The sequence below is a fragment of the Chiloscyllium plagiosum genome, unplaced genomic scaffold (genome assembly GCF_037043375.1).
Source record: "Chiloscyllium plagiosum isolate Xiang-an unplaced genomic scaffold, Cpla_swu_hap1 HiC_scaffold_3, whole genome shotgun sequence".
NCBI classification, from domain to species: domain Eukaryota; kingdom Metazoa; phylum Chordata; class Chondrichthyes; order Orectolobiformes; family Hemiscylliidae; genus Chiloscyllium; species Chiloscyllium plagiosum.
The window spans coordinates 79,189,874-79,440,277 of NW_028270141.1; the positions used below are offsets into that span (position 1 = coordinate 79,189,874).

A 250,404-nucleotide genomic window follows, 5' to 3' on the forward strand; every position below is an offset into this window, starting at 1 on the left:
ACTCCTCAATGCACCATCAAATATACTCTGCTCACCCCTCAATGCACCAACACCAAGTATACTCTGCTCACACATCAATGCACCAACACCAACTATACTCTGCCCACCCCTCAACGCACCAACACCAAACACCTGCACCCCTGAATGCACCACAAACTCTACTCCCCCAACGCCCGATGCACCAACACCAACTATATCTGCTCACCCCTCACTGAACCAACACCAACTATAGTCTGCTCACCCCTCAGTGCACCAACACCAACTATACTCACCCTCCCCTCAATGCACCAACTATAGTCCCCCACCCCTCAGTGCACCAACACCAACTATACTCGCCCACCCCTCAGTGCACCAACTATACTCGCCCACCCCCAATGCACCAACACCAACTATACTCGCCCACCCCTCAGTGCACCAGCACCAACTATACTCGCCCTCCCCTCAGTGCACCAGCACCAATTATACTCACCCACCCCTCAGTGCACCAACACCAACTATACTCACCCACCCTTCAATGCACCAACACCAACTATACTCCCCCATCCCTCAATGCACCAACACCAACTATACTCCCCCATCCCTCGATGCACCATCACCAACTATACTCCCCCATCCCTCGATGCACCATCACCAACTATACTCACCCACCCCTCAGTGCACCAACACCAACTATACTCACCCACCCCTAGTGCACCAACACCAACTCTACTCACCCACCCCTCGATGCACCAACACCAAGTATACTCCCCCACCCCTCAATGCATCAACATCAATTATACTCTGCTCACCCCTCAGTTCACCAATACCAACTATACTCCCCCACCTTTGAATGCACCAGCACCAACTCTACTCCCCCACCCCCACGCACCAATTCCAACTATACTCCCCCACCCTTTGTTGCACCAACACCAACTATACTCTGCTCACCCCTCAATGCACCAACAGCTACGATACTGTGCTCACCCCTCAATGCGCCAACACCAACTATACTCCTCCAACACACAATGCACCAACATGAACTGTACACCTGCATCCCTCGATGCACCAACACCAACTTTACTCTGCTCACCCCTCAATGCACCAACACCAACTATACTGTGCACACCCTTCAATGCACCAACACAAACTGTACACCCGCATCCCTCAATGCACCAACACCAACTATACTCCCCCACCATGCAATGCACCATCAATATACTCTGCCCATTCCTCGATGCACCAACACCAACTTTACTCTGCTCACCCCTCAATGCACCAACACCAACTATACTGTGCACACCCCTCAATGCACTAACACGAACTGGACACCCGCATCCCTCAATGCACCAACACCAACTATACTCCCCCACCATGCAATGCACCAACTCCAACTATACTCCCCCACTCCTCAATGCACCATCAAATATACTCTGCTCACCCCTCAATGCACCAACACCAAGTATACTCTGCTCACACATCAATGCACCAACACCAACTATACTCTGCTCACCCCTCAATGCACCAACACCAACTATACTCTGCCCACCCCTCAACGCACCAACACCAAACACCTGCACCCCTGAATGCACCACAAACTCTACTCCCCCAACACCCGATGCACCAACACCAACTATATCTGCTCACCCCTCACTGAACCAACACCAACTATAGTCTGCTCACCCCTCAGTGCACCAACACCAACTATACTCACCCTCCCCTCAATGCACCAACTATAGTCCCCCACCCCTCAGTGCACCAACACCAACTATACTCCCCCATCCCTCAATGCACCATCACCAACTATACTCACCCGCCCCTCAGTGCACCAACTATACTCACCCACCCCTGGTGCACCAACACCAAGTATACTCACCCACCCCTAGTGCACCAACACCAACTATACTCACCCACCCTTCAATGCACCAACTATACTCACCCACTCCTCAGTGCACCAACTATACTCACCCACCCCTCAATGCACCAACACCAACTATACTCGCCCACCCCTCAGTGCACCAGCACCAACTATACTCGCCCTCCCCTCAGTGCACCAGCACCAATTATACTCACCCACCCCTCAGTGCACCAACACCAACTATACTCACCCACCCTTCAATGCACCAACTAAACTCACCCACCCCTAGTGCACCAACACCAACTATACTCACCCACCCTTCAATGCACCAACTATACTCACCCACCCCTCAGTGCACCAACACCAACTATACTCGCCCTCCCCTCAGTGCACCAGCACCAATTATACTCACCCACCCCTCAGTGCACCAACACCAACTATACTCACCCACCCTTCAATGCACCAACTATACTCACCCACCCCTAGTGCACCAACACCAACTATACTCACCCACCCCTAGTGCACCAACACCAACTATACTCACCCACCCTTCAATGCACCAACTATACTCACCCACCCCTCAGTGCACCAACACCAACTATACTCGCCCACCCCTCAGTGCACCAACTATACTCGCCCACCCCTCAGTGCACCAACTATACTCGCCCACCCCTCAGTGCACCAACTATACTCGCCCACCCCTCAGTGCACCAACTATACTCGCCCACCCCTCAGTGCACCAACTATACTCGCCCACCCCTCAGTGCACCAACTATACTCGCCCACCCCTCAGTGCACCAACTATACTCGCCCACCCCTCAGTGCACCAACTATACTCGCCCACCCCTCAGTGCACCAACTATACTCGCCCACCCCTCAGTGCACCAACTATACTCACCCACTCCTCAGTGCACCAACTATACTCGCCCACCCCACAATGCACCAACACCAACTATACTCTGCTCACCCCTCACTGCACCAACACCAACTATACTCTGCTCACCCCTCAATGCACCAACAGCTACTATACTGTGCTCACCCCTCAATGCACCAACACCAACTATACTCCTCCAACACAATGCACCAACACGAACTGTACACCTGCATCCCTCGATGCACCAACACCAACTTTACTCTGCTCACCCCTCAATGCACCAACACCAACTATACTGTGCACACCCCTCAATGCACTAACACGAACTGGACACCCGCATCCCTCAATGCACCAACACCAACTATACTCCCCCACCATGCAATGCACCAACTCCAACTATACTCCCCCACTCCTCAATGCACCATCAAATATACTCTGCTCACCCCTCAATGCACCAACACCAAGTATACTCTGCTCACACATCAATGCACCAACACCAACTATACTCTGCTCACCCCTCAATGCACCAACACCAACTATACTCTGCCCACCCCTCAACGCACCAACACCAAACACCTGCACCCCTGAATGCACCACAAACTCTACTCCCCCAACGCCCGATGCACCAACACCAACTATATCTGCTCACCCCTCACTGAACCAACACCAACTATAGTCTGCTCACCCCTCAGTGCACCAACACCAACTATACTCACCCTCCCCTCAATGCACCAACTATAGTCCCCCACCCCTCAGTGCACCAACACCAACTATACTCCCCCATCCCTCAATGCACCATCACCAACTATACTCACCCGCCCCTCAGTGCACCAACTATACTCACCCACCCCTGGTGCACCAACACCAAGTATACTCACCCACCCCTAGTGCACCAACACCAACTATACTCACCCACCCTTCAATGCACCAACTATACTCACCCACTCCTCAGTGCACCAACTATACTCACCCACCCCTCAATGCACCAACACCAACTATACTCGCCCACCCCTCAGTGCACCAGCACCAACTATACTCGCCCTCCCCTCAGTGCACCAGCACCAATTATACTCACCCACCCCTCAGTGCACCAACACCAACTATACTCACCCACCCTTCAATGCACCAACTAAACTCACCCACCCCTAGTGCACCAACACCAACTATACTCACCCACCCTTCAATGCACCAACTATACTCACCCACCCCTCAGTGCACCAACACCAACTATACTCGCCCTCCCCTCAGTGCACCAGCACCAATTATACTCACCCACCCCTCAGTGCACCAACACCAACTATACTCACCCACCCTTCAATGCACCAACTATACTCACCCACCCCTAGTGCACCAACACCAACTATACTCACCCACCCCTAGTGCACCAACACCAACTATACTCACCCACCCTTCAATGCACCAACTATACTCACCCACCCCTCAGTGCACCAACACCAACTATACTCGCCCACCCCTCAGTGCACCAACTATACTCGCCCACCCCCAATGCACCAACACCAACTATACTCGCCCACCCCTCAGTGCACCAGCACCAACTATACTCGCCCTCCCCTCAGTGCACCAGCACCAATTATACTCACCCACCCCTCAGTGCACCAACACCAACTATACTCACCCACCCTTCAATGCACCAACACCAACTATACTCCCCCATCCCTCAATGCACCAACACCAACTATACTCCCCCATCCCTCGATGCACCATCACCAACTATACTCCCCCATCCCTCGATGCACCATCACCAACTATACTCACCCACCCCTCAGTGCACCAACACCAACTATACTCACCCACCCCTAGTGCACCAACACCAACTCTACTCACCCACCCCTCGATGCACCAACACCAAGTATACTCCCCCACCCCTCAATGCATCAACATCAATTATACTCTGCTCACCCCTCAGTTCACCAATACCAACTATACTCCCCCACCTTTGAATGCACCAGCACCAACTCTACTCCCCCACCCCCACGCACCAATTCCAACTATACTCCCCCACCCTTTGTTGCACCAACACCAACTATACTCTGCTCACCCCTCAATGCACCAACAGCTACGATACTGTGCTCACCCCTCAATGCGCCAACACCAACTATACTCCTCCAACACACAATGCACCAACATGAACTGTACACCTGCATCCCTCGATGCACCAACACCAACTTTACTCTGCTCACCCCTCAATGCACCAACACCAACTATACTGTGCACACCCTTCAATGCACCAACACAAACTGTACACCCGCATCCCTCAATGCACCAACACCAACTATACTCCCCCACCATGCAATGCACCATCAATATACTCTGCCCATTCCTCGATGCACCAACACCAACTTTACTCTGCTCACCCCTCAATGCACCAACACCAACTATACTGTGCACACCCCTCAATGCACTAACACGAACTGGACACCCGCATCCCTCAATGCACCAACACCAACTATACTCCCCCACCATGCAATGCACCAACTCCAACTATACTCCCCCACTCCTCAATGCACCATCAAATATACTCTGCTCACCCCTCAATGCACCAACACCAAGTATACTCTGCTCACACATCAATGCACCAACACCAACTATACTCTGCTCACCCCTCAATGCACCAACACCAACTATACTCTGCCCACCCCTCAACGCACCAACACCAAACACCTGCACCCCTGAATGCACCACAAACTCTACTCCCCCAACGCCCGATGCACCAACACCAACTATATCTGCTCACCCCTCACTGAACCAACACCAACTATAGTCTGCTCACCCCTCAGTGCACCAACACCAACTATACTCACCCTCCCCTCAATGCACCAACTATAGTCCCCCACCCCTCAGTGCACCAACACCAACTATACTCCCCCATCCCTCAATGCACCATCACCAACTATACTCACCTGCCCCTCAGTGCACCAACTATACTCACCCACCCCTGGTGCACCAACACCAAGTATACTCACCCACCCCTAGTGCACCAACACCAACTATACTCACCCACCCTTCAATGCACCAACTATACTCACCCACTCCTCAGTGCACCAACTATACTCACCCACCCCTCAATGCACCAACACCAACTATACTCGCCCACCCCTCAGTGCACCAGCACCAACTATACTCGCCCTCCCCTCAGTGCACCAGCACCAATTATACTCACCCACCCCTCAGTGCACCAACACCAACTATACTCACCCACCCTTCAATGCACCAACTAAACTCACCCACCCCTAGTGCACCAACACCAACTATACTCACCCACCCTTCAATGCACCAACTATACTCACCCACCCCTCAGTGCACCAACACCAACTATACTCGCCCTCCCCTCAGTGCACCAGCACCAATTATACTCACCCACCCCTCAGTGCACCAACACCAACTATACTCACCCACCCTTCAATGCACCAACTATACTCACCCACCCCTAGTGCACCAACACCAACTATACTCACCCACCCCTAGTGCACCAACACCAACTATACTCACCCACCCTTCAATGCACCAACTATACTCACCCACCCCTCAGTGCACCAACACCAACTATACTCGCCCACCCCTCAGTGCACCAACTATACTCGCCCACCCCTCAGTGCACCAACTATACTCGCCCACCCCTCAGTGCACCAACTATACTCGCCCACCCCTCAGTGCACCAACTATACTCGCCCACCCCTCAGTGCACCAACTATACTCGCCCACCCCTCAGTGCACCAACTATACTCGCCCACCCCTCAGTGCACCAACTATACTCGCCCACCCCTCAGTGCACCAACTATACTCGCCCACCCCTCAGTGCACCAACTATACTCACCCACTCCTCAGTGCACCAACTATACTCGCCCACCCCTCAATGCACCAACACCAACTATACTCGCCCACCCCTCAGTGCACCAGCACCAACTATACTCGCCCTCCCCTCAGTGCACCAGCACCAATTATACTCACCCACCCCTCAGTGCACCTGCACCAACTATACTCGCCCACCCCTCAGTGCACCAACACCAACTATACTCGCCCACCCCTCAGTGCACCAACTATACTCGCCCACCCCTCAGTGCACCAACTATACTCGCCCACCCCTCAGTGCACCAACTATACTCGCCCACCCCTCAGTGCACCAACTATACTCGCCCACCCCTCAGTGCACCAACTATACTCGCCCACCCCTCAGTGCACCAACTATACTCGCCCACCCCTCAGTGCACCAACTATACTCGCCCACCCCTCAGTGCACCAACTATACTCGCCCACCCCTCAGTGCACCAACTATACTCGCCCACCCCTCAGTGCACCAACTATACTCGCCCACCCCTCAGTGCACCAACTATACTCGCCCACCCCTCAGTGCACCAACTATACTCGCCCACCCCTCAGTGCACCAACTATACTCGCCCACCCCTCAGTGCACCAACTATACTCGCCCACCCCTCAGTGCACCAACTATACTCGCCCACCCCTCAGTGCACCAACTATACTCGCCCACCCCTCAGTGCACCAACTATACTCGCCCACCCCTCAGTGCACCAACTATACTCGCCCACCCCTCAGTGCACCAACTATACTCGCCCACCCCTCAGTGCACCAACTATACTCGCCCACCCCTCAGTGCACCAACTATACTCGCCCACCCCTCAGTGCACCAACTATACTCGCCCACCCCTCAGTGCACCAACTATACTCGCCCACCCCTCAGTGCACCAACTATACTCGCCCACCCCTCAGTGCACCAACTATACTCGCCCACCCCTCAGTGCACCAACTATACTCGCCCACCCCTCAGTGCACCAACTATACTCGCCCACCCCTCAGTGCACCAACTATACTCGCCCACCCCTCAGTGCACCAACTATACTCGCCCACCCCTCAGTGCACCAACTATACTCGCCCACCCCTCAGTGCACCAACTATACTCGCCCACCCCTCAGTGCACCAACTATACTCGCCCACCCCTCAGTGCACCAACTATACTCGCCCACCCCTCAGTGCACCAACTATACTCGCCCACCCCTCAGTGCACCAACTATACTCGCCCACCCCTCAGTGCACCAACTATACTCGCCCACCCCTCAGTGCACCAACTATACTCGCCCACCCCTCAGTGCACCAACTATACTCGCCCACCCCTCAGTGCACCAACTATACTCGCCCACCCCTCAGTGCACCAACTATACTCGCCCACCCCTCAGTGCACCAACTATACTCGCCCACCCCTCAGTGCACCAACTATACTCGCCCACCCCTCAGTGCACCAACACCAACTATACTCACGAACCCCTAGTGCACCAACACCAACTATACTCACCCACCTCTAGTGCACCAACACCAACTATACTCACCCACCTTCAATGCACCAACTATACTCACCCACCCCTCAATGCACCAACACCAACTATACTCACCCACCCCTCAATGCACCAACTATACTCACCCACCCCTCAATGCACCAACACCAACTATACTCACCCACCCCTCAATGCACCAACACCAACAATACTCACCCACCCCTCAATGCACCAACTATACTCCCCACCCCTCAGTGCACCATCACCAACTATACCCCCCCATCCCTCAATGCACCATCACCAACTATACTCACCCGCCCCCTCAGTGCACCAACTATACTCACCCACCCCTCAGTGCACCAACACCAACTATACTCACCCACCCCTAGTGCACCAACACCAAATATACTCACCCACCTCTGGTGCACCAACACCAACTATACTCACCCACCCTTCAGTGCACCAACTATACTCACCCACCCCTCAATGCACCAACACCACTCACCCACCCCTTAATGCACCAACACCAACTATACTCACCCACACATCAGTGCACCCATTATACTCACCCACCCCTCAGTGCACCAACACCAACTATACTCACTCTGCCCTCAATGCACCAACTATACTCACCCACCCCTCAATGCACCAACTATACTCACCCACCCCTCAATGCACCAACACCAACTATACTCACCGACCCCTCAGTGCACCAACTATACTCACCCACCCCTCAATGCACCAACACCAACTATACTCACCGACCCCTCAGTGCACCAACTATACTCACCCACCCCTCAATGCACCAACCCCAACTATACTCACCGACCCCTCAGTGCACCAACTATACTCACCCACCCCTCAATGCACCAACACCAACTATACTCACCGACCCCTCAGTGCACCAACTATACTCTCCCACCCTTCAATGCACCAACACCAACTATACTCTCCGACCCCTCAGTGCACCAACTATACTCACCCACCCCTCAATGCACCAACACCAACTATACTCACCGACCCCTCAGTGCACCAACTATACTCTCCCACCCTTCAATGCACCAACACCAACTATACTCACCCACCCCTCAATGCACCAACACCAACTATACTCACCCACCCCTCAGTGCACCAACTATACTCACCCACCCCTCAATGCACCAACACCAACTATACTCACCGACCCCTCAGTGCACCAACTATACTCTCCCACCCTTCAATGCACCGACACCAACTATACTCACCCACCCCTCAATGCACCGACACCAACTATACTCACCCACCCCTCAATGCACCGACACCAACTATACTCACCGACCCCTCAGTGCACCAACTATACTCACCCACCCCTCAATGCACCGACACCAACTATACTCACCGACCCCTCAGTGCACCAACTATACTCACCGACCCCTCAGTGCACCAACTATACTCACCGACCCCTCAGTGCACCAACTATACTCACCCACCCCTCAGTGCACCAACTATACTCACCCACCCCTCAGTGCACCAACTATACTCACCCACCCCTCAGTGCACCAACTATACTCGCCCACCCCTCAGTGCACCAACTATACTCGCCCACCCCTCAGTGCACCAACTATACTCGCCCACCCCTCAGTGCACCAACTATACTCGCCCACCCCTCAGTGCACCAACTATACTCGCCCACCCCTCAGTGCACCAACTATACTCGCCCACCCCTCAGTGCACCAACTATACTCGCCCACCCCTCAGTGCACCAACTATACTCGCCCACCCCTCAGTGCACCAACTATACTCGCCCACCCCTCAGTGCACCAACTATACTCGCCCACCCCTCAGTGCACCAACTATACTCGCCCACCCCTCAGTGCACCAACTATACTCGCCCACCCCTCAGTGCACCAACTATACTCGCCCACCCCTCAGTGCACCAACTATACTCGCCCACCCCTCAGTGCACCAACTATACTCGCCCACCCCTCAGTGCACCAACTATACTCGCCCACCCCTCAGTGCACCAACTATACTCGCCCACCCCTCAGTGCACCAACTATACTCGCCCACCCCTCAGTGCACCAACTATACTCGCCCACCCCTCAGTGCACCAACTATACTCGCCCACCCCTCAGTGCACCAACTATACTCGCCCACCCCTCAGTGCACCAACTATACTCGCCCACCCCTCAGTGCACCAACTATACTCGCCCACCCCTCAGTGCACCAACTATACTCGCCCACCCCTCAGTGCACCAACTATACTCGCCCACCCCTCAGTGCACCAACTATACTCGCCCACCCCTCAGTGCACCAACTATACTCGCCCACCCCTCAGTGCACCAACTATACTCGCCCACCCCTCAGTGCACCAACTATACTCGCCCACCCCTCAGTGCACCAACTATACTCGCCCACCCCTCAGTGCACCAACTATACTCGCCCACCCCTCAGTGCACCAACTATACTCGCCCACCCCTCAGTGCACCAACTATACTCGCCCACCCCTCAGTGCACCAACTATACTCGCCCACCCCTCAGTGCACCAACTATACTCGCCCACCCCTCAGTGCACCAACTATACTCGCCCACCCCTCAGTGCACCAACTATACTCGCCCACCCCTCAGTGCACCAACTATACTCGCCCACCCCTCAGTGCACCAACTATACTCGCCCACCCCTCAGTGCACCAACTATACTCGCCCACCCCTCAGTGCACCAACTATACTCGCCCACCCCTCAGTGCACCAACTATACTCGCCCACCCCTCAGTGCACCAACTATACTCGCCCACCCCTCAGTGCACCAACTATACTCGCCCACCCCTCAGTGCACCAACTATACTCGCCCACCCCTCAGTGCACCAACTATACTCGCCCACCCCTCAGTGCACCAACTATACTCGCCCACCCCTCAGTGCACCAACTATACTCGCCCACCCCTCAGTGCACCAACTATACTCGCCCACCCCTCAGTGCACCAACTATACTCGCCCACCCCTCAGTGCACCAACTATACTCGCCCACCCCTCAGTGCACCAACTATACTCGCCCACCCCTCAGTGCACCAACTATACTCGCCCACCCCTCAGTGCACCAACTATACTCGCCCACCCCTCAGTGCACCAACACCAACTATACTCACGAACCCCTAGTGCACCAACACCAACTATACTCACCCACCTCTAGTGCACCAACACCAACTATACTCACCCACCTTCAATGCACCAACTATACTCACCCACCCCTCAATGCACCAACACCAACTATACTCACCCACCCCTCAATGCACCAACTATACTCACCCACCCCTCAATGCACCAACACCAACTATACTCACCCACCCCTCAATGCACCAACACCAACAATACTCACCCACCCCTCAATGCACCAACTATACTCCCCACCCCTCAGTGCACCATCACCAACTATACCCCCCCATCCCTCAATGCACCATCACCAACTATACTCACCCGCCCCCTCAGTGCACCAACTATACTCACCCACCCCTCAGTGCACCAACACCAACTATACTCACCCACCCCTAGTGCACCAACACCAAATATACTCACCCACCTCTGGTGCACCAACACCAACTATACTCACCCACCCTTCAGTGCACCAACTATACTCACCCACCCCTCAATGCACCAACACCACTCACCCACCCCTTAATGCACCAACACCAACTATACTCACCCACACATCAGTGCACCCATTATACTCACCCACCCCTCAGTGCACCAACACCAACTATACTCACTCTGCCCTCAATGCACCAACTATACTCACCCACCCCTCAATGCACCAACTATACTCACCCACCCCTCAATGCACCAACACCAACTATACTCACCGACCCCTCAGTGCACCAACTATACTCACCCACCCCTCAATGCACCAACACCAACTATACTCACCGACCCCTCAGTGCACCAACTATACTCACCCACCCCTCAATGCACCAACCCCAACTATACTCACCGACCCCTCAGTGCACCAACTATACTCACCCACCCCTCAATGCACCAACACCAACTATACTCACCGACCCCTCAGTGCACCAACTATACTCTCCCACCCTTCAATGCACCAACACCAACTATACTCTCCGACCCCTCAGTGCACCAACTATACTCACCCACCCCTCAATGCACCAACACCAACTATACTCACCGACCCCTCAGTGCACCAACTATACTCTCCCACCCTTCAATGCACCAACACCAACTATACTCACCCACCCCTCAATGCACCAACACCAACTATACTCACCCACCCCTCAGTGCACCAACTATACTCACCCACCCCTCAATGCACCAACACCAACTATACTCACCGACCCCTCAGTGCACCAACTATACTCTCCCACCCTTCAATGCACCGACACCAACTATACTCACCCACCCCTCAATGCACCGACACCAACTATACTCACCCACCCCTCAATGCACCGACACCAACTATACTCACCGACCCCTCAGTGCACCAACTATACTCACCCACCCCTCAATGCACCGACACCAACTATACTCACCGACCCCTCAGTGCACCAACTATACTCACCGACCCCTCAGTGCACCAACTATACTCACCGACCCCTCAGTGCACCAACTATACTCACCGACCCCTCAGTGCACCAACTATACTCACCCACCCCTCAGTGCACCAACTATACTCACCCACCCCTCAGTGCACCAACTATACTCACCCACCCCTCAGTGCACCAACTATACTCACCCACCCCTCAGTGCACCAACTATACTCACCCACCCCTCAGTGCACCAACTATACTCACCCACCCCTCAGTGCACCAACTATACTCACCCACCCCTCAGTGCACCAACTATACTCACCCACCCCTCAGTGCACCAACTATACTCACCCACCCCTCAGTGCACCAACTATACTCACCCACCCCTCAGTGCACCAACTATACTCACCCACCCCTCAGTGCACCAACTATACTCACCCACCCCTCAGTGCACCAACTATACTCACCCACCCCTCAGTGCACCAACTATACTCACCCACCCCTCAGTGCACCAACTATACTCACCCACCCCTCAGTGCACCAACTATACTCACCCACCCCTCAGTGCACCAACTATACTCACCCACCCCTCAGTGCACCAACTATACTCACCCACCCCTCAGTGCACCAACTTTACTCACCCACCCCTCAGTGCACCAACTTTACTCACCCACCCCTCAGTGCACCAACACCAACTATACTCACCCACCCCTCAATGCACCAATTATACTCACCCACGCCTCAGTGCACCAACTATACTCACCCACCCCTCAGTGCACCAACACCAACTATACTCACCCACCCCTCAGTGCACCAACACCAACTATACTCACCCACTCCTCAGTGTATCAACTATACTCACCCACTCCTCAGTGCACCAACTATACTCACCAACCCCTCAGTGCACCAACTATACTCACCAACCCCTCAGTGCACCAACTATACTCACCAACCCCTCAGTGCACCAACTATACTCACCAACCCCTCAGTGCACCAACTATACTCACCAACCCCTCAGTGCACCAACTATACTCACCAACCCCTCAGTGCACCAACTATACTCACCAACCCCTCAGTGCACCAACTATACTCACCAACCCCTCAGTGCACCAACTATACTCATCAACCCCTCAGTGCACCAACTATACTCATCAACCCCTCAGTGCACCAACTATACTCACCAACCCCTCAGTGCACCAACTATACTCACCAACCCCTCAGTGCACCAACTATACTCACCAACCCCTCAGTGCACCAACTATACTCACCAACCCCTCAGTGCACCAACTATACTCACCAACCCCTCAGTGCACCAACTATACTCACCCACCCCTCAGTGCACCAACTATACTCACCCACCCCTCAGTGCACCAACTATACTCACCCACCCCTCAGTGCACCAACTATACTCACCCACCCCTCAGTGCACCAACTATACTCACCCACCCCTCAGTGCACCAACTTTACTCACCCACCCCTCAGTGCACCAACACCAACTATACTCACCCACCCCTCAATGCACCAATTATACTCACCCACGCCTCAGTGCACCAACTATACTCACCCACCCCTCAGTGCACCAACACCAACTATACTCACCCACCCCTCAGTGCACCAACACCAACTATACTCACCCACTCCTCAGTGTATCAACTATACTCACCCACTCCTCAGTGCACCAACTATACTCACCAACCCCTCAGTGCACCAACTATACTCACCAACCCCTCAGTGCACCAACTATACTCACCAACCCCTCAGTGCACCAACTATACTCACCAACCCCTCAGTGCACCAACTATACTCACCAACCCCTCAGTGCACCAACTATACTCACCAACCCCTCAGTGCACCAACTATACTCACCAACCCCTCAGTGCACCAACTATACTCACCAACCCCTCAGTGCACCAACTATACTCACCAACCCCTCAGTGCACCAACTATACTCATCAACCCCTCAGTGCACCAACTATACTCATCAACCCCTCAGTGCACCAACTATACTCACCAACCCCTCAGTGCACCAACTATACTCACCAACCCCTCAGTGCACCAACTATACTCACCAACCCCTCAGTGCACCAACTATACTCACCAACCCCTCAGTGCACCAACTATACTCACCAACCCCTCAGTGCACCAACTATACTCACCCACCCCTCAGTGCACCAACTATACTCACCCACCCCTCAGTGCACCAACTATACTCACCCACCCCTCAGTGCACCAACTATACTCACCCACCCCTCAGTGCACCAACTATACTCACCCACCCCTCAGTGCACCAACTATACTCACCCACCCCTCAGTGCACCAACTATACTCACCCACCCCTCAGTGCACCAACTATACTCACCCACCCCTCAGTGCACCAACTATACTCACCCACCCCTCAGTGCACCAATACCAACTATACTCACCCACTCCTCAGTGCACCAACTATACTCACCCACCCCTCAGTGCACCAACTATACTCACCCACCCCTCAATGCACCAACTATACTCACCCACCCCTCAGTGCACCAACTATACTCACCCACCCCTCAATGCACCAACACCAACTATACTCACTCACCCCTCAATGCACCAACTATACTCACCCACCCCTCAATGCACCAACACCAACTATACTCACCCACCCCTCAGTGCACCAGCACCAACTATACTCACTCACCCCTCAATGCACCAACTATACTCACCCACCCCTCAATGCACCAACACCAACTATACTCACCCACCCCTCAATGCACCAACTATACTCACCCACCCCTCAATGCACCAACACCAACACCAACTATACTCTCCGACCCCTCAGTGCACCAACTATACTCTCCCACCCTTCAATGCACCTGCACCTACTCTACCCCACCCCACCCCAATGCAGTGATTCCAACAATACACTCCTTCCCACCAAACGCGCCGATTCCAACTGCGCTCCTTGAGTGAAGTCTGGGTCGGGGTAGGTACCGGAAGTGACGGCCGTGTAAACGGTTGGTGCGCTCCATGGTAACAGCACGAGCGCGCGCGTGTGTCAGGGGGAGAAACGACGACAACAACAACAACATCGTCAGCTGCGTCTCCGGTACCGGCCTCGGCCTGTGGGGCTCGGGGAAGCGGCAGCGCAGCATGATCACGCCGATGATGTGCAGTCTCTGCCGCCCGTAGACCAATGGCGAGGGCACCGTCCCCGGGAGCTCCGGCTCCGAGTCACCAGCTGCAGCGGGCCGCTCCACTCCTTCTGCCCGGTTAGTGGCTGCCTGCCTTCGGCCGGGCCGGGGAAGGGGTGGTGAGGTGAGGAGAGGAGATTCTCCCCCCCCAACTCCCACACCCGGCCGGCTGTGTTTCCAGGCGGCCGGTCCACTCGTGTCTCTCCGTTCGGTCGGTCGGTCATTGCGGGGCTGGAAGCGGAAGATGGCGACCGGAGTCAGCTGGCAGCAACATTACGGTGGAAGCGCCGGTAAAGCGGGCCCGGCGGGCGGCCATGCCGGAGCAACTGCCCCCCTGTACAACCAGGAGCTGCACCTGAAGATGAGCAAAAAGATTGCGCAGCTCACCAAGGTGATGGGCCGGGGCCGGGGCCGGGGACGGGGGAGGAATCAACCCCAGAAACATCATTATTTCGGCCATTTCTCTCCATTCAGCAACACTGCCTTGTCCCACACAAACATTACACAGCAGCATGCGATTTCTTAAACCTCGGCGGCATGCTCCCAATTCAAGGCCCTCCCGACCACCGCAACGTTTATATTTGCATCATGATAAGCAGACTAAAACACTTGTTAACTTATGAACTAAAAAAGAAACTCGCGTGTTGAGGATTGGAACTTTCCAATCTGAGTAACAATCGATTTACAATTGTTATTATCACCTTCAACATTAACTTTTGACGTAGGTTTGATTTGGGAGTTATAGTCAGAACGAAATCCCATACTGGTCAGAATTTGTTTCAAATTGGATATCAGCGGAATAACTTCGATAAAGCATTGTTCACTGACGTGGTGATTCGTCTATACTAGTTAGTAGGAAAGCACCCAAGAACTTACAGATTTTACAATAATTCAATTCTGATCTATTTATAATTAACAGAATTAGATGTACAGGTTAGGAGCAAATTACTGTAGAATGCTAGAATCTGAACTGAAAAATGCTGGAGATAAGTGAGTCAGGCAACATCCATGGAGAAAAAGCAAGCTAACGTTTCCAGTCTAAATGATTCTTATCAGAGCTTGCTTTTTCTCCATGGATGTTGCCTGATCCTCTGTGATCTCCTAATTGTTTTTACCAGGAAGTAGAGTGGCCATGCTAAATTGCCCGTAGTGTCCAGGGATGTGCACCCAGGTGGATTAGCCATGGGAAATGCAGATGATATGCTCATTGGAGGGTTGGTGTTGACTCAATGGGCCAAATAGCCTGCATCCATAAAGATTTTATGAATTAGCAGAGTTCATCTTGCCTCAATTTTTAGATGCCAATTTCAACTTAAATTTAGAAAAGTTTATGTAAAACAATCATTGAACTAAAAGCGAACTGAATAGAGCCTGAAACTTTTTTACATTTATATTTTAACTTCATTTTAACTTATTTTTTTAAAAAATCAGTCATTTAAATTTCTTTATTTACGGAGGTTTGAACTGCACAATACTAATACAGTTTTAATGTATAATTAGTTTATGAATTTGTCTTTTGCTATCAGTTATACACAAAATTGAAACATTTTACTTTAATATCTATCAGTATTTTTGTTAGAAATTACACTGGAGAAACCAAAGTTTGAAATGCTAGGCTAATCTAAAAGATTCTTTCTGCTGATTACAGAACGGTATTGATATCATACAATTGTCTCTTAAAAATAACATTTTATGTGAGAAAATATTTTGGACTTTAGTTTTTAGTTGAAAGTTTCTGTGCAGAGAAGTATCTAAAACAGAAGAATTGGCTTTAAAATTGACTTTTGTGTTCATCTAATGCTGTGCATAAGGCAATGTTAGAATATGTTTTTTAACTTATTCTGTGAAAGTCAAATAATTGAACAAGCTGAAAATTGCTAATATAGACTATGATTGTTAGGTTTAAATGGATATTTTTAACTGCTTCAGAATGCTACTTTATAATCGTCAAGAGAGGAAGCAGCAGATATGTGGGTTAAGATAGCATGGTCATTTGCTGTCCTTAAGTGGATGTAAAGACTTGCTGTTAAGTTAATCAGAAGCTGTGAATTGATATCTCTTTCATTTTACACGTTCATTTTAGAAGAGAAGAAAACTTTACTGTCCTTGTCATTGCAGAAGGTAGAAGTTGCGTGTTTGTGAAATGCTATCATGTATTAGATATAGAAAACTGGGATGAAATTAATCTCTTGAAGAGTATAAAGACTATAGGAGCATTCTTAAGGGGCAAATCAGGAGAGCAAAAAATTGATATGAGATAACCTTATCTGCCAAGCCTAAGGATAATCCAAAGAGATTCTACAAGTGTGTTAAGAGTTAAAAAGCAATTAGAGAGAGAAGAGGGTCCCTTAAAGATCAACAAGGTTGTCTATGTGTTGAAACTCAGTGATTGAGAGAGATACAAAATGAATATTTCACATTAGTTTTTACTATGGAGAAAGAAATGGAGGCTACAGAACTCGGAAATAAATATTGATGTTTTGAAAACAGTTTACAGTACAAACAGGAAGTGCTGGAGGTCTTAAATAACACAAAGGTGAATAAATCTTTGGGACCTGATCAGGTATGTCCCAGGACATTGTGGCAAATTAGGAAGAGATTCTGTGGCCCTTAGCAGAAATATTTATATCATCTATAACCACAAGTGAGGTGCTGGAGCACTGGAGGTTGGCTAATGTTGTGCCTTTATTTAAGGAAGGGTTTTGAGGGAATTATAGACCTGTGAGCCTGACGTTCATGGTGGGTGAGTTGATGGAGGGGATTCTAAAAGATAGGATTACTTGGATTTGGAGAAGCAAGGACTGATTAGGAATGGTCAGCGTAGTTTTATGCAAGGGAAATAGTGTTTCACAAAATTGAATGAGTTTTATGAAGAAGTAACCAAAAAGATTGATAAGGGCAGAGTGGCAGATGTTGTTGACATGGACTTCAGTAAAGCCTTTGACAAGATTCTGTATGGTAAACTAATTAGTAAAGTTAGGGCACATGGGATTCAGAGAGACCTTGCCAAATGGATTCAAAATAGCCTTTGTGACAGGAGACAAACGATGGTGGTGGAGGGTTATTCTTCAGACTGGAGGCCTGTGACCAGCAATGTTCTACAGGCATCCACTTTTGTTTGTTATTTATATAACCAATTTGGATGAGAATATAGGAGACATAAATTTGTGATGATACCAAAATTAGTGGTACATAGTGGACAGTGAAGAAGGTTATCTAAGATTACAAAGAGATCTTGATCAATTGGGTCAGTGGGCTGAGGAGTGGTAAATGGAGTTTAATTTGAATAAATGAGAAGTATTGCATTTTGGTAAAACAAACAAGAGCAGGACTTAAACAATTAATAGTAGGATACTCTGTAGTGTTGTAGAACAGAGACAGGTAGGGGTTCACTTACATAATTCTTTGAAGTTTGTGTCACAGGTAGATAGGGTGGTTAAAAAGGTGTTTGGCATGCTTGTGTTCATTGCTCAGACCTTTGAGAAAAGGAGCTGGGATGTCATATTGAGGTTGTACAGGATATTGGTGAGGCCTCTTCTGGAGTGCTGTGTGCAGTTCTGGTCACCCTGCTATTGGAAGGATATTATTAAACTGGAGAGGGTTCAGAAAAGATTTATCGGGATGTTGTTGGGAATAGAGGGTTTGAGTTATTTAAATAGGCTAGGACTTTTTCAATGGAACATAGAAGGTTGAGGGGTGATCTTCAAGGTTGATAAAATTGCAAGGGGCACAGATAAAATGAATAGTGAGTGCCTTTTCCTTCGGTTGGGGGAGTTCAATCCTAGGGGGAGTATTTTTAAGATGAGAAGAGAATTTTTTTAAAAAAGGATATGAAGGGCAACATTTTTTTATTCACTTTGTGTGTGGAATGAACTGTCAGAGGAAGTGATGGATGACGCATAGTTCCGTTCGAAGTTATTTTACAAATTGCTGTACAGCCCATTTTGTCTTATATCTTTTAAGTGTAAACTTTGATTTTTATTTGTGGCTTATTCAATCTGCCAGGTTAGTTTTTCAGATGAGAACCTAAAATGTTGAATCATCATAGAAAATAATGGAATATCCCAGGGATAAATTAACCAATTTGCAAATGTACTGGTGGTAGGGAGCAGTGTTATTTTTACTCAAAATGCGAGTTTTCTGTGGGGCATTATGTCAAATGCATTAGAATTACAAGTAAATATAGTTTATATAACAACAAACTCTAGTTATGTGATCTTTCATCATGACTAAATATTTAATTGACGACCTATTTTGTAACTGTTTCAGCATTAATTAACCACAACTTCTTCGGTTTGTTACGATATCTGAAAAGACTGAACTCTGGGGGGATAAAATCTTTCCCACCAATTGATGGTAATAACTGAAGGATTTTGTGGTATTCTAACAAAGTCGATATAGACTAAATATTACTTAACAGGCAATTAATATAGCAAGTTAAAGAAATGGCACTCAATACAGCAACTGAAAAATCCCTTATGAAATATTTTTACATTGTCATGTTTCTGACAGATGCGTAGCATTAAAGATTGAGTTCCCAGTCTTCCAACAACCTCACTGCTCCCTGCCTCACTGGATTATTCTTCTTGTGTCATACCAAAATTATTCTTTTATATTCTTTCACCAGGATGGCCCACCTCACTCTTTGTTCCTTAGATCTTCAAGCATTCTGCTGGTTTTGTTCTTTTCAAACAAGAAATGAGCTTTTACAAGCATTCATATTAGTTCATCATGCTCTTCACAGTTATAGCTGCTTTATTCTCTGTCTTAAAAGCAGCTGTTCCTTTTCTGTGCCAATTTATATAGCGTCTTTGGTTTGCAATAGATTTAGAATTTGTTTCTAACCCCATGACATTTAGCTCATATCAGTCTGCTCCAGGCACAGTTTGACTATAATCACTATCCCCCTCTCACGAACACTCTGTTTCACTTTAAATTAAAATTTTAAAATGTAAAGTCCTATGTCTGTGGCGAGTTTATGATGTGTGCAGAAGTTATTGTGTTTGGATTTCTTTTATTGTATAAAATTGATTTTCTTGCTTATCAATATAAATTGAGCACTTTTCTTAAAATCTCTTTTTAAGAATCCAAATTTAACTCAAAAACCAGAAATGGTTTGCTTTGGATCATTGTTTTATATAGCTGGTTAAGTTAAAGGGTGAGATTTCCTGAAACATTTTATATAATTTCCTTCCATAGAGATCAATGGAGACTGGGTCACTGAATGTATTCAAGGCTGAGTTAGGCAGATTTTTGATCATTAAGAGAACAAAGCATCATAGACAGCAGGCATGAAAATGGAGTTAAGGTCATGATCAGATCAACCATAATCATATTGAATGGTGCAAGAGGTTCAATGGGCCCAATAGCCTACACCTACTCCTTTTTCATGAGAACCTTAACATCCACAAAATAGCCTACAAGATTAAATTCTGTTAAAAAGCAGAAAGAAGTATTAAATATTTGTAAATATCACAAAGTGATATTATTTTCCTAGATTTGATTTCAGTTAAATTCTTGCACTTTTAAGAGAGTGTTTAGTCTTCAAATGTAATTAGTTTTAAGGTTGGACTAAGTCTTGACAATAATCTTTAGTCATGATATTGTTTATTTCTTATGTAACTAGTTTAGACTTCTTCAAAGTTAACAGCGATAATATGATCAAGCTAGCATTGATTGTTTTGTTTTGCAGAAAATTGCTAATGCATATACATTATATATTCACTCAAGTTAAGCCCTTTTTATCAACATGCATTACATTGGACTTTGTGATATTTACAAATATTTAATACTTCTTTCTGCTTTTTAACAAGGTTAGTTAATTTAATCTTGTAGGCTATTTTGTGGATGTTAAGGTTCTCATGAAAAAGGAGTAGGTGTAGGCTATTGGGCCCATTGAACTTCTTGCACCATTCAATATGATTATGGTTGATCTGATCATGACCTTAACTCCATTTTCATGCCTGCTGTCTATGATGCTTTGTTCTCTTAATGATCAAAAATCTGCCTAACTCAGCCTTGAATACATTCAGTGACCCAGTCTCCATTGATCTCTATGGAAGGAAATTCCTCCATATTGCCATCTTAAGTGGAAAACCCTTATTTTTAAACTGTGCTGTCTAAATTTGTCAAGTGCCAGGCTTCAAGGAATTCTCTGGCATGTCTCTGTTTTGCCTGTGCTTGGATGGTTACACCATTCTTTTTGAATACACAGTGTTGGTGATTTTCCTGGGCTCTGTATAATTCCTCTGCTGCAGTGTGTTGGCTCGTTGAAATAATGTTCTGATGCAGCTTTGTTGTGAATGTTGGGATGATTGTTTCTGTGGTTCTTGAACATCCACAAACGAAGCTGCATCAGAACATTATTTCAACGAGCCAACACACACTGCAGCACAGAGGAACTACGCCGAGCAGAGGAAAATCACCTATACCGTGTATTCGAAAAGAAAGGGTACCCAATGAACACAGTCTGCCGATTTCTCAGCAACAAACCCAAACAAGCAGGCAAAACACATCCAGAAACCCTTGCCACTCTCCCATACATTAAACACATGTCAGATATGATTGCCAGACTACTCAGACCCCTTGGCATCATGGTAGCCCACCAACACACTAAAACAGCATCAAATGAACTTGAAAGACCCTATATAGACAACAAGCAAAACTTTTGTCATTTACAAAATACCGTGCAAGAACTGTAACAAACACTACATTGGATAAACAGGCAGAAAACCAGTGACCAGGATACATGAACACCAACTAGCCATAAAACGACATGACATTCTCTTACTAGTGTCCTCACATACAGATAAGGAAGGACAACACTTCAACTGGGACAACACATCCATTTTAGGACAAGCCAAACAGAGACATGCACGAGAATTCCTAGAAGCATGGCATTCCAACCGGAACTCTATCAACAAACACATTGAGTTAGACCCCATCTACCACCCCATAAGAAAAAAAAACAGGAAATGACATCATCACAGGAAATGACATCACCAACCCAAGCATAAATAGAAAGCAGGAATCATGTACAGTGCTTCGCCAGGAGCCCACTGAAGATATTACCTAGTAGGGTGACAAAACGTCCGGAAATGAACCTTCCAGCTCAGCGAGCAAACCTACATCCAGAACCTCAATCTGAACTACAAATCGTCTCAAACCTCATGAAGTGAAAGTCTGTAAGAAACTAGATATGGTAGATGAATACCATTGACTCTAACAATAGTTAGTTATTACCCAGTACATTCAATTTGGAAAAAGGAAACCTATTATTTTGTCCATGTATGATTTTGCTTGATCAAAGGATTTTGCTGATTTTTGTACAAGTGTGGGCAATTGTGTTAGGTGGTAACTAGTATGCTGCCCCAATGAGAATGCACCAGCTCACACTGAGGCAAGTGCGGGTGAATATCTCATTCTATCATGTGGCTCTACATTGGTTATTCAGGAAAATCATCTTATTGTGGCATGTCAGTGGGGTTGAATTTAAGGGCTTTCAGAAGGTAATCCCTTTTCACCAAGGTGTCTCTTACCAAATATTTGCTGTTAGGAAACTCACCACATTTCTTACCGGCAAGGGACACAGGTGATTAAAGTGATGGTAAATTGTGTTCAGTTGGTCATTAATTGATCATTTCGAGTCTTAATTACTTGTGAGAAAGCTGCCCCTGGAGCTTCTCACTGAGTACTTTAATTTCAGAGGTGGCAAGGAGGGGGTGAGTTTCTCTCCAGGACCAACTTTCCTAATGAACTAGGAGTACTATTGCTCCAGAGACTCTGGTAATGTTCTTGGGGACCTAGGTTCAAATTCTGCCATGGCAAATGGTGGACTTTGAATTAAATAAACCTGGAATAGAGAATCTAATGATAACCAAAATACATGTATAGTTTGTCAGAAAAAAAACTCCGTCAGCCGTATAGAATGCTTATTTTTGAATGATATTTTAATTGACCAAACATTTTGGTAGACATGCCTTATAAATAGTCTTTTATAGTGAGCGAATGCAATGTGCTACACCAATTATTTTAATCTCTAAGATGTAGTAGCACACAATGTGTTTATGTTATATTAATACCATTGTATTAATCATTTGCAGAAAGGGAAATAAGTTGTTGGGTAATATTTGACAGTTGATAATAGCTAGTATAAATAATCAAGTAGCTCACCGAGTATGAATTGCATTACCGTTGATGTTCAGTGGCTTAATTTCCTTGAACCTTTTTATTTATCGTGTGCTAATTCATCTGGAATGCTTGCTATTGCCAGTGAAATGAAAATTGAGCATTGATATTTGAAGTTAATGCAACCTACCTGCATGTCTGTGAAGGTATTTTCTTGCAAAAGACACATGCATCACTAAAATCTGTTAATTTTAAAACATTCTATAGATATTGCATGGCACAAAGAAAATTGTGCTTATATTTTCAAATGAGCACTAAGAATATAAAATTACTTGCGTTTTCCTTCACAGTAATAATTTATACTGTTACTCAGATGAATTTTAGAGTCAAGCTGTGATTGAGATGCTTCATTTAATAGTGCATTGTGTGTAAGTCCACTTGGTACAGTAATATCTTAGTTTCTGTAGCCCTTTTTGTGATCCTCTCTTTCTGGGTTTGATATATGCCCATGTTCCACTTTCCACGCAGCAGTCAATATAAATGATACCTTCCCATCACATGCTCTAAAACATGCTGAATTCCATGGTCTAAAAAAATTGCCCTTTTTTTGGACCCTCCCTTCACTATTAAAAGAATTACTCACCATTCTACTCAACCTCTTGTTCCCTTAACCACCCTAAATCATGTCATTATTGACATCCCACAAAGGATTTCCATCTTACATTTTCCTCATCCTCTTTCCCACTTCCCTCAGTTGTTTTTCACCTCCTATCCTCCAGTCCTTTCCATTGTCACCTTTCTCATTTGTCTTTGTCTCTCTTGCCAGTATGCTTTCTCTTTCCTCCCCCACCCTTAAATCCCCTAATTTCCTCCTCTTCCTTGTTCACTTATTTTCTTCAACTATTCATTTATTCCTCGTATCCTCTAACCTTGCTTGATAAGATTACTGCACTTTATGTACAGTGCTATAAGAAATTGAATCGTGCTTAATTTTAATGCTGTGAAGTGTCAAACATACAGTTTAATTATCCTTAAATAGATGTGCACAAAGGTCATATAAATATGGTAAGCAGCTACTTATGGGAGGTCTTAAAAGTCGATTAAATCGCAGCAAATTGAAACTGCCTCAGATTATTTTAAGACTGAAGAATATGTCTGTTTTAATTAATACCAAAATGAGCTTGTCTTATAGCTGACCTGCAGAAAAAGAAAAAAATAGTGATGTACCAAAACAACAGTGCTAGTTGCAATGCTGAAAAATCTATGAGAGGGACTCAGTCGATGAGATATTTTTCCCCATCATCTTTGTATGGTATTTTACATATACTATAATGGTAATATCGTATTGGGACTCCATTATAGTTTGAAACAATTGCATTCATGAAACATGATTTTATTATGGAAAGAAAGAACAACAATTATATAGTGCTTTTCAAATGTCCTAAAGTCCTTTACAGCTAATTATTCTTGAATGAAGTCAGTGTAGCAAACACAGCTGCCACTACTTTCTGTTTGATTTTGGAATGAGGGTGTTGCTGGCTAGGTCAGCATTTATTACTCATCATTAATGGCCCAGAGTACAGTTAAGAGTCAACAACATTGCTGTGAACCTGGAGTTGCATGTAGGCCAAACTAGGTATGAATGTCAGATTCCCTTGCCTAAAATACATTAGTGAATCAGATGGCTTTTATGAAATCGACAGTGGTTATGTGGTCATGATTATTTTGGGTTTTATTCTGGGTTTTTATTGAATTCAAACTTCACCATCTTCCAAGTGTGATTTGAACTCCTGTTCTTAGAACGTTAGGCTGTGTTTCTGGATTACTGAAGAAGTGAGATTATCACTCTTCTTCACACAGTAAGGTAACTTCTCAGTGCTATTTAAAATTTTTCATCAGATCTTTTGCATTCTTATTTTCGTTAGTGCATTAATCAGTATTGCAGAAAATAACTTGAAATTGAATAACAAAAGGAGACCGTAACAAAGCAATTTTTCCCTTTTTGTCTGGAGTTTCCTACTGAATCAATTACACTGCACTAGTTTCAGGGGATTATTACCTTGTGGGAAAACTGGAGAGGTATTGTAAATGCAATAGGTTATGTTTTCTTGAATTCAAAGTGTTAAATTTTGATTTACTGATTTTTCTGTCCCCCGATCCAGATTCAGTTTAATAATTGACCTACAAATAACAGAACTAAGACAAAAAATGCAGGTTTGCACGGATCACAGCATGACAGCCAATTATCCAACTATTGTCACTTATATCTCACACAAAGTACTAACTTTGATTACTCAAGTCTCACGCAGTAGTGTATTACTCCATGTTACGAAGTGGTTATATGCTACAATACAATTCAAGTTCTGCAGATGGTAGGACGTTGGATTTCCAAAAAAAAATTATTCTATTACTAAAGATAATCTCAGTTCTTAAGGAGGACTTCTAGAACGTTGCATTGTTATGAAGGATGAATACCATGTACTGTTTAACCTATATTTTAAAATATTTTCCAATGGTAAGTGAAGCACTTTGGCCTGTGTTATGACTAGGTGGGAAAGGATTGAGTTGGATCCCCTTGGTTCAACTCTTTTTGTCGGGTAAAACGATGGTTCAAGTTTTTTCTTAGCACGGATTATACTTTGTTCCAATTCAAATGCAGTTAACTATTTCTTCTATAAGCAAAAATGTACCAATCACAAGGTTTGTTTGGGGTAAAGAGCGAATTTATGATCTTAAGTTTATTGCCCTGTGAAACTTGAGAAAAATAATAAAGGCCCAATGTCAAAAGTTAAGGCCTTCATTCAGTCACTTGGGTGAGCAGGCAGTCACATGTACTTAAAAGGGATTGTGTCAAGTGCAGGCAGAATAAAATAATAGAGTTTACACTCCTTTGGTTGTCTGAGGTTTTGACCTATGTCCAAGGATTGTTAGCTGGTTTTTGTTTTGGATGTGGTCAACAGTAAGTATTATTTTAAAGGTCTCAGCTCCCTGATGCTTGTTAGACTGGTTTCTTGGATACTTCTTCTTTATGATTGTTTCTGTGAAAACTGGGCTGGTTTCTTTCAAGGGGGGAGCGAAATTAACCCAGCAAAAATCTGTCAGAAGCTCTTTGAACCACTTTTAACATAGTACATACAATATACTCCAATAGATGCTTTCAGTAGTTGTCTAAGATGGTATTGGTGTTAATATCCACTCCTTTGTATTTCTTCCTAAGACCATAATAGTTATGATGGGTCTGGATTATCAGTTGGTTCATTTGTTCTGTCACTACAGCCTTGAAGTGCCTTTTCATTTTAAGCAGATTGCTTTGTCTAATTCAAATTTGCACAGTTACAACCAGTAATAAGTTTAAAATTTATTTCTTTAAAAATAAAAGGGTATAGCCTGAAGGCAAATGTTAAAGCAATTATATTTTCTGTCAGCTGCTCTTTAATTCAAAATCCAACCAACCACTTCTTAACATGGAGTAATACACTACTGCGTGAGATTTGAGTAATCAAAGTTAGTACTTTGCGTGAGATATAAGTGACAACAGTTGGATATTTGGCTGTCATGCTATGATTCGTGCAAACCTGCATTTTTTGTCTTAGCTCTTTTATTTGTAGGTCAATTATTGAAGTGAATCTGGATAGGGGGATAAAAAAACCCATATCTAGAGCAAAATAAGATGGCGGCGGTTATTGGAGGTCAGTCATCCTAGTCCAGAATATCACTGCATAAGTTCATCTGCATGGTGTTCATGACTCCTGTGGAGAAGTGGTGACTCACTGATGATTGTGGTGTGTAGATACAACTGCAGTAATTCCAATAATGATGCAACCTATGGCCGTGTGTGGCAAGACCAGGAAAACATTCAGGCTTGTAGGGATGAGTGGCAGGTATTATTCATCCCACTCAAGTGCTGGGAATGCTTACTTTTTTAAAAAAAAAATCACTCATAGGATTTGGGTGTTGCTGGCTAGACCAGCATTTGTTGCCCATCCATAGTTACCCATGGGAAGATGATGATGAGCTACCTTCTTTAACTGCTGCAGTTTGTTGTAGAGACACGCACAATGCCATTAGGGAAGGAGTCCCAGGAGTTTGACCTAGCAACGCTGAAGGAATGATGATATATTTCCAAGTCAGGAAGTGAATAACTTGTAGTAGATTTGAAGATGGTGGTATTGTCATATGTCTGTTGCCCTTGTACTTTTAGATGGAAGTGGTTACAGGTATGATAAGTGCTGTCTAAGGAGCTTTGGTGAATTTTTTCAGTGCATCTTGTCAATACTATGCACTCTGTTAGTGACTGACGGCAGTGGAAGTTGTATACATGGTGCCAACCAAGTAGACTGCCTTGTCCTGAATGGTGTCAAGCTTCGAGTGTTATGGAGATAGCCGGAGCTGAGATGACTAACCTCCACAACTGTCTTCCTATATGCCAAGTATGAATCCAACCAGTGGAGAGTTTTCCCTTGAATCCCATTGACTCCAGTTTTGTCAGATCTCCATGATTCCACATTCAGTTTAATGCAACCTTGATGTCAAAGGCTGTCATCTCACCTCTGGAATTCAGCTCTTTTGTCTGTGTTTGGATCAAGGCTGTAATGAATACAAGGATGAGTGGTTCTGGTAGAATTTAAACTAAGCCTGAATAACCAGCAACACAAACTGAGCTTCACTGAGTAGGTTATTGCTTAGCAAATGCTACGTGATAGATTTTGTTGATAGCACCTTCCATCACTTTATTGATGATCAAGAGTACTGATGTGGCAGTAAAAGACTGGATCGGAGTTTTCTGCTTTTTGTGTACAGGATGTGCCTGCACAATTTTCCACATTTTTGGATGGATGCCGGTGTTATAGCTTATAGAATCCAGTTGTCTCTGTGACATTAAATAACATTACCATCATTGAATACTCCATTGTGGACATCTTGGTTTTGTGATTATCTTGAAGTTTAAGCAAACCAGCCATATAATACTATAGCTACTAGACCAAATCAGAGGCTGGAAATTCTGTGGTAATTTTGCTCCTGATTCCCCTAAACCAGGCAATGATCAAGGAGCTGAAAATGTGTTGCTGGAAAAGCACAGCAGGTCAGACAATATCCAAGGAGCAGGAGAATCGACATTTCGGGCATGAGCCCTTCTTCAGGAATGAGGAAAGTGTGCCAAGCAGGCTAAGATAAAAGGTAGGGAGGAGGGACTTGGGCGAGGGTCGTTGGAAATGCGATAGGTGGAAGGAGGTTAAGGTGAGGGTGATAGGCCGGAGTGGGGGTGAGGGCGGAGAGATCAGGAAGAAGATTGGTTAGGAAGGTGGTGCTAAGTTCGAGGGTTGGGACTGAGAAAAGGTGGGGGAGGGGAAATGAGGAAACTGGAGAAATCTGCATTCATCCCTTGTGGTTGGAGGGTTCCTAGGCGGAAGATGAGGCGCTCTTCCTCCAGCGGTCGTGTTGCTATGGTCTGGCGATGGAGGAGTCTTAGGACCTGCATGTCCTTGGTGGAGTGGGAGGGGGAGTTGAAGTGTTGAGCCGTGGGGTGGTTGGGTTGGTTGGTCCGGGTGTCCCAGAGGTGTTCTCTGAAACGTTCCGCAAGTAGGTGGCCTGTCTCCCCAATATAGAGGAGGCCACATCGGGTGCAGCGGATGCAGTAAATGATGTGTGTGAAGGTGCAGGTGAATTTGTGGTGGATATGGAAGGATCCCTTGGGGCCTTGGAGGGAAGTGAGGGGGGAGGTGTGGGCGCAAGATTTGCATTTCTTGCGGTTGCAGGGGAAGATGCCGGGAGTGGAGGTTGGGTTGGTGGGGGGTGTGGACCTGACGAGGGAGTCACGGAGGGAGTGGTCTTTTCGGAACACTGATAGGGGAGGGGAGGGAAATATATCCCTGGTGGTGGGGTCTGTTTGGAGGTGGCGGAAATGACGACAGATGATACGATGTATATGGAGGTTGGTGGGGTGATAGGTGAGGACCAGTGGGGTTCTGTCCTGCTGGCGATTGGAGGGGCGGCGCTCAAGGGCGGAGGAGCGGGAAGTGGAGGAGATGCAGTGGAGAACATCGTCGATCACGTCTGGAGGGAAATTGCGGTCTTTGAGGAAGGAGGCCATCTGGGTTGTTCGGTATTGGATCTGGTCCCCCTGGGAGCAGATGCGGCGGAGACGAAGGAATTGGGAATATGGGATGGCGTTTTTACGGGGGGCAGGGTGGGAGGAGGTGTAGTCTAGGTAGCTGTGGGAGTTGGTCGGTTTATAGTAAATGTCCATGTTGATTCGGTCGTCCAAGATAGAAATGGAGAGGTCTAGGAAGGGGTGGGAGGAGTCTGAGACGGTCCAGGTAAATTTGAGGTCGGGGTGGAAGGTGATGGTAAAGTGGATGAACTGTTCAACCTCCTCGTGGGAGCAAGAGCCACCGCCGATACAGTCATCGATGTAGCGGAGGAAAAGGTGGGGGTTGGTGCCAGTGTAGCTGTGGAAGATGGATTGTTCCACATATCCTACGAAGAGGCAGGCATAGCTGGGGCCCATGTGGGTGCCCATGGCTACTCCTTTGGTTTGGAGAAAGTGGGAGGATTGGAAAGAGAAGTTGTTCAGGGTGAGGACCAGTTCAGTCAGTCGAAGGAGGGTGTCAGTGGAAGGGTACTGTTGGTACAGTGGTTGGTACGGTTGGAAAGGAAGAAGTGGAGGGCTTTGAGGCCTTTGTGATGGGGGATGGAGATGTATAGGGACTGGATGTCCATGGTGAAGGTAAGGCATTGGGGACCGGGGAAGCGAAAATCATGGAGGAGGTGGAGGGCGTGGGTGGTGTCCCGAACGTGGATGGGGAGTTCTTAGACTAGGAGCACAAGTTAAAGTTGTGATGGAATATTTTTCATTTGCCTGGATGAGTTTAGCTCCAACAGCATTCTCAAGCTTCGATGCTACACAGAGCAAAATGTCCTATACATGATTTGTACTTCAGCCATGACCTTAAACAATTAATCCATCACCATTAGTATTGCATAGCTGAATGTGCACCATCTATAAAATGTATTGTAGCACTCTGTCCAACTACCAGCCTCTTGTGAAGGTAGTGCCCCTTTCTTTGAACCTCAAGTCCCACCTGCTCCAGTAGTATGTAGTAACATCTCTGAACGGATTGATTAGAAAATATCTCTACTATCGAGAAGAATAAGGTGGGTTGGGAATGTCTGCAAGTTCGATTTCACATTGTAAGTTGTCCTGACTATGCTCACAGAATCCCCACAGTGTGGAAAGAAGCCATTTGGCCCATCGAGTCTGCGCTCTTAACATCATCCCACTCAGATCAAATTCTGATCCTATCCCTGTAACCCCGCATTTACCATGGCTAATCCACTTCGCTTGCACACCATGGGGCAATTTCGTCTGTCCAATCCACCTAACTTACACATCTTTGGACTGAAAGGGGAAACCAAAGCACCCAGAAGAAACTAGACCAGACATAAGGCGAACATGCAAATTGCACATAGACTGTTGCCAAAGGCTGGAATTGAACCCGGGTCTCTGGTGTTATGAGGCTGGAGTGCTAAACACTTAGCTGCTGCGCTGCCCCAATATGCTGCTCTTTCATCACTAACACTGGAACTCTCTCCTTAATAGCATTTTGGGTGTACATACTGTAGCAGTTCATATTCTCCACCTTCAAATGTGTTTAGGGATGGGAAATGGATATTGGCCTTTCCACTGAAATAACAAACCCATGAACGAACCAGCAAGAGGAGTGAGTTTCTCATTGAATTCCTTTCTTGCAAGGAATATTCATGTTTTAAATCTCTACATGGTTGGTTGAGATTAAGTGGCAGGTGGAGTTGTGCACTAATTCCAATTCTTATTAGGTGATTCTTTAAGATACAGTTCAGGATTTTGCGAAGAATGTCAGTCTAAGTCAGATAGCCACCCTAATCTATTTTATCTATGAGATAATAATCTGAAAGGGGAATCAACACAGGTCTTCCTCAGACACACAGATCCATACTTCCATCCTGACAGTTGTTTAGTAATGCAGAACTGTCTGAGGAAGGCAAACCACTCCCCCTTTTCACAGCAGTCGAGCGCTTCAGAGAACATCTCCAGGATACCCGCACCAATCACCCCACTGCCCCCGGCTAAACATTTCAACTCCCCCTCCCACTCTGCCAATGACATGCATGTCATGGGCCTCCTCCATCGCCACTCCCTTACCACCCAACGCATACAGGAAGAACGCCTCACCTTCCGCCTCAGGACCTTCAACCCCAGGGCATCAATGTGGACTTCACCAGTTTCCTCATTTCCCTCCCCCACCTTGCCCCAGTTCCAACCTTCCAGCTCACCTCTGTCCCATCTGTCAATCTTCCTTCCCATCTATCCGCTCCACCCTCCTCTCCAACCTATCACCTTCACCCCCACCTCCATCCACCTATTGCACTGTCAGCTGCCTTCCCCCAGCCCCACACCCCTCCCATTTATCTCTCCACTCCCGAGGCTCCCAGCCTCATTCCTGATGAAGGGCTTTTGTCCAAAACGTCAATTTTCTTGCTCCTCGGATGCTACCTGACCACCTGCGCTTTTCCCGCACCACTCTAATCTTGACTCTGATCTCCAGCATCTGCAGTACTCATTTTCACCTAGATTCTTTGACAGTTGCCATTAAACTGTAAGTGCGTAAGGTAATCGTGATGTTCGGGTGCTGAGAAGGTCAGTTGGCAGCTAGGTGGAGGGCGAGGGTACCAGGTAAGCAGGTACAAGGTGGGTAGCATGTCAAGTGGTAGGATGTCAACTGTAGAGGGGAGAGGGTATGAGGGGTAGGATGCCATATTAGTAGTGGGTAAAATTCCTGATCGGGTGGGGATTGGATGCCAGATGTGTAAGAAGCGGATAGGGTGTAAGGTGACAAAGTAAGTGATGCAGTGTTTAGGGTGGTTAATGTCCCAGTTTGACCCCAGTGTGATCTTTATTCAGCTTCTGTGCTAAATTAAGAGAGGTACAGAGGAAAGCTGCACCTCCACTGTGCCCCATCAAACAACCTAGGACAGGGACAACAAGAGGTTAGAGATACACTGAAGCCCCCTCTACACTGACCCCATCAAACAATCCCAGGGCACGGACTGTGTGAAGTGGGCTTTAGTGTGTAATCTTTTCAACTAGAAGTTCCCTCTACAGTTAAAACTGACTGTGTTCCCATCAAGCACTTCTAGGACAGGGACAGTATGGGATTAACTATAGAGTAAACATCTTTCCATTCTTGTAAATAGAAAGTCAAAAAATAATCACGCCAGGAGTTGTATATTTGCCTATACCCACTGAATATAATTTTGCTGAAGACTATCAAACTTTAAAGTAACTGCACTACACTCTTAATGAGACATTGGAGTAAAGAATATAAATGGGAGGTTTGCTTGGACCTTGGGAAGGATGAGGAAACAGCTATGATGGAACTCCTTACTTTTAAACTTGGCACTTTAAAATGAGTCATGGGATGTGTGCAACACTATGGTAAGGCCTTTTGCTGTCCATCTCTTGAGAAAATGACAAATAATTCATGTTGCTGTGGGTCAAGAACCTGATGGAATGGCCAGCTCTAGAATGATGGCAAATTTCCTTATTTAAAGGACATGAGTAAGACAGGTGTTTATGACAATCATTGACGGTTGCATAGCATCACTGACAGTGGCTTTCAATTCCAGATGTAACAAATTTAATTTTATTTAAATTTCTGATTTAAACCCACGTAAGCAGAGCATTAGCCTGAGTGACTGGGTTACTGATTCACTGAAATTATGACATCCTTAATTGCTACGATTTAGAATTTTACATTCAGCATTCTTTTCTGGTTTAGCAGCACTAACTGCTCACGTAAATGAGCTTCATGTGTCCTTATGTTTTGAAGTGTTCTTTCATCTGTCCAAATCTTGGCTCTTGTTCTCATCGATGGCGAACCAAGAACCCTTACCATCTATGACTATTAATGTCAAGTATTTGGATGAGGTTGATGTAGTTCATATAGATTTCGGCAAGGCCTTTGACAAGGTCCCACATGGAAAATTGACAAAGAATGTACAAGCTGATTGAATGTAACTTGATAAGATGGATGCAAAATTGGTTTACTGATAGGAGACAGAGGGCTGTTTGTGAGACTAGAACTTGTTGTGCAGTGGCGTACCACAAGGAGCTTCTAAGATGTCATTAGTCCTTGTTGGTGCAGTTAATTCCCTGATCAAAATTGTGACACATCCTCCTCTTCTGCCCTTTACTGTCTCACGTGAAGATGCCAAAATCTGAAATACTGAGCTGAGAATCCTGCCTTCTCTCAGCCATGTCTTAGCAATACTAATTAAATCATTACTATGTTTTTGTGTCCTTTACTCATCTGCCTTGTTCATCAGATTCCTTGCATTAAAATAAGCATCCAACCTTACCAAACTCTGTTGCTCCTAAACTGGTCTATAATTTGGTCTATAATTTCTATGCCTCTGACTCCTTTGTAGCCTCTTCTAATCTTCATTGTTCATTCCTCCCTTGCTGACCCATCTGTCTGGACCATTCCCATTCCAGTTCAGCTGCAATCCATCCACCTTGAACAGGTCCCATCAATCCCAGAAGCATCCCCGATGTCCCAGAAATCTGAAGACCTCCCTCTTATACAATCCCTTCAGCCACAGATCTGTTTGGACTAACCTCCTGTTTCTGTATTCACTAGCACGTGAAACTGGAAGTAATTCAGACATTACCAATTTTTAAGTCCTGATCTTTAATTTACTCCCTAACTTGCTAAATTCTGCTTGCAGGACCCTAATCCCTTTTTCCTCATATGTCATTGGTACCAAATTGTCTGTTTGTCTTCCCCTTCAGAGATATGCCTGATCCTGGCAGCAGGGAGGCAACATACCATCCTGGGGTTTCTTTTGTAGCCGCAGAAACACTTGGCTGTTCCCCTTATAGTTGTATCCTTCTCAAAAGCCTTGCCATTCTTCTTTCCTTTTATATGTCTAACCCACCCAAAATATCTGTTCAATTCATCCACAATTTATTTATTTCCATTATAAATTCTGCAGAACCATTCTCCAGAGAATCAGCACTCACGTCACTTGATCTTTTTTTTCAAATAGATATAGGTATCCTTGCTTTACGCCACTTCACGTTTACGAAAGACCTACATTAGTGCCTGTTTTCGCTAACCGAAAGAAATCCAAAGAGGGTTTTCGCTTTTATGAAAAAAAAATTGCTTCTTCACTTTATGCCATTTCATCTTACAAAAGGTTTCAAAGGAACGCTCTACTTCTAGATAAAGAGGGAAACCTATAGAGAAACTCTTAGTGTTTGGCATTTCTGGCTAGCTTTCTCTCTTTCCCAAAGTCACCCCCTTTTCTCTTAAGTCACTTTTTATTGTTTATGTTCTGACCAATCTGCTGACCTCTCGGTGCTCTCATGTTCTTCAAATTGATACCATTTCTTGGTAGCTCACATGGCAAATAGCTGTTGTCTTTTCCACCGCTGGTGAAACTCAATGTGACCTCTTCCCATAAAACTAAAAGACTTGAGCAGAAGTAGAACATTTAGAGCATATGCTCAGCAATGTCTACATTCAAAGTTTGTGAGAAGAGGCTCCCAAGCACTGACTATGTCACCTAGACAGGGGACGAAATGTTTGCAACGAAAACTTCCAGCTCAGCGAACAGAACCACAGCAATGTCTACATCTTATGACAAAGTAAGTTTGGAAAAAAATACAGGGGACATTGTTTCAAAATAAGCAGTCTCCCACTTAAGATTGAGAGGAGGAGGAATTTCTTCTGAGGTCTGTTAAATATTTGGACTTTGGAGGTGACTGACAAGGGTCTTCTGAAAGTCAAGCTCATATATCTGACTTAAATGCAGCATGAATTAAATAATAGACAGGGCAGCTAATCAAACCTGGAAAGCGTTTAAAAAGTCTGGGACTAATGCCTGACCTGATAATCCTCAACTCCATTTTCCTGCCTTTTCTCATTAATCCTTGATTCCCTTGCTGATTTAAAAATTCATCAGTTTCAGCCTTCAATATCCTTAACAGCCCAGCCTTAATAGTCCTCTATGGGAAGGAGTCATAGAGTCTGTGCCCTCTGAGAGAAGAAATTTTTCCTCTGTTCTACCCAGGTGACTCCTTATTATGCTGTTTGGTCCTAGATTCTCCCACACACAAGGAAACAATCTCTTCACATCTACCATGTCAAGTCTTTTAATAATCTTGTATATTTCAAAAAGGTTGCTTCTCATTCTTTTAAATGCCAGTGAGTATAGGCCAACCCTACTCAAACTTTGCTCATAAGACAATCCCTCCATATCTGGAATCAGTCAACTAAATCTTCTCTGAATTGCCTCCAATGCTGGCATATTCCCTTAGATAAGGAGCCCAAAACTGTTCACACGATTTCAGGTGAGGTCTAACTTGTATCTCATATAGTTATAGCATGGGACTCCTATTTGTATACTCTATTCCCTTTGAAATAAAGGCCAAAATTCAATTTGCCTTCTGTATTACCTACTCAACTTGCATAAATCTCAGAAAGCTGGCATACACGAGGGCTCTCCAATCCCTCTGTGCTATAGATTTCGACAGTTTTTCTCCACTTAAATAGTATTCAGCTCCTGTGTTCTTCCTGCAAAATTTCATGATTTCATATGTTCCATCTGCCAAATTTTTGCGCACTCACTTAAACTGTCTATATTCCTTTATAGATTCTTCATGTCTTATTCGCCAATTGCCTTGCCACCTATTTTTGGGTCATCTGTAAACTTGGCTACGGTACATTCTTTTTCCTCATCCAAGTTATTAATACACATTGTAAATTGTTGTGGCTCTCCACCAGTTACATGTTGCCATCCTGAAAATGCCCCTCTTAGCCAAACGTGTTTCTTCGGTTAGTTAGCCATTCCCCTATCCATGCTAATATACTACTTAGGTTACTTCATAAAATGAGAGCCCAACATACAGTGCCTTATCAAACATTTTCTGGAAATCCAGATATGTGACATTCATTGCTTCCCCTTTATCTATCCTCCTTATTGTTTCTCCAAGAATTCTAATTTGTCAGACTTGAAACCATGCTGACTGTGCTTAATTTTGTTTTTTTTTATAACTCTCCTAATCCTCTGGCTTATTACCAATATTTGTCACATGAAATGTATTTCTTTCAGTTGAATGCTATCCTTAACTTCCCTGGTTAACCGTGGTTGGCTTTTCCTCTTCCTAAAATAGTTTTTTGTCACTGGGGTATCTTAGAGTCAGAACACATTTATAGCAAGAAAAAAATGCCCTTCAGCCCAAGGTGTCCACGTCAGTCATGAAGTATCTATTTGAATCCCATTTTCCAGCACCTGATGCTTCGCCCTGTATGCTATTGTGTTTCATGTGCTCATCTAGTTACTACTTCAATGTCTTGAGTTCCTACTTCTACCGCCCTTTTAGGCAGTAAGTTTTCAATCCCCAGCACCTCTGGGTGAAAGCTATTTTCGTAAAATTCCCTCTAAATCTCCTGCTCCTTATCGTAAAACTGTGCCCTCTATTTATTAACTCCACTACTAAGGGGAAAGGTTTTTCCCTGTCTACCCTATCTCTGTGTCCTTTTTAACATAGTACACCTCAATCAGGTCGTCCCTCTGTTTTCCTTAGAACAGAGAAGACTATTTGGTCTCTCTTCATAGCTGAATATCTCCAACCTAGGCAACATTCTGCTGAATCTCACCTACCCCTCTGTAGTGCAAACACATCCTTCCTATGGTGTGGCTACTGGAAATGCACACAGTACTCCAGTTGTGGCCTAACTCATGTTATATACAGCTCCATCCATAATCTCCATGAATTTACATTCAGTTCCTTGACTAATAAAGGCAACTACATCCCTTCAATATTTATAAGATCATATCCTTTAATCTTGATTTGTACTGTTAATTCATTTCTATTATTTAAAATGCTACATGCAGTCAATTGAAGAGCTATTAATTTTCCCCATTTACTGTTGGTTTTCTGTGTTTATGCAATCTGTCCCTTCATGTCTCGTTCTAGATATTGTTATCGAAACAGCTGCCCTATTATGGTGCAGTTTCCTTTTGCTTTGGAAGCTTACATTTTCAATATGAAACCCCAACCCTGACTAGTTTCAGGCTTCCTGTACAGCTCTATTTGTTTGATTAGCTAGACATTAGTTCCAATACAGTTCAAGTGAAACCCATCCAATTGGAGCATCTCCCTGCTCATCCAGTATTGGTGCTTGTGACCAATGAACTAAAACCTATTCCACCCACACCGATCTTTGAGCAAATCATTTAACGCCTTGGTTTTATTTATCCAATGCCAATTTGCCCATGACTCAGATGTAATCCAGAGATTATTGCTTTGGATGTTTCTACTTTACCTCCTTTATTAAATTTTGTGAAATTGCAACAACTTAAATTAAATTAAATCCGAAGAGAAATTCAGAAAATCAGTAACCTAACCCCCTCAATAAATCCTGCTTCTTCAAAAATCACTAAGCCACCTCAGTAAGCCCCATCATAGCATTTAAATTCCTCCAAAATCCCACATTACGCTATAAAATATAAACTCTTTCCCTCCCCCATTCTGAACAGTTACCATAGCTCTAAATGCTCTCACCAGAACACAGGTCCCCAAAACACCTCAGTAAACTTCTCACCACAGCTGTACATTCTCCCAGAAGACTCCTACCGCAGCACTGCTCTAAATCTGTCTAAAGAAAGCCCACGGCAATACTAAAACCCACCGAATAAATACCTCACGACCACAATCAATGCCATCCAAAAGACTCTGGCAGCAAATCTCTCAAGCGCAACATCACAGAAAAATTCCTAAATAAAATGATAACACCTAACACCTTCCCTCTGCAAGAAAACACCTATCCCAATTGATTTAGTTGCTTGAAGTGGTAGTGTTACAGCGGTTTCCCCTGGGCTCCCATGTATAATCATGACCTGTTAATGCAAAACACAGAAAGGTCTGTGGAACTTTTTGCAATCTTGGCATCCCACCCAAGCTGGATGAATTAACTGACCTTTTTAAGTGACCGGAATATATCATTACTCACGAATGAGACTTCCAGTGAACCTAGTCATCCCAAGATTTCCAGTTACTTTTCTAAAGTTGTGTTAACCTGTATTTGTTTGACAATCCGTTTATTCTTCTTTAACAATCATTTTTATGTTCTTTGGGTATTTGAGACATATATGAACATCCTCTTTTTCTGAAAATTCTGTTGTATAGTTGTGATTGGATGTTTGATGTATATTGGATTGTTACTAACTGATTATACTTTCTTTAAATTTCCATAAATTAAAACAAAAAATAAGCTTAGGAAATGAATGGCCAACATTAAATTTCTGTGGTTTTCTTGCTGTCAGAAAGTTACTAATAGTATTTGATATACTTTCTTAAAAAAAAAAGAAGCTATAAAAATGAAGAAGAAAAGTAATTTATTTTTAAACTAATGTATTGAATAGAAAAGATCTAGATCAGAAGTAAATGAATTGATAAGATATAAATCTAATTAATTGAATATGTTTTGTTATCTGTTCATATCTGTCTTTTGGCTGTATTGCTCCTAAATTTGTGATAATTCTTCTGAATGCTGTCTTGTGGCTTGAATCTTGAACATTATAAAATGAATTTGAGGATCCGGCATCAGGAACAAAACTATAGAATGCTACACTCAGCAGGTCAGACAATATCTGTGGAGAAAACAAGTTAGTGAACATTCCTGAACAGATCAAAACTGACAAATCTCTCAGTGCTACATGATAGTAATAGGATTAGGAGGACTGAATGATTAACAGTGTTATTGGAAAATTTAGTGTAGGAGAGAAAGAAAAGGGACTGATTGAATTTTAGGACAGGGACTACTTCTTGCATGGAAATGTACGAGTAATGTTGGGGAGGATAAAACTCTATTGGCAGGGCTATGGGAACCTGAGAGGGAGCTTAGATTGACGGGAAGAAAAGCCTGGTAACATGAAGTAGAAAAATATTAAGCAAAATTAGAAGGCAGATAACATGAAGGTAAGTATTATATAGAATCATAATTTACAATTATGCTAAAAGGACTTGGGTTAAGGGAACTGACAACGACCGCACTGAAATTAACAAAGGCTGCACTAGAATTGACAATGACTGCACCGAAACTATTAATGATTCTGCAATGTTTACAATAAACAAACCATGTTACGGAGACAATAACCATATCACTGACCTATTAAATCACAAAATGTATCTTGACATGTGCTCCGAGTTGAGAGAATACTCGCAGCTGAACACTGCGCTGTCGGTGTCTTTCTCTCCCTGGAGCTCCGGTATTTCCTTGTACAATAAAGTCTGTCATTGAACCCTAACTCTGAGGCTGGTGATCTTCCGCACAACGGTTGGCGCTACGAGCAGGCTTCTTATTACTGGTCCCCTGGTCGAAGGGCTACGATCAGGGAGCTGGGGTAAGAACCAATTTGTACCTGCAAACGGGAAGAGTCAGACCGGGCCAAAGACACAGTTTGAGGTGTACTGATTGTAATGTCTAACTTGCTACAGTACTGAGTTTTTAAAAAATTAAGTGCATGTCTGTGGGGAATAAGTGTTAACAATATTAACTGTCGTAAGAACCTGCTGCTTGTGCTGAAACAGCCAGAGGACAAGGTAGTGCCTGTCTCAAAAGCCCTGCCCTAAACCGGTGGTTAAGAGGGGTAGCCCCCTATGCGAAGGTTGGGATTTGAAGTGGGAATTGAAGCACCAAGGGCACTAAAAGTTGTGAAACACAAGTGGCAAAGTCAGATAACACTGGACTCTGTAGGGGCAAACAACACAGTTCATTTAGAGTTAAAGTTGAAAGTTGGCTGCTGTTTGTATTTGTAATTTCCGATGTGGTGAGGAAGAGGAGCTGATCACTCTGACTAAGCCACAGGAGCACATGTTACTAAGGTGGGCAGCGTGAACCCTGTGAGTAACCGTGGTAACCTGTCAGTTCGTAGTAGAACGACAGAGCTTGAATAGTGGCGTTGGCCAGGAGGTTAGAGTCCCATTGGTAGAGAACACACTGGGCTACAGGTAGGTTTTTGGGCCTTTCGGGCCTCAGTAGAGGTGGCCAGGAGGGTAGAGGGGTCCCGGTAGAGAGTATATCCTATTGAGCCAGCATTCCCAGCCGACCTGTAGGTACCAACTAGTAGTGGTGGCCGGGAAGGTAGAGAAGTCCCACTGGTAGAGAGCACATCTTGCTAGGAAGTTGCTACGGCCGTATGGACGATGCTGGGACAGCATTATTGGCTGGGTGTAGAGAAGTCCCCACTGGTTAGGAACACTTTTTTTTGTTGGTATCTGGGGGGTATATAATCTGTGAAATGGCAGATCAATGTTTTAATGGGGATACTGCAGGTTCCCTTATTGAGAAATACAAGGCAGACAGAGCAAATGAAGACAAGTGGTTGGAATCCATCCCAGACATTAGCACAACAGAGAGAGTGGATAGATAAACAGAAACGGAATAAAGCTAAAATGATAGGGGTAATGTTAGTATACCAATTACAGGGAAACCTCGATTATCTGAACATGATGGGTGGGCACCATTTCGTTCGGATGATCAATTATTCGGTTAATCCATAAAATGCCTTCCCTCAGGGGCTCGGAGTTTTTAAAGTCTACTCCCCGTTCAGGAGACTGCAGCAGCACACAGCACGTGAGACCCCGCCCCTGTCACCATCTGAACCGCCCACCCTGCCTGCCCCCCAACCCTGTGCAACACCTCCCCCCACCCCCAATACCGGCCCCAAACCCCGTCCAAAACTGCATCTCCACCTCCTCTCCGGGGCAGCTAGACTGGATACTAACAGCAAGACTGCTGCAGTGGGGTAAGTCTCCAAATAGCCCGCGCACGCACACACACACCCGCAGCCATAGCCACACACACAACTTTTTACTGCAACTTTTTGACAGGTTCCACCTTTGCCCTGTACAGGACAATGTTGGAGAGATTATTTGGGGAAGGGGGGTTTAAGGTACACTCCTGTGTAGAACTCCACGGAAAGTGTGAGGAGAGAGAGAGGGCGGACAGACAGTCATTTGGAGAACATGCCTGTTTAATCACTGTAAACAAAAGACACTGCTGGAAACACGTCTTTGATGTAATGTTTCCATCGGGATCTCAAGATCTCCTTCAGATAATTGGTATTCGGATAATCGAGGTTCCCTGTAGTAAGCCTAATTGAACAAGTGAATGATTCCACGAGTCGGTGGAGAAAAGGCCAGGAAGAAGTTGAGGAGCTGGAGGACAGAATACAAGAGTTAAAGCAGGGAACAATGTAAAATACTGCAGCCACTGCAACAGAATAGAAACATAGAAGCAGTGTGTTGGGAAAAGCATGGGGCACCCCCAAGCACCACCCGGAACAGCGGGAATCCCAAGATCAACAGCTGACAACCAGCTGCCCCCATTCACGAGGGTAAGGGAGAGGGGAGAATTTACGTACCCGCAGTAATTGGAGGGCGGAAATGTAAAATGCTAGTAGACACAGGAGCGGTTGTATCCATCACAAACTAACCCTTACCCCACACCAATAAAATGATTCACTTAACTGGGGTAGCTTACCTAAACGAAACTACCCTCGTAGAAATAAATAATAATTATATATCCCCATGAAATTCTATGTATGCCAAAATAATGAGGGCACCATAATGGGTAATGATCTCATGAGAGAATAGAATGTCCTAATCAATTGTGCAAAAGGGAAATTGATTTGGCACGGATAGGGCGGTCAAAAGACTGAGATTGGGAAATTTTGAAATCACCTTGAAACTATTAAAGTGGCTGAAAAATGTGTTGCTGGAAAAGCGCAGAAGGTCAGGCAGCATCCAAGGAGCAGGAGAATCGACGTTTCGGGCATAAGCCCTTCAGGAATGAGGAGGGTGTGCCTCCAGGCGTCGTGTTGCCATGATCTGGCGATGGAGGAGGCCAAGGACCTCCCCCTCCCACTTCGCCAAGGACATGCAGGTCCTTGGCAGCCTCCATCGGCAGACCATGGCAACACCAAGCTTGGAGGAAGAGTGCCTCATCTTCCGTCTAGGAACCCTCCAACCACAAAGGATGAATGCAGATTTCTCCAGCTTCCTCATTTCCCCTCTTTCCCCCCCCCCCCCCACCTTATTTCAGTCCCAACCCTCGGACTCAGCACCGCCTTCTTGACCTGCAATCTTCTTGCCCCCACCCCCTCTCCAGCCTATCACCCTCACCTTAACCTCCTTCCACCTATCACATTCCCAACGCCCCTCTCCCAAGTCCCTCCTCCCTACCTTTTATCTTAGCCTGCTTGGCACACCCTCCTCATTCCTGAAGAAGGGCTTATGCCCGAAACGTCGATTCTCCTGCTCCTTGGATGCTGCCTGAGCTGCCGTGCTTTTCCAGCAACACATTTTTCAGCTCTGATCTCCAGCATCTGCAATCCTCACTTTCCACTACTAAAGTGGCGATAGCCACCAGTAGGGACTGGAACCTTGAAAAGGGGGGATTTGGAACTATCTGCGCCTCATCCCCAGAGCATGGGGCTGAAACAAAGTTAGACACAGGTCTAGAAAACGTAGACCCGATAAAGGTTCCCAGACCGGAGCATAAGCCCCACTGGCAATACCCAATAAAACCCAAAGCAGAAAAAACAGTTGTGGAGATAGTGAAAGGACTAGTGAAACAGGGAATCCTGAAAGCAACCACAAGTACCAACCAATTCCCTGAAGTGGCCAGTAATTAAACCTGATGGGAGCCATAGGCTCACCATTGATTATACAGGACTAAGTAAGGTCACTCCCAATTGCACCCCATGGTAGCAGACCTCTCCAGCATTTTAAACGGCTTGGCCCCCAAACACAAGATTCTTGCTGTTTTAGACATAGCCAATGCATTCTGGTCTATCCTGTTATACCCCGAGTCCCAGAATAAATTAATAGCTAGGGATTCGGGAGAAAACCCAGCTGAGGGAATTCTACACACAGGAACTGCACAACTGTGGGGATGTAGATGGGGTTGAAAATCGGGGAGAGTAAAGGATAGCGTCCCCCTCCCAGACACAGCCGAGGAGACCATTTTCGTGGACTGGTCACAAAAATATGTAGTAGGGTTGCCCCGAACAGGATGGGCTTTGGTGAATGATAAGTTAGAAACAGTTATGTCTGGGAGGATTGATGGAAGTCAGTCCGCACAGGTAGCAGAACTGGTAGCGCTCACCGAAGCACTTGAACCAGCAAAAGGAAAAATCGTGAATATATATACTGACAGTCAACATGCTTTCGGTGCAGTCAATGACTACATGGTGGTATAGGGTATAAGAGGGTTCACCACGGTGGGGGGAGCCCCGATCAGACACCAATTAAGAATTCAGGCACTATTTTGTACCAGTGAACAGCCGAAAGAGGCTGCAGTAATAAAAAAAAGCCCATCAAAAGGAGCCAGCAAAAGAAAGTCCAGATAGGCTAAAATTCAAAAGAAACCAGGCAGCAGATCGAGCAGCTCAGAAAGCCCCAGAACAAGTAGCCATTGACAAGGCTGCAAGAGCCACTATTGAATTAGCAAAACACGCTATCCAAATTCAGCAGCTACAGGAGGACACCCTGCAGGAAGGGAAAGAGCAATTGAAACTGCCGGGGGCATTCAAAGGGGAGGATGGTGCCTGGAAGCAAGCAGACAAGGTGGTAGCACCAGCATTCATACAGAATACATTGCTTGAACTGCACCACGGGGTCTCCAATACAGGTAGAGAGGCCATGACAGCAAGCTTAGAGATAGAGTGGTGGTGGAAGGGAATGGGAAGAGATGTGGCCAAGTACTGCTGCAGATGTGACGGTCATCCCGGGGGGAGTACCGAAAACCCAACAGAATAAACCACACAGAAGCATAACTGCACCTCCTGACGAAAACGAAGACTTTGATAACTTTATTTTGACTGCAAAATGTATATACCTGTTTGTATTTTACTGTTGGGAGCATGTTAGAATTTCAAGATAACCTCTTCTATAAAACTCACCAAAGTTTGCTTGGGAACCGAACTATCTGCTACCCACTGGCGCAATCATTAGAATCCCTATTTGTGGCTACCCCGGTGTGGACCCCTCATGACCTGTATACAGTAGACACCTCAGGAGTGCTGTGTAAGGGGCAGATAGGGAAATACAAACGGGGACTCCAGGGTAGATGTGTGCAGTTGGGCAGGACCACCGGTCCATGGGTCTGGGTCCCCCAGCCTAGTGAAGGGAAAACTCATTTAAAACCTGGTAATTACCCACTGTATTTCACAGGGCAGGGATGGGATGAGTTTGAGCCCTTAATTCCCAAAAATGACTCGTGTCTGGACACTGCACTTATCAGCACCGTATAGTCACCAGGGGACTGCTTACCTGCACCTGCAGGGAACAGGCATGCTTGAATGTGACTGTGGGCTGACAATTTATGTGATCAGTGCAATGACACCCATGTCAGCTCTGCCACATGGACGTATCCGTTCGATACTACAAACTGTGGGGGGCACCTGGGGGATCGGGCGACATGGGTGGACAGACAGATAGACGGAAGGACAGGACAATGCATGGGACTTATGCGACAGACACCCCAGAACTCCCAACTCTGTTCGCAGTAGGGACAATTGCATCCCTAATGTACCGTGCCCAGCAGGGGACATATTCAGAGAAGGATAGTGACCCGCTCCATCAGTCAGAAGTTCTGTACTGACTGGCAGGTTCCCACCACTTTGCGGTCATCATTGAGATCTCTATCTTTGAGGGGCACAGCAGGGTTCAACAGCACTAAAAACCGAAATTACCTTGTATGTGGCCTGACTATCTTGGGCAATAATACCTCAAAAGCCTGGAATCAGTACAGAACTGGCTGGACTCAGACTACACACAGCAGACATGTTGCGCGGTGAATTGTCAATTAGCACAGCAAGGGAGAGTTTGAACAATTATTGATGACAGTTGTATCACCGATGTTATGGATGCTTCCTATAACATTACAGAAGCCATCAAGAATATCCAAGACCAGCTAGATAATTTTTGATAGGGAGCCACAATTACCGATAGCTGGCTAAATTGGTTGATTGGTAAATCTTGGGGACCCTCTTTGGCACACGGGAAAATTCTCCTCATTGCACTCATGCTGGTATTCTGTGAGAGCCTCTGGTGTTTAAAGCTCCGCTGTAAGGTGCTACTGACGAGAACTGTGCCAGCAACGAGTGTCACCATGGAACTGCCCCCAACAAAATTGGAAGTCCATGATACCCTGCGGGAGGAGGGGCTCCTAGAGATGACCTACCTCGACATGTAAATTGGGTGCTGTGCGGCAGATCTCCGCAGTCACCTTGGCCATAAAGTGGGGAGTGAAGTGGGAGATGACACTAGGCACACAGACACACAAGATAGCTACTGAGTCATATATTGGCCACTCGACACACAAGATGACCACTGGACCACAACATGGAGAGAGACAGCAGAGCAAACACAGACACTGCCTGGGGCCATCCGATGGCAGCACAATGCGCTCACAACGTAGTTGGTTAGTTTAAGGTATATGGGGGACAGAATACATATGAGTAGTGTATACTGCCCATTGAAATGTCTGGGTCAGCCAATACCTTTGATAGAAATGCTAACAGTCTGATACAGACTCCATACAGAGTGATAATAGCCAGGGCTGCAGTAATCATCCTTCTTAGGTGAAGAGGTAACAAAGAAAATTGATGAAGGCAGAGGGGTAGATGCTGTCGAAATGGACTTTCGCAAGGCAATAGACAAGATTCCGATGGTAGACTGGTTAGCAAGTTTAGATCATATGAATCCAAGGGGAACTAGCCAGTTAGACACAAAATTGTCTCCTACCTTCAAGACAATGTGGTGGTAGAGAATTGTTTTTCAGACTGGAGGCCTGTAACCAGTGGTGTGCTGCAGGGATTGATACTGGGTCCACTGCTTTTTGTCATTTATGTAAATAATTTGGATGTATATATAGGAAGTATGGTTAGTAATTTTGCAGATGACACCAAGTTTGGTGGTGTGGTGGACAGTGACAAAGGTTGTCTCAGAGTACAATGGGATCTTGGTCAGATAGGCCAGTGGGTCAGGCAGTGACAGAATAAAAACCAAAAGGTGTGCAGATGCTATAAATCAAAAACAAAAATTGCTGGAAAGCTCAGCAGTCAGGTTGCATTTGTGGAGCGAAATCAGAGTTTCGGGTTCAGTGACCCTTCCTGACAACTGAAATTAGCTCGGAAAATGTCAGTTATATGCATATGGTTGAGGTGGTGGAGGTGGGGAATGAGTGGGAGATAAGTACTAACTGATAGGTAGGAATGGAATCCAGAAAGAGAGAAGAACAGTTGGACAGACAAAGGAGTGAATAACAATTTGGCTAGGAGGGTGAACAACTGTTAATGGGGACTACTAATCGCTAACAATGTATGTGTTTAATAGCAGACTATGTGATAACAAGGCCTGGTGTGATGGGATTGGGTTAAGGACGTGGGAGAGCTCAAGCCCAAAGTGCACTCAATCGTGGGGTGGCACAGTGGCATTGCTGCCTCACAGCACCAGGGACCCGGGTTTGATTCCAGCCTCGGGCAACTATTTGTGTGGAGTTTGCACATTCTCTCTGTGTCTGCAGGGGTTTCCTCCAGGTGTTCTGGTTTCCTCCCACAATCGAAAGATGTGCAGGTTAAGTGAATTGGCCATGTTACGTTGCCCATAATGTGGTTTATTAGCTGGGATAAAGATAAGCTAGGGGAATGGGTCTGGGTGGGTTACTCTTCGGAGGGTTGGTGTGAACTTGTTGGACTGAAAGGTCTCTTTCCACGCTGAAGGAATTCTAATTCTAAAAAAATTCTTATTGAATTCAGTATTGAATCCAGAAGGCTGCAGGGTCCCCAAGTGGAAAGCCTGAGACAGTGATGTTTGCCAGGGAACAGGGTGTTTTGAAGTGGCAGGCAACTGGAAGCTCAGGGTCTTTTTTTTGTGGACAGAACATAGACTGGGTCCAACTTTGCAGAACACCTATGTTCTGTTTCCCTAGTGTAGATGAGACCACGTGAGTAGTGAATGCAGTAGATTAGTTTGTGTGAAGTGCAGGTAAAATGCTGCCTCACCTAGATCTGTGGAGGCCCTTGGATATTGAGGAGGGAAGTCATCTATGGAAAGGTTTTACTCCTTCTGCGCTTCCAGGGGTCGGTGCTGTGGGCATGGGGAGAGAAAGTTGGGAATGAATGAAGAGTGGACCAGAGTGTCCCAGAGGGAACAGTCCCTGAAGAAACCTGACAAAGTAGGGCAGGGGAACATGTGACTGGCAGTAGCATCTCGCTGGAGGTGGCTGAAGTGGCCACTAATGATCCTCTGGATGTTGCTGCTGGCGGAATGGTAGGTAAGGACAAGGGGAACCCTTTCAATGTTGTGGGAGGAAAGAGAGGGGTGAGAGCTGAAGTGCACGAGATGAGTTGGACCTAGCTGAGGGCCCTGTCAACAATGGTGCTTGAGAATCCTCAGTTGAGGGAGAGGTGGATGTTTTAGAAATTCCCTAATCGAAATTGGCATCATTGGAATAGATGCAACAGAGACGGAGGAACTGAGAGAATGAAATTCAGTCAATACAGGAAACAGGGTATAAGGATGTATAGTCAAGGGAACTGTGGGAGTCGGTGGGTTTATAAGTGGATGTTGGTGGCCAGCCTATCCTCAGAAACAGGAACAGAGATGTTGAGGAAGGGAAAGGAGGAGTCAGAGATGGACCAGATGAAAGTGAGGGCAGGTTGGAAAGTGGAAACAAAATCAATAAACTTTTTTAATTCTGGACGTGGGAGGGAAGCAGTACTGGTGATAGCATCAATATACTGGGGAAAGGGTTGCAGGTGAGGGCCGGAATAGGACTAGAACAAGGAATGTTCCACATATCCCACAAAGAGACAGACATAACTGGAGCCCATGCAGGTACCCAGGGCCAGCCCTTTGACCTAAAAACAAACTTGATTGAGTTTTTTTGAAGAAGTAACAAAGAGGATTGATGAGGGCAGAGTGGTAGATGTGATCTATGTGGACTTCAGTAAGGTGTTCGACAAGGAAACTGGTTAGCACAGTTAGATCTCACGGAATACAGGGAGACCTAGCCATTTGGATAAAGAACTAGCTCAGAGGTAGAAGACAGAGGGTGGTGGTGGAGGGTTGTTTTTCAGATTGGAGGACTGTGACCAGTGGAGTGCCACAAGGATCGGTTCTGGGGCCACTACTTTTTGTCATTTATACGAATGATTTGGATTTGATCAAAAGAGGTATAGTTAGTAAGTTTGCAGATGATGCCAAAATTTGAGGTGTAGTGGACAGCGAAGAAGGTTACCTCTGATTGTAACGGGATCTTGATCAGATGGGCCAATGGGCTGAGAAGTGGCAGATGGAGTGTAATTCAGTTAAATGTGAGGTGCTTAATTTTGGGAAAGCAAGTCTTAGCAGGACTTATACACTTAATGATAAGATCTTTGCTGAACAAAGGGACCTTGGAGTGCAGGTTCATAGCTCCTTGAAAATGGAGTCGCAGGTAGATAGGATCGTGAAGAAGGTGTTTGGTGTGGTTTCATTTATTGGTCAGAGTATTGAGTACAGGAGTTGGGAGGTCATGTTGCGGCTGCACAGGACATTGGTTAGGCCACAGTTGGAATATTGCGTGCAATTCTGATCTCCTTTCTATGGAAAGATATTGTGAAATTTGAGAGGGTTTAGAAAAGATCTACAAGGATGGGGCTGTTTTCCCTCAGCGTCAGAGGCTGAGGGGGTGACCTTACTGAGGTTTACAAAATTATGAGGGGCATGGATAGGATAAATAGACAAAGTCTTTTTCCTTGGGTGGGAACTAGCGGGCTTATGTTTAGGGTGAGGGGAGAAAGATATAAAAGCGATCTACGGAGCAACTTTTTCACACAAGAGCGTGGTACGTGTATGGAATGAGCTGCCAGAGGAAGTGGTGGAGGCTGGTACAATTGCAACATTTAAAAGGCATTTGGATGGGTATATGAATAAGAAGGGTTTGGAGGGATATGAGCTGGGTGCTGGCAGGTGGGACTAGATTGGGTTGGGAGATCTGGTTGGCATGGATGAGTTGGACTGAAGGATCTGTTTCTATGCTGTCCATCTCTATGACTAATTTGTTCAGAGTAGCAGATGGAGTGGCAGATCAAGTTTAATTTAGATAAATGTGAGGTGTTGCATTTTGATAAAGAAAACCAGGGCAGGGCAGGACTTATACAATTAATGGTAAGGTCCTGGGGAGTGTGGCTGAACAGAGACCTAGAGGTGCAGTGCATTTACTTGAAAGTTGATTGCAGGTAAACAGGGTGGTGGTGAAGATGTTGGAAAAGCTTGCCGCCTTTGACAAGCTTTGAAACATCTGAGGCTGAGGGGTGGCCTTATAAAGGCTTGCAAAATCATGAGGGGCATGGATAGGGTGAATAGCCAAGGTCTTTTACCCAAGGTAGGGGAGTCTAGAGAAATTAGAGGACATAGGTTTAAGGTGACGGGCCAAGATTTAAATGTGTCTTGAGAGGCAACTTTTTCACGAGGAGGGTGGTGCATCTATGGAAAGAGCTATCAGAGGAGCTTGTGGTGGACAGGTTTGTTTGAAATCATAGGCTTTCGAAACTTAGCCCCTTTGTCAGGTGAGGTGAGAGAGAAGTATGTAGACACAAAATTTATAGGCAGAAAATTCAAAAGATCGTACAAATGGTAAGAGTGGAGTGAGGCATAATAAGTCTCTGCAAGTGATCAAAAGTATCAGATGGTGAGAGTGAAATGGGTCACTTTCCAAATAAACCTGTTGGACTATAATCTAGTGTCCTGTGACTTCTGACTTTGTATAACTATGACTCTATAAATTTTGGCAGGAGTTGTTTTTCAGCCATAAAACTGTAGTGCATTGTCAGAAAATTATCAATGCACATACATGGATTATATAGTAATAATGGGGACTTTGTGTTTACACCGTTTGTATTAAAATTATTAGTGCTAATGCTGCGGAAGATGAATTCCTTCAGTGTGTACCAGATGGGTTTTTAGATCATTGAATTGATGAACCAACTGGGGATTGTGCTATTTTGGATTTAGCATTATGTCATGAGCAAAAGGCTATTTATAATCTTACTGGAAAGGAACCATGAAGAAATCATGATCACAACAGGACAGAATTTCACAGTAGGTTTCGAAATTAGATTAGATTAGATTACATTACAGCATGGAAACAGGCCCTTCGGCCCAACAAGTCCACACTGACCCACCGAAGCGCAACCCACCCATACCCCTACATTTACCCCTTACCTAACACAACGGGCAATTTAGCATGGCCAATTCACCTCACCTGCACATCTTTGGACTGTGGGAGGAAACCCACACAGACACGGGGAGAACGTGCAAACTTCACACAGTCAGTCGCCTGAGGCGGGAATTGAACCCGGGTCTCAGGCGCTGTGAGGCAGCAGTGCTAACCACTGTGCCGCCCCAAAATTAGGGTCCTAAGTCTGAACAAAGAAGGAGGCGAAGATATGAGGGGCAAATTGGGTTTTGTTCATTGGGAAAATGAATGAAAAGATTTGATCATATATACGGAAGAACTATATGAAAGGTTTTACATGGTCTACAATATATGTACTTTCCTCTAAGACGCACACACCCAACAGGAAAGGTAAATCAACTGTGCCAAACAAAAGATGTTAAAGATTGCACAAGATCAGAGCAAGTGGCTATAAAGTTGTCAGAACGAATGGTCAAGGCTGAGGAATGGGATTTGGAACCCAGAATAGGTTAACAAAGAAACTGATAAAGAGGAAAAGAAAATACTAATGTCAACTAGCAAGCAGCATAAAGGCAGGATGTAAAAGTTTCTTTAGATACTTGAAAAAGCAAAGATTTGCAAGGACAAACGAGTCCAAAAGAAACGAAAACAGAAAAATGTATAATGGAGAATAGGGAATGGCAGACAGACTAAGCATATACTTTGTCTGTCTTAACAGAGGAAGATACAGAAAATCCAGCAAAGATAGTAGTTAACTAAGGGCTTATGAATATGAAGGACTGAAAGAAATAAATACTCTTAGATAATATGTGAAATTAATTGAATTTAAGTTCCCCTCGATTAAATGAGCTATATCCCAAGTATTGAAGAATGTGACTTTGGAGATAGTGGATGTATTATTTTTAACATTATATAGATTTTTGAAAGGTTCCTGCAGACTGAAATCTAGAAAATGTGATGGACTCATACAACACGGAAACAGAACCATTCGTCCGGCCAGTCCATGCTGACCATAATCCCAAACTGAACCAGTCCCATCTGCCTGTGCTTGCCCCTTATCCTTTTAAACATTTCTTATTCATGTACTTATCCAAATGTCTTTTAAATGTTGTACCCACATCCACCACTTCCTTTATATGTTCATTCCATACGTGAACCACTCTGTTTAAAAAAAATGCCCCTCATGTCTTTTTCAATTATTTCTCCTCTCACTTTAAAATATGCTCCCAGTCTTGAAATTCCCCACCTTAGGGAAAAGCCACTGCCATTTACTTTATCTGTACACTTCATGATTTTATAAACCTCTATAAGGTCAACCCTCATCCCCTTATTCACCAGTAGGGAAAAAAAAGCCTAGCCAGCCTTTCCCTTTATTACTCAAAACTTCAATTCCTGGCAACATCATGGAAAATCATTTCTGAACCCTCTGCAACTTCCTGTAACAGGATGACCAGAATTGTACACAATACTCCAGAAGAAGCCTGATCAACATTCTGTACAACCTCAACATAACATCTGTTATGAAGTTGATGGTGTATACTGTGCCTTTGAGAGAGAGTGAAAACTGGAAAGCACCTGTCATGTGACAGACTTGCAGTCATAGAATGTGTTAGAAAATTGAAAGATGTAACATTTTAGCTGTAACCTGAGTTGTTGTCACAGCCGTTTGAATTTAACCAGTTTAAATTATGCCTCAAGATACTAAAACCCAATTGAATTTGAATTTTACTGTTTTGACAACAATGAACCAATTACATGATTCAGTGTTTGGGGAACTAAAAAAAAGCAGGCAGTTGGGACAATTAGCCGGAAAGAGTACCATCTGCCATTGTCAGACAGACTGCCCAAAAACAAACTCTATCAAAGATACCTTTTTCATATAAAAAATCTGTGGAGCAGAAGACTGAAGACAACCAAGGAAGATCGACACTGAAGACAACAGTCGCTGTCTGGTTTGAAAATTGAGTTGCTGTAAATTTAGTAGGGACTTTATTGGATCAGTATATTGTCATAGAGTGATAGGTAGATAACAGATCTTTAAGAGAAAGGAGGCTTAGATTGTAAATAGTTGTTTAATGTTCACTTTAGAGTTCAAGAATAAAATTGATATTTTTTGTTAAATAGTGGAATTTAGGTAGTTCTCTGTCACTTGTACTTTAACAGATTACGAGACAGGTTGAGCTTTTCTGGGTTGGTTTAGTTTAGGTATGTTTGGCTTAATTAGCAGAAGGATTTACTGCTGTATTGTAACACGTCCCAATTCCTATATTCAAAGGTGTGAGCAATGAAGGCAAGCATATTAAACACCTTTTATAACCATCTGTCTACATGTGATGTAAACTTCAAAGAATTATGTACCTAGCGAGTTTTGAGAAGATTTTTAGCTCCGGTTGAGGTTCTATATTTGGATTTGCTCGCTAAGTTGGAAGGTTCGTTTTCAGATGTTTTGTCACCATACTAGGTAACATCATCAGTGAGCCTCCGAATGAAGCACTGGTGGCATGGTCCACTTTTTATTTGTGTCTTTAGGTTTCTTTGGGTTGGTAATGTCACAACAAGAAATGACATCATTTCCTGCAGTGATGTCATTTCCAGTTAGGAAGTGGCATCACCACAGGAAATGATATCGGCACTGGAAATGACATCACTGACCTAAACACACAAATAGAAAGCAGGCCGTACCACTGGAGGCTCATTGATGATGTTACCTAGTCCGGTGACAAAACGTCTGAAAACAAACCTTCTAGCTCAGTGAGCAAACCTACATCCAGATTATGTACTTGAACCCCAAGGTGTCTCTGTTCTACAACACTCCCCAAAAGTAACTTTTCATCGTGTCCTTGTTTGTTTTACCAAAATGCACTACCTCTCATTTATTCAAATAAAATTCACATCGTCACTCCTCAGTCCATTGATCCAATTAATCTCTGTAATCTTAGATAACCTTCTTCACTGTCTACCATACCATTAAGTTTGGTGTTATCTAGAAACTTACTAACCATGCCTCGTATATTCTCATCCAAATTGGTAATGTAAATAACAAGCAAAAATGGATCCAATACCAATTCCAATGCTACTGGCTGGTGAGAGCAGCCATTTTGGAGAAGGACTGTGAGGTCAAAGTGCTGCTATTTAAGGTCAAAGTAGGGGATTTGGTTAGTGATGGGCTTTGGTGAGGAGGGTGAGCAGCGTTAATCCATTAGTTACTCGAGGGGTAGTAATGGCAGTTAGTGGAGGGGTATGCTCTTCCTATGAGATCAGGGAGAAGCCTTAAATCCCTGATAACTATGTTTGCAGTAAGAGTGTCCACCTGGATTTACTAAGGAGCATACGGGAGTACAAAGTTTTATAGCTAGGAGTTTCATGGATGTGGTCACACAAAAGGATCAGATAGATAGATGAGTGAGTGCCAGGTGGGTTGGCAAGCAGTGCAGGAGTCCCCTGTGGCTGTTCCCATTTCAAACAACAGTTCTGGATACTGTTGGTGAGGCAATGGCCACTTAGGAAACAAATGGGCTCTGTTGTACAGGAGGAAGTGTGAGGTGTAGGCGAGCGGTAGCGATAGGGAACACTATAGTCAGAGGCACAGATAGGTGTTTCTCTGGCCAAGAGCAAGTATGTTATTTCCCTGGTGCCAAGTCAAAGGATGTGCCATTGCAAGCAGGGGACATTCTGAAAGGGGAGGGTGAGCAGCCAGAGGTTGTGGCTCATATTGGTATTAGTGACATAGGCAGAAAGAGGGTTGAGGTCCTGCAAAGGGAACGTAGGGAGTTAGAAAATTGAAAAACAGGACCTCTAGGGTTGTAATCTTGGTATTATTCCCTGTGCCATGTACTAGAAATAGGAAGATAATGCAGTTGGATATGTAGCTAAAGAGGGAGGTATAGGATGAGGGCCTCAGATATTTGGATCATTGGGATCTCTTCCAGGGCAGGAGGATATAAGAAGAATGGGTTGCACCTAAACTGGGTGGGCACCAATGATTTTGCAAGGAGGTTTTCTAATGTCACTCAAAAGGATTTAGACTAGTGTGACAAGGGAAGTGGGGATCAGCGTGTGGAGTGACTGAGGAGAAGTTAGACGTTAAGTCAAGTTAGTCTAATGGGAAGAACTGGTAGGACTGGATTAATGAGCAAGGCACGATTGACGGATTGAAGTGCATTTATGTTAATGCAAGGAGTATAACAGATAAAGCGGATGACCTTAGAGCCTGGATTATGATGTGGTAGCCATCCCAGAAATTTGGTTAAGAAGGGCCGAACTGGCAGTCCAATGTTCCAGGGTTTAGATGTTTCAGGCATAGATGGAAATAAAGGGGATGGAGTAGTTGCATTACAGCTTAAGGAGAATGATACCGCTACACCAAGAGAGGACATCTTGGAGGGCTAACCCATTGAGGCCATATGGGTAGAACCCAGGAATAATAAAGGTGCAATCACTATGATTGGGTTATACTACAGGCCTTCCAATAACCAGCAGACGATAGAGTAACAGATATGTAGGCAGATAATGGAAAGATGTAAAAGCAGCAGGGTTGGTGTAGATTTTAACTTCCTTGATAATTCACTGGGACTTCTGTAGAGCCATGAATTTAGATGGGGCATAATTTATTGGGTGTATCCAGGAGGGTTTCTCGAGAAGGGGCTTTACTCGACCTCTTATTGGGGAATTAACCTAGCCAGGTGATTGAAGTTTCAGTGGGGGAGCATTTTGGGAACAGTAATCAGAAGTCCATAAGTTTTAAGATAGCTGTGGATGAGAATAAGACTGGTTCTCAAGTGGAACTGGAGAAATTAGATTAGGGTGGCCATTTGAGGATAAATCCACTTCTGATGTGGGATTTTTTTTTTAAAAAAGGCCAGTTGATCAGAATTCAGGACCAGCATGATCCTGTGAGGATGAAAGATGAGATTGGCAAGATTCCGGAAACCTAGACGACGAGAGATATTGAAAGTTTAGTGAAAAAACAGGTTTAGGAAACTGAAATTGGACAAGGCCCTTGAGGAATACAAAGGAAGCAGGAAAGCACTAAACCCAAAAATTAGAGGGCTAATATGGGCCATGAAATGTCCTTGGAATTAGGATTAAGGGGAATCTCAAAGCATTTTATCTGTTAATTAGGAACAAGAGGGTAACTAGGGAATGGGTAGGTTCACTTAAGTATAAAGGAAGGAATTTATGCTGGGAACCAGTGGATGGTGGACCAGTGGAGGACTTCATATTTGTATTCACCAAGAAGGAGGACATGGATAATGGTAAGACTATGGAGGGGCATGTTGATATTCTAGGGTATGCTGATATTAAGAGGGTGCAACTGTTGGGTGTCTTGAAAAACATTAAATTAGATAGGTTCCCAGAGCCTAATGGGATCCATCCCCGGTACTAAGCGAAGCAGGAGAGGAGGTTGCTGGTACCTTTTCTCTTTGTATCCTCTTTAGCAACAGTCAAGGCTTGAGAAGAAAGGGCAGGACTTATACGCTTGATGGTAAGGTCCTGGGGAGTGTTGCTAAAGAAAGAGACCTTGGAGTGCAGGTTCATAGTTCCTTGAAAATGGAGTTGCAGGTAGATAGGATAGTGAAGAAGGCATTTGGTCTGCTTGCCTTTATTGGTCAGAGCATTGAGTATCGGAGTTGGGAGGTCATGTTATGGCTATACAGGGCATTGGTTAGGCCTCTTTTGGAATATTGTGTTCAATTCTGGTTTCCCTCCTATACAAAGGATGTTGTGAAACTTGAAAGGGTTTAGAAAAAATTCCAGAGTTGTAGGGTTTGAGCTTTAGGGTGATGCTGAATAGGCTGGGGCTGTTTTTCCTGGAGCTTTGGAGGCTGAGGGGTGACTTTGTAGAGGTTTATAAAATCATGAGGGGCAGGAATAGGGTAAATAAGCAAAGTCTTTTTCTTGGGGTGGGGCAATCTAAACTAGAAGGTAGAAGGTTTAAGATGAGAGGGGAAAGATTTAAAAAGGACCTGAGGGGCAACCTTTTCATGCAGAGGATGGTGCATGTATGGAATGAGCTGCCAGAGGAAGTGGTGGAGGCTGGGACAATTACAACCTTTAAATGATATCTGGAGGGTATATGAATGGGAAGAGTTTGGAGGAATATGGGCTGGTTGCTGGCAAATGGGACTAGAATAATTTAGGTTATCTGATCATCATGAACAAGTTGGACCGAAGGGTCTGTTTCCATGCTGTACATCTCTATGACTGGATGACTCTAAGACTGGAGAACAGCCAATGTTGTTCCTTTGTTTAAGAAGGGCAGCAGGAATAATTCAATAAATTATAGGCTGGTGAGTCTTACATCAGGAGTAGGCAAATTATTGATGAAGATTCTAAGAGTCAGGATTACTTGCATTTGGAAAATAATTTTTTTGGATTTTTTTTCTGGGATAGGCCCCAGCCTATTCATCATCACCCTATAGCTCAAACCCTACAACTCTGGAATTTTTTCTAAACCCTGTCAAGTTTCACAACATCCTTTCTGCAAGGAGCTGTTGTTTCAAATTTGATTGAGTTTTTTGAGGAAGTCACAAAGACTATTGATGAGGGTAGGACAGCAGATTTTGTTGGCACTAAAAGCATTTGATAAGGTTGCTCATGGTAGGCTTGTCCAGAGATTAAGAAACATGGGATCCATGGTGAGTTGGATATAGAATTGCCTTGGTTGTTGTGGAGGCTGTTTTCTGACTTGAGAAGTCTGTACCAGTGGTGTTCTGCAAAGATCAGTGCTGACACCTCTGTTGTTCATAATGCAAATTTGGATGAAAATGGTCTGATCATAAGTTTACAGTTAACAAAAAATTGTGGAATTGTAGATAATAAGGAAAGTTGTCAAAGCAGGATATAAATCAGTTGGAAAGTTGAGTGGAGAGATGGAGTTTAATCCAGACAGTTGTGAGGTGATGCATTTGGGAGGTCAAATACAAGAGGAAAGTATATAGTAAGTGGCAGGACCCTTGAGAGTATTGATGTATGGAGAGACCTTGGGTGCAGGTCCTGATAGTCGCAACATAAGTGGATAAGATGGTAAAGAAGACATGGCATGCTTGCCTACATTGGCATGTTGACAAATCATGCTGCAGCTTCAAAAAACTTCTAACTAGGCCATTTTTGGGTATTGTGCTCAGTTCTGATCACCACACTACAGGAAGGATATTTACTCTGTGGAGATGATGCACAGGTAGTTTACCAGTATGTTGCCTGGATTGGAGTCTCTTGGCTGTGATTAGAGCTTGGACAAACTTGTTTGTTTTTGCTAGAGCTTCGGAGACTTGGGTGGGTGGGGGCAACCTGATAGCAGGATGTAAATTTTTGAGAGACATAGGATGGATAGTGGAGTCATTTCCAAGAATGGGAATGTTAAATACTAGGAGACAAAGGCTTAAGGTGAGAGGGGGAAAGTTTAAAGGAGGCGTGTGAGGCAAATTTTTACAAAGAGGGTGGTACATGACTGGAATGTGTACCAGGGGAGGAGTTGGAAGTAGATGTGGTAGCAACATTTAAGAAGCATTTAGACATATATGGGCAGGTATAAAGGGATACGGACCATGTGCAGGCAGATGGGAGATTTGTTTAGAAAAATATAATGATCATAGTGTCCTGAAGGGCCTGTCCCTATGCTTCTATTCCATGCGCTGTGAGAGACAAAGTTAAGAACAACTCACATTTTAGTTTGACAAGAGTTGGAGGGCAAGTGTTACAATCTGTATAAAGATATAACTAACACTCACAAAATAATTATACTGTTCGGCAGAGTCCAAGCGGATTTATAAAAGGGAAATCAAAATTGTTGGAGTTGTTTTGAGAATGTTACTACTGGCATTGATAGAAGAGAACCAGTGGTTGTGGTTAGGTTATTAGAAAGCTTCTGGTGAGGTCCCATGCAGGAGATTAGCAAACAAAATTGGGGCACATGTTAATTGGGTGGGATATACTATTATCAATTGAGATTCTGGTTAACAAACAGAAAACAAAAATATAAGAATAAATGAGTCATTCTCGCAAGGGCCGGCTGCTACTAGTTGGGTAACACAAATTTCAGACTTTAGGCCAAGGTTATTCACAATTGATGGGTGAACAGAACTACTTCAAATTTTCTGATGACACAAACTAGGTGGTGATGTGAGTTATGAGGAGGATACAGGGAAGCTTCAAAGACACATGGACAGGCAAGTAAATGGCACGAACGTGATAGGTGGAACATCACATAAATAAGCAAGTTATTCACTTGAAGAAAAGCTGAAAGGCAGAGGACTTCTTAAGTAGTGATGTCATAGAGTCATACAGCATGGAAACAGACACTTCTATCGAATCAGTCCATGCCAACTATAATCCCAAATTAAACTAGTCCTACCTGCCTGCTCCTGACTCATATCCTTCCAAACCTTTCCTATTTCTGTACTTATTCAAATGTCTTCTAAACATTGTAATTGTGCCCACATCCATCACTTGCTCAGGAAATTCATTCCACATACGTACTGCCCTCTGCGTAAAATAAAATTTGACACTCGTGCCTTTTTTAAACTCTATCTTCTCATCTTAAAAATGTGCTCCCTAACCTTAAAATCCCCATCCTAGGGAAATAGCACCTACCATTAACCATATCTATGCCCCTCATGGTTTTAAAAACTTCCATAAGATCACCTCTCAATCTCCTATGCTCCTGTGAATAAAGATCGGAAGTGTTAATATCGAAATGGATTTAAAAACACTTGTTCATGAGTCACTAAAAGCCAGTGAGTAGTTCAGCAATCAATAACCAAGACAGATAGTTTGCTGACTTTCATAATGTTGTGGTTATTTCCAGTGATTGACCATAGAATATTGAGTACAGGTTTTAATCATGTATTCAATCATATGCAGGGAAACAGTCCACTTTAGTCTAGCTGAAATGAAAACAATGCCAAATTTAAGAAATTCATCAATTAATACACTTTTTGTCATGTCTGTCAATTTCAATCTTGTCAGTACATAATGATACAAGAAACAGACGTTTCCAATCCTCGGTACGTCTTGATTTACCTAGACAAGGATTGCTTAATCTTAGCCTAGCCTGGTACTGTTTGCTTTAACCCTTTTCTGTTTATTCTATACCCCCCCCCCCCCCCCCACCTCTGTCTCCTAACCAATTAATCTATCATGCTTGCTAAGGTCTTTACATAAGGTTCCTACTGTTCATCTGGCAAAGTCTGCTCTCTTAATTTTACTGTGAACGTGGGATTTCAGATTTCACCCTTTTTGTCTAATTAACATATATAATTATAAGGGGATTTGGGTACAGAAGTAAAGATACCTTGGTGATACTGCATCTAGCATATTGTGTAGACCTTTTCTCCTTTATCTAAGCAAGGATGTATTTTCCCTTGAGAGATTGCAAAAGAGGTTTTCCAGACTAATCGCTGGGATGGTGGAATTGTTTTATGAGGAGAGATTGAGGAAGCTAGGCCTATATTCTCTTGAGTTTTGAAGAATGAGAGGCAATATAAATGAAACTTATGATATTTTTTACAAGGTGTAACAGGGTAGCTGTGGTAGGATGTTTCCTCAGGCTTTGAGGAGAAAGTGAGGACTGCAGATGCTGGAGATCAGAGCTGAAAATGTGTTGCTGGAAAAGCGCAGCAGGTCAGGCAGCATCCAGGGAACAGGAGAATCGACGTTTCGGGCATAAGCCAGGCTGGCAAGTCTTAGAACTTGGGAACACAATCTCACAATAAAGGACAGGCATTTTAGGCTGAGACAAGAATATTCGTCACTGAGGTTTGAGAACCTTTGGAACTTTCTGTACCACGAAGTTATGGATTGAACATGCTCAAGGCACAGATGGTTAGATTTCTGCATATTAGTGACATGAAGGGAGAAAGGGCTTAGAGCTACATGCTCAATAATGACTCTCTAAAATGGCAGCGGGCACTCAAGGGGCCAAATTACCTACCTCTCCCAAGTTCCATGTTCCTCTAAGAGAAACTGAAGGAAGTTTTAAGTTCAGGGCTAAGATGGTTCTCTGCAAAAACAGTTCTTTTCTCCTATTCCTGAAGGACAGTTCAGGTACAAATGTTACTTACATCACGATACAATGTTTCATCTAAGTCCTTACAAAGTAGCAAATCCTCTTGTGAAAACAATTCCATGACTCATCAATTAACCTTGTAAGTATAGTGCGTTTTATTGTTTTTACAGGTGATCTATGCCTTAAATACTAAAAATGATGAACATGAGACTGCTATCCAGGCACTCAAAGAGGCACATGAGGAAGAAATCCAACAAATCTTTGATGAAACAAAAGAGAAGATGCTTCGCTATAAGGATAAAATTGATGAAGAAATAGAACTACGGAAGAGAATTCAGTCTTTGGAAGAATCTCTGGAACAGCATGAACGGATGAAACAGCAAGCACTTGCAGAATTTGAAGCCTATAAGCAGCAGGTAGAAGATGCACAGCTTGCTACAGAGACTCATCAATTGCAAGATGTTGCGATTATGTCTAGGAATATCCAAGAAATTAAGGAAAACTTTGATGATAAATTACAACACTTTATCCAGTTAGAAACCCAGTTTGGACCGAATAAACAACAAGCCGTGGAAGATCTGCAAGCGACTCACAAGCTCGAGATCCAGAATCTGTTAAGGACACATCAAAATCAATATGAAACTTCAAGTAAACAACAGGAGAAGTTACAGCAGCTGCTTAAAGATGAGCTAATTGCTGCAAACAATAAAATTCAAGATTTTGCACTTGAAAAGCAAAAGCTAATGGTAGAATTTGAAGCTAAATTGACCAAAGCTCAAGCCTTTCATGAGCATGAAATTGAAGCTTTAAAGTCTCAACATGCATCAGAAAATTTGCTTCAGTGGAAACAGAGGGAAACTCAACTAAAGATGGAATTTCAAATCCAAGAGATTGATTTGAAAAAGGCATTTGATGAGCTACAGACAGAATTGCAGCTCACTCAGGAGGATGCCAAAGAAATGAGGAACAAATGTGAACAGTTTCAAGAAGCATTAAACAAAGCAGAAAACAATGTACAAGTAAGAATTTATATTAATGATTAGTTTAAGCAGTATTTTCTCTTCACATGTTTTTAACAAAGTACAACCGAAGATAAGAATGCGTATAACCCGAGCTAATGTCTGAATTAGTCACCATTGAGAATTGAAGCTAGTTTTGTTTTATTTTATGCTGATATATCATGAGTAACTTCTATATATAAAACAGAAGTTCTGCCCAAATTCAGATATCTTAGATAGTAAAATTAATATTGTGAATCATGGATAGTTTACATAAAGATACATTGAAGTATCTGTTAGACTTCTTCTTAAGTAAGGAAATCCTTCCAGAGAGTAAGATGTAACAGTTGGATAACTTTTACGGTGAGGCAGTAAAATCTTTGTGAATTGCTTTCAGAGAATCATTAGTTGTTTTTAAAACACTCCCCAGATAGCCCCAATAACTTGTTTAATTGAGTCATTGCACAGTTTAGCACCAGTCATTCAGGCCCAAATACCTCAGCTTTAAATGTTCAGGCTGTAATAAGTTTGCTAATTTCACTGGCCTGTGGGCATCTTCCAGTAATACCTGGATATTGCCATCCAAAGCATGATTGCAATGTAATGTCTTAGGACATTGCAAATGGTGGGAAAAGTTATATAGGCCATTTCTTGGGATTTTGCAAAGATGAAACAACTCCAGAGCCATTTTACAATGGTAAACATGATTTCATTGCAGGATTTTCACTCGCATCCCTGATACCCTTCAGCCAAGCATGCAGCCCAGGTTTTCAACGATTAGGTCAACTGGGAGAGCTGTTGACTACTTGATGGGCATTTTTATTTGATTCAAATCAAGCTTTTTGTGTGATCTGTTGTGTCAATTTCTTACTCTTTATTTTCACAAGATGAAGAATGAAATTTTGCCTTTGTTATTGTCATTTAAGTGGTCTGTTTGACACTTTATGGGGTTATAGATACAGTAATTCTATTTCAAAAGATGATTTGTGAGTACTTAAAAACAGCCTGCACAAGGCATTACTAAGATTGAGTTCATTTGTTCTGTATGTAGTGTATACTGGATGTTTGGGCATGGAAAGGCAATGCATTAGAATTAGGGGTGTTTGTGGTTGTGGGTGGTTGCATGAGGTCTACAAGCAGGGATAAGGATTGATCATTTTGTTCACTCATTCAAGGGATGTGGATATAGCCAGCGAGGCCAGCATTTATTACACATCCATAATTTCCCTCAGTGCAGTTCAGAATCAACTACTTTGCTGTGGGTGTGGAGTCATATGTAATCTTGACCAGACGAGGATGACAGATTTCCTTCCTTGTGGTTACATGATTGCAATAGGTTAGCCTTTTATTGTTCATCGTCATTGAATTCAAAGTTTTCCCTATGCAAGCCCTGATTTGAACCCATATCCCCAGAACAAAAGCCTGGGATTCTACTTTACTATCTATTGCTATTAATACTATATCACATGGGTTGGCATGAGGAGTACGTTAGCGATGAGGGTTTTAGAAGGTGTAAGATGTCACAAACAAAATTCCAAAATTCCCAAGCTTCAAGGTGGGTTTTCTGACCAGCTTGCCCATATATGTTATCACCTTCCGCCTGACTACTCGCGTTCAGTGTTGGCCAGCTCAAGTCTATCCTGCAGCCCCACTCCACAGTAAAGATCAAACAATTTAAGGATGTTTTTTATAACTAGGAGCAGTGAGCTTGAAAATTTTTCAACTTGAGCTAGCCACCTCTGTAGCGAATAACCGTGCACTCCATGTTTCTTTACCTTCAACCTGCATCGGACTATTAACATGGAACAAGATGTATTAGTGTTTCACAAGATTTAATCCTTGAAGGCAGTGGGAAGGCTTATGCCCGAAACGTCGATTCTCCTGTTCCCTGGATGCTGCCTGACCTGCTGCGCTTTTCCAGCAACACATTTCCAGCGCGGAAGGCTGGATGTGACAGATACATCTTTAACTAGATTTTGATCAGTATTTGCACTAAAAATTTGGCAAAGGTGGCATTGTCTTTTAATTTGGGAAACAGTGTAATACTGTACCATTCAATTTGATCCTCCAACTTAAAGCCATACTCTGCCACTCTCCCGATACTTCTTGACATCTTTAGCCTTCGAAATCTTAAATACAGCATGTGTGTGACTCCACCACTACAGCCTTCAGAAGTAGAGAATTCCATGCGTACACCACTCCCTGAGTAAGTAAATTTCTCCTCAGTTCAGTTTCAAACTGCCTACTATGTATCCTGAGACAGGGCCCCATGTCTTGGAATTCCTGGTTAGGGAAAACATCATCCCTGCATCCTGACTGTCGGTACTTCATATGTTTCAATGAGATCATCTCTCATTCCTGCAGACTATAGTGAAATTACAGACCCAGTCCACCCAGGGTCTCTTTGTACAATAAATCTAGCATCCCAAAAATCAGTCAGTTGAAACTTCCCTGTAGTCCCTTTATGGCAAGAGTACCTTTTCTCTGATAGGGAGGCCAAAACTGCACACAATACTTCAGACATGATCTTATCAATGCCCTATAATGTTGCGGTAAGACTTTCTTGGTCCAGTATTAAAATCTTTTTTGCAGTGAAGGCCTACATATCCTTTGCCTCCCTTATGGCTTGCTGCACCTGCATGTGCACTTTCAGTAAACAGCAATGTTCTCTGCCAGTCTGGTGTTCTATGCAAGCTGATCAAGGTTGGCAAATAGATGATGGTGTAGTTTGAGAAGCTGCTGCCATGCATGGGCTTTGGAGCCCTGCGCAGCCATTAAAAAAGGGCACCCCAGGTCCTTTCTACATCAATCTTTCCCAGTCTATCACTATTTAACTAATATTCTGCTGTTCTGTTTTCCTACCAAATGGACATTCTCACACTTGGTAATAACATTATACTGCACATAACATGCATTTTCCACTCACTCAACTTGTCTAAACTTCCCTGAATCTTTATATCCTGAAATGAGCTGCCAGAGGAAGTGGTGTAGGCTGGTATAATTGCAACATTTAAAAGATACCTGGTTGGGCCTATGAATAGGAAAGGTTTAGAGGGATCTGGCCAAATGCTGGCAAATGGGACGAGATTAATTAAGGATATCTGGTCATCATGGACAAGTTGGACCGAAGAGCCTGTTTCCATGCTGTACAGCTCTATGACTCTTGACCTATTCTCCCTGCCACTTTCAATACCATCTAGTTTTGCATCATCAGCAATCTTGGAATTATCGCACTCCATTCCCTCATCACAATCATGATATATGTTGTGAACAGCTGGAGCTCAAACACTGTTTCCTATGATGCTCCACACCAAAAACCACCCATTTATTCCTACACCGTCTTTCCTGTCTGCTAACTAGTTTTCAAACCTTGCCAGTATATTATCACCAATTCCAAGTGCTTTGACTTTGTGCACTAGCCTCGTGCATGTTAATTTACAAAAAGTTGTGGCATAATGGTAATGCTGTTGGACTAGTAATCCAGAGCTCAGACAAATGCCCTGGGGATATGAGTTCAAATCTCACCATTGCAGCTGGGGGGAGTTTTAAATTATTGAATTAATTAAAAAGAAAGTAAAGGAATATAAAACTAGTTTCGGTAATGGTGTTGAGGATGGTTTACAGGTGCTCTTTTAGGTGAGAAATCTACAATCCTTATCTGTTCTGACCAACATGTGACTCCAGACTTCCAGCTTGACACTCTTAATTGCCCTCTGAAATGGCTTAACAAGGAATTCAGTTCAAGGAAATTTAGGATGAGTCTCAAATGCTGGCTTCACTGGCAACACTCACTTCCCATGAAAGAATAAAGAAAAAAAGTATAGGTAGCATTGGAATTATTTATGATTGTCATGGGTTTGTGAGTGGCATGAGACTGGTAAAACTAAGGATCTCTGTTTTAAACTTTTTTTTTTGCTGAAAGTACATTGAGTTGAGAGTCCAGTTGTAACCCATGATCTTTTCTTTAACAATTTGGTGACTCTTCTTTCAGATGCTTCAGCAACAGCTGGAAGAGAATCAACAGAAAGCTGATGGTACTCTTGCAAAACAAAAACAGTTAGGAGATGAACTGCTTGCTTGTAAGCATCACATTCAACAGCAGTCCACAGAATTGCTGCTTAAAACAAGTATGTCCACTTTGTTTAAAACACATTTATTTAAAAAGTTTACTTCCACTACTTGATTCACTCTATTTTCCTCAGTTTTACAGATTTTTTTAAAAACTGTGAAACGTAACTTTTAAATAAATTAATCTAGGGTATAAAGAATGCTTTGATAATGAGGAAGAAAAGAGCATCAGTTGATTATTTTCTTAAGATATGTATATTGCATTTTCATATTTTTTTGAAGTTGGAATTCAGAGCTCCAGAGGTATATAACTGTTGAATGTGACAACATGCTTATCCATCTTTTGTTGAATGCTGGCCAATTACTAAACACACAGATTTAAATTTCCAACTGTTAGCAATTTTATTTCCTATTAGGATTTCTGAGAGGAAATTTGTATTGGTCTTCCAGCACCAGGAGGCTGCCTTTTTATCTGTATGTCATAGGTTTATGTCTTAAATGGGTGACCCCTTATTTTTTAAGAAGTGACCTCTAGTTCTGGACTCTCACACAAGAGGTAATACCCATTTCACATCCACTCTCTCAAGTCCCGTCAGGATCTTGTGTGTTTCAATTAAGTCACTTCTTACGGTTCAAATCCCCAGTGGATATAAGCATACCTAGTCTCAACATCATTCAAAAGATAAGTCATGCATTCCTAATATTAGTCTAGTAGACCTTTGAACTGCATCTAACACACTTATATTCTACTATAATACTCTATATAATGCACGTGATTTGGTTTCATCTATGTCACTGAAGCATAATGAATGGCCTTGACAAAATGGACATAGAGGTAATGTTTCCTGTTGAAGAGAGGTTGAGTAGGTTAGGTTTGATTTCATTAGAAAAAGGAGATTGAGGGGGGACCTGATTGTGAGGTCTACAAAATCGTGAAGTGTACAGACAGGGTAGATAGAGATAAGCTTTTTTCCAGGGTGAAAGATTCAAGGACGAGAGGTCACGCTTTCAAGGTGAGAGGTGAAAAGTTTAAGGGGGATACACGTGGCCAGTTCTTTACACAGAGGGTGGTGGGTATCTGGAACGTGCCAGCAGAGGTAGTAGAGGCAAGCACGGTAGATTCATTTAAGATGAGTCTGGGCAGATGCATGAGTTGGTGGGGAGCAGAGGGACATAGATGCTTAGGAATTGAGTGACAGGTTTAGACAGTAGATTTGGATCGGCTCGGGCTTGGAGGGCTGAAGTGCCTGTTCCTGGGCTGTAAATTTTCTTTGTTCTTGTTCTTTGTTCTATTCAGAAGAGGTTTTTTTTAATGTTCTCTGACTTGCCTCAGAAAGCAGTGGGAGTTAGATTATCAAATTTTTATTAAGGCAGAGGCAGATGATTTGTTGTTAGGCATGGAATCAAAGATTATCAGAAGTAGAGAGGAATGTAGAATTCAAAACACAAGCCTTAATCCTATTGAATGGTGGAGCAGGCTCTACTTATTTCTTCTACTGTTTTATATGCTTGTAAACCTTGTTACTTCAATTCCTTTTGCAATAAACAATAACATTTTATTAGCTTTCCTAATTACCTACTGAACCTTCATGCTAACCTTTTATGACACATACACCATGAAATCCAGATCTCTGTGTATCTCAGAGCTCTGCAATCTCACTGTTTAGATAATGGGCAACTTCACACTTACCACATTGTGTTCTAGTAGCCAGATCTTTATCTACATAGCTTATGTTTATCTCTTTGTGACCAATTTATGCCAACCTCACAGCCGATCATCAGTCAGTTTAACACTCATGCATTTAGTCTTTTCATCCAATTTGTTTATGTACATTATTAAAAAAAAATTGAGTCACCAGCACTAATCCTTTAGCACACCACTCATCACTCAAACAGAAAATCACACCCATATATGCTCTCTGTTTTCTGTAAGGTAGCCAGTTTTTTCCCCACACCATATTAGCCTAAGTATATTCACTCTGCATGTATTGCAAATAAGCGATGAAATAATTGCAAGTGAAATGGAGCTGGCATGTGCAAACACATGCAATATGTTTTTTCCCCTTCAACATATTAATGTCCAGCAGATGTGGATCCGCTACATTCGCTATTTAAACTTACACTGACTCTCTTCTAATTAAAACTAACACATCAATTATCTCACTGGGCACTTTTTAAAAAAGTTCCAACATTAAGCCCATCAGTCTTGTCAGACTGCAGCTGCACCAATTCCTGGTGATTGCAATTTTCTTCTACTTCCCTCCCTTCCATTTCTTGATTTGCACCTATATCTGAGATGTTACATGCATTCTTCATGGTGAAGACTGCAGGATGAGATAATGGCACTTCAATGGTGAAAACTTCAATGGCCTGGTAATCCAGAGATGCAAGCTGATGTAGGTTCAAATCTTACCATGACATTTGGGAGGAGGGGGGAATTAAATATTTAGGGTAGCGGATGGAGTGCCAATCAAATGGGCTGCCTTATCCTTGATGGTGTTGAGCTCTTCTGGCATTGTTCGACCTGCACTTTTCCAGGAAGTGAGGAGTACTCCATCATGCTCCTGCCTTGAGCCTTGCAGGCTGTGGACAATCAGATGGGTTGCTCACCGCTGAATTCCTCGTCTGTGACCTGTTCTTGTAGTCACTCTGTTTATATGGCTGATTAATTTACTTTTCTGGGAAAGAAGTGTTTTATTTCTGTAAAGCAGGGCAGACTGTTTATTAATTAATGTAACTTTCAGGACACACAAGTATGCTACACTGAAAACCAACTGATAAACTAGCAACAGTCTGGAACAGACATTGAGGATATTTCAATTGAACGCTACCTTATCTCAAATCAAAAGATGTTTAATGATTGATCATTTTGTTTAATTGTTATTGAACTCAAAAATGGGATATTAACTGCTGATTTGATTTCAAAGCAAGCAAATATTTGAGGTTATTGAACCTGAGCAATATCAGACTTCCAGAATAGGGGCCCTAAGATAGTTTACCCTTCAGCAATGACTATAACAGAGAATCATGCAAAAATCCTAATGCAGCTGCCTGTATGAGATACCTCTGATGGGCAGTTACCTGGTGTCTAGAGCCCTCAAGAAAAATCACCAAATTTGAATTGCTATCAAAAGTGTTTGGAAGAGTTTTGACTTCGTTACCTTGATAGTTGACCAGGAAAGGTTGGAGATATTAAAATCTGCTCTGAGTTCACTCTCATATCCACTTGATTCCTATGGTCACTGTCCATGTCGCATCCTACCCCTTTCACCCACTTGGTTCCCTATCTCTTTACTTAGCATAAACACATCTTTTGTCAGTAGCTGGCAAAGTAGTTTTAAAACACAAAATATGATTGCTATGGCTGCAAATGGGTAGTGGTTCCACTACTAATCCATTCCGCTGCTACCTGCATTGATTGCTGGTACTGGAATGTGCTACTGGAAGTCTCCTGCCTGGATGGTTGACCATAAATTTCTGTAACTTTTTGTCTGATCTGGATCGTAAATAAGGATTCCACCCAGTTGAGAAGATTTGGGCCAATATGTTCAAGTGGGTTTTTATGCATTTACCTTGTCCTCTAAGTTCTCATTTTGTAAGTTGTTACTTGCTTTTTTCTAAAAAAAACGCTCTTGGGACAATGATGCTTTTATTTTTAAAAAAGACTGCTTGTTGACCTAATGCCACACTTTATTTTACCCATGCTAGAATGTTTTAGACTGTGCAATCATCATCTTCCTGTGAAGAGGCGGTGTTTAGAACTCACAAATGCTATTGCATTAAGTTTAAAGCCATTTATTCAGTAACCCATGCATTTTCTTTTCCCCTCTCTTTGCCCAACTATTCCTGGTCCCAAGTCTTTTTTTGGTTTTTCTGTCTTGCCTGTCCCTCATTTTATCAGAAGTTGCACCTGTGCTTTCTTAGCCAATTCTATTACCAAACTTCAACTCAAACTTTTGCCCGAATCCTATCTTATTCTGCATAAATGTACCACCCTTGTGCTCACAGGCCTACATTGATTAGCCACTTTCCAGCCTTCCACTCCTGTCTATCTCTGCAACCACCAGCGACACAAACACCTAGAATGGTCCATGCTGCTAACTTTGATCTATAATGCGACAGCCTTTCTTTTGCCATATTATTGACAGTTATGCTTGAACTGTTTAGGTGTCATGCTCTGCAGCTCTCCTCTTCAACCCCTTTACATCTTCATCTATTTCCCTTCAATATAACTCTCAAAAAACGTTGAACATTTGTTCTGATAACTTTATTTGACTTGCCACGTATTTTTATTTAATCAATTTTTTCTAAAGCTTGCTAGAACATTTTTTGATATTGAAATTGCAAAATGAATATCCATTTTACTTATGGCAATTTAGTTCTTTGTTTTATGTTGTAGATTGTTTGTAGAGAATATGAAGACTTCTTTGAAAAGCCACAAGAGAAAACGCATTGGTATATTTTACTTTGTAGCATTGCAAACTGTGAATAGGATTGTGTAGAGCTTCAAAAGGACCTAGATAAGTTGATTGAGTATGTCAATAGTTGTCGGATAAAGGTCAATGCAGAGATTTGATGTGGTACCTTTTGGCATGACAACATTGTGAGACAATATAAAATAAAAGGTAAACTCTGAAAGGAATGCAGGGCCCAAAGGACCTGGGTATATTGTGCATAAGTCATTAAAGGTAGAGGACAGTTTGAAAAAGAAATTAGTAAAGCATATGCTGTTCAGTATGTTTGAATATGAGAAAAAGAAGGTTTTGTGGAACTTCAATGAGACTAGTTTGGGCTCAGTTGAAATGTTGCATTCAATTTTAGGTACCATACCTTAGGAAGAATGCAAAGCCCTTGAAGATGTGCAGTAAAGGTTTCTGAGAATGATTCTAGAGTGAGGGATTTCAGTTATGAAAAGATAGATTGAAACTGAGTTTGTTCTCCATGGAGATGAGAGGGCAGAGAGAAGGTCGGATTGAAATATTCAAAATCGCAACAAGTCTGGACAGACTATATTGTGAGAAAATGTTCTCATTCATGAAATGTTCACGAACAAAATGCCACAGATTTAAAATAATTAGTTTTTTTAAAAAGCTCAAGTTTTCGTGTCGTTATGGTCAGGAGTGCACTGTCTGAGTGTATGGTGAAGATGTGTTCAATTGGGGCGTTCTGAAGGGAATTGCATTATTATTTTATTGATTTTACAAGAGAATAGCATACAGGAGTAATCGGTTGAAGGCAGGCACTACATGAGGTGCACTTTGGAGAGCCATTGCATACGTTTGGACCAAATGGTCTCCTGTGGTGTAACAATTCTGTGATTCTATTTTATTTTATTATTATTAATTTGATAGAGGAAAGAACAGGTATGCTTTGCTTTTCACCACATCTTGATGCTTGAAATTACTTAATGGGTAATGAATAATTTTCAAAACATAATTATTGTTATAATGTAGGAAATGCAATAGCTAATTTGCAGACAATCCCAGAAATAACAATGTAATGATGAGCTAATAAATTGTTTTACTAAGAGCATTGAGTAGATCTTTTTGTGTTGTTATGCATTCATCAAAGTGGCCAGAAGTGGCCTTAGTTTAAAATCTTGTTTGAAAGATGTCTATTTGGCCATGCAGCACTCCCTCAAGACTGTACTGGAGTTCCAAGGTTGTGTGTTCAAGTCTCTGAAGTGTGACTTCAATTCACAACCTTCTAACATGGGTGAGAGTGCCACCATAGAGCTATGCATAGATGTCAGGAATATTTCAGTATTGAAACAGAGTGGGTTAAAGCTACTCAGCAACAAATATAAAACTGCGCCATACTGTGTTTAGGCGAGATTGGAACCCTTCAAGCTACTCAATTGACCCTTGAAGCTACAATCCGGGAACTGGAATCACAGCATTGCAAATTAAAGGAGATGTTATCTCATCTTGAAGAAGAAAAGAGCATCTTGCAAGACAACCACCAGACCTTGGATGAGCAACAGAGACAGCAACTACTGACTGTTGAGAAGGTTATGTTCATTTATTGTTTGGAATTTTTAATTTCTGTTAACAAATTTCTTGACTAAAAATGAGTGTAGGTCTTTGGAATCAATCACGTAAAGTTCAAATTAATGTTGCTACTTAATCCTATGAAGAACCAAGCATGCTCTCCTATGTATTTTAGTTTAGCAGTAAATTAGATACATTTCACTCTGTACCTTCCTCCAAAACATTAATATAAGATAAATATTTGAGGACCCAGGACTGATGCTTTTGGCACTCCACTTGTAAGGTCTTTCCTTCCTGAAAATGACCCATTAATCCTGACTCTCTGTCTTCTGTGTGTTGATCAATCCTCAATCCATGCTATTACCCTCCAGTACTGTTTCTTTTTATCTCGTGCAAAACCTTTCATGTGACAGCCTATCAAATGCCTTCTAGAAATCCAACTGCAAGTGCACTTACTGGCTTACCTTTTATTAACTTTGCTTGTTAAATCTTCAAAGAATTCTAACAAATTTATCAAACATGATTCCCTTTCATAAAACGCTCAATTGTGTGAAGCTTTCCTAAAGGTCCTGCTATTTTTTCCTTTATAATGGATTCTCAGATTTTCCCAGTGACAAATATTAGACTAACTGCCATATAGTTACTTGCTTTCTGTCTCCCTCCCTTCTTGAACAGAGTATCACTTTAGTTGTTGTACAGTTCATATGCAACCCCCCCCCCCCCACCCACAGATTTGAAAAAGTTCTGTTACATTTTTGACTAATTCCTCCAGTATCTCTGCAGGCACTTTCTTTAAAACCCTTGGATACACATATGAAGTCCAGCTGCCTTGTCTGACCTTAGTTTTTAACATGCTTATGCAACTATGTCCCTTGTGATAGAATTGTTATAAGATCTTTCCTCATTTTTTAGCACCTTGCCTAATTGAAATCTTTGGGATGCTTACAGTCTCTTCCATTGTGTAGGTGGGTGCAAAATATTGGTTAAAATTATCTGCCATTTCCTTGTTCCCAATTCTCTAGTTGCATTATCCAAGAGTCCCACTCTCCCTTTAGATTTTTTTTATATACCTGTAGAATCTCTTGCCTATTGTTTTATATTTCTTGGCAATTTACTTTCACCAATTTTCTGCCTTTTTTTTAGCATTTTAGTCATCTGCTACTGGTTCCTCAAAATGTAATTCCCAATCCTTTGGCCTACTGCTAGTTTGCCTTAGTTTTTGATTGGATGCTCTCCTTGGGCACCTTTGTTAACCGTCTTTCTGGCTCCCAGCAACATTGAAATGTCTTGTGCCTTAAGTAATATGCATCTACAGTTGCAAACTATCACACTATGCATTGATACAGAGAACGGACTTCATTGTACACTCTGTTATTCCAAACCCAAAACACAATGATTGGCTCTTTTTCACAGCTGTTACCCAAGTGACCATTCAATTGAATTCAAGGAGGTGGTTCATTTCCAATGAAAGAACTAGGAGTTGGCCATAAATCCTGACCATTCAAATTATACCCTCCACTCATGAATGAAATGTGTTTCTTTTTGTGTGGGAGAAAACCTTTATAGAATTAGAATCCCTACAGTGTGGAAGCAGGCCCTTCGGTCAAACAAGTCCACACTGACCCTCCAAAGAGTAACCCACCCAGACCCATTTCCCTACTCTATATTTACCCCTGACTAATAACCTACATTGTGGGCAATTTAGCATGGCCAATTCATCTAAACTGCATACCTTTGGATTGTGGGAGGAAACTGGAGCACCTGGAGGAAACCCACACAGACACTGAGAATGTGCAAACTCCACACAGGCAGTCACCCTAGACTGGAATCACACCCGGGTCCCTGGCGCTGTGAGGCAGTAGTGCTAAGCCTGAGCCCCCATGCTGCCGTATGACTGATACAGACAAAAGTGAATAAAAAGGAAAACATTTATTATGTTTAGCTGAACAAAAGAGGTCTTAGCACAAAAAAACCCTGATCAATAGAATTAATTATATTTTCATTGGATTTCATTTTTTTATTCATTTTTCTTATGGAAGGAGAAGTATAAAGAGATTATTTTAAGATTACTGGGCAAATGAAAACCATGTCCTAATTCCAAATCTTAAAATTTGATTTTCAGCACCACAGAGACCAATCATTGCAAGTCATCAATCAAAGGGTTCTTACAAATACAAAGGGTAACTAGGGAAAGAATAGGGCCCCTCAAAGATCAACAAGGTGGCCTTTGTGTGGAGCCGCAGGAAATGGGGAAGATACTAAATGAGTGTTTTGCATCAATATTTACTGTGGAAAAAGACATGGAAAATATAGAATGTAGGGAAATAGATGATGACATCTTGAAAAATGTCCATATTACAGAGGAGGACGTGCTGGCTGTCTTGAAACGCATAAAAGTGGATAAATCCCCAGGACCTGATCAGGTGTACCCTAGACGTCTGTGGGAAGCTAGGGAACTGATTGCTGGGCCTCTTGCTGAGATATTTGTATCATCGATAGTCACAAGTGAGGTGCCAGAAGACTCGAGGTTGGCTAACGTGGTGTTTAAGAAGGGTGGTAAGGACAAGCCAGGGAATTATAGACCAGTGAGCCTGATGTCGGAGGTGGGCAAGTTGTTAGAGGGAGTCCTGAGGAACAGGATGCACATGGTATTTGAAAAGGCAAGGACTGATTGGGGATAGTCAGCATGGCTTTGTACGTGGGAAATCATGTCTCACAAACTTGATTGAGTTTTTGAAGAAGTAATGAAGAGGATGAGGACAGAGCATTAGATGTGATCAAAATGGACTTTAGTAAGGTGTTCGACAAGTTTTTCCATCAGAGACTGGTTAGCAAGGTTAGATCTCGTGAAATTCAGGGAGAACTAGCCATTTGGATACAGAACTGGCTCTCAAAGTGAGAAGACAGAGGGAAGTAGTGGAGGGATGTTTTTCATACTGGAAGCCTGTGACTACTGGAGTGCCACAAGGATTGGTGCTGGGTCCTCAACTTTTTGTCATTTATATAAATGATGTGGATATGAACATAGGAGGTATAGTTAGTAAGTTTGCAGATGACACCAAATTTGGAGGTGTAGTGGACTGTGAAGAAGGTACCTAGGATTACAATGGGATCTTGATCAGATGGGCCAATGGGCTGAGAAGTGGCAGATGGAATTTAATTTAAATATACATGAGGTGCTGCATTTTGGAAAGGCAAATCTTAGCAGGACTTATACACTTAATGGTAAGTCCCTAGGGAGTGTTGCTGAACAAAGAGACCTTGGAGTGCAGGTTCATAGCTCCTTGAAAGTAGAGTCGCCGGTAGATAGGATAGTGAAGAAGGCATTTGGTATGCTTTCCTTTATTGGTCAGAGTATTGAGTACAGGAGGTGGGAGGTCATGTTGTGGTTGTACAGGACATTGGTTAGGCCACTGTTGGAATATTGCGTACAGTTCTAATCTCCTTCCGATCGGAAAGATGTTGTGAAACTTGGAAGGGTTCAGAAAAGATTTACAAGGATGTTGCCAGGGTTGGAGGATTTGAGCTATAGGGAGAGTTTGAATTGGCAGGGACTGTTTTCCCTGGAGCGTTGAAGGCTTAGCGATGACCTTATAGAGGTTTTTAAAATCATGAGGGGCATGGATAGGATAAATAAACAAACACTTTTCCCTGGGGTGCGGGAGTCCAGAACTAGAATGCATAGGTTTAGGGTGAGGGGAAAGATATAAAAGAGATTTAAGGGGTAACATTTTCACACACAGGGTGGTGCGTGTATGGAAAGGGCTGCCAGAGGGTGTGGTGGAGGCTGGTACGATTGCAACATTTAAAGGCATTTGGATGGGTATGTGAATAGGAAGGGTTTGGAGGGATATGGGCCGGGTGTTGGAGGTGGGACTAGATTGGATTAGGATATCAGGTCGGCATTGGACTGAATAGTCTGTTTCGGTGCTGTACATCTCTTTCATAACACCTGTTACGGATAGGTTTCATACAGTATCTTATTGCTCAACATCCAATTCAGGGGTCCCTGACAGGAATAATCAGCACTGTCACAAATGAACTTGGGTCGTTTCAGGGAGTACAGTATTTTACAATGAGCACACAATTTGCTTCTGACTAAAGGAGTGTATGGTGACTTAGTTCCAAATTACTGTCTATCTGTTAACTCTGCCTATATGATCTGATTTCTTAGAATTAAATTATTTTCCTTGGCTTCTACGTTAGTGATGTAGCCTTTCTAAAATATATTACTTAATTTCCCCTTGGGAAGTTCATCTGAAACACTGCAGTTTTCTTGTTTTGGTGATATACCTGTACATCACCACCACCCCTCTTGACTCCTCACCTCTTGCTTAATGAATCTAAAATCCGAGGTTGGATGAATAGAAATTTCTTCCAATTAAATATTTGGAAAAATGAAGCCATGGTTTTTGGACCCCCATTCCAATACCTTCCCCCAAGTACTGACTCCATTCCTGATCATGGTAATAGTTTGAGATGAAATCAGTCCATTTATCTATTCATTCATGGGATGTGGGTGCTGCTGGATTGGCCAGCATCTATTGCCCATTATTAATTGCCCTTAAGAAGGCAATGATGAGCTGGTTCATTGAACCACTGAAGTCTTTGGGTATAGGGACATCCACAGTGCTGTTATGGAAGGGAATTCTGGATTTCAACTGTGCGGCAGTCAAGGAGTGGCAAAGTAATTCCAAGCAAATCTGTGTATTTACGTGGTCAATGGGCTTGCAGGGGAATTTGCAGTTGATACTGTTCTCATTCATCTGTTACCCTTGTCCTTTATAAATGGTGGCAAGTTTGCAAGGTGGTGTTGGACGAGCCTGGTGAGTTGCTGTAGTGTGTCTTGTAGGTGTTATGCCCTGCTGCCACTATGATGACCCACAGGTTTGCAATCTTGGTATATTATTTGACCCCACAATGAGCTTCCAATCGCATATCCACACTAGCCTATTACTAAAGCCATTAGAGTATCTGATTTTGCCCATATCTCAGGGCTGCTGATACTTCCTTTCTTGTCAGTCTAGTCTAGGAGTTCTAATGTATGTCCGGCTAGTCTCCCACATTCTGCATCCTTTAAGTTTGAGGTTGTCCAAAACTGTCTTAACTCACATCAAGGAGAAAGTGAGGACTGCAGATGCTGGAGATCAGAGCTGAAAATGTGTTGCTGGAAAAGCGCAGCAGGTCAGGCAGCATCCAAGGAACAGGAGAATGGACATTTCGGGCATGAAGAAGGGCTTATGCCCGAAACGTCGATTCTCCTGTTCCTTGGATGCTGCCTGACCTGCGCTTTTCCAGCAACACATTTTCAGCTAACTCACATCAATACCATTTACTTGTAATTCCTGCGCTTGCTAACCTTCATTAGCTTTCAATTGAGTGACAACTTGGGATCAAAGTATTTATTTTGTTTCCATCCAAGGTCCATCCCCCCCATATTTCTGTATCATTCTTCAACTCCAAAATTGAGTGAGCTCCATTTGTTTCTGTCACGTCTTTTGTATCTGGCTGACCAGGGGTAACCCTGCCTATGACTGGCTAGGCCATTTGCTCCAAACTTCCCTACCTATATCTAGCTACTTTTCCAATCTCTTTACTTCTTTAAGGCACTTCTTAAAACCTATGCTCTGTACAAACATTTGGTCATCTGGCCCAGTTGATGTCTTAATTTATAATGCGGTGACATGCCCAGGGATATTTTTGTTGAAGGCCTTGTAAAATACTGATTGTTGAAATAATTCTCATTTTGATGAATACTGCAACTTTATTCTGGTCTAATCTAGGCTGGCCTAAACGTATAAAGTTTTGCAGTACTGTTTTTAAATAGTTATTTGTGATGTTTCCAGATCTTTACCTTTAATTCTTTTTTGCCTGTACATCGCACCTTGAATTCTACAGTTATCTTTCCTATTTCTTAATTGTAGCTAAATATAATACATTATAATGCTGCCGATGATTGATACTCAAAACTAATGTCCTTTAAGCTAGCCTAACTCTTTTAAATTCCTGCTAGGTCTGAAATATATGACCAACTTTGTAAGGTAATAATGTATTTTTTTGTAATGGCAGTCCTTAAATGAAGAGAAAGAATCACAGAGGCGATATTATGAAGAGGAGATAGCAAAGCTGCAGCATAAACTTGAAGAGGAAACTAGATATCTAAGAGAGACTTTCAGATCCAGCATGGAAGAATTATCTCAACTACATCAATCGACATTAGAATCTGCTCAAGACACACATGAAAGAGAAAAGAAAAAGTTGTGCTTGGTTAGTGGAAATTATTTTAATCTACAAATACCTTTTGTGTCTTAATATTTTTCGATTTGGAAATGAGTGATGAGACAGAATTAACAAATGATCTCATAGTAGACATCCTTCAGGCAAAAATGATTGCAGTAAGGTAAAATCCTTGCATTCATTTCAAGGGTGGGAAGGAAATTACAAAGGGGTGAAAACAGAGTTGATCACAATGGGCTGGGAAAAGGTTAAAAGATAAGGTGGCAGTTTAACAGTGGCATACATTTAACGTTTTAATTGATTATTCTCAACAAAGAGACATTCCATTGAGAGAGAAAGACTCTGAGGTTAATGCAAAATCTGGTAAGGCAATTATGGATGCTGTAAACTTAATAGAAGAGGTGGTTAATGGTAAGCCAGAAGATTGTAAAAATTTTACAACCAGTCAAGCATGACCTTAACAAAAAGAGAGAGAAATTAGAATGTCTAAGCACCCTAGGTGGAAGAATAAAAACAGCCAGTGAGAGTTATGTGAAATGATATAAAAAGGAGAACTGTTGAATTAAATATAAGAGGATGAAACTGCGGAGTCAATGAGAAAGACGCAAATGGCAGAGATTTTGAACAATTATTTTCTATCTGTTTTCACATCAAAAAGCGTCTTTGAATAATAGAAAATCCAGAGGAAAGAGTGAAGGATGAAGTTAAAGCAATTGTAAAAACTTATGAAAGAGGAGCTGGAGTACATCATTGATGAATCTGCCCCATCCTCTTTTGGAAAATCTGTTTGTCTCCCCTCTAAATTATTTCAGTGATCTTGCCTTCATGATTATCTGACATTGGGAATCCCAGACATTCACTTCCTTCTGGAAAATAAATTCTTTCATATTTCAGCTTTAAGTCGGTATCTCCTTATTCTATAACAGTGTTCTCTAGGTTGAGATTTCCCCACTAATATCTGTCTTGTCCGAACCCTTCAGAATTTTGTATGTATCAATAAGATCATCTCCTTCTAAATTCTCATAGTAAAAGGTCTGAGTTGTTTAACCATTTTTAATAAGTCAACCTGTTCATTCCAGCAATCAGCCTAATGAATCACTTTTGAACTGTCTCCAGTGCAAGTACATTCTTTCAAATACAGGGATCAAAATGTTGTATTTCTGGTATGGCCTCATCAACATCCTGTATTGTTGTAAAAAGACTCCTCTATTTTAAATTCCAATCCACTATCAATAAAGGCCAAACAGTACAAGTACCTGGCCAAGTGGTACGATCATTGAGCTCGTAATCCAGAGATCCAGGCACTGTTCTAGGGGTTTGAATCTCAACCACAAGAGGTGGTGGAATTTGAATTCAATGAAAATCATAACAAAACCATACTCATTCAATCATGCCTTTCTGATAATGTCAAAATGAAACCACCACTATCTCTGGATGTGTCCTGTGCCATTGTCAAGATAAATGCAGAGAAGATGGTAGCACAACTGTATACTGTTAGGAGATAGTTGCCTTAGATGCTTTCCATCTGAAGTCTCATCAGATCAAACATAACAAGGAAGCTTTGTTGATTACTATAACTTGAATCAATACTCCTCCATGTTGAACAACAATTGTAGGATGGACTGAAGATGACAAGGGCACGGAAAGTAATGTTTTGCTCGTACCGTTGCTGACTACACCGGTTGAGCACTAAAGAACATTGCTAATAGACTGGGCCTGTGTCAAGTGGTGAGGGAACCAATCAGAAGGAAAAGCATATTTAACCTTCTCTTCACCAATCTGCCTGCCACAGATGCATCTGCCCATGACAGTATTGGTAAGAGTGACCACCCAAATTTCTCGTGGAGACAAAATCCTATCTTCACATTGAGAATACTCTCCATTGTGTCGTGTAGCACTGTGAAATAGGATAGACTTGGAGCAGACCTTGCCAGTCAAGACTAGACATTCAAGATCAATGTTCTTTCTAAGATGCATGGCCACATTAACATATTACTCCCAACACTGTGAACTCCTATCTTGCGTAATAACTTTTTATGTGGTACTTTATCAAATATTTCTGGAAATACAAATACAATATATCCACTAGATTCATTTTCCTTGTATCCTCAAAGAACTCTAGCAAATTCGTCAAAAATTCGTCAAACCCTTTTACAAAACCATGGTTGACTCTTTTGATTGTGTTAAGCTTTTCTCAATGTGCTGCCATTTCTTCTTCAGTAACGGATTCTAGCATTTCCTATTTTCCATCACTATCACAAGAGAAAATACTCTAGTAATCTAATGAGATAAAGGCTACCATTTCTCTACAAATGATAGGTTCCGTTCTAGGGTCTTAAAATAAGAGGCTACAGAAATAGAGGATACATTGGTGTAATCTTCCAAAGTTCCTTCGATACTGTCCAAATCCCAATAGATTGGATAATCTCTATTCAGTTAAGGCAGGAGACAAAAAAAATAAGGAAATTATCGACCAGTTAGCTGAATGTCTGTCATTGGGAAATTGCTGGAATCATTATTAATGAAGTAGTTAATGGAGTTTTAAAAAAAAACCGTCAGGCAGAACAAACATGGTATTATGAAAGGGCTATCACAGATTTTCAGAATTGTTACAATACAGAAGGAGGCCATTTTGGCCATCGTGCCTGCAATGATTCTATTACCTAGTGCCAATCTCCTGCCTTTTACCCACATCCCTGAACACTTGAACCTGCCTTCTCCACATTTCCAGGCAGTGTATTCCATCCTCGGATGCTGCCTGAACTGCTGTGCTCTTCCAGCACCACTAATCCAGAATCTGGTTTCCAGCATCTGCAGTCATTGTTTTTACCTAGTGTATTTCATACCCTAACTATGTTCATTTTCCTTTCATGAGTAGGGGCCTCTTCATATCTACAATATCCAGCCGATCATGATTTTGAAAACCTCTAACAATCTTTTCTCAGCCTTCTTCTCTCCAACAAAAATAGTCCCAAATTCTTAAATCTATCCTCAACAAAGGTTTCTTATTCCTGCAACCATTGGCCCTAATAATGAGAGGATTTGAGTGTAGGAGCAGGGATGTCTTGCTGTAGTTGCATAGCACCTTGGTGAGACTGCATCTAGAATATTGTGTGTAGTTTTGGGTCTCTTTATCTGAGGATTATCTCCCTATTTTATTCTGACTATGGAGGGAATGCAACAAAGGTTTACCAGACTGATTCCTGGGATAGCAGGATGGTGTGTTAAAAGTTACTGGATCAGTTAGGACTATCGTTGACACCATCATTACTTGACTTTTATTTTTCTAATTTTTGATTTGGAACTGAATTCCAGTTGAGAATTGAATATTGAACAGCACCTTATTTTAATGAAAAGAGGAGAGAGCAAAAGGTTGATGTTTGTTATTTACTGCTCTAAGAACACCGTTGATGAATTGACACTAAGATAGTGTTGTACTCTGGGACTGGTAACTAGTTGTATGGAGAATGGTTCAGTCACGATCTAACCAACTGATCTTTTAATATGTTTTTCTTATATTTATCTCAATTGGCTCACCCAGCAAATTTAAGATTACTGCCTACACTGACAACAGCAGAGATTATTGTTTGTATTTTTAAGTGCTAATAATGAATTTTTCCATTAATCACCCTATTTGGGCGACATTAAAACTTGGTGACTGTCAAATCCAGTGTACGTTCTGAACTCCACTTGACTATGGTAGCAGGGTCTCAAAGCCTGCAGGGAAGGTGCTCACTTTTGTCCTGAATTTTGTAACTGGCATTGCATCCCATTTGGAATTCTGCAGAGATATTGGAGCAGGGGTTGTATCACTGGGCAAGTAATCCAGAGACCTAGGCTAATGCTTTGGGGACCTGGGTTCAAATGCCACCGTGACAGCAGGTGGAATTTAAATTCAATTAATGAACTCATAGCATATATATAAAGTTTGATGAAGAATCATCTAGACTCGATTCGTTAGTATGCCCTCCCTCCATGTATGTCTCCAGTTGTTGTTTTCAACTCATGACATAAACCTAGTTTCTATAATAGTGATTGTGAAAGTATCAAATATTGTTGTAAATATGTATCTTGTTAATTTGTCCTTTTGGAAATGAAACACATTTTGTTTTCTGGTCTGGCCATGTGACATAGACCCACAGAAATGTGATTGCCACCATCCACATAAGTGACTGAGCAAACCATTCATTCAAAGCCAATTAGGGATGGGTAACAAATATTGGTCTTGCCAGTGATACCATATCCCTTGTAAGAGTAAAGACAAAAAAGATTTTATGGTAGAGGGATACTGGAAGGGCAGATGATATTTGTTCCTGTGTAGAATGAAGGTTCATGAGATTCAGAAAATAGATAAATACATTGCATAAAGGTTAGTTTCTTATTGTTTAAAATAATAGAAACATAGTTGAAAGTTAAATATTATAATCAGGTTATTAAAATTACTTCCCCAATTCTCTTCCTTTTAATATACCAAACTTCCTTTTATTTTGTCTCCTAATCTATACCTTATTACCCAGGAAGTTACTTGGGCATTGCAGGCTGTGACATTAGAAACGATGTGACTACATATGCAGTGAGTGCATTCTCTGCAGTTAAGGTGGCAGCAAACCAACCCTTAAAATAAGCTGCATGACACGGAATAAATTTAGAATAGAAAAGAATGAAGGCTGCTTTTTTTTTTTAAATAATGAAGAATTTTGGAAGTGATGATGATAGCAGATTAAAATTTTGAACAATCAACTATCTTTTTTCTGTTTGTATTTCAATTCTGTGCTGTAAGGGTGTTTTCCTGGCTTTTGAACAGTTTTGTAATGTGTGTAGCTGAAAATGTTTAATTTTGTTTCAAAACGGAGGCAAGTGTTTCCACCACTGTGCAACCATTGTGATCCCATTTGATGCTTGAAATGTGTCGAGGATAGATATCACCGTGTGAATGGGGCGGGGGAGGCATGAGAGATAAGTAGATATGTGATGAGCATGAGGTAATGGGAGGGGACAGTGGACTTTGAATTGGAGGGAGTCGGCGAATTGATGAGAGCTCTGAGATAGCAGGGGATGGGAGAGATGTATAAATTGAAGTAAAAGGCATTATTTTGCCAATGTATTTTGCAAGACAACAGTGGGCTTCAAGGATTAAGCAGTTATGCCATGCCTAATATTCAAAAAGCTGTGATAATTTAAAGGATCCACATTGCTGTTAGCACTTATTTTGGAGCTCCCCAACTGCCATTGCTACCTCAGAACTTGTGACCTGAAAGCTTTTCATCTTGACCCCAATAGATGCCATAACTCAGTTTTGAAGCCTTTCCGTAGGCAAAATAAAAGTTTGGTACTTCATCACAGTTCACTAAAGTCTACCCTGAAAATAACTGTTCGGAAATCCTGCAGGAGAAATATGTGTGCATAAAATCATATATTTACATTTATTTATTTAAAAACCTAATTCAAAATTCTTCCCCCTTTAGGAAATGGACCAATATATTGAGAAGGAACGATTACGAATGGAAGATGAGAAAAATCAGTTAAAACAGCAGATGGAAAACCTGCGGGAAGAGTTGACTGCCAAGTTAAATACAGCCAGTCAAGAGGCAAGAATCAGATTGGTTACGTTGCTGAGCTTAGTTATGATTATGCAAATAGGGAAAGTTATTATTTCAGACCAACAAACTTTTCTGAAAAATTGTCCTATCTAGTATCATACTGTTCATTAAATACAGTCGAGTAAATATAATTTTGGGAAAGAAATGAAATCTGGTTGTCTGTGACAAATGGAAAATTGCCAACTTGGTTAGATGTGGAAATTCTGTGCAGTATAAACTTAGTAGCTTTTGATATTGAGATCAACATCTTGTTGTTTGATAAGGATACTTGAAATGTTGTAACATAATATACAAGACGGTGAGCCAAGTGCTGGAAAGTAGGATTAGTGTAGGTTTACAATAGATTTGTTGGTGCAGACTTGTTGGGTTTAAGGGTCATCTCTACTGTATGATTCTTCGGAGCAATCACAGGTAAACTGAGCTGCAGTATAAATAGCCATTACATAATCGAATGGTGAAGGCTCTTCCCTACAGCGAGGAAGCAGGCCATTCGACCCATCAAGTCCACACCGAGCATCCCATCCAGATTCACACCCCCAACCTACCCTTGTAACCCTGCATTTCCCATTGCTAATCCACCTAACCTGCACGTTTTAGGACTGTGGGAGGAAACCGGAGCGCCCAGCAGCAACCCATGCAGACATGGGGAAAGCATGAAACTTTACGCACACACTTGCCCGAGAGTGGAATTGAACCTAGGGTCCCTGGCCCTGTGAGGCAGCTGTGCTAACCAATGATCCATCATGCCATGTTGTGGTAGTGTCTCTATCTTTGAAGTCTTACCTACTTGTCATAAAATGTCTGAACAGGTTTGTTAAAATGACTATAATTACATGAGCGACCGGGCTTGAAGAACCAGGATTGAGGTTCACAAGAAGAAGGTGTAAGGATAGATGAGTCCCCTGGGCAGGATGGGATTTATTCTAGGATTTTCTGGGAAGCCAAGGAGGAGATTGCTGAGCCTTTGGCTTTGATCTTTTTTGTCATTGTCTACGGGAATAGTGCCAGAAGACTGGAGGATAGCAAATGTTGTCACCTTGTACAAGAAATGGAGTAGAGGCAACCCTGGTAATAATAGACCAGTGAACCGTACTTCGGTTGTGGGTAAATTGTTGGAAAGGGTTATAAGAAGTAGGGTTTGTAATCATTTAGAAAGGAACAAGTTGATTCGGGATAGTCAACACAGTCTTGTGAAGGGTAGGTCGTGTCTCACCAACCTTATTGAGTTCTTTGAGAAGGTGACTAAATAAGTGGATGAGGATAAAGTGGGTGATGTGCTGTATATGGATTTCAGTAAGGTGTTTGATAAGTTTCCCCACAGTAAGCTATTGCAGATAACATGGAGGCATGGGGTTGAGGGTGATTTAATGATTTGGATCAGAAATTGGCTAGCTGAAAGAAGACAGAGGGTGGTGGTTGATGGGAAGTATTTATCCTGAAGTTCACTTGGCTCAGTGGTTAGCACTGTTGCCTCACAGCATCAGGGTTCCAGGTTCGATTCCAGCCTCTGGCGACTGTCTGTGTGGAGTTTGCACATTCTCTCTGTGTCTGCATGGGTTTCCTCCGGGTGCTCCGGTTTCCTCCAAGAGTCCAAAGATGTGCAGGTCAGGTGAATTGTCCATGCTAAATTGCCCATAGTGTTAGGTGCATTAGTCAAGGGGAAAATGGGTCTGGGTGGGTTACTCTTCGGAGGGTCTGTGTGGACTGGTTGGGCTGAAGGGCCTGTTTCCACACTGTAGGAAATCTAATCTAGTGGTGTATCGCTAGGATCTGTTTTGGGTCCACAGTTGTTTGTTATCTTTATAAATGACCTAGATGAGGTCTTAGAAGGATTCGTTAGTAAATTTGTGGATGGCTCTAAGGTTGGTAGAACTGTGGATAGTGCCGAAGGATGTTACAGGTGACAGAGGAACATAGATAAGCTACACAGCTGGGCTGAGAGGTGGCAAATGCAGAAAAGTGTGAGGTGATTACACTTCATTTGAGAAGGAGTAATGAGAATGCAGAGTCCTGGGCTAATGGTAAGATTCTTGGGTAGTGTAGATAAACAAAGAGATCTCTGTGTCCATGTACGTAGATCCTTGAAAGTTACGACCTGGTCGATAGGTTTGTTAAGAAGGCATATGGTATGTTAGCTTTTATTGGTAGAGGGATTGAGTTTCAGAACCAATTGTCATGTTGCAACTGTACAAAACTCTGGTGCAGCTGCACTTGGAGTTTTGTGTACAGTTCTAGTCACCGCATTTTAGGAAGGATGTGGAAGCTTTGGAAAGGGTTCAGAGGAGATTTACCAGGATGTTGCCTGGTATGGAGGGAGGGTCTTATAAAGAAAGACTGAGGGAATTGAGACTGTTTTCGTTAGAGAGAAGGAGGTTGAGAGGTGACTTAGTTGAGACATAGAAGATAATTGGAGGGTTAGTTAGGGTGGACAGTGAGAGTCTTTTTCCTCAGATGGTGATGGCTAGCATGAGGGGCATAGCTTTAAGTTGAGCGGTGTTAGATACAGGACAGATGTCAGAGATACTTTCTTTACTCGGAGAGTGGAAGGGGTGTGGAACGCACTGTGCAACTGCAGTAGACTCACCAACTTTAAGGGCATTTAAATGATCATTGGATCGACATATGGACGAGAATGGAATAGTGTAGGTTAAAATGACTTCAGATTGGTTTCACAGGTCAGTGCAACATCGAGGGCCAAAGGGCCTGTACTGCACTGTAGTGTTCTGTTGTTCTAACTGAAAGCCTTACTCCTGTGCCCATTTGCTCAAGAGTTTGAGAAAGATGAGGAATCTTAATGTGAATTATTATTTTGAACTTTGCCCTGAGCAACTCTTTAGACTTGCACTTGCCTAGACACTTTCGATGGATATTTGAATGGCAACTTGATGCCAATCAACAATCCATAAACGGAACCTCCTCCGCTTCTGTCTGAGTAGAAGCAGCAACTCCATTTTCTTAATTGGATTGAAGAATTGTTAATGAGCTGCACATAGAACATGTCAGCCAGAATACTGAATTCAATGTTAATCAGCTACAAAAAGTGAAATAGAAGCAAAGAAATGTTGCATTAGCAGAGAGATGAAAGACATGATAAAGTGAAATAAGATGTGTATAATTTTTAAAAATCCACCAATAATGAAAAGCTAAGGGAATAAGAATTCATCTGTGTAAAAGTTCATTTCAGCACTGGAGAGATTGTTTCACCAGCAATTAAAGCAGACTACACTGTTTAATAATAAAATACTGGATTGGATAAGTTCTTTATTTTGATGCATTTAATGCATATTAATTGGAAGTGTCAAGCTTTATCATTCAGCATAATGAATAGTAGGTCAGATGATGATGACATGTATCTCAGTACAGATCTTGGAGGAACAGGACAGGAAATTTCCTGATTTCTATGTTTAACTGTGCTTGTGCAGTTGCCAGAAGTTGCTTCCTGATTTTGCACAAGTGACATTATATCTGCATTTTATTAATAGTTGCATAGCACGTGAAAGCAAGGAAATTGTAAATCATTGAAAACAACTTGTTCGGAAATGTCATGACACACCTTTGGAGCAGTTGGAACTTGAACCTGGACCTTCTGGCTCAAAGCTAGGGATACTACCACTGAGCCATGAGCCCTTTTTTTTGAAACACGTTCGTTACTGGGAAAATTAATTTGGATATTCAAACTATAGCTTTCAGAAATAATTTGACCATTCCTTATTTTGTCATATGTGAAGCTCCATCTGCTTTTGCTAATTTTTTTGTTATTAAATTTGACATTTGTCTTTGACTCCCTACAAAGAAATTGTTAGAATTATGTTTATTTGTTACTTTTGTTGTAAAGATTTTCAATTCTTTTAGACAATTTCCGCATTTGTAGAAAAGAAGTTGTGCAATAAAATTGCTTGTTCACCAAGAGTTTAAATGTCATTTTCACTGATGTATTCCTGAGCTGATGTCTACTGCTGTGGAACTGATTCGAGTCTATTTCCACCTCAATTATTTTGGGTTCTGAGCAAACTAAGCTGTCTTTAAGAAGAGTCTGGAGTTTGATTCAATCATTTTTCTCCTTTTCGAGGCAGGTACTCTATTTCTTCCCCCTCCCCATGTTGGGAGAATTAGTAACCATCTTGAGAATGCCTTAACTGTCTTTAATGAAGTCTAAGACTGATTTGTTTCTGAGTTTCAACTGTATTAGAAAATGCTGTACAGGTATTTTGTTTGTCAACTTGTGCACCTTCAGTAGAAGGGAATTGATCTTATTGCAAATGTACATGTGACATAAACCTTTATGCATATAAGTAACTAAGCTGTAACATTGCAGAAAATTTACTCGGTTGAATTTTCACCACCGAAGCAGGAAACAAAAACAGGGATTGTTTTCAAGTCATGGACCCACCTCTGGTGTCAAATGAATTCAAGTCCAGATTTTTACATGAGACAGTTTTTAATTGTTTTTGAGATCAGTTTACTATCTGCCTATAGCCAGAAGGATGGTCAATGAAGGTGGGTCATATGAAGTCTGCAACTCATTTAGCCAGCACTGAGGCAGCTGGTTCTTCTAAGGGAGAGTTTTAAGATTTCGTCCCTTTGTCTTGCATAGCACCAGAGGGGAATATGATACCGCAGAGTGGCAGAGGTCAGTACAGCTCCCTTCGGAATATCTCCAGTCACTGACTTCCAGCCTGAAAATCATGTTTCCACTACTATGCTCAATATTCTATGGGCAAGCCAATTCTGAATGCATGCTACCAACTCACTGTGGAACCCATGCATCTTAATCTTCTGGATGAGCCTGCCATGAGGGACCTTGTTGAAAGCCTTACTAAAATCCATGTAAACAACATCCATTGCTCTACCCTCATCGATCACCTTCGTCACCTTGTCGAAAGTCTCAATCAAGTTAGTAAGACATGACCTTCCTTGCACAAGGCCATGCTTTTCCAAACGTGCATAAATGGTATCCTGAAGAATTCTCTCCAATGGTTTCCCAACCACTGATGTAAGATTCGCTGGTCCGTAGTTTCCTGGATTATCTCTATTTCCCTTCTTGAACGAAGGAACAACATTAGTTAATTGCTATTCCTCTAGGACCCCTCCAGTGGCTAGCTAGGATACAAAGATCGTGGTCAAGGCCCCAGCAATCTCCTTTCTTGCCTCTCAGTAGCTGGGGTAGATATTATTGGGCCTTGGGGACTTAGCCACCTTACTGCTCTTCAAGCGATCAACACCACTTCTTTCTTGATCTCAAAATGCCCAAGTATATTTCATGTTCCACACAAATCTAATTATTCTGTATATCCTTCTCCTGGTGAATACCGATGAAAAATATTCATTTAGGATCTCATCCAGATCTTCTGTCTCCAAGTACAAGTTCCCTCCTTTATCATTGAGTGGTCCTATCTTCTCTCTAGTTATCCTCTTGTTTTCAATGTATCTGTTGAAAGCCTCAGGATTCTCTTTAACCTTTCTTGTCAACGTCATTTCATGGCTTCTTGCTCTTCTAATTTCCTACTTGAGAACATTCCTGCTTTAACAATATTCCTCTTGGGCACTGTCTGATTTTGGCTTCCTAAATCTTACATATGCTTCTTTTGACTAAATTCACAACCTCCCTTGTTATCCAAGGGTATCTTACCTTGCCATCCATGTCCTTCCTTATTTCTCGAAAATGCCGGTCTTGAATGCTCATCAGCTGGTCTTTAAACAATTCCCACATGTCAAATGTGGACTTGCCTAATAACAGCTCCTCCCAATTAACACTCCCTAGCTCCTACCAAATTGTGATATAATTTACCTTCCCCCAATTTAATACTTTCCTGCAAGGCCCTGACTTATCCTTGTTCATAGCTATCTTAAAACTTAAGGAGTTGTGATCACTACTTCCAAAATGCTCTCCCACTGAGCCTGACCAGGCTCAATAGCCAAACCAAGGCCCAGTATGGCCCCTTCTCTAGTTGGACTATCCACATACTGTTTCATGAACTGTTCTTGAATGGTCCTAACAAATCCTGCACTGTCTAAGCCTCTTGCTCTAAAGGAGTCCCAGTCAATATTGGGGAAGTTAAAGTCACTCACTCGACCCATATTCCCTCAATGGATGAGCCCTCCACTATATCCTCTAAGTGCAGATGTAACATCTCCCTAATTAATAATGCAACTCCTCCACCTGTTTTACCTTCCTCTCTGTAGTCAACAATGAAATCCTGGAGCTTTGAGCAGCCAGTCCTGTCCCAATCATGACCAAGTCTCTGGAGTGGCCACAGCATTATAGTCCCATGTAGTGAGCCAGGCTCTAAGCTTATCTGCCTTACCTATAGTACTCCTTATGTTGAAATAAACATATTTCAGCCCATTAGTATCATTGTGTTCATTTATCTGTCTCTACCTGTTCTTTCTTTCTTTCTGATTTACTGGTGCTAACATCTACCTTCCCCTCAATCCCTCTACTTGCTGATCTGCCACTCTAGTTTAAACCCTCCCAAGTAGCACTAGTGCCATTATTTTGCAGTTACATCTATTCTACCTGCCCAGTGACAGCATACTGCAACAAACACAGATAACACTGGGGAAATTCAGCAAATGTCTGGTGAGCGAAACAGAATGAATCTTTTGAGTCCAATATGACTCTTCTTCAGAACTCCAGTTCTCCACTTCTCCAGCTGTGAAGAGAAGTTATACTAACTTCAAGTTTTAACTCTTTTTCTTTCTACACAGATGCTGCCAGAGTTGCTGAGTTTCTCCAACATTCTATGTGTTTGTTTCAAACTTCCTGCGTCCATGATATTTTAATCTTAATTGTTTACCGTATCTGGGTTGATATTTTGTTTGGATGAAAGGTATGACTTAATTTGCGACAGGTTGTTCAAGTCATCTATTTTATCAAACTCATTAGGCTGAATCCATACTCACAGTCAGCACTTGATGTCTAAGATGTTGCACAACTGCCCAGATGAATGGACATTTCTTGAAACTGGTTGGCTTTATCAAATCTGTCTGAATAGAATCTGTCTAGACTTTTTCCACAAACATAAATTTGTAATTGGAGTATTGTTCACATATCTTTATGGCCACACTTGCTTTATAGTTTGGTATAAGAGTGAAATATTTTGATATTCATATAATTTGATATTTTGCTATTAAATTCATTATCAGTTATGTTGGCATTTGCAGCCTGATTAAAATGCACACCACTTCAGTAATTACTCTTCCTGAAATCTGCTTTCCAAATAGGCACAAAGGAGTTGAATCAATTGTATCAGTGTCAACATAATTGTCTAGAGTGACCAGAACCTTTTTAACTTCAATAAAGATGCTCAGCAGAGTCTTGAGTTTATTGAAACAAAAACAGAAATTGGCAGCATCTTTAGGAAGAAAATGTTTTGTTAACATTTTGAATCCTGAGACCAGCATCCGCAATTCTTTGTTTTACTTTAGTTTGTTGATCTTGTCCTTTGCAAATTGAATAGCTTTGTAAGAATTTGTACAGTGTAGCCAGTTCGTGGGTGGCACGGTGGCACAGTGGTTAGCACTGCTGCCTCATAGCGCCAGAGACCCGGGTTCAATTCCTGCCTCAGGCGACTGACTGTGTGGAGTTTGCACGTTCTCCCCGTGTCTGCGTGGGTTTCCCCCGGGTGCTCCGGTTTCCTCACACAGTCCAAAGATGTGCAGGTCAGGTGAATTGGCCATGCTAAATTACCCATAGTGTTAGGTTAGGGATATGGGTGGGTTGCGCTTCGGCGGGGTGGTGTGGACTTGTTGGGCCGAAGGGCCTGTTTCCACACTGTAAGTAATCTAATCTAATCTTTACTTGGATCATTGTTCAGAACTGTCAACATTATATTGTGCTTTTGTGAACATTTTTAGGCACTGTTTGTTTATTAGGTTGTTGCAATTATTCATTTGCTCTGTGCAGTGTTTGATCAAGACATTGCAGTAAGTGCATGAATGCGAAACTGCTAAGTGTCTTGACTGCCACGTTACTTCATTCAGAGGTCAAAATGCCACTGTACCACATTACTGTTACTTAGGACAATTCGAAGAATTTTCCATTCTTCACAAGTGGCTGCTGAATATTGTCCGCTTGATTATATGTTCTTAGAAGCTTTTTTTTAACATAATGCACAATTGAGGCTGCTTCTGAGCATGATCTGTTCCAAGATCCTCTGTGAGTAACAGTGCTGTTCTGAGAAATGCTCGATTCAATTTTAAGCAATACCATTATTGCATTTTTCTTTCCAAGCAAAGAAGTTCTGTATGATGTAAACCATTTTCTGTAAATCAAGGTTAAAAAACATAAAGTAGCTTGATTACTATCTCAGTGGAGACTCCATTGCAAGCAGTTCAGTTTCAAACTTTCTGCATAGGCAGTTGCAAACAAATTCACATTCTAGTTGAAACTTGATATACAAAATCAATACTTTTTATACTGAAACAGCTCTGCTCATGTCTACTATTAATGTATGAAAATCTGATTTGCGCCATTCACCAAGAAGCTGTTTGACAAAGTTAATTGACGCCACAGATTCAAAGGTATAATTCTTGGATTAGCTCTCAGTAATTGCTGTATATTTTACCACATGACCTGAATGTCTTGCATAGAAAACATGAGTATATACATCTTTACTGCAATTAGAGCTTTCACCGTATCAGGATTGATCAATTTTGTGCTTTGTACACTCCATCTTCATCTCTCAGTCTCCTGATGTTCTGGTAAAATTCTATTTTTGTTGTAGTTTCATAAATTAATAACAGAATCTATGTGGATTTTTTGGTTCAAATGCTGCTTTAGGTAATCCAATTTGTTTTTTTCCAGTGCTGAGCTCACCATTTACTCTGGAACAAACAATGCACAGAGCACTAAAATAAAACCAAAAATGGTGGATACTAGAGATCTGAAACTGAAACAAAAATTGCTGGGAAAACTCAACAGGTCTGGCAGCATTTGTGTGAAGAAACCAGAATTAATATTTTAAGTCCAGTGAGTCTTCATCAGAACTATTAGTAGCTAGGAAAATATGGTATTTATGCTAAAGCCGAAGTGGGAGAGGGATTGGGAGGAAAGGGGAAAGGGAGCGTTGAGTGAATAGGTGGAGATGGAGCCCAGAGAGAGAGATATGAAAAGGGGAGGTAAATGTTAACACTACTTTCTTCTCACAGATGCTGCCAGACCTGAGTTTTTCCAGTAATTTATCTTTTTGTTTCGGATCTCCAACATCTGCAGTTCTTTGTTTTAGTGTTTAACTCACTACCACATTTAGATTAGATTAGATTAGATTAGATTAGATTAGATTAGATTACAGTGTGGAAACAGGCCCTTCGACCCAACAAGTCCACACCGACCCGCCGAAGCGAAACCCACCCATACCCCTACATTTACCCCTTATCTAACACTATGGGCAATTTAGTATGGCCAATTCACCTGACCCTGCACATCTTTGGACTGTGGGAGGAAACCGGAGCACCCGGAGGAAACCCACGCAGACACGGGGAGAACGTGCAAACTCCACACAGTCAGTCGCCTGAGGCGGGAATTGAACCCGGGTCTCTGGTGCTGTGAGGCAGCACTGCTAACCACTGTGCCACCGTGCCGCCCACAGCACGGTGGGCGGCACGGTGGCACAGCTTTGTCCATCTTGAAGAAGTTCTCTCTTTAACAGGATTTTCATTTTAACCTTATTCTCCACCTTTACTTTCATTTTCTCTCCTGGTATTCGACAAAGTCTTTGCCAAAACTCAACTTCCATAGCCACATCACACTCTTCCGTGACTGCCTCCGGATCAGACTTACCCCACGTGGATTTCCACTGAAGTTCCATCCTTTGTGTTTTGAGTCCACTTAGGATCACAGGTATCCATGTAATGAACAAAGTTTCTCGGACAGCCGTTCTCTCTCTATCCTGAGACCTACACTGATTGCTATGATCCACTGTATGAACATTCTCGACCTTTGTCTCCATCAACACTACCTCATTCTGTCACAGAGCCATCCCACCTCCCAGTTTCACTTAATTCTCCAGCTCGCTTGACAAGCTAACAGAAAACTTTTTCTCTTCCTTTCAGGGCCATTAAGGAATACAAGCCGGAACAACTTCAGGAATATTGCTCGTCTCCCCTTCCCTCTGATTCCATCCTTTTCCCTAATCCCACCATTTGTTGGGTATTTACTATTCCTTTGACTTTCCACTCTCTGATGTTGAATGTTCTGTCCTCCGCATAGGCCTTAATTTTATCCCTCTGCACTCCCACCTCAATGAGTTTCAGGCACAGCCTGACATTGAACTTTTCTTCTGTCACCTCCATGCCCATTTCTTCAGAGAGGAGTCCTCTCCCAATCTCTGACCCCTTCACCTGCCTCCAACACTCTCTCTCCACCTACCCCTTTTTTGGCGTTTTGCTTGAGCTTGATCTGATTATTTAGAACTGTTGACGTGGCATTAGTGACTTCAATTTCTGTGCACTTGACCTTACCCATTTCAACCTATCTTCCTCTGAACTGACTGCGCTCCATAATCTCAGATCAAACCCTGACTTTGTAATTGGGTCTGCTGGCAAGGGTGGTGCTGTTGTCTTGTGTATTGATCTCTACATTGTTGACACTTGTCAACCTTAGACACCATCTCCAATCTTCCCTTGGATCCCACCATTGAACATCAGGCCATTGTGTCCACGATTGTCACAAACCTCATCTCATCTGGAAATCTCCTTACTGCTGCCTCTGAGTTCATTGTCCCCCAACCCTGTACAGCCCTCTTTTGCCTTCTCAAAAACCACAATCAGGACTGCCCAGGCAGATCCATTGCTTCTGCTTGCTCCTGCCCTACAGAACTTATTTCTTCTTCTCTTGATTCAATTTTTTTCTCCCCTTTCCAATCCCCTTATTTGTATGTCAGTTTCAGAATTTCCAGTTTGCAGGCTGCAGCCGTATCCTCCATGAACGTGCAAACCCCTTTACATGCGCATCCCTCATCAGGATGCTCTGGGCCCACCACTTCTCCCTCGATAAAAGACCTGAGCAGTCCTCATCCACCACCACCCTCCTGCACCTGGCTGAGCTTGTCCTTGCTTTGAACAACTTCTCCTTTAATTCTTGACACTTTCTTCAAGTCAAAGATGTGGCCATGGGTACCAGCATTGGCCCCAGTTATGTTTGTGTCTTTGTGGGATATGTGGAACATTCCTTGTTCCAGTCTGACTCTGGCTCCCACGCACAACTCTTTTTCTCTGGTATATCAATGACCTCCTTGGTGCTGCTTCCCTCTCTCTTTTATCATTTTCACTTCCTATTTCCAATCTTCCCTCACCTTCACCTAGTTCATTTCCAACTCCTCACTTCCCCTTCCTCGACATCTCTGTTCCCATGTCTGGGGATAGGCTGGTCACCAATATACACTGCAAACCTACTGACACCTAAGATAGCGCTGTGTGTTGGGGACATTGTTACACTGTAACAAATCTTGTAGCTGAAGAAGTGGTTACTTTGTACCTGGATGTTGCTGTGATGAGTTATCAACTTTTCAATGTGCTCATTTGAGTACATGTGACAATAAAGCTAATTCAATTCATTTTGATTCAATTCCCACTGTTCCTTCAACTATAAATCCTCACACCCAACTTCCTGTAATGGCTCTATTCCATTCTCCCAGTTTCTCCATCTCTGTCACAGTGAAGAAGGTTATCTAAGATTACAAAGAGATCTTGATCAATTGGGTCAATGGGCTGAGGAGTGGCAGGTGGAGTTTAATTTGGATAACCATGGGCTATTGTATTTTAGTAAAACAGAAAAGGGCAGGACTTACATAATTAATGGTAAGACCCTGCATAGACTTGTAGAGCAGAAATATCTAGAGGATCAGGTACAAAGTTCTTTGAAATTTGCATCACATGTAGACAGGTATGTAGCACACTTGCTTTCATTGCTCAGATCTTTGCATATGGGATTTGGAATGTTGAGGCTGTACATGATGTTGATGACGCCTTTTTTTGGAGTACATGTACAGTTCTGGTTGCCCTGTTTTAGGAAGAATGTTATTAAATTGGAGAAGATTCAGAAAAGATTTACCAGGATGTTGCCAGAAATGGAAGGTTTTGAGTTCAAATGGTAGGTTGGATAGGCTGCATCCAAAGGATTGTAAGCTGCCATTTCTGTCACCTCCAATGGAATGCTGCAACCAAACACACATTCTCCTCCCCTCCCTTGTCAGCCTTACACAGGGCCCATTCCCGCTTGGACACTTTGGTCCAGTCCTCCTTCACTCTCAACATGTGCCGACAGCTCTAGCATCTTTCCTTGCAATGGCAGAAGATATAGCATGTGCTCGTTTACTTCCTCCTCACCGCCCAAGGCCCCAAACATATCTTCCAGGTCAAGCACCTATGCTTAATTCAATATAATCTACTGTATTTGCTGTTCACAATGTGGTTCCCTCTACATGAGGGATATGAAACACAGGTTGGCTGACTGCTTTGCAGGACATCTATGTTCTAACTAGAAAAATGACCTTGAGCTTCCAATTGAATTTAATTTAATAAGCTTATTTGTCACATATACTCAATGAATACAGTGAAAAATTTATAAGTCGTCACTTACAGTGCCATCATAGGTTCCTAGGTACAATCTTTAGTTACAGAACAGAGAAATCAAGAAAAAGTTATATTACAGCTATACACAATATAATCATAGGTCAGAAAAGCAAGTAGCAAATTTAAAAAGACAAACATCACAGTCTCTCTCCGAAGTTTGTTGTAGATGTGCTGCAGTGTTCCAGTGAGCCTTAGTGCAAGGGACTCTGCAGTCTCTCAGACCCAATATCGAGTTCAATATGTTTACAGCCTGATATCATCATTTCATGTTTTTTTCATCCATCCCACACCTGGCCCTGTTTTGACATGTGTTGCTCTAGCACAGTCACCCATTCACACGTACTCCTCGGCCCTTTATCACATTTTATAAGTTGCATTCAGCACAGCTGACCTATTTTTGCACTCTTAGCTCTTATTATCACTTATTCAGCTTTTTTCTGTCCTAGTTTACTATCCATAATTTCTTTGTTTGCCTACCCCTTTCATGTCTCTCTCTGTCTGGTCTGTGTCTCCACCTATGTGCTCACCCCTCTCCTTTAGCCTACTTTGGCTTCATCATAAATATCACTTTTTTCCAGCTATGAACAGTTCTGATGAAAAGTCCCAGACTCAAAATGTTAATTCCACTTTCTTCCCACAGATCCTATCAGATCTGCTGAGTTTCTCCACCAATTTCTGTTTTTGTTTTGGTACATAGCACATTGTTGGTTTCACAGTTTGTATCTTCTGTAAATGTGCTGGAGATGGCATTTCAATTTTGTTGCTCTTGGAGAGGCATTTCTTTTTGAAATATGCACAGGATTTGTTTTATATGGAGCTTGAAGATTCCTTTGCGTTTCTTTGGACATATTTTAATTTTTTTTAATCAAGAAAACAAGTTTAAAATCATGATGAAAGGATGTTACTTGTTACTTGCATTACCTCCTGCTTCCTCAATTTTGTGTTGCTTGGTGTTCTCGGTCACTACATATGATAAACTATAAACTCCCCACTCCTAGAACTTCTGAGTTGTGAGCTGGCCTCTTCCCCTTCCCTGAGCCAGCTTCCTGCTGCATTCTCATACTGGACTTGCGCTCAATCAGAAGCTGGAACACCAGTGCTATGAACTGACTGACTGACTGACTGTTCAGAATGACTGGGCTTTGTGGTTATGGTTTGCACGAAGGCTCATGAGGTGTACATGTTTTTTTCACAATATTATGCAGCTCATTATAGGGAATGTTGATGGAGAGGATTGAGGTCCTCCTCCTGAAAGTTGGCAGACATGCAGCAGGGAACCTCTCTGTTGATGGCGATCTTCCTTTACCTTCTCTCTCACTTCCAGCTCGTCCTCCCGAGATATTTGCTTCTCAGGCCTTACTGTCCTCAAGGTTCATACTACCACAATGAAATCGAAAGAGAGTTGAAAATATCAATTGACCCAGTCCAGATATCAGAATTATCTGATCAGAAGTCTAATAGCCTGATCAGTAATTGTCCTGCCAAGTAAATTACTTGTTTTTCTTTTAGCTTTTGTTTCTGCCTGTGACTCCCAAAGGTCAATGAATAACATTTTCTTCAAAGGATGTCCCCTAAAATCTATTCATACAAGTGAAATTCTCAGGCAGCCTGGACTTGTGGAGGATGAATGAGTCATAATAGCAGGCAGGAAAATGAGCATGCAAGTGAGGAAATTCTTATAGTCTTAGACTAGTCGGACATCAAGTGAGTAGATGTCCTTCCAGTTAATGGATCTCACAAGGGATTGCTGGACAGCTTGCAGGCCACAATGTCACAATTGATACGCTGCACTTGGGTGAACCTAGCATGAAGGTAAAAGCCAGTGCTTTCTGTCTTTGTGAGGCTAAGTCAGTTGAGCTTTAGAACAGAGTATGTGGATGATCTGTGAGTTGCAGTGGTGCGCAGCTCAGAATTGTTGTTAAGGGTTTGGCCGTCATTGCCTTTCTGGTGCTCTTCCTATTCTTTCCTTCCTAATGCCTTTGATTCGACCTACCTGGCAGAAAATGTTGCACCTCATAGTCAGCAGGCCCAAAATCTGATAATCATCCCTCCAAATCCAATTGGAGCGAGGCAGAATTGAAAGCCTTTGTTTGAAACCATTTTTCTTGCTGAATTCATAATAATTTGGATGAATTGATAGCACAAACAGAAATCAATGACTATGATATGATGGTCATTACAGAAATGTGATTTTCAAGGGGAGCAAGGCTGGGATCTGAATATTCAAAGGTATTTGACATTTGAAGAGGAAGGAAGAAAGAACATGGAGTTGGAGTAGCTCTGTTAAGGGTGAGATTAGCTTGAAGTGATCTTGCCTCAGAAGGTCAAGATACAGTCTGTAGAATCAGATTGGGTGGAGCTAAGCCATAACGAAGGAAAGCTATTGATGGATGTAGTTCACGAGACTATTAACAATAGCTACACTATAAAATAGAGTATACATCATGAAATAATGAGGCACACAAATATCTTACTACAATAATTTTAGGTGTCTTTAATCTCCATGTTGATTGGACAAAACAAGTTTGTAAATTCATTGAGTGTATTCAGAATAATTTTGTGTGCTGCTGTGACTTTTGGAAAATGTCAGGAGAGATATAGGGTGCTGTGAGTTGATTAAAAGAACACTCAAACTTGAAATAACCAGACAAGAATAGTGATGGGATGGATTAGGAATGCAGACCAAAAGTGGACACAAAACAAAATTGGCAGGATGGGATCAGGCAGGAAGGTAGAGCCAAAAAGAGTTAGAGGAAATTGATTATTATTTTAGGCAGCTTTGAAATTAATAAATAAATATTGAACAAATAAGCTAATTGTTATCTCATCCTAATTCCCTGATGACTAACTAGCTAAAGATATTGATGGTTGGTTTGTTTCAAGTTCCCAATTGTTTAATCAATAAATATAATAGAAACATATATGCACATTTCTAATCATTTGCATTGTTATAACAATGTATAACATTGTATTGGGGTTTTCCTGTAAATATCAATTCCCTTCTCAGAGATTTTGCAAATATAGTTATTCATCCTAAGACCCTCTGCAAGTATAAGGTGCCAATTTCTAGCCTTTTCTCTGAACAATTAGAACACAGAACGTTACAGCGTGGTACAGGCCCATCGGCCCGTGATGTTGCACCAATCTGTGAAAATAATCTGATGCCCATCTAACCTACATTGTGCGATTATTATCCATATGTATGTCCTTAACGTCGGCAAGGAGAAAGTGAGGTCTGCAGATGCTGGAGATCAAAGTAGAAACTTTATTGCTGGAACAGCACAGCAGGTCAGGCAGCATCCAGGGAACAGGAGAAGCTTCCTGAAGAAGGGCCTGTGCCCGAAACGTCGAATCTCCTGTTCCCTGGATGCTGCCTGACCTGCTGTGCTGTTCCAGCAATAAAGTTTCAACTTAACGTCGGCAAGTCTACTACTGTTGCAGGCAGGCCGTTCCATGCCACTACTACTCTTAGTAAAGAAACTACCTCTAATATCTGTCCTAAATCTATCACCCCTCAATTTAAAGCTATGTCCCTTCGAGTTAGCCTTCACCACCCAAGGAAAAAGGCTCTCACTGTCCATCCTATCTAACCCTCTGATTATCTTGTACGGCTCAATTAAGTGACCTCGCAACCTTCTTCTCTCCACCAAAAACAGCCTCAGTTCCTTCAGCTTTTCCTTTCTTACTGGGCAACATCCTAGTAAATCTCCTCTGAACCCCTTCCAAAGCTTCCACATCCTTCCTATAATGTGGTGAAGAGAACTGCATGCAACACTCCAGGTGTGGCTTTACCAGCGTCTTGTACAGCTGAAGCATGACCTCGTGGATCCTAAACTCCGTCCCCCTGCCAATAAACGGCAACACATCATAACAACCCTATCAACCCGGTGGCAACTTGCAGGGATTTAGATTAGATTAGATTCCCTACAGCGTGGAAATAGGCCCCCAACAAGTCCATAATGACCCTCCGAAGATTAATCCACCCAGACCCATTTCCCTCTGACTAATGCAGCTAACACTATGGGCAATTAACATCGCCAATTCACCTGACCTGCACATCTTTGGACTGTGGGAGGAAACCGGAGCACCCCGAGGAAACCCATGTCGCCACGGGAAGAATGTGCAAACTCCACACAGACAGACAGTCCCCTGAGGCTGGAATCAAACCTGGGACCCTAGCAGCATTGCTAACCACTGAGCTACCGTGCCGCCCATAGATTTATGCACCATGACACTGAGATCTCTCTGTTCATCTACATTGCCAAGAATTTTACCATTTGCCCAGTACTCTGTATTCCTGTTATTTCTTCTGAAGTGAACTACCTCACTTTTCCACATGTAACTCCATTTGTCACTTCTCAGCCCAGCTCTGCATCATATCTCTGTCTCTCTATAACCCACAACATCCCTCGGCACTATCCACAACTCTGTCTACCTTAGTGTCATCTGCAAATTTATTAACCCATCCTTCTATGCCCACATCCAGATTATTTATAAAAATGACAAACAGAGTGGCCCCAAAACAGATCCTTGCGGCACACCACTGGTAACTGAGCTCCAGGATGAACATTTCCCATCAGCCACCACCCTCTGTCTTCTTTGAGCTCGCCAATTTCTGATCCAAACCGCTAAATCACCTTCAATCCTGAAACTCCCTATTTTGTTCAATATTTGGTTAAACCGCTGCTATATGGTCGAGAGTTTTGAAGAATGAGACATAATCTCAGTGGGACTTACAAAATATTGGAAGAGATATACATGGTTGATGCAGGTAAGATGTTTCTCCTGGTTGGATAGTCTAAAACAAAAGGGAAGTGCCACCTCAATCCAGATTGAGGCAACTTTTATATTTTTAATCACTTGTGAACCTTAAGAATTCTTTACTACAGGGGGCTGTGGATGCATAGTCTTTGTGTATGACGAAGGTAGAAATTGATAGATTTCTGATTCCTAATGATGTATAAAGTTATGTGGATGAGGTGGATAAAAGGTATTGAAGTTTTCAGTCAGTCATGATCATATTGAATGGCAGGTAAGGTTCAATGGGATTAATGGCCTGCTTCTGTTCCTTTTAATCTTTCTTTATTCATACCATGGAGAAATACATTACTGAGGCGAGATTTTAGGACTTTAACAATACTGTATTTGGAATCTTATAATCTGGCTGAAATCTGTTAAAAAATGCTACCAGTAATTCCATAGTGGACTTGTTCCTTTGAGAAGAGATAGATAAGTCATTCCAACCCACTTAGCATCTTTGGATTTTTAAAATTCATTTGTGGGACTTGGGTGTCGCTGGCTTACCAGCATTGATAGCTCATCCCTATTTGCCCTTGAGAAGGTGATGGTGAGCTGCTTTGAATTGCTACAATCCACTTGCTGTGGGTTGACCAACAATGCCGGTAGGGAAGGAATTCCGGGATTTTGACCCAGCGATTGTGAAGAAACAGCGGTATGTATCCAAGACAGGGTGGTGAGTGGTCTGGAGGGGAACTAGCAAGTGGTCATGTTACCAAGTACCTGTTCACCTTGTCCTTCTAGACAGAAGTGGTTGTGGATTTGGAAAGTGCTATGTAAGAATCTTTGGTGAATTTTTGAAGTGGATCTTGTAGATAGTACACACTGCTGCTACTGAGCACCGGTGGTGGAGGGATTGAATGTTTGTAGACATGGTGCCAATCAAGCGGGTTACTTTGTTCTGGATGGTGTCAAGCTTAATGAGTGTTCTTGGAGCTGTGCCCATCCAGGCAAGTGGAGAGTATTCCACTTTGATCTGTTCTTCTCACTCTGAAGATGGAGGAGCTTATCTGAGAAGAAAGGAAAGATTAGCATTGTTTTCATAGCAATCTTTCTTCTCATATTTGTCAGAGCTGGTTGGTTGTTGTATATGTCTTGCGGTCAGTGAGTTGGTTGAATTGGAATATCAATGGGTTGATGAAGGATTTACCCAGAATTTGATACCTGCAAGCCCAGAAATATGCATTATCTTGTTTTTGCAGAAAAGGGAAATCAACCCAAGCTCATTTTGGTTTTTTAATATCTTAGAAATGTTAATATTTGTTGCATAATTGAGAAAATAAACTCAAAGTGGTTATAATGAGATCTCTTAAAAAATAATGTGCTCACTTGGAATGTAATTTGCAAGAGTAATATTTAAATCGAAAGGAATATGAACCATAAAATAGTAAAGATGGAAGTTTTCCTTTTCGCTGTGGTGACTTGAGAGAAGAATAATGGAAATCCTGACAGTACAAAAAAAGTGGCTGTCTCTGCAAAATATCTACCAAAGTAGCAGTGAGAGAATTTCTGTGAAAATTCTACCAGTAATGTTCAGTATCAAATCAGAAACCCTACAGCCTATCTACATATAGAGTCGGGATCTGTGAAAATATATGCTTTTATCACTTTTTCCATTGTTGAGATCATTTCATGTCAACAAATAAGAAAGAAGGTCAGCAGCAAAGTCTGGATCAGAAAATAGGCACAGGATTAATGAATACTGCTCTTTTTTGAAGTTCTTTTGGTAAGCATTAGTACTTGTTAGTCAATGATGAATGCGTTTTCTGTTTTACTAGGTGTACCGTTTGCAAGACCTTGTGAAGAAGAGTGAACAAGGCCTAGGATCAGCTGAAGGACATATTTCCAGCCTGAAGGATGCGCAGGAAAAGCTACAAAAAGATCTGGATTCTACCAGGGTCAAACTCAGGCAGACAAGTGATTCCCTTTCTACCGTGCAAGTACTAATGACTACATTGTAGTTAACAATTCCTATATTTCCATTTTTAAAATTCCTGCTAAAAAGGCACTCTGAACCTGTATTTTCCATATTGAAGTTTCTGTCTTATAGAGTTGGGTAAATGGTCCACACAGTCCTCCATAATTGTGAACAGTTGGTTGGCTGATCAGAACTGACAGACGGTCAAAAATGCTATCCTCTGGGCAAGAAGTCTTTTTTTCTCTAAACAAAGAAGTAAAAATGTCAATCCAGCGATCACAAGATTTGACTCACAAGTCTGTCTCAAATTTGTTCATTGTATTATGTTCCATGTCGGGACTGATAACTTTAGAAAATATTTCAATTCATTGCACCAATTTAAAGGAATTGCACGACAAGATTTGAGTTCTAAGACTTTTGCTATAGCTGAGCAATTGTAATGCTCATTTATTGTTGCATAATTAATCTGGTGAGAGAGTTTTCTACTATATTATTAAGGTTTCTTGAGACTGAAGGAGCAGTGTTTTTTTTTTGTTTGTGTTTGATCTGGCTTCAGCAACTTGTCAAGCATACTTAGGGGGATGGATCTTCCAAAAATGACACACGGATAAATTTTCATCCACACATGGAGTTGGGAACGGTGTCAGGAATGACAGAAATTTATGTTTTCTCATTGGAAATTTTCATGTGACCACTTTGCATTGGGTTGTGAATTTGCATGCTTGTCTCCTGTTGAATGGCTGTTAACCAGGTGCTCTCCAGCCTGAAACACTGTTGAGATACTGACCGCCATGCACTCCTCCATTTACTGCATGGAGTACTAATGCCTAATGATTGTTCATGCAGTAATTTTAGTATGGCGGCAAAGCAAGGAGGCTGGTCCCAAATCTACCTTATCCTACCTACACTAACGCTCTATTACTGTTATCTTGAATGCCACATTCCCCATTTAGTCAAATGGGTTAATTCAGTTACTGATTCAGCGATAATTTTTAAAATGTAACAATCAGTCATTAAAATTAGCCTACTTTAAGATTTGATCTGTTTTGCCATGTTGTGAAATATTTCCTTTCAGTTGAATAGAGGTGATCCAACTGGCATTTGTTAACTGTCAAAGTAGATGGTAGAATTGGTGGACCAGTGTGTTATCCCAGAGATGAGAGAGAATTAGTAGCCCTGTGGTAAGTTATCCCAGCCATTCCGCTAAGACATGCCGGGGCATAGATCATAAAGATATGGTCATTCATGAAGCAAAACAAAAGTATTGGAGTAAAACACCTCTGCCAACAATTGAATTTGCGAATAAATGGTCTTAGTCATTGTGACCTTTTTTTAAAATTTTTAAATAGTTACTACGGTCACAACAATTACATTTTTGTATATCATAGGGAGAATTGGAACAGCAAAGACAGGATTATGAGGCAAGACTGAATGAAGCAAAAGAACAGGAGAAACTCAAATGGAAAAAAATGGAAAAAGATTTGGAACAAAACTGGAAAGCAACTGTAAGGTAATTCTAATGTTCTCATTGAATAATCTACTGCAATGATGGTTCACAACAGTTAATCACTTTAAAAAGGACACAAAGACCCCCCCCCCTTTACCTGGCTTCTAGGCCCAGAAACCTATACTTAACAAAAACTGCTACTTATTACAATAGATTCTAGCTACAGGTAAACAGATGTGAACATTCCACACATAACTCCTAACTAAAACTGTAATTTCCCTTTTAGGCTCCCCTTTATACACAAACGCATATACCAAACAGGTAACAATAAAACAGGTATTTTGGAATCGGGAACACTGGAAAAGCAGTTCAATGGTTCAATGTTGAGATGACTCTTGTACTGATCAGAGTGCTGCTTCTTGGTCTTCAGGTTTAAAGTGGTCATTTTTCTGCCAAGAACAGAATGAGCTCCTGGGCTGGTGGTTTGAATAGCTTCTCTACATCTTGTTCACAGCCCTAAGTTGATCAGCTACCTGAGAATCAATTACATAATTGTTGGCAGGCAGAAGACCTGTGAATTATTCTGTGAATTCACAAGTCAATCTGCTACTTGTTGCTGATCAAAGCTCCATTTGTACATAAACTTTCAGCTACAGTTCATCTGCAGCCACTGCTATAACCCACAGCTGTGCAAACAGTTTGCACAGTGACTATAAAGTTATTTGCCATCAAATCATGCAACAATCCTTGTAGCATCTGCTTTTCTAATGGCTCTTTTCTCATTTCAGTCCACAGTTTAAAAAAAACACACAAAAACAGAGTAATATGGTCTTTGTATTTGTTTAAAATAAAACTTTGAATATTGATTATCAGTCTGTTTCCAAGTCTTTAACAAAAATCAGAGACTTTTGAATCTGCTTGATGAGAGACACATTACCATAAATCAGAAATCTCCTGATGAATCCTGAGACATAAATGCTCACAATTTCAGAATGTAGATATGTATAGAATGTATTTGGAATGCATGGATAGCCCATCAAAACACCTCCTTTAAAACTGATATTGTGAAACACAAACTTTGGATAAGCTGTCTAAAGCTCTCTTAGTTATCTTAAAGGTTCCTGAAAGCATTCTAAAATGAGGTATTATTGCATTATGGAGTGTAACTTTAAATGCTTCAGTAACATCAGGAAATTTTATTAAATATGTTTAAAGTAAATTTTATGAAAGATGTCAAAGTTAAGGGCAATCTATGTGAATGTATGTAGCTTTCACAAGGTAGATGATCTAGAGGCACAAATAGTACTAAATGCACCAGATACAAGTGGCACTACTGAAACATGGCTGCATGGAGACCAGGACTTGGACCCAAATATTCAAAGATATTTGACATCTAGAAAAACTAACAAGGAGGACTAAGTGTTGTGATGTGCTGATAATATGAGATAGCTTCATTATATCAGTAAGTACATTAGTCACCTTTTTAATAAATCACCGAAGACTAACCCACAAGAACTGCAAATTATTTGGAAGGTTAATGGAATGTTAGTCTTTCTTGCAAAAGATTTGAGTACTGTGGCTTAGGGCACACCTAGAGTAGCCTATGCAGTTTAGGTCGTTCTCAGGAAAGATACTATTGGTGAAGAGAGACGGAGTGCACCAAAAGTTCATCTAACCCACTCCCAAGTGAAATTGTGCCAGTATTCACTAGAATTTTGAAAAATGAGAGCTGATCTCATTGAAATCGACAAAATGTTGCAAAAGGTAGGCAGGGCAATGCACGTTAAGATGTTTTGCCTGGTTTGAGGAGACTATATCCAGAGGACACAATTTAAAAATAAGGGGGTTACCATTTAGGACTTGGACACAGGTTAGAAAGATGCTTTGTTACATCCCAAATAGACATCAAATCGTAGTATATCAGCACACAGTTAGACGTATGCTTGCCAAGAATGTGTTCGGTGAGTTTACAATGGAATCGAAAGTTCAGCAATCAAGCATAAATGAGAAAGGCAATGATGTTGGCCAAGGAAAGGGCATCTTAAGGACATAGGAAAGTACTAGACACCAAGCAGTAAGTTCAGGGAAATGTAGAAGAGTAGTAAATGTAGGAGCACTCGTTGATCAGGATCATAGGAAAAGAACATGTAACCTGTAATATAGGCCTAGAAATGTAGTGTAGAGATAGGGGATGAATTTGAAGTTCGGATTCTGATATTTACATTTCTAAGAGGTGTGGAGGTATTGAAAATCAAAGCAATTGTTTTGCAAAACATTTTGTTCGATAGTCTTAGAACCACAAAGTAAACAGTGCATCAAAAAGGAAATACGAGATTACTACTATAGAGTATTACTAGAAGCATATGAAGAGCTCATGTTTGGATGAATTTGGGAGCAAAAGCTTCTCTTAAACCAGCTTAGCTGCAATTGGTTTTAAGCCTCTATGGCCTTCCTTACCTTGCTGTTTCAAAACTTTTTAAATTCACTCATGGGCTTTTCATGTGTACTCAGAGTTGCTGAAGAAGGTGGTGGTGGGCTGCCTCCTTGAACTGCTGCAATTTGCTTGCTGTAAGTAGACCACAATGTTGTTAGGAAGGGAGTTCCACAACTTTAATGGAATGACAATAGATTTCCAAGTCAGAACAGTGAGTAGTTTGGAGAGGAGCAACAGGTGGTGGTGTTCCCTTGAACTGAGTTTTTTAAAGGTGCTTCTTGATATTACATATGATATTCCTGACTTAAATGTGAGTTCTTTGATTACTCGCACATGAAAATTGAAGGCTATTGAAGCAGAAGCAGTTGTAAGAAAATTTTGCAGGTAGTCAGTGTGTTTTCTTTTAAATAAGGATGCATTTCTGTACAGCTTTAGTAGACTGTAGTGCACCTCATTCAGACAATGTTTTTGAATATTGTTGATGTTCATTAGCATATGCTATTACATAAATAAAAACCAAACACTTCATCTACGTATCATGATTATAGCCACCGCCTCAGCCACTTTCACCCCCACTGATGTCACTCACTGGAACACTGCTGACGACCATACAGCCGCCATCGAAGACATCGCCAACGTTACATGAAGCATCACATCCGCCCCCGAGGATGCTATCGAATGCACTGCTTCTGCCCCCTGACACCCATGGTGTCCGTCACTTCCATTGTTAACGTTGCTCATGGTACCATAACCGCATCTATTCTAGAGACAGCTTCCGCCCCACTACCAACTCTAGCTCCACACCAGGTCCTAGCTCCCTGCCGTGTTTTTACCATCCCCATCACACCTTCCTCTTACTGAGGATGAACGATCAGTCCTTAGTAAAGACCTCACCTTCATCTCAGTACATTCCCGGATCAGTGAATTGAACATGCGTTGAGGCATCTAACTTTTCTTCCGCCACCTCTGCCTCTGTCTCCATGCTTACTTTTTCCATCAGGGCTCCCACTCACCCTCCGAGGACCCCTTCTCCTGCCTCCAACACACTCCATCCACTTGGACACCACGTGCTGGTCTGTTACCCACCTTCAAACTTTTCATTTCCAACTACCGCCGTGACATTGACTGCCTCAACCTGTCTACCACTCACCCACTTCAACTTCTCACCCTCGAAACGCACAGCCTTCCATTCCCTCCGCTACTACCCCAACCTCACCATCAAACCAGCAGACAAGTACGGGAGGAGTGATAGCTTGATGCACCAACCTTTACACTGCCAAAGCCAGGCGCCAACTTGTGGACATCTCCTACTGTCCCCTCGACCCCAACTTCATCTCTCATCATCAAACTATCATCTCCCAGATCTTCCAAAACCTCAGGGGATCTCCCACCAACAGCTCCAACCTCCTTGGTCCAGAAGCCCCACACCGCCAGGTTCTACCTCTTAACCAAAATTCACGAACCTGATTGCCCCAGTGAACCCATCATCTCAGCCTGCTCCTGCCCCACTGAACTTACCTCTGCATACATTGACATCATCCTATTCCCCATTGGCCTCGGATCTCTCCACATAGATTCGAGACACCACCCACGTCCTCTACCTCCTCCATGACTTACGGTTCCCAACACCCAATACCTCATTTTCACCAGGGACATTCAGTCCCTATACACATCTATCTGCCATGACGAAGGTCTCCAAGGCCTCCGTTTCTTCCTCTCCCACGAACCCAACCCATATTCTTCCATCGACACACACATTCAATTGGCTGAACTGGTCCTCTCCCTCAACAATTTCTCCTTTGAATCCTCGCACTTCCTCCAGGTAGCCATGGGCACCTGCATGGGTGTCAGTTATGCCTGCTTCTTTGTCGGGTATGTGGAACAGTCCGTCTTCTGCAGCTACATCAGCACCATTCCCCATCTTTTTCTCTGCTACATCAATGACTGTATCAGCGCCACCTCTCACTCCCACAAGGAGGTTCAATAGTTCATCAACTTCACAAACACCTTTCACCCTAACCTCAATTTCTCCTGGACCATCTCAGTCACCTCTCCATCTCCATTTCTGGCGACAGACTCTACATGGACATCTACTTCAAACCCACTGACTCATACAGCTACCTGGACTACCTCCTCCACCCTACCTCCTGTAAAAACACTATCCTCATTTCTGATGAAGAGCTTATGCTCAAAACGATGACTCTCCTGCTCCTCGGATGCTGCTTGATCGGCTGTGCTTTTGCAACACCACAGTTTTTGACTCCGATCTCCAGCGTCTGCAGTCCTCACTTTCTCCCTCCTTTCAGCCCAAGCCTGGATATTGCCCCGGTCATGCATTTGAACATGGACTGCTTTAGCATCTGAGGAGTTTCAAATGGTACTGAACGTTATGAACATCCCTACTTCTAACCTTATGAGAAATGGAAAGTCATGGATGAAGCAGCTGAAGGTGGTTTGGGCCTTAGGGTAGTTTCCCAAAGGAATTCTTGCAAAGATATTTTGGAGCTTAGATGACTGATCTCCAACAATTACAACCTTCTTCCTATGTGCCAGGTATGATTCTAATAAGTGGAGTGTTTTTTCCTTGATTTCCATTGACTCCATGTTAGCTTGGACTCATTGACACTACACTTTATTAAATGCAGCCTTGATGACAAGGGCATTCACTCTCTCCTCATCTCTGGTGTTCAGCTCTTTTGCCCTTTTTTTTAAAATCAAAGCTGTAATGAGTTCAAGAACTGAGTGGCCGTGGTGGAACCCAAGCTGAACATCAGTGTGCAAGTTATTACTATATGTATTCTATTTGATAGCACTGTGGATGATACCTTCCATCATTTTACTATTTATCAAGAGTAGACTGATTAGGTGGTAATTGGCTGGATTGGATTTGTAGTGCTTTTTATGTGCAAGATATACTTGGGCAAAAGTTAATGTTGTGTAGATGTCAGCGCTTTAGCTATACTGGAAGATCTTGGCCAGGGGCACGACAAGTTCTGGAGCACACATCTTCACCGCCATTGCCGGAATATTTTCAGGGGCTTTGAAATATCCAGTGCTCCCAGCTGTTTCTTGATGTTGTGGAGTGAATGGAATTCACTGAAGACTGGTATCTGATTTTGAGAACCTCTGGATGCTGAGATACCTGTGATATAATTAATGACACAGTTCAGCATCAAATAGTATAAATGTTGATAATTCTCGAGTGTGTTATAACCTAAAAAATAAGGTTTCAGTTGAGAGAAAGAATTCTGTCTGCTTTTGCTATGCATGTTCTCTGTGCAAAGGTTTGTGTATTCCTTGACACTGCTTTCTATTCCAAGTATTACCCCGTGCATCACTTTTTTGCCTATTCTGTGTCAAACTGTGTCAACTCTTTTTTTTTGCAGTTACATTGCAAGGTTTCAATTGTCATATCAGTATATCATTTGTAGTATTGAGAGGTTTGGAATTACACTCAAAACATGTTACATGAACTTTTCACAAACCTCTGACAAGCTATCAAATTTCATAACATTTGCGGCTATGTCCTGAAAGCAAGGTTTCTGAAAGAGTTGAGATTATCTTTGGACAAACCAGAGTTTTTGCTTTGAACATTAACTATTCCTTTATTGAATCACCCAACTTCGTGATTTGAGAAAACTCACTGCCTAAATATTTTTCTGCCTTCATGTACGATTAACGTTTCCAACCTTTTTTGTATTTTATGTTACTGAAGTAAAGTATTTATCTTAGGGAGCAACATACAAAACTATGTGAGAAGTTAGAAAAACAATATGAAGAAGATAAACGGTCTGCTCTGGCTCAACTATCCCACCTGAAGGACCAGGAAAATAGTGTGGAGAAAGAAGGTTGGCAGAAAAAGGTGGAAGATCTGCTGAATCAGGTGACTAGGTTTTCTCAGCTCAAAAACATTAATGTTTAAATTCAATTTATACTTCTGCAAAACCATTTTCCTTACTGCATTAATACTTAATTTTATTTGAATAGCAAAATATCATTAATGACCTCAAGCCAAAGGAAACTCCATTTCCTTAAACCTGAGACTTTTTGTTACATGATTGGATTGGAAAAATTGCTTTAAAGCACCTCTTGAAAATTTTAGGAACACTAAATAAAGGTTAACATTCCTCTGGAAAGTTTTAACTAATTTCATCATATATGTTTATACGTTTCTACATTGTTCTTATTTTACTTTTTCTGTCCTGAAGGTTGCAACTTGTTCAAAGTTATAATTCAACTGATAACAATGGTAGGGGAATTCTGGTAGCAAGTAGCTATTCTTTGTGTAAAATCCCTTTGCTTGTACGCATGAGTAGCCTTCCTTTTTATATTTATTTCTGGAATGTGGACACTTCTAAGAAGGTCAACCCTTATCACATTAAAAAAGATGGTGAAGAACTGCCCTTCTCGCAGTTCAAGGGGTGAAGGTACATTTACAGTGCTGTTTGAAAGGCACTTTCAGGATTTTGACTTGGTGACAGTGAAGCAGCAGAGATATATATTTCTAACCGCAGATGGTCTGTGATTTGGAAGGGCGCTAGCAAATTATTAAGTTCTGATATAGCTTGTCCTCCTTGGTGTTACAGATGGTGGATTTGAGAGATGGAGAGCCTTTGTGAGTTGCTACAGCGCATTTCCCAGATGGCAAGGCATACACTCTCAACACTCGTGTGCCGGTAGATAGGTTGCCAATAAAATATGCTGCTTTATTATCGATATTTTTGGGCTTCCTGATTCTGTTGAAGCTGCATTCATCAGGGAAAGTGTTCTGTAACCTCCTGACTTCTACCTTGTAGATAACAGCAAAGCCACTAAGTTGGTTTATATTTGATTTCATTATATTTTACTTAATATTAATGATGGTAGTTGGTTAAATTTCTAGTAAATTCTTTTCAAATGTAATTCTGTTTGAATTCAAGATCTTATTCACTATCTAAAGCAGCATGTGTGAAGTATTTCTATGTTTCGGATGCAAGGGAAAGGGAAGTTTTGAAAGCTTCAGTAAAGCTTTCAGACGTTTCATCATCATACTAGGTAACATCTTCAGTGAGCCCCCAGACAAAGCACTGCAGACATTTCCTGCTTTCTATTGATATGTTTGTGTTTCCTTGGGTTGGTGATGTCATTTTCTGTGCTGATGTCATTTCCTGTTCTTTTTTTTTGCAGGGGTGGTAAATGGGATCCAAGTCAATGTGTTTGTTGATAGAGTTCCGGTTCGGAATGCCATGCTTCTAGGAATTCTTGTGCATGTCTCTGTTTGGCTTGACCTAGGATGAATGTGTTGTCCCAGTTGAAGTGGTGTCCTTCCTTATCTGTATGTAAGGATACTAGTGAGAGAGGATCATGTCGTTTTGTGGCTAGTTGATGTTCATGTATCCTGGGGGCTAGTTTACTGCCTGTTTGTCCAATGTAGTGTTTCTTACAGTTCTTGCATGGTATTTTGTAAATGACATTAGTTTTGCTTGTCTGCTTAGGGTCTTTCAAATTCATTAGCTGCTGTTTTAGTGTGTTGGTGGGTTTGTGGGCTACCACTACTCAGACCCCCTGGCATCAAATTTTGTTGCTGCTTACATTTATTTCAGTGATCTTTTCAGATAATGTATTTCACAAAAATGTTGTCAGTGTCTACTTTACCATACCTTCAGATATTTTAAATTTATGTTGAAGTTTAAAATCATGGTGCGATCTGTGCTTTTGTAAACAGGAAACCATGTTCAAGCAATTTGTTGGACTTCTTTGAGGAAGTTGTGGATAAAGGGGTACAGGTGCTGCTACTATTTTTAGATTTCCAGAAGGCATTTGATAAGTTGTCACGTCAAAGATTATTGTGGAAAATCAAAGCTCATAGTGTAGATGGTAACTATATTTGCGTGGTTAGAAAATGAAGAATGCTAGCCTAGTGATATCCAAACTCACGTGAAAGCTGCCTTGGTCTGACAGATTTCCAGTTTAGTAAGGATGTGCAGATCTTTGAGAAATGTTTAGGAGATTTACTAGGCTAGGATGAGGGGTTTAACGACAAAGTTAGGTTGAGGATGCTGGGTTTGATATTGATGGAAAATAAACTAAGGGTAGATTTGATGAAGTTCAAGAACAAAATAAATATTTTAAGGTAGCCAAAAAAGAGCTGGAGATTTCTGACCCCCAGTTTGAAAATAATGCCCTCCCCTGCCTCTGCCATTAATACCTTGTTTACATATGTTTGCAGTCAGCACAGCTGACCTATTTTCTGCTATTATCAACTTACTATCTTTTTAATAAATACCACTTCTCTATGACCAAGCTATCCCTTTGCCTTTTGCTCTGGGCACCCTTGATCCACTTGCTTAATTCTCCCTTTTATGAACAGCATAACAAGTATCTCCTTCAGTTCCAAAATGATTCATTTTGGTTTTTGTTGCCAAAGTTGTGTTTCTCCACTTTCTGTTCTTGTTTTAGATCTCCAGTATCCACCGTATTTTGCATTAATATAAAGAAAGAACTGTTCTGTTTGCTGATTGTAAGAGGGCTGTGAGATGCAAATTTTAGCAAGAGTTGAAGGGTGGTTATGAGGAAGAACTTGTTAATGCAACAAATGGTAACAGTAGAATCAGAAAATCATAGATTTACTGCAGAAGAAGGCCATTCTGCCTAATATGTCTGCACCTGCTTTATTATCTAATGCCAATATCCTGCCTTTTCCCATATTCTTGCACACCAGTACTATCCAAAGAACCATCCACTGTTTTCTTGAATGCATCAATTGAACCTGTCTCCACCATAATTCCAGGCAGTGCATTACCCTAAGTAATTGCTGCGTGAAAAAGTTGATATTTTCTCACATCTCCCTTGCTTCGTTCGCCCATTATTTTAAATCTGTGCACCCTCATTTTTGTTTCTTTCATAAACGGAAACAGCTTCACCTTATCTACTTTCTACAGCCTGCTCATGATTTTTGAAAGAATCAATCAGATCTCCTTTTTGCCGTTTTTTCTCCAGGGAGAACAATCCCAACTTCAGTCTAATCTCATAGCTGAGGCATCTCATGCTTGGAACTATTCTTGTGAATTGCTTTTGCTCTCTCTCCAATGCTTTACATTTTCCCTATAATGTGGTCCACAATACTTCAGCTGAAGTCTACCAAGTATCTTCTACAAGTTCAGCATCATCGCCTTGCTCTGGTACTCTGTGGTCCCACTAATAAAGCTGAAAAAAGGAATGGAATATGAAAATAGGGAGATTTGTCCTAAAACTATACAAGGTTCTAGTCGAACCACAGCTGGAATACTGTGAACTATTTTGGACACCTTATTTAATAGCAAATACACTGGAATTGAGGTAGACAAGAGAAGATAAATGAGGCTGATACCAGGTATGGAGGGACTGCATTATAAGGAGAGGGTGAGTAGATTGGGCTACAATTCATTGGAATATAGAGGAATGAGAGGTGACTTTATTAAAATATACAAGATTCTTTGGGTACTTGACTGGGTAGATGTGGAGTTGAGAGTGAGGTGCTGGGAAAGCACAGCAGGTTAGGCAGCATCCGAGGCGCAGGAGAATCGACGTTTTGGGCATAAGCCCTTCATAAGGAATGAGACTTGTGGGCCAGGGGGCTGAGAGGTAAATGGGGAGGGGGTGGTGGGGTTGGGTGGCAAGGGAGCTGAGAATGTGATAGATGAACGTGAGAGAGAAGGTGATAGGCGGAGAGGAGGATGGAGCGGATAGATGGGAAAGGTGATGGACAGGTCAGGAGGTTGATGCAGATTTGGAGGCTTGGGACTGGGATAATGTGGGGGCGGGGGGGGTGGGGGGGAAGCATGGTACCACTCCGCCAAGGAGATATGCAGGTCCTGGGCCTCGTTCACGACCAAACCCTCACTACCTGACACCTGGAGGAAGAACGCCTCATATTCCACCTTGGGACCCTGCAACCACATGGGATCAACGTGGATTTCACCAGTTTCCTCATTTCCCCTCCCCCCGCATTATCCTCGTCCCAAGACTCCAACTCGGCACTGCCATCTTGACCTGTCCATCACCATTCCCATCTCTCCGCTCCACCCTCCTCTCCTACCTATCACCTTCTCCTTCACCTCCCTATCACATTCTCAGCTGCCTTCCCCCCAACTACACCCCCCGATGAAGGTCTTATGCCCGAAATGTTGATTCTCCTGCTCCTTGAATGCTGCCTGACCTGCTGTGCTTTTCCAGCACAACACTCTCAACTCTGATGTCCAGCATCTGCAGTCCTCACTTTCTCCTGGGTAGATGTGGAAAATTGTTTCCACTTGAGAAGAGGAGGACCAGAGGACCTAATCTCAGAATAAGGTTTATACAGAGATCTTAAAGCCGAGATGAGGAGGAATTATTTCTCTGAGGGTAATGAATCTGTGGAATGCTTACCTCAGAGGGCTGTTGAGGGCATTCTGTATATTCAAGTCACAGGTAGACAGGGAATCCAGGGTGTTGGGGAAACAGCAGAAAGTGGAGTTGAGGGCTATTATATCAATAGATCAGCCATGATCTCATTGAATGACAGAGCAAACTCAATGGCTGACCTGCCTACCTCTGTTCTAATATCATATCCATCTTATGGTCGAACACTATCCTTTACTTACTACTTTCTTCACCTCTCTGCCGCCATCAATGACCTTTGCGCAAATACACCTAGGTCCACCTGGTTTTGCACCTTCTTTAGAACTATACCCCTTTTTTATATTGTCTTTCAGTGTTCTTTCAGGCAAAACAATTCATCTCTCACCTCTCTGCATCGAGTTTCATCTGCCACCTGTCTGCCACTTCACCAACTTGACTATGCCCTTTTTGTAGTTTTACACTGTCTTCCTCACAGTTTAGAATTCTTCCAGGTTTTGTGTCATCTGAACACTCGAAAATTTTCCCATGCACAACAAGAAGTTTCATGTCTATCAGGCAAGCAGCAGTCCCAATACCAACCCCTTGTGGAACTCCACAACAGACCTTGCCCTAGCTTGAAAAATATCCATTGACTATTTATTACTCTCATTTCTATCACTCAGTCAATTTTGTACTCACATTGCCACTGTCCCTTTTATACCATGATCTACAACTTTCCTCACAAGTCTGTTCTGAGACACTATCAAACATCTTCTGGAAATCCATCTACACTCTTCAAATATGCTACCGTCAACAACCCTTTCTATTACCTCCTCAAAGAAATTCCAGCACGTTAGTTAAATATGATTTCCACTTCAGAAGTCCATGTTAACTCCTCCTAATCATCCTATCTTTTTCCATGTGAAAACTGATTCTGTCCCAAATAATTGTTTCAAAAGGTTTCCGTGCTACAAAAGTTAAATGAACTGGTTGAGAGAAGCATATTTAGATTAGATAATCAATTTGGTTGTAATTCTTTTTGAAAGTTTTTGTTGAAATTTTATTTTCTCTCTTTTTTTCTAATGAATAATGGAACTTGTCCACGCAAGTTACTGGGAGCTTCAAAATGTTATGGCTGTGTTGATGTATTGTAAGTTTAAGATGCCTGAGGCTGCTGTCCAGACCTCCCAAATAACTACACTGTCTCACTCCATTATTTCGGAGAGCACAGCTGTTGAAGTATAACTCAAAGCCAGGCATTAAAGGTAGCCACGTAAATTCTTCAAACTGCATAGTTCATTCTTTTAAGAAAAGTTGTCATTCAGATTTCTGTGCTAAGCTTTGTATGCAAGGTATGAAATAAAGTGAATCTGAGCAGTTTCATATCTTAGCCATTAACTAAACTGCGTTAATTAATTGGGTGTGAAAAATTTGGATATCACTTTGAAAATGGTACACTTTTGGGACTGCATTATGATTAATTGATTGTATAATGCAGAAGGAGCTTTAATCTGCTTGTTCTACAGTTTGGGAACACTTACTGCTAACAATGCATGGAAGACATAAAAATTGTCCTTTGCTTTAATTGTGCACTTCCCCATAGCCTTTCCAAATCAAAATGAATATTGAATGCAGAGAGCAGAATTTCTGCAGCATTATATTTATTATTACTGTTAAACATATTTTCTAAATATTTTGCAGTGCACACTTTCACAGATTATGTAGATAAAACATCATAATCAAAACCTAATGTAACAGAACCTTTTTATTCTTTTAGTGACTTTTACAAATTCAAAAAAACTGCTTTGATGTGAATTTTGCTTTTTATACTATTTGAGTCTTGTATAAACAAAATACTTTGACAATCATAAACAGTTGTTACAGTTTGTAACATATTCAATGTGAATGTGCAAGTGTTGAAAATATCATTATCTTACCTATATCATTTTTACTGTGTGACATTGTCACACTGTTTATAATAAACAATGGTATTTTCTTTCCATTTTTACTCCAAATTGTGTTTCTTAGTTTCAGAATTAGATTCTGATTTTTCTTTTTAATTTTTGTGATCTTTTTCATAGCGTCACTTTCTAGGTGAAGCTTTAGAAAAATCTATCAGTAATGTAAGTGAGATGCAATTTTCATCTTGCCTGAAACCTGACCTGTAGGTGTGGCATGCTGGCATTGCTCGATCTATTCGTGTTCAAACATTTCTCCAAATACCTATCCTATCTTGGAAAAGGGCTGTTTGTTTTAAAACATGAAAAATTTTAAAATTGGCCTTAAATCTAATAGAGTGCTCGTTTTGCCTGTAGTGCATATACATACATATGTATGCAATATGTATGTTTGTGTGTGATTATTGCATGTTTGCATTATTTGAATTGCGCTCATTCCTCATCACATGAATTGTATTAACTTACAGAAAAGATTTAACCTAGTTTTATATAGATTTAAAATTGTGAAATTTAATCCTTAAGACAGTGTCCAGCATATGAAGAAATAATATTTTAGTGCATTTTTTTTTTGAAAGGTCTTATAATCCCTAAAGTTACAAAAGCGGATATTTATTTGTCTTATAATTTTCTTACAATAAAAAGCTTTACTTGAGCTCTGCGTGGGAACAGGCTGTTTGTGTGGACCTGTTTCTCTTTTCCACTTTGTTCAAAAGCTTTTCTGTTTTGTCTGAGTAACAATGTCCACCATTCCCATTTTTATGTGACTTTATTGTTGTTGCTCCGTTTCTTAACTTTTCCTAACATGTAAGATCAGATGGCAATTAAATAAAATGTATAATGTGGTTGAATTTGATCTATTTTCATTAGAGATCTTGATTAAAGAAGGATTAATGGTTTTTAAGTTTTGTCTTCATTTAAGAAGAATCGTGGCCCGTATTATTTAAGACTTATGTTGAACACTAATTATTTTTCTTTTACCTGCTGTTTGAAATTGAAATTACATAGTGAAGAATGAGTATAAGATATGACTTTTAGTATACTGTAATGCATTAAGCAATGTGTCTTATAAGCTTCTGAAGTGAAAACAGTTGATTTTAATCTGTTAAAAGTTAAAAATCACACAACACCAGTTTATAGTCCAACAGGTTTAATTGGAAGCACACTAGCTTTCGGAGTGACGCTTCTTCATCAGGTGATTGTGGAGGGCTCAATCGAGCCCTCCACAATCACCTGATGAAGGAGCGTCACTCCGAAAGCTAGTGTGCTTCCAATTAAACCTGTTGGACTATAACCTGGTGTTGTGTGATTTTTAACTTTGTACACCCCAGTCCAACACCGGCATCTCTTAATCTGTTAAAACATTCTATCTGTGCATGAAGTATCATGCTACTAAACTCTGTATGTGTGCATGAACGGAAAGTAATTTGATAGAAAGCAAATATCACTCATGCTTGCTGTGATTTGAATGATTGGCATTTTGATGTTTATAGATTGTTTACAATATACACGTTAGTTTATTGGCAGTGTTTTGCAGATGTACTAGATAATAGGATTCGTAATCATGAATAAACATTTACAAAAGTTCCCTGTTAAAATATTCCCAAGGTAATACATTTGCTGTGGTTATGTTGAAGAATAATTTTTAAATATACAATGCAGTTCTTTGAAGATTCATTATCTCATGTTTGTTGACACCCAAAGTATTTGAAATGCAATACTTTATGAAAGTTAATTCTTTCTTTAATAAGTAAGAAAAGAGGAAAAATCAAAACTGAAGATTGATATGAAGGCATTCTTGAAGTTTAATGAGTGCAGCACAGAAATCCAAAATTACATCTTTCATGTTATTTATTGGGTTCTGACTAAATCAATCATATGGAATCATTTTCCACTTCTTTTTTGTGGTCTTGACTGTTCTTTTGCATTGAGGCCAGTAGTCTATGGTTCAAAAAACAGTGAACATTTTAATGGCTGGATTTGCCCATCCTAAATCAGGATGGAATGGAGGTGGAACACAAAAACAAATTGATGTGACAGCCTGCGTGCCAATTTGCCAACTCTCTTGTTGATTCGGACAGTTTTCCTAAGTGTAGGAGTCTCGTTGGAGGGCAGAGGATGGGAGGATTGGAGAAAGAGTACAGACAGGAAAGTGAAATTGTTTTCCTTATTAATTTGAGGTCATTAGAGAGCTCAGATGAGCTTGCATTCTGATTCTGAAGCTGATGTGACCACTTGCAGCTTAGCAGGAACTGGAGCAGCAGCAGTGAAACCATTTCATTTAATCTGAAAATGTGGAAGATTGGGCAAACAATGAACGGAGTAATAAAAATGACATTAACCAACTAAACTCTACCCTATTCTGGGTCCCAGCTCTCTATTAATGGTGGCCACTTTAAAAATGAAGGTCTTCATTTTGTTAAGATCATACACAGAAGGATACCACAGCAATGGTTGTTGATTTGAGTCAGAACATGGCCTACTTCTATAGTGCCCTGCCTTCATTTCCACTCACCACTGCAGCCTCTAACATGCTAATTTTTGTGCCATGAATCACTGATGTCGATAGACCTGTCTTTGGGTTTAAGATCCTTACGTTGGAAAATCAAGTTTCATAGCATCCTCAAGATTGAGCGAAGGCTGCTTCACAAATTGGAATTGAACCTAAATTCTGTTTTTTGCCTTTCATTTTATAATTTGTTGCTTTGGGCAACATAGACAAGTATGAAGTTAGAAAATTGACATTGTGTTCTCAAAATCATATTCTCCATTTGTTCAGTTATTTTCCAAGTTCCTAACCTTAAAATAAAAGTCTATAAGTAATTCAACTTCACAAATTCTTTTGCTTATATTGCTGAACTCCAGAGAATGCTTGAATGCATGGCCTAATGTGTAGTGCAAAGAAGGTTATTGTTCTAATGTTCATCAATCATTTGTCATTGCTTTTAATTTGTGAGATGAATCTCCACTACATGTCTTTGAGATTAAATATAACGATATGTTTAACCTACCAAGTCAAGTTCAATATAATTTAATTAGTGTCTTTACATTTGATTTGTAAATATTGCTACAGTCGGTTCTGCTATAATGCGTGTTTCTTCAACGCAAATTGGTGATTGAATAATTTAAACCATTATTTGTAGAATGCAAACTTTGTTTACCTATATTGGCTATAACATGATTCCAGTCCCATTGGTTTAAATGGTGCTTCTATTAAGCAATTTTCTTATAATATGGGATCGCACGGGAATGGAACTACCGCGTTATATCAGAACAGACTGTATCTTGAATCCCTGTTTCACTGTTAAATTCTGTCTGCTATAGATATCTTTGCTAAAACAAAGCCTGGAAATGCAGTTATCCCAGTCCCAAGATTCCTTACAAAATCTACAGTGCCAGTTCAACCGTGAGAGACAGCGACTCACACAGCAAATGGAAGGAATGGAAGAAGAACATAAACGCAAACTGGCATCTATGGAGGATGCACACAGGACTGCTGTCAGAAACCTGGAGGAATCTAAGGATCGTGAATACAAGGTATGTCGTTGGAGTATTACACTTTCAAAGTGTTGAATTGACTTTTTATTTTTCATGTTGTTTTCTTTGTGTAATATCAGATCATTTACTAATCATTAAATAACCAGAATCTGAAGTTATGGAATAATCGTTGGTGACTTTCTCATACTCCACCTCTAAAATATAAGATTTATGTATAATATTGAAAGTTTTCTTGAGAGGATTTAGATTATATCCTTAGGCTATTTATTCCAGTTTTTTAAAACTCTCATTTTGCAAGTTGACCATAGAGCACTTTCAAAGTAATTTTGCACTTTTGTCCAATATATAGAAAGATTTTCTTATTTTTCTATAACATAGAATTTTGCTGAGAGTCCTGTCTCATAATCCAAATCTTACTCAGGAATTACGAACATTTTTCTTTGGTTGCAATGTATGATAATTGTAATTTATATTCACACTCTGTAGTACATGGTACTGCTTAGTTATGTATGAAGCTTACATACTGTTTGAATCTTGGATAGACATAGAAGTTGATTCAGGAAATAACAACCTGCTTCAGCCCATCTGCTTCTAAAATCCCATGTTTTGATATCTTCAAATTGTTTTAAAAAATTCTCAAGGTCAGGTTCGTAGGAGAGTAGTCTGACACAGAACAAACGACCAAGAGGCGAGACTGCTAGAATATGGGCATTTTATTCCCCGCAGTGTCGCACAACGGGTCTGGCTTATACTCACTCTACATGTTACAAAAACTGGGAGCCGTCAGTTCTCGTAGAGCGGTTGCCAACAACCCACGCTCGGCGGTTAAACGTAACCCCGGAGCAGACTCACCGAACTGGAGACTTTTCCAGCTGATATATTCCCTTCCAGATATAAACATTCATGTGAACAGCAGAGCAAGGCTAAAAAACACATTCCATTCTGGTTACATACAGATAAGAAGATTCACACGGGACTAAGCAACACCTCCATTCCGGTTAGATTCACACATGTATTGGGACATAATTTTTAACCGTTTCACCACATTCCACTGCTTGGAATTTTACACCACATTCCACTGCTTGGCCCAATACATGTGTTACATTATGCTTAATTCAGTTCAATTCGTTTCAGTTAATTTCAGTTCAGTCAATTCAGTGTAATTCAATTCAGTTCCGTCCATTTCAATTCAATTTAGCTCAGTTCCATTTTGTTCCGTTCAATTTGATTCACTTCAGTTCCACTCAGTTCAGTTCAGTTCAATCCCATTCAATTCTGTTAACTCCGCTTCAGCCTTTTGGACATGCCCACATCCTCCGCTGTACCCCAGGCAAGGGGTTCTTCGGCAGGACTGGGATCCTTTCTCAAACAAACTGCCACGTACATGCCCACATCCATGCCATCCCGGGACGGTCGGGACCTCCACAGTTTGTTCTTCTGGTTTCTTAGTCGTTTTCCAAAACATTGTTCTGTATCAAAATCTCTCCTCAATTGCGATTGACCCTGCTCGACTACGCCAAATGTTTTAAAAAAAATTCTCAAGGTCAGGTTCGTAGGAGAGCAGTCTGACACAGAACAAACGACCAAGAGGCGAGACTGCTAGAATATGGGCATTTTATTCCCCGCAGTGTCGCACAACGGGTCTGGCTTATACTCACTCTACATGTTACAAAAACTGGGAGCCGTCAGTTCTCGTAGAGCGGTTGCCAACAACCCACGCTCGGCGGTTAAACGTAACCCCGGAGCAGACTCACCGAACTGGAGACTTTTCCAGCTGATATATTCCCTTCCAGATATAAACATTCATGTGAACAGCAGAGCAAGGCTAAAAAACACATTCCATTCTGGTTACATACAGATAAGAAGATTCACACGGGACTAAGCAACACCTCCATTCCGGTTAGATTCACACATGTATTGGGACATAATTTTTAACCGTTTCACCACATTCCACTGCTTGGAATTTTACACCACACAAATTCAAGTTTTACAGTGCTCATCTGGTTGGCTTTTCATCTTCATATCTGCCCAAACTTGGTTCCATGCAACCTCTGCTGTCCATATCCGAATACAGAGTCCCATTTACCCATCGCAGCTTGATCACTGACTTCTGTTACTTCCTGAATCTCCAATGCCTCAATTATGAAAATCTCACACTTGTGTTTAAATCACTCCATGACTTTACTCCTCTCTCTATCTTGAGACCTTAACCAGCCCTACCTTTTTCTGTGAATTCTGCACTTTTCCACTTGTCTTCTTGTCCATTCCCACTTCCTTTACTAACAGTTGTGCCTTCAACTGTCTTAATGTGAACATTTGGAATTCCCTTGTCAAACGTTTCCACTTCTCCACCTCTGTCTGAAGATAAAACTTGCCTTTGGCTTATTATCTATTGTTTAATGCTGTTTCAGCATTTATCTAATTAGACATCAGTGAAGTTCCTTGTGATATTTTCCTGTGTTAAAGATGTTTTAGAAATACAACATGTCATTGTTGTTCTGTGCATATTTGAATTAGCAATATTATTCAGAATGTGAGGGTAAATATTGTGGAAATATTTGGGAGGGTTCCAGGGCAATCTCATTCTGCTGAAGGCAGATATATTCTTTAATTGTCATTGAATTGTAGGTAATATTCATGCATACAGTATTTGCCATCAGAATATAAACAATTTACCTGAACCTGAACATAAGACGCTATGTTGAAAAGTATTAAACGAAGGTACAGTTGCAAAATATTCTTAGGAAAAGGAAAAGTAAGCCAGCGTTGATTTAAGTGTCCATATTTTTCTGCAATTATGCGTCAGTGGTTTCAAGATGTTATAATTGCCTGAATTCATCACATTCAGCAAGGATGGTCCATGAAAGAATTTGGCAATGAATTGCAATTAAATTGTATCTTTTCAAATTGCAGTATCTGGTTTTTCACAGGTTTGAATTCTCTTTGCAGCTGGTAAGATAGCCATTGACATTAATAAGCAATCTATTGCAAATGTTTTCCATAATCAATGAGGCATTTTGTTAATTATATTTCAGCTTTTCTTCCAGAATGCACAATGGCATAATCTTGATGACCACCAGCCTACCATGCAATCTGTTGGAATTTGTTGGAGGAAGGCAGAAAGAAATTTTTGGTTTTATCAATGAGTCTATTCTGAATTGCTGAACATGAAGAAAGTCAAAGGAATAGTCCCACATTCTGTAGTATATCTCCTGCATGTTGTCCAAAACAATGACAAAACCCCTACCACACCGCCACTTCATGTTCTGCCACCAATCTCTATCTCTGAAATAAGATATGAGTGTTTAAAATGTTGATTTGCAAAGCTTAATAAAAGAAATATTCATCTTGGATTAGGCCAACAGAAATGTTTACACCTCCACAAATTAGTGGTTTGCACACTGTGGCTGAAGGGTTGTTGCAGTTGTGAAAATTGTGTGTTGGACCGAATGATAATTTTAGGTGGCCCAGTGAATTTGCATTTCATACCTGTGTGCTTCACATCTTGCCCCCTTCCCTATGCTGGCGAAAATGGCATCTGCCAGAAATGCGATATAGTATCTGCATCTGAGTCACACCACCATTTTAAAAAGCCTCTGGAGTTAGCTGATGACAAACAGCCCAGATCTCAAGCAGGTACTATTGTGATATCTAATTCTCCCACCTATCATTGCCCCATCCCAGAACTTGGAAAGGGAAGGGAGGGAGCTAGTTGTCATCATCTACATTGGTACTAATGACGTTAATCGGAGGAGATAAAGGGTAGTGGTAGACTAGAGGCTTGTGACCGGTGGTGTTCCACAAGGATCAGTGCTGGATCCATTACTTTTCATAATTTATTCAAATAATTTGGATATGAATATAGGAGGCATGGTTAGTAAGTTTGCAGATGACACCAAAATTGGTGGTATAGTGGACAGTGAAGATGATTATCTCAGAGTACAAAGGGACCTTGATCATATGGGCCAATAGGCAGAGGAGTGGCAGATGGAATTTAATTTAGATGAGTGTGAGGTTTTGCATTTTGGTAAGGCAAACCAGGGTAGGACTTATACAGTTAATGGTACGGCTCTGGAGAGCGTTGCCAGACAAGGAGACCTGGTTATGGGGGCGCAAGATGGGGAGGGGGTTGGTGGTGTTGCCTGCAGGTGCATTTTTCCTGGAAAGTGGAGTAGCTGGTAGACAGTGTGGTTTGTGGCTGTACAGGACATTGGCGAGGCTGCATCTAGAATACTGCACACAATTCTAGTCTCCCTTCTATAGGAAAGATGTTGTTAGACTTGAGAGGGTGCAAAAAAGATTTACAAGGATGTTGTCGAGATTGGAAGATTTGAGTTATAGAGAGAAGTTGAATAGGCTGGGGCTATTTTCCCTGGAGTGTTGGAGGCTGAGGGGTGACCTTATAGAGGTTTATAAAATCATGAGGGGCATGGATAAGATGAGTAATCAAGATCCTTTCTCCATAGTAGGGGAGTCCAAAACTAGAGGACATAAGTTTGAAGTCAGAGTGGAAAGATTTAAAAAGGACATGAGGGGTAACTTTTTGCTCACAGAGGGTGGTGTGTATATGGAACAAGCTGCCGGAGGAAGTGATGGAGGTGGGTACAATTGCATCATTTATAAGGAATCTGGAAGGATATACGAATAGGAAGGTTTAGAGGGATGTGGGTCAAATGGGACTAGGTCAGTTTAGGATATCCAGTAAGCATGGACAAGTTGGACCAAATAGTCTGTTTCTTTGCTTTATGACCCTATGACTAGAGTGGAGGTTCTGCTGAAAACATTTGAGCAGTTAAGAACTAATTAAAAAGTAGAACCTCCAAGGTAACAATCTCAAAATGAACATAGGCCCCTTAGAAAATGAATCTGGGGAGATGGTTATGGGGAACAAGGAAATCGTAGAGGAGTTAAACATATGTATTGCATTAGTCTTTGTAGTGGAAAATACTTCAAACATCTCATTAATATTAACGAATGCAGGGGTAGAATTAAGTGCCATCACCATCAGTTGGGAAGTAGTATCAGACAAACTAATGGAGTAAAAGGCAGATAAGTCCCCTGGCCCTGATGGCCTGCACCCAAGGATCCTTAAAGAGGTAGCTACAGAGAGAGCGGATGCATTGGTTATAATTTTCAAAAAACCCTTGGATTCTGGAGAAGTACCAGACGATTCAGAGACAGAGGGAAATTGAAGATCAAATATGTAGGGCGATCTCAGATATATGTAAGAATAATGAGGTTGTAATAGGAGATGATTTTAATTTTTCAAACATTGACTGGGACTACTATACTGTTAAAGGTTTATATGGTGAAGAATTTGTTAAATGTGTTCAAGAAAATTTTCTTTATCAAAATGTCAATATTCCTACGAAGGAAGAAGCAAAACATGACCTTTTTTTGGATAATAAGAGCAAGTGACTGAAGTGATAGGGGAACACTTTGAGTCTAGTGATCATAATTCCATTAGTTTTAAAATAGTTATGGGAAAGGATGAGCCTTTATGAAAATCTTATGGAAGGCTTATCCATTGAGGGAAAATAGCTGAATTTTAAGAAAATAGTTCATGACCCAGAGCAAAATTGTATTCCAGTGAGGAAGATGGATTCTAAGAAGGGGATAACCAACTGTGGTTAACCAGGGAAGGTAAGGATAGCATCAAATTCAAAGGAAAAGCAACAGTGCAATGCAGCAAAAAGCCAGAGGATTGGGAAACTTTTAAGATAAAAGAGCAAAAGACGACCCAAAAAATAATAGAGGAAGAGGGTAGACTTTGAGGATAAACTTGCAAGTAATATCAAAATAGATGTAAAGAGACCCTTTAAATACAGTCGGTCCTTCTATAACGCGATGGTTGTGTTCTTGTGCAACCCCGTGTTATAGAAAAATCGTGCTTTAGAAACAGTGCTTAAAGTGTCAGTGATGTAATCGCGTTATAGCCAATGCACATTTTAAAAGTTCGCATTTTAGAAACAGCGTGCGTAATTCGTCAATCGCGTCACAGCAAATTTGTGTTGACGGAAAGCACGTTATAGCAGAGCGACCTGTGTATAAAAAGGCAGAGGGAGAGAGACCAAAGTCAAGCAGCAGACCCTTTGAGAACGAGACCTGGAAACTATTAATAAAGGACCAGGGAATAGAGAGAAGTTGAATAAATATGTTGCATCAATACTCACAGTAGAAGACGCACACAAATGATTGAATATTCAAAGGCCAAAAGAGTAAAGGAAACAAATATAATAAGTATAATTGGACAAAAAGTGCTAATGTGGCTAAAGACGATTACATTTCCTGGACCTGATGAGATGTATCTTAGGTTATTAAAAGCAGTAGGTACAGAGATAGTGGATGAACTGTTAATAATCCTCTACGAACACTAATTCTGGAAACTGCCAATGTAATACCTGTATTTAAAATGGGAAAGAGTTGAAAAATAGCTGTAGTCCAGTTAGCTGAATGTCTGTAATTGAGAAAATGTTAGAATCTGTTACAAAGAATTTGATAGCAAAACATTTAGAAATACATTATATAATCAAGCAGAGTCAGCATGGCTTCACAAATGGGAAATCATGCCTGACAAATTTATTAGATTTCTTTAAGGAAGGAACAAGCAGAATGTATAAAGGGAAGCAATGTATCTAATGTGTTTAGATTTCAGAGACTATTTGAAAAGGTACCACACACTGGCATTCTAGTCCAACAGGTAAAAGGATAGGCAAATGGAATGTTAGCCTCTATTTCAGAGGGAATGGGGTGGGAAAAGGTGGAGTGGTATATGTCTTGTTAAAACTGTACAAGACTAGAGTACTGTGAACAGTTTTTGGGCCCAATTCTAAGGAAAGATATGCTGGCATGCGTATGGAGGAACTGTCTTCTGAGGAGAGATTGAGTAGGTTGTGACTGTCACTCATTGGAATTTAGAAGAATGGGATGTCACTTAATTTGAAGTATACGAGATTCTTAGGGGATTTGATAGATTAGATGAAATAAGGTTGTTTCCCCATTGCGCAAGAGTCTAGGACCAGAGTGCATAACCTTAGAGTAAGGTATTTCCCTTTTGTAACAAAGTTGAGGAATTTCTTCTCATTGGGTAGTGCATTTGTGTAATTCTTCACCAAAGAGGATTGCTGAGGCTAGGTTGTTGTTCAAGGCTAAGTGAGATTTTTAATTAGTAATGGAATCAAGGGTTATGGGAAAAAGACAACAAAGCAATCTTTGAGGATTATCAGAGCAGCCATGATTTCATTGAATGGTGGAGCAGACTCGATGGGCTGAATGGAGTGCCTTCTGCTCCCACATTTTATTATAGTATTATGCTATTCATCAATTAAAGTGTTACATTGTGTTTCCAACATCAGGCTGACATAAGTTTTTAACAAGTTTAAAATAAAATTCTTTATTTTCTTGTCTTTTCAGTAAATATATTGAGAGATTATCTATGCAGTAGCTGATTTACTAATTCATTGAAATTTCATCTGTGTCCAATTGAAAATTTATGGTCTCAAATTTTCAATATGGATCATGAACTGCTCTGTTCATAAAAGATTGTAGTATCCAGAATTTTGAGTATATTTTGTATTTTGAACTGTAGGCCACTGTGTGAATAAATGTTACTTTTTCTGAAAATCTGAAATTGTAATTTGCCATCTAATGGTGTTACCTGAAAAGAGCCATTGAAGAAGAAATTGAATGGAGCAGTAAATAATGTAATTGCATTATGTCTTACAGCAATTGGAAGAATGTTTGAACCAGCAACATATGAAAGATATACAAGCTCAAAAGGAAGCCGAGAGAATGAACCTGGAGGCTTTACAAAAGGAAGCAAAGCAACAACTACAGGAATTGAGGGCAGAGCTGCAGGATGAAGGGAAATTACTGCTTGGTATGTAGATGGTGTCAATCCATTTGTTCAGATATATGGTATTACATCTTTGGAGCTGGTGGATCTTGAAACTGAGCCTTCTTGCTCAGAGGTAGGGAAACTACCAGTGTGCCACAAGAGCCCTCAGCTTGGTATACATGCTTACAATATTCTTCTAATTCAACTGAATTGTTGATATGATTTTGCTGCAACTTTATTAAAGGTGGCCTGTGTTCCTCTTGAGAAGTTCTGAGTTTTTTTTAATTCATCTGTGCAGTAAAAGTTGACCTGTTATAGATCAGCAATTAATTCCCATCTCTAAATGCCTTTGAAAAAGTTGTTTGGAGCCACTGCCTTACACTTCTTCAGTCCGTGTGATGTAGGTATACCATGAGTGCTGTAGGGAAGGGAGTTCTAGGATTTTGACCCAGCAAAACAATTAAAGGAACAATTTGGTTCTAGGTCACAATGGAGGGGAATGTGCAGGTGGTGGTGTTTTCATGCGGCTGCTGCACTTATTCTGCTAAATGATCCATGTCACGAGTTGAAAGATTGTTAGAGCAAACTTGTTGAGTTGCTGCATGGAGCCTTGTAATTGACATCAAAAATACAGCCAGTGGAAGGCTTGCAGAGCTGCCCTGTCCAACTGCTGACCAGCTGACTTCAGTTGGATTCTAGTTCTCAACTTCTACTGACCTTCCCCGAATTGAAGTGAGCTTTCAGTAACATATGATACCCCATCACTTAAAGTAGTACCAGAATCATTACAGTTCCCTTCAGACTTGCCAAGTTATAGGACTGAAAGTAGTCTGGAAGAATTCTGTTACAATTTGACTGAGCAGTCCTGCACATCTGTCTGCTTGGTGCCACTCATTGCATCCCTTCCTACTGGTTGAAATAAGCCATAGCTAGTGAAATCAGTCTTGGCATCCCAGAAGTATAAGCTGTCAGCTGCAACTGTTGAATTGGACTGAAAGAATTAACTTCAGAAATATCAATGTTTCACTGAGAAGGCCAACACCGCTTTTGCATTTTAGAATGTCTAACCTCACTCAGATTCTGAGACTGACACTTTGATTCCCAGGAAGCAAATAAATGAAAATATATGGAAATGCCTTTTAAATTTTATTTCCAGATTTTAAATAAATAATTTCCACTGCGTCATCTACCTTAAAGCAATTATTCAGTTTTGTATGAATAGAAATGTGTTCCCCAGAAGAAATAATGTGATTTCATAGATCTGTTTTAAGATTGTGAGATATTTAATTTTACTGATAAACAGTGTCTCTCGTAGTGGCTTGGTGTGCCTCTCATTCCAGGCATGAATCTCTTTCAGTCATATTCTTAGATTGTCCATTTTACACTTACAACGTGGATACATTAACTCATTTTTAGATTGTTCATTTCTATGCATAACTGGCGTATCATTGAATTTTGCTGTTTAGATGAAGGATATTCAGTCAATCTAGCAATTGGCTATTCAGTTAAAGCCATTCTATTGCCCTACCAGCATATTTGAATCTTTTAATCAAATGTTTATCTGTTTCCTTTTGAAACGTATTGTAAGTTCTGTTTGAAGTAATATTTCTGGTGGGACATTCTGTTCTAATTTGCATCTTAGAAAATAGCTCTCTGTCTACATCTCTGCTTAGCTTTGTAAATGGTTTTGTCCTTTACCTTATCAAAATCACCTATAATGTAGAGCATTTCTTCCCTTTCTTAAAATTGTTGGGAAAAATACATTCCCATTTTAAAATAACATGTATTGCAATATTAATAAATAATTATTTGAACTTTACTGCAGAATAGTTAATCTTCTGTTAGACAAAAATCAATTGAACACCAAGTTAGTTTTAGGTCCCTAGTGATCATCAGGATAAAGAACAAGAAGAAAATGTCACAGCGTTCTTATTTTTAATATGCAAAACTTGAAAAAAAAGCAAGGATGATATTACATTCTTTATGATATTTACTTTCTAAAAGTTCAGACAGGTAGAGTTATTTTAAAAATGTCATTATAAGATGCAAATAATCTTGACAACCTTGTTTTCCTTTCTCTTGTAAGTTTTGTTTTCTCAGTTCATATATTTGCACAACAGCTTAGAATTATGTTAAGATGTTTAAAATATCAATGCCATATTGTATGATCTTTCCAGCCTCTCTGCGTTCAGATCTCAACTATCAACATTCCGTTGCAATGGATAAACTGAGGCAAAATAACCAGCAGGAAATGGCAGCTGTGAGGATGGAATTAGATCAGACTGTTGAGCAGCACAGACAGCAGGTGGGTTAGTTTATTATTCTATATTTTAAAAGAAAAGCATTTATACTGTTATTCCACATATCGAAGAATGATTCTAGATATGGAGCTACTTAAACATGATATTCAGAATGGTTAGTTCAAATATAATTATCTTACCACAGAATGAGATTTGTTTCGATAATTGATGTGACCTTGAAGTTAAACCAGAAGACCAAAATGATTTTTGTTTTGAATTGCATAATATTTTTATTGAAATTTTATTTCTATGTTCGTTGCCATTGCAGTATAGTTTCTGACCATTGCAGTAAAGTACATTCACTTCTTGGTGGTTGTTGGCACAGATGCACAAAAATAATAGAGAGAGATTCTTTGATTGGACATTTTTTTTCACTTTGTGAGTAATATGCCCTTCTTGCAGAATCTCCAAATTGATGTGAATTAAGAATTATACGCTGGGAATTGTGAACATTGCTCTATTTTGTTGATTTATCCTCACTTCATTATCTCTTACGCTTTAAAATAACTCTCTGTCAGCCAACACCATATTAATATCTAAAATTCACCTATGCGCACTTCAAATTGGATGCAATTTGCCAATAAGTAATTATATCATATAATTTGTACTGACACAAATGAATTTCTTTTTAAATGTTGCTTGTGTTAGTTGAGAACTCTCCAGTTGCATTTTCCTTTTGTGCAGTTTATCACTATGTTAATTGAAAATGTTATGGGAAACATACCAACTTTGTGAATGATTCTGACAAATTAAACTTTTGCTTCTTTCAAAAATGATGTACCTGCACTTGAAACTCGTTGTGGTCATCTGTGTTTGTTTAGAAAACTAAATACAGAGTCATTCAATTATACCAACGAGATTATTTGTATATTTCCAACCTAATTAACTTCTTAACAGGATGATTTATGACTCCCATCTTATCACCAATTGCAGAGACATTATGTCCTTGCAAATTAGTTGAAATGCTATAATGGGGAATAATTAAAAGGATGATGAGCAGTTATTTGGTAAGTGCAGAAGAATTGTTCTTGTACATTGATGGAATTGTTAATTGCTTTTAGTACACAGCCAAAGATTCAGACCTAGTTTTGATTGCTGTGTTGGGTGTGCAGAGTCAAGAGCCACCCTAGTTACATGAAACCAAACTTTAAAAATCATTGTCTGCACTTACAATTTTTTGGTCTAGGGATTTGGGGCAGGCTAAATTGCGATACAGTGACCCAGGAAGGACTTGAGGATGTCAATTCCCACTGGGCAGGGCAATAAGCTTGCTTCAGGACTCTAACACAATGGTCAAAGTTTAAAAATAATGTTTAAAAGTTAAAAGTGTAAACTTTAAAAACAAAGTTTAAGGAGCAAAAGTAACTCCCCTTGCTCAATCTATGTCACCCTTTTCTCTTCTACCAATGTCTATGACCTCTCATGCACCTTTGCCTTCTGATAATCTCTATGGTCCTGGATAGTCCGTATGCTCATCTACCCATCCCCACAGTCTTAACTCTGTGCTGTCCTATGTCATCCGTTATCCCCATTGCTTTTTATAGGGCCTAAGTGAATTTACACCTTCCTAACCATAACACTTTGCCATGTTTTTTGCCATGCCAACTCAGTTAGTATTTCAACATGGGCTAACCTGAGGCAACATGCTGACAGTGTCTATTGATGATGCCACTATTAGAGGGAAAAAAATACTGGTAACAAAAAAATGTCAATACGATTGAAATTACTTCAACTGATCCCATGTGAAAACAAGCATGTTACTTAAGTGCTTAACCCTTATATGCTTAACTCCTTGTGTCAAGAATACAATGCCATTCAAAAAGCAGTTGGAGTTATCCATCAATATGCATCCCAGTTTTTTTCTTTACTTTGTCACATTCCATGAATGAATATCGGCAGCAAATGTTGGCTCAACCAGCAACACTCACATCCCATGAATGAAGTCTTAAAAAAAAAGTGGACATCACCAGCTAAGTCAGCATTTATTGGCCATCCCTTATAGCCCAGAGAAAGTTAAAAATTAACCACATTGCAGTGTGTCAGGAATCACATGTACATCAGACCAGATAAGTATGGCAGATTTCCTTACGTAAAGAATATGATTGAAGCAGTTGGATTTTTACAACAATCGACAGAGTTTACATGGTTGCCATTAACTGGCCTTTTATTCCCACTTTTATTGAATTCAAATTTCACCATCTGCCATTGTCTCTACCACATTTTGCCAGAACATCAATCTAGGATTCTATAAATTCCTATTCCATCACTATGCCACTGTCTCTCTCCTTGTCATTGTTCATTCAGGAAATCAGTAACTCAACACAACTTCTTTAATGGTTTTATATGAACAGGCACTCTGAAATAGCTGGTTTTTTATAACTCCAATTTTTTGGATTGTTTATTGAGAATTTTGCCAGTCCTACAGTGTTTATACACGTCTAACACACAAACCTGCCTTTTCACAGTTCCAACAGCTGCCTATTTCCAACAAACATGCCTTAATGTTCTCAAAGAATGCCTTAGCTCGACTAAACTTGTCCCAGGACTAGATTTGAAGGAGGAGAAAGTGAGGACTGCAGATGCTGGAGATCAGAGCTGAAAATGTGTTGCTGGAAAAGCGCAGCAGGTCAGGCAGCATCCAAGGAGCAGGAGAATCGACGTTTCCGGCATAAGCCCTTCTTCAGGAACCTTTGCTTTTCCAGCAACACATTTTCAGCTAGATTTGAAGGAGTACTGTACAATTCGAATAGGGATATATATATATATATATAAAACATTCCTCCAGCTCTCACCCCTCACACATACCCTCACCTCTCCTCAACCAGCACCCTATGAGGACCATTTGTATTCTCCTGAAAAAGTATCTTTTTCTTTCTCTTACTCCCTTACCTCTGTGAAAATTTAATTTGAGTCATGAATTTAATCATTGTGATTGTATTTGTGAATAGGAACTGATGAATAGAATGAGTTGAATGGAGCTGTTATTTTAATAAAGTTTTCATAATTGATGCACATTGTGTTTATGGATTTTTTTGATGGGGGAAATGGAATTGAAATTTGAGCCATTTGGTCCCTTTAGAGCTTTTTGGAATTTCTCATGTTAATCCACAGACATGATCCATTCCCTTCACCACCAACACTTAATAACAGCAGTGTGTGCTATCTACAAGATACACTACAGAAATTCACCAAGGCTCCTCAGACAGCACTTTCCAAACTCTCAACTGCTCCCATCTAGAAGAACAAGGGCAGCAGGCACATGGAAACACCAATAGCTGCAGGTTCCCCTCCAAGACATTCACCATCCTGACTTGGAAATGCATCGCCATTCCTTCATTGTCACTAGGTAGAAATCCTGGAATTCACTCCCTACTGGCATTGTGCATCTACCTACAGCACATGGACTGCAACAGTTCAGAGGGCATCTCAACATCATCTTCTCAAGGGCCAGTAAATGCTGGCCAGGTAATGTTGCCCATGACCCACAAGTGAATAAAAAAAATTGGGTGGATGCTGTGCATCCTCTTGTGTGAGTTTAGAAATGGATGTGCATTTCATAAAATTACACCTTTATGCTTGTTAATATATAGAACTATTTTTACAATCCAGAAGAAAGAATTATTGAGCAGAATATCTAATCTACAAGAGGAAGTACGGCGTTGTGAAGACCATATAAAAGAACTGAATGAGGAGAGCCTGTCTATGCATGACAATTTGAGCACCTTGACCAAAGAGCTAGAGTACAAAGGGAATGAAGTTCTGAAGATACGAAGTGAAGTCAACCAGAAAATTAGGTAAACCATTTTATCAAACAGTTTTGATTAAAAAAAAACTTTGTTTGGTTAATTATTTTGAACATTTCTTTACAGATCAGGTTTTATAAAGAAAAGTTCTCATCAGAAAAAAAACATGATTGCAATTGGAAATAGAAATATTGAATGTTGCACTTCATAATTTTTCAAATATACAATGTCCAGCACAGGAATCAATTTGTAATTTAAATAAATGAATCAAAATCTAGCTTCTGCAAGCATTGAAAGATGAGGTTTAAAGGTGCTGCCTTTGGTTACAACTCCTCCAACTCCTTCCTGTTCTCCTTAGTTAGGAGACAGCTGGCTAATTCTTGATTCCTTCTTACTTTGTGATGAGAATTTGAGACTGGTTAAATATATATTCCGTTTGTTTGGTTTAACATAAATTATCCACTTATGATGTTTAATTTACAATTGATTGGTGGATTAAGTGATGCAAAGTGATATTTACAAACATGAGACATGAAAAAGAAACGTGCAAACTATTCTTGACAACAACGCACAGTTGCTCTGAGTCTGCAGACTTGACATGCCAACGTTAAACTGACACATTCACTTCCAGCATCTCCAATTATTGCTACACATGAACCAGCGGCTAGAGAAGTTAGAGGAATGTGGCTTGACAATGTCAATGAATTTCTTTCCTCTCTACTAGAAACTGTTGGCCCTTTAGAAGATACCTCTCCATAGATGCTGCCAAACCTTCAGTACTTTGAAAGATGCCTGTTATTTAAATGTGAATTTTGACTTCGTGACATAAATGCTAAATACAGGATTGATGAAGGTAGTTGGGTGCATGGGCTTTCAAAAACTGTGTTCAAGCACCAAATTCGGGTTTGATAGAGGAATTAACATTCGAAGGGTAAGATTATCTATTTTGGTAGGAAGAACAGATGTGCAAACTGTTTTTTAAATGATTGGAAGTTTTAGATATGTAAATTAATGAAGGCTAACATACAGGTGCACCAAGCTATTATGTAAGCTAATGAAATGTTAGCTTTTATCACAAGAGGATTTGAGTACAGGCATATGAAGTTTTGCTTCAGTCATATAAAAGCTTGGAAAGACCACACCTGGAGTACTGTGTACAGCTTTGATCTGCTTAGCTCAGGAAAGATATCCCTCCCATAGAAGGAGTACAGTGGAGGTTCACCAGACGTGTTCCTGAGACAGTGGGACTGTGCAATGAAGAGACGTTAGGCAAAATGGACCTGTGTTCTCTAGAGTTGCAAAGAACCAAGAGCTGATCTCATTGAAAACTACAGAATAGCTAAAGAGAGGAGAGAGTAAGATGCTCTTCCTGGTGTAGAGTTGAGAATCAGGAGGCACAATTTAAAAATGAGAGGGACACCATTTAAAACCAAGTTGTGGAGAAATTTCTTTCCTCAGATGGTGATGAATCTTTGGAATTCTCTTCATCAGAGGTCTGTGGAAGTTTGCTGCTCAAGTATGTTTAAAGTATGGGTCGATTATTTTTTTTATTCCCAGTGGTGTAACAGGTTATCAAGATAGTGTGAGGGGCAGGGGGAGGGAGAAAGCAAGTGTTTGATCAGGCATGTTTATATTTAATGACACAGTGGCTGAATGGCCTGAATTATCTTAAGAATTGGAGCGCATGGGATTAAAAGTACATTAACTTTGCAGAAACAAAATTGGTTGAAGGATTGAAAGCAGACTATAGTAGAAGACAGTATCTTTGAAATTGAAGTCAAATTGGAGTAAGATCCCCCATGGACAGGTGTTGGGATTAGTTTTATTTCTTATAAAATAATTTGTCGATTCAGGCATTTGGGATGTAATTTCAAAGGCTGGAGTGAACATGAAACTGGCATGTAGAAATTCATGAATAGAATAGCTACAGACTTCAGAAGGATATGGACAAATCAGTAATGTGAACAAAAACATAAATAGTTAAATGCAAAGAAGTGAAAAGGTACACTTTGAAAATACGTCCAATTTTTCCACTTAAGATTTAAACAATGCCTTCAGAATCTCACTAATCAGTACCATTACTTTATTTCTATGCAATCACAACTCACTTTTATGCAGCTTCTCAATTCTCTTCTCCTTCCCTGAGAAGCTAGATGGCACCAATTTTTGAGTTGAAAGTCAGAGCAGGCCACCAGGAAGTTGCAGCTCACTGCTTCCTTCTCCGGGCCTTCGTGCAGTCCCACCTTCCTCACAACATCACTGCGTGCTCCATGGACACTGTCTACCCCCATACTCCATCCACACAAGTCAGTTGTGAGCACCCACGAGTACCATGACATCATTGTGCCTGCTGTTGGACTAAGTCACACACCACTTCAGCCCTTCAGTACCTGATATTGGAGCTCAGGCACATCAAGGATTTGTATTTTACTATCCTGCTTTGTGTATAGGGACATACACACATCTTATACATCTACACAGGATGATCTTTACAGCTTTTGGTTTACTACTTCAGCAGCTATTAATTTTGTGCTCACTTGGAGGCTGCCAACCTTTGTGGTTTGCAGTCCTTTTAACATTGAAGAGGAAACACCCAATTTTTCATGATTCCCCAGAACATTGAACAGTAAAGGAGATGGCCATGATGTATACAATAGTGAGAGTGGTTGATAAGTCTTGATGACAGACGTATCCAGTGGCGCACAGCAAGTCTGAGTGGTGGCTCTGTAAGTATGAGGTAGCAGAAAAGAGGATGCTGGCACTTAAACTTTCAGTAGATAATTAACCTTCTTCCCACACTGAGAAAACCAAGCAGCTTACATGCCATTCCCTGCCCCAGGAGCCCAGTGCATTGTAAAGGAGGTGAAGAGTGGAAGATTGCATGAGAAAAAAACACCATGGTTCCTGGCTGTGTATCTCACTCGGAAAAGCTTTTTGTCTCAAATCGGAAAATTCAGTTGATTTAGAACAAAAACGAGGAGTTTATGTTCAAGCCATAGCAAAATAAAAACTGGTTAGACTCCAGCTGATGTATTACGACCAACTCTGAATAACTTATGAAGGATGTCAAGGTAATAAAGAATATGGAGATTTACTAGTAAGGTAGCATAGGTAAAATAATTCACTTACTGAAACAGAGATTGAGTTTATCTCCTTAGATAAGGAAAAGTATTTCCAGAGATATAAGGTTCATATGAATATAAGATGTGGGAGCTGAAATAAGCAATTTGGGCCCTTCACTCTGCTCTTTCTTTCAGCAAGATCATAATTATTCATCAATCAAGATACACCTCTTGCAGAATCACCGTTTCCTTTAAATTCCTTGCTGTGCAGGAATATACTGATCTCTCTTGAATAGAGAATTTCAAATATTCACAACTCTTTGAGTGAAGACCATTGCTCCTTTGTTATGGACCAGGCCAGACCATTCAAAACATTCTTGAGAAGGCAGCTCAGACCATAACTTTGCAATTTGTTTCAGTAAGTGTACAGTGAAAACTACCCGGAGTAAGTTAGCGAGATTGACTACCAGGTTTAGAACAGACAAAAAATTTATTCACAAAATTACACAATGAAACGCAAGCAACCAAATAAAGAACCCCTACAGAACTCAGTCTATTCAAACTAGACTTAATTATGCTGTTCCGAATATACACAACAGACCCAATAAACAAACCCTCTTGAAAAACCGTATAAATGGAACAGATGCTTACAGGTTGAAGTTAGAGAAGCCAAAGGAAAGAGAAAGTTTCCAGGCAGCTCACTGTTGAACTCTCAACCAGTTCTATACTAAACTAAGTTAAAAATCACACAACACCAGGTTATAGTCCAACAGGTTTAATTGGAAGCACTAGCTTTCGGACCGACGCTCCTTCATTAGGCGACAATCACCTGATGAAGGAGCGTCGCTCCGAAAGCTAGTGAGCTTCCAATTAAACCTGTTGGACTATAACCTGGTGTTGTGATTTTTAACTTTGTACACCCCAGTCCAACACCGGCATCTCCGAATCATGTATACTAAACTAAACTGCTTAGCTAAAGAGCTGACCATTCCCCTTTCATTCTACAGGTCACTTTTAAAACATGACCACTTTGGCCTGACTTCTCATCTATTTACATATAAACAAAAGGCCTCTCAAAATCCTTTTCATCTCTGTACGAAACCAGACTGATCGGAGCCCAGCCTGGTTTATTACCCCTCTGAGAAAAAAAATCAAGGACAGAGTACCCTTGAGCCAAGGAACAGCTTTTAGAAAAGAAAGGACTAGCCTTAGAAAGGACACCTTATCTGAGTACGAAATGGTGGATTCCTTACTCTATGACACTGATTCCATGCAGTCAAAAAATGGAGGAAAGATTTGCCCAGTTATGCTTGAAAGAATTTAACATGTTTCAGTTAGATCATTCCTCATACTTCTAAATTCCTGGAAATATATTCCTGAGGCAGTTCCTCTTAGATCATTCAAGGAACCATTCTAATGAGCATTTGTTTCATTTTATCCTGCAGCAATTGTGTCCTTCCTTCGGGAAGAAGACAAAACTGAATATGATACTTTTGGTTTAACTTCACCAATATAATTCTAGTAAGACTGCTTTATCCTTAAACTAATCAATTCAACACAATAAACTAATATCCTATTGCTTTTCAAATTATTCGCACTACCTGGATTCAAAGTCTCCGTGATTATATACGTATCTCCCAGCATTCAAAATATCTGGGTTTTATTTTCCCTATGAGAGTAGATACTTTCACAAATTTAAGATGTTTGACAAAAAAAATCAACAGAAGCATGAAGAAAAATTAATTCATGCAGTTGTTACAATAAATGCACTGCAGAAATGGTCATGAAAGCAGATTTAGTCGTAACTGTCAATAGGGAATTAGATAAATGTTTGAAGGGAGAAAGAATTTCAAGGTTATGGGGAAAGAGCAGGAGGGTGGGACTAATGAGAAGTGCTTTTGAAAAGTTAGTCCATTTACAATTGATCAACTGGCCTCATTCTGTGCTCTCCTGACATCAATAAGCAACTTTGGGCAAACAAGAGTTAGAAATGTCATGGAACTCCAGTTAGTTTCTGTCCACAACCTAGAATTTCTGGGAACTCACTGACAGCTCACCACTACCACCTCAAGGGTTTTGGGATGGACAATAAATTTCTGTCTATCTTGCAACATTGCATTCCACAAATGAATTTAAAAACAAAGTAGCACCTCCTGCAATTGTTCAAGCTGGCAACTAATTGAACACAGACTAAAACAAAGAACTGTGGGTGCTGAAGATCTGAAACAAATTCAATTGCTGGAGAAACTCTCAGGTTTCTCAGCATCTGTCGAGACAAAGCACAGTTGATGTTTATAATCCAGTGACCCTTCCAGTGGTTCACAGATGCTTTCTGACCTGCTGAATTTCTCCAGCAATTTCTGTTTTGTAACTGAACACAGATCAGGCATCAAATCTGAACTTTACCTGTCTAACGAAAATAAGTGGAGAAAATGAAAACTTAAGTAGATAATAAATGTAAAACTCAGAGGTATTAAGCACTAAAGGGCTCTGTTGAAGCAAAAAGAGGTTACAGAAACATTGCTAAAATGAGAAGTTTTGACTGACCCTGCCCTATGTATGAAAAGTATAGGCAAAACTTTACATTGTCTACTTTGTTTTTCTCTATTTACCTGAGCGATTCTGGCAACTTGAAATAAGTTGGAAGGGCATGGATATAATTTTAGATTAGGTTTATGTTAGTTGCTATTAAGTAAAATTGGGAGTTAGCTTCACTTTGTCTCTTTTTAAACAGGATCTATGAACAGGAGATGGTAAAGAAACAGGAGAAGATGATAAATGAAATGACTGCAACCCACATCCGGGAAACTCAGTGCATGCTAGCAGACTTCAACAAGGCACAGGATCTCCTTAAGGATAAAATTTCTTCTCTGGAAATCTTGTATGTTTTGCAGAATTTTAAATAATGATTTTGGAACTTAAATAGTTACAGTATTAGGAAGGATAATACATTTTTATTCAACATTTGTGAGAATACGCAACTTGATGAAAACATTGAAGAAGGCATAGGTCATTTAATCATTCAAGCCAATCAGTTTGAGTGTGTTTGATCTGTATCTTCAGTATCCATACTCTTAATATACTTGCTTGACAAAGATCTATTAATCATTTTTTAAAATTTTAATTCGATCTAGCCTGACAACTTTATTCAGAGGAGGGATTTCCATTTTATGAAGAGTTTTCTGATATAGCCGCTGAATAAATCTAATCTAAACAATTAATCTGAAGATTTTGTGCCTGTACTCTACCTCCAAAGAAAATAGCTTTTTTTTTGCAAACACCCTATAAATTATTCTAAATGTATTAATTAAATCAGTACTTAATTTCCTGCATTTATGAAATACAGATAAAGTGCATGCTACTTGCTTTCCTTATTGAATTAACCTTGGTATCACCTTAATGTATCCAAGGTGAACTTTCTCCAAAGCCAATACATTTTTCCCAACGTGCAGCAGCCTAAAACTCTAACTGAGATTTAGCCATAACATTTATCCACCTTTGTATTCCAACTGTTCTGAGATGAAATCTAACATTCCAGAAGCCTTTTATTTGTATGTAGTAACTAGATTTCAGTAACGTTTGCACTTGGACCCCTAGTTTTGCTACTCCTCTACAGTTTCCAATTTCTCACCACTTAAAAAATATTGTGATCTAGCTTACATATAAAGTAGTTGACCTTGTACCTATCCACTTAAAACTCCAGCTGCCACAGTATTATCTAAACTAGTTATTTTGGAAATTTCTGCTCCTATCTACACTAATGACTATGTCACTGAAGTGCTACCAGCAGACTTGAAGATAAGCTTGTTAATCCATCAACCAAGTTATTTAAAGATGTACTGAATATCTGACATGGTAATAGAGATCTCTTGGGATCACCATTATTGATATGCTGACAACTTAAATATCCATTATCCCTAATGTATTGCCCATACCTTGTAACTAATTCTTTAACAAAACCAATGGATTCAATTCCTTGTTCTTTTATTTTTATTAACTGTCTTTGAGATGGAATTTTGTTGAAATTCTGGAAGTTCATGTAAATTAGCTTAATAGATACTTCCTCAACCTACCATGTTTGTTAATTACTCAAACAATTCAGTTAGATTTGTTATTGTGACTTAATCTTCGTAAATCTTTGGTGGCTTTCTGATCAACTTATATTTGTCCAAATTCTCAGGTACTATGTCCCAGATAACAGCTGCTAGTAATTTCTTCATAATTAGTATTAGACTAAGACCTGTTTCCAGGTTGGTGCCTTGTGCAGTACAGAGTAATATTGACTGATTCTAGACCCAGTCTAATCATGGTGTCTGCACTAATCCAGGTTATACAATGATAACTGCTGGAAAAGCTTGTAGTATTACTTGAGCATTGTCTTGGCTATGATAATTATGTTCCCTTGTTTCACCTGCCTACTCTATCATTTTGCATTGTTATATACTGCCCCTCAAAGTGACACTGAAATGACTTCCGATACACTATAGAAGCATACATTTATGTAATAGCCACTTAAGGCATAAGACATCATAGCATCTTTACTGTTAGACCCAAGCATGCAGTAGCACCTAGTGGAAAAGAGACCAAGTTTGACATTAAACCAGGTGTGCAGATAATTTTAATTTAAATTTCTTTCTGACATTGCCAAACTGGTGTCAGATTTAAATGTGCATTTTGTTGCTCTATACTGCTGTATATTTGATTTGGTATAAATTAACAATTGAATTCATTGTAAAACTCCTATTACTATGAGCAAGGAGAATTTTTTAATATATAAATTGTTTTGGCTGATTTTAAATCTAAGTCATATGAGGATCATAGAGGATTACTAGAACATGATGCAACTTAATCTTATTCATACTGTTGTGATTATAGTCTTTAATGGGATTTTTAATCCAGCCCACTTGATTTATGCTGGCAGACTTGGGAAAAATAGCTGGAAGTCTTATCTAACAGTGTTGTGCTTTCTTCATGCTGTATTCCATTTAACATGCTCTTCTGAGCAGTGAGGAAGAACACCCAGTCCAGTCCACAAGATCCTTATCAAATGTGCAGATTTAGCCCTGATGATCTCATCACGATCCAGCTGTTATTTTAGCCAATTGACTGACAAGGCAACCACTGTACTGTCTCCACTTGGAGAACCTATTGGGCAGAAGAGTTGGGGTTCAGATGCCAATGTTTTATTCAGTTTCATTCATTTTCTTTGATGGGGTTAAGTAGGAGACGAATGCTGACCATATGTGGAAGGAACATTTAATCCTTCTTGAGCTTGTTCCTTATAACTGGAGTGCTGGGACAAATTGCTTTTGCCTTGGTGTCATCCTCTTATGCTTGACATTCTAATACCAGTCCACCAGCCAGCTGATGCTTCCAGCTGGTTTTAGACCAGCAACAAAACAGAGCATGCACATGATAATAAGAGACTTAAAATTACCCAGGCCTCTCCCTCCTAAGATCAGAGGGCTGACCTCAACTCCTGCTTATCCAATTTCCACCCCAGATTGAAATAGGTATTTTGTCATTTTTATGCAACCTCATTTGTTTTAATACCATTGTACAAAGTCATGGTTTTGAAAGAGTTAATGTTGGAGACTGGAATAGACTCCAACTAATCAGGTGATTTCACATTGGCTTGGATGGAGTTAAGTTGAATGTCTTTAGCTCTCATGAAGATCTATAATCCACATTTTTCCTCATTGCATTTGTAACAATGTTCAACATCCTAAAAAAAAATGGTACTTAGTTGCTATTATGCAATAAATCACATTTCATTCAGGCAAGAACCTCTTATTAGTGGTTGAACCTCTAACACTGTAAACTAATCAAGTCCTCAGACCCAGTCAAAGGGAAGAGGATTGGTGGCAGCATCGTTACATATAATGCCTGTACCATACACTAAACTATCATCATTAAGGAAGAAGCTGATGAGCGAGAAATGAATCGACAAATTCTGAGGAAGGCTTGAAACATTAACTGATCTTTCATGACAGACCTACTGAGCCTTTCCAGCAATTTCTGTATTTGAGACAAATATGTTGATCAGTTTAGATGAACTCATGTTGGAGGAGGCTTGTGTGGAGCATAAACAAGGATGCATACAAGCAATTGGGCAAAATCAGCCTGTTCCTGTGCAGTATATTGTGTATAATATTGAAATTCTCTATTTTAACTTATTAGTTTGTCACTTACAATATTACTTTGCTAAGCTTAGTAATTACTACATTTGTTAGTTGCAATAAAGTTGGTAAAGGAAGTTGATATTTCAAAGGCAAATATTTTCTGTCTTCTCTCACCAGCATGTTTGACAGTGGCCTTTACATAAACATAAACAATAATAGCCAAACAAATCCTAATCCAGATCACAGCAAAGATTTTCACAATTAGAAGAATAAATCCACAGTATGTTGCCTTTAAATCTTTATAGGCAATATTGATGCTCTCAAGTTTTGGCAACCAACACTTTGAAAGTGCAGCAATTTTATGTGCCATATATTTGATGAAAAATTAAAGTAGCATTTAGACATTCCGTTCTCGTTATCGGACATGTCAGTGCAAACAGAGAAAATAGTCTCTAAAGTGATGGAGCACAATTGACATTGATGTCTGTAATTTTCACGTTTACTGAAATGATCTGTAAATGTTTCAACATATTTTCCAAAAAATTCTCAATCATTAAACAATCATATCAGTGCATTTTAACCACTCAGCTCCAAAGTTCTCAGTCAGCAATGAGGCTGTACAGCAACTTGTAAGTCCCCATGTAGGCCAAACAAAGTGGGTCATTTAAAATATGGTGTAGCTGTGCTCTGAAATGAATCATCTACGCAAACAAAAAGAAAAATGTCCATTGTTTGCTTGCTTCCCAACTAACCTTTGAATGGCTGTTTGGTTTTGCACCGGATTTGTTTGAATGAAGATTTTAGTCATTCATTGTAGCAAATCCTTTTCACCTTATCATTGTAATTTTACACTCTTCCCCTTATGCAGCAAACCTTTAGTAACCTAACTTGGGAAAATAGTCAATAATTATGAGAACAACTATTAAAAGTTTTATAACATTCACTAATTTCCCAAATACACTTTATTTAAGGCGGAGAGACTCTTGATCAGTAGGAGAATCAAGGATTACAGGAAAATTGCAAGGAAATGGATGTATAGATTGTTGGATCAGCCATGATCTGGTTGAGGGACTGAACTCCCTACTCTATTTCTTATGGTCTTATCTCCTTTTGCAATACTTGAAATGTTATGATTCATGTAGGTTTTTTCTATTTCAAAAAGCCTTAGCTTTGAATTCAGTTCTTTTTATGTTGAGCCTCACATGCGATTTGACAGCTCAGTAAATTGTTGTACCTTGGCATTAATCCTTGCAGTAGTCTGAGCCTGTGATAATAATGTAGTTCCTGCATTCCAGGCTCATCAGAAGAAAATGGAAAGATGAAGGGAAAAATGGGGTAGAAATAAGAAAAGAGAGGAAATGGGAAAGGAAAATTATTTAGTAAAAGGCAGAATTGTCAGGCTTTTTGGTGTTATAGAATGGATTTTCTTTGCCCCCCCCCACCCCATGTATAGTTATCCTCAGTTTAGATTTACTGTATATCTGTAGTTGAAGCAAAATTGTACTTTACAAAGCTCCAGAAGTAGTGGATAGGAAAGCCCTATTCTCTTTGAGAAACCTGTAATGAGGGAACATAGGATTAGTATAAGAGGTTGGCGATTTAGAGGGGACTTAAATGAATTTTGTTTCCAATGGCACCTGATGCATCATTGTTTTGAAAGGTTGGAGGAAGCCAGCCTTTAACATTTAAATATTATCTGTATTTTGGATAGGCACATGAAGGTCCATAAGTTGCAACACACCAAAAATCAGAGTGGATTTTGGGCTGGATGGCTCCTTTTCGGCCAGCACAGACACAATTAGCTGAGTGATTTCCCACTATGCTGCATGAGTGAATGAGAAGTTTCATGTCCAATATGTGTCTGTTTTCTACGGTTTTGTAAATCGCCTTGTGTTGATCTTCTTTCTTACTAATGTACTGATTTTCCTGCACATGTAAAATGAAAAGTGTGGATTCATCACGATCTGAACTACCTTAACCTTCATGCAAAATGCAGAAGGCCTATAATATTGTTGTGTTGTTCCAGATTAGAAGAGGCTGAAGAAAAGTACAGTAACAGAGAATCAAGAACAGAGGATTTACAGCTAATCACTGAATTAAAGGAAATGATCACCGAAAGAGATCAGCTTGCGAAAAAATTGATGGTGAGTAATTAATAGCTTTGAATGTATTGTCTGACTTCTGGCCAAGAAGAAAAAGTGGTTGTTAATTACCTCATTGTACAGTACTTTTACAGACTACATTCTGACCTTCTGGGCCAAAATCATGATGATATTATATATTTATGTTTTAAACTTTTAAAGTTTAAATTTCAATTAATCAATCGGTGACTTTTAAATTGAGTTTATGACCAGTTACACATTAGGCAAACTAAGCTCTGATGGTTGCCAGGAAAATGAGGATCTCAGCCATGATAAAGTGCCATAAGACAACAGAAGCTGTATTCCTTCCCCCAAACCAGTCAGCTGTCATTTTCACAAGAATGGGATTGGAGGCAGTCTGTAGTTCGTGTATGTGCAGTTTCCAGAGTCAGCTGACCATTTAAGTGACCTTCACTTTAAGATGCCTCCATTGAAATGGGATTTTGGAGAACTGGAGTGTGGAGATGTAGACCATTTTAAGCAGGTCAATTCTCTGTGCATTTCTTTTGGAAAACTAGGGTAACCCTGTTAAAATGGTCCTAGGACATGTTAGAGTAAGAGGTCAGTTGCCCTTTGGAAATATTAACGATGGAGAAGATTGTGTGTAAATGGTGCATAAACCCTTGGAATTGTCCAACTTGTCAAGACCTGTCAACAAGAGTTGATCAGTTTCTAGAAGTCGAAAAATGTTTACTAATGAATGACGACGCTTCCTCAATAAATTGTAGTCTGCAATATGGAAATTTAAATAATCAAACTATATTTTCTCTCCTACATTCTTGTGGACTTTTCAAAATTCATTCATGGGATATGAGCATTGTTGGCTAGGCTAGCATTTATTGCCCAAGCTTCATTGCTTATTGGAACATAAGAACCTGAGAGGCAGGAATCAGCCCCTCTAGCCTGCTCCACCATTCAATAAGATCATGACTAATTTATTGCCAGCTTTCTGCCAGCTCATCATGGACCTCAACTCCCTAATATTTCAAATGTCTTTCTACCTTCTCTTTGAATACTTTCCATGATTTCCACAGTTCTCTGGGGCAGAGAATTCCAAGCATTCACTACCCTCTCAGAAGAAATTCCTTCACAACTTAGTTTCAAATATCCGTATTCTGTATCTATGTCTGGAGTTTAAGATTCCTCCACTGAAAGGAACATCTTTTCAACATTACTCTGTCCAGGCCTCTCAGAATCGTTTGTTTCAATATTATCACGCATCAGTTTTCGAAACTCTAATTAATAAATGCCTAACCTGTGTAACTGTTTTTGATTGGCTGGCAGCTCTATCTGATTGAACTTCTTTCAAACTAGGACCAGAAGTTTCACCCTGAGCCAGTTAATGCGTCACAGAAATAGCCAGTATTGCCAGGCAAAGAAGTTAATTGCCAGCCTATAATTCAAAACCTTCAGGCCCAATAAAACTGAAATCATTTGGATTAAGGGGAATATCTAAAATCATGGTTATATTTGTTGGAGACCAGTCCTCTCAGCCCCAAGGTATTTATAAAGCTTATTTTCTGGAGGAAGTGGAGATGTTTGCTAATTATTGCACAGTGATGAACTTCATTCAGAATTCCTCAAACAATGAACTATTCCTGGTATGCAAGTAACAAAACTTGCATAATTTTCAGACTTGGGCCGATAAGGTCCAAGCAAGTATCAGGCAATGATCCTCTCCAATAAAAGACAACCTAATCACCTTTCCTTGACATTCAAATCTCTAACCATGAGATTCAAATCGTAGGCATCACCAGAATCTGAGCTTAATCAATCACATAAATGCTGTGTCTCCAAGGATTAGGTCAGGGATTGATAGTTCCACGTTGAGTGACTTACTCCCAACTTCTGAAACACTTTCCACCTACAAGATAAAAGTCAGTATTATGCTCCAATCTCTCTCATCTGGTTGATTCAACTGCATTGGTACTTAAATATTTCTACACCATCTAGGGCTACTATTAGGAGAATACTTGATCTACAACTCATTCGCAAATTTAAACATCCATTCCCTACTTAACCTACTTCAGTTCATGTTGCTATTCATTAAACCAAACTTTTAATTCTTCTCTGGCCACAGCGGGGAGGTGCCAAAGGACTGGAAGACAAAGTTTGTGAAAAGATTTGTAGCTCGGGTACTCGTTGTGGTTCTGTTCGCCGAGCTGGGAATTTGTGTTGCCGACGTTTCGTCCCCTATCTAGGTGACATCCTCAGTGCTTGGGAGCCTCCTGTGAAGCACTTCTGTGATCTTTCCTCCGGCATTTGTGGGCGACACGGTGGCACAGTGGTTAGCACTGCTGACTCACAGCGCCAGAGACCCGGGTTCAATTCCCGCCTCAGGCGACTGACTGTGTGGAGTTTGCACGTTCTCCCCGTGTCTGCGTGGGTTTCCTCCGGGTGCTCCGGTTTCCTCCCACAGTCCAAAGATGTGCAGGGTCAGGTGAATTGGCCATGCTAAATTGCCCGTAGTGTTAGGTAAGGGGTAAATGTAAGGGTATGGGTGGGTTTCGCTTCAGCGGGTGGGTATGGTCTTGTTGGGCCGAAGGGCCTGTTTCCACACTCTAATGTAATCTAATCTAATCTAAATTTGTAGTGGTTTGAATCTGCCGCTTCCGGTTGTCAGTTCTAGCTGTCCGTTGCAGTGGCCGGTATATTGGGTCCAGGTCGATGTGCTTATTGATTGAATCTGTGGATGAGTGCCATATCTCTAGGAATTCCCTGGCTGTTCTCTGTTTGGCTTGTCTTATAATAGTAGTGTTGTCCCAGTCGAATTCATGTTGCTTGTCATCTGCGTGTGTGGCTACTAAGGATAGCTGGTCGTGTCGTTTCATGGCTAGTTGGTGTTTCTGGATGCGGATTGTTAGCTGTCTTCCTGTTTGTCCTATGTAGTGTTTTGTGCAGTCCTTGCATGGGATTTTGTACACTACATTGGTTTTGCTCATGCTGGGTATCGGGTCCTTCGTTCTGGTGAGTTGTTGTCTGAGAGTGGCTGTTGGTTTGTGTGCTGTTATGAGTCCTAGTGGTCGCAGTAGTCTGGCTGTCAGTTCGGTAATGCTCTTGATGTATGGTAGTGCGGCTAGTCCTTTGGGTTGTGGCATGTCCTCGTTCCGTTGTCTTTCCCTTAGGCATCTGTTAATAAAATTGCGCAGGTATCTATTTTTGGCGAATACATTGTATAGGTGTTCTTCTTCCTCTTTTTGCAGTTCTGGTGTACTGCAGTGTGTTGTGGCCCTTTTGAATAGTGTCTTGATGCAACTTCTTTTGTGTGTGTTGGGGTGGTTGCTTTTGTAGTTCAGGACTTGGTCTGTGTGAGTGGCTTTCCTGTATACCTTTGTGGTGAATTCTCCATTAGAACACTTAACGTCTGCAACACAAATTCCCAGCTCGGTGAACAGAACCACAACGACTGGAAGACAACTCATGGTTTCACTTTTCAAGAAAGGTGGTTGAGATAGACCAGGGAACTACGTACCAGTGTGTCTCACATCAGTGGTAGGAAAATTTGTGGACAAACTTCTAAAGGAGGATGTTAATCTCCATTTAGACAGGCATGGTTTGATCAGGGGGTGTCAGCGTGGCTTTGTGAGAGGGACATCATATCGAACAAATCTGATTGGTTACCTCCTCAAAAAAATTCAATCATGTAAGTGAGAGTAGTGCACTTGATGTAGTGTATATGGATTTCAGTGAAACCTGGGTGACAGATAAAAAAAGACACATGGTAACTTGGCCAGTTGGAACCAAAATGTGCTTAGTGGCAAGAGACAGAGAGTGGTAGTAAAAGATTGTTTATGTGCTTGATCAATTCTGGGTCCCTTATTGTTTATGATATTTATAAATAATGCAGGTAACACAAAGACTGACCTGACCAGCTGGTTGACAGTAAGGAAGAAGATCTTGAGTGACAGAAGGATATAGATGGATTGGTCAGTTAGGTAGATGGAATTTATCTTTGATAAGTTTGAGGTGATGCACTTTGGAAGAAGTAACAAGGCAAGGGAGTACTCAATGGGTGAAAGCTCAGATGGATATTGGTCGAAGGGCATGATAAGGAATCAATTGACGCCAGATTATAAGATTGGGCAAATTATGTTGGAGTTGTACCCGGACTTTTGTTAGGCCACAACAGGAGTATCGTGTGTAGTTCTGGTCACTGCAAAGATATGACTAAGAGGAGTGTAGAGGAGATTCATCAGGATATTGCTTTGGAATGAGCATCTTAGCGACAAAGCAAGGCTGGGTAATCTTGAGTTGTTTTCTTTGGAGTGGAAAAGTTAGGGAAACTTGATAGAGGTTATCAAGTTATGAGGGGCGTGAACAGGTTTGTTAGAAAGCAGCTGTTCCTCTTAGTTGAAGAGTCAATAACAAGGGAACATAATTTTTAAGGGAAAACCAAGAAGTTTAGAGGGGATTTGAGGAAAAACATTTTCAGCCAGAATGGTAAGGATCTGGAGTGCACTACCTGAGAGGGTAGTTGAGATAGGTAACCTCACAACCTGTAAAAAGTTCTCAAAGTGTCATAATACTCAAAGCTTATGTGCCTAGTGCTGAAAAGTGGGACTCATGTAAATTTAGTGTATTTTTGACCATGCAGACTCAATGGGCCAAAGGGCCTCTTCTGTCCAATTTGATTCTAAACTCTAGAATGCTTTTCTTTTGTCTGCTCCTATAAGACCAACTTATGGTTAATGACCATATCAATGACCTACTTCATTGGCCAAGTTTTTGTCCTACTATCTTTTTCTGAGCCTTGGTATTAATTTTTCTCTAACTAAGGTCTTATGAACTATTTAGAATGTTGTGTTGTGTTCAATGATATCAATGCAAATTGTGAACAGGCATAGATATAGATGCATATTTTAAATTTTGATATTTGCTTTTAACAGGATGACAAAAAATTTTACCAGCTGGAACTGGTGAACAGAGAAACAAATTTCAACAAGGTTTTTAATGCTAGTCCTAACGTAGGAGTTATCAATCCTCTAGCTAAGGTTTGTCTCCAAGGAGTATTTATTTTGTAATCAGCTCAGTATTCTGTTGTTACCCATAGCTTGTGTTTATTGCATTCAATTCAAATTTTATAATCAAATATTTACATTGTAAATGTAATAAACTTAACTGAATTTTTTTAAAAATAATTTTTTATGAATTTTTCCTGTTTCTATGCAGCAGAAGAAAAAGAATGAAAGAATTGCTAATCGGTTTGTCAGTGCCCCAAATCTTAGTGCTTTGGAATCTGCTGGAGGAGGAAATGGGCAGCATCAGCATAATCGTCTAGAACCAATTCCAAATTCTCCAGTTCATGATATTGGGTTCAATAGCAACAAACCTCTCCCCCAGACAGTACCTCCAAAAGAGGCAAAAAGATTTCTGAGGTGAGCACCAACTCCAGTTTACAACATGAGATATTGAGTAGTCTAGGCTTACATATCTTACAATTTAAGATAATGAAAGGTGGTCCAGTTCAAACATATTGAATTCTTAAGGTGCTTTACAGGTTTGAAATTTAACCTGGTTGTCTATAAGTAGAGATCACGGTCCCAGATTAAGGGTCATCCATTTAGAGTGGAGACAAGAAGTAATGCCTTCTCTCAAAGGATGTGCTGAATCTTTGGAATTCTCAGCTCCAGAGAGAATTATATTAATTGTTCACATCTTCGTGGTAGACACAGTTGGATTTTAGGATACCAAGAAATATAGGAAAGTGTAGGCAAGAAGGTGGAATTGACATAGGCAATCTGCCATGATCTAATTGAACAGTAGAGTAATCTTGAAGAGCCAAATGATTCCCCCCTTCTATTTCTGATGGGGATAGAGGTGACTCTGCAAACTGTACATGTACAATTCATTATTCAGTTATACAGCTAAGATTAGAAAAATCTTTAAAATGGATGACTTTTTGATTTCAAGCTCAAAGTGTACTTTTCTCCTCATTCTGCAATTTATGCATGAATTTAACATTAACTTAATGACTGGCTTCTAATGCATATGCAGGTGTCATTAATACTGTCATTTTAATAACCTGATAGTGAGTACTGTTAAGTTTGAATTGATATGTCTTCAGCTATTATTTTGAAGTTTTGATTGAAACGCTCATTTTTATTCCCTCTTGTGGCATGTGTACTTTGCCTTTGTACAAGTGTTAGAGCGCACTAACCTGAAGGTGACTGCAACATTAGCAATAGACAGATTTTTTGCTCTTGTATTTGCTAGCAGTTGTGCAATACCAGCTCAGTTTCCACGATCTATGATAATTTGGGACTTAGCCATTCTGGTCCAGTGGATGCACTTTACATCCTTCACAGAATCACTGTCTTTTGTTTTGATTCACATTTACTCTGAAGAACCAAGATCAATTCAAAAAGTTATGTGACTGTTAAAGATTAATTTGAAACATTTTAATCAAGCTGGCATTCGTATTTCAACCAAGCACAAAGCGTGAAGAGAAATAACATCGGTGTATTGAGCTGCAATATAAGGTAGATCTTTGGGTGCATTCTTGGCTCAAATATTTCAAATCAGCATTTTCTCAGCCTGAATTTCAGTTTGCATATTATTGTCACAACATGGAATGTGAAATATATTGTCTTCTTCAATATCATCATCCAGGCTAAATGTGCACCAAGTAATTGTGAAATGGATTTTCATGCATCATAACTGATGGCGTTGTAGTTTAATTTACTGGTTCGATGAATCTAGCAAAATATCTAATACAAATCAGCAGAATTGTGAGTATATCCAAGCTTGGTTACAGCCATTTTAGAAAGAAAATGCCCAGTGCCTGTGCTATCTCTGTATTGGTGCCACTTTACGCATAGTTTCTATTTAGTGTTAAATGAAATTTGTGCTGTGTGTTACTTGTGACCTGATTGATTCATAGATTCACAATTATGCTTTGAGAAAGAGCCTGTTATTGTTTGTGTTTTTCCAGCAGGAAGGATGGCTACTTGGAGGTGTGAAGCATACTGTCGCAGAGATTAACATAGATATACGCTAATGGGTCTCCTGTCAGAGAATGGTTCATGTATATGTTGCCAGAAAATGGGATTTTTCTTAGAGGTTCCCAATTGACCTTCTACAAATACAGGCTGTGCATTACTTCCTGATAACTAGTGGACGAGATGATCCATAAGGGATCTCTTTCCTATCAGCTGTAGAAAATGCAACAGGTTTGACCAGATAACTTTTGTCAAAGTACGCTATAATTAAAACAAAGACAGTAGAGAATTTAAACAGTAGGGTACTTCATTAGGAATAATATTTTTGAAAAATTTAAAATGAATGAACGTTGCTAAACATTTTTAAATGCATGTAGAGATTTTATTTTCAAAACTGGAATTGTAAGATGTACATAGACAAAATTTTATTTCTTGTTTCAGATCATTCTTCATATTAATTATTAATGATGATGTTTAGCCCACTGGCTTCCATGTCAGTACTCTATGCCATTAAAGTTACAGTTTATTCATCTAAGATTTTTGTCCCTCTCAACCCAATTCTATTCATTTAAAATCAAGGGATAATACTCTGGCAAAATTGGACATGATCATCAGAAACTAGAGAAACTACATTGTAAATAATTACTAAAAGCAAACATAATCCATACAAATTATTTATAATACCACAGGAGCTGCAAATCATTTTATAAAGTTTACAGAAGTTTATGTATTTTGATAGATGTAAAAGCAGAAAAGGAATCTTGCAGCTTTATCTGAAAGCATTCACATATCTGCATGAGAGATTTCACATTGTTTATTTGCTGTTTTATATTTATTCTTTACTGTGGTTTGTGGAATTCATTGCTTTAGTTGATTTGTTACTGTTTGGGTTTTAACAGCTTAATCATTTGTATCTTGCTTTGTTAGGTAGCTATGACTTGATGTAAGACATGCATTTTTAATTTTTTTATTTTAATAAATACATTTTACAGAACAGCTGTTGTTTTGTTTCTGTGCTTATATTTGCACTGTTAATCACAGCATGTTAGTGCCACTAATTAAACATTATTTACATCCCTTCATGCTATGAAATGGTGTTAAACATACCCACATGTTATCTTTTATTTTGCATTCTCATGTTGTGTTTTGTGTAAGACTTAAATTGTGATTTAGTTCAATGAAATATATTTTGGTGCTGTGTTTTGTGATTTGAAATTTGCAAGACTTCTTTTCCATTCGTAATAAGAAATTATCTTGTAGAACCAGGCCATGTGGATAAATCTGTGTCCTGTTACACGTGAACAGTAGCTGTAATCCAGAGACCTGTCTTTCTCACATTGCTTTATTTCTCTTGCCTTCAATTTAACCTGTTGGCCAGGATCTTTCCAGAAGAAAAAGTTGTTCGTGAGGCAGTATGAATGTACAAATTCTCCAGCAAATCCAGAGGATTAAGAAATATGCCACTAATTATAGATCTCCAGAACTTCTATGAGTTATGCTGCTTCATCATTTGTTCAGCACAAATTGCAACTTATCTTTAACTTCCTTATTATTTTTGAAATCTTGCTGAATGAATTGACCCATAAATCTGCCAAAGAAAAGGTAGGATCAAACTTAATGGCACTTTTTTTTCAGGAGTTGCAATAATTATAAATGCAAAACCAATCAGTGTCTTCTAGCCTAAAAAAGGGAGGAATTTGAACTAAAACCGATATCTCTGGAGAAATTCAGGTCTGGCAGTGTCTTTGGAGAGAAAGCAGAGTTAATGTTTTGACTCCAGTGACCCTTCTTCAGAACTGATAGTAGTTAGGAAAAGGTGGTGTGTATACTGAGGACAGGTGGTAGGTAAGGGAGTGAGCGGATAGATGGAGGTGGAGTCTAGAGAGAGAGAGAAAGGCATAGAAAGGGATGAGTAAAGGTAAGCCAGGGAAAAATAAAAACTGACCATAAGTAGTTGGAAATGGATTGGCTATGCTGAAAGCAGCCTATCTCGTGATAGGGCCGCCTGAGATGTGAGGGTGAATAAAGGACATAGAAGGTGGTGTTCAGACTCTGAAATTATTGAACTGAATATTGAGTCCAGAAGGTTGCAGAGTCCGCAAGTGGAAAATGAGGTGGCATTCTTTGAGCTTGTGCTGAGCCTTTTTGGAGCATTGCAGCAAGCCTGACATGACAGTGTTGGCCAGGGAGCACAATGGAAGTGGTAGACAACTGGAAGATAAAGGTCATTTTTGCGGAGAACTTAGGTTTTCAGCAAAGCAACCACCAGTTACCCATCCCTTTTTGTCTCTGTGTTTCAACTCGCCAATGTATTGAAACTTGTCTTTAAGCAATGCATTCAAACTGTTCACTCTCAATGCATGTATTCAGTTGGTGAAGATTTGTTTTAAAATGTGAAAGTGTGGATTTTATTTTCTTTTGCTTTCTATTTCTTTGTATTTTCTTTTCAAATTAAGGTACCCTTTCTTTATTTCTCTTTTTGCAACTGATTTGAAATTGAGTTAATCCATTGTATTTCACCTATCTTCATTGTTCTTTGGTTTATTTCCCATGGCTTCAATCTTGTTCATTGAGGATTTACACTGTTGATTGCACCATTCAGCAAGGTCTCAGGTGCCCCTTGCTCTATCACACAGTTATAACCACTCAATTCCAGTAAGTTACTTTTTTTAACATTTGAAGAGTTCTGTGAAATCTCTCATTCCAGCAAGACCTGGCCCAATATTAAATGTTGACGTGTTTTCTGCCAGAATTGCTAATTCTGCACTCCAAAGCATTCAAACCCTCTTGTATATTTTTTCCTTTACTTGCTACTGTTAATTTATTTTATTTATTCTTACCTGTGAGAAGTCATCCTAGGGTTAATGGAAATATTGTGGTAAAAAAGATTAATCTTAGACAGTATTGCAAAATATGTAGAGTCACATTGAATGGCAGTTATATGCCCACCCAATATTCTGATCCACTGAAGTAGTAACCTTCTTCCCTTTGAGTCAGAATGTTGGGTGTTGATATGTAATGTCGAACTTTGAGCACATAAATTAGGCTACAACCTCAGTGTAGAGTACAAAGAACCAGTATTGTCTTTCAAGTGAGATGTTAAATTGATGGTTAGGCCACTGTTGGAATATTGTGTGCAATTCTGGGCTCCTTCCTCGGAAAGATTTAGTGAAAGGGTTTAGAAAAGATTTACAAGGATTTTGCCAGAATTGGAGGATTTGAGCTGTAGGGAGAAGTTGAATAGGCTAGGGCTGTTTTCCCTGGAGCGTCGGAGGCTGAGCGGTGACCTTATAGAGGTTCATAAAATCATGAGGGGCATGGATAGGATAAATAGACAAAGTCCTTTCCCTGGGGTGGGGGATTCAGAACTAGAGGGCCTAGGTTTAGGGTGAGAGGGGAAGGATATAAAAGAGACGACCTAACGGGCAAGTCTTTCATGCAGAAGGTGGTACGTGTATAGAATGAGCTGCCAGAGGAAGTGGTGGAGGCTAGTACAATTGCAATATTTAAAAGGCATATGGATGGGTATATGAATAGAAAGGATGTATGTTTTCTCGCTGAGCTGGAAGGTTCATTTCCAGATGTTTCATCACCCTACTAGGTAACATCTTCAGTGGGCCTCCGGGCGAAGCAGTGCTGATGATTCCTGCTTTCTTTTTATATGTTTGGATTTCTTTGGGTTGATGATGTCAGTTTCTGTGGTGGTGTCGTTTCCTGTTGTCGACTGGGACAACACATCCATCCTAGTACAAGCGAAACAGAGACACGCATGAGAATTCCGAGAAGCAGGCATTCCAACGCGAATTCTACCAACAAACACATCGAGTTAGACCCCATCTACCACCTCCTGAGAAAAAGAACCAGAAATGACACCACAGGAAGTGACATCACCAACCCAAAGAAACCAAGACATATAAATAGAAAGCAGGAATCATCAGCAGTGCTTCGCCCGGAGGCCCACTGAAGATGTTGCCTAATAGGGTGACGGAACGTCTGGAAATGAACCTTCCAGCTCAATGAGCAAACCTATATCCAGAACCTCAACCTGAGCTACAAATCTTCTCAAAACTTGCTATGAATAAGAAGGGTTTGGAGGGATATGGACCAGCTGCTGGCAGATGGGACTAGATTGGGTTTGGTTATCTGGACGGCATGGACGAGTTGGATCAAAGGGTCTGTTTCCGTGCTGTACATCTCTATGACTCTATTTGCGATTTCGAAATGAACAAAAGTAGTGAAGGTGACGTAGTACTCTGACCAGAATTTAGCTCTCAGTTAGCATCACTAAAGCAACTTATTTGGTTTAAGGTTTATCTCCGTACTCATAGGATTATGCTGTGCAATTTGGCAGCTAATTTTTCGACATAACAATAATGACTAACTTTGCTAGATTATTTATTGAAGGCGACAAAGCACTTTGGAATCTCATAATGTTGTGAAATGCAATTATTTTTAATGTAAGTATTCGTCTCTTATTCCCACATTCACATCTTTTCCTTAATTGGAGCATTTCAGGATGATCATTCTATGTTTGGTGTTCAGTGCAGTTTTGATAAGTGAAAGACGTGAATTTATAACTCACTTAATATGTAAAACTACAAATTCTGACTTGGTTCTCTTGATAGACACGATTAACCCTCTTTATTTAGAAACCAGAATGTCCTGTTGATCAATAATTTTATCATGGAGAACATGTGACTTGTTCAGGAAAACTTAAGCCATGAAAAGTCGGAAGAATAATTAATGTTTTTGTTTTGAAGAAGTTCGGGCATTAGCCCTTCTTGCCCGAAACGTCGATTTTCCTGTTCCCTAGATGCTGCCTGACCTGCTGCGCTTTTCCAGCAACACATTTCCATCTCTTATGCATGCTTGCCCCTATACAAAAATGTTTTGCCAAAAAGTGGAAGCCAATTCAGGACAGACCACTGCAAAACTATTTTTCAAAATTTTCACTAGTTATTAGACACATCCCAAGAGGTTATGCCCATAAATTATTATCCTACATGAATTTTCTTTCTCTTCCATATGGCACAGAGAAATCTCTTTCCAGACCTACAATTATAGCTGTTTGCTATCTTCAAATAATAATATTCTGTTTCATGAGTCATTCAGCCTAGAGCACACCAATGGAACAGAACAACTTCATCTGTTCCAAGCACCTCAAACATGCATTGGCCCAAAAATTGGGTGTGCAGACACCAGAACTCTTTGCAAGAGGGGCAGTATAATCTTTTCTAAGAACACCTGAATTTATAATGAAATCAACCTTCTGACAAACTTCCTTATTTGAAAAATTAACACTGGTGGTTCAGTGAGCATATGTGACATGATGTCAAAGTATTCAGAAAACTATAATAATATTTGGAAGTCAGCACTAATTAATGTAAGAAAATATATATGTTTGTCAAATTTGATTGAAGTTGTAACTAGTGGATTGATGAGGGGGATCTGTGAACATAGTGCTTTTAGATTTTCAAGCATTCACAGAGGGGTAAGTAGAGAGAGAATAGATCAACAAGGTGGCCTTTGTGTGGAGCCGCAGGAGGTGAGGATTATACTAAATGAGTATTTTGTATCAGTGTTTACTGTGGAGAAGGACATGGAAGGTATAGAGTGTAGGAAAATAGATGGTGACATCTTGAAAAATGTCCACATAACAGAGGAAGAAGTGGTGGATGTCTTGAAATGCATAAAAGTGGATACATCCCCAGGACCTGAACAGGTGTACCTGAGAACTCTGTGGGAAGCTAGGGAAGTGATTGCTGGGCCTCTTGCTGAGATTTTTGTATCATCGATAGTCACAGGTGAGGTGCGGAAGACTGGAGGTAGGCTAACCTGGTGCCACTATTTAAGAAAAGTGGTAAGGACAAGCCAGGGAAGTATAGACCAGTGAGCCTGACATCGGTGGTGGACAAGTTATTGGATGGAATCCTGTGGAAGAGGATATATATGTATTTGGAAAGGCAACATCTGATTAGGGATAGTCAGCATGGCTTTGTGTGTGGGAAATCATGTCTCATGAACTTGGTTGAGTTTTTTGAAGAGGTCACAAAGTGGATTGATGAGGGCAGAGCGGTGGACGTAATCTATATGGACTTCAGTAAGGCGTTCAACAAGGTTCCCCATGAGAGACTGGTTAGCAAGGTTAGATCGCATGGAATTCAGGGAGAACTAGCCATTTGGGTACAGAACTGTCTCGAAGGTAGAAAACAGAGGATGGTGGTGGAGGGTTGTTTTTCAGACTGGGTGCCTGTGACCAGTGGAGTGACACAAGGATCGGTGCTGGGTCCACTACTTTTCATCATTTATATTTGGATGTGAGCATAAGAGATATAGTTAGTAAGTTCGCAGATGACACCAAAATTGGGGGTGTAGTGGACAGCGAAGAAGGTTACCTCATTTTACAACAGGATCTTGATCAGATGGGCCAGTGGGCTGAGGAGTGGCAGATGGAGTTTAGATAAATGCGAGCTGCTTATTTTGGGAAAGTAAATCTTAGCAGGACTTTTACACTTAATGGTAAGGTCCTGGGAATGTTATTGAACAAAGAGACTTGGAGTGGAGCTCCTTGAAAGTGGAGTTGCAGGTAGATAGGATAGTGAAGAAGGTGTTTGGTATGCTTTCCTTTATTGGTCAGAGTATTGAGTACAGGAATTGGGAGGTCATGTTGCGGCTGTACAGAACATTGTTTAGGTCACTTGGAATATTGCATGCAACCTGATCTTCCTATCAGAAAGATGTGACCCTTGAAAGGGTTCAGAAAAGATGTACGAGGATGTTACCAGGGTTGGAGGATTTGAGTTATAGGGAGAGGCTGAATAGGCTGGGGCTGCTTTCCCTGGAGCAACAGCAGTGAGGGGTGACGTTATAGAGGTTTATAAAATCATGAGGGGCATGGATAGGATAAATAGATAAACACTCTTCCCTGGGGTGGAGGAGTCCAGAACTAGAGGGCATAGGTTTAGGCTGAGAAGGGAAAGATATAAAAGCTACCTAAGGGCAGGTTTTTCACCCAGAGGGTGATACGTGTCTGGAATAAGCTGCCAGAGGAAGTGGTGAAGGCTAATACAATTGCAACATTAAAAGGCATCTGGATGGGTATATGAATAGGAAGGGTTTGGAGGGATATGGGCCGGGTGCTGGGAGGTGGGACTAGATTGGGTTGGGATATCTGGTCAGCATAGACGAGTTGGACTGAAGAGTACTGTTTCCATGCTGTACATCTCTATGACTCTATGTTGTTACGCAAGAGGTAGGAGCTTGTATTTCAGGGCTCAGGTATTGAGAGCAATATACTAACATGAATTCAGGATCATTTAAGTAATATGAAGAGTAGGAATGAATATAGTCAGGTTTGGGTTGCAGTACTGTAAGGATCAGTGCTTGGGCTTCTGCTGTGTACAATCTAAATGACTCAGATGAGAGGACTGTGTACGTAATTTTATGAGGAAATTCCCTTTTTGTAGAGGCTGCAAATGATTTTGGATAAATGAAGGTGAAGAAAAGTTCATAATCAAAGAGAGCCTCTTTGTACCTAAATTGTGGACGGTTAACATGTTGATACAGCAAGCAGATAGGAATGTCAATGTTAGGTTAACCTTTAATACAAAGGTAAAAACAATGACTGCAGATGCTGGAAACCAGATTCTGGATTAGTGGTGCTGGAAGAGCACAGCAATTCAGGCAGCATCCAAGGAGCAGCAAAATCGATGTTCCGGGCAAAAGCCCTTCATCAGGAATAAAGGCAGAGAGCCTGAAGCGTGGAGAGATAAGCTAGAGGAGGGTGGGGTTAGGGAAAAAGTAGCATAGAGCACAATAGGTGAGTGGGGGAGGGGATGAAGGTGATAGGTCAGGGAGGAGAGAGTGGAGTTGATAGGTGGAAAAGGAGATAGGCAGGTAGGACAAGTCCGGACAAGTCACGGGGAAGGTACTGAGCTGGAAGTTTGGAACTAGGGTGAGGTGGGGGAAGGGGAAATGAGGAAACTGTTGAAGTCCACATTGATGCCCTGGGGTTGAAGTGTTCCGAGGCGGAAGATGAGGCGTTCTTCCTCCAGGCGTCTGGTGGTGAGGGAACGGCGGTGAAGGAGGCCCAGGTGTCCTCGGCAGAGTGGGAGGGGGAGTTGAAATGGGGTCATGTGGTTGATTGGTGCGGGTGTCCCGGAGATGTTCCCTAAAGCGCTCTGCTAGGCAACAACGCATTTGCAAGCAATGAATGGTGACATCACCCAGTTGGAAGCAGGTATTAATTTAGCAACAAACCAGAAATGGCTGGAAGTTTCAGCAAGTTTGGCAGCATCTGTGGAGAGAATTCAGACTTAACTTTTCAGGTCCACTGATATTAATACTGATTTCTCCCCACAGATGCTGCCAGTCCTGATGAGCTTTTCCAGCAATTTCTGCTTTTGTTTCTGATTTATTGCATCCACAGTTCTTTAATTTTTTAGAAGTTACTTTAGTCCTGTCTGTCTCTTTGTAGCTGATTCTGCACTAGTCTATCATGCTGAAGGTGATGTTCTTCCTACTCAGAAGACTACTACTGCTCCCCCAACTCTTCAGAATCTGCCATGTCCCTCTTTGCATGCAATTTTATAGGGCACTGCATACAATGATTATGTGGTAAACCCTGTCTGGATTGCAAGCCCTCCACTCCCCATAAGCCTGGAGACAGATCCAAACATTGGAACTTCATCTTCAGCAGCTCTGTCATCTGTTCCAAGAATAGCCTACATTGTATTATGCTTGACTTTAGTCAGGAAGTTATGTAACAGAGATTTTAACCATAGTTGCAGACGATAGCCTTTGTCTCAAAGTAACCAGCCTTTGAAATGAAGGAGGAGCCTGAAGGACATGGGCATGGCAACTTTCAGGGTGGCTGGCCCAAACCCCTAGGATATCAGTGACCACAGATCATTTTTACATTGATAGAATGGAATCCTGTACTGTTGATGAAGTGAATTGTACTGTTTTTAATGCACTGTCTGTGATGTGTATACAACTTGTAGCACCATGTGCCTGAGGGAAACAGCTATGTTGACAAAGCGCTGACCTTGTCATGGGGAAATGGGATGAACTGGTGGGATCTGGCACCAATTTCATTGGTAACAGCCTGGAAGTCTTTGTGGTTTGAGGTTTGTGAGATCTCTTACGAGTTCCTAATGATCCTTAGAAGTGCTGGTTGCATAAAATTTTCACACAGCTGTCACCTTGACAGCTACCAGAATAAGATGGACACCTACCCCTTCAGATCGCAAGTTCAGCTGTAACAGACAGCATAGGTCAGCGACTGTTCTGGGACCATCACAGTCGGCAGTGATGATGTGCTGTGGCTGGATTCATTGGTCATGGTTGCAGTGAGTCTGTGTGGGGAATATTAGAAACAAAACAGCTGTTTAGTAATATGAGTAATCAAAACTGTGGCTAATGTTGCACTTTTGTTTAAGAAAGGTTGTAAAGAGAAACTGGAGAACTACAGACCTGTGAATCTGACTTCAGTTGTGGCTAAATTATTGAAGGTGTTTATAAAAGATGGGATTTATGGATATTTAGAGGAGCAAAAGTTGTTTAAGGATAGTCAGCATGGAAAGAAAATTATGTCTCACAAACTTGATTGAGTTTCTTGAAGAAGTTACTGAAAAGATTGATGAGGGCAGAGCGGTAGATGTTGTTTATTTGGATTCTAGTAAAACCTTTGAGGTTCCACATGGTAGACTAATGAGTAAAATGGGATTTAGGGTGTGCTTGCAATTGGGTACATAATTAGCTTAACGGCAGGAGACAAAGAGTGGTGGTGGAGGGTAGCTTTTTGGACTAGAGGCCTGTGAGCAGTGGTGTTCCACAGGAATAGTTTCTGGGTCTGCTTTTGTTTGTCATTGATATAAATAATTTGGATGAGAATGTAGAAGGCGTGGTTAGTAAGTTTGCGGACAGCACCAAAATTGGTGGCATAGTAGACAGTGAAGAAGGTTTTCTCAGATGACAAAGGGATCTTGATCAACTGGGGCATTGGGCTGACAAATAGCAGAGGGAATTCAATCTGGGTAAATGCGAGTTATTGCATTTTAGTACAACAAACAAGGTAGGACTTATACAATTAATAGTAGAGCCTTGAGTAGTGTTGGAGAACAGAAACACTTAAGGGTTCAGGTACATAATTCTTTGAAGTTTACGTCAGGGGTGTTAAAAAGGAAAGGCATTTGGCATGCGTGCCTTCATTATCTGTTCTTTGAGTAGAGGAGTTGAGTAGTCATGTTGAGGTTATATAGGATGTTGTTGAGGCCTCTTCTAGAATATTGTGTCCAGTTCTGGTCACTAAGTGCTAGGAAGGGTACTATTAAGCTGGAGAGGGTTAAGAACAGATTTAGCAGAACATTGCAGTGTATGGAAGGTTTGAGTTATAAAGAAAGATTGGATAAGCTGGGACATTTTTCACTGGAGCATAGGAGGCTGAGAGGTGAACTAGTAGAAGTTTATAAAATAATGAGAGGTATAGACAGAGCTAATGGTAGTTGGCTTTTCCCTAGGATGAGGGATTTCAAGATTAGGGGACATATTTTTAAGGTGAGAGGAGAGAGATTTTAAAAAGACTTGAGGGACAAATTTTTTACACCAAGGGTGACTGTTGTGTGGGAAGTGAACATCTTGAGAAAGTGCGGATGTGCGTACAATTACAAGGCTTAGAAGACATTTGGAGGAAAGGTTTGGAGGGATATGGACCAGGAGCAGGCAGGTGGGACTAGATCAGTTTGGGATTATGTTCAGCTTGGACTGGTTAGACCAAGGGTCTGTTTCCATGCTGTATGACTCTGACAGAAGTACGGTAAGCCTCCAGTGAGGTGGTAAAGCACAGAAAGACAAGACAAGACAAGGCAAGGCAAAGCAGAGACCCTGTGAGCAAGTAAGGGTGAAGTGAATAATCACTAAGAAACTAAATAGTCCTGAGATGCACCCTGCTGTGAATATAAGATGGGTGCCTGTGCACTAAGCTGATTGGCAGTCACTTGACAATAAAAGGTGTTTGTGTGTCCCAAAGTGCAGCATTAAAGTGAATAACTGTATTCTAAGTAGTTTGGAGATATACTATTATGATGTGCTGAAGCTGCTATGTATCTGATGACAATATACAGTCACTTGCTGCCTATGGAGTGTGCCCAGAGGTTTAGGAACTGTTTGGCCAAGGTGGAGACCCCGAGGTACAAGTTACCCACTTTGACTTTTATATTAAGAATTGTTGCCAGTTAGTCAGTCCTCTCTGCCATATGGGAAAATAGCAAATTGCTTTTAAATGAGATGAGAATGGATGATAATGAAATGTAAATGCATGCAAATGAGGGTCCCATCACTCACTCAGGAAACTCTTGACTTGCTGATCAAACTTTGATTGCAAAATTGATCATCTTTCTTTCTGGGCATAAAGAAACTCAGTTTCCATTTCTCAGCTAACTCACTATTGCCCACATTGTTCAAGAGCTGGGAGAATTTAGCCCAAGGTGTGGCATGGTTAGATAACAATCAATTTGACATTCTGGCGCACATGAGTGGGTCACTAGCCATGCGCATTATCTGTGAAATCTTGGCAGATGCAACCTGCTCATTAAACACTATTGTTTAGGTCTTTCACACTGGATTCACTACCAGGGTGTTTCAGAAAATCAAAGATAAAATTTGACCAAACCTTTTCTCCCAGAAGGAAAAACCTATATAATATATCAGTTAATATTTGGAAATTAAGAATTGGTCAAACTGGACCTCTATTTTGAAATATACAAGACAAGTCATAGTAGTGCGTGTCATTCACCGGCAATTAAGATTTTTCCTTCTGAAGCCCAAGAAACCTTCCAGTTATAAACTCAGCCATGTGTTTTACCAGAAGTGAGCTCAAGTAATTAGTTGGAACCACGTGCTTTCCAAAAATGCTTTGTTTGAATAAAATCTCCAGTCCAGTGACCTTTCAGAGATCCCTTTAAGAAAAACATTCAACAATCTCTACAGAACCTGGAATAAATCCACTTTTTTACAATCCTTCAAAACTAAAATTCTCAGAAATACAATTAATTATGAATTCTTTGTGCAAAGTGCAAACCCCAGTTTTGTCCACTAACTATTGTTCTGTTGCAATTCCTCACTGTAATTTTTAGGATGCTGCTCAGATTGTTTTAGATTCACTTGAAATTCTGTAATTGTTGGAACGCTTCTTGTAATGTTGGAATCGATTTTAAATTTTCAGCTGGTGGAATCTGCCAACAGATTGAGGAAGGAACATTCTGATCATTTTGTAAGTGCAGATGACATTTAGAAGCACAAGGCAGATGGAAATCATTTTTCAAGGCTGTTTGTTTTTGCAAAATAAATTTAATGGGAAAATTAAATTGCATGATAAGTCAGGTTATCGTCAAAACGTGCAGCTGCTCCTGGCTCACCAGTGAGAATATTTCCTGTGTAAATACCTTGAAAAAAGGGCCTGTATAATTGATACTTAATGTTAAGCACAAGGTAAAGTTAAGCGTAAGCTATATTCCTATTGTGTTGTTTTAGCTGATGTCTTGACTTGGATCAAGGTTGTTAGCCACAGTTTGGGATCTGTTTGGTGAGTATAATCATAGGGCCTCTTTCTCTAGGTTCTCTTTCCTTAAACGTGCATGGGCACAAAACAGTTTTCTTTCTGATACATACTTCTTGCTCTCATTTCAATAGGATGCATAAAACATTTTATCACTGAAGGAAAAAAAACAGGGCAAGATACCAAGCCAAAATGTTAAATATTTTGAGTGAATTATATGTAAACCCATTTTACCTCCTTCACTCTACTCCACAATGACCTGTGACAAGATATCATGCTCATCTGTTTTCAGGACAATTTCCTCACCTTAAGCCAAGAAATTTTCTTCACAAGTGGCACCATGACATTCTTGCATCTCCAAACAATTCTAGAAAATTAAATAGGTGGTCAAAAAACCAAAAGAACAGTGAATGCTGGAAATCAGAAACAAGAACAGAAATTGCTGAAAAAACTCAGCAGGTCTGGCAGCATCTGTGGAAAGAAATCAGAGTTAATGTCACAGGTCCAGTGATCCTGTTTTGTAAGTAAAGGTCATACAGTTTTGATATAGTAATATGAATCTTGAGTTAAATTAAGAAGACAGGATACATAAGTTTGGTTGTATTCCCTTAACATTTAAAGACTTAGCTTGTGTCTTTAATGTTGGTTAGTGTGATGTTACTTTGGGAGATTGGAATGAGATTGAAACAACATAACCTAAATAGGTATTATTTATAACAGGGGTGTCAGAGAAAATAAATCTGTAGTGCATATTCCCAAAAGGATGAATTTAAAATGAGAGTTTACAGTTTATATTGCCTTTAATGCAGCTAAGAGTTCAAGGGCCTTCATAAGATTGTTATAAATCAACCATTGATACCAAACTAAGAAATGAGTTTGTAACATAAGTGATTTGAAGCTTTATCTAACAACTATGGTCGAAGGAATGAGTTAAAGAAGTAAAAATAAATGTTTTGTTGTTGCTACCATGTTCACCCTCGTCTGTCCACTGAAAAGACAGAAACTTCATGAGTTCGACTGTGGGAATCCAGAAGTTACTGCCAGTGAGTTTTCATTCCTCCAGGTGTTGAATGCTGTGATTTTTGCAGACTACCATCACCCTTGCAATTGAGAATTGATGAAAACTTTTAATCTCCCTTTCAGTCCCTGGAAAATATTACATTTTGATGAATGAGATGTAAGTGCATGTTTAATAGTTTCGTAAGTTTATCATTTACAAACAGTTTATAATATCCAGTGAACAGTTTCATTGGAGTTGAAAAGTTGGTTTAATGTTCATGGAATGTAAAATTGATTAAAAATTCCTAAAAAATAATTATTTATTAAAGAACACTTAAAAATAAAACTTTATTTTATCTTTTGTCTTAGGCAATGGAGTTTTCATATAAATTATTATTTGAGAACTTGGGTTCTAAAAGCGAGGTAAATGGGGTTTTGGTTTTCCGTCCTGTGAAGGTGACTAGTTTTGTACTAAAGGCTCAGAGACTTTCTTTTAGCAATGGATCCAATAACACAGTTTTATTAAATCATGTGACTTGCTGTAAATACACAAGCTACCTGCTGAGGTAATTGTTGAAGAGTTCATGCTATTGAGCCTTTTGACTCAGTGAGGCAGGCCAGAATCCGGCTCACTTCAGAGCATCTACAGCATTGTGAGAAAAGGAGTTGCAGCAACAGCGAAGGAATAATGAGTACATTCCAAGTCAGATGTTTTGGAGAAGCCTCTTCCATTGTCAGTTGTTCTGTCCTTTTAGCTAATGAAGGTTGGGTGTTTGAAAGTTCTGTTCAACAAGCTGTTTTTGTTTGCTGCTGCTGTGCTGCTTGTAGGTAGTTAAAATAGCACCAGATTGCATGGATATCAAAGGGTGTGAATGTTTAAGGTGGTGGATGTGAAACACTCAAGAAGATTGCTTTGTCATAAATTGTACAAAATTGTACAAAACTGCCCAAGTGTTTTTGAGGGTCTTGTTCCATCACATGCCTGCCTTATGCCTTATGGGTGATGACAATGCTTGTAGGAGTCAGGAGGTGACTGTTTCATCTCAGAATTCCCAGTCTTTGATCTGTTCTTGTAGCTGTAGTTTTTAAGAAGATGTCCAGTTCAGTTTCTGGTCAATAGTAAACCCGGAATGTTGTTGGTAAACCAATTCAGCAATGGTTATGCTGTTGAATGTCAAGGGAAGTTGGTAAGATTCTCTTTGGTTGGAGATGGTGATGAATATTGTGCAGATCTTGTTACATGTAGGCACCAACTATCCTGAGCGCAAACGAGCATGATGCAATCATCAATTGAAAGCATATAGTTAGGTATCAGACTCTGATTTTCAGACTGCAGCTAAATTCTATTAATAAAATGGTGCTGATTGCACTTACATTCATTGTAAAGAAAACATTCTCAATGTGGTCTTTTCTTGCATCTAGTTCAGCAATAGGTAATATTTGAAGTGACCTTACTTAAAATTGCTGCTTCAAGTTTTCTTACACATTTTCACTATATTCACGATTGTTAGCTTCCATAGCCCTACCTTTTAAAGACAAAGTAGTGAATTTGACAAGATCTCTCTTGATCTGATCAAAAATTTAGAATATTTTTTCTGTTAGATATTTTAATAGTGAGAGTCATTATTTATCAATGCACAGGATGCAGCATTACTGGACAGGACAGAATTTATTGTCAATCTGTAATTGCCCTTGAGAAGGTAGTGGGGAGTTGCTACGATGTATACAACTAAATGACTTACCAGATCATTTCCAAGGGCAGTTAAGAGTCACCCACATTGTTGTGGTTCTGAAGTCACAAATGTACCCAACTTACTACATGTGGCAGATTGGATCCGTATGATATTTTGCTATTATGATGATCACCATCATTGTTGCTAGCTTTTAATTTTTTATTTATCTAATGAATTGAATTTAAGTTCCACAACTGCCATAGTAAAATTTCAACTCATGTTTCTGCAGTCATTTCTCCAGGCCTTTCTATGACTAGTCCCGGGACATAATTACTAGTCTTTTAAATGTAAGGAATTAAGTGAAATATTATAATACACTATTGGTTGCTGTTTACAATATTTGAAGAATTAAAGTTAAGCCTGTTAATCATGACCATTGCTGTAAGAACTTGCACAGACTTTTTGTGTAAATTTGGATGGAAGCATTGCACTAGGTACTTGAATCCCTTTTTTCAGTATTATCAAAAAAGCATATATTGATGAGTGCAACAGAGCTGTATTGCATTTTATTACACTTGACAACATCTCTAACTCACCATTCCTCTTGCCACATGCTGTTAAAGCTTACCACGTTGATCAAGCTTTTGTTGTTCTGACTTAATATTTTATTGTGGCTTGGTGTTACAGTTTGTTTTGTCGTGCTCTTCAAAAGTGCCTTGAGACACTTAATTGCATTAATGATATTTATGAGTTCCTTATTCTTTCGCAAGTTTGGTTTTAAAGTAATGCTTCTTTATCTACATTTGTTGTCTCCCCTCACTTCATTTAGGTCCCTTCTAATACATTTGATGTACAAATAATGCAAGTAATTTCATACCAGACCAGTCTCAGTGTTGAATCTGCTGTAAGCAGCTGTTAAAAGATACATGAACTCAGTCAACCATTTGTTTTATTTGATTGGAATTGTAATAATGCATTTCATTGATGTGTGGGATTTGGATTATTTTCTCCATCCGGAGTCTTGTTTTCTCATCCCTTACTGTCATGCAAATGTTTTGGCTAAGTCAGAGAGTAGATTGATTCTTTTCCTTATCCCGTTGGCCATAAAAATTGCATTTAAAAGGAAAGCAATATTATTTATATATTGTATATGTGTTAAGACTACATATTGCTCAGTATCAGAAGAAAGTCAGCCGGGATCCTTAAATTAGAAATAAAATAATATATTATTGTAAAAACAACTTGTGTAAATGCAAAGTTTTTTTTGTGTTGTGTCTCTCAGTATGTCAGTATACCTTAAAGAGACATGCTCATGATTTCATCACTGTATCAGAGCAAGATGCAGAGTCCCACTCGCTCCTTTTTTATAGCATCTCTGAGCAGGTCGATTAGAGAATACCTAAAACAAACTGTTTCATGGCATGTGAGCTGAGGGTATAAAGATGTCAGACTCCATCATAACCTAGGTCACCTGAAGCATGATGTTATGGGGAAAGCTTGGTACTGTTTGTGATCAAATGGCTTAAATTCAACCCAGACACTGAAGTGACTGTAAATGTTGTTTGCATATGTTAGAGAGCTATATTATATGTCTGTTGAATCTTTTTACACCACATTAAAAAGAAATAGGCAATGGATAATGTTATGAAGCATAATAACATTAGTTTTGACACATCAAGTACAACATCAACTATTCTTGAAAATTAACACACAAGTGAACTTCTGCCAAGTAGCAGTTGCGTATGGGAAACATGAAAAAAAATCACAGATTTTTCCAAAATCTGCTTTTTGTTTTGCAGCCATAGACACAGTGACCCCATAGTTCTACATTCCCCACAAAAGGAAGCATCCTGTTTGCAACCACCCTGTCCAAACCTCTGAGGATCTTATGTTCCAATTAAGCTGCCTCTAACAATTTTAAAGTCTAGGAGATAAAAGCCAAGCTTGTCCAACCTTTCCTCAATACAACTCTCCCATTTCAGATGTTAATCTGGCCAATGTTTGAACTGCTTTCAATACATTTGCGTACTTCCTTAAAGAAGATGACTGGTACAGTACACAGTGCTCCAGATGTGGTCTCACCAGTGCTCTGTATAACTGAAGCACAGCCTCTACACTCCACTATTCAATTTCCCTCACCATTATAAATCCTATTAGCTTTCATCATTTCTCCAGATACCTGTTTACTAACTTCTTGTGGACCATGACAGCCTGATCCCTCTCCACCTCAGATCTCTGTGAATTCTCACTATGTTAAATATTAGAGTCATGAAGATGTACAGCATGGAAACAGACCCTTCCGCCCAACTTGTCCATGCCGAACAGATATCCCAACCCAATCTAGTCCCCCCCCCCCTGCCAGTACCTGGCCCATATCCCTCCAAACCCGTCCTATTCATATACCCATCCAGATGCCTTTTAAATGTTGCAATTGTACTAGCTTCTTGGCTTTCCAAATACATGTACATCCTGTCCCTCAGGATTCCCTCCAACAACTTGCCCACTGCCGATGTCAGGCTCACTGGTCTATAGTTCCCTGGCTTGTCCTTACCACCCTTTTTAAACAGTGGCACCACATTAGCCAACCTCCAGTCTTCTGGCACCTCACTTGTGACTATCGATGATACAAATATCTCTATCAAGAGGCCCAGTAATCACTTTTCTAGCTTCCCACAGAGTTCTAGGGTACACCTGATCAGGTCCTGGGGACTTATCCACCTTTATGCGTTTCAAGACATCCAGCACTTCCTCCTCTATAATATGGATAAATTTTCTGAAAAGGAAATCATGTTTAACCAATGAATTAAAGTATTTTTGAGGAAGTAACACGAGAAGAGAATCTGGTGGGTATACTGCTCTTAGATTTCCCGAAGGCATTTGATAAAGTTCCACATCAAATGTTATTGTAGAAGATAAAAGATTATGGCATAGCAGCTAGCATTTGACAGGGATAGAAAACAGGATGGCTAACAAGCAGAGTAGGTAGAAATTGGTCCTTATCAGGTTGGCAGAATGAAATGAGTGATATACCACTACGATCAGTGCTGGAACCTAACTGTTGACTAAGGGGCTGTAAAGTGTACTGAAATATATTGGGTTAACAGCCTATGGGACCCTAGGGTATGAGTCCAAAGAGACTGGATTCAAATGGTTTCCACTAGCCCAAAGCTGTAACATAAACAAGATAAACCACTGATTGAGTTACAACTAATTATGCGATTGTGAACTGCTGCATAAAAAAATGAACCATTGAGTGAATTAAAAGGATAATTGTGTCACGTACTAACTGACAAGAACAGGATGCAGTAAGGATAAGGTTTGAGTAAAGGACTAATAAAGGGATCAGCATTAACAGTTTCCAGCAGCAGAACTCAAGACAAGCACTGCAAGAGGAATTGGAAGAACCTGGTCAGTTCTCAGTGAATGGAAGTACAGTGGTAGCTTGATTATCTGAACGAGATGGGCGGGCACTATTTCATTTGGATAATTGATTATTCGGTTAATTGATTTCCTCTGGGACTTGGAGATTTCTGTGAAGTCTGCTCCCCATTCAGGAGACTCGGCAAAAGCACACTGTGTGCGAAACCCTGCCCACCCTCAATCCCGTCTGCTCCCACCCCACACCCTCTCCCATCTGCTCCCCCTCCACCGCTCACCCAAAACGGCCCCCAATCCCGATCCTCTGTCCATCCCCACCCACAGTCCAACTCCCATCTACGCCCCTGCTCGACCCCCCCCCCACCCCTGGGGCAGCCGGCCTGTATACTACACCTTTGTGAGTAAGTCTCCAAATAGTGCGCACGCACACACACAGCCACATGCACACACACATACATACACACACACATTCATACACACACACAGCCACATGCACATACACACACAGCCACATGCGCGCGCGCACACACACAACTTTATGACAGGTTCCACCTCTATCCTGTTCAGGACAATGTTGGAGAGATTATCTGGGGAAGGGGTGGGGGTTTAGGGTTCACCCCTGTGTAGAACTCCAGGGAAAGTTGGGGAGGAAGGGCAGGGGAAGAGAGTGCTGAAGGTCAGTCATTTAGAGACAGTGACTGGGCTGTGCAGGACTGTTTTCAGCAGCATTTCAGTGATCCAAGATCATTTATCATCATTGTACCTGTAAACAAAAGACGCAACCAGGGTTGAAACAGCTCTTGACGCAATGTTTCTATTGGGACCTTGAGATCCCCTTCGGATAATCAAATATTTGGATAATTGATATTCAGATAATCGATATTCAGATAATTGAGGTTCCTCTGTATAATGATGTGATTCGTATAAATGCATTGGTAGACTATAATGACCTATGCGCATGTTAGCCTAATAAACCCGCTAATTAATCAAAACTTTCTGTATGCCAGTTCAATAAATAATATAAATTATTTGGATAAAGGCACCAAAACTACGATTGCAAAATGTTCAGAAAACACAAAGATGGGTAGCAAAGTAAATTGGGAAGAGAATCTAAGGAGACTATAAAAGATATGTAAGGTTATGAATGGGCAAAGGTCTTGAAATTGGCGTGGAATGAAGGAAAGTGTGCAACTGTTTATTTTAGCAGGAAGAATAAAAATAAGGACCATATAGGGAGAGGTTGAATAGGCTAGGGCTGTTTTCCTTGTAGAGGTTTATAAAATTATGAGGGGCATGGATAGAATAAATAGACAAAGTCTTTTCCCTGGGGTCGGAGAGACCAGAACTAGAGGGCATAGGTTTAGGGTGAGAGGGGAAAGATATAAAAGATATCTAAGAGGCAACATATTTTCACAGAGGGTGGTAAGTGTGTGGAATGAGCTGCCAGAGGATGTGGTGGAAGCTGGTACATAGCAAGATTTAAGAGGCATTTGGATGGTTATATGAATGGGAAGGGTTTGGAGGGATATGGGCCGGGTGCTGGCAGGTGGGACTAAATTGGTTTGGGATATCTGGTCGGCATGGACGGGTTGGACTGAAGGGTCTGTGTTCATGCTTTACGTCTCTATGACTCTATGTTAAGAATGTTGACTACCTGATTATTTCGAACCTACTAAGTGCCCACCTATAACATCTTTTGTAATAGCTATTTTAATATTTACCCTATGGCAGATGTTAAGTTAACTGGCTTATAATTGTCTGCTTTCTGTCTCCATACCTTTCTGAATAAGAGTCACATTTGCTATTTTCCAGCCAAATTGGACTTTCCCAGAATCAAGAGATTTTTGCAAAATTAAAATCAATGCATCAACTATCATCTTCCTTTCTCTCCCCACCCTTAAATAGTGAGTTGCCCCCACCCACCTTTAATATTGAATTCCAGTGTTCTAATTCTAATTCCCACAAATAAGAGAAATTGTCTCCCTTCCATAGATGTAAGTCATGTTTAAGTGACCAGACCCCTGTCACTTATCTACAGCTCCTCAACTCCCTGCCCTAGTTGCACAGTACTAACAGGGCTGAATGTGACCCACTCACAGACTGAAGAGTTATGGACCTCTGAGCCTAACTGCCTCAAACCATTGACTGATCATGCCAAGCCCCAGACTGATATCAGAGACTGCCCTTAGTTTGTTGGGACTGCCTGGACTTGGACCTGACTGAGGACTCCTTCCTTAGACTTTCAGACTTGGCTGTTTTCTTGAATCGTATGCATTGTTCACCGTGTACACAACTGCCACAGTTTTTTTACTTGTGGAATGTGGGCATTGCTGGCTGGCCAGCATTTGTTGCCTGTCCCCAGTTGCTCTTGAGAAGATCGTGGTGAGCTGCCTTTATACACTGCCACAGTCCACATCATGTAGGTTGACTCAATGCCATTAGGAAGAGAATTCCAAGATTTTGACTCAAACAGCAGTTAAGGAACAGCGATATATTTTTAAGTCAGGATGGTGTGTGGCTTGGAGGGGAACTTGTATTCCCATGTATCTGCATGTCCTTGTCCTTCGAGATGGAAGTGGTTGTGGGTTTGTAAGGTCATGACTTAAGGGTACTTGGTGAAATTTGCATTTCATCTTGTAAATAGTAGCAGCAGTGTGGATTTGAGTTTCGGTGGTCAGTGTTTGTGGATGTGGTGCCAATCAAGTGTGCTTTTTCCAGAGGCTGTCAAGGTTCTTGAATGTTATTGGAGCTGCATCCATCCTGGCAAGTTAGGGATATTCCATTGTTTGCTTGACTTGTGCCTTGTAGGTGGTGGACAGACTTTGGGGAGTCAAGGGGTGAGTTACTCACTAAATATTCTTAGCCTTTCACCCCCGTTTAGCCATTATGTTTATGTGTCAAGTCCAGTTGAGATTCTGGTCAATGGTAACCCCAAGGATGTTGACAATGGGGGATTCAATGATGGTTACATAATTGATTTGTCAATGGGCAGTGGTTAGCTTGTCTATTATTGGTGATGGTCAATGCCCGGCACTTGTGTGGCATGAATGTTACTTGCCTCTTGTCAGTCCAAGCCTGGATCTTGTCCAGATCTTGTTGCATTTGAACATGAACTGCTTCAGTATCTGAGGAGTTGCAAATGATGCTGAACATTGTGCAATCATCAGCAAACATCCCCATTTCTAGCCTTAGGGTGGAGGGAAGGTTATTGAAGAATCAGCTGAAGATGTGTACATCTAGGACACTATACTGAGGAGTTCCTGCAAAGATGTTCTGGAGCTGACATGACTGACCTCCAACAACTACAACCATCTTCCTCTGTGCCAGGTATGACTCCAGTCAGTGGGGAGTTTGCCTTGATACCATTTAATGTAGTTTTGCTAGGGCTTCATGATGCTGTACTTGGTCAAATGCAGCCTTGATGTCAAGAGCTGTCACACTGTCCTCACCTTTGGAATTCAGCTCTTTTGTCCATGTTTGAACTAAGGCTGTATAGTCCTGATGGAATCCAAACTGGGCATCACTGAGTGTTATTGCTGAGCAGGTGCTGCTTGATAGCGCTGTTGATGACACCATCCATTAGTTCGCTGATGATTGAGAGTATCCTGATGGGGTGATAATTGGCTGGTTTGGATTTGTCCTGCTTTTTGTGTATAGGGCATACCTGGGCAATTTTCCAGATTGTGGATTAGGTGCCGGAAGACCATGGCTAGTCCTGTGGCAAGTTTAGGAGCATAAGTCTTCAGTACTATTGTTAGAATGTTGTCAGGGCCATAGTGTTTACACTATCCAGTGCCTTCAACCATTTCTTGATATCGCATGGAGTGAATCAAATTAGCTGAATCTGTGATGCGGGGGACCACAGGAGGAGACCAAGATGAGTCATCCACTTGGTTCTTCTGGCTGAAGATTGCTAAAAATGCTTCAGCTTTATCTTTTGCGCTGACATGCTGGACTCTTCCATCATTGAGGTTGGGGATATTTATGAAGCCGCTTCATCAGTGAGTTGTTTAATTGTCCACCACCATTCTCGACTGGATGTGGCAGAACTGCGGAGCTTAAATTTGATCCTTTGGTTTTGGGATCACATAGCTGTGTCTGTCACTTGCTGGTCTGCTTTTGGGGATGCAAGTAACCCTGTTTAGTAGCTTCACAAGGTTGACACCTTTTTAGGTCTGCCTGGTGCTGCTCCTGCCATGCCCTCCTCCACTCTCCATTGAATCAGGGTTGATTCCCTTGCTTGATGGTATTGATTGAGTGGGGGAGATGCTGGGCCATGAGGTTACAGATTGTGCTGGAGTACAGTTCTGCTGCTGTAGATGGCCCACAGCACGTCATGGATGCCCAGTCTAGAGTTGCTAAATCAGTTGGAAGTCTGTCCCATTTAGCACAGTGATAGTGGCACACAAAACAATGGAGGGTATTCTCAATGTGAAGAAGTGACTTTGTCTTTGCAATGACTGTGGTGGTCACTCTTACTGATACAATTATGAACAGATTCTTCTGCAGCTATGTCCTTCAGGACCCAACCAGCTCAATCAGTATTACTGTTGCTGAGCCACCCTCAGCGGTGGACATTGAAAACCCCATCCAGAGTGTATTTTGCTCTCGTGTTGCTGTAATGCTTCTTCCAAATGTTGGTCAACATGGCAGAGTACCGATTCATCAGCTGAGGGAGGGAGGACAGTACGTGGTAATCAGGAGGTTTTCTTTCCCATGTTTAACCTGAAGCTATGGAGACTTCATGGGGTCCAGAGTCAATGTTGAGGACTCTTAACTGTATACCACTGTGTCACCACCTATGCTGGATCTGTCCTGCTGGTGAGACAAGACCTATCTCGGAATGGTGATGTGTCTGGGTCATTATCTGTAAGGTACGATCCCGTGAGCATGACAATGTTGCTTGACTAGTTTGTGAGACAGCTCTCTCAATTTTGGCAATAGCCCCTTGATGTTGGTAAAGAGGACTTTGCAGGGTCAACAGAGCTGTTTCTACTGTTGTCTTCTCCAGTGCCTAGGTCAATGCCGGGTGGTCTGTCCAGGTTAATTTCTTTTTTGAGACTTCATAATGATTGATACAACTAAGTTGCTTGCTAGGCCATTTCAGAGGATAGTCGAGAGCCAGCCACATTACTGTAGATCTGGAGTTGCACGTAGGGCAGACCAGGTAAGGATGGCAGATTTCTTTCCCTAAAGGACATTAGTGAGGCAGGTGGGTTTTTCCAAAAATTGACAATGGTTTCATGGTCATCACTAGATTCTTATTCCAGTTTGTTAAAAAAAATTGAAATCAACTATCTGCCTTGGTGAGATTTGAACATGGGTCAGTCACTAGAACATTCCCTGAGTTTCTGGATTAATACCATTAGACCATCATCTCACCATAGTTTCTGTATGAGATTGATGTAGCAAAGTACCATACAACAACATGGCCACCCCCTTGACTGGTGGCTGCTGGCAATCTGGTCAAGCTGCCTGGTTTTTGTGTCTGCACTAAATGGCATGGCAAGACAGAAGTACTGACAGCCTTTAAAGTGTGGCTGAGAGGGGAAGTGGTGAGAGCCAAGGCTGGGATGGTGTGAGTGTTCAGGTCTGTACAAAGTGAGCGAGTGCAAAGAGAGCAAGCAAGGAGTCTTGAGATACAACCTGGCTGAATGTGAGCTTTGTGCCTGTCACGATGTGCGAAGTGTCTTTGCAGCAGCATTCTGATGATAGTTGCTGGTGAGCTCCAAAGTGCAACATGGTAATGCCAAAGCCATGCTTTAATGGATTGGGGATGACCATGATGAAGTGGAGAGGTTGCAAATACCAGTGTCATGGACATGGGGCTTGTGTACTCTGCCCATACTTTGAGCTAATGGTGCCATATGTCCAAGATTGAGGTCAAGAGGAGCATGCGATAAGTTGGAATCACTAAGTATCTTTTCTGACTTTCATGTTGGGAATTCTCAATGTCTAGTTTCTGAACAATGGGTGGGACAATAAGAGAAAGCATATTAGATAAAATTGAGTAATAACAAAGGTGATAATAAGTGACATTCTCTGTTAATAGGTCTCTCACTAGTGGGAATCTTATTTTGTTGGAAAATACAACTCCTCAGTCTCAACATCAAGAAAGGAGCCACTTGATATATCAAGTGATTCTGTCAAATTCTTCACTACAGTTTATGTAATTTTGAGCTTGGAAAGATTCTACCACTTGTCTTTATTCTTTCTCATTTCTACCAAAACCATTCCACTTTGTGGTTTCTTGAATTTGGATCGTCCCTCTCTATTAAGCATATGTGATCATTAACTAACAAAGCCATCACTTATCTTCTCCTCGCTGCTTCTTCTTCCTAGCTGAATTGTACCCTTCACTATTCAGGTTCTAATCAGTGTCATTCTGTCTGTAAAGCGTATTAATTTATTTCTATTTACACTCTCAGTTCATTTTGTTTTGAATGATGCACACTGGGCTTTTTCCCTAAATTGGTTATGGCTGGTAGAATTCTCTTTCTCTGCAGGGAGTAGGGTAGATTCAGAATTCTTCCTTAAGAACCTGCCACTTGCAACAATGAGGTATTTCAGTGGGTGTTCAACCCTCAATCTTAAAGGAGAAGATTTCAGAAAAAGGGCAGGAGCAAATGCCCCTATGGCAAGTTCTCTCTGAAAGTGTTGCAGACGATGTGCCTCTATCTGACAGCTTGTGCTTTTGCAGCTGTAGCATATGTAACTTTATTCAGTGTCTTCTACTCTGAAAAGTTATCTTTAAAACATTAACGATATATCCAATAATTAATATCACAAAATTATATTTTAAATAACACTTGTGTGGCACACGATAATATATCATTGCTGTATTTAACGTTTTAATGTCGGGTTAAAATAACTCACTCCTTAAAACCTATCTACTAGCCCAGGCTTTTCCATGAACTCCAATAATATTTTTATTCTGTAAAGGTGCGGCAGAAATGAAAGTTGTTCTTATGATTACCTTCCCATCATCAAAGGTTCGTGAATATGTATTCAGGATGAGCAGCAAGTGGGAAACCTATTAAAGAAAGAAATACTTTGTATTTTTGTGATGCCTTCCATGACCTCGTGATTTTTCTCAAACTTGATTTCTTTGATGGGATGTGGATGTCCTTGGCAAGGTCAGCACTTATTGTCCATCCCTAGTTGCCCTCAGGAGGTGATGGTGAGTTGTGTTCTTAAAATGTCTGAAAGTTCCGCCTGATACAAGTACACCCTCAGTGCTGTTGGTAATGGGGAGATTTCAGTTCTTTGTCCCACTGACCCTGAAGGAATGACAATACCTTCCCAACTCAGAATGATCTGTGACTTGGAGGGAAACTTGCAGATTGTGGTGTTTGAATATGACTGGCAGAAGAACTGAAGGCAAGATGATTATTTTAAAAACTTAAAATCACATAACACCAGGTTATAGTCTAATAGGTTTATTTGAAAGCACTAGCTTTCAGAGTGCTGCTCCATAACCACCTGATGAAGGAGCAGCACTCCGAAAGCTAGTGCTTTCAAATAAACCTGTTAGACTATAAACTGGTGTTGTGTAATTTTTAACTTTGTACACCCCAGTCCAACATCGGCATCTCCAAATCCTATTTTAAAAGCAAGCCACTCCAAGCCTCTCACCATTCTGACTAGGAAAGATATTGTCATTCCTTCTGTGTCACTGGGTCAAAACCCTGGAACACCTCCTTAGTGGCATTGTGTGGTTCTCCCATACCAAATAGACTACAGCGGTTCAAGAAGACCATTCACCACCACTTTCTCAAGGACAATGGGGGCAGGCCAATAAATTCTGGACAGCCAACGATACCCAAATTCCATGAATAGGTTTTAAAAAGTAGTTAGCATCTGCAATGGACTGCCTGACGAAGGTAGATCCAATTGTGATAATCGAAGGAAATCAGATAATTATCTGACAAAATAGAAACATAGTGCTTCAGATAAAGATGTAGGAGTAGTTGAGTTAACCCCCATGGTGGGATAGATGTTCAAAACCTTTCAAAGAGGGTGGTTTCCCCAGCCTGGCCCACTGGCAGCAAGCAACATCCCATACCAGTGCCCTGATTTCCATTGACATCCTTAAATCAGGTTCCCTTCTGATTCTGACCTTCCTTTCTCTCCCTGCTGACCTTACTGACTTCATCAGTGATGCCAGTACTTCAAGAATTTATTTTTAAATGCAGCTGATCTAATTGGTAACTGTTTAAAAAGGTACTATGTAGAAGTGTACATGTATTAATATTAGGGGAAAAAAGGGGGACAGCTGAAATTATGAATGCACCCTAAGCCAGGGAGTGTTAGCCACTGACTCTGACAAGCCACCAACACATTGCTTACGTGTTTCTGTCTATTACAAATACACCAAGATATATACAAACACACACACAAGTTCGGGGAAGGAGTAGACCATTCAGACTGACTATTTGGTATGGGAGGACCACACAATGCAAACAGACTGCAACAGTGGGACTTTGAACAAGTTATAATTAAAACAGAGGGGCTCTATGTCACTCACCTCAAACCCCGTCACCTTCCCCAAATTACCCATGTCCTTCCATTGCCCCACCCCCACAATGGTCTGACATATTCTGTGTGCTCTCTCATGCTCTCTACATCCATTCCCCATGCCCTCTACATACCTTTGTGCTACTCCCATGCCCTTCATACCCTCACTGTTTACCTATTCCATAGAACCAGTGGACCTTACAGTGATGATAAAACATATTTTTACGAAAGGTTTCCATTTTTGATAAAGAACTTGTTTCACTAAAAACCAATAAAAATCAATCATCTAAACTGGTTGAAGTATAAACAACAAGCAATCTATCTTGTATAGATAGCTGTTGACAGAATGGAGGATTGCTGCTAATCAAGCAATGTTTTCCCTGGGGCTCAGCTGTTTCAATACTCTTAAGAACCTCTGGTTTTTTTAGCCAAGAATACATGAAATGGTTAGACTGAGAGCGCAGATGCACATTGGAGTGCTCCAATAGTTATCTATTAAAACAACATGAGTGAGTATGAGCAGTTATGTAGATCAATTTGTGTTTTTGTAAGTTTTTATGTCTTAATCTGACTTCTCTCTAGTGTCGCTCATTTTGGCTTGGGCATTGAAGTTTTAAATCCTTAACTGCCTTTACCTTTTACATGTAGGTTTGACCACAATAGATATGTTCTTCCTTATTATTTCACTCCCTCTCAGTCTTTTCATTTTTCATCATTACTGGACCAGGTCAGATGTCCTTGTGTGTATGATTTCATTGTCTGTAGATTTGAGGTCTCAATATTGCTGTGTTAAATGATATCAGTCAGAATAAAGTCTTGTGTGCAATACCTTGTTTAAATCTAATACAGAAAGATCATAAGGTTGAAGTGTCAACATGATAGATCAAATTTCTTAAAAGGATGTTCTATTGTGAAACGATTGCAATTCCTACATGTATATGGAAACTGAACTTCTTTCACTGGGATGAACATTGCTGTCAATTGAAGTAATTAGTATCATCAGCTGTCTTTTGAACTGTCATTATGCAAAGTTATAAAAATGTCTTCTCTCTCTTAACGTAGCCCTCCACAGTTGGAAACCACATCAGTCACTGAGCCTTCATCTGATCCACAGCATGAGGAATGGTTTGCAAGATATTTCACTTTCTAAGACGAGCAAAATTCCTAATGGATCTTTATAACCACATAGATCTGCAATACAAGCATGATACTTTAAAAATCCATTTTTAGAACAGTTGAATATATTCATTGTGATAAAATCTTTGAATGAAGACCAGTTACAACATTAACAACGTTAATTGTGAGGACTTGTATTATTTGCCTCGGTGAATTTAAAATGTCATCTCAGACTTTAAAGTATTGATGTAATATTTCCAACAATACGGGGAGTATATTATTTATTCATAAATCTTAATTCTAAATTGTGATTTTGGACTCCTTACTCCTCACTGTTTCCCAGTTGAGATGTTGGTACAGGTGACATTTCTTCAGAGTCTGCCAAAACATTCTTAACTGGCTAATCCAGTGGCTGACAGTGACTTTACCTGTGTTAATTTCTTTGGGGGAATAGCCTAATACCTGCTGGCATATGTATTGACCTTTTAAAATTACATATATAATTTCATGTACAAATGTGTAATATGATGAAATATAATGTATATGTGAAATATAATTTGTATTTTATCCTGGGATGTTTCATTGTCTAAAAGTTTATATTGATTGCTAAATAAACTTTTGTTCATGTAATGTAGAAGTTTTTTTTCATTTTTGTTCAGGATTAGGTTTTATCGTGAGATCAGTTCATGAATTAACCATTAGCTGTGCTTGACATTTTGATTTTATGCCCTGTTTGCTCATTCCGGCTCACTGGAGCAAATGCAATAATATACTAATCAGAATGCCATTAAAATGTGCTGCATACCAAATAAAACAAAATCAAAATGTACCATTATCAGAGTAGGGTTAGTGACCTCTTGAGGATCTTGCAGGCTGAAAAATAGAACGTCACAGCAAATGCATTAGTTGTTTACTTTTTAAATTAATTGGATATACAACAAGTACTTTCCATTCGTGTTAGATCTCAAAACAAATGGTGTAACAGACAGTATATAAAACCTGTAATTATATGGCTGTCATTTCACGTAAAACCTTTAAATTTTCTGGCTCAAGTTCACCATGCAGGATTCAAAACATGCATAAATGCTGTGACTTCCACACCAAATTTTATGATCAAATTTCTCCACCAGAAGGAAATGATGCAAATGAGCAAACAGTATTATTTATTCCACATCCTGTGGCAGCTGTAGCCACAGTTGATAGGTGCTAGGGAAATGAGAGGAGCATACACATAAAAATACTGACAGAATGTCAAAGGCAGGTAGTCTCCTGTGAAAAAGCTGTGACATTGTGCCAAGTCATTCTCCACAAATGAAGCTACATTAAGCAGATAGTCCTTCAGCTGTACTAACTTAAACTAGTCACAAATTAATGTTTCAAGCAATCAGTTAATTTATCTGGCATGGCAAATTTTCAGCTTTCAGTAGGTTAATGCAGTGTTGGCAGTGAATGATAAATCTTAAAGTATTATATTAAGCTGTCTTTGTCAGGACAAATGTACAAAAGGAAGGAAAACGATATCTCTTGCTTTATAGTCTTGGCTAGGTGTCATGAAATCACAGAGAAGTATTTGTTTAATTTGCATGATAGAACAGGGAGTTGGACAAAAATGAACAATAGAAAATGACAGACATTGGCTTGGATTTTTTGGTCAGTGGTGAAGGAATGACACTCACTATTGACCTTGAGCAAAGTTGTCCATAGAGATTAATTGATTTTGTGTGGTGCCAGTTTCCCCTACCACCAGGTACTTCAGAGTGCATTATAAGATGAATTATGACATTGGGACACATAAAGATATTAGGCCAGATGACTAAAAGTTTAGTGAAAGTTGTAGGTTCTAAAGAATGTGTTTTAGAGGAGAAATGTTCAATGGGGAGATTTGGAAGGGAATTCAAGAGATTATGATCTTGGTGGCTGATGGCACAACTAACAATGTGGAAGGGATTGAAATTGGGAAAACTCAAGAAGCCAGAATAAGATGAAAGCAGATATTAGAGAGGTGTGCATTTGAGGAGATTACACTGATAAGAAGAATCAAGATTTTCAACAAGGTAAAGAATTTTAAAATGAAATTAGAAACATAGAAAATAGCGTGAGGAACCACCCGACGCCTGGAGGAAGAACACCTCATCGTCCACCTTGGGACTGTCCAACCACGTGGCATCAATATGGCCTCATTTCCCCACCGCACCCACCCACACCTTATCCCAGTCCCAATCTTGCAATCCAGCACCACCTTCTGACCTGTCCTATCTGTCCGTCTTCCTTCCCACCTATCCATTCCACCCTCCCCTCTACCTATCACATTATCAGCTACCTTCCCCCGAGCCCCAACTCCCGCTTCCATTTATCTCTCAGCCCCTTGGCCCACAAGCCTCATTCCTAATGAAGAGTTTATGCCAGAAACATCGATCCTCCTGCTCCTCGGATGTGCTATTCCAGCACCACACTCTTCAACATCCGGCTCTTTGAGACAGCTCCACCATTCATTATGATTGTGGCTGATCATCCAATTCAATAATCTGTTTTTGCTTTTCTCTGTATCCTTTGGTCCCTTTACCACCAAGTGCTACATCCAACTCCTCCTTGAAAACATATAATATTTTGGCCTTGAGTTATTTCAATGCTAGTGAATTCCACAAATTCACCTCTCCTTTCATTCCTGTATGGTTTCCTCCATAGCTTTAGACTGTGATCCCTAGCCCTGGAGTCCCGCCATCAGGAACATCTATCCTGTACCTACCCGGTCTAGTCCTGTTCAGATTTTTTTGATTTCTATGAGATATCCTCTTCATTCTTCTGAACTCCAGCAAACATGAGCCTAACCGATTCATCCACCTTATACATGAATGATGCCATCCCTTGAGTCAATTTGGGATCATTTCAATTATTTTAAGATCCTTACTGTCCGTGTCGAATTGTCCTTAAACTTGCTTATCCATTTCAAAGCTTAGTTAAGAATCAGCCATATTTCTGTGGGGCTGGAGTAACATGGAAGGCAGACCTCTTTCCTCAAAGGGAACATCAACCTGGAGTTCTGGATATTAGTCCAGGGGTTTACCACGACTCCATCACCTCACAGGGCTGCTAAAGTGGAACCCGCTCTATATCAGCAAGCAAAGAGGGGATGAGTGCACAGACATTGTATAAAAATATTTTCTCTCCAAGGGATATGAGCGTCACAGGTTATGTCAATGTCCATTGACCTATCCATGATGTACGCTTGAGGAGGTGGTCATGAACTGCCTTCTTGAATGTAGTGTCCACAGTGCAGTTAGGAAGGGTGTTCCAGGATTTTGACTAAGCAACCATGAAGGAACGATAATATAGTTCCAAATTAGGACGACGTGGAGGTTAACTTCCCCAGGAGGTAGATGTCGTGGAGGAGAAAGTGAGGAGTGCAGATGCTGGAGATCAGAGTCAAGAGTGTGGTGCTGGAAAAGCACAGCAGGTCAGGCAGCACCCAAGGAGCAGGAGAATTGACATTTCAGGCATAAGCCCTTCATCAGGAAATGCCCAAAACGTCAATCTAGACATATAGACATGGAACCATTTCAGTATCTGAGGAGTTGCATATGATGCTGAAAAATATGCAGTCTTCAGGATTGTTAAGCTGAGAATTGAAAAATTAATGTTCTGTGATTGACTTCTAACAACCACAATCATGTTCTCCTTTATTTCCATTGACATCTAGTATTGCTAGGGTTTATTGCATGAGATTTCTTTGCTCGTGTTTGACCTGACAACATGAAAATTCATGGGGGTTAATGTCAATGCTGGGGGCTCATACAGCAACTCCCTCCTGACTCTAACATGTGCTGCCATCTCTGGAGAGTCTGACCTGCTGATGGGACAGGACATACCCAGGGATAGTGACAGCATTTTCCAGGATGTTGTCAGTAAGGTATGATAACTATGGCAGGCTGCTGCTTGTGGGTCAGCTCTCCCAATTTCGGGCCAAGCTCCAAGATGTTAATAAGGAGGACTTTGCGGTGTTAACAGGGTTGGGATTTGTGTTTCGGTTGACCAGGTGGACCATCCTGTGTCAGTGGATTGATACATTTCAGTGGCATTCTATACCATTTCAGAGGGCAATTATCGAGCAATCACCATATAGGCCAAACCGGTCAGATAATTACATTTCCTTCTTATAATGCAAGAGTGAAAAGGATGGGTTTTTACAACAATCAAGAATAGGTTTGTGGTAACTAAAACTGAGACTAGGTCTTAAATGTAATTGGCTGCTGTGGTCAGATTGGATCCCATGTCCCCAGAGGATTATCACCGCATTTCTATTCCAATTATATTAGTATACACTATCACCAAATAGAATCTTGTTGTTTACATTAGGAGAGAGGTGGCCAAGGGGAGATTTGATTGGGATGTACAATATTGTGAGCCACCCAGATAAAATGGATGGGAATTTATATTTTCCTTAGCAGAAGGGTCAGTGACTTGGGGCATAGATTTAAAATTATCGGTAGAAAGATTAAGAGAAAAATAATGAAAAGGGTAGTCGGGGTCTGAACTGCATTGTGTGAATGGGTAGTCGAGATACAAACCCTCACATTATTTGAAAAGTGTACGGAAAGTCCGGTAATCCCTGGGAAATGAATGGTTTATTTTTTTGGCTGGAGCAGACAAGTTGGGTAGAGCAGCCTTCTCATCTGCTGTAAATTTTTTCTACATTTTCTAAGTATTGTAAATATCTGAAAAAGCAGAATACGCCATGTTGTGGGGAGAGGACAGCAATATGGCAAAATGTGAATTGCTCCTTAGGAGAGCCAGTGCAAACATTGCCTCCAAATGGCCTCCAAATGAGCTGTAATAATACTAATGTTCAAACAGTTCCTACTGGTATCAGTTGTGGTTGAGTTGGTAGCACTCTCAGCTGAGGTTGAAGATTACAGGTACAAGAACAGAAAACAAGGTTAGCATTTCAATGTAGAATATGTGGAGTGCTATCTGTTGGATGAGATCCCATTTTAACAACAAGTATTAAAGCTATATCTGTCTCCTATTCAATCGTTATTCCTTAAACAATCACATAAAAACTAAAAATGGTCTTGTCATTACCACATTACTGGAGTTTACTGTGCACAAATTGGCTGTTGCTCGTCCCACGTTACCATGCTAACTGCATTGCAAATATGATTTATTTTTTGAGAAGTGCTTTGGGTCAGCATGAAAGGTGCTATTCTACAGTCAATTTGGATTTATTGCACTGCACTTAATATAAAAAAAGTATTAGGGATTAGAATAAATAGGGCACATGAAGCTCAGAAGATAATTGTAAAATAAAAAATGAAAAGACAGAGAATGGTAAAGACAGAACTGAAGAGGACAAGAGGGATAGAACTCAAGTGCTTTATTTTTAAAAATCCTATCAATTGCTCATTTGGTTATAAAAGGCAGATATTGCACCAGTTAGCCTGCTACTGACAGTTGTAACATGAGCAGTTAATTTAGTGTCATGGTGAGTGAACTGAAATAAAATTATCTGATCCAGGAATATATTCATTCGCCAAGAATTATTGCAGCCTACAGATGAAAATGATGAGATGCCTAATTAGTGTAATGTAAGAAGGTTATTGAACTTAGATTGTGATCACAGAACTAGCACATGAATACAAAATTAACAAGCCTCTAGCAAGATTAAAGATTAAAAGGTTTTTTTTCCCTCATTGAGTAACAGAATCAGTTCCCAGAGAAAAAAATAATAGTACAGTGATTAACTCTTTAGTTGGACACACAGAGGATCAAATACTGTGGAAGCATGATGGCTTTTGGTTAGAGTGACAATAGGGCAAATTGTCTAGTCTAGATTGACCAATGGACTTTTGTTCTTCTACATCTTCTTAATATTATGTACTTTTGACAATGATGTCATGAACTGAACATATTATATGTTATTGAAACAGTGAAATTCAGGAAAGTGGTGAGCGAGAGTTAATAGCTTGAAATTATCTTGTGCCCTCAAGTACTAAACAATTACAAATGAACTAATCTGATATGTATGGCAGGGTTTTTGCTTAAATAAATGGAGCTACAGGACTACCCTTCATTCTTTCACATCTGAAGATTGCAATTTCTATTACATGACAAAATACATGACACAATCACCTGATGAAGGAGCGTTGCTCCGAAAGCTAGTGTAATTCCAATTAAACCTGTTGGACTATAACCTGGTGTTGTGTGATTTTTAACTTTGTACACCCCAGTCCAACACCGGCATCTCCAAATCATGACAAAAAATGTGCAGTTTAGATTGGGATTAGAAACGTTTTGAATGGACCTGTGAGCTGGAATATAGCATGATTGTATCAGAAGATGTTACTAGGCTATTGCAGAGCTAACAATTAGATTACTTCCTCACAATTCTAGTGGTGGTTACATTTGAGAGAATACAAGTCATCAAGTATTGATCATCTGCATTGTCAATATGAGTATTTTTTGAAACTCAAACCTCTGTAGTTGTAAAGCTTCAAATCTTTTTATTCCCAGTTAGTCTCGCTAGCCTCATCTAGGTGTTTTGCTTTGTTTTGCAGCTGCCTACAGTCGTTCCAGGAATAACAACAACCCAGCAAAAAAATCCAACCTCCAAAATCCCTTAGAGCTGTAGTGTTTATATTAGAACTTGTTCTCCCACTGCAGTCTCAAAAGTGCATGATTTTAAGTTGCACTTACTGACTGATATTCATCGATGTGTTTTGCTTTCCACCAGTATTGGTCACTGACTCTCATTTGTCCAGATTATCACCTTATGTGCAGTAAACAAAATCAATTTATATTGTATTGAGATCTCAGATTTGCGCAGATATCAACCTTTTTTCAGATCGCGTTTTTTTTTGCAATTGAAGGACATTGTAATCAAAGGTTTATGAATTCTACCACTATGATTATGGAACTATGCTCACTTCAGCTTTTCCATTTCTAACACTAACAGTCCAAGTGGGGAATATTAGATTTTGTTGTTTCCTTCATTGCACTGCTGTATGTGACTTGTGGTCCCTTAGCACCCTCTGTTGGTCAAACATAATATTACTTCAGTGGCCAGCTTCATAGAATGAAGTAACTGGTAGGTTTTATATAAAAAGGAAAGAAATGCAAAGATATATTCCTGCATATATACATCTATAACCACTGTGACACTCAATGCACATCATCTTTAACATCGGAAAATACCCAAAGACTATGGTTTGAACTTATTAAGTTATACAATGGCGTATGAATTGATGCCAAATGATTAGGAACAGTTACGAGAAGATTGATCAAATGGGTTTATGGAGGTTGTCAAGCATAAAAAGGACAAGGATAGGAATTTCCAGAGGGTACTTCAAGATAGGCTAGATGGAAAAAAGACACAGCCATCAATATTAGGGTGAAAAATAGTGTATTGTATGGGTCAATTGCCCTCTAAGCAGTTAGAAATGGGCAATAATGTTGCTTTAGAGTGTGGTGCTGGAAGGTAGGGATCCTTAGAAAAGGCTTTGCAGTAAGGTTAAAATCAACTCTGAGAAAGTGTGGACTGCAGATGCTGAAGATCACAGTCAAGATTAGAGTGGTGCTGGAAAAGCACAGCAGGTCAGGCAGCATCCGAGGTGCAGGACAGTCAAGGTTTAGGGCAAAAGTCCTTCATCAGTCTAGCCATGGAAGTGCTTTGCTGGGTGGAGAATGTAAGTCAGATTTGAAAGGGGAACATTGTGGCCATCTGCATCAAAGGCTAGAGACCTGTTGAAGAGGGCAACAAAGGATCATGCAGCAAAGCTACCAGCACAAATTAATTTGTTTCATCACACATTAATTAATTACCTAAATTCTGGAGCTCCTAATTCCCCAAATCCAGTTCGTTATCTCCAAAGCACACGTCAGGATTGTGACTGAATATCTGCACCTTTGCCAGGATGAGCTCTGCTCCAACCATGAGGAACAACCACAAATGCAGCTGCAATAAAACTCAGGAAGCTCAACATCATCCAGGACAAAGCAACTTTCTTGGTTGGCACCTCATGCACCACATTTACTTGCTCCAACATTAATGCTGATTGTAGTGGGTTTCATCTGAAAAATGCCCATTTTGTCAGCCTATCAAGTCTGCTCTGCCATTCAATCATGGCTGATAAATTTCTCAACTCCATTCTCCCGCTTTCTCACTGTAACCCTTGATCCTCTTGATACTCAAGAATGTATCTATCTCAGTATTAAATATACTCAATGACTTGGCTTCCACAGCCTTCTGTGGCAGTGAATTCCATAGATACACCACTCTCTGGCTGAAGAAGTTTCTCCTTATCTCCATTCTAAAAGGTTTGTTCTTTACTGTCAGGCTGTGCTCTCAGGTCCTAGTCTCTCCTACCAATGGAAACATATTCCCAACATCTACTCTATCCAGGCCATTCAGTATTCTGAAAGTCTCAATTAAATCCTCCCTCATCCTTCTAAACTCCATCGAGTATAGACCCAGAGTCCTTGAACGTTCCTAATATGTTAAGCTTTTCATTCCTGGGACCATTCTCGTGAACCTTCTCTGACCACGCTCTTGGGCCAGTACATCCTTCCTGAGATATGGAGCCCAAAACTGCACACAATACTCTAAACATGATCTGACCAGAGCCTCATAGAGCCTCAGAAGTACATCCTGCTTTTATATTCAAGTTCTCTGAAAATAAATGCCAACATTGCATTTGTCTTCCTAAGTATTGACTCAACCTGCAAGTTGATCTTGAGAGAATCCTGGACTAGAACTCCCAAGTCTCCTTGCACTTTAGACTTCTGAATTTTCTCCCCATTTAGAAAAAAATCATGCTTCTATTCTTCTTACCAAAGTGCATGACCCCACACTTTCCTGCATTGTACTCCATCTGCCACTTCTTTGCCCACTCTCCTAACCTATGCAAATCCTTTTGCAGTCTCCCTGTCTCCTCAATGCTACCTGTTCCTCTACCTATCTTTGTATTCTCTGCAAACTTAGCCACAATGCCTTCAATTCCTTTATCTAGATCGTTCATGTATAAAGTGAAAAATTGCAGTCCCAACACTGACCCTTGCGGAACACCTCTTGTCACCAGCTGCCATCCTGAGGAAGACCCTTCCTGAGAAAGAGTTCAGGATAGAAGTCCTTCCGACCCACACAGCACCAGACTTCACCTTGAGGCTAGGAGTTGACTCCACACTGAGGCTGTTGTTCTGAATAAAGGTCACTGAGCCTGACACATTAACTCTGCTTTCTCTACACAGGTGTTTCCAGACTAGATTAGATTAATTACAGTGTGGAAACAGGCCCTTCGGCCCAACAAGTCCACACCGACCCGCTGAAGCGTAACCCACCCAGACCCATTCGCCTACATTTACCCCTTCACCTAACACTACGGGCAATTTAGTATGGCCAATTCACCTAACCTGCACATTTTTGGATTGTGGGAGGAAACCGGAGCACCCGGAGGAAACCCACGCAGACACGGGGAGAATGTGCAAACTCCACACAGAGAGTCGCCTGAGGCGGGAATTGAACCCAGGTCTCAGGCGCTGTGAAGCAGCAGTGCTAACCACTGTGCCACCGTGCCGCCCGTGCCACCATGCCACCTGCTGAGTTTCTACAGCAATTCCTCTTGTTTCAGAACCTCAGCTTCCACAATTTTCTTTTGTCTTTTTTTTGTTAAATGTTTCCCTAATGGCATTCTGAAAACTAATTATTTGTTGATCAGTGAAATTAAAGTCTGCACTTTCGCTGACCATATTCCAGTCTGACAAATTGTATCCACTTATCTCCTGCCTCATTAAATTTAAATTCTTCATCATCTTCAATAAAGTAAATATTCTTTAGCTCTTTTAATAGCTAGTGAACATGGCACATACTTCAAAAACCATTCTGTGTACATTAGAAGAGATTCTAATTATGCTAAGCTTCACTGCATATTTAATTACATTAATTTGCATGTTATGTTCAATGTTCGGATGTTCATTTATGTTCTAAGAATATAATTGTGATGAAAATAGTATTAATATTTAATTTTAATAAAATATTAAGTATGAATTTTACTTAACATGACATACTTTATGGCACTTACTTTACCTGATATGCGATATCATTCCAACAATTTACAATTAATCTATTAAAACTAGATGTTTAAAATCATGGGTGAATATTTTAATCCAGTTCTGAAATGAGCAAAACTTAGATGTTTTGAGTTGGAAACAGAAAGTACCTGCAATGTTGATGACTTACGGAGATTCAGTAATGCCACCATAGTCTGAGTGGTGTTCGGAACATTGATGTTTTATTACTTTACCTGACTTCAGGCAAGCTTCCTTCATATCTCCAGCTGTACAAAATACCATAAAGGATGCATTAGTCCTTCATAAAGGTTTACAATAATCAATTACCAAATTCCAAAAAAAAGACTTGTGCTTGTTATATTTTATGCTTTCGATATCATCCAGTAAAGATATTCCCATCATAAAATATTAATATTTTGTAATTAATGTAACTTCTTTATGTAAAATAGTAATGACATTATAGATGTAAAACAATGGTACAAACTAGTTCTTACAGAACATTTGCAGGATTTGTTTAATTATTTTTTGGGTGAAAACTATTGAAAATAAAATATTAGGAAGTGGAGTCATTTAAGACCAATTGGCTTACCCAGTTTATTATTTTCCTTCATTCTAGAGAATTTCAATGGCATTTAACAAACAATCCTGACAAAGTATGTCTCATCCCATAGCAATAACACGAACTCCTGAGACTCAAATATATGACCATTTCATTAGCAATAAAATATTGTATGACTTGTGCTGTTTGCAGTGTTCTTGTGTTAAAAATTAAATGTTACATTTTCCCCTCACCTATAAATTTTTACCGATAATTATTAATAGCAGATGCTGCGCTGCATGTTTCTTTTTCACAGTTCAGCAATTTCTGCAGAATATTAGGTTTTGCTTTGACAGGCAAGTACATTTCATAGAGCCCACCAAACACTAGCTTTTAGTGAAGGCAACATTACCTCAGACAGTCAGCGAGTGCACCATTTTGTGAGTTTAGGGGTTTACAAATATTGGTGTCATCAATAAACTCACTAATGTGAATTTGTCATATAATCATACAGTGCCGAATCAATAAATTCTTAAATGAAATTAACATCAGTCAATTTAACCTGCAAAGTTTCTGTTCACTCAGAATTGTGGCATTGACTGAACATCAAATCAGAAAATCAAATTAAAGCAGTAAGTATTTCAAATAGCTGAAAGACATTATATGTGGTTTAAAAATGAATACGCCAGTTAAAAACAAACTGCAGTAGTCAATCATGAAAATGCAATTGTCAGTAATCTTGCCAATAATATCCAATCAAAATTGATGCCTTAACTGCTGTACCACTTACTGTTTAAGGGAATTGTTTATTTAACATCAATTGTTAATGTCTTTGAATATTATAAAAGGTACTGAACAAATTGGAGAATATTCCAAATGTTATTAGTTGTAGTTAATCATTCTGTTTCGTGTGAGATTGGACTCTGTGCTCTGCTGAAGAGTTTACCTGTTTATCATGTAGTATTCCTCGGTTAATGCATTGATACATTTCCAGAGTTGAATTAACCATTTCCTTGACAGAGATTGGGCAATATTTTACCTCAAGGGATTGAATTGCCTGGAAAACATTACTCTGAAATGTAGATTCCCCAAAATTAAAACCAGTTTCTGGATGCCTCACTATGTCTAATATTAATGATAAAGGTAGGGGAATGTATAGAAGAAGTAGGATTTAAAGTTTGTTTTACAGAAACAAAACTAATTTAATAAGTACATCAGGCAGAAAACTAAATTTAAACATAAAACATGAGTAAGGTAGTAAATGGCAAAAAAGGGAAACAGAAGACTGGATGAACAAACCACATAACAATATTAGTTTTATTAAATGACTTTTAGCTGTGTATGTTTATTATAGATATTATGGACATTTGCTGAGTTTTATTATTATAATAATATTTCTTTCAGCATGACAATATGTAAACTAAAACCACGTAAAAGAAATAGCTGCTTTATTTTCTGGAACTGCTGGTATTACAAGGCTCAAGTATATCCGAGGACATTACTCCCTTTGACAGCTAACTGATTCTGTCATTTAAGATTATTCCATATGACAGAGTAATTGTTCATGGTTTTTTCCCATGCAATCCACTCATACAGGCCGACTAATATTGGATATGAGATACAGTGATGGATTCGTTTTCAGAAACAAACAATATCAGGCAGGCATTAAAATCAGCGTTAAGTAAAACACAGCAGGGTACTGTTTCCATTTGAAGTGCAAATTGGGAAAATGGATGTAAATTATGTTTGAACTGCTATTGTTCTTTTTCTGAAGTGTACTTATGTTTCAGGTTTCCTCCCAAATACATTTGAATAATTGCAAATATAAAATATTCTGTGAGGTCAACAAAATAGAATAACATCGCTTTATTTTCTTTAGCTCAAATAGATTATCAACCTTTAGTTTAATAGTGTTGAGAAGGAGATTATCACAAGCAGCATTTTTAATGGGAACATCTCGTACTCCAAGCTGTGAGCAATTTGATTTTGTCTCTTAAAAATGTCTTTTAAAAAAGCTATACAAAATAATTTACTAGTTTCATTGGTGTACACAGTCAGTTTCTTAGTAAGTTTACATAGGTCATAAAATGTTAAAACATTTAAGATGTACCTACTACTCTCTATTTGACTCAAAAACCCACTTCAATTTGTCAAGTCTCCTTGACCGATGCTTTCAGCAGCCTGCGATACTTGTCACTAGGAGCTTATTGACTTGAGGTCCTCTCAGAACCACTCCAGTTGCGTAGGTAGTTGCACATCCTCTCTTCATAACTTGAAACTTAAAACCATCAACAACTTAGTTCTTCCTCGACCCCCAGTGTCTGACATTAATTGAACCATTTGAAGGGTTGTGCATTTGAAATGTTAGATTACTTGAACAACAAAACTCTGTACCTGGGTTTCCACATCACTTCCAAAACATAATTGTTATTATTTATTTCAGATGCATTCAAAGCAGATGACAGTACCTGGAAGAGACTGTTCATGTAAGGCCTATTGTTATAGATGAGGCTGGAGGAGTGCAAAATTGCACTAATTCACAGGGCATAATGTAAGAATACTTTTTTTTCCAGTTCCTACAATCAATATAGTACCTTATCTATTTCAGGTTTTAACAAAAAGAAATCTATCAAATAGGTTTCTTAAGAAACTAAATTATTTATTATTCAGACAAAACCCATTCAATAAAGATGCAATAATTGATTTAAAAAGTGTGTAATGTAGAAGTGCAAATAATTATCCCTTTATGTATCCCTAAAATATCAAAATGTCTACAATGTAGATATGGCCGTTCAGCCCTTTCAGTCACCAGATGGCATCTCACCTGGACCCACTCCATCCCTGTGACCCCACACTTACCATGGCTAATCTGCCTAGCCTGCACACTATGGATAATTTAGCCTGTCCAATCTGCCTAACCTTCTCATCTTTGGACTTCTCGAGGAAACTGGAACACCCAGCAGAAACATACACGGACACGGAGAGAGCATGCAAGCTCCACACAGACAGTCACTGAGGCTGGAAACAAACCTGGGTCTCTGGTGCTGTGAGGCAGCAGTGCCTAACCATTGTGTCATCATGTCACCAGACAGATGTGCACACATCAGACAGATACACACAAAATATACACAGACACTGTTCAGGAAAAGAGAAACTAAACAAATATTTCTGTAGACTGGCCTTCTGATAAAAATATTGTACTTTGGCCAATGGGTTGTTCTTGAGGGCAGAAGGATAAAACATATCATGTTCGGGAAACTGTTGCTCTAATATTCTGTCACATATGGTCAAGTCAAGAATTATGCATGGTAGATTCTGAGGGCACAGCATGCCCAGGAGATACAACCGTGAGATGTTTCTTCAATCAATCTTTCAAAGGAATAAATAGATTTCACTCTTACCTGATGTAGAGCTTTTCCTTTTCAGAAGCAGCAGAAAGCAGAAGTTCAACTTGTTTATACCAAACTTTCCTCCTACTCAGGTTATTCTTAGAAGGCCTCTCTCCAACTCAGCTGGTTCTAAGGAGAGACAAAGTCAGAAATATTTGGAAAAATTCAACAGGCCTGGCAGCATCCATGGAGAGAAAGCAGAGTTAACATTTTGGCTCCAGTGACCCTTCTTCAGTTCTCAGTAGGCTTTGCTCCAGCTAAAACCAGTTAAAACCAGCTAAAACCAGAACCCATCCAAGTCAGTCACTATTCAGAAATGTCCAAGCAGGGGCTTCAGCCAATCAAGCTTTTTGTAACCAGTCTTGTGATTCCAGGAAGCTTTATTAAAATCCTTTGTCCATAGTGAACATTCACAAACCTTTTTTCAAGAAACCTCTCCAAGTACATCCATAAAACTTGAAATAAATTTCTTTTCTCACAATCATTCAAAAGTCTCCCAAGGAATGTTAAGTACAAAGTGTCTATGTAACACTACCTTATTTAGCTCAAAACGTTGATCAGTTGGTAATTAATTTTCATTATCAGGGCTGAAACGTAACTGTCAAAAATGAATAAGTGGGACTTTATTAAATGTTGAATTCCAAAAGAAGAACCAAGCTAGTTTCAAACCTGCTCAAGGAGGACATATGAGAGGTAGCTAATCTGTCTGCTAATGATAAGTAAACAGGTTATTTGAGCACATTATAAGAGGGGTCGGTCAGCTCAGTTGATGGGGACAGTGTACAGTGTATGTTTAATTCACACACTGACTGAGGTTCCATGAACCTTCTCAACCTCTTCCCTCAACTGAGGCATGGTGACCCTCAGGCTAAATGACCTCCTCTAATGAGAGAGTAGCTCGATGACCTGGTAAGATGATGGCATTCTTTTCCTTTTACATGAAGAGATTGTGCCTTTAATTTTAATAACGATGCCATTTTTATAACCAAATCAGAAAGTTGTTTACCTGTAATCTTCGACCATCTGACTTGTCCAACTCCTACCCATGTTAGACAACATTGAAAATAACTCTGATGTATCAACTGCTGTGCCTCTGTCCTTTAAATCTGCACACTCTATTAGTTTCTCCTAGACCCAAGATTTGTACCATCCATCTGTACATACCATGCCCACCTCCATTTCCTCTCCAAAATCTTTGAATGTGCTGTTCCCTCCCAAGCCCATCTTCTCGTCAGCCACTGTTTGAATCCCACCAATCAGTTTTCACCTCTGCTGCCACACTAAAACAGTTCAAACTAATGTCACCAATGATACCTTTTTGACTTTCCCACCTTATTATTTGACCTTTTTGCAGTTTCTGACAGTGAAGACAACAACATTTCTGATACGCTGTCTTTCAGCAACATCACTTTATTTAAATATATTCATGGGATGTGGGCATCACTGGCTGGGTCAACATTTATTACTCTCCCCAATTGCTCTGGAATTGAGTTGATATTTCAGAATGCAGTTAAGAGTCAACCCCAGAAAGGTGGGTTTCCTTCCTTGAAGGAAATTAGTGAACCAAATAGGTTTGCCAATAATCTAGAGTGATTATATTGTCCTCTTTAAGCAAGCTTCCATTTCCAGATTTTTATTGAATTCAAATTGCACCATTTGCCATTGCATTCCAGAGCATTAGCTTGAGGTTCTGGATTATAAATCCAATGACATTATTACTGCACTGTTCCCCTCCCCATCATCTGAAGCCAAGTATTAGTTTTCACAAATATGCTCATGATACTCAGTCGTACATCACTACCATCTATCTTAACTTCTCTGATGTTGCTAGGTTATCAAACTGGTTTCCAGACATCAAGTTGTGATGAATAGAAATTTTCTCTGACTAAATATTAGGAAGACTGAAGCCATGGTTGTTAATCTCAAATCTACCCTTCTCTCAGTTCATCTGCTGCTGAAACACTCACTCATACCTTAGTAAACTCTAGGCGTAGCTATTCCAATAGACTCCTGGCTGCTTTCCCACATTGTTCATGATCCCAATTGCTTGAACTGTTACCTCAGTCAGGGTTGCCATCGACAGTCCAGGACCTTTTGTTATTCAGTTATACAATAGTGTATCCCCGTCAACAACGTTCACTTACTCCAAGCAGTGCAGTGATTCTGGTTGAGTATGTTTTCCAACTTTGCCACTTTTTCATGGATTTGAAAGACCACCCCCTTCCCCCATCCCAATCATGAAGTCTCCTGGAACTCTGACATTTATAATAACTTCAGCAATTTTGCAGAGCCTGATTAATTTTAAAAAGTACAAGACTGAAATAGTAAACGGAAAACACAAGGCTGACAACTTGCTCGGTGAATTTAGCAACTTGAATTTGGAGGGTGTTGGATGATTGTGTAGATTGAAATAGTATACAGGGATATGGGAAAAGGCAGGAGATTGGCATGAGGTAATAGAAATGGTTCAGACACAATTGGCTGGATAACCTCCCTCTGCACCATAACAATTCTGTAATTCTTTGTGAACACGAAGGATCACTTAAGAGATATTGAGAGAAGTTTACTGCACACAGTGCATGTAGAAATATTGCTTTATCTAGATAAAGGGAAAGGTTTTACTTATTATTGTTATAAAAGAAAAAAAATGCACCCAGTTTTCTTTTTGATTCTGATTCATTTGAGGCAATAAACATTACGTTCTCTTTGGAAGCATGCAGACTGAAAATCAATAACTCAGAATACTTCAATATATGGATGGAACAACATGCAATTATATTTATGAAACCAGGCATGTGAAACATTTCCAACAACTTCCTAAGGAAGCAAATGTATACTTAAAGTACTTCCTCTAAAATCTGCTAAACAATTGTGTTTAAAGGGATGTTTTTATGTTTGGGTATCATTTGAGTCACACCAATGATTCTTAAAATGAAATAAATTCAGTGTCCGATTCAGTGTTGAAATTGTCAAAGAGCTCTAAACTTCAGTGTCTGTGGAGAGGTGAAGATTCCCTTATTTCATAATTATTTATTTACCTGACTTTATTTACATCAAATACAGATTTCCTTTACCCTCTGGGCTTTCATCTACTATTACCATCGTGCATAATTATTGATTTTGTTTCTTTCTAAATCCAACGTCAAAATTACATAGAGCTTACAATATCAAGGGAGGCCATTTAACTCAACAGGTCTGTCAATGTTTACAGTCCAAACGATTCTTCTGCCACATTACCCTATCTACTTATCCTTTATTCCTTTCTTCCTCATATTTATCCAGCTTCTCATTTTAAACATGTATACTTAATCACCTCACCTACTCCATATAATGATTGTTCTTATGAATTAGGGTTAGTGTTCAAAGAATTAAATCATGAGATGTGGGATTAGATTGCAAATTTGTTGCCTATTCTTGATTGCCTTTAAACTGAATGGCTTGCTAGGCCATTTCAGAGTTAATGTCATGGATGAGGTGTCACACATAGGGCAGATCAGATAGGGATGGCCAACTTGTGAAGATTTCCATCCCTAAAGGACATTTGTGAACCAGGAAGATTTTAATCAAAATTGTTGGTAGTTTGATGGACAATATTTTTATTAATTGAATTTAATTTCTTTCAGCTGTTGTGGTATGGCTTTTGAATCCTTGACACTAGAGCCCTGAGACATTATCACTATATCACAGACTCCCTTTGCAGAAGTGATTAACAAACTTGACTTGTTGTAGGGATCTGGAACACAAACCTGAAGAGAAGTGGTGACCCAAAGTTAAGAAAGTTGCATGATGTGGCCCTGGAGTGAGTCAGTTGGAGAAAATACAAGTAAAATGAAAAAGCTCTTTAAATGGTGGGGGAGGAAAAATCATTAAGGGTGGCACGGTGGCTCAGTGGTTAGTACTGCTCCCTCACAGCGCCATGGACCTGGGTTCGATTCCAGCCTTAGGTGACTGCCTGTGTGGAGTGTGTACATTCTTCCTGTGTCTGCGTGGGCTTCCTCTGGGTGCTCTGGTTTCCTGCCACAGTCCAAAGGTGTGCAGGTTAGGTGAACTGGAAACGTAGAGTAATAGGGTAGTGGAATGAGTCTGGGTGGGATACTCTTCAGAGGTGTGCACTTGTTGGGCCAAATGGCCTGTTTCCACACTGTAGAGATTCTTTGATTCATTAGTTAATCTCAAGACCAGACAACAATATTGGATTGGGTGTATTCTAAGAAAATGAGATCTTATTGAAGGAGGTGATTCAGAGAAAACCGCAAAGGCTGTAATCCAAAAGGGCAAAAGAAAGTGATGTCAGACAACTTAGGTATGAAAATTGGCAGCTGCTCTGGGCAACGCTAACGGAAAGCTTAAAACACTGAGATTTGGCGAAAAGAGCAGAGCATATATCCTTAGGCAGATCACGGCTTCTGTGAGTGACTAAAAACCATGACCCTTCTCGCGTGGCATTTAATGAAGCCTATCACAGCTGGAAACATGGCCAATGGGGGACTTAATGAGATGGGATCAGATATCCTGGTTTCCTGATGTCTGCTTGTATTTGTGAGATAAACTAGATGGTGGAATGGCCAACACATAGTCCAGTGACAGGAACATGTTTTTTCATTGATTTGCATATTGTAAGTCCTAAGTAATTGAGAAGCACACCAAATTGAATCCTACCTTCAAGTGGACAGCGTGTGGAAAACTTTTGTCTCCTCTTTCACAACAGCTTGAACCAGGGAAGGTTACTTAATCTGTAGATCTGAGTTTTGATGCTGTCTATCTCTACTTCTAGCAGCACAGTAGAGTTGGTCAGGGGAAGTTGCATGGATTGGGAGTGGTAGGGTCGAGAAAGTGGAGGCACAATGGTACTCAGTCCCCAGGTATGGCTAATAAGAGGAAATTGGTGCCCCACTCTGTGGGCAAGGACCCTGAATGGATGAGCTGATACAGAGGAGAGATGTCCTCTTTCGCCCCACTTCCACCCCCCCTCACCTCACCACCCCCACCACCAGAACTGCCAGAGGAGGTCACTACATCAGACTGTACCAGTCTGGTCCAGGGTTGCCAGCCAAGTCAGGATGATCTCGGCCATCTCAGGGAATGCTTAACAGTGTAGGAAGAAGGTCTATGACTTTCTCTGCTCCATTAGTGTAAGTGATACTATATTCACCCTGGTACCTCACACTCATTCCATCTCTGCTACTGACGCACCTTCCACCAAAACTCATGCTTTATCGCTCTCACTCTCACATGCAACATCTCCCTTCACTTGCCCTTACCTAGCCAATCCCCCCACTTTATGAACCCCGCTTGGCCTGTGCTCTGCTTACTCACTCACTCGGGACACCTCCCTATTTCCCCACCATCACCACTCACTGTGCAACCCATTTCACCTCACACTCCCTCCCTTTCTCTCAGTCCAGGAGAAAACAGCCCAGAATAGGGTGGAAACAGTCAAGGTGGGTGCTGAATTGCCAAGCATTTGGTTCCTCATCTCCTCTCTCCCAGAAAGGAGGTGGCTCATGAACTAATTCTCAAATGTTGATGGCCCGGCCACGAGAGCAAATGATTTCCACAATATCACTCATCATCGGCCTGGGGCTCAGCATGGGTTTGATCCCCAGGAGTCAACCCACTATCAAGGACCTCAGCTATGTTTCTGGTGATCGCCAGCATGTGCCACCAGTTCTAAACATGAATCCTCAGGTATTTGTATGAAGGTGACTGCATTGGTGCAGTGTGAGGGAGAGCCAGACGATGAAGCATTCTTTGGTTATTCTTCACCTTTGTCAGAAAGCTGCAGTTCTCTATTAACATTATTGGCTTTGTACTTCACAGCCTGTGGTAATGACCCTACTGGATAACAAGAAAGGCACTAAACATCAACTCAGTCTTTCAGGAAGCCACTGTTTTGCATGTTGCTGTAATGTACTGATGTCTAAACCCCAGATTGGAGGCATTCTCTCTTTGCTAGTTGCTTAGTCCCACTTCACTGTCTGCAACACAATGTCCTCCCTATTCTCCAACAATTTTCAAGACTTACTAATGCAAACACATGATGAATCTTGCTTGGCTACTCCATCTCCCATTCTGGTCCTCTCCTTAACATTGAATGTATCTTCTCCTTCATTGTTAAATTGCAGAGTAATAATCATGTCAAAAGATACCTAACTCCCTTGTCCCTGTGGAAATGCCATGCCGTAAACTGGTCACTCATTCTGACTGCTACCCATTTGCCTTTCAAGAAAACTGTCAAGCCATCTGGCCACTTTGACCAGATGTTGCCAATAATGATAAGCTGATATTTTTCTTACCAGCTTCTGTCTCCACTCACAGACTCCCTTGGCTTGATACTCTCTTGAATGGTCCTTGGATGTGTAATCTATTAAAATAACACATCCTGTGTTTTTTCTGCCCTTTTTGGTTTGGAGGTCTGCTTTGGGTTTCAACAACTCAAGACTGCCAAAATGTGTGTAAATGTGCAAAACACATGTATTCATCATTGTAAAGAAACATACATGCTAAAGGCATAAGACTTGTACTCACTTGGCCACATGTGCAAGGTTGCTTGGGGCTAGTTTGAGAGTCAGAATGTAGGGATTGATCAATGCCATCTCTCTCTCTCTCTTTGGCATCCAAATAGTTGATCAAATTACTTTGTCCTGAGATAACTGGCATAACCTAATGTTCCTGAGTGCAAGTTTACTTTGGTTCATCGAAGAGTCACAACTGAGGGATTGATCAGTTCTCTCCTTCCAGTCGAGTGGCTGTGGTTGGCTGGGGGGTGGTCAATCTCCAATTAGAAAGACAGCATCATGCTGTTTTTTCCCCTTCCAGATTCTGCTCTATCTCCCTGTCCAACAAGCCCTATTTACTGATAGCTTTTGTGTGGGCAGTTAACAACATTTCTCTGCCTTCTCTATGAAGATGTAATAACAGTCTGTCAAATCTGGAAGCTCAATACACCACCTTTAAAACCACTCCAGATTACTTTTGGGTAAGAACAACCAAAATTGAAAACCAGTGCTTTGAACTGGACTAAGCCCAGATCTAAGTCAAATCTCAGGAAATGATTCTTTGTTCAGAAAATAATGGACCTCTGGACAGCCTGCTGACTCGTATGGTGGATGCTGATGTGCTAAATATCTTTCAACGAGTGCTGGAGCTATTTCTCTGTTGTACTGGAGATCAACTTGTACAAAAAGTAGATGATATTTAGAGTTTACAGGGTAAGAGTGATCTCCTGGGCTTGATTCAATCAACCGAAGTGAGTCAGAGAGAAAGCTCCATGACCTATCCCTATGACTTTCCTTTCTTTTGCCTTTTTTCACAAAATCCAATGGTTTTGGATGGGGTGGGTTAAACATATTGTGATCCAAAAAATAACATAACTGCACAAATCAGGGCATATCCTTCTATGTTTTGTCATTTATATGTTCATAAGCATTGACACGTGCATGCATTCCTTTGTTCTAAAGAGAACATCAAGACATAATGTGATAAAATGGAATGGAGGACAGGAAAAGAATGTGGCTACAAGAGCTGCTCCTTTTTTAAGTTATTTTCAGTATTGAAGCCAATTTCCTTAAATTCTTGGAGCAGTGATTACTATCTTATAAGTTGTTGCAGCGTTTTGGAACCTTAGAAAAAAACTTGTGAATTAGTATCCTGCAGCAATGCAATTCTGTTTCTCCTTTTGCATACCAATGTATTAAATTGTAATACAGGCAGCCCCAAGTTGTGAATGGGTTCTGTTCTTGAGTCTGTTCACAAGTCAATTTGTATGCAGGTTGAGACACAATGCAGCACAACATAAAATAGCCAATCATAAGTATGAGGAAACATTGATATTTCAGATCTTTAAAATTAATGTTTATATACCCCCGAATGGGATCGCATTCATAAGTACCAACAAGTGGAAGTCAGATAGTTGTAAATTGGGGACTCTCTGAAAATAAATTACAGCAATGGTTTAATATGAATCAATGTTATTTAATAATTAATTTTTTTTTAAAAGAAATCAACACCTACATCTGTACTTGAAGACTGACTCAAATGAATTGTTACATCAAGTTTTAATGAAATTGGATTCTAAAAATATAAAAGTTGTAGAGCAACAATATTATTTCTGCTGCTTTCATTATTGGCATTATGCACATTTTACTTGAGTATTCTTTCACCATTGTGGGCAGTAATCTGTAACATTTTCAATAAATAAATCTTGCTATGCTGAAGGTCCATTTTTACATTATTTCAGATTACAGGAAGTAAGATATATCTGTTCTACCATGTAATATTAATCCATTAAAACCAAGCTATTACATCCAATATTTATTACTGACAATGCAGCTAATTCCTTTGGAATGTAAATCTTGCATTTCCACTAGAATATTTTTTGCTATTTATGACCATTGGGAACATTCTTCATTGATTTACAATGAAAAATTAATGTTCAGATTTTTAAACTGAAAGGGGCATTAATTCTGTTATCATTACAACATTATTCTGGTATGGTGTTAATTAAATAAATTGGGGAGGAAATTTATTGAACATGTTTTCAGATAATGCGAGTTAAAATACATTTCATTATGCTATAATTCTGTGAAGTATAAAGGCAAAAATAGAAAAGGAATTATTGTAGAATTCAGTTCATATTTCTTAATTCTAATTTTAGAAAATGACCAACTAGTGTGAAACATAAATAAAATGTAATAAGCAGAAACATGAATCAAATGGAGACTATGAAAATAATAATATCACCTTAAATTATCACTGGGTAATACCAATATTTTCTAATGTGACATATTGGGAACAGATATTTCAGCTCAATGTTCCTTCCTGAACCAAACTCTGTGACATGTTGGAAAGGATTGACAATGTGAAAAGCCATAGCTTGATGCTAAATTGCAGCTGATTCAATGGCTGGGGGATACTTGTCAGCTTTTATGCTGATGCTCATGACAGCAGACAAAGTCCATACAATTACATCGACAAGCATGCTAAATGTGAAAGTTTTTGCCTCATTAGGCAATTCTGGAGCCCTCCTTTCCTTTAAAAGCATAAATGAAGCAGATTCGTGCAAGGAAAGCCAGGTATTGTGACATTATAGCCATAGGAAACTTTTCAGCATAGCAACAAGATTATTTTGGGTATGTTTCTATTTTGCACAGGATTTGGACTATTCAAAGATAACTTACATTGAGTCCATGTTAAGGAAATGCAAACCCAAAGCATAAAGGAGTATTAAGCAGAGCAATAGAAAGTATGTGCGAAGATTTGTAGCTCGGGTGCTCGTTGCTGTGGTTCTGTTCGCCGAGCTGGAAGTTTTTGTTGCAAACGTTTGTTGCAACCACTACAGCGGACAGCTGAAACTGACAACCGGAAGCGGCAGGGACAGACCACTATAAACACCGGAGGAAACATCAAAGAAGCGCTTCGCAGGAGGCTCCCAAGCACTGATGATGTCGCCTAGCCAGGGGACGAAACGTTTGCAACAAAAACTTCCAGCTCAGCGAACAGAACCACAGCAAAGAGCAATAGAAACTTAAAATTTTGCCTTGTAATGCAAATCATAATTGTTCCATAACACCATCATTCCTGTTTGAAGATTTGAGTTGTAAGAATACACTTTAACTTGAGAAGTAGAAAACAGTTAGACACCAAACTGCTTTTAAAAAATTATTTGTCATACAAATATTTGGCAGTGGAATGAATTCATCTTGAGTTGTAAAGCTAATCTGAGCAACGACAACTACTATTGGCACTACCATTGTCAAAACCCATCTTGTTCAGTGATTTTCTTTAAGGGAGAAAATCTGCTGTTCTTATCCAGTCTGGCTGCTTTGTGGATCAAGACCCTGAGCAGAGTGATCGAATCTCTGAAATGGCCTCACAAGACTCAGTTCAAGGGCAATTAGATTTGGGCAAAAAATGCTGGGTTTTTTCAGCAAATCCTGTGAAAGAATAAATTTTAAAAACCTGTTTAGAGGTTTACTATAAATCACTAGCAGTAGCATTTTGCTATTTAATGAATGCACTGACAAGCTGTATGAAAATTTGCACTTCTTAAAATAAAATATCTTTTCTTGATTAATTCTTCATGCTGTCAGGCTAATGATCTATAATCAGTTCTTCTGTGTCTATTTGATTAATGTAAGTTGGAATAACTAAACGAAAAGCAATACATGTATTAAACTTGCCTGCCTTCCAGATTAAACTCAGCTCAGCCACAATCATCAACACCATCAACTGCTCTAAATGGTTCCTTTTAAAATGTTTGCTGAGTTCAGCCATAGCTTCAGTTTGATGGAAACATGAAATAATACAATTATTGCAATAATCAGAGAAATCCTAGAAATCTCACTATCACTTGTAATTGTCTACAACTGATTGTTAAATATCAAAATAAAAACAATTAGAATTATACTAATCTTATGTAATCAAATAACTTGCACCTACATACTTGCTTGGTGTTCTGCTGTAATAGGATCTGCCTTGTAATGCAAATCATAATTGTTCCATAACACCCAACAATTTTCTAAATAAGTCATAATTGCTGGTACAAATTGTTCTTGTTCCATGGGCATACCAGCTTACTATGCTCTATGACCCCCTCCTCATCATGAGTCTTACCGCCACCATTCTCTTTAAGTGCAGAAATTGCAGGATCCAGTGTGCTAGAGGAAACCTCACTTTGTGGAATAACTGGAAGAGTCTCCTAACTACAGGATGTAGTTTGTTTCATTTGTTAGCAATAAGGTACAAGTTACACTGACATGATAGACATTGTTACAGAGATTATGAGCTGAAGCAGATGTTAGGTCTCACTCCTTCGGGGGTATCTTTGGCGATGGGGAACAGTTTGCCAGGGTCTCTGAAAAGGCAGTGGAAGCATATGGGCGGGATAATGAATGTGGCACCATTGACCAGACAGCAGTACTGACTAAAGTTTAATGATCTTATTCAGGTAGTCAAAATAATTAATTCATCAGTCGTCTCCACCAGGCACTTTGCTCACGGTCCCACACTAATGCTTGAGATCTATTTCTAAAATTCTTATACTGCACCTCACTCGCTCATGTCATTGAAGCATATCACCTATACATAGCCCTCTCACTGTCTCCATTTACTTCATTTTATCCAGCTATGGTAGGTGCCATACAAGCTCTCTGACAAACTCAATTCTTCACTCGCTCTCTCTCTCTCTCTCTGTCTCTCTATTAGGACAAGTTAGCAAACTATTGGCCGGAAGTTCAGAGCATTGAAGGATTAAGAGATGTCTGTGTAGTGCAGGAGCGTCTAGACGCTCGCTCCCATACAATGATAGGATATGTGTTGCAATGGTTGGCATCCTGAATAATAGTAAGTTGTTGCCTTTTTCATTTCTCTTCTGCTTCCTCATCCCTATCATGAACTATGCCATGAAATAGAAACTGCGGATGGAGTACCACGAGTCTTCACGTTTCTGCCCCACTCCCTCCCTTAAGCCGAGCCTTCACTTTACTTTTGTGCTCTCAGATACCCAGGAACCATTGGCTGCTCAACCATTGTGGGAAATTATGTGGAAGAGTGAGAGGAGATATATAGCCTTAAAGATGCAGTTCCATTATTATTCTAACACTTGCTGCCACCAGCCCCTATATAGGTGCAGCATGCACTTTAGAGGCTAGTTTATATTTTGGATTTGGCACACATAGTTGACTTGAGAGATCTGCAGAACAATGTACCAGTGAGAAAAAAAGATGGTAAGGGGGGTCAAAAATATCCACCGCTCAACAAGGAGATCAAGGACAACATAAAGTCAAAAACTAAGGTATACCATATTGCAAAGGCCAGTGGCAGGCTGGAAGATTGGGAAACATACAAGTATAAACAAAGGGATACTAAAACATGAATAAAAAGAGCTAAGATAAATTACAAAAGAAAACTAGCACAAAATATCAAAAAGGATAGCAAAAGCTTCTATTGATGTATTAAAGAGAAGAGAGTCACGAATGTGAATGTTGGTCCCTTGGAAGATGAAATTGGTGAGTTAATAGTATGGAACACGGAGATGGAAGAGATGCTAAATCAATACTTTGCCTCAGTTTTCACGGGTAGAAGTCAACAGTACCATTCCTGTTGGAACGGGCAAGTCATAAGCTATAGATAATGTAGAACGTAGAACAATTAATTTCGATAGGGAAAAGGTACTCAGCAAGCTATTAGGATTGAGAACAGACAAGTCCCCCAGACCTGAGAGCCTACATCCTAGAGTATTAAAGGAAATGGCAGCAGAGATAGTGGATCCATCGGTAACAATATTCCAAAATTCCCTAGATATGGGAAAGATTCCAGTGGATTGAAAAAAGGCAAATGGAACACTCTTATTCAAAAAGGGAGGGAGACAAAATTAGATTAGATTTTTTAGATTAGATTACATTACAGTGTGGAAACAGGCCCTTCGGCCCAACAAGTCCACACCGACCCGCCGAAGCGCAAACCACCCATACCCCTACATTTACCCCTTACCTATCACTACGGACAATTTAGCATGGCCAATTCACCTAACCTGCACATCTTTGGACTGTGGGAGGAAACCGGAGCACCCGGAGGAAACCCACGCAGACACGGGGAGAATGTGCAAACTCCACACAGTCAGTCGCCTGAGGCGGGATATGAACCCGGGTCTCTGGCACTGCGAGGCAGCAGTGCTAACCACTGTGCCACCGTGCCGCCCAAAATGTGGGAAATTACAGACCAGTTAGTTTAACGTCTGTGGTTGGGAAGATATTAGAATTAATTATCAAGCAAGCAGTATCAGGACATTTGGAAAGGGCTATCCATCAGAGTCAGCATGCTTTTATAAAGGGCAAATCATGTTTGACTAATTTGCTAGAGTTCTTTGAAGTGATAACAAGCAAAGTGGATAATGGGGATGCTGCTGATATAATTTATCTGGGCTTCCAGAAGGCCTTTGATAATTTGCCACACAAAATGTTAATTCACAAGGTTGGATCATAGGGGATTGTGGGTAATTTATTAGCCTCGATAGATGATTGGCTAATGGACAGAAGACAGAGAGTCGGGATAATTTTTTTTTGGACAGCAAGATGTAACAAATGGACTGTCATAGGGTTTGGTCCTTGCACTCCAGCTATTTACAATCTACATTAATGACTTGGATACACGGATAGCCAAATTTGTGGGCGACACAAAAATAGGCAGGATAGTGAGGAAATAAGAACCTTACAAATGGATATAGATAGGTTAGGAGAGTGGGTCAAAATGTGGCAGATGGTGTTTAACATGGGTAAGTGTGAGGTCATGCATTGGGTTGAAAAAATGGGAAGATAACCTAATGGGGAGAGACGTCGGGTGCTCCGCTGCAGAGGGAATCTAGGTGTACTTGTTCATGATTCACAGAAACCCGGTATGCAGGTACAGCAAATAATAAAGAGAGCGAATGAAATGTTGGCTTTTATAGCTAAAGGAATAGAATATAAAGTTAAAGAAATATTGTTGTAACAACGCAATGCATTGGTGACCGCATCTGGAGTATTGTACGCAGTTTTAGTCCCCTTATTTGAGGAAAGAATTAATGTCAACGGAGGCAGTTCAAAGGAGGTTCACTAGATTGATCGCAGACATATGAAGAGAGATTGAACATTTTAGACCTATACTCTCTGGAATTTAGAAGAATGAGGGGAGATCAAATTGAGGTATTCAAGATGATAAAAGGTATGGATAAAATAGACGTGAAGTGAATGTTTCCTCATGTGGGGCATTTTAGAGGGTAGCAAATTTAAAACTGAGTTGTGGAGGAACTATTTCTTCCGAAAGGTTGTGAATCTGTGGAATTTGCTACCCCAAAGTGCGGTGGATGCTGGGTCAGTGAGCAAATTTGAGGAGGAGTTAGAGTTTTCATTGGTAATGGCTGAAAGGATATAGAGAGAAGGCAGGAAAATGGGGTGAGAAACACATCAGCCCTGATCGAATGGCAGAACAGACTCAATGGGCTGAATGGGCTAATTCTGCTCCTATCTCTTATGAATTTATAGTATAGTCAAGATTGTGATGGACCATTCCATTTTTGACCTTGACAAGGGGGCTTCTATCATCTCTGAAGCATTTCAAAATATTTCAGTGAGATTTGAACTTCACCTTGTGGAAAATTAGAGCAGCAATTCTATGTTTCAGAGCACTGAACAATTCAACTTGCTGAATATTCACATTTCTCATTTGACTATGACACACTTATCCATGTATAAAAATGTATTTGAATTGAAGCCCTGGTGTGTGTCATGCATTAACCAGAAGCAGATAATATCACAAAGCTCTGCAATTTAAGTTTTCCTGTCTGTTCAAAAGGTAAAATCTCTGTACATAGCCTGAGGTAATGAGGAACAGTTAGAATTGGAATTCAATTATGCTTAGCTATCTTATCTCTGCAGACATTCACTTCAGCTGCACTTCAATTAATTGAGTGAGAACTTAGTTGCCTCAGTTCATTTTTTCTAACAATATAAAAAAAGGAAGTTCTCAGAATTGAACATTTAACTTCTCTTCATTCTACTTACTGTCCAGCATCAGACTGTGTTATTTGATAATAAAGTAGCCTGGTAATCTGAGGCCAATTCAAAGTGTGCAGTGAATTTATGTGAAATAAGATTGTTACTATGCATTAGAAAATCTTTTCATTTCTGAAATGCTTTTATAAGTCATTAGACAGACAAAGAAAAACTAATAAATCAACAGGACATTACATGATTTCATCTTTACTGCTAGTTACATTTGTCAGCATTTTGGCTCAAAGGTAGAAGACAGAGGGTGGTGGTGGAGGTTCTTCAGTTCTTCAGACTGGAGACCTGTGGCCAGTGTTGGGTCGGTGCAAGGATCGGTGTTGGGTCCACTACTTTTCATCATTTATATAAATGACTTGGATGCGAGCATAAGGGGTACAGTTAGTAAGTTTGCAGATGATACCAAAATTGGAGGTGTAGTGGACAGCGAAAAAGATTACCTCAGATTACAATGGGATCTCGATCAGATGGGCCAATGGGTTGGATGGAGTTTAATTTATATATATGTGAGGTGCTGCATTTTGGAAAAGCAAATCTTAGCAGGACTTATACACTTAATGGTAAGATCCTAGGGAGTGTTGCTGAACAAAGAGACCTTGGAGTACAGGTTCATACATCCTTGAAAGTGGAGTCGCAGGTAGATAGGATAGTGAAGAAAGCATTTGGTATGCTTTCCTTTACTGGTCAGAGTATTGAGTACAGGAGTTGGGAGGTCATGTTGTGGCTGTATATGACATTGGTTAGGCCACTGTCGGGATATTGCGTGCAATTCTGGTCTCCTTCCTATCGGAAAGATGTTGTGAAATTGGAAAGGGTTCAGAAAAGATTTACAAGGATGTTGCCAGGGTTGGAGGATTTGAACTATAGGGAAGAGGTTGAATAGGCCAGTGCTGTTTTCCCTGGAGTGTTGGAGGCTGAGGGGTGACTTTGTAGAGGTTTATAAGATCATGAGGGGTATGGATAGGATAAATAGACAAAGTCTTTTCCCTGGGGTGGGGGAGTCCAGACCTAGAGAGCATAGGTTTAGGGTGAAAGAGGAAAGATATAAAAGAGATCTAAGGGGGCAATGTTTTCATGCAGAGGGTGGTACGTGTATGGAATGAGCTGCCAGAGGAAGTGGTGGAGGCTGGTACAATTGCAACATTTAAAAGGTGTCTGGATGGGTATATGATTAGGAAGGGTTTGGAGGGATATGGGCCAGGAGCTGGCATGTGGGACTAGGTTGGGTTGGGATATCTGGTCGGCATGGACGGGTTGGACTGAAGGGTGTGTTTCTGTGCTGTACATCTCTATGACTCTATGACTCTAATCTATGCAACTTGAACTTCCATGGCATTTCTCATTGGATCCTCTTCCAGTTGCTACAGGAGATGTTGTTGATGTTGTATGACAAAATGCTATCAACTCCTCTCACCAAGCCTCTGTATATTCCTTTATGTAATTTCTTCAGCTCTCTCCATTGTGAAAGCTAATTGTTTGCACAAAGATTTCATAAAACTTCCAACCAATAATGAATACGAACCCACCCAGTACACCAGTCTGGTAGGAAATGTGAGGCGTATCAGCGACTCTTGTTCCTTTGATTGGTGAATAGCACAAGTTGTCTCGCTATGAGATCTTCAATCTCCTTGGGGAACTTAGGCCACCACACCATGGATCAAGCTCTGGCCCTGCACTTGGTGATCACAAGTTTCCTTGGTGTATCTTCAGAAAGAGGTTAACTTCTGAAAGAGAAGCTGGAACAATCTGCTGTATGTCAAACATCAGTAAGTCATCCATGATTGTGAAATCGTTCAGTGCTCAAAATAAATTCCATGGCCAACTCCCGACATAATACCAATGGATGGTGAGACAATTGTGAATTCTCTTCTGCTCCTGTCATGTTGGATTGAACCAACTGGGGCTTGCCTACAAATGTGCTACAGTGAACTAAGCAAATGGCACAATTCCATAAACAAAGCCAATATCACATCTGGTAAGATTTGAAAAGTGTGGCACTGGAAAAGCACAGCAGGCCAGGCAGCATTTGAGGAGCTGGAGAGTTGACGCTGAAACCCCCTTTTCAACTCTGACTTTCCAGTATCCGCAGTCCTCACTTTCTCCTGTCAACTTTCAATCTAAACAGCACATCCTTAATCATCTGCAGTTTTCCCTGAATGTATACTGTTTCATAGAAGGTGGTGTGAAAATCTTTGTATTCACAGATATACTTGCAAATATTTCTCAACTACTGGTGAGACCATGCATTTGTGTTCCATCTTTACAGCCATGGAGATATTCTGCATTTCTCTTGCAATTCCATGTAACTGAGAGAATTTCTGTCGCAATTACATCATACCATGTTTTTATAAACTGACCAATTTCCAATACATAGCCAGTTCCTCCCAGAAAAGCACTGCTCCTAAGCCTGTAGCTGAAGAATCAGCTGATATGATAGTTGGAGAGGAATGATTCTCATAGACTAGGATATTCATGGTTGTCAACATGTATTTGATCCTTTGAAGAGTATCCTCCTGGTACAGGTTTCAACAGAATATCATGTCTTCTTCAGGAGGTGTCTCAGAGGCTTTATGGTCATGACCTGACAGGCAAATATTTGCCAAATTGCTTATCATCCCTAAAATCCTTGTACATCATGAACTAATTCCTGAGTGGAAACACTTTAATGATTTTGCTATTCTGTGGGTCTGCCATTATCCCAATTTTTGATATTGTGTTCCAAAAGTGGACAGGTAATTTTGAGAATTCCTGCCTTTCAGCATGAATGTATTTGAGAACTGCTTGCATTCTCTGATCATGCTCATGGGCTGTTTCAATATTTCATCCAGGTGGCATATGCCTCTTTGAAGAGTTTTTAAAATCTTGGACATTGTCTGTTGAAACATCGATGGGGCTAAAGCAATCTGAAAGGACAGTCTGTTGAGCCAAACCTCCAGATGGAGTTCTAAATGTGGTAAGCAACTTGATTGCTCATCCAAAAGCACCTGCCAGAATCTACTGTTTGCATGGAGTCTTGTGAATTTAGGTTAATCTAACCAAACTGTTGTCAACCGTAAACTTAGGGTGAATTTCTGTTGCCAGACCCTGCTTGAGTTGTTCAGGTTGACATCAATACGAATGAGGGAGGAAATTCCTGAAGAAGGGCTCATGCCCGAAACGTCGATTCTCCTGCTTCTTGAATGCTGCCTGACCTGCTGCGCTTTTCCAGCAACACATTTTCAGATCAATATGAATTTGGGTATAGTAACTAGGCATATTCATTACTTTATTGGTTTTGTAACTAAGGAAAATGCATCAATTTCTACAGTTGATTCTTGTGATCTTCTTGGCTGTATAGAGACATAATAATTTAACTTTTTTCTTCAGTGTGTTGCTGAATTCAGTATTGTGTTTCCCTAATCCACTGAATAATTTAGGGTATTCCTGATCAAAGAAGCTTTTCATCTGTCCTATCATCGTATTCAATTCTCAAGTGTGACTTAAGTGATTTTGAACCTTAAGATCATAATGAATTCTACTCATCCCCTATGATAAAATCCATTCTCCTTTTAGGATTGATCTATGTCATTTCTGACTTTGCCTTCATTCACTGTCTGTTTGGCTTTTCAGAGAGTCAAGTTTTCTTTTGACTGTCATGCATCTGACAAAGACTCATCTGAAATTCCAATATCCATTATGAACTCTGACCAAACCATCATCTCCACCAATCTCTGGAGATCATTAATGAATGTAACTACAGATTCCCTTGGATGATGAATTCTTCTGTTAAAATTTGCTCTTTCAAGAATCATATTTGTTCTGAGATGAAAATAATTATCAAAGTTTCAGAACTTCATCAAAAGTATCTTTTTTTTAATGCTACCATGATCTATAACATCACAGATATATCCCCAATTGCATACAGGAATGTATTATCATGCATTATACTTTGGTAACTATTAAATAGTGTAATCGAGTCATAGAGGTGCACAGTTTGTCAGTGAGCTCCTTTGATAACATCCTACATTATTGTCCACAGATCATGTCAAAAATATCAAAGGTCTCCAGCAGCAAACTTGCTTTACTGCATTGTCTCGTTTTAAAAAAAACATTATTTGAATAACAAATCCATGTGTATCATACATTTGCATGCTCCTTGGTAAAACAGTGTGATGAAACAACAAAAAAATCCAACTAAGATTTTAATGATTTGGGGAGAAGCTGAATGCTGTGGGAGATTAACAATCATATTTAATTTGATCAATTGACTTATTTCTCCAACTTAATTTTTTTCATGTCCTGACAAAGCTGGAATCTGTACTAAATGCCAAAGTAAGGCTTCCTCTGCACAAGGTCAGAAAACCCAGTGAAATCTGTTCCATAAGTTTCTGGCTTTATGGGAAATATTTGGCCAGCTTGTAAAGTAGCAGAGTTCCGAACACACTGATCACATAAAATTGTGTAGTGTAAATGGGAGAGTGGCAATAGATATCAAGAGCTGAGTTTGTAATTGTCTTTCTGAAAACGGTGATTTAGTGTTTGACTGTTGGAATAGATGCCTTCCATAAAGAAAAGTTGCAAAAGCTGCAGAGAAAGGTTGCATTCAATTCTGGTTGCTATGTTACAGGAGGACCTGAAGGCTTTGGAGGTGGTGCAGCAGAGGTTTACCAGGATGCTGCCTGGATCAGAGTGCATGAGCTACAAAGAGAGGCTACAAAAACTCGTTTTTTTTTCTCTGGAATGGTGAAGGCTGAGGGGGGACTTGGTAGAAGTCTATAATATTACGAAATGAATAGATAGGGTTGATGGTCAGAATCTTTTTCCCAGAGTTGAAGGGTCTAATACTAGGGGGCATACATTTAAGGTGAGAGGGAGAAAGTTCAAAGGGAGGTGTGAGTTTCTGTGCTGTATGATTCTATGACTCTATGAGATGTGAGGTGCAAGTTGTTGACACAGAGAGTGGCAAAAGTCCAGAACATGCTGCCAGGGATGCTAACGGAGGCAGATACGATAGGGGAGTTTCAGGGACTTTTGGTTATGCACATGAATTGGCAAGGAATCAAGGGATATGACCAAGGGCAGTCAGAAAGAATTTTTTTAATTTGGCGTCATGTTTTGCAACAACATCATGGACCAAAAAACCCGTTCCTGTGTTGTACTTTTCTAGGTTCTCAAGCTCACTGTCATGGCATTGAGTAGTTCTTTAAGTTGTGGCTGTAAGTTTGGCAGTAATATGTCAAAATGGGCAGAAGCTAGACTGAGACTTTTTTTAAACTCATAGACAGGATGAAGTCATCGTTGACTAGGTCAGCATTTATTGCCTATCCCTAACTACCTAGAGTCGATGACATTGCTTTGGGCCTGGAGTCACACATAGGCCAGACAGGTAAGGATGGCAGTTTCCTTCCCAAAAGAAGTGATCTACGTGGGGTTTTCCAGACAAGTGACACAATAGCTTCATGGTCATCATTATCCTCCTAATTCCACATTTTTATTGAATTCAAACTCCCCCGACGACAATGGCGGGATTCGAACCCATGTCCCTAGAACATTACCTGGGTCTCTGGATTAATACCATGAGATCATCACTTCCCCTTGTAATTCATGTCTTTTCCTAGATTCACAATTTTCTTCTGGATGGAAAAGGAACAGGCAGACAGTGCAGGGATCCCCTGTGGCCATTCCCCTCAATAACAAATATACCATTTTTTATACTATTGGGGAGGACAACTTACCAGGGCAAGCCATGGGGTACCAGTCTCTGGCGCAGAGTCCATCCCTATTGCTCAGAAGGGAAGGGGGGAGATGAGCAGAGCATTAGTCATTAGGGACTCCATAGTTAGAGGGACAGAGATAGACAATTCTATGGGAACGAGAGAAACCCGTGGTTGCTGTGTTGCCTCCCAGGTGCCAGGGTTCGTGATATCTCAGATCGTGTTTTGGGATCCTTAAGGAGGAGGGGGAGCTGCCCCAATTTGTGATTCACACAGGCATCAATGACATAGATTGGAAAAAGGATAGGGATGTATTGCAGAAATTCAGGGAGCTAGGGTGGAAGTTTAGAGCAACAACAAACAGAGTTGTTATCTCTGGTTTGTTACCCGTGCCATGTGGTGGTGAGGCGAGGAATAGGGAGAGAGAATAGTTGAACACATGGTTACATGGATGGTGCAGGAGGGAGGGATTCAGATACCTGGATAATTGGGGCTCATTCTGGGGTAGGTGGGGCCTCTACAAATGGGATGGTCTACACCTGAACCAGAGGGGTACCAATATGCTGGGGGGAGGTGAGAGTAGTGAGGTCATGAATAAGGTTTCAAGGTCACAGGGGTATACCGGCAGATAGGCAAGTGGTTTGAAGTGTGTCTACTTCAATGCCAGGAGCATCCGGAATAAGGTGGGTGAACTTGCAGTATGGTTTGGTATCTGGGACTTCGATGTTGTGGCCATTTTGGAGACATGGATAGAGCAAGGACAGAATGGTTGTTATACATTCCGTGGTTTAGATGTTTCAGTAAGAACAGGGAAGGTGGTAATAGACGGGGAGTTGTGGAATTGTTACTCAAGGACTGTATTACAGTGGCAGAAAGGACATTTGATGAGAACTCGTTCACTAATATAGTATGGGCTGAGGTTAGAAACAGGAAAGAAGAGGTCACCCTGCTGGCAGTTTTCTATAGGCCTCCAAAGCTTTAGAGATGTAGAGGAAAGGATTGCAAAGATGATTCTGGTTAGGAGCAACAGGAACAGTGTAGTTGTTATGGGGGACTTTAACTTTCCTAATATTGACTGGAAACGCTATAGTTTGAGTATCTTAGATGGGTCAGTTTTTGTCCAATGTGTGCAGGACAGTTTCCTGACACAGTATGTTGACAGGCCAACAAGAGGCAAAGCCACATTAGATTTGTTACTGGGTAATAAACCAGCCCAGGTGTAAGATTTGGAGGGAGGTGAGCACTTTGGTGATAGTGACCACAATTCAATTAAGTTTACTTTAGCGATGGAAAGGACTTGGTATATACTACAGGGCAAGAGTTATAGCTGGGGGAAAGGTAATTATGATAAATTAAGTAAGATTTAGGATGCATAGGATAGAAAAGGAAACTGCAGATGATGGGCACAGTTGAAATGTGGAGCTTTTTCAAAGAACAGCTGCTGTGTGTTCTTGATAAGTATGTACCTGTCAGTCAGGGAGGAAGTGATCAAGCGAGGGAACCGTGGTTTATTAAACAAGTTGAATCTCTTGTCAAGAGGAAGAAGGAGGCTTATGTAAAGATTAGACATGAAAGGCTGGATTAGGCCATTTAAGAGTTACAAATTAACCAGGAAGGAACTAAAGAGAGAGCTAAGAAGAGCCAGGAGGCGACATGAGAAGTCTTTGGCGGATAGCATCAAGGAAAACCCTAAAGCTTTTATAGGTATGTCAGGAATAAAAGAATCTAGATTAGAGTAGTGCTGGAAAAGCACAGCAGGTCAGGCAGCATCAGAGGAACAGGAAAATCGACGTTTCAGGCAAAAGCCCTTCATCAGGAATAGAGCTCTATTTATGATGAAGGGCTTTTGCCCAAAACGTCGATTTTCCTGCTCTTCGGATGCTGCCTGACCTGCTGTGTTTTCCCAGCACCACTCTAATCTAGACTCTGGTTTCCAGCATCTGCAGTCCTTGTTTTTACCTAGGAGTAAAAGAATGATTAGAATAAGATTAGGGCTGTCAAGGATAGTAGTGGGAAGTTGTGCATGGAATCCAAAGAGATAGGAGAGGCACTAAATGAATTTTTTCGTTGATATTCAAGCAGGAAAAAGACAATGTTGTAGAGGAGAATACTGAGATACAGGATATTAGAATAGATGGGATAAGGAGGAGGTGTTAACAATTCTGGAAAGTGTGAAAATAGATAAGTCCCCTGGACCAAATGGGATTTATCCTATGATTCTCTGGGAAGCTAAAGAAGAGATTGCAGAGGCTTTGGCATTGATTTTTATGTCATCATTGTCTACAGGAATAGTGTCAAAAGACTGGAGGATAGTAAGTGTTGTCCCCTTGTTCAAGAAGGGGAGTAGAGACAACCCTGGCAATTATAAACCAGTGAGCTTTATTTTGGTTGTGGGTAAAGTGTTGGAAAGGATTAAAAGAGTGAGGATTTATAATCATCAAGCAAGGAATAATTTGATTAGGGATAGTCAACATGGTTTTGTGAAGGGCAGATCGTGACTCACAAACCTTAATGAGTTCTCTGAGAAGGTGAGGGTAAAGGGTTGATGTGGTGTACATGGATTTCAGTAAAGCGTTCGATAAGATTCCCCATGGTAGGCTATTGAAGAAAATACCGAGGTATGGGATTGAGGGTGATTTAGCGGGTTGGATCAGAAATTGGCTAGCTGAAAGAAGAAAGAGGGTGGTGGTTGATGGGAAATGTTCATCCTGGAGTTCAGTTACTAGTGGTGTACTACAAGGATCAGTTTTGGGGCCACTATTGTTTGTCATTTTTACAAATGACCTGGATGAGGGTGTAGAAGGATGGGTTAGTAAATTTACAGATGACACTAAAGTCGTTAGAGTTGTATAGAAGGACAGTATAGAAGGATGTTGCAGGTTACAGAGGGACATAGATAAGCTGCAGAGTTGGACTGAGAGATGGCAAATGGAGTTTAATGTGGAAAAGTGTGAGGTGATTCACTTTGGAAGGAGTAACAGGAATACAGAGTCCTGGGCTAATGGTAAGATTCTTGGTAGTGTGGATGAGTGGATGTCCATGTGCATAGATCCCTGAAAGTTGCCACCCAGATTGATAGGGTTGTTAAGAAGGCATACAGTGTGTTAGCTTTTATTAGTAGAGGGATTGAGTTTCAGAATCATGAGGTCGTGTTACAGCTGTAGAAAACTCTGGTGCGGTCGCACTTGGAGGATTGTGTCCAATTTTGGTCGCTGCATTATAGGAAGTATGTGTAAGCATTGGAAAGTGTGCAGAGGAGATTTACCGGGATGTTGTCTGGTATGGAGGGAAGATCTTATGAGGAAAGGCTGAGGGAGTTGACACCATTTTTGTTCAAGAGAAGCGGATTAAGAGGTGACATAATAGAGACATACAAGATTATCAGAGGATTAGATAAGGTTGACAGTGAGAGGATGGTGATGGTTAGCACAAGGGATCATAGCTTTAAATTGACAGGTGATAGATATAGGACAGATGTCAGAGATATGTTCTTCACTCGGAGAGTAGGAAGCATGTGGAATTCTTTGCCTGCAACAGTAGTAGACTTACCAACTTTAAGGGCATTTAAATGGTCATTGGACAAACATATGGATGATAATGGAATGGTGTAAGTTAGATGGGCTTCAAATCAGTTTCACAGTTCGGCGCAACATCGAGGGCCAAAGGGCCCTGCGCTGTATTGTTCTATGTTCTATGTTCTATCCTTCACATTTTTCCAAGGTAAGAAAGACTTTATTTTTTGAGCTATACACCAAATATGCCCAACATGTCAGTTATACAGGCGCCTACAGTTTTCAAAATAATTGAGAATCTTTCCTGATTCCAGAAAGTTTGATTCCACTTTTCAGATTCTATGTTATAATAGTAAACACAAGCTGAAGATCTAGTTGGTGCAATATTTTGCCACTTTATGCCCATGTCGAAGATTATTTTAAATAGTGTTTGAGGTGGAAGCCCTCCCACCTCAAACACTATTTAAAATAATCTTCAACTATCTTCAGAGTAGTTTCTAATTGACATCTACTGGATATTGCCTTATTTGTAGAAATAGTTTATGGTTTGGATTGGTTTTAAAGCTGCCACAGTCGACAGGCATATAGGCCTTGGTTTTCATTTCAAGGATTCTGCTCAGATCACTGGTTCCCTGTCAGAAAGTGATCAAGTGATCTGAGCAGAAGTCTTTCTATTCCTTTTGGCCTGCAGTATGAAAGGGAACATCAACAAAAGCAGCACAAAGAAAGACTAACTGCTAAAGCAGAAAAACATGGCATAGAAATTGATAAAGAGAAAATATGATGGGTAAACTAGCAAAACATCTGAAAATAAATTGCAAAACATTCCATAGGAATGTAAGGGCAAAGAGATGAGCAAAAGTAACTATGAATCTCTTAGAGGCAGAGATGCAGAAATTGCAAAGGGAAATAATGATATGAGAGAAACACTGCACAAATACTTCAGTCTTTATCTTTTTCTCATTAAGTCCGAGTTGCAAGAAGATTTTTGGAAAGCTTCTCACCAGCCAGACATGGGTTCTCCTGCTGTATCTTACCAAACTTGCTGCATTAATTCCTACCCTATCTGTACTGGATCCATCATGGCTGATGCTGGCCCCATCTTGCTATTCGCTGTTCAGGGAACAATGCGCCATTCAGCAACTATGCATGACATTTAAGCATCTCCACCTCTCCAGGCTCGCAAATACTAGTGCAGCTTACAATACAAGTCTGTGCTTCAAGAACAGCCTGCCAGTATATTGGAGAGGTGTCTTGGTAGTGAGTGGTTGGCAGGTACCCAGTGTTCACATCCCTGGTTGAGGTATGTGCGTGTCTGGTGCAATGGATCTTGGTGCGCTTGGTGAGCAGTTTGGCCTGAGGCACTGTGGACATCATTTAGAATATGTATTGTCCTGAATCTACCAAATAATCACTCTGGTTTCTGCAATGAGTTTCCTCAATCTCTAACTTGTTTGGCAGGTTAGGTAAGATGGGAGGCAGACTATTGATGAAGTGAGTTGTGTTGCCAAAAAGGGATTTAACGAGTAACAATCCCCCTTTAATTGGCAGTTCACCACTGCCCCATGAGAAATTCACAATTTCCACTTGTGAAAAACGTTAAAGAAGGAACAAGATGTTCCTGACATTGAGCTGGGCCTCATGGGAATTCTTGTCAAATACTGTCACACATCTAGGTATTGCCCACATCACTCAGACCCCTATAAGATTCTGTCCCTTGTATCTACCTTCACGACAGAAGACACAAACAATACTCTAGAAGAAATGAGAAATGGCACAGAATTTCATCTTTGAGATAGGAACTCTAAGTTGGTCCATTTTCTAAGATGTGAAGGTACCATTTGACTGGCAGTGCCTGCCTGCATCGTTTTCAAAGTGAGTTAGTGGAGACTGACTGAAGCTGGGCCATCACCTCCTGAAGTGGGCCCAAGGTGGAAACAGAGGCCTTAGGAAGCTGAGGCTGGGAGGTTAGATGCCTTGCTCCAATCTGCTGGGACATGAACCCAGCTCTATAAATGATTGTTAGGCATCCTAGCCTTCACCCCTGAACCCCTCCTTGTAACTCTACTTGAAAAGCATTATCGTTAAACCCTTTATGCAGTCTCTTTGTAGTCTCCCCTCAATTTATAATCCCACCTAACTTTGTATCATTAGCAAATGTGAATGCATGATACTGAAGTGCCTGATATATGTTACTGATATAGAACATAGGAAGAAGGGCATGCCCGAAACGTCGATTCTCTTGTTCCCTGGATGCTGCCTGACCTGCTGCGCTTTTCCAGCAACACATTTTCAGCTCTGATATAGATCATAAACAATCCAAGGACTGATCTTGAAATGAGCTGTTTATACAACAGTCAATCAAAGTAAGGTTCACAGTCCCTTTGACAGGTTTACTAATGATATCTGCTGAGCTGTTACGTCAATAACACATGGTTTGGTAAGACCTTGGGCTGAAATCCCTCAGCCGATGGGAGTGGGCAGTGGTGAGTCAGTTGGGAAAATATGGACATGATTGGAAAAATGAGATTCTCGACATTAATGAAGAAGAAAATCTGATTTTGTACCCAAGGTTTGAGCACCGAGACGGGAAGCTCATTTGTGAACATCAAAAGGCCCATTTACATGCGTTCACTTCTTAGTTACACCTATTCATGGCTCATTTACATGCAGTTTTCCATTCTTCTATGTGGGAAAGAGGAACCAGATGGTGCCGATTCCTGATATAAAAGTCAGAGTGTATACCTGGTGGCTCCAACTTGCTACTTGTTAATCCCGGTCTCCACCTTGCCCAACATTTACAAACATCTCAGGAATGCTCACTGGGTAGGGACCACCTACATCCTTATCAAAGGAGGTTGGCATTGGACATGTGCCAACTTCAACACATCCTCATGGCATTTCACTGACTCACTTAGAATAAAGCTGTGACATACCGACGCCTTGTATTTTCATACCACTGCCTGGCCAGTTACGTGCAGGGATTAGCACCTACCAAAAGGAAAGAAACAGTAAAACTCGCAAATGGCACACTCTGGTCAGACTTGAATTATATACCTCAGAACAGTGTTCCAATACAACCAGCATTTTCATTTCCAAGTACAACTGTTTTTCACACGTTTTTGAACTAATGGATTAGAGTATCTTGGGGATTTTAGCTTGTTCTCTGAGCATCCACTCACTTTGCTCACAGCATCACTGCCTTGTCTTGCCTTTTCGCACTGTGCCACATATTTCAGAACTTACAGGTTCACTGTACTTCTGCCGTGCAAAGCCTTAGAGTGCAGACACAGAGCCTGGCAGCTTTTCAAAACAAAAATTACCCTGACCTTCTGGTCACCTGCCATTTCAATGCATCAGCCTAGTTCCTGGCCAACAAAGCTCAGAATAAGCTGGAAGAACAACACCTCATTTTCCACTTTCCACTGCAGCCTTCAAGGGTCAATATTGAGTTCAATAATTTTAAGGCTTGAGCACCTTCTGCCATCTCCTTATCCCAAGCCCCTACACACCAAACCATGTCATCACATTGACTGCTACCAATAACCCAATGCAACCCATTGTCAGCAACTAATGGTCACCATTAGAGGTTATTCATTCTCCTGGCTTGACCCTAACCTATTCCTTTGTCTGCCGAACTGCTATTCTTTCTATCCAGGCTTCATCTTCACCTATCATTTACTGTTAACCCCTTCCCTCACACCTTCTCTAGCATATGTACCAACCTCTTCCCACTTACAATCAGTTCTGAGCATGGGTCACTGGACCCAAAACATTTCTCACCACAGATGCTGCTAGACCTGCTGAGGTTTTCCAACTATTTCTGATTTTTAAATTTGATTCCCTACAGTGCGGAAACAGGCCCTTCGGCCCAACCAGTCCACACTGACTCATCTCCCTCTGACTAATGCACCTAACACTATGGGCACTTTAGTATGGCCAATTCACCTGACTTGCACATCTTTGGACTGTGGGAGGAAACCCTCACAGACAAGGGGAGAACGTGCAGACTCCACACAGACAGTCACTGGACGCTGGAATCGAACCTGGGACCCTGGTGCTGTGAGGCAGCAGTGCTAACCACTGAGCCACCATGCTGCCCTAATTTTGTTTCTGATTTCCAGCATCCACAGTTATTTGTTTTATTTTCATAAATTCTTATTTCATGGTATCTTTAAAATCACAACCTACATCGACAGGAATGCCAAAAAAGGTCTTCAACTGCCTTTCTTTAAGGCTAGAAATTGCAATTAGAGTCATAGAGTTTAATCAGTCCTTGCCAAACAAAATTCCAAACTAAACCAGTCCCACCTGCCTGCTCTTGCCCCATATCCTCCAAACCTTTCCTATTTGTGTACTTAGCTAAGTGTCTTTTAATGAATACTATCCTTCAATTGGTTAATATGCTGCCAGGCATATTTATCTGCTGTAATTTAAAAGAGGCATTAAAGAAGGAAATTAAAATTGTTTTTAAACTAGAGAGGAGCAACTTAATACTTGTGTAGCTCCTCCCTGCTGAATGAGAATAAAAGCAAATGAGGTACAGTAACGTTCAGTTTACCACAGGTACTAGTCACCTCTCAGTTATTGTATCTCAGTTCACATACAACTTGATGTGTTGAAAAAGTAGTGACCATGTTTCTGACACCGATAGTGCTCACAGTATCTTTCTGGGCCTCTCTTATCTATCCAGTGGGATCTTGCAATATCCCTGATGATATTGTAGCAGCCAGAGCTCCAGGGGACATCATCATTGGGGGACTCTTTCCAGTCCACAGACTGGTAGAAAACCTTACACATCGGACACAGCCAGGACCATTGCACTGCTCAGGGTATGTTTTACATCTTTATTAATGAGGAGAAAGTGAGGATTGCAGATGCTGGAGATCAGAGTTGAAGACTGTGGTGCTGGAGAAGCACAGCCAGTCAGGCAGCATCTGAGGAGCAGGAGAACAGCTTATGCTCGAAACGTTGGCTCTCCTGCTCCTCAGATGCTGCCTGACTGGCTGTGCTTTTCAACATATTTATTAACTTGTTTCGCTTTGATTTAATTCTAGTCTTCTTTTAAGACCAGGTTTGTGTTAATTGAAGATGGGCGAGAAGTTTAAAGGAATGAAGGGAACAAAGGAAGATAAAAGGAGCCATACATGTGTCATGTTCTTATCAAGGACTCAACAACTCAGTCAAGGGAATACTCTGGCTAACACTTACCTTAACCTAATCCAGGCAATCAAAAGTTTAAATGAACTAAAAATGTTTTCTATTTGCAGTCTATAAATATTGTACAAAATAACAATGCTATCAGAATGTGAGTGGAGTGCAAGAGGCACTGTGATATGTGATGAGAAAGTGAGGACTGCAGATGCTGGAGATCAGAGTCGAGAGTGTGTTGCTGGGAAAGCACAGCAGGACAGGCAGCACCCGAGGAGCAGGAGAATAGACGTTTCAGACGTAAGCCCTTCATCAGGAGTCCTGATTCCTGATGTAGGGCTTATGCCCGAAATGTCGATTCTCCTGCTCCTCAGATGCTGCCTGACCTATTGTGCCTTCCCAGCAACACACTCTCGACTCTGATATGTGAGGATGGCAATAATACAACGAAAAATAAAATCAGACTCTCTCTGAGAGTTTGGGCAAATTTTGTATTTTCAGAAATGGAGCAGATAATTTGCTAACTTCAAGGTTTCACAAGTAGCAATCTAGTGATTATTGGTTAAGGGATAAAATTGGTCAAAATTGGAGAGCTGGAGAGCTCCCCTGCTCTTGTTTGGAGTAGTAATGTGAGATTTTCTATATCTATCTGGAAAGGCAGATTGAAATCTTGGTCTAAAATTTAATCTGAAATGCAACACTTCTGGCAGTGCAGTGATTCAGAACATTGTTTTAATATCTGAAAGGCAACAATGAAGCTTACTTTGAATGTTGCCATTTAGTCTAAAATGAAAGGCAAACCCACTTTTATATAATACATGCAGTAGTTCTGTCAATTGCATTACAGACAAATAAAAATCTACCTGCACCTTATATATTTTTCACTGTCATTAGTGTAGTGATTTAACACAGCACAAAATGTAAAGTGAAAAGTGAAGAATAAATCACAATTTCCTTGTAGTTCAATTTGATGCTAAATGAACCACACAATGCCAAAGGTTGTGCATTGTTGTGCTTGTAAACAAAATATATTGTTACAGTGATCCACATATTTGTGAATTATTTTATCAACTCTATATATTAGGGATGTACTTTGAAGTACAGTACAATGTGCAAAATAGTTGTCCAAGGAAATGAAAAAAGATCAGACAATCCAAACAAATGTCAAAAAAAGACACAGCAAAGTTTTTCAAAAAGAAATATCAATGGCATGGAATGAATTGATTTATTTTCGGTTAGGATTTGCCAATTACATTGATTATTCTGAATTGTGCACTCTTATTTTACCTTTATGTCTCCCTCCCTCAGTTTCAAATTGATGCAGGTGTCTGTGTGTGGCTTAAGGACAATAATGTTTTCTTAAAGTAAGAGCAGCATTACAGAATCGTTAAATTCTACTGCAGAAAAGGAGGTCATTTTATCATTTTATCTATGTCAATTCTTTGAACATGTCATCTAGTTACCTCAGTGTCCAATTCTTTCCCATAGGCCTGAAAATGCTTCCATATCAAATATTTATCCAATTTTGTTTTGAATTTTTTATGAATTCCACCCATCTTTTAAATGCAGTGGTGTGCTTTTAGATGTAATGGTGGTGGTGGGGGGATGTTTTAGATTCCAGTAAGAAACATGTTTAAAAGTCACAAAGCTCTTTTTACAGCAAGTGAGAGAAGGTAAGTGGTATTTTTCAAATCATAACAACTCTTCTGCTTATATTCAATTGAGCTGAATCACTTTAACTTCTTTGGTTACTGACACTTCTACCATTGGAAGCATTTTTCTTTCTCTACTCTATTATTTATTCAAGTTGGGTTGCATTAGAAATAATGAATAAACAGCCAGGATTTAAGCATTTTCTTCAGCAAATTAAAGATGCAATTGGGATTTGAGCACAAGAATAAAGATCGTATATATTTGATTATTCGGATAATAGAAAGCCACAAAATTTGGTTGATAAAAGGAACTATATCACGTGTCATGCTCTTATCAAGGACATTGATGGTGAGTAAGTAGTGTGTTAAATTCTTTGGTCAAGATACATTCTCTAAAGTGAGATGGTGGGGGTGCCAACAAAGTAAACATTCAAGGAGCCAAGCTTTGAGGTGATGAGAAACCTCAAAGCAGTGCAGGAAGGGCATGGCCAAAAGTAGGCCATACTTTAGAAGTGAATTAAGGCTTTCTTGGATTTAGATTGGATAAGATAGAGAAATGTTGGCGGGAAATCAAAGACAATGGCTTTACTTCTACCAAATTTAAGATGGACAAGGCATTGAGTTCTTAATGTCAGGTAGGGAAATTTAGAACTGGGGAGCACAGTTTCAAAATAAAGCGTCTCCAATTTAAGAAGGAGATCAGGAGGAATTTCTTATCTCAGAAGGTGTTTAATCTTTGTAACTCCCTACCCCAGAAATCAGAGGAGGTTCGGTCATTGACTATATTGCAGGATTATGTGAACAGATTGATGATCTATAAAGGAGTCGAGAGTAAAAGGGTTCAGGTGGAAATTTGCAGATTAATCAAAATCTAATTAAATGATGGACCAAGTTGAAAGGATCAAGGGGTCTATCTTGTTTCAATGTCCTACGTTCTAATAATAATGTGTTAAAAAACTCCTAATGCCCAGCAATCTTAAGAACAGCTCGAAATATGTTCTCTGATCTTCTAATTAGCATCCTAACACATCTGACCAAAGGTAATCCTATTAAAGTTTGCCCACTTACCTGTCAGTAACTTTCATGGTAGTTTTCCACGTTTGGCCTGTCCGTGATGTGACAATCATAGGGCACTGGCTGGAAATCCAGGGTTTAAGATGGAAGCAGGGTTTAAGATGGAAGCCAAGACACAGCCCATTTTTAGATCAATAGCTGCTGTATTCCAGTAAGAAACATGTTTAAAAGACACAAAGTTCTTTTTACAGCAAGTGAGAGAAGGTAAGTGCATAAATCAAGGAGGAGAGGGATCAGAGTGGCAGGTGGGTGTTCAGGAAGCAGGATGTCAGGTGGATAAGTGGGATAGATGGCAGCTGGGTGAGATAGTAAGATGGAAGATGGGCGAGGTGGTTGGATGGCAGCTGGAAGAGGGTAAGTCGACAAGTAGGTAAGGAAGTGGGGTACCAGGTGGGTGAAGGGGTAGTATGCTGAGATATGGTTTCATGCAAGAGGGTGAGGGATTATGGTGGCAGGTTTGTGAGAAGTAGGCTGCCAGGTGTGAAAGAGTGATTAGATTAGATTAGATTAGATTACAGTGTGGAAACAGGCCCTTCGGCCCAACAAGTCCACACCGACCCGCCGAAGCGAAACCCACCCATACCCCTACATTTACCCCTTACCTAACATTACAGGCAATTTAGTATGGCCAATTCACCTGACCCTGCACATCTTTGGATGGTGGGAGGAAACCGGAGCACCCAGAGGAAACCCATGCAGACACGGGGAGAACGTGCAAACTCCACACAGTCAGTCGCCTGAGGCGGGAATTGAACCTGGGTCTCTGACGCTGTGAGGCAGCAGTGCTAACCACTGTGCCACCGTGCCGCCCACAAGGTGGAGGGTGGGATGGTTAGTTGACAAATGAAATGATGCAGGTAGACTGTAAGTGGGAAGGGTATCAGAATATTGGGAATGTTAGGGTGACACAGGGAATGGAGGGATGTCATCCACCAAATCCTGTAGTTGGGGGAAGACGAAGTGGATTTGGTGGGTCACTGAGTGCATTCAGGTTGGGGAGATCAGCCTACCACCTGGTGGTGAGGTTGACAATCAGGCGGGCATCCATGTTGTCTGAGATGAGGGTGTTGTTGGATGTCCATTGGTGAAAGGAGGTGTTTGTGTGTGTGTGTGTGTGTCTGCCTGTCTGTCTAGGAGAGGAATTTCTCTACAAGTCATTGAGGTCAGTTTTACAGTCAATTATAAGATGTAGAACTTAATTTGTTTCCATCTGAAAGCCCATAGTTTATCAACTCTAAAGTGACCACCTTTCAATCTTAGCAAACATACCACAAACAGTTTGAGATATATTATTCTACATGTTTCTTTATAATTATGAAAAATCTGTTGTGTTTTATTTCTCTTTAGATTTGATCCTTCCATTTTTCTCCATGTCCAAGCTATGATATATACCATCGAACAGATAAACAACTCAACTTTTTTACCTGGCATAACACTGGGATATGAAATTTATGACAGCTGCTCAGATGTTATCGCTGCAATTCAAGCAACTGAAAGATTTCTTTCCAAATTTAACTCCTCGGACAGTAGGATTGAAGTTCATTGTAATTACACCAACTACAATCCAAATGTAAAAGCAGTTGTTGGAGGCCTTTACTCAGAAATATCAATTGTAGTTGCAAGGCTGTTGAATCTTTACCTTATTCCACAGGTATGTATGTTTATTTTCTATTCTCTGAAAAGGAAACTGTCATTTTTACCTGCTCTGGCCTATCTGTTACTCTAGACCCACATTAATGTGGTTGACTCTCAACTATCCTGTGGGCAATTAGCAATGGGAACTGAATGTTGGCCTAGCCAATGATGCCCACATCCCGTGAATGAATTTAAAAAGGCTACTTGAGTGCTGCAGAAATGGAGAGTATTTCATGACAATTCTGATATATTAAATCCTTTGAGGAATGTTGAAGTAACTCACTTGCCACAAAATACACCACCTGATCTGTTCCAGCATCCACAGCATATATCAAACCAGCTTAGTTCAATGTCTAATCAGGATCTTAATGGTGGTGATTTCATAATGGTGATGCATTAAATGTGAAGAGGAGATAATTATGTTGTATTTTTGGGGGAGCTAGCCATTATCTGATACTTGTGTATTGTGTTCAGAAGACATCCAGTAGCAGAAATCCATTTAGCCACATTGCTACACATAGAATGGGAGTTTCCTAAGTGTTTTTGTGTTGGGAGGAAAGATGAGCATATTTAGTGATGATGAACAAGCTGTTCCTAACCAATGAGATAACTCACTGGATTGCCTGTGAGCCAACTCAATAACAGTAAGGGTGAGTTTCTCACTCAGGCACCTTACCTTTCCCCAGTCAGGAAACTAGCCAGCTTTCTCTCCGATTGGGAAGGCAATGATTAGTGAGGTGGTAGATTAAGGCGTTAAGTGGCCATTAATCCATGACTTAAGAGTTTTAATTGCTGGAGAGCCACAAATGTCACCCATGGATTTTCTCATCCAGAGAAATTGCGGAGATGGTGAGAAGAGGGTGAACTTCTCTCAGAGTAAATTCACCCAGTTATTTTCCAGCCTCATGCACTCTACAGAGGAGAAAATCTCACCCATATATTGAGATATGAAGTTTCACTGCTCATGTTCACCAATAACAAATTATTATATTAATAGTGACAGTAAGATTCAATTTGTCTCATTAACTGGGAAATGCATCACCGCAACAGTGAGTGACCATTGCTTTTTATACTCTGGCATGCATTTTGTGGAGGATTTCATTCATGGGCTTCTAGAAAGAACTGTTTGTTTACAATACAGTAAAAACGTTTTCCAATCTACTATGCTTGTATTTTTTTAGTACAGGCACAACTTTAATTGCAATGGTTTCACAAAATGAACTTTAAGCTATGAAAATCATCTCTTGTTCTGCAACTTGAAAGAGCATTCTGAGAATCTGAAAGAAAAGGGAAGTGTGAGGTTATGGCTAATCCATAACATGAGCTTTCTATGCAAGTGGAAAGTTGAAACTCTACAGCAGAGTGACGCTACGGTGCTCCTTGTAATCTGTGCTGACTAAGTAGAATGGAGTTAGTATTGAATTGTAGGGTGTTTGGCTGTGGGCTCAATGCTATTAAAACTAGAAATAATCTATACAAACTTATTATTAATTGTAAAAAGGATATGTTCTGCCTCACACTTTTAATACTCAATTAAAAATATTTGCTTGAACTGATTCTTGTCCACATGTAAATATATTATTCTAAAAAAAACAATTCTGTTTTGAAAAATTATTTTCTTTGAACTCTTGACAGATTAGTTATGGATCATCAGCAGAAACTCTCAGTGACAAGACAAAATTTGCACCATTTTTACGGACCGTTCCAAATGACAATCATCAAACTAATGGCATAGCTCAACTTATGGAACACCTCAATTGGAAACGGGTCGCAGCCATTGCTTCTGACGATGCATATGGACGGGCTGGATTGAAGAGTTTTACCTCACATGCAGCAAGGCTCAATATATGTGTTGATTTTTATGAACTGATTCCAATTTTTAAGGATGAATACCAAAATGCTAAAATTAATGCGACAGCTGAAATGATTGTGAAATTAAATGCACAAGTTATAATCGCATTTGTAAGATCATCAGAAATCATCAAACTGTTCACCACATTGATTCAACGGAATATAAGTAAAATTTGGATTGCCAGTGATATCTGGTCCAATTCTGCGCAGGTGGCCAGTATTAAAGATATTGAAAAGATTGGAACTATTTTGGGCTTTACTTTCAAAGGTGGAACAATTCCAAACTTTAAAGATTACTTCAAGAAGTTACAGTTTTACCCTTCTGACACTAACAAGATTATTAAAGAGTACATAAGCTTTATAAATAGAAGAGATGCAAAGCCAAGTTGCAAAAATTCAAACTCACAAGGAAATAAATCTCCAAAATATTACCAAATTGTTGAAATGTTTAAAGAACCCAGTACCTATGGTGTATACTTAGCCATCAAGGCAATAGCTTATGCTCTTCAGAAAATGTTTAATTGTACTCAAGGGAACTGCACCCAAAATTTTAATTTCCCACCATGGCAGGTAAATGTCAAGATTCTTTCTATAATATTTGGGCATCTACACAACCTTAACTGCAAACCTCCTAGTGATTCCCATGCTTCATCATTCTATGAGTGGGTTTCTCCAACTCTTTCTTAACTGGTATTTATCCCATTCACTACCTTCAACTCTTCCAGAGTTTTACAGATTCTTTCCATTCCAAAAGGCTCTGTCCATCACTGGTAAAGAAGTTTGAACACATGCATCAGCAGGTTCAAGAACAGTTTCTTCTCTGCCGTTACTAGACTGCTGAATGAATCTCCAACTTCAAATGATGTTGATCTTACTGATGTCGATCTTGCTTTGTACATCAGCTATGCAGCTGTAACCTTGTATGCCTCGCTCTGTCTAAACACCCTGTGATCGGTAAATCCTTGTTTGCCATGATCTGCCTGTACTGTTCACAAAACAAAGCTTTTCAATCAATCAATCAATCAGTGTTACCCTAGTAACCTTCTCGATGTCCATGCACCGTATAAACATTCCAGATCTCTGTCTCTACACTACTCTGTCTACTCTTCCTTTCAAATTTATCAGAAACTACTTGTTGTGTCTCCCCACACTTTCAAAACTCTTAATAGAACTTGATTCTTTGGAGATAATATTAACTTACATCATTCTGCAAGAAACAAACAAGAGAAAAGCAATCACTTATTTTTCTACTGGCTATTTTTCTTTGTCATGTGGTTCGCATCCATGGAAGGCTCACTATTACTTGCTTTTATCGCCAGCTGATAAAAGTAATAATTCTCTCCTTTTCTTGGCTTTTGATCCTAACCTCGTCTGTTTTCTTACTCCGTGTATCTCAGTCTCTCTGAAAGCTCCAATCTAGCTCAGAAGCAGATTACACTGAGCTATGTGAACACTAATGCCAGCATCAATATGGGGAAGCCAATGTGAGAGATGTTCTTCAACAGATTTACTCAATCAAAGTAAAATTTATGTGCACTTATCTGTTCACTAAACTTATAGTTACTGATCTATTACTATGTATAAATATTATTTATATGAGCAAACCACAGCACAGTAGGATTTAAGTATCTGAGTGCATGAAACTCAAAGGCTAGCATCCAACTTCAGCAGGTAATAGGGAAGGCAAATGGAATGTTGGCCCTTATTTCAAAGGGAGTGGAATTTAAAATTGTGACATCTTGCTAAAACCTGGTCAGGCCATGGCTGGAATATTGTGAACAATTCTGGGCTTCTAAGAAAAGATGTATTGGCATCAAACTGTTCACCATGCTGATTCAAAAGAATTTAAGTAAAATCTGGATTGCCAGTGATATTTGGTCTAATTCTAGGCAGGTTGCCAGTATTAATGACATTGATAAGATTGGAAATATTTTGGCCTTACATTCAAAGGTGAAACAATTCCAAACTTTAAACATTACTTAAAGAAGTTATAGTTTTGCCCCACTGATGGTAACAAGACTATTAAAGAGCAGATGAACTTTGTAAATAAAAGATATAAAAGAAACTAACAGGGTCCACAAGAAATCCAGAGGAGGTTCAGTTGATTGATACTGAGTATGGAATGATTTCCTTATAAGAGAGGTTGTGTAGTTTTGGCCTGTACTCTTTGGATGTTCAGGAGAATGAAAGGAAATGTTATTAAAATGTACAAAGTTCCCGGGGGCTTGATAGAGTAGACACATAAAGATTGTTTCTCTTTGTGACACAGTTTGGGAGTGGACAACATGATCCCAGTGTCAGAAATCTCCCATTTAAGAAAGAATGAGAAGTTTTTTTTTCCTCAGAGGCTGGTGAATCTGTGGAAGTCTTTCCTGCAGAGGGCTGTAAATGGCTGGATCACTAAGAATATTCAAGACTGAGAGAAACGGGATGTTAATCAATTAAGTGATTCAAGGGTTATACCACAAAGACAGGTTCAGCTTTGGTGTAACTAAATGACCAAGTAGAATCCATGAATGGTTTACTTCTTCTCATATAACTTATAGTCTTATGGTCTAATCTCCTCACCCATGGAACAGGTGAATTCCTTCAAATGTTTTGCAGGGAGCCCACTCATTTCCAGAGTTAGCTGGGATATATATTTGAACACAAAACACAACTGAAGTTTTTCTTTGGAAGTAATGGCAGTGATAACCCTCGGAAGTTTACCGTTTGGTACTTGAAATGATAAAACAAGAAAGGAAAATAAAACCGCACCAAATCAAATAGAACAAAGAACTTATGATGCTGGAAATCTGAAACAGAAAGAGAAGTTGCTAGAGAAACTCAGCAGGTCTGGCAGCATCTGCAGACAGAAAGTAGAGTTAACATTTCGAGTCCAATGCCTTTTCTTCAGAATTTTTTGAATTCGGCTCATTGGACTGAAATGTTAATTCTATTTTCTCTCTGCAGATCCTACCAGACTTGCTGAGTTTCTCCAGCAATTTCTATTTTTGTTTCAACCAATCAATCAATTATAAACTCTCAACTTAACCTACTATAGTCCCAATTCCTTCAGTCAAAATTCTAGTGTTGTGAAGACTGTCTTTCTCTACTCAAGATCCACTCTACCCTGAGAACTGTTACTTTATTTGTAGAACGCTAAGGTGTGCATCAGTATTCCTTTTTTTGTATTTTCAACAGATGAACTTCCAATAATTGAAGAATGTTCTATTTTCAGTTGTTAAATGAATTGAAGAATGTTAAATTTAAGACAGAAGATGGGCAATTTGAATTTGACAGTTCAGGAGATTTCTCAAATGGATATAACATAATCAAATGGAAGATGGAAAATGATTCAATACAGTTTGTCAATGTTGGTACCTACAATGCGATGAAGCAAATACTTAATTTCTCCAGGGACCTAGAGGTGAGCTTTTCCAAACAAGTTAGAATGGATATGGTGGTTGTAGTTTTTATCTGTACTTTTTTTTTAAAAAATGAATAATGAGCATTGACTTTACAGGTTAGATTTTACAGCAAGTGAAATAAATTATTTGTTTCCAAGTGCACTTGTGATTAAAGTGGAAGCTGAAATATCATAAACAAACTTTTAAAAAAGAATGTAGAATTTTGCAGACATTTATGCTAATATAAAATTAATTTTTCAGTACCAATGAAGGTTTTGAGTATTAATTGTAAACTTAGCATACTGTGTCAAGCCTAGTTACACCCAAATCAACCAGTTGCAATTTTTTCAAAAGAATTGCATCCAGATTAATTGGAAACAAAGGTAAATTCTTATCAGTGCAGTGATTTCTACCTGATTGCAGTCAGTGGGGTCTTCAACAACGAACTGTGTATTGAAGGTCAGATATAATGACAATATCTGAATGTATTGCCAGATTACCTGAAAAGTGGCAAACATAGTCAGATTATCAATCCAGTCTATCTTTTAATATGAAGAAAAAAGTCAGCATTTCTGACAGGATGCTTATACTTGGTCAGTGGGAATCAAACCAGGCCTCCATTTCAAATAAACAAAGTAGGAGCAGAAGTAAGGTATTTGGCTCTTCGAGATGATTCTACCATTTAATATGATCATGGCTGATCTTCTACCTCAGTGTCATATTCCTACTGTTGCCCTATACCCCTGGTGTCTTTAACATCTAAAATTGTATCAATCTCTTTCTTGAATATGCCTGGGATTAGACAAATCAGGCCGACGAAAGAGAAATCATGCTGAGCTAATCTCATTAGGATTAATTAGTGCCTCAGCCTTGACAACCTTCTGTGGTAACAAATTCCACAGGGTGACTACCCTCTGAGTGAAAGATATTTCCTCAATACAGTGCTAAATGGCCTACTTCATATGCTGAAGCTGTAACCCCTGGTTCTTGAATCTGTAACCAGGGAAACCATCATCCCAGTATTTAGTCTGCCTAGCCCTGTTAGGATTTTATACATTTCAATCAGACCCTCGATCATTGTTCTAAGCTCTAGTGAATTCAGATCCAGTCAAACCAATGCCTCCTCATATGAGAATCTTGCCATCACTGATATGACCCAAGTGAACCTCCATTCCTCTCTCTCTGGTAAATATATCCTTGATTATGTAGAGACATCAAAACTGCTCACATGACTCTCGGTGTGATGGTACCAAGCCTCTGTATAGCTGCATTGATACGTCCTTACTTCTGAACTCAAATCCTTTTGAAATGAAGGCCAACATGCCATTTGTTTTCCTAATTGCTTGCTGCAGCTTCCTGTTTACTTTCATTGGCTGGTATACATGCTCACCTTGATCCCATTGTACATCCACATTTTACAATATATGACCATTGAAATAATACTATGCCTTTCTGTTTTATGCACCAAAATGTATAAATTCACATTTATTAATGTTATATTGAATCTGCCATAAGTTTGCCCGCACACTCAATTTGTCTAATTTATCCAGAAGTCACTTTACATCCCCTTCACAACTCACAAACCCATCAAAGCTTGTGTCATCAGCAAACTTAGACATATTACATTTGGTTCCCTCATGCTGAACAGCTGGGCCCCAAGCGCTGATTCCTGTGATGCACCACTAGTTACTATCTATTACCAAGAGGAAAACAAATGTATTACCATTCTGTTTCCAAACCTTTTTCAATCTGTGCCAATATATTAGCCTGCTGGACAAACTTTCCTCATTCCTGAAGAAGGGCTTATGCCCGAAACGTCGATTCTCCTGTTCCCTGGATGCTGCCTGACCTGCTGCACTTTTCCAGCAACACATCTCCGGCCAATATATTACCTCCAATTCCATATGATTTAATTTTGCTCACGAACCCCTTATCAAAAGCCTTCTTGAAATCCTAACACATCACATCCACTCATTCACCCTACCTGCTTTACAAGATACATCCTCAAATAACTCCAATACGTTAGATAAATATAATTTCCTTTTCATACGCCCACACTGATTTTTTCCAATCCCATTATTGTTTTTCAAGTGTTCTATTATCATATTTTTTATATGACTTTAGCATTTTTCCACTACTGATGTTAGGTTAACTGACCTGTAATTCTATTATTTTTACGCCCTCTTTTTTTAAGTAGTGGGATTACATTTGCCACCCTCCAATATCCAGAGTCTACAGATTTTTGGAAGATAACCATCAATTCATCCAATATTTCCAGGGTCACTTCCTTTTGTACTCTGGAATACAGATAATCAGACCCTAAGGATTTGTCAGCCTTTAATCCCATTAATTTCCCTAATACCATTTCTTTCCTAAAGCATTTCCTCCCTCTCAGTACATCCACGGTTGCCAAACATTTCTGAAGAGGGTATTTGTGTCCCCTTTAGTGAAAGCGGAATCAATATATGTATTCCATTCTTCTGCCACTTCTTTGATCTACTTTATAATTTCTACCATTACTGACTGTAAGGGTCCTACATTTGTCTTCACTAGTCTTTTTATCATCATGAATTTATAGAAACTTTTAAAATGCATTTTTCTGTACCTTTCGGTTTTCTCTCATACTCCATTTAGCCCTTCTTGATCAATTTTTTTTGTCCTGTCTAATTAAATTCTAAATTTCTCGCAGTCCTCAGGCTTGCTGCTTTTTGCTGGTAATTTTTATGTGTCTTCTCTTTGGATCTAATACCATCCCTAATTTCTTTTGTAAGCCATGAATGAAACACCTTTCCTGTTTTATTTTTGTGCTGGATAAGAATGAATAATTGTTGTAACTATTCCTTACGTATTCCTGCCAACACGTTTAGTAAGGTTCACCAGCCCATCATCCACCTTGCACTATATACCCTCACAGTTCCCTTTATTTGGATTCAGGGCAATAGTTTCAGATTCAACTTCTTCACTCCCCATCTTAATAAGTAATTCTATCATTTAATGGTCACTTCTCCCAATCAAAGTAGCAGTTTCCACATTCTGTGATCTAAACATCTACTACCTCACACAACGGCTTTGACAGCTCCTGTGAATGGGTATGTGAGAGGTCAGGGTGCCAAGTAGGTAGGGTGCCAGGTGGTTAGGGTACAGGGTGCCAGGTGGACTATTTAAATAAGTGATGGACTTCTTAGGACAGGTTGGTGCAATCAAGGAATATTGGGTCTGGTCGGGAACTTGGAAGAGTTACGGGTCTTGAGGGGGAGGAGGGTGCTGCCAAATCTGTTAATGGGGATTGTTTTTCTGAAGAGGGGGGTGTCTGACATTAATGGCAGTGGGGTTGTGTCGTTGTTGGGTCAGGTAGTGGGAAGATATTGGGCGTTGCTGAAAGGGTGGGTATGAGGTTTCCATAGACACTGGAGGTGTTGCCAGGTTTTTGGGGGCAAGGGGTTGTCAGCATGAGTGATGGGGTCTGTTAGATTCTGGGTGGAGTGTGAGATGCCGGATTTTGGGAAAAGGAGGTTTCTTGAGTACCGGAGAGAGAGCTGTTGTCGGATCAGGGTCCTGATGATGTAAGGGATCTGAGGAGGTAGAGTTATGGGGTTGCTAAGTTGGGGTGCAGTTTAATAGTCACTCAGGAGTTAGACTGGATTTTTAATTTTGTAACTTTTCGTGCATTATTATTAACTGCAGCAGGACACTCAATTCTCTGATGTAAATGGAGACTTTCAGTGGGAAAATGGTGGAGGGGCAATTGACGTGGCAATGTTAAATTTCACAGGCAATTCCACAGGAGTCTGCTTTGTCAGGAATTTCACAGCATCCTGATGCACATTTCCCGTCAATGCTGCAGAAACAGCTACCTGGCCAGTGGAAAATCCCAGTCTATGCTCTGTGCAGAAAATATTGTTGGTTTCAGGGGATTAATAAGACAAATACTGAAAATTTAGTGGTTATTACCAAGATAAAATCTCAGCCAAGCATGCCCAAGATCAAAAGTTGACTCACTTGCCTTGAATTATTGACTCAATATTGTTTGGTCTGGCTTTTGCTACACACTGAGTTAAACTTATTTCACACAGAGTGTCAATGACTGCAAAACCTTTACATTTTATTTTCCAGACTGATTTATTTGCCAATATTATAGTTGAGACTAAGACTTGCTTATCCACTGCATTACTGCACATCCCGTTAAACTTGAGCCAAAGCCCTTTCTTATTTTGTTTCCCATTATTTTTGCCTTTTGTTTACTTTTAGGCTGGTGGTCGTGTGGGTTTGAGTTAACAACTTAAGTGAACACACTGTCAACAAAATCTTCAGTCACTCATCTGTTTTTATATTATGTTCATCATAGGTTCAAATCTCTAATTGTCCACAAACCTGTAGACCTGGACATAAGAAGACTGTGTCAACGAAAAGGTTCTGTTGTTTTGAATGTAATCCATGCCCAGCTGGATTTTACTCTGACAACAATAGTAGGTATCAAGTGAGAGATGGTATGGAGAAACTTCAGTGAAACTCATTGCATATATAGCAATATGTACAACAGTAAGATTATACTTCAAATCTTTAAAGTTATTTTGAATACTCTGTACCTGGTATCCATTTGCAATGCTGCAGTCCAATCACAGTGAACAAATAATTGTAAGATAGATATTTGGATAAGAGCAAAACTGAAATAGTTAGATTGTAATGTGAACCCCAAAGGAAAAGTTAATGTTTAAAGTCATTATTGATACTCATTACTTTTACAGGACATGAACTTGAATCCCCTCCCCTCATTTTGTCAGTGAGCTAATGGCTTAAGCAGGAATGTTGAATGGGGATGTGCACTCCACTTAAATAGTTTGTTAGAGAACTCCAGGATACATTGAATTCATTCTTTTATTGGTTCTGGAAAATAATAGGGTGAGGTTTGCAAGTAGGTGAGGCCTGTGAACACCTTTCTTCAAAGAAGTCTGAAAGTTAAAGACATAGCAGCCAGCTGAAAGCTATAGCCTGTCACTGAGTCAGGATAACTCATGAGCCCTCTAAAACACTCGGCTCAGTTCTGGGATATCCCACTCTATTCCAGGAGTTTCCAATTTTTGTGTGTGCCTTTTAAGGCATTGTGGAAAGAGTCATAGCCTATTTCTCCACACATTTCAAAGTGTTGGGCCAAGTTTTCAAAGGACCTAAGAGGTTTTGTCATCTATAGTTTGTATGAGAGAATGTTTTGATAGGTAAGTTCAAATTCTCTGATCTCCCTCCTCCATGTCAACATAAGTCTCTACTCCAGATGCATCACATATCCCTTTGAATCATCATGATCCAGTGCCACTTTATGCCTACTCTACACTGTTCAAAAAGAAACAAACCATACAAGATGGCAGTTGGTTGCATAATAAAAAAGCTTTTAAAAGATGTATCTCACTTGATTAAAAAAAATCTCCTTTTTACCTCAGAACCATGGAAGTATCAAAAATGCAGATCTTGATAAGATTAGATTCGATTCCCTACAGTGTGGAAACAGGTCCTTTGGCCCAACCAGTCCACACTGACCCTCCAAGAGTAACCCACCCAGAACCACTTCCCTCTGACTAATGCGAGGAGAAAGTGAGGACTGCAGATGCTGGAGATCAGAGCTGAAAATGTGTTGCTGGAAAAGCGCAGCAGGTCAGGCAGCTTCCAAGGAACAGGAGGATCGACGTTTCGGGCATTAGCCTGAAGAAGGGCTTATGCCCGAAACATCGATTCTCCTGTTCCTTGGATGCTGCCTGACCTGCTGTGCTTTTCCAGCAACACATTTTCACCTCTGACTAATGCACCTAACACTATGGGTGATTTAGCATGGCCAATTCACCTGACCTGCACATCTTTGGACTGTGGGGGGAAACCGGAGCACCTGGAGAAAACCCACACAGACATGGGGAGAATGTGCAAACTCCACACAGTCGCCCAGGCTGGAATCGAACCCAGGTCCCTGGCGCTGTGAGGCAGCAGTGCTAATCACTGAGCTACCATACCACCCCAAAATTATAATAATTTTCAAATTATAATACCTAATACAATGAAGCACTTAACCTATAGTGACAGAAATCAATCTGGAACACAGCTGTACCAATAATCTAGTGGCTGTCTGGGCCTTCAGCTAAGAATACTAAATAAATAGTGTACAGGGTCCCAACCTCTGGGCCTGTGAAACTGGTTCAAGTCCCACTTGCTCCAGAAGAGTGTAATAATGCATTTGAACTGGTTGATTAAACATACATGTAACATGCTATGTGGCACTATCACCATGCTAAATAGAACAGATCTAGCAATTCAAAATCAGACATCCATGAGATGCTATGGGCCATCAGCAGCAGCAAAATTGCACTCCAAAACAATCTGCAACCTCATGACCTGGTATATCCACCAGTTACCATCAAGCCAGGGAATCAATTGTACTTCAATGGAAAGTGCAGGAGGGCATGTCAATAGCAGCGTGAGGCATACCTACCAATGAGGTCAAGCTCATGCAAACAGCATAAGTACCAAGTGATAGGCACCTCTAAGCTTTTCCAACAACAGCTTTAAGCTCTAGAGTCCTGCCACCATCCAGCCATAACTCACTGAAGGAGGAGGTTCCATGAATATCCCCATCCACAATAATGGGGGAACCCAGTACATCAGTGCAAAAGATAAGGGCAAAGCATATACAAAAATCTTCAGCTAGAAGTACTGAGTGGATGATTTATCTCGGCCTCCTCCTGAGGCCCCAGCATCACAGATCTGCTAATCCAATTCACTCCACACGACGTCAAAAAATAGTTGGAGGCACTGGATACTGCAAGTGCTATGGGCCTTGATAACATTCTGGCAATAGTACTGAATTCAGGTGGTCAAAACTTGCTGTATCCCGATCTAAAGCTTCCAGTGCAGTTACAACACTGGCATCTACCCGAATATCGAATATTGCCCAGATATGTTCTGTACAGAAAAAAGCAGAACAAATCTAATGTAGCAAATTAATGCCTCATCAGTCTACTCTCAATTATCAGTAAAGTGATGGAAGGTGTTATCAACAGTGCTCTCAAGCAGCATCTGCTCAGCAATAGCCAGCTCAGTGACGCTCAGTTTGGCTTCCACTAGGACCACTCAGCTCCTGACTTCATTACAGCCTCAGTTCAACTATTGTTGTGGTTGTTGGACGTCATTCACTTGAGGTCCAGGACATCTGTACAGAAGTTCCTCAGGATAGTGTCCTAGATCCAATCATCTTTCAGCTGCTTTATCAATGATGTCCCCTCCATCATTAGGTCAGAAGTGGGAATTGCACAATGTTCATCATCATTTGCAATTCCTGGGAAGGTAGCAGAGGCAGGAAACGTCACAATCTTTAAAAACGTATTTGGATGAGAGTTCAAAAACATTCAAGGCTCTGAGCCAACTGCTGGAAAGTGGAATTCGTGTAGGTCAGAACAGACTCATTGGGGTGAAGGGTCTCTTGTATACTATATGGCTCTATGATTCTATGACTCTTCAAATACTGAAGTAAAGCTCATCCAAATACAGTAGGACCTGAATAATATCCAGCCTTAGGCTCAAAAGTGGAAAATAGCATTTTTGCTTAAACAGTGCAAGGTAATGACCATTTGCAACAAGAGATAATCTAATTATCATCCATCCCTTGACATTCAATGGTGTTACCATAATTGAAACACCATCAACATCCCAGGGTTACCAGTGACCAGAAACTTAACTGTGCTAGTTACATGAATGCAATGATTGCAACAGCAAGTCAGAGGCTAGGAGTCATGTAGTGAGTAATTGATTCCCCAAAGCCTGTCTACCATTTGCAATGCACGATTTAGGAGTGTGATTGAACAACCCCACTTGCCTGGATGAGTGAAACTCCATCAACATCCAAGAACCCAGAACAAAGCAGCCCACTTGAATGTCACCACATCGACAAGTATCTCCCTCTCCAACATCAATGCTTTGTAGCAGCAGTGTGTGCCAGTTATTCACTAAGGCTGCTCAGAGAGCACCTTCCAAGCTCACAATTACTTCCACCTGGAAGGAAAAGGGCAACAAGGGCATCGGAGTAAGTTCACTTCCAAGCCACTCACCAATCTTATTTGGAAATACATCACCATGCTTTCACCGTCGCTGGGTTAAAATCCTGGAATTCCCTCCCCCACGGCATTGTGGGTCTACTTACAGCACATGGCCTGTAAGCACCTCACCACCACCTTCTCAAGGTCAATTAGGGACAGGCAATAAATGCCGAATGTGGGGAGTCAGAGATATGGGAGGTGTTTGAGGTACAGAGGAACCTCGATTATCTGAATGAGATGTGCGGGCACTATTTTGTTCGGATAATCGACTTCATCTTAAACAAGGGAAACCATACTGATCTAAAACTGTGCTCTACCAGAGAATTTGTTTAAATCTATAATTTTAATGAGTCTGCCATTTAAACAAACTAATCCTTGCAGTCTGCAAATTACAGGTTAAAATGAGAAGGACTGACCATGACATTAATATTGTATATCAAATTCCAGTATTAAGCAAGGTCCCGAACATTGTCTACAATTGCAAGAGCATTTGTCAGTTTCTGGGAACTCAGTCTCGCGATAGAAATACAGAAGCGCTGCCTCACACATGCATTTCCGTTCTTGGCCTTTTTTTTAATGAACGACCCGGTAAAATGACAGGAATACTGTAAAACTCTTAATTTTGTAAAGGGCTGTGTAAAAACACTCACCTAAAAAAAATCCAGTCACTGATGCTTGAGCTCCTTGTATTTCTTCGTTTTTGCCAGTGTTTTCACATGTACTTCAGTACAGGTAATCCAAATACAGTTACCGCTTTAATGTAATGTTTGCGCAGGATCTTGAAATCTACTTTGGATAATCCAAAATTCAGATAATTTCTATTCAAATAATCGAGGTTCCTCTTATATATTTTGGCATGGAGGAATGGTAGACTGTGGGGTGGGATTGGTCAGAGGAGAGGTGTTTTGGGAGAATAGACTGCCATTTTGTTCAAGATGTTCAGAGGGATGTGTTGTCACAGCATTCAATTGGCAGGAGAGGGCTGTAGAACATTGTTCTTTTATTGTGGTAGGCTTAAGACTAGGGACAGTGGATGAAGTCCAACAGCACAAAGCATTTTTAAACAGCCCACTCCACGGTGTCTGGCAGCTAATGCAGCTACATCCAAACTTTTTCTTGAGTCAATGTCAGCTGCCATCACCCTTGCCCCCACCCCCAGCAAGCAATGGAAACTGTGCTTCTGGGGGCACTAATTCCCAAGGCAGGTATGTGGAGTGTTCAATTTTCCTGACTGCCATTATCACCTTGAGGCTGACAACCCATCCCAGAATCTCTGCACGACAGTGACACAGATCTTCCTCTGTTCCAAGCTTCTTTCAACTGTACCTTCCTACTGGGACTGCAAGGTTGGTGAATGCACCCTGTCAATTACAAAAATATTTATATTCATCATATGTTTAATAATATCATAAAATAATTTTATGACTTTCTTTTTGCTTTCTGTGCAAAAGCTTCACCTGTCAGAGGTACATTTCAGAGATTTTTGTGTGTGTTAAAATACTGAAGACGCACTTAGAGTCATAGAGTCAGAGGGATGTGCAGCATGGAAACAGATCCTTCGGTCCAACCCATCCATGCCAACCAGATATCCCAACCCAATCTAGTCCCACCTGCCAGCACCAGGCCCACATCCCTCCAAACCCTTCCTATTCATCTACCCATCTAAATGCCTCTTAAATTTTGCAACTGTACCAGCCTCCACCACTTCATCTGGCAGCTCATTCCATACCCATACCACCCTCTGTATGAAAACATTGCCCTGTAGGTCTCCCCTCTCACACTAGTTCTGGACTCCCCGACCCCAGAGAAAAGACTTTGCCTATTTATTCTATCCATGCCCCTCATAATTTTGTAAACCTCCATAAGGTCACCCCTCAGCCTCCGATGCTCCAGGGAAAACAGCCTCAGCCTGTTCAGCCTCTCCATATAGCTCAAATCCTCCAACCCTGGCAACATCCTTGTAAATCTTTTCTGAACCCTTCCAAGTTTCACATCCTTCCGATAGTAAGGAGACCAGAATTGCACGCAATATTCCAACAGTGGCCTAACCAATCTCCTGTACAGCTGCAACATGACCTCCCAACTCCTCCACTCAGTAATCTGACCAATAAAAGAAAACATATCAAATGACTACTACACTATCCTATCTACCTGCAACTCCACTTTCAAGGAGCTATGAACCTGCATTCTAAGGTCTTTTTGTTCAACAACACTCCCTAGGATCTTACCATTAAGTACATAAGTCCTGCTAAGATTTGCTTTCCCAAAATGCAGCACCTCGCATTTATCTGAATCAAACTCCATCTGCCACTTCTCAGCCTATTGGCCCATTTGGTCAAGATCCTGTTGTAATCTGAGGTTATCTTCTTTGCTGTCTGTTACACCTCCAATCTTGGTGTCATCTGCAAATTTACTAACTGTATTCTTATGCTCGCATCTAATTCATTTATGTAAATGACAAAAGGTAGAGGACCCAGCAGTGATTCTTGTGGCGCTCCACTGGTCACAGGCCTCCATGCTGAAAAACAACCCTCCACCACCATCCTCTGTCTTCTACCTTTCAGCCAGTTCTGTATCCAAATGGCTAGTTCTCCCTGTATTCCGTGAGATCTACCCTTACTAACCAGTCTCCCATGGGGAACCTTGTTGAACGCCTTACTGAAGTCCATATAGATCACGTCTACTGCTCTGCCCTCATCAATCGTCTTTGTTACTTCTTCTCCAGTGAGGTTTCACACTGTGAGCACAAACTCATAAAACTACACCCATTGTGTCAAAATATTTAGTTTCAAAATTTCACTTTGCTCCTTTATGCTATTGTGTAACACTCTTTTCCCCTGCAGATTCCAATGATTGCATTGAGTGCTCAGAAGACTACTGGTCTAAGGAAGGAAGTACAAAATGCCAACATAAATCTGTCGAGTTTCTACAGTGGAAGCAAGCTCTTTCTGTGGTGTTAATAATATTTATCATTTTAGCAGTACTCATAATATGTGTAATACTCATATTATTCACAAAATATTGGCGTACCCCAGCTGTGAAAGCTGCAGGAGGTTGGATGTGTTACATCATGCTGTTTTCACTAGTGCTCGGTTTAATCAGTGTTGTTTTCTTCCTCGGAAAGCCATTTGATTATACTTGTAAAATACGACAACCACTTTTTGGTATCAGCTTTACACTTTGTGTTTCCTGCATTTTGGTGAAATCTTTTCGAATCATCCTCGCTTTTACTTTTAATCCAAATACTCATAAAAAATTGAAGTATCTTTATAAACCAGTGCCTGTTATAATTGTCACCACTGGAATTCAAGTGGTCATTTGCTCAATGTGGTTATCTTTGAAAGCTCCAAAGCCTGTACAAAATAGGAATCTCCCCCAAATGATTTTGTTGTTATGTGACGAAGGTTCCTACGTCGCATTTGTCGCAATGTTAGGATACATTGCTTTTCTTGCATGTGTCTGTTTTATTCTTGCTTTTAAGGGAAGAAAGGCACCAGAAATGTTTAATGAGGCAAAGTTTATCACATTCAGCATGCTTGTTTATTTAATTGTGTGGATTTCATTTGGTGCTACATATGTTAATGTGGGAGCTAACAACAAATATTACCCAGTAATTGAAGCAATTGCGATTTTAGCATCAATCTATAGCATTTTATGTTGCCATTTCATTCCAACCTGTTATGTAGTTTACTTCAAGAAAGAAAGTAATGTTGAGTCAAATTATTTGACACATGCGAGGGAGCATTTCAAACAGAAAGGACAGTTTGTGTGTCCAGTTACCAACATAAAAAGACACTCAGGTCAGCCTGTCTCCTTGATTCAAGTGATGGCAGATCCTGAATTTGAATGTCAAGTTAATCAGCAATTTAATGAGACAAACCAGAACAAAAATTGCCAGAATCAAACACTTGAAACAACCTGCCTGAGAAAGAGACATAAAAGCGTGTGAATATTTCATGTTTTAAGAATGAAATAAAGAAGAAAAGTGGTTTTATTCTTTATTTCAGTCACTTTGATATTAATATCAATGCTGAACAAACTTTTCACAAGGAAAGTTTCAAGGAATTGCTACTTATCACTATACAAAATCATCAAATAAGTACATGTGAATGAAATTCATGTGATATTTCCAATGCAGCGTTAATTCAGTTATTTGACTGGGCTAAAATAAATCTGTTGCAGTCTAAGTAAAAAAAAACTCTATTAAACCCATTGACCATTTGCACGCTCGTATTGTGCAGAACTTGAAAGACATAGATTTTTCCAAAGGAATTAAGTGACTTTGTAGTATGTTACCCCTGATTTGAACTTGGGACATGATTGAGTCAGGTGGAATCACTACATGGCCAGTTAGTAGGAGGGAGATTTTGCACGGTTAAGTACCAAGGCCAGTGGCTTGAAGGAATGGTCCCTGACCTTAAGAAAGTGGTCATCTGAGGAAGGATTGATTGATTAATTATTGTCACATGACCAGGGAGGATCGGTGCTGTGCAAGGAGAGAGAAACCCAGGATTTTGAAAAAAGTTATTGATATTATCTCATAGAAAATTATAACAAGATGATCAATTCCTAGTCCCCTTCCATCTGCAATGTTATTTGCTACCTGGTTTCTCTAGGTGATTTGGGGCAGTGTACAATTTGCCCAAACTAAGATTAAATTTGCGAATGGGTGCTAACTGTACCACGTTTCTGTGTGGGATATTAACACTGGGGCTGCCAGTTTTGTAATAAGTAGCTACATGAATAACAGAAGGGAGCAAACATTGAAGGTACTGTATGATGGGGGACAATCAAATGGGCTGCTTTATCTTGGATGGTGTTAAGTTTCTTGAGTGCATTCATCCAGGCACATATTTCATCACACTTCTGATTTGTAACTTGTGATGATTGACAGGCATTAAGGAGACAGGGCAAGAGAGAGAGATTTCAATAAATAAAGGACAAAAGGAAGAGTTGATGTGAGGGTTACAGAGAAGACTAAAGATAAAGCAATGGGTCATAGAGCCGGACAACAGGCACAGTATTAACATTATGTATAAGTGACAGGATTTTAATTTTAATGGCCCAGATCCTGTAATCTGCAGGCAGTTAGAAAATGGGCATTTTATGATAGATACACATTTAAAAACTTTATAAATCCCAAAGCACAGGCTGTGCATTATTTGCCTAAGAAGCTTAAACTTCTGTCAGGCTGTTGCCCATTTGTTTGGCATCCTCAGAAATATTCTGAGTAAGTGTCAGGCATCCATTTTTTTCTGACTGACTAACCTTTAATAATTATTCAGTAAACATTAGAGGGATTAAAAGCAGCGCTAACTCCTGTCATACTATATTACTGATCCCCAATCATTTATAACGATTCCCCAGTCATGAAATTAGATTTCTTCAGTCCAAACACCAGAAATAGAAGCAGACTGACCACCTGATATCGACCTGGCAGCAGAAAAGATGGCCTCAAGATCAGCCTTCCTGACCCTGCAAAGTCCTCTTATCTAACAGGGGCTCACACCATAATTGGAAGAGCTACCTCACAGATAATTCAAGTAACAGCCTGACACAGTCATACCTTACATGCAATGTCCCAGACAAAACCATCATCATCTCAAGGGCAGGACAGAGCCAGGAGAGGTGATGGCAAATGGTACATAGTCAGGCGGAGTTGTCCAGAAGTTCTCAACATTGACAACAGACCCCCATCAAGTCTCATGGCTTCAGGTTAAACATGGGCAAGAAAACCCCAACTGATCACCACATGACTGCCCTCTCTGTGCTGATGAATCAGGATTCTTCCATTTTGAACAAGATTTTGAGGAAGCAACTCAAGGTGCTAAAGGTGTAGAAAATGCTCTGGATGGAGGATTTCAATGTCGACCTAGTGATCGAGTGTGATATTGTCACTAGACTGTTAATCCATAGAGAATGAATTCATAGTCATGATCAGATTCTCAATTCCAGATGTTTACCTATTGAATGCAAATTCTATCATCTGCCATGGTGAGATTCGAACAATAGTACCCAGAACATTAGCTGGGTCTGTGGATTAACAATCCAGTGATAATACCACCAGGCCACATCGATAGGAATACTGTAGTGCATAATTTACTTCCTGACTCCCCAACTCCTATCCACCATCTACAAAGCTCATCAGGAGTGTGATGGAATATGCCTCACTTCCCTTGATGGGTTCAGCTGCAATACTAAAGTAGTTTGACACCATCCAGGACAAACAGCATCCACTCATCCACCACCAACCCTGAGTGGCAGCAGTTTGTACCATGTACAAGATACACTGCAGAAATTCACCAAAGTTCCTTAGACAGAACCTTTCCAACCCACAACTACTTCCATCTAGAAGGAGAAGGGCAGCAGATATGTTGGCACACTACTACCTTGCAAAGCCCCTCCAAGCAGCTCACTACCTTTCTTGGAAATTTAACCCTTTTCCATCATGATTCTGGAATTCCCCCCTGAGGGCATTGTGGGTCAACCCAGAACATTGGATTGCAGTCTTTCAAGAAGGCAGCTCACCACCATCTTCGAAAGCGTAACTTGTATTGGCAATAAATGCTGACCAGCCAGTGATACCAACCTCGAACAAATGAAGAAAGAAAAGCACAATAGCCACCCGACACCTAACCCATTACTACCCCCCTCACCTCCATATCCCCCCTCACCTCCATATTTGGCATCCAACCCCTGACAACCTCCCAGCCACCCAGACCATCCATTTATCTTTATTACTATAGAGGTTAAATATGGAATCCTGATTTTTGAACCCCATCAGATTCTAAACCTTGGGGCTTTCATGGACTGAAATGATTTTAAAAAGGGAATGACTTAAAGTTGCCACAGCAGTCACCTGACCAGAAATCGATGAAGTTGTGAAACTTGTGTGAAATAAACAAAGACAGTTTGAACCAAAATCACTACGTTATTAAAAAGTGCTAGACTGAGTCAGTCCATTCTGACATAAAGAAACCTTTGTCTCCTGTACTGATTTGCATCTGATTTTGAAATTTTACATGAGACCTCACCCAGAATTAGCAAACCTAAGGAAGAAACTGAACTTCAGTTTGCCCGATAAACTGTTTTTAACAGAGCAGAAGAGAAAGATCTTGGAATGCAAGTAGGAACAGTTGGAGAAAGTGCTGTCTCAGACTCTATGGAAGAAAGTGTGCTCAGTAACAGAACTGGTTAAACACAAACAGCAGAACAGGGGGTACTTAAAGGATGACTGAAATATTCATTACTGCTGTGAATAAAAGACATCAATTAACCAACCACAGTTTTAGCTTAATATCCTCAATCTCATTGATAGACTAAGGACATCAAGTTGTCTATTTCTTTCAACATTCTTTTGTCTAGGACAGTGTTCCTTTTTAACTTTGTACCTGCGCATGTATGCTTGACATTGCATTTTCAATACATTTCGTTCCAGGGTTTACAGATAATAAAAATGATTCTTTCTTTCACGCAAAAGGACATTTTGGTTGGCTCCTTATTGTTTCTGGTGTGGTAGCTAACTCCAGAACAGCTACAAATCTGGCACCTCCCTGACAAGTTAGAGAATTGCACAGGCTTGTCCTGTCTACAGAAAGAAGGAGCAATCTAATCTGGCCAATTACCAACCCATCAGTCTCTTCTTGACCACCAGCAAAGCAATTGTAGGTGTCCTGAAATTTATGAACCAATTTATGAATGGTTCACTAATGATCTACTTGGATTGTTCTAGGATCACTGAGTTCCAGACCTTATTACAGCTTATGTACAAACATGGATGATGGGGCTTTTTCGAAAGATGGAATTCTTTGAAGGATTCATCACATATAGACAGGGTGGTTAAAAAGGTGTTCCTACAGTTGACTTCACTACTCAGTCCTTTGAGTCCAGGAGTTGGCAAGTCAAATTGACATTGTACAGGATATTGGTTCTGGAATACTGTGCCCAGTTCTGATCGCCCAGTCATAGGAAGGATATTATTAAGCGAGAGAGGATTCTGAAGAGGTTTAGCAGGATATTGATGGATATGGAAGGTTTGAGTTATAAAGATAGGTTGGGACGTTTTTCACTGGAGTGAAGTTCATATAGAACATTACAGCACAGTACAGGCCCTTTGGCCCTCGATGTTGCACTGATCTGTGAAACCAATCTGAAGCCCATCAAACCTACACTATTCCATTATCATCTATATGTCTATACAATGACCATTTAATGCCCTTAATGTTGGTGAGTCTACTACTGTTGCAGGCAGTGCATTCTATGCCCTTACTACTCTCTGAGTAAAGAACCTACCTCTGACATCTGTCCTGTATCTATCACCCCTCAATTTAAAGCCATGTATCCTCATGCTAGCCATCACTATTTGCAGAAAAAGACTCTCACTATCCACCCTATCTAATCTGCTGATCATCATGTATGTTTCTACTAAGTCACTTCTTAACCTTCTTCTCGCCAATGAAAATAGCCTCAAATCCCTCAGCCTT

The 250,404-nt window shown here is 40.8% G+C and overlaps 2 protein-coding genes across 13 annotated transcripts; both read left to right on the forward strand.

Moving 5' to 3' along the window:
- Positions 1-15,554: 15,554 nt before the first annotated feature.
- fam184ab (family with sequence similarity 184 member Ab) lies at positions 15,555-181,993 on the forward strand. Of its 12 annotated transcripts, none has more exons than XR_015753705.1 (21): positions 15,555-16,088; positions 61,300-62,148; positions 66,119-66,254; positions 72,024-72,205; positions 78,255-78,452; positions 83,888-84,010; positions 103,171-103,332; positions 104,699-104,820; positions 110,924-111,074; positions 117,610-117,651; positions 120,808-121,020; positions 128,707-128,860; positions 130,996-131,123; positions 134,728-134,912; positions 140,658-140,804; positions 146,072-146,189; positions 151,073-151,177; positions 151,359-151,561; positions 152,594-152,665; positions 152,796-152,914; positions 153,118-154,118. XR_015753705.1 is itself a non-coding variant. In XM_087981028.1 (19 exons), exons 1-19 carry the CDS (start codon positions 15,942-15,944, stop codon positions 181,395-181,397), a joined length of 3,453 nt encoding a protein of 1,150 aa, XP_087837154.1. In that variant the 5' UTR covers positions 15,556-15,941; the 3' UTR covers positions 181,398-181,993. The 12 variants fall into 12 exon arrangements, 5 of the variants coding, with proteins under 5 accessions (XP_087837154.1, XP_087837147.1, XP_087837162.1 ...); XR_015753703.1 differs by lacking the exon at positions 153,118-154,118 and adding an exon at positions 181,310-181,993 and having other exon boundaries at positions 15,556-16,088; positions 151,356-151,561; XR_015753702.1 differs by having other exon boundaries at positions 15,556-16,088; positions 151,356-151,561.
- A 41,698-nt stretch (positions 181,994-223,691) lies between these two features.
- On the forward strand, positions 223,692-245,911 carry LOC122545366 (G protein-coupled receptor family C group 6 member A-like). Its single transcript, XM_043684417.2, has 6 exons — positions 223,692-223,929; positions 228,322-228,625; positions 230,245-231,030; positions 233,681-233,869; positions 238,195-238,315; positions 244,765-245,911. The coding sequence occupies exons 1-6, from the start codon at positions 223,733-223,735 to the stop codon at positions 245,868-245,870; spliced, it is 2,703 nt and encodes a 900-aa protein (XP_043540352.2). The 5' UTR covers positions 223,692-223,732; the 3' UTR covers positions 245,871-245,911.
- Positions 245,912-250,404: the final 4,493 nt, after the last annotated feature.

What these genes read in the sequence shown, in the direction of transcription:
- fam184ab (XM_087981021.1), top strand. Translation starts at nt 15,942, where the DNA reads ATGGCGACCGGAGTCAGCTGGCAGCAACATTACGGTGGAAGCGCCGGT. An exon ending in AACTGGAAAGCAACTGTAAG is followed by an intron (nt 104,821 to 110,923) that starts GTAATTCTAATG and finishes TATTTATCTTAG; the next exon opens with GGAGCAACATACAAAACTAT. An exon ending in TTATCAATCCTCTAGCTAAG is followed by an intron (nt 151,178 to 151,355) that starts GTTTGTCTCCAA and finishes GTTTCTATGCAG; the next exon opens with CAGAAGAAAAAGAATGAAAG.
- LOC122545366 (XM_043684417.2), top strand. Translation starts at nt 223,733, where the DNA reads ATGTTTCTGACACCGATAGTGCTCACAGTATCTTTCTGGGCCTCTCTT. An exon ending in GGACCATTGCACTGCTCAGG is followed by an intron (nt 223,930 to 228,321) that starts GTATGTTTTACA and finishes ATTTCTCTTTAG; the next exon opens with ATTTGATCCTTCCATTTTTC. An exon ending in TTAATTTCCCACCATGGCAG is followed by an intron (nt 231,031 to 233,680) that starts GTAAATGTCAAG and finishes TTCTATTTTCAG; the next exon opens with TTGTTAAATGAATTGAAGAA.